Consider the following 288,358-nt stretch of genomic DNA (forward strand, 5'->3'; position numbering starts at 1 on the left):
TATTTGTTAGGATATTGATCCATAAGCATTTAAGATAATTTTCATCTGAGTTATCAACCCACTTCACGATCACCCAAGAACATTAGTGAGAATATGCCTCAGACTTCTGGGATCCATAGCCTCATGGACCTATGGGATACTGTTTTCCTGTTTTTCTCCTGTGCTCTATGATAGAGTGGTTGAAATCAGTGTACCTACACAGCAAACAGCATATGGACATGTTGGTCACGGTCCCACAAAAAGTCCTGTCCTCATTAAACTGATAGAACGACCCTGTTAAAGTGTGCAACAATATACCCTTTTCTGTACCTCTTCCTATCAACATTCTGATGACAGATACTTCCTCTCAGAGTTGGGGACTCATCTAGATCACCTTCAAATTCAGGGTCTATGATCCTCTGAAGAGGCTCACCTATACATAAATGGCCTAGTGCTCAGATCCATCTGCATGACATACAAAGAATTCCTGCTTCTTCTCCAGCAATCCACAGTACTTGTGTTGACAGATAACACCACAGCTAGCACTTCCCCACTCTCTCATGAAACCATGTGACTATTGAATTGGCACATTCCAAAGCAAATCAAACCAGTGACTCTGCACCTTCTCAGTCTTCTAAACTCCTAGGCTGATCAGCTCACGAGGCAATTCTTAGACAACCAGGAGTGGTCTGTCAAACACTCAAACCTACAGAAAATCTTTTGCAAGTGGGGATTCCCAGAAACAGACCTATGCCACAGACCAGAACAATAAGTGTCAACATTCTGTTTGAGAGGGAGTGCAAAGCCAGGCTCCCTGATAAAGGCCTTTTTCATTCCTTGGACATCAAGGTTGGTGTATGCCTTCCCACTGATCTCCATGATGCCGATGGTTCTTAGGAAATAGAAACAAGATGCAGGATAGATGATTAGGATAGCCACGATATACACCAAGTTGTTCTGGTATTGGGATCTGACAAACTTTTCAACACGGCCCTTGTTGCCCTACTTGCTCTGCCTGACTGTCTCCACAAGCAACACTTGAGTCTTATATCTGGACCCAGATTCCTTACAACTGAAAGACTGGATGCTGGCTAGATGACAAACTAAAAGAAGTTGTTCAGCTGAAGTTTGGAACATTATGCTCCAAAGCGGCTTGACAAAGCCGTGGCTGGGATGATTTAGTTGGAGTTGGTCCTGCTTTGAGCAGGGGGTTGGATTGGATGACCTCCTGAGGTCCCGTCCCACACTAATAGTCTATGATTCTATGATAAAGCAAGAAACCCTCAAAAAGACTGACTTATGAAGCTAAGTTTGAAGACATTTTCTGTTTAATCATCTCAGTACCAGTAATTTCCCTTGACATCAAGTCCTTTGAGTCCTTAGCAACACATTCCCTATACCACCTGTCTACATCACCTGTCAATTAATTTATAATGCCTTTTCAGTAGCTATTACATCAGCTAGAAGAGTAAGGGGGATGCAGGCCCTTGTGGCAGGTTCCCTTTATACAATGTTTTGTAAGGACAGGGTTACTCTCAGGACACATTCCAAATTCTTGCCCAAAGTTCTTTCAACATTTCAAATGAACTAATCCATCAATCTCCCAGTTTTCTCCCAAAAACACACTCAACAGCAAAAGAGACTAAACTTCATATGCTTGGTGTAGTAAGGGCATTATCATACAACCTTACCAGGACAAAATCATTCAGGAACACACCTAGATTGTTCGTGGCCTTTGTTAATAGGACTAAGGGTCAAGCAGGATTCTCAGAGGTTATCAAAGTTGCTCTCCACCTGTATAAGTACATGTTTACTATTCAGAATAAAGCTATTCAGAATAGATCCTCCTAGCCACATTAGAGCTCATTCCACTAGAGCACAGGTAGCCTCTGTTGCCTGTTTGAAAAATGCCGTTTCTGAAATCTGCAGGGCAGCTACATGTATTTCTGTCCACATCTTTACAAGACACTATTCCTTGGTAGAAGCTTACATATTGGATGCCTGGTTTGGTAGGGCTGTCCTGCAGACATTGTTTAAGTAGGACACCTAGCATCCACCTCCAAGCAAACAGGATAACTGTTCAGTTACCAACAATGGAATCCATGTGGACATTCACTTGAAGAAGAATAGTTACTTATCCTTCAGTAACTATGGGTTTTTGAGATAGGTTGTCTATATGGGTTCTGTAACTCACCCTCCTTCTCTGCTACTTTGGAGTCCTACTCCTCTCAGATTCTGTGTTGGCAAAGGAACTGGGGATGGTTGGACCCACCTTGCCTTTTATGCCCTCAGTTGGGGAGGGGTTGCTTTCCCACTGGACACTAGTGGCCAGAAAAAGCTGATCTTGTGCACATTGGGTGCAGTTACACCAAGAGTAGAATCATTGAGAACAATCCGAATTCTCGATTGGAACCAGGGTTATTATGAAGTAAATAACTGTTCTTTCACCTTTTAAGAATTCATTTGTTTCTGCTTCATATTTTCCATGATGAAATCAGATTCTTCTGTTGATACATTTTATCACTATGGAAATAATTACAGTGCTTGGAGCTCTATCTTGTCTTTCATTTTGTGAGGCTAAATATATTTTTTGTTTCACAGCAGTGATGATCTAGACAATAACGAAAGTACTATCAAGGAATTAGAGGTAGGATATCTAAATTTTATATTTGTTGCTCCTCTCAATAAATATTTTGTTCATTATGGGGTACTAGTATTCTAACAAATGAAATATTACCAGAGAAAAACTCTTTTTTGATCTGGAGATTGAGACTGACATCAATATATCACCAGTTAAGAAACTTAAGATACTATAGTTTTCAGCTAAACCGCAAATGTGATCCTGGAAAAGCAAAGTTTTAACATTCCATCTTAAATATAGAAATAAACCTAAGAAATAAAAAATCTAAAAAATGGAAATTGTCATGTTCATAGAGTTCCAGCGGGGTAGCCATGTTAGTCTGTATACAGCAAAAACAATGAGAGTTCTGTAGCACTTTAAAGTGCTACAGAACTCTTTTTGTTTTTTCATGTTCATAGAGCTGCACCTCTCTCCCCATCCTCCTCTGTTTCAGTGAACCAGCCTCAGATCTTGGGCCTCTTTTGGGATGGAATCTCACTTGTTTTTATTCTTTGACCAGGACCTGGTTACACTGCTCTGCATATAACAGCTGCTTATCATCTTGCAGCTCTAATGGGCTTTTGAGCATCTCCAGGAAACTGTGGCCAGTGATATTGACCAACAACCTTCTTAAAACAAAAATGTCCCCACACTGGAAACTCTAGTTACAATTACTTCAACAGTAGAAATTTGCATATACTGTTAATATGTAGTATTTCCCTAATTTTTTAACCTTTCAGGAAGCCATTCGAGTAATCATTGGAAATCTTGATAATTTACATCCATTTGCTACACAACGCTTAACTATCTTTCCATGTATCCTTTGCTCAGTGTCAAAATAAATTCAGTGAGCCAATCTGTGGGAAATTATTTAATTTATATTATCGGTATGTGGAATTTATTGGCCAGATCCTCAGCTGGCATAAATGAATAATGAAGTTAATGGAGGTATGTGGTTTACATCAGCTGAAGATCAGTCCCTATGTTTGATTTCAGTTGCAGAATTTTTATTTGAGTGTAGGCAGTGTTTCTCAATCTATTTAAGATGGTGGCCCCTTATTTGAAATCAGTAATTTTCATAATTCCTAAAATTTTAAAGTAAAAATGTATTAGTGAAACAATAAGCTCATGTAATGCAACCTTTACTAATACATTTGACCACACAAACTTTCAAGGTTTTGGTCACCTAAAGTTATTATGGAAATTTTTATTTGTTTGGTTTTAGAATTGTAATGAAAATTTCCATTGCCTTTTGTGATCTCACTGGGGAGTCATGACCCCAATGACTGAGAAACACTAAAGTGCACAAAAGTAAATATTAGAAAAACACCTGAAATTGCAGTGTTCTTTGAGTATTTATCCATCTGAATTCTGCTTCTGGTGTGCCTCTACTTCATGCATGTGAGATTGGATTCTCTTTGGCCAGCAGCTTTGGTTGAGACCTCAGCTCTGCATTACCTTGTGCCCCCTTTTGGAGGTCATAAGGGCAGATTGGCTCTCAGTTTTGTCTTACTGTTCATGTCAGAGAGATGGAACTTCCATAATTTTATACAGAGCCGGAAGGGATCATCAGACCATCTACTCTGACCTGCATATCATTGTGTGGAATTTAATGACCTAACACTCTTATGATGAACCCAATATCTTTAATTTAACTAAAGCATTTCAGTCCTCAAGCAGTACCATCCTCAGGGTGTTCTGCTTTGGCCTTTCCTGTCCCTTGGATGTTCTTAGGTAGGTCTTGATTAATTTTAACTTGCTGAAACTCCTGTCATTAGCAGCTATGGTTATAAGAAGACTGAAAACAATATGCAATGCTGTTTCTCTCTTAGGAAAACTTGCATCTAAAAAGCCTTTTGTGAATGTAGTTAAGAGCTCAATCTCATTCTCTTAACTTTCAGAATTTAAATCCTTAGGGCAACTGCTTGCTAAGTTTTGAGCATGCCTCTTTAGACCTTTGTTGCTGGGACTTCTCATTTTCTTGTTTCTGTTTGCCAGCCTTCCTCCTAGCCACTGGCTAGTTGGATGTCAGTCTCCTAGCTTGTCAAAAGCCTCTTCAAACTTCTCCAAATTACACAAACTAATCTCTTTATAGTAGCTCAAAACAAAGCACATAACTCATAATAACTCCTACTCAGCTAACAATTTTCCCAGCATCAGCACAAAAACTCATTACTTATCAGTAAAGCAACTCCTACTGATAACAACAGTGAGACACTTACGGTTGTAGACACCGAAGGCCAAGGTCAACACTCCCTCATATTCCCATGAATCTGTCACTTTCTATCCTTATTAACAAAGCTGCAGCTGTGCAGCTGTTTTGCCTGCTTAGACAAAACCCAAATTATTTCAGACTACATGGTATTCTCACTTTCAGTTAATGGTGGCTGAGTGCACAAAATGGCTGCATTTATGTCAAGTCCAGTTCTCTTGTAACACTACTGATCGATTCATTTTGAATTTGGTTTGATATAGGTCATCTTTGTAGTACCAGCATAAATAGCTTCCCACATGATCTCACAACATGCTATCATCCTTTGCAAGCCTTTCAGGTAAATGTAATTGTAATTTTTTGCAAAGACTATCTAATTTCTCACCTAAATCTTTCAAAACTAAACAGTTCTCACCTAAGTGCAGCAAAATAGCCAAAAAACAGTGCAAAATATTGTGCCACACGTTCTTCTGCATCTAGTAGCAGGTGTGAATACCTTTGTCAAGTGTGCGACACATTCCAAATCGTTCTCTAAGTTCCATCCAATGAAGATTGCCTCCTTGTTCCTCTGAATATTCATGTTGGTATACTCATGCCACTGGAAAAAGCTGGTGAACCCAATTTTATGGTTTGCAAAGGAAGATGGAGAAATTGGCTGGAAAAGCAAAGCAGCAAAACAGAGCAAGAAGGCAAGAGTCTAACTCGCACCAACCAAGATTGCTGGCGTAGCTCCCTATTCAGCGTTTTGATAAAGAACCATCATTTCTCTGCATTAAGTTTAGAGGTGAGAGCAACAAGGGTGATGTTGTGGTGGGCATCTGTTATAGACCATTAGACCAGGAGGATGATGTAGACAAGGCTTTCTTCAGACAACTAGTGAAAGTTTCCAGATCACAGGACCTGGTTCTCATGTGGGACTTCAATCACCCTGACATCTGCTGGGAGAGCAATGCAGCAGAACAGAGACAATTCAGGAATTTTTTGGAGAGTCTTGCAGACAACTTCCTGGTGCAAGTCCTGGAGGAATCTATTAAGGACTGTGCTCCTCTTCACCTGCTGCTCACGAACAGGGAAGAATTGATAGGGTAAGTAGAAGTGGATGGTAACCTGGGCAACAGTGACCATGAGACGGTAGAGTCCAGGATCCTAAAAAAAGGAGAACAGCAGAATATGGGCACTGGACTTTAGAAAAACAGAGCTTGACTCCCTCAGGGAGCCTGATGGGCAGGATCCATTGGAAGGCTAATATGAGGGGGAAAGGAGTCCAAGAGAGTTGGCTGTATTTTAAAGAAAACTTATTGAGGGGGCACAGGAACAAACCATCCTGATGTTCAGAAAGAATAAGAAATATGGCAGGCGACCAGCTTGGCTTACCAAAGAAGTCTTCTGTGAGTTTAAACACAAAAAGGAAGCTTACAAGAAGTGGAAGCTAGGTCAGGTGACCAGGGAGGAGTATAAAAATAGGGCTCAAGCATGCAGGAGTGAAATCAGGAAGGCCAAAGCACAACTGGAGTTGGAGCTAGCAAGGGACGTGAAGGGGAACAAGAAGGGTTTCTACACATGTGTTAGCACAATGTGCCAGCCAACCTTCTAAGGCAGAGGATTCTCTGTACCATCTCAGACCACCAGTTCACCTAACCTTGTATTCTGTCTCTAGATGTAGCAGATCTGATGTTTCAGGGAGAGGAAAAAGAATACCAAAACCAAAGTATGTTGGCCATACTTACAGGATGGGGGACTCTATCCTGGAAAGCAATGACTCTCTGAAAGTGATTTGGGAGTCAATGGAGGATAAGCAGCTGGACATGAGCTCTCAGTGCAATGGTGTGATCAAATAGAGAGGTTATTTTATCTGTTTATTTGGCATTAGTGCAACTGCTGTTGTAATACTGTCCAGTTTTGGTGTCTACAATTCAAGAAGGATGTTAATAAATTGGAACTGATTCAGAGAAGAGCCATGTGACATTATCCTAGTGCAATCTGGACTAGTGAATCACTATGTCACCCCAATCCCTCTTGGAGCCCATCTTAACTTGCTTTGCTTGTGAGAACCTCCACTCCTGGGCAGCTCACGCACAGCCAATAGAATGTAAGTTGCTTCCAACTCAGTGAGTGAGTGCCTCTAGCCAGCCACTTATGGGATTATGCAATTATTAGTCAATATCCGCAGTTCCAGATGCAACCCTAGGAACTGTTGTCTTACAATGTTCAGTGTTGCCCACTGAACCCTGGAAGCTCATATGTTCATCAGTTTATCAAAGAAATTGATATGCACCAGCATTGTCATTTCAAATGGAGTCTCTCATACACCTTAAACCAAATGCACTGCTTTAAATAAAACAAACAAACAAATTTATTAAGTACAGAAAGATTTTACATAATAAGTCAAGCAAGTCAGGTGTAGTCAAAATAAACAGAAGCCAAATGCATTCTAAACTAATCTTAACACTTTCAGCAACCTTACAAACTCAGATGATTGTCACCACAGGCTGGCTGACTTCCTTTCAGCCAGGATTCCACTTGGGTCAGTGCTTCAGTTGCTTGGAGGTGTTTGTTGACGGAGGTGGAAGAGAGAGCATGGCAAAATGTCTCCCCTTTCAAAAATGTTCCTTCTTCCCTCTTGGGCTTCGCCGCCCCCCCCCCCCCCACACCCGTCAGAGTCAGGTGACAAAAAATGTCCTTCCATGGGTTCATCCATGTGCTGAGTTAGTGAGCATTCCATTATTATGGGTATGAGCTGGCCAAGGAGAAAGGGGGTGGCTCTCTTCAGAGTCCCTTTGATGCTTTGTTGTTACCTAGGCAAGTCCTTTGTTCTTGGAATGAAGTGGAGCTGGGTTTGTTCTGTACAAGCCTTAATGAAGTGCGAACTGCCCCTCTGCTCAGAGAGTCTTCCTTGGATGTGTTTTAAGCCATTAGACACATTTTATAAGCCATTAGACACATATAGTTCCCATCTTCAAGAAAGGGAAGAAAGAGGATCCAGGGAACTACAGATCAGTTAGCCTCACCTCAATCCCTGGACAAATTATGGAGCAGCTCCTCAAGGAATCCATTTTAAGGCACTTGGAAGAGAAAAAGGTGATCAGGAACAGTCAACATGGATTCATCAAGGGCAAGTCATGCCTGACCAACCTGATTGCCTTCTATGAAGAGGTGACTGGCTCTGTGGATGTGAGGAAATCAGTGGACTTGATATACCTTGATTTTAGAAAACCTTTTGATACAGTCTCCCACAGTATTCTTATCAGCAAGTTAAAGAAGTATGGGTTGGATGAATGGACTATAAAATGGATAGAGAACTGGCTAGATCATCGAGCTCAATGGGTTTGTGATCAATGGCTCCATGTCTAGCTGGCAGCTGGTCACAAGTGGAGTGCCCCAGGGGTTGGACCTGGGGCCGGTTTTGTTCAACATCTTCATTAATGATCTGGAGGATGGGCTAGATTGCACCCTCAGCAAGTTTGCAGATGACACTAAGCTAGGGGGAGTGGTAGATACCCTGGAGGGTAGGGATAGGATACAGAGGTACCTAAACAAACTGGAGGATTGGGCCAAAAGAAATCTGATGAGGTTCAACAAGGACAAGTGCAGAGTCCTGTACTTTGGACGGAAGAATCCCATGCACAGCTACAGACTGAGGCCGGACAAGCTAGGCAGCAGTTCTGCAGAAAAGGACCTGGGGTTACAGTGGACAAGAAGCTGGATATGAGTCAGCAGTGTCCCCTGGTTGCCAAGAAGGCTACTAGCATATTGGGCTTCATTAGGAGGAGCATTGCCAGCAGATCACGGGAAGTGATTATTCCCCTCTATTCGGCATTGGTGAGGTAGCATTTGGAGTATTGTGTCCTGTTTTGGGCCCCCCACTACAAAAATGTGGACAAGTTGGAGAAAGTTCAGCGGAGGGCAAGAAAAATGATTAGGGGGCTGGAGCACAAGACTTATGAGGAGAGGCTAAGGAAACTGGGCTTGTTTAGTCTGCAAAAGAGAAGAATGAGGGGGGATTTGATAGCAGCCTTTAACTACCTGAAAGGGGGTTCCAGAGAGGATGGAGCTAGGCTGTTCTCAATGGTGGTAGATGACAGAACAAGGAGGAAAGGTCTCAAGTTGCAGTGTGGGAGATCTAGATAGCATATTAGGAAAAATGTTTTCACTAGGAGGGTGGTGAAGCACTGGAATGGGTTACCTAGGGAGGTGGTGGAATCTCCATCTTTAGAGGTTTTTAAGATGCAGCTTGACTAAGCCCTGGCTGGGATGATTTAGCTGAGATTAGACCTACTTTGAGTAGGGGGTTGGACTAGATGACCTCATGAGGGCCCTTCCAACTCTAATATTCTATGATTCTATGATCTTTGGGCATATCACATAGCAAAGCATGATAACAATACACATGACATTGCAGCAAACATATTACTGTAACATCATGAGCATTCCAAAAACACTTTATATGACATACTTTGCATTAAACAATACACAATTACACTATGAGGGTAATCACTGGGGATGCAGCGTGTCACAAGCCATGAAAATGACCAAAGGATTGGAAAACATGCTTTATAGTGATAGTCTCAGGAGTTCCATCAGAAGGTTAAGGGGCAACTTGATTAGTCTATAAGTATCTACCTGTCAAACAAATATTTAATAATGGGCTCTTCAGTCTAGTAGAGAAAAGTTATAATATGATCCAGTGTTTGGAAGTTGAGGCTGGACAAATTCAGACTGAAAATAAGGTGTCGTACATTTTTAATGGTGAGGGTAATCAGCAATTGGAACACTTTACGAAAGATTGTGATAGATTTTTATTATTGGCAATTTTTAAATCAAGGTTGGGTGCTTTACTAAAGAGATACCACGCACAGAGAGACCCAAACCCTTGGAGAAGACCACCCAGCAGGAAACACCACCACCTGCAAACAACTCATCCTCCTCTCCAGACGTGACTATGATCCCTCCACCTCCTACGACTGCTGACGACTTCAAGCAGTTTCAGATCCTCTTTAAGAGAGTAGTGGATAACCTAGACATCCCACTCCAAAAGGCTGCAAAGTCACAGCACAAATTGCTCAAGATTCTGCAAACATCAACTTCCTCTAAAATTGCTTTCTCCATGGATGATGCCCTCATGGAACCAGCTGATGACATCTGGCAGCCTCAGCCACTATTCCCCCCACTTGCAGAAGGGCTGATACCCACCAAGAGCACAGAATTTCTTTTTACCCACTGTGGCGGGGTGGGCCCATTCCGCCCTGTGGGTCCTGTGCTTTTCTGGCCACGCCGGTGGTGCAGCTGGGAAGGAAGTGGGGGGGCATGCCTGGTCCCGCCCTCTACCCTGGGCCCCGACCCAGGGACCCTGCGAGGAGTGGTCTCACACTACTTAGTCCCTGAGACCGACTACCTTCCCTGGGTCACCTGTCCGTGGCCCCACTGCTTGTGGCCCACTCCCTGGTACCGGTGTGAAGGGTTGTTTTGCCTTCCCCAGCTGGAACCTCTCAATCTCTGGTATGGTGGCAGCAATGGGCAATAGTCCCAAGCGCTGCAGCAGAGCAGCTCTGCTCTGCTCCAGCAGGCAACTCCCTTTTCAGCTGCCCCGGCCTGCCTGAAATGGATGCTTTTAACTGCTGGGGCAGTTTCTTTGATAGGCGCCAGGTGGCCTAATTGGCCCAATTGCCTTGAATTAGCCCCAGCTGGATTACCCAGGGAATAGGGCTTTATGGAGCCTCGGGCTAATATACATGCCTTCCAGCACCCTTCCATACCATCTATAACACCAGGGAGAGGAGGTTGGCAGGGGGGGCGCTCTGCCTACTTCCGTTCCCTTGTGCACTCACGCATCCGGGCAGAGTTCCTCTGGGCGGTGTCCGCCGGCTTCCTTGGCACCTTCTGGGAGCAGTGGGCGCTGTCCGGGGCTCTCTGCTCGGTGCCCCTTCTGGTTCCCTCTGTTTGACCCTTTGACCCTCACACCCCTTCCTGTTTTCTCATTTGTTGTCCCACGAAATCAGTTGAGTCCTGGATCCAGTGGCTCCTCCCCTTAGGCTGGGGGAGGGGCCTTTAGTGGTGGGCGGGCGCACCCACCCTGAACTCAAATAGTAGCACCCTTCCATAGCCGTCTGGTTTGGCCCTGTTACATCACCCAGTGCCTAACTCCCTAGTTGTGGAGGCAGCCAACCAGAGAGCTAAGCAACACCACCATAAGTCCACCGCACAAGATAAATATGACAAGTGAATGGATTTATTGGGCAGAAAAGTGTACACTGCTGCAACCCTACAATTAAAAATGACGAATTATATGTGGCGCTGTTATCTAATTATGATCAAACTGCACAAAATAGCAGAATTTATCGAATATATCTCAGAAAATAAAAAAGAGCAGTTCTTCTTCAAGTGCTTGCTCATGTCCATTCCACTATAGGTGTGTGCACGCCTCCGTGCACGGCCACCAGAACTTTTTTCCCTTTAGCAGATCCTGTAGGGCCGGCTCCGGCATCCTCTGGAGTACCGCCTCATGCCACAGTATGAGGTGCTGCTGGCTCTATGCCCCCTCAGTTCCTTCTTTCCGCCTGTGATGGTTACTGGAACTGCCTGCACTTGCATTGCAAGCACTTAATTCCCCGTGTTTTAAACTTTAGACAAGGATTTTTGTGTTAGTTAGTTAGTTAGATTAATAACTGTTGTAGTGGTATATGCCAGTGTCGTGGCTTCAAGCCATGCACTTCCAGCAGGAAGGCTTTCCTGCTAACTGACCCCCACTGCCTGAAGCGTGGGGGGGAACCCCTTCATGAGAAGGAAATGGATCGATAAGGCTGTCAGACCTCCAGGAAATCCACCTGGAAGCCAAGCTCATGGAGCTCCTAAGCTGGCTCTGAACCAACCTACTTCGCTGCAGGATCCAGCGTCCCATCGGTGCAGAGGGCACCATCGGCACTGATCTGATTTGGCACCATGAACAGAGCATGGATGCTCCTCTGCACTGTCGGAGCAGGCAGGGTGGAGCACCAATCTGCACTGAGGTTGGATCACGGAGACCCGCTACTGGACCCAGCATCTCCAACCAGGGAGCCTCCCCTGACTCAGGGGAGTGGGGGAGTCCCTCGGCACCTACCGGCACTGTCGACTTTGGTGGCTGAAGGGCAGCAAGAGCCTTGTTGGCCTTGCATATGCCACTGCCGCCCATGCCTCCACAAGAAAGAAGGGGCTGGCGTACGGGGAAGCCCGTGTTGGGACCCCCTGAATGGCTCAGGAGATCCCGGGCATGGGGAGGAAGATCTCCTGCAGACTGGTTTCCTAGGGTAGAGCAGGAACACTACCCTAGAAGTCATCCCAGGTCACGGTTGCCGGACTGACCTGCATCAAGGCGGAGAGCGAAGTTGTCCGCCCGATACCGGTCTCGAACCCCTGGCACCAGGTGAGGTCCATCCCACCGCTCCAGCAACGAAGAGTTTGCCCGCAAGGACGCAGCGTTGATCTCGGTCACCGGAGACAGTCTTGGTACCGAGGAGTTCGCTGGGCAGTGCAGAACCCGGATGCCGGAGACAGGCTCGGCACTGAGGAGTTCGGCCCCTGTGCCGAGGCCACACCGAACCCCAGATGCCGGAAACGGACTGAGCACCGAAGAGTTTGCCCCATACGGAGGCTGCGCCAAACTCAGTGGCCGGAGACAGACTCGGCCCTGAGGAATTTGCCAGGCGGTGCAGAATCCGGTAGCTGGAGACAAACTCAGCACCAAGGGGTTCACCCCCCTGCACCCAGGCAAGCCCGGATGCCGGAGACAGCGTCTCATATACTGCGGCATGAGCGCGGGACTCCAGGGGGTGAGCACACACCTACAGTGGAATGGACATGAGAACGCATCTTGAAGAGCATCAGTTAGTGTTAAGTAACCTTGTTTTTCAATCACTTATAAAAGAAGGTCAATTAGTTGCGAGGACAGCATTACAGGCCTCCCTCAATGCCAGAACAATCGCAACCGTGGTAGTCATGCACAGACCATCATCATCGTCACTCTGCAGCGTTATCTACACAGCTTCAAGGCACAATTGAAGATCTACCATTTGATAAAACGACGCTCTTTGCAGAGAAAATGGACAAGGTCATGCATACAATGAAAGATTCTCAGGCCACACTCTTTATCCTTGGGATATGTACACCTGCGACAAGAAGAAAGCCATTTAGGTATCAACCTTATAATTCCAGGTACCAGCATCACTCACAGTGTACACAGTATGATCCATCTCAAAACAGGCAAAGACCTCAGCGATGCAAACAATCAAACCAGCAACCATCAACATCTCAGGCTGCCCCACCAAAGCCTCAATTTTGAGGTTTTGGTTGAGGATCTACCCGACTTCCCCCTGTTTCTAGAGCCAGAAATACTCACAAATACCATCCTTTTCCACCAATAATTATGCCTGTTCTACCAAGCTTGGGCAAACATCAGATGGGTCTTAGAAATTGCCCACTCTGGATGTACTGTCCCCTTCATCTCCAAATCTGCTACCCAACCCCCCTCCCCATCGCTGTTCCGGGACCCATCTCATGAGTACTTGTTACAACAGGAGGTTGAACACCTGCTACAAATAGGTGCCATACAACATGTCCCACCTCAACACAGGGACAGAGAATTCTCCTCCCATTATTTCCTGTCCCAAAAGAAGACCGGAGGATGGAGACCATTTTAGACTTCAGAAAGTTGAACAAGTTCATAAGGGTACAAAAATTCAGGACGGTCACTTTGTCTACCATGATACCAGCACTGGAACAGGGGGAACAGTGCTCCAAGTTCCCCTACATGTCGGGCCGGTGTGATGGCAACTAGAAATGACACCTTCAGAACCATGTGCAGCAGGGAACAGGTCGCTAATGGGTCAAACTGTTTTAGTGATTGTTGTTAGTACTAGGTTGAGATACCATGGCACCGTGGGGGGGGGGGTGGCGACGGCGAACGTCTGGGTATACGTTCAGTATGCCTGTCATGAAATGTTTCACAAATGGATGTGTAAAGATTGATTTGTTGTCTATATGGGTGTGAAAGGTGCTGATAGCCACTAGATGCACCTTGAGAAAATTAAATCAATAGACCTGTTTCTTTCAGATTGAGAATATAGTCAAGAATAGGTGGGATTGGTGCATTTATGGCAGGGACCTGGTGTGATCATTGCAGAGGCCACTAGAGGGCGGAATGGGCCTTCCCCAGCCACACATACACAGACCTGGCCAGGACCCCTGCCTTTCCTTAACCAGCTGCAACAGCTTGTGGCAGGGGGAGACCAGGAAGAGCGGCCACCTTGGCTGGGAAGGAAACATAGGACTGGGGAGGCGCAAGGGGACTAGTCTGAGGAGTGGCTGCCTGGAAGAGCCCAGTACCCTGTGGGGGTCCAGGGAGTGTAGGGCCAAAGAGTATGGGCTTTGGCCTCTCCAGTTGGTCACTGCTGTAACTTCTAATTAAGCTGCTAATAAAGTTTTTCTACGCTGAGATCCTAGCTGCTAATAAAGTTTTTTTCTACGCTGAGATCCTGAGAACTAATAAATAGCTTCTGACTGCAAGTTGGGGTGCATGGCCCCTTTGGGGCCATGGAAGTGCTCCCCAGGGTTCCATCCAGGGGGACCCACAGGGGAAGTTCAGGCGGAGCAGAGGTGCTGAACCCTGCGAGGCCAGATTCAGGATGCAGGCTGCACTAGTATGGGAAGACCTCAGGGGGCAGACTCAGAAGCACTAGAGTCCTGACTGGCTGAGTGGTTCCAGAGCACTATTCCTGGGGACTCAGTCACAGATAATTACCTAATCTGCACCATAAAAGACATACAACTAATATAGGTCATACTCTTCCTTGTTCTCATATGCCTTACCCATACACTTTGTAAATCTACCCTGATTCGCCACCACGGAGTCCTCTGACTCAACTATTTAGATCTCAGTCATTCAGAGATAATCACATCATAGAATCATAGAATATTAGAGTTGGAAGGGACCTCAGGAGGTCATCTAAACCCCTCTCAAAGCAGGACTAACCTCAGCTATATCATCCCAACCAGGGCTTTGTCAAGCCTCAGCTTAAAAACCTGTAAGGATGGAGATTCCACCACCTCCCTAGGTAACCCATTCCAATGCTTCACCACCCTCCTAGTAAAAAACTTTTTCCTAATGTCCAACCTAGATCCCCCCTGCAACTTGAGACCGTTGCTCCTTGTTCTGTCATCTGCCACCACCGAGAACAGCCTAATCTAGAACCCCCATCACAGATATCCTTCCCCTTTTAGGCCTCCTAGGGCATTACTAGTGCCTCAACCTGCAGAGTGAAAAGCTCTAGATGTGAAGAGGGTCAAAGTGAGGAAGACCAGGAAAGAGAAGAAGCAGACCTTAGGATTCCTGTTAACTGTACTGTACCTTCTACTACTATTGATTTTAAGGCCTTCCAACATTCCTCTAGCAGTGGTTTGAGAAAGATCACAGTTTATTTGATATCTTACACACAATAAAATTGAGCAGATTGGCTATGTCCATTTATTAATAGAATCCTAGAACCAGCAGATTTACTTCAAACTCCAGCATCTATCCCTTCCACTTCTAAAAGAGCTGACGAACTCTTACTTATACAAGGTTCCACCTAAGAGTTTTGCATACTTTTAAACTTTCCCCACTCCTGGTTCAGTAGTGGTTGCTAACGTTCATGATAAATCAAAACACAAAGAGAGGTCTTCAAAATGAATTGTCAAGCACTGTTCATGAAATATGTCTAAATGCAGTAACATCTCATAATTTGGAGACAGAATACCTCAAGATTTGCAAAAGGAATTGAGATCCTGTCTATTTGAGGGCCAGTTAATCACAAAGACCTCACTTCAAGCTGCTTTTGATGTCTTGGATACAGTTACTACAGCTATGGCTACCTTGGTTGCCCTGTGGAGATCTTCATGGTTGCAGTAGTCAGATATAGAATCACAGAAGATTAGAGTTGGAAGGGATCTCAGGAGGACATCTAGTCCAACCCCCTGCTCAAAGCAGGACTAACCTCAGCTAAATCATCCCAGCAGGGCTTTGTCAAGCCGCAGCTTAAAAACCTCTAAAGATGGAGATTCCACCACCTCCCTAGGTAACCCATTCCAGTGCTTCACCACCCTCCTAGTGAAAAACTTTTTCCTAATGTCCAACCTAGACCTCCCCCACTGCAAATTGAGCTTATTGCTCCTTGTTCTGTCATCTACTACCATTGAGAACAGCCTAGCTCCATCCTCCCTGAAACCCCCTTTCAGGTAGTTAAAGACTGCTATCAAGTCTCCCCTCATTCTTCTCTTTTGCAGACTAAACAAGCCTAGTTCCCTCAGCCTCTCCTCATGAGTCCTGTTCTCCAGCCCTCTAATCATTTTTGTTGCCCTCCGCTGTACTCTCTCCAACTTGTCTACATCCTTTTTGTAGTGGGGGGCCCAAAACTGGACACAATACTCCAAATGCTGCCTCACCAATGCCGAATAGAGGGGAATAATCACTACCCGCGATCTGCTGGCAATGCTCCTCCTAATGCAGCCCAATATGCTATTAGCCTTCTTGGCAACCAGGGGACACTGCTGACTCATATCCAGCTTCTAATCCACTGTAACCCCCAGGTCCTTTTCTGCAGAACTGCTGCCTGGCTTGTCGGGCCTCAGTCTGTAGCTGTGCATGGGATTCTTCCGTCCAAAGTACAGGACTCTGCACTTGTCCTTGTTGAACCTCATCAGATTTCTTTTGGCCCAATCCTCCAGTTTGTTTAGGTACCTCTGTATCCTATCCCTACCTTCCAGCGTATCTACCACTCCCCCTAGCTTAGTGTCATCTGCAAACTTGCTGAGGGTGCAATCTAGCCCATCCTCCAGATCATTAATGAAGATGTTGAACAAAACCGGCCCCAGGACCGACCCCTGGGGCACTCCGCTTGTTACTGGCTGCCAGCTAGACATGGAGCCATTGATCACTACCCGCTGAGCCCGATGATCTAGCGAGTTCTCTATCCATTTTATGGTCCATTCACCCAACCCATATTTCTTTAACTTGCTGATAAGAATACTGTGAGAGACTGTATCAAAAGCTTAGCTAAAGTCAAGGTATATCAAGTCCACTGCTTTCCCCACATCCACAGAGCCAGTCACCTCTTCATAGAAGGCAATCAGGTTGGTCAGGCATGACTTGCTCTTGGTGAATCTATGTTGCCTGTTCCTGATCTCCTTCCTCTCTTCCAAGTGCCTTAAATTGGATTCCCTGAGGACCTTTTCCATGATTTTTCCAGGGATTGAGGTGAGGCTGACCAGTCTGTAGTTCCCTGGATCCTCTTTCTTCCCTTTCTTGAAGATTTGCACTATACCAAAAGATGTGCAAGTCATTACTGAGGATCTGCTGTTTGAGGGTCCTAGTTTATTTAATTCCAAGACTGACTGACTGATTCCAAGACACTCTAGTGATTCTAGGGTGATTCTTCTAACCTTGGACCTTTATACTCTGGCTCAAAGAAGGAGGTGAGATAAACAATAGCTCTCCTTATTTTACTACTTTCAGCAGAAATTGTCTGAGCCTCACAGAAAGTTCTTTTCAGTGGAGAAGTTCAGCCTCTTGCTTAGTTAGTATGCGGGGTGTACCTTCATTCAGGCAGGTAGTTTGACATAAGAGTTAAGAGCCTTGAACAGACCTCTATGGTTCTGTACCAGTTTCCTTCCTCCCACCCCTTCACTACCACACACACACCATTTAGCAACTATCATTTTTCCCCACAGGTGCCCGAAACGGAATTATTATGAATTTTGGGGGATTAAATCAACTGGAATTAAATCAACAAGGGCTCTTTGGTTCATCTTCAATCCTTGCCTACTGCTGTTCCCTATTGCTCCTTAGGGACAAGATGTGAGACGAGGTCTTTTGCATCTTGCAGCAGTAAAGGAGGTGCCCCCAAGTTCAATACTGAGACTACTTTTTTATTCTAAAAAATAAAAGGAGGATGCTGCCCCATTTTGGATCTCAGTTAACTCAACAAATTCATCCATTGCTTCAAGTCCAAGATAGTCACACTGACTTCTTCCATAATTCTTTCCTTAGATTCTCGAAATTGGTTCATGGCTCTCAACTTTCAAGATTCATGTATCCATTCAGGAAGTTCCTCGTTTCATAATAGGAAATACATATTACCAATATACCAATACATGATTCTATTGTTTGGACTTTCCATGGCACCAAGAATGTTTATCAATGTTTCATAGGGGTTGTTGCGTGTTGTAAGCTGATTTTTAGTTGCTTGACTATAGTTATTCCATTTTTGCAGCTTCTTTGTTTATAAGGCAAGGCTGTTCCACTCTGTGCACAGATCATGGAAAGTTCTTAGGAATGCAGAAGGAGATAAGCCTCAGCTGGATTCAGCAGGCTATGCAACCTTGATAGATAAGCTGTAGTTAGCTGCAAAACATCTGTAAAAGTATCTTATGAATAATGTATGCCAAATAATATAGACCAATAGTTATAGAGAAAATAGGTTTGTGCCCTTGTAAGGGGGATATGTATGCTTTTGTCATTTGTGTTTAGGTAGTAATAAGGTATAAAACTGTCAGTAACTTTGAATTCGGGGTCTTTTTCCACTGTCCACTTGTGGGCTTGGGGATTGACCTTCTGCAGAATAAACTCTTTTGGAGACTGTCCAGCCTGAAATCCTGTGTGGGTCTCTTATCGGTGCAGGGTAACAAACCACACTTGGAATCTTTTTCCAGCAGTGTTCAGATTTAATAAATCATGATGTCAAACAACTAATTAGTTGAAGTTTTATTTATGTAATATAATCAAAACTTAATACAGCACTATACCAAATACAGAAAGTAAACATACATACCAACTCTGTAACTGTAGAAATAGTGAAAGCTTTACTTCAGCTCACTTCTAACTTCCTATAATTAACCTCTTATATGCTAGTTTAGTACAAAAAAAAAGTCCTTTCTTATGCTTGATCTTTCTTTTACTCAATAACCCAATGATATTTGTAACTAATTTATCACTACTGGGACAATTTGTGACCACAATTAGGTCTTAATGCATAGACATTAACCCACACATTAATGTTTTGCTGTTATATTAATTACAGAAGAAATCTTCTAAACCACATGTTCCTTGTCCATTTTGTCTATTTTAACAATTGCAAAGTATTTATGAATATCCCTTATGAATTATATCATTTTGTCTATAACGACACCTATCTATTAAAAACAGGCATCCCTTTATATATTACACCTGTTTACAGGAAAGAGAACAAGAAAAAAATATCCATTGACCATGAAACTCTTTTCTTGGTATCTGGTTTACATAATAAGATTATCATAATCTTAATAAGATAAGATAAAAAGCATCTTTTGATAGGTTATTTTATTAATCACAGAATACAACTTCCCCATATCAATTACAAGTGGTCCCTATTTGGGCAAGGTCAGATAAAACAGAATAAAAGCAAAGTGGTTAATTAAGTTTAGTCCTACTAATTGATTACAGACATGCATGTTCCCAATCATTAGTTTAACACAAAACACCATGGTCAGCCATTATTCACCTTATATACAAAGAGTTATAAACACAGAGCATGTAGCCTGATTTATATGTATTAGTTATTTAATAGGGTTATAGATTTGCCAATTACTTGGATTAAAAGGTTCTTGTCCCTGAATCAGGCTCCAGGAGAATTTTATAGGGACCCCCGAGATATACAACAAGAAGTTTCTTAATGATAACCAAATGTGTATAATTTTATAAGTTTTATTAAGATATCATAGAATGATAGACAAATAACTGATATAGAGAAAATCAAAAATCAAATGGATAATGGATAATACAATCTTAATTTTAAAGACTTATATGATATATATATATATATTTCTATGATATGCTTTGAATTAATATACTCACGCCCTGGTTGAGAGAGATGTTTGATTCCTCAACTTTTGAGTAGAGGGGTGCTAGAGAGCTAAGAACTATAAAACTAAATTAACACTACAAATAAGACTAAGTATAAAATAAAGAAGAAAATCTTAACAACTTAACTAAAGGAACTTCAAGTAAGAGTAGCTAATGGTTGACGCCCAATAGCGCGATCTTCCCCATTTTATACCCTAAAAATATGGGTCCTCCTCCTAAGTCCATACGTGGATTTCCCCCCCCCCACTAAACTATTGGGGTACACATATTCTATAGGCCGACCGATTCATGAATATTAATGAGTACTACCTCTTTTCCTAGTAAAATTCCATTTACATTACATCATTTATTATTTTGGCCCCTCTTACCCTCTGTGGGTTTTGTGGTGTACTCATGTGATGCCTGACATTAACAATTTCAACATCTAGACTAAAGGTCCCAAGGATCTCTGCTATCTTGCGAGATTATCTATGCAACAACATGACCATATATGTCTTGTTTTTGTTATACAGCAACACTTTCAACACCAATTCCCGAATATTTGTATAATAATAATAATGACATAGCTGTCATACAGGATATGATACCTTGTGTTACAGCACAAATAAAAATTTATAACTATTATAATCACACAATCATACTTAAATCTATAAGAAAAAAATACATATCTATATAATGCAAGCAAGCAGGCTAGTTCTATGGACTACAAGCACAGTGGGATTTTGGCTTACCTACTAAAAATCAAAGGGTCATAATAGTTTGGTTCATTTACTAACAGGACATTCTTGCACTGAAAATCAGTGAAAGCGTAACATCCACAAGATTGATTCTGAAATATGGTGGACCTCAGTATAAAGTTTAGTAACCTGAGGACTTCAGCAAGAGATTGCCTCAGGTTTCTAAATCATGTGACCCCCCACATTTTGTGACTATACATCCCAAACTTTACCTTTGCCTTTGGCCGGGATGATTGAAGTCAGTTTATCAATCCAGCAAGCGTGATCTGGACTTGTAGGAAATTCTGTCTTTGCTCCACTGGTGGATGGACCCACAGCAAGTTTGCAATGAGAAAGTTTTCTTCACTCTTTACTACCAAAACCTGGTTATGTCTAAGCCAGGTTGGAGGGCTCACTCAGAGTGCCATCAGACACAAGGACTCTGGTGCTCAAAAAACTATTCCCTACAAGTACCGTATTTCCCCATGTATAAGATGCACCTTTTTTCGAAAAATTTGGGGTCTAAAAACTGGGTGCGTCTTATGCAGTGGTACTTACTGGTGATGTACCGTAATACATTTATTTTCAAATTTCGGGCCCCAAAATTAAGGTGCGTCTTATACATGGGGAAATACGGTAAATGTTCTGGAGCTCAAAGGCCATCTGCTGAGTATGAAAAGTATTCTTGCCTCTTCAAGGATCAACAGTTCAAATCATGACAGACAATACTACTTCCATGTGTTATATCAATAAACAAGGAGGAGTAAAATCATCCCCTCTCTGTCAGAAGGTGATTAATCTGTGGAATTGGTATGTTCAACATTCATTTACTCCCGTAGCTCAACATCTGCCAGGAACTCAGAATAGCCTACCAGACCATCTCAGCAGGAAGTACTTGAATAAATAGTCATAAATAGTCTCGCAAAGATTCAGTCTATTAAGGAATCTTCCTCAAATATAGTATCCCTAACATAGGTTTCTTTGCCACCAACTTAAAAAATAAAGTAGCAATTGTTTTCTTCAGACGATGTGTGACCAGACTTCTCTACTGGATATTTTCCTGACATGAGGGCTGAAGTAAGCATTTCCATCAGTCCCATTAATTCCTGGAGTTCTCAGGAAACTAAGACAGGATAAGTCCTCATTAATAATATAGAACTACCATGGACCTGGCAGTTTTGATATTCAGACCTGGTACACTTATTGATGCAACCTCCAATTGCCCTACCAAACCTGATGGATATCACCTCATAGAACTGAGGCTAGATCCTGCACCCGGAATCTCCATCTCTATATCTGAACCCAGGATGCTGGCTTGTTGAATGTTACAGACAGAAGCTGCTCTGAACTGCAGGACATTTTGATCCAAAGCAGAAAAGCATCTATGAGTCAACTTATAAATCTAAGAGGCAAAGGTCCTCTATTTAACCCATCCAGCATCACCTGAATGCTTTAGTGGCCCCTATGTCTCGTATTTTAGATTGCTTCCAAAATAATAAGTAATCTATTCTCTCCATTAGCTCAATTTGATCCACTTGGCTGTAATATCAGCCCCTCACTTTTCCTTTCAAGGTCACGTTATATTTGCACACCCCCTAGTCACTATGTTTTTAGGTCTAATTCATATTTTCATACAGTTCAAGAGCTACCTCCTCCTCCTCCCCCTTAGGATCTTAATGGATCCTCTTTTTGAGTCTGATCTTTGAATCACTGTTCCTTTAAGATGTCATTCCTGATGGCCATTACCTTTGCTCAAAGGGTGGGTGAAATTCACACTCCTTACACTATATTCTATAAAGATTTGCTGGCCCTCAGGTCACATCCTAAATTTCAATCTAAATTCACATTTTCACCTGAATCAGTCTATTCACCTGGCTATTTTTCCCTAAACCTCATTCAATCTTGGGGTAAGTTAAAAGACATATTCTGGATGTTTTTTGAGGGCATTATCATGTTACCGTAATAAAACTAAATCCTTTTGCAATTTACTGATACTTTTTTTCCCTCTAGCCTTTGGGGATAATTCTAGAGGGCCAGGCCATCTCTGTGCCGAGACTATCTAAATGAGTACCTATTTGCTTAAGGACTTGCTACTAGCTGGGTAAGCTACTTTCACCCTCTGTATTAAAGCCCACACATCTGGAGCCCAAGCAGCTACATTTGCATGCTGGAAGGAATGTTCCAATTTCAGAGATTTGTAGGGGGGCAATGTGGAATTCAGTACATGAATTTATCCAACACTACTCCCTGGGTGGGGTTAATAGATCTGACACCCAATTCGGTAGAGCAGTCCCACAGTGTCTGTTTAAGTAGGACTCCTAACACCCATCTTCAAGCTGTAAGATAACTTTTAGCTTATCACTAGATGTGTGATACACATGAACAAATTATTGAAGACCAGTTTTTCACTTTACAATAAAGTGCTTCTTTTAGATGTTTTGTCCATGTGGATCCCATGACCCTGTTTCCTTCCTCACTAAGTACTACAGAGCCCTACAGAGCATGGAGAGTCTGTGCTAATGAAATAATTGAATGATGGTTAGTCTCAGTGCCTCTTTTGCCCTTGGGTGGGTGTGTATGTTGACACTGCTGGCCAAAATCCAATCTCACATGCCTAGGGCACATGTGTACCAAGAGGGGGATCCACATAGTCAAACAGAGAACCAGTTATTATAAGGTAAATAACTATTTTAGTTACATTTTGAACAAGTCAGTTTTGTACATTAGTGTACTTATGAAATGTACTTTAATTAAAAATTAAAATGCCTTACTTTCAATGAAGAACATTGAGTGTTTGTTCCAAAGGTCTTATGGAGGAGCCTGGTGTATTACTTTGAGTGAGGATTTCAGGACTAGGGCCAAACAAAGAAGTTGCTTGAATCTGTGGTGCAAACACAAGCCATTGATAAAGAAATAAAAGTGCTGATCATACAGAATTTTTCTTATAACTACACAGATAAGTGAATGCACAAGAGTACATACATACATACGTACTTTTATATAGGCTTATAAAGGTATATTTTTGAAGTAGTGAATGGAGATTTAGCCACAAGATTTTTATTCATCTTATTTAATTTTAATGTTAAATTTTCAAGCCTTAACTCCACTATCCAGATTTAAGTAAATGGGAGAGAGTATCAAAACTGAGATTCAAACATGGGGATACATTTCTTGTTCCATATCCCCATGTTTTCACAATGTATGTTGAACTCAATTCATTTCAGCAAAGTATATTTGTTGGTAAGTTTATAAGGTTATGGTTAAAGAAATACTGGAAACAAATGTATGCTGTACGATTGTCACATGTGAGACCAACTCACTTTTCCTTTTTTAAGGGTGGTTTTCCCATAAAATACCAGTTGAAACATTTGCTGCTTTTTCCTGAACTTGCTTTCCACATAATCACTGTGTAGGAGTTGAGTGTCTAGGAGTACAACAATGGAATCTTTAAATGCGATGATAGGGCAAGGTGACTGTCCCTCAAGCTGCTCCCCACACTGGGCTGAGGGTATGAATAATCACATGTGCACCAAGTTACATCTACGCTTGGAGTTAGGAATGTGATTCTGAGTTTGCGTAGACATACTTGCGCTAGCTCAGTAGTAGTGTAGGTCACCGAAGCACAGGCTGTGGTAATGGCAGCATGGGCTAGGTGCCCCGAATATGTATCCACAGGCTCCAGGCACATTTGTGCTTGGGGCAGCTAACCCATTCCACTGCTGTCTATGCTACTGCAGCTACACTATTTTTAGTGTGCTAGCTCAACGAATGTAAGCATGTAAGTATGTCTATGTGATCTGGGAATCACAGCCCTAGCTCCATGTTGTACCCCAAAAATGGAATCCATATGAACAATATATCTTGAAGACCTACAGTTACTGTGAGATAAGTAAGCATTCTATCTGGTTATGCCTTTTTCTGCTAGATTTCTCATGTACTATTAGGAATTTACCTACATAGATACTTGTCAATTCTGATCAAATCACCTCATAATCTTCCCTTGGATTAATGAAATAAATTAAGCTTCTTTTGTCTGTCATGGTGAGGCAGGTTTTCAAGACCTTAAATCATTCTTGTTTTGTACCTTATTTCTAATTTGAATTTGTCTGGCTTTGACTTCCAGCCATTGGTTCTTATTATGCATTTTTCTGCTAGAATAAAGAGCCTAAGATCAATGGCTCATTACTATGATGGATATTTCTTAAAATAGTTTGAAGGGGAGGCCCTTTCTTCAACCACCCCCCCCCCCAAATTAGTATAAGGACAGGGCGCTCATATAAGAGCTTTAACCATCAAGAATTGAGGCTCCACATAAACACTTTGGAACCAGGACCCATCAGATCATCTCTTGGATTTTTCTTCCTCAAATTCGAGGCAGCCCTTTACAGATTTTCCTACAAAATATGGTTAATATGTACTATATGAATAGGCAGGGAAAAGCTACGTCTCTCCTACAGTTTTTTTCAAGCAGTGCATCTGTGGGAATGATGTATTTGTACTCCTAGGACAATGTAGTGTCCTCATTCATTGCTCTAGTGAGACATTAGTTTAATTTTTGAAAGTTTAAAGTTTTATAGTTAGCATAATTGTTAGGTTTTCTTTGCCATTTGACACTTTTTCTAGTTTAGTATAGTAATAGGGTTTCTTTTGTTCAGGAGTCCTTCTTCTGATACAGACCTTCCCTGTATATACCTGACTGTACAAGGACATAGTCCCCCATACATTACTTCTGATGGTGAATTGGTTACCAGCACTTTGGCACCAGCTGTGCTGGTACCAAGTTAATTGACCTCAGCCAGGATGGTACTGTTTAACACCATTCTGCAACCCTGTATATCTGCCACATTCTTGACATTGGTGCCTGTGATGATTTGTTGGGACACCCAAAACCGTAAGCCGCTGTGTTACTCCTCTGCCTCAGCAAGAGAGAGCTTTGCTGGAGTTTAAACTGTGTGTGTTAGCTCCCTGCCATACGAGTTGGTCTGCCTTATCAGGAAACTCTTCGAGACACTGCCAGTCTTAATTTTGCCTTGCAGGTAGCATTCAGTGAACCCCAGTTCCTGAACCCCTGAGAAAGTGTTCCTCTGCAGTATCCTTCCCCTATCACTGAACACTCACAGACTCTACCAAGTTCACAGTCTCCAAAAGAAGAGAAGAAACACCAGCCTGTTGGCTCAACTGAGAATGCACACCTTACTTTAGCAGCACAACACAGAGATTAATTTGTAATAAAACAAGAATAAATGTATTAGTAAAGAATGGAGATTTAAAGTGATACTAAGCAGAGATAATAGAAATATAAAATGGTTACAAATAAAACACTTTCTAGTGTCTCTAAAATTTAACAGACTACAGTCCTAATCTCAGGCAATTTCTCACCTTTACTCAGATCTCAGCATCCTCAACCCATGTGGTTGGGAGAATCCACCTTTCAAAGATTACAATGGTCCTGGCCCCTATAGTCCTTAAAGTGATGGATTACAAAGGACTCCCATTTCTTCCCTTTTGTAGTCCATAAACCTTTGAAGTGTATTCCTTGAAAAGTAAGCCTAGGCAAAATTCCTCTCCCCTTATGCTTGTCCTTTAAGTGCAGGTGCCAACCCCCTTATTCATCCTTTGGTCAATTTGCTTTTTCTATTGTCTTGATCATTTGGTTTCCCTTACGTGCATGTGTACTTTTATTGTCCTGTGCTTGAAATCAAGCCATGCTGTTTTCTCATCTGCCTGTTAGTTTGATCCATGCAGAGAGAGAAATCCACATTACTTTTCTGAGGCATGCTTGTTTATCAGATGGCTCCAAAATATTTTAAGGACATATTTCCAGCATACATATGTAACTTTTTATACAAAACCCATACATGCATCACACACTGATATGCATGATCAGTTTTCAAGACATTGTTTGGCTAAATATTCAGAGAACAGTATTTTGGAAATGCCCTTTGCCACTTGGCACAAAAGGACTCTTAAGAGTTACAGTGCCCCATATGGCACTGAAGGACTCTACCAATGGTACTAGGATCACCCCTACTAGGTCAGCTCTGGGAAGTTGTCATATGGCTTCCCTTAATACTTATTTAAAGGCACAACACACCAGAAAGATCATTTCTGCCATTGGAGGAGAACTACTCCTTTTCTTCCTTCCTTCCTTCAGAGACCTGCAGAAGAGCCTCCTCCATCCTAGGAAGCTCCCTCACCTTTGTTGGTGGCCCAGTGGGAATATGACAGGGACCATGAACTTGAAACCCTTAGGAGAAATGGAAGACCATCAGAGTTTCACAGAAAACCCTTATCTTGGTACCCAGTTATGTGTTCACCACACTATCTGTACAGGTCCAGACCATACTAATCCCTCTGAGAGATAGATCCATATAGAAGGCAGCCATCCTTGTCCACTGTATCCAGAGCCAGGTCTCCCTTGCTGAGAATGAAAGTCCAGTTGGCCCCAGGCTAGCCTCAGCTACTAATGAGAGAGAAGTTTGGCAGAGAAGACCTTTGCTGGACCTCAAACACAAACCATGCAAGTTGGTGGCTGTACTACAGGAAAACATTCTTAGTGTGGAGGAGCAAGGTGAGATGGTACTAAGAATGAGAGAAGCTGGTAAGTTCCTAGACACTCAGATTTGAGAAACACCAGTACTCCAAGTTGAAGAAATAATGGAACTGGCCACAAAGGAATCAGTCAGAGAGGAAATCTTAGAGGAGGCTTGACAGTTTTTTTAAGTACCAGAGGCAAGAGTTCAGAGTGGCTTTCTGCAGTTGGACATAGATGAGGATAGGCAGACTGTGGCCACTAAAGAGACGAGAGAAAGCAGGATGAATTCCACACAGATAGAAGTTTCAAACTGATATCAAGTCCGCAATATAGAAACGATCGCTCTCAAGATCTAGCAGGTCCAAGGGAATGGATTGATGTATGTAACGCACGTGGACGGCAGCTCAGTCCAACCTGTAAGAAAATCAAATTTACCCACAGAGTTCTCTCCAAGGAAGACAGACAATCTTTGTTGGAGATTCAATACTCAGAAGAATCGAAAGAACATTCTGGACAGGCAGAGAACAGGACCATGCACTGCCTTCCTGGAGCCAAGATATGAGACGTCATTCTAAGATTGGGGAGGATTCTGAAGTCTACAGGCAAATATCTGTTGATGATGGTTCATACTGGCACCACTGATACTGCATCATGGGAAATCTCAGAGATAGTGGATGACTTTAGGGAACTTGAAATCATATGGAAGAATAATAATATCCAAGTAATTTTCTTTGAGATCCTTCCTGTCCTACTAGCAAAGGAAGACAGACAACATAAGATTATGAAAGTGAATCGCTGATTAGGTAAGTAGTGTAAGGTGGAGGGCTTTGGTTTTGTGGAACACTGGTCCACCTTCTGTGGCGAGAGGGGGCTGTATAGTTTGGATGACCTCCATCTCAGTAGATGGAGGACCAATCTCCTTGGGGATGGACTGGCTAGAGTAGTCAGGAGGGGATTAAACAAATAGCAAAAGGGGAATGTAAAGCAACAACAGAGGCAGCAGATGGAGATATAGATGGGGTGTGGGGAAAGCAGTAGATGTGATATATCTTGACAGAGCTTTTGATACGTTCTCCTAGAATACTCTTGCCAGAAAGTTAAAGAAGGTTGGATGAATGGACAATAAGGTAAATAAAAATTTGGCTGAACTGTTAGTGATCAATTGCTCGATGTTCAGTTGGCAGCCGATATCAAGTAGAGTGCCCCAAAGGTTGGTCTTGGGGCCAGTTTTATTCAACATTAATGATCTGGGGTGGGGTGGAGTGCACCCTCAGCAAGTTTGCGGATGACACTAAGCTGGGGGGAGTGGCAGATACCCTGGAAGGTAGGGATTGGATGTGACCTAGACAAATTGGAGAATTGGGCCAAAAGAAATCTGATGAAGTTCAACAAGACAAGTGCAGAGTCCTGCACTTAGGATGGAAGAATCCCATGCACTATTACAAACTGGGAACTGCCTGGCTAAGCAGCAATTCTACAAAAAAGGACCTGGGGGCTGCAGTGGACAAGAAGCTGGATATGAGTCATCAATGTGCCCTTATTGCCAAGAAGGCTAATGGCATATTGGGCTGCATTAGTAGGAGCATTGCCAGCAGATTGAGGGAAGTGATTATTTCCCTTTATTCAGCACGGATGAGGCCAGATTTGGAGTAGTGTGTCCAGTGTTGAGCCCCCACTACTGAACGGATGTGGACAAATTGGAGAGAGTCCAGTGGAGGGCAACAAAAATGATTAGGGGGATGGAGCACATGACTTATGAGGAGAGGCTGAGGGAACTGGACTTGTTTAGTCTGCAGAAGAGAAGAGTGAGGGAAGATTTGATAGTAGCCTTCAACTACCTGAAGGGGGTTCCAAAGAGGATGGAGCTAGGCTGTTCTCAGTGGTGGCGGATGACAGAACAAGGAGCAATGATCTCAAGTTGCAGTGGAGGAGGTCTAGGTTGGATATTAGGAAAAACTTTTTCCATAGGAAGATGGTAAAGAACTGGAATGGGTTACCCAGGGATGTGGTAGAATCTCGATCCTTAGAGGTTTTTAAGGCCTGGCTTGACAAAGTCCTGGCTGGGATGATTTAGTTGGGTTGGTCCTGCTTTGAGCAGGGGGTTGGACTTAGATGACCTTCTGAGGTCCCTTCCATCCTTAAATTTCTATGAGACTATGAATCTATGAGATCACCTTCTTTATTTGCCTGTGTTTTTGCCTACAGTAGTCCACCAAGCTGAAAACAATTATGAGCCAAATCAGTTGGGAGGAGCAATTTAATCAGAAAAATATGAATGATAATTGTTAATTGTTTAAGAATACCTTATTAGATACTCCAAAATCCACAATCTACACTTGAGGAAGAAAACTGCTAGTTAAAAACTAGCTTGGCTTAGAGGGAAATGAAGGAAGCTGTAAAATATATATATATACGTGTGTGTGTGTGTGTGTGTGTTTAGTTACATATATATATTTGTGTGTGTATAATTGATAGTAATGAATCCTCCTGACATATTATACTTACACTTCTGTAAGGCGTTGACTTCGTACTGCATGACATTTTGATTAAAAAGCAGACCACTATAAATTAACATGGCACACATAAATAGGCTTGAAAGCTGGCTAACTGATAGGTCTCAGAGTGTAACTATAAATGGGGAACAGTTATGGAGGGTGTGTGTTTCCAGCAGGGTTCTTCAGGGATCAGTTCTTGGCCCTATGCTATTTAACATCTTTATCAATGACCTGGAAGAAAACAAACTCATCACTGGACGTTTGCAGATGACACAGAAATTAGGGCACTGGTAATAATGAAGAAGACAAGTCACTGGTTCAGAGAGATCTAGATTGCTTGGTAAATTGGGTGCAAGCCAACAATGTTTTTTAATAAAGCCAAAAGTAAATGTACACATCTAGGAATTAAGAACGTAGGCCATACTTACAAGATGAGCGACTCTATCCTGGGAAGTAGTGATTCTGAAAAAGATTTGGGGGTTGTGGTGGATAAGCAGCTGAGCATGAGCTCCCAGCGTGACACTGGCCGAAAGAGCTAATGCAATCAATGGCTGCATAAGCAGGGGAATCTTGAATAGAAGTCGAGAGGTTGTTTTACCTCTGAATTTCGCATTGATGTGACCACTGTTGGAATATTGTATCCAGTTCTAGTGTCCAAAATTCAAGAAGGAAGTTGATAAATTGGAAAGGTTCAGAAAAGAACCAAGAGAATTATTAAAGGATTAGAAAACATGCCTTATAGTGATTGAACTCCTTGAGTCTATCTATTAATCTTAACAAAGAGAAGATTAAGGGGTGATTTGATTAGTCTGTAAGTACCTACATGAGGGAAAAAATATTTAATAATGAGCTCTTCAATCTAGCAGACAAAGGTATAACAATCCAATGGCTAGAAGTTAAAGCTAGACAAATTCAGACTGGAAATAAGGTGTACATTTTTAAAGGTGAAAGTAATTAATCATTGGAACAATTTACCAAAGATTGTGGATTCTACATCAGAGACAATTTTTAAAATTAAGATTGGATGTTTTTCTTAAAAATATGCTCTAGGAATTATTTTGGGGACAGTCCATTACCTGTACTGTAAGGAGGTGAGACTTGATGATCACAACGGTCCCTTCTGGCACTGGAATTTCATCCTTCTCACTAGATCTCGCCTTACTGTGCCTCCACAGGTAAACTGCGATTTTTTCAAGACCTGCTTGGCTTCATGGCAGAGACTTTTAATAGCCCCTTGGATGTAGGGCAGAAAAAGCAGCACAGACTGCTTGGTATTTTGAAGCCCTGTTCATTGGGCAAATGGATAAGCCAATCAGTGATTGACTCCTTGAGACTGCCAAGTAGTCCTCACAGACAACACCGCAGCAATGCATTAATGTCAACTGATAAGGGTGAGCCAGTTCTTCCCTTTGTCAGGAAGTTATATGCCTCTGGACCTGGTGCACTGAGCATTGTGTTACACCAGTGGCCCTTCATCTCCTTTCTGGTCCAGAATACATTAGTGGACAGCTTCAGCAAGAACCACAAATGGCCTCTGAAAACTCAGGTCTTTCTGGAGGTCTTCTGGAAATGGGAGTTCCCCAGGTGGATCTGTTCACAATCAGCCACAATGCCAAGTGCAAGCACTTCTGTTCCATAGAGGGCTCAATCCCGCATTCACTAATGGATGTCTTTGTGATCCCCTGTGTTTTTCCTTTCCTTTCCTCCTAGACTTATAATACCCAGGGCACTGAGGAAACTAAGACAGGTCCAGACACTATAACACTAGCATGAGTCAGACAGTTTAGATTCTCAGACCTGGTGAATTTGCCCATTTTGACTGCCCATCACCCTGCCAGTCCTGCCAGACCTGATCTCAGAACAACGGAGAAATCCTTTATCCAGACCAGATGTCCTTGCACCTAACCACTTTGCATCCGTTCATTGATTCTACTTATTTGTCTTATCAAACACAAGCTATTTTCCTCAACTTCGAGGACCTTTGACCTGTTCTCACTGTTGGTACTGGACACTTTGTGATCAGTGCAGATACCAGTGAGACACGGTATGCCCAATTTGCAATCAATAAGGTTTAATGTGCAAGATTTTCTATAAACATACTAGTTAAATACAAAACCTAAAATCAACTGCAATATATCATACTCACTAAGCCTAGAGAGCTAAGCAGTCACTCAGAAGGCTGTACACAGGAATGGCTTTCTTCAGGGGTCCCGCCAGGGAGTCAGTGGCCTCTGGTCTGACTGGCAGCACCTCCCGAGGAGTCAGGTGTTGATGGAGTGTCCCCCTTTGTCTAAGTGGTGACTTCTTATCCCTTCCATAAACAGCCTTCACCTAATTATCTCTCTCTCATTATCATATATGCTAATTACATACATTGGATTTCACCCTTAACTACATTCTATTCTCACCATGATAATTGGGGTGGTCAAAACAACATCTGGTGATAGGAGGGGTGGAGTAAAAGTATGCCCCTTGGCAATGAAACAGTGCACCCTCAGACGTTCAAGGATAACTTGTTCCCTTCACCATTATCTATGTGCATCTGCAAGCACACAGTATCTGTATTTTGTCTTATTATGTGCCGTGGTATGCAGGTCTGCCACCTGGAAGATGTCATGCTACAGGGGTCCGAATAGCCAAGCAAGCAACTGAAGTTATGCTAGGGCTGTAGGACAGTGGTCAAGGAACTCAAATTGTACTGAGCCTCCAACACCACCCTAATTATTACTCATTCACTATTGAAAGATTGACTGCTGCTTCCAATCAGTCAATGAAGTCAGCCTCCATCACCCACTTGTTAAATTTTCAAACAAGTGTCTTTGGGCTTTTTCCCATATTTGGTACAGATGCTCCCTGAAAACATCCACAAAATTTAACTAATTATTCTCTTTTAAAACCTTCCTTAAAACTGTCTTTTGCCATGGAGCCTACAAGAAATTTGACAACAGTTATGCTGCTGGTGTTCTAAGACTACTTCCTATCATGCTGATCAATGTTGTCTCATTGAGTATGTCTACTCTGCAATCAGGAGGTGTGATTACAGCATGTGTAGGCATACCCAAGCTAGCATTGATTTAGCTAGATCAAAGCCAGTACAAATAACAATAGCAGAGCAGCCATGGTAGCATGTATGTACCCAGAGTCCTGGGTGAGGTTGTACTTAGGAGACTGGTTTGTTCTGCCATCCCTGCTGCTACGGCAACACTGCTGTAACTATAGCTAGGTCAAAGCTAATTTGGGATGTCTACGTGGGCTGCAATCACACTTCCTGATTGCAATGAAGACATACCCACTGTTTCCTTGTACTCACCTGGATGTCTGCATTCATTTGTTCTCTCTTGTCATACTTAGATTGTTAGCTCTTTGGGGTAAGTACTGTCTTTTGGTTTTGTGTTTGTGCAGTTTGATGTCAGCAGGATCCTGGTTCATAACTGGGGTTCCTAGGTGCTATGATACTACAAATAACAGATAATAATGACCACTGCAGAAAGGAGCTGCTCTGTTGCAATACAAGACATTCTTTTTCACAGTAGGAAACCCTCAAACAGGCTGACACATAGAGCCAAGTGGAGGAGATTATCTATGTGGACAACGCAGCATCAACTTTCATCAACAACAGACTCAATACTTGCTATATTGGCTATTTGCTCTTGAAACAGTCTGGACTCTCCCATTGCTCAGTACAGTAATATCTACTAGTATATCCCCAACCCCATCCAAGGTCATTTTTGTTTTCTTACACTTTATGGTCCTGGCTAGATCTGCGTACATGTGGCTGGGGAAGGCCCATCGGTCCTCTAGTGATCACACCTCAATGATCACACCCCCAGGTCCCATCACTGACATACATGAGTAACATATAGGGGAAACTGAGGCACACACAGCACTTAGAGAAAACGCCAAGAGTATCTCACTTTCTTATTTTTACCATAAAATTATTAAATAAATCAGTTGGAATATAAATATTGTACTTACATTTCAATAGTTCCAGAGGGGTAGCCATGTTAGTCTGTATACAGCAAAAACAACGAGAGTTCTGTGGCACTTTAAAGACTAACAAATTTAATATTTGCAGACATAAGCTTTCGAGAGACTTCAGCTCTCTTCTTCAGATGCAGTAATACATGTGTTTCTGTATTACTGCATCTGAAGAAGAGAGCTGAAGTCTCTCGAAAGCTTATGTCTGCAAATATTAAATTTGTTAGTCTTTAAAGTGCCACAGAACTCTCGTTGTTTTTACATTTCAATGTGATACTTGAGCCTGTTTTTTACTTGTGAGCCTTGTCTGAAGCCAGAGCTCCAGGCGGTGGGGCTGAAGCATGTAACTTAGCTTTGCGGGGGCCCCTGTGACATGAGACCCCAGGCAATAGCTCTGCTTGCCACCTACTAATGCTGGACCTGCATTTGTGATCCCCCTAAACCTGTACTGTGATTTCTCTGAGGGCTGCAACCCCAGGTTGAGAAATACTGATCTAGATGAGTTGAGTATCCCCTGAAAATCCTACATGTACCCCTAGGGGTATGTATACCCCTGACTGAGAACCACTGCCTTATGATATAGAGAGTTCATAAGGGGTTCACATGTCTTTCCACAGGTTAGAGTACCATCCCTATCATGGGACTTCAACTTGGTATTGATGATACTAAGGGTCCCCCATTTGAGTCTTTGGGTACATGTTGTCTCTACCACCTATCAATGAAGACTGCTTTCTTAGTAGCCATCACATCAGCTAGAAGGATAGGGGAAACTGAAGCTGTCATAGCGGGACCTGCATATTTGATTTTCCACAACTACAGTCACCCTCATGCGTCACCTGAAATTTCAGCCTAAATTAATGTCCAACTTTCACATCAACCAATACCTTCTGGGTTTCTTTCTGAACCTCTTCTTTGATCGAAAATACACTTCATATGGTAGATGTTGCTAGGACATTATTCCTTTATTTGGACAGAACTAAACCATTCAGATATATGCCTAAACTTCTTGTGGCGTTTGCTCAGCAGGTTAAGGGTCAGTCAGAGACTGCGTAAGGTGGGCTCAGACTGTGTTAAAAGTTGCTATACCCTAGCCAGCAAAGACCTACCCAGACAGATTAGGATTCACTCTACCTTTGCTCAAGTAGTCTCTGCAGCCTGCCTTGTGAATGTCCCTGTAACGCTTCCTGGGGCGCCCAGGACTGTGAATCACCTTGTTACCACCTGCTTCCAGTGGGAAGGAGTCTTGCCTGTGTCAGATGGGCATTAGCTCCGTAACACAGTCATCCTGTCAGCCATTGAAACTGCCTTCCCTGTGCTATACCATCCCTTCCTTTGTCCTGTAAATTGACAATAGATGTACCCCAGCCCCGTGGTCCCTTCAAATTATACTCCATGGAGAACTGTCCTCTTTCTAAAAGGCTATCACCTATTGTTCTCAGTATAAATGAGGTCACTGGCTCACCTTAGTGAAGATTGCCACTTCATCCATTCAGCTGCTTCTCAGAATGCTTCTGCTGACAACACAGGGGGACACTGTCTTCTCCGATATCAGCTTGGTTTCACTGTTGTCAGATGATGGTCATTTCAAAAGAATGCATCTTAAGAGAGGGCAGCTTATGGCCTCAGTCTTATTCAGAATAATAAGAGATGAACCCATTTTGAAAATGTACATCTCTGTGAATTATGTCTTACGTTTTTAAGTACCAGTGTTTGCTGACAGAAGAGCTTTCACTTATGATAATTAATGGCAAAAATTATCATGAATCTTAAATATTTCATTTTAAAAACTACCATTACATGAGATCTACTCACCAGACAAGGAGAAGAGGACTGTTTGGAGGGGGTTGATGGTGCAGAGGAATATGGGGGCAGGAGGGAGAGGAACTTGGATGTACACTCAGTCTGCAGTATGCTTCTCTGGAATGCAAAGCAGCTGTTAAACCCAGTTGTTAAACCCACATGTTGGCTGCTTTGCCCTAGTTCAGAGCAGTAAAGCAGCTAGAAAGTACTGGTGAATCTGACTTTAAAATTTAAATTTAAAAAATATATGTTTAAGGCATCTAAACAGATTTAATTTTGCCTTGTAGTGATGCTATGTAATAACCATATAACTATAATTAACACATAATGTATGGTCCTACATAGATGAGTTAAGGTTGAGTATATTTTAAAGGCACATTACATCTCTCTCCTGCCAAACTCCCCCATATTATTCCTACAGAACAACTTTAAGGTTGCTTTAGTGCCCTAATTGTTCATTTCCATACCTTAAAATGTTTAGGTTTCTTTTAAGTTTAATTTTCAATTCTGAATTCCCTGGATATATTATGTATTCTAGGGATAATTACAACATTCATTTAATTCTTCTCACACCAGTGCCCTGTTCTGACACCAGTGTCACCTCTCTGCCAAGTGGTAGTAGGTGTCCAGGGCCTTGCAGTTTTCCAGTGGAGGAGAAATCAGTGATACAGGATCTGGATATATTTGAAGCATAGCTTGTTTTGTTTACATCAGTACCATTTCTGGAACAGAGGTATTCATGCACAGCTTGCAGGGCAATCCTTTTCTTCAGCAAGCTCAGCAAAACTCCAGTGCCTGTTCTGAGAGAACAATTTTGCCTCAAAAATTAACTCTAATCAGAAATTAAGACAAAGCGCCAACTCTCCTATTGCTCACACAGCTCCCTCTCCAAGGGTCACTGTCTCTACACAGACCCTTCCATAAACTAAAACTAACAACCCTATAGCATGTCTTCCCAAGACTGAATATTTACTCCTATACTAAGAAAAAAATAACAGAATACTGTGCAACAGCTCTATGTGAAAACAACTGCCATAATATGTAGTCTCTAGCTGAACTCCATCTTAATGTAGTTTGTCTAAAAATAGATAATTTATGCTAAATAACCTCTAGGTTTTATAAAAATTACCTTTATGTTTCACTTACCAATATTTAGCTAACGCCTAAAGATCAACTGCCCCTCCTCCTCCATTATATAATCTTAACAGGCTAGAGTTCTAATTCCAAAAGATTGCTTTAATCAAAAACAGACTATATGCCAATTTCTCAGTTTCAACATACAGTACGTAAATCCCACATTGACTCTAAATTGCTTGTTTAATTCTATGAAATTAAGCTGTGCTGCAGTAAATATATTTGTAAATTAAGTAATGGAGTTCTTTCCTAAATATTTACTGTATTATATATTACAGGAAAAGAAGTAAATATGGATGCTTGTAACTTTGTAAGTAATGTTTTCTTTGAGTTTTATGGTACATGGGCCAGAGAAGGGAACATAGAAAAACATGCTGCTTAGAATTATTACCTTGCAAAAAAACCCCAAAAAGCCCAACAACAACTCCATATCTCTCCCCTTTATGTACCAGTCCAGCAAGACACTTCAGCATGTGTTTACCTTTAAGTCAAATGAGGCCTGATCCAAACCCCATTGTCTGGTATGATATTCCAGTGTGCTGTCCAGACTTCTGTGGGGAAGTCTCAATGCCTGCCCTGCAATCTGGGGTGCCTAACAATGCTTTGTTGCTGTGGCTTCCAACCTGGCCTCCTCACAAACAGCCAGACAGCATGCAGGTCACAACGTGAGTGTCTGTGTATAGCCACAGACCTGGTCCAGCAACTCTGACCTCAGCAGCCTGCTAGCAAACACCAGCCATGCTGGCGTCCAGCAGCCTTGGTTACTACTTGCAGGTTGACCCCCAACACACATCTAGCCCTGAATTTTCCCTAAAAAACATGTGTTCCTCACTGTCCACCCTCTCCTGGACAGTTCAGATATTTTAGGTCCATTACCTCTCAATACCCAACAGTTTGCTACTTTAAATGGAGTTATCCACACAATTCAGTGTAGAAACAACACTGTATTAGTTTTGATTAAAGAATAAAACAAGTTTATTTAACTACAAAGATATGGGTTTTAATTAAGTACAAGTATAAGGCATTAAAGACAGAAATGATTACAAGAGAAATAAAGATAAAATGCTTCTTAGTACTAAAACGTAACACACTAGAATTGATTCAAGGTACAGTCCCTTACCACAGGCTCTCATTAACATTGCTGACCAAATTCTGAGGCCAGGATCTGATCCCAAAGTCCAACGGCTGTTTCTTTTGTCAACTTAGGTGAAAGAGCGAGAGAGAGATAGGGAGAGATACCTTGGTGTGTTTTTGCCCCTTCCTTTTATAGTCCAGTCCCCTTTTGAAATGCATTTTCCTGAGGATTACCCCTAGATAAACTTCATTCCCCTGTAAGGACAGAGACAAGGAGTCTAGTGGTGAAAGAGGTTCCATGCTGTTTTTTGCTAAAATGCAAATCTGTTTATTTCTGCCCTGATTTCTTGCCAAAGAATGGCCACTTGACAGTCGATTACCCATCTACTTTGACACCTGGCTAGAGGGGTCTTTGAGAAACGTTGAGAGGGGCCTTTGTCTTTGAGAAACTGGTTTACCCAGTGTGTCTGGTAAACACATTTCAGAACAAATTTCAGCTTATGTTTAGAACTTTGCATATAATGTTGCCACATACATTTCTCAATGATATTATTGAGCAGTGAGTTATTAGTTTTTAAATGGTATCTCACAAGGCATATTTTGTACAAAGATTAATAGGGTGTGAATACAAAGGTGCATTCAGTCACAAATGGAGTCTTTCCATTACTTCATTGGACTTTGAATCAGGCCCATGAGCAATCCCATTGGCTTCAGTTGAACGTATACCACACAAGTCCAATGTTGACTGTAAATTGGTCTGTTAAATGGGTTTCTTTCATGAGCTGAATCTGCCCAGCAGTAAATATTTTTAAAATAAAGTAATGAAGTTCTTTCCTAAATACTAAGTATGCTAGAGGGAAAAAATTAAGCTAATTCTGAAGTGCTTTGTGGGAGTGGGGCCTTAGGGCTAGATATTTAAAGGTACTTAGGTGCCTAAAGATGCAGATAGACACCTAGTGAGATTTTCAGAAGTACTTAGGCACCTAACTTGTGTTGAAATCAATGCACATACACTTTTGAAAATCCCATGAGGTGCCTATCTGCATCTTTAGGCACCTTAAGGCTTTTAAAAATCAGGCCCTTACACTCTGTACCCACCATCTCTAAAGCCCCATATTACAGCAACTCTCTGTGTTAAGCAGATTTGAACGTGGTTGTCTGGAGTGTCTTGTCTTTTGTGTGGCTAGAGAGCCCAGTATTTTGTACAGAAGTGATTTCTGGGTTTTCATCGTGTATCGTATTTTGAAAGTTCTGTGAAATAATATAAGTATACAATCACTTTGTTAAAGTTTAAATTTGAATTAATGTTTCTATTTAAAAATAAAGAGCCACACATTTATAAAAATACAAAGTTGGATCAGTAAAAGTAAAATAATTAGCTTATATTTATATTGGAAAATGAGTTTTTATATATAAAGTAAAAGGAACAGAAACATTTAAGGTTTCATATATTTTAAAGGTCAAGAATAGAATTGTAATGATAGAAAATGTTGAAACAGAAGCAACAGTGAAGAGGAGGAGAGTGGAAGACCCAGCAGAAATTTCATATGCAAAGTCATGTATTGAGAGGTTAGTTGACTAAAAAAATCTGTTGGTATTTGTCAAGCATTAATATTTACAGTTTTAATATATCACTAGACTTCCCGTGATTCCATTGTTGTGTAGTCTGTTGTTCCAGTTGGTTTTTTAACCTTCCACTTGCATTTCATTAGTGTTGCCTTTATTTAGGGCAAGATTGTTACTTCCTTTATGTTTCCCTGCAGAAGAGGAAGGGGGTATAAGGCTCCTCTTTTATTCCCGTGCGCTGGCTGCCCATATCATAGGTAGCACCACAAGGGGAACCACCTTTTATGCAGGTGGCACATGGAGCTAACCAGCCAGGAGAATTTAGTCAGTGCAGAAGGAGAAGCATTCTTCACAATGGTAAAGCATTCTTCACTGGTAAAGATTACTTTCCTCCCAGAGCAAGGGAAAAGTTAGGAACACATTGTGGTTCTGAGTCTGTCTGTTTCATGGTCTGCTTCTGGGGAAGCACAGCTAAACACCGCCACTTACTCAAGGATTATGGCAAATCCCCAGTTTCAATGTATAGTTTTCAAAGTTTTCAGAGTCTTTAGCCAACTTTCAATCAATATGACATTGATCCTAATCAAGCCAATTTGAATTAATTTTTCTGTTATAATATCTTGAGACAGGATGTCAGAGCCGTGTTATGGGTGGCCTCTGGGAATAGCCCACAGCTTATCAGATAGTATCTGAAGACAAGAAGATCAATCTGGTGACAGGCCAGGACAAAACCACAGAGTCATAGTCCATTACCAGATTGAGAATGTGAGGCAAGAATCAGGGTCAGGCTGGACTGGGGTCTTGCATGGCGATCAGCAGTGGTCCTAAGCCAAAAACAGTAAAACAAGATCAGGGTCAGGAGCTGGGCCAAGTTCCAGAGCTGAGAGTCTGGGATCCAGGAGATTTGCAGCATTGAGTGGCAAGTGATGTCTGAAGCAGAAGCACACCAGAGGCCTGCATTGCTCAGACAACTCCCAGAAATGGCTTCCTCATTTATTTGGGAATCTGACTTGGGCTCCTGGTGGTGATGAAGAAGTAGTGCCTGCTTCAGACCTTGCAGTTTCTGGTTCTAGGACTCTGGGTTCTTACACAGCATTGAGTGCTTTACTATAGTCTAAATATATTCACCAACAGAATTCTTTTATCATAAGATTAAGGTTGCTACTTAACATTAAAGATATATATGCGGCCAAGATTTTCAAATATAGGTACTTAAAGTTAGGCTTCTAATTCCATATATAGGCACCTAAATCAGTAGTCTGATTTTTAAATGTACTGGGCACTCTGTAATTACCAGTGAAGTCAACAAAAGTTCATGGATGCTCAGCACTCTTGAAAATCAGGCCATTAATTTACGTGCCTAATTATACACACGGGAGCATTTGAACTTAACAAACAAACCAAAAAATATAAACATTTAATTGTATGGAAATTAACAGTTAAGGGAAGGTAGATACAAATTCAGATACATTTACACTTCATACTGTCTCTTAAAACTGTAAATTATCCCATTGCCAATTTTAAAAAAATCAGTTTGCCTCATAAAACCCACCCACATCATATACATTTAATTGAAGTAAACATTAAAAATACACATTTGGGGCATTATTCCTGAACACTGCCTAAGGTTTACAGTAGTTCCTGAAAATTTTAGCTGGTCCATAGAAATGCTAATTTTATATGGAGGAGCAGGAATGACACAAGGTTGTGAAGCAGTGAGAAGTAGAAATTGTGAAGACTACTTTGTAGGGACCATGAATAGTTTAAGATTATTATTCATAGTCTAATTCTGACACATCTTCTCACACTAAGTAGTACTTTACTAGGACCCTAAACAACCATTTATGCACCAAAAAACTAATAAGGTGAAAGGTCCCTGGTCCTCTTTGCCTCTGACCTCCCCATTTAAACTGAAAGCTGAAGTCCTGGGTCTAACCTCCCCCCTATTTAATGCATCAATGCTCAATTTAAACTAACACTGATCTCAGAACACCATGTGGAGTAGGTCTATTTAATGTAGGTTTGAGAAACTTTACATGGGCTGAATTAATCTCCAGTGAATGTGGACCGGGGACTATTGACTTGGTTTTCTCTTAGGACTGAAGTGGCAATCTGAATCAAAGAGAGAAAGCTGACTGTTCAGCACATAGGTTTTGGGTATTTTTTCGTCCATTTACTGTAGGAGCTCAATCCTCTCTAGAACATGTTTCTATATAGGGGTTTCCCAGGCCACAGTGCTAAAGTACATTTTATTTCATGCTGGTATTCAAACTTCTGTTCTGCATTTTTCTTGAAGATACATATTAAAAAAACACATTCAGAATTTCAGGTATTTTTGAATATTTAGTTTTTCCCCCCTCATTTATTAACAGGCTTACTATCTCCTCAGCAGCACTATTTTATCCTGATAGATTTGTTAAAACACTTGTTAGGTCCATTCACCATTGCATTGTCCTATTGCTCAGTCCTCAGTTAACCTTCTTGTTTTCCGGATGAATGTCCCCCTGTCGTCCCCATCTTGGGGATCCAGTTTATTAGAAATAACATAATAAACATGAGCTGTTTTTCTCCTGGGGAGCTTCTTCTTCAAATTATTATATGTCTCCATTCCATTGCATGTGTGCATGCACCCAGTGTACTGAAGCCGGAGAACCTTTTTCCATAGCAGTTTCCATTTGAGCAACCCATGCATCCTCTGTCTGATTATGCCGCTAGCTAATGGTATAAAGTGAAGAAGCTGCCCTGACCCTTTCTCTGTTCCTTCTCATTGCCCAGGATTAGTAATGAGACCATGTGTGGCTTATCGCACTTCTTTCCCTTTCTCTCTAAAAGAGAAGTTTTTTCTCAGATTGTTGTTGTATATAATGTGATAAAATCAGGCCAGAGGGCTTCAAAAAGGCATACCAGGGCCAGAGTGTGAGCCCAAGAATGCCTAAAGCCCTGGTTCCTGCAAGCAGGGGAGAGATGATTGCAGGGCAATTAGAGACACCTGGACCCAGTGAAAAGCTAGTCCAGGTGTACTTAAACCCTGCCTCCCCTAAAGGGAGGGGGAGAAGCACAGGAGGAGGAAGCTGCCAGAAGGCTGGTAGCAGCTGGAGGAGAAATGCCCTCCCCCGGCCAGGAGACAGTGCTTCTCTGCAGCTACAGCAGGAGAAAACTCCTGGCCCCAGCTAGCAGAAGGAAGCTGGAGCAAGCTCCACTTCCAAGGGGAGACAGGGTTACTGGGGACTCCCTGGCCCACTACAAGGGGTTGAAGTGTGAGACCCACTAGGGAGAAGCTGGCTGTTTGCCACAATAGTTAGTTTACTTTAGCATAATTATTCATACTTTAGTGGTACCCATTTTTGAAAATTGTTATTTTGAGCCTTCAGTGCTTGATATCAGGGTAAGCCTAAGTTCCCAGGGTTTAAATGCTTATCTGGCTGTAATAGCTGTCAACGATCCACACTAGCATTATCTCAGGTGTTTGGGAGAAGGACACGTTGGGCATAAGTGTCCCTATCTGCAGGAGGTTTAACTCTAAGACTAAAAAGTCTAGGGAGATAAGACTTTGGCACCTCATTATAGAAACTGCACTGCAACCCCCTTAGCTTCCATCCACTTTGTATGTGTCCAGACTCTACTCTATACAGACTCAGACTCTATACTGTCCAAGAGTGTGCCACCAGACATAATGTCATCTCCTTGTCTGAAGGAATTGGAGACAAATGCACTGTTCTTCTCCAATACCCCCAAAATAGCAGATATTGAATGCCTCCCACTCGTCTAGCTACAAGAAGCCTTCTTCTTCCTCAAGATTTAAGTCTCTGACAGTATCGCAGAAGATTGGCTGGTACTCAGATTAGAGCATTGGCTACAGCTAGACACTCACTGATACCACATGCTTCTACTAGCAAAGTAGAATCACTGACTCTGGTACTACCTTTGGTAGCATTGAGTCAGACTCCACTGCCATTTGTAACATTGACTTAGTCTTTGGTGTCCATTTCTGGGTTTCCTACTGTCTCCATACCAACTATCCTTGAGGTTTTTGGTGTGGCCAGGGACTTTCTTTGCCTCTCATTCCCAGACTCACTAGATATTGAGGTTTTGGTACCAGCATCTTCTTACAAAGCCACAGTGTCTATATCCTCCTTGGCACAGACACAGTCAATGCCATCTCAGGTTTTGCAGTTCTCAGAACCAACTATGACCAAAACCTTGGCAGTTCCATAGGGCAGATGCACAGTACCATTTTTAGGAAAGCCACCAATGCTTCCCCCCGTACCATGTACTTCTCGCTGATCCAGGTGCAGGTGCCCTGCAATACCACCCAGTACAACACTGCCTTGGCTTTTGGGCTATTCTTCATAGTCAGAAGTAGGTCTTATACATCAAGGTCCCATTACAGAAGGTCTCAAGTTTCTTTACATTCCTCCTTGTGTAGATTGAGGTCACACTACCAACACGTGAATAGGATCAGGTCCAGGGACACACTGCCATGGGATTGGGCTTTGGTCCAGCAATGGTCTTTTCGGAATCCTTGGGCTGTTGCTCCATACTCTTGATCATCTCCTAGATCCTGTACCTCTCTGTCAAGACAGCAGATTTTTACTGGATACTGATTCCAGTACTGTGCAACTGAGAAACTTTTACCTTCAGTACTGAGCCCATCTGATAGAGAGGTCCAACAAACATGAGATCAGGTCACTTTTAAATGCCTCCTCATCTTCTCCAGATGAGGGCACCATCTCCATATCATCATCTCTGGTTCCTGACAATTACAGAACATACCAGGAGTTTATGAAAAGGTTAGTAAGCTCTCTGGGTGTAGCAGTGGAACAGGTGCAAGACAATCCAAATACGTTAGTGGATTTTGCTCTCTTCAGGGCCTTCTAGAGTAGCATTGCCCATAAATGAAGCCATATTGGAGCCTATCGGAATCCTTTGGCAAACCCCTTCCTCTTTGACACTAACACCCAAAAGAACGGATGAAAGATAAAAAGACCCTTCCCAGGGGAATGAATATTTTTTTTCACATCCAGCCCCAGGATCATAGAATCATAGAATATTAGAGTTGGAAGGGACCTCAGGAGGTCATCTAGTCCAACCCCCTGCTCAAAGCAGGACTAACCTCAGCTATATCATCCCAGCCAGGGCTTTGTCAAGCCTCAGCTTAAAAACCTCTAAGGATGGAGATTCCACCACCTCCCTAGGTAACCCATTCCAGTGCGTCACCACCGTCCTAGTGAAAAACCTTTTCCTAATGTCCAACCTAGACCTCCTGCCCTGCAACTTGAGACTGTTGCTCCTTGTTCTGTGATCTGCCACCACCGAGAACAGCCTAGCCCCATCCTCCCTGGAACCCCCTTTCAGGTAGTTAAAGGCCGCTATCAAATCCCCCCTCATTCTTCTCTTTTGCAGACTAAACTAGCCCAGTTCCCTCAGCCTCTCCTCATAAGTCCTGTGCTCCAGCCCCCTAATCATTTTGGTTGCCCTCCGCTGTACTCTCTCCAACTTGTCCACATCCTTTTTGTAGGATCTTTGGTAGTGATGGCTGTGAATGAGAAGGTGAGTCAAAACCAATCTAAGTCTACTCACAAAGATAAAGATGCCAAAAAAAAAAAAAACTTGGTTCATTTGGATGAAAGGTTTATTCATCGTCAAGCTTACAGTTTAGAATTGAAAATCATCAAGATCTCTTGGCTCATTATAATTTTTCTAAGTGGGACACTGTCGAAGTTTGTTGACAGGTTATCAGATAATGCTAAGGAGGAATACAGGGCACTTAGGAATGACAGTTGCCTTGTGGTAAGCTTGTTCCTGCAAGTAGCTTCAGATGGAGCCGATTCAGCAACATGTGTGATGGTGACTGCAGTCACTATGCGATGTGCTTGTGGTTGCAATCTTCTGGTATACTGACCAGTTCAACAAACTATTGAGGATTTACCCTTCGAAGGGCTGAACTTATTTTCAGGGAAGACAGATGAAGCTCTGTATTCTTTAAAATTCTAAGGCAACCCTAAAGTCATTGAATATTTATACATTAGGGCCTAAGATGAAGCACTTCCAACTTCAGTTCCAGCAGAGGTATCCATTCTATTCACTGAGGCATCCAGAGTAATCTAAAAGGTGCCACAAATCTCAAAGGAGAAAACCTCTGCCACCACCTCCACTGCCGCCTCCTCTTCCTCCTTCAGTCTTGGCTACCTCTAAATCGACTAATTTAAGCAGTCCATTTGACTGTTTAGTTGAGGCCCACGTACTGTTCACTGTGATTTTCCACACTTTGGCAGCAGGTTATCCCACTTCCCAAGTGCTTGGTTCCACATTACAACATATAGATTGGTACTAAGCACTGTGAAACTGGGGTAAACACTACAATTTACCTCAATTCCTCCCCTCACCCCCATCCATTTTAAGGGACCATTTGCTCAAGATTGTTCTCATTCAAGAATTTCTGTCTCTTTTACAGTTAGGAGCCTTAGAGGAAGTACTGATCGCCTCATCTCAAAAAAGATATATTAGAATTAGAAAAGATACAAAGAAGGGCAACAAAAATGATTAACGGTATGGAACAGCTTCCATTTGAGGAGAGATTAAAAAGACTGGGACTGGAAAAATGATTGACTAATGGGATATGATAGAGGTCTATAAAATTATGGCTTTCACAACATTCCTGTTTTGACTGTGCATTCTGTAAAGAAGTACTTGATTTTGTTTGTTTTAGATCTGTTTGCTCCTTCACATAACACAAAAAAGAAGCATCACCCAATTAAATTAATAGGCAACAAGTTTAAAACAAACAAAAGCAAGTACTTCTTTACAAAACGCACAGTTGAAACAGGGATGTTGTGAAGGCCAAAAGTATTACTGTGTTCAAAAAAGAATTAAATAAGTTGATGGAATATGTTGCCTCTTGCACTTATCCACCTCTGTTGCTGTAAATAGTTGGAATAGTGTTAATCATTAGGTGTTAAGTAATTAGAATTGAGTAATTGTATTAGGCAGATCCCCTTAAGGGATTGTTCCTTCCTCTCCAGGGGCTGCGGCATGCCTTGATCCCCTGGATTCAAACCGTGTGGGGCTTGTAAAAAGCCCATGCCTAAAAGTGACCCCCACACTACATATCTTAAGTGTTTTGGTGAGACACACCAGAGGGACTGCTGCAAAACTTGCAGAAGCTTTCGTCCCCGAAAGAATAAGGACAGGAGCCAAAGCTTAAACTTCCTCCTCATGGTGGCGGCTTTCCATCCATCTCCGAGCCCACAGGAACCGAGGACCAGCATGTTGACCTCAATTAGGAGTCCTCTGGCATCCATTTGGATCCAGAGCCAAAAAAAAAACCCCTCTGGCTCACAAGACTCTCAGCCTGACAAGGGGTCACCGGCACTGAAGGTCATGGCGAGCACACAGCACTGCTCTGATTCCCCTCTTCATTCCCTCTGGAGTACTTGGCATTGGCCTCTATCGGATGACTGGATACTGGGCTAGATGAACCATTGGTCTGATCCAGTATGGCCGTTCTTATGAGCAACGGGTTGAATAGTCCAACCTCTTGTTTATGTTGCCCACCAGTTGAGCCTAATTCCTGATACATCACTTTTGGTTAATTGATTTTGTTGGTCCTGCATTTCTCTTGTTTATCATGTATAATCTGAACATAGTCCTTGAATTATATCAGTATCCCTCTCCACTGGCACTCAGGGCATGACAAACAAAAGTCTCTCACCTCTGACTGGATGTCATCCAGTAGAACTACAGTCGTGTGGCCCCCATGTGGTATTACATGGGCCAACTGGAGCACCAGCCTTTGGAACTTTCTTGGTTCTTAGCAAGCAGTATTCTAACCTCTTCCATTTTGGAATCCCTCATGGCCTGATGTGCCCTTTCCTCAACTAGCTCAAAATGGGGCCACTGATTCAATAGCTGAGGATCTAGTACTGTGTTATCTGCACGGATGAGCTGTTCATAAGCCCAACCCAAAGTTGAGTCAATAAGGTATGGAGTTGTGCCCTTACTGTTCTGGTTAGGCCCTGGTGCATGGTCATTCACTTGCAAGGATGATCCTCCTGGGACTTCGTCATCCTCTCAGGCACTGTCCTTATGGTGCCCTTTCTTAGCCTCCTTGTCCATCTCCTGTCTTTTTGGCTTTGACTCTGCCTCCACTAAGGATACGGCACCCCATCTTTAGACAACCTCTTCAAAAACACTCCAATCTCCCAGGATGACCAGATAGCCAAGTCTTTAGCCACTCTGGGCTGCACCATCTCGGTGTGATTTTTGCACAGTCAGCTTCACCTCTCTTGTTGGATAGATCCATATGTCTCCGTGATACATGGGAGGTAGATCGTATTTCTGTGCTTCCCTGCTGGCCACACCAGCCAGTCTCTGACCAGGGTCTGGTTTCAGCCAGAGTCTATCTGACTTCTTACAGTTACTCCATCCATTTGTATGGGGATTAACATTTTCCCTGAACCTCTCTTCTTAGCCTGGCTGTCTGCTGTCCATGCCTGCCTGTAATTACAATCCATGAACTGACAGTCCTGCCAGAAATGGTCTTGTTGTCCACAGATGAAGCAAGCCCCTGCAGTAGAAGGTTAATTCATTAATTCTCTTAGAAGGTTGCTCCACTAGGCTCGGATCCCTCCTATCAGGAGGAGGGTGGCTTCAGAATTACTTTTGAGGTATTTGTACCCCCCCTTATTGGGGTTGGGTGCCCCAGTTCCCCAGAGTCCCTTCAGTTAGATTGCAGGACTGGTATTGCATCAGTCCCTGGGGTGCACTGGACTGACTTGGTTTTGTCTGCTTTAGGCCTCAGGGCCATCAGATAGTTCTCTGTCAGGGCAACAGCATCTGTGAGATTTTGAGACGGTGCTTCTCCACCCATAATGCTTTCCCACCCATTAGGATCTGCGTGAACTGCTCCACAGTCCGGCCTCGAAGATGTACGGGAAGGCGGTGTTCTTCCTGGCATCCGAGGCGGCTGCCGCCCAGGGGGCAGTGGAGACGGGCCTGGCGGTGGGGGGGTGTCCACGTCCCCGTGGAACCCCTGGAGGACCTGGGCGTACTGGTGGTCTTTACTTCTGTCCCGCCCTTCCTCCCCAACGCCGCCCTTCTGCCTTTCCTTTCCGCCCTGGGGAAGCCCCTCTCCATCGTCAGCCCGTTTCCCCTCGGCTGTAAGGACCCCGCCCTCTGCCACGTTCTCTCCTTCCGAGGGCAGGTGCAGCTGCCGCTGGCGGCGCATGGCAGTGAGGCGCTCGAGGGGTCATTTCTCATGCCCCATCAAGGGCAATCAAGGGCATTACTCCACAGGGGAGGCCCGGTGCTTCCTCTGTTGGGCGACGGGGCACGTCCGGAGGGACTGCCCCCTGGCCCGGCATGGCGGGGAGCCCGGGACCCCCGGAACCCAGGGGGGTGCCAGTCAGACTAGCGGCAACGCCCCTCCCCCCCCCAGCCGTTCAGCCCCTCTGGCCGCCCCTCCTCCTCCATCGCCGGCTACCACCTCTGCTCTGGCCACAGGGGCGCTCCCTACCCGGTACGCCCGAACGAGCGGGCGGGCCCCGCTGACGCCCGGAGCAGTCCAGCGGGGACTGCGGAGGAGAGGGAGCCAGGGCTGCCACCGCTGGGTATCGGAGGGGGGCTCGCCCCGGGGGGAGGCCTCCCCTTCCCCTGCTGCTCCACCTCCACTTTCCCAAGCCCCGTCCACTGCACTCTTGCCCCCTGGTCCTGCCCCCGCTGCCCAGCCCTCCACCTCAGAGGGCTGGGTGCTCAGGCAGGGCAAGCACGGCAAGCACAAGGCCGGTGCCCCCTCCCCCTCGTCACCGAGGGAGGTGAGCGGCCCTGCAAACCTAGGAAGGGGGCTGCTGGAGTCAGGCCTTCTGCCGCACTCCCTGCTGATGCCCAGCGGGGTTGGTACTGGCCGAGGAAGCCGTGGCGGTGGATGTCGGCTGTGCCATCTCCCTCCTGGAGTCCCTCCTCAAGGCGTCCCCAGCCGGCAGCCTTCCCGTCCCCTTGCCCTCTGAACCCCCTGCGGGTGCTGAGGTCACTACTTCTTCAGCTCCCACCGGGAAGGACCTTGTGGTGGCGGGAGGGGACTTCTCCTCCCTTATGGAGGAGATTGATGCCCTGGGCCTGACCCCGGCCTGCTCGGGAGCGGACAACCCTCCCCACCCGTAAGACTCTGCTGAGGATGGCCCTCAGCCACCTCTCCCTCTCCCGTCCCTCCCTTCCCAGGTTGCTGGCCCCGCTCCCATGCCCCAGGCCCTCCCACTGGGCCCTTCTGTCCGGCCAACTGGCGACGGCACCCCTGTCGACGCTGCCACAGCCCTTGAGGCAATGGCCGGGGCCTCAGAGCCGGGCCCTGGGCCACCGGACGCCCCCTTCCCTGCTGTGGACTGACCACCCCTCCTCCCCCCTGAGGTTGCCAGCCCAGCTGCCCCTTCCCAAGGGCCTGGAGCCGCAGACAGCGAGGCTCCCGAGCCCAGCCCCATGGAGGTCACCCCCACCCAGTCCACCTCTCTACCTCCCGGCCCCGATCAGGAGCTACCGCACCCCGACAGCCCGATTCCCGTGAACCCCACACCCGACCTTGGCCCACCCCCTTCCTCTACATTAATCCTTCCCTCGCCTCAACCCCTCCCCTGCTCCCTGTTCCCGATCCCCTTCCCACCGGACTCCACCTCCCCCATTGTTTTCAATGCACCTGGATATCTATAAGATGCCTCTGTTACCTATTTTCTGTATTACTGCAGCTGAAAAAGAGAGCTGACATCTCTCGAAAGCTTATGCCTGCAAATATTAAATTTGTTAGTCTTTAAAGTGCCACAGAACTCTCGTTGTTTTTACTAAAAGTAAGTGTAACTGGTGGATGGATTTCTGATATTTAAAAGAATGCTTTGGATTATTAAGGAACACTCCATTTCCTGAGGAGTTAACCATTGAGCATCCAAATTAACAGATGGAGGCTCAAGGTCAGGATGTGTTATCTGGCCATAGGTCTGTGATACTATGTCCAAGACCTGAAACAGAGATATGGGATCCCAAACAGGAAGATTTAAAAGCTCCAAGAACTGATGAGGTCAGGCTGGTACTATCAGAACTAGCATGGTGTGATCCTGTCTGAGCTTGCACCAAATTCTTGAAACCGGAGGAATGCAGGGGAAAGCATATAGAAGTTTGCTCTTTCAGGACAGTAGAAAGGTGTCTGATGGGCATCCTGTGCTGTGATCTGCCCTGGAACAGAGCTGGTGACGCTCACTTTTGTCATGTAACTGACATTCCCTGAATCTGCATTCCCTGAATCTGCATTCCCTGAATCTGAAAAATGCACTTTATTGAGGGACTTTTCATGATCTCTGCTGAATGTCCTGCTGAGATTGTCCAACACGGTTCTGAACCCCTGGGAGGTGAGATGCTTTGAGTATGATCACATTCTCTGTGAAGGAACTACAGAGGTCTATGGCCTGTTGACAGAAGGTTGCTGTGATAATAGAGCCTACAAATTCTGGATCTTCTCCCTGAGATGTGGGAAAAGCAGAATTCCAGGGCAACTAGCACGGTGTGGTACATTTTCCAACTCAGAAAGAAATTGAAGATCCTGGGGAAATTTGTGAAGGAAGACCTACAATGAGCTCAGCACAACCAAGGGCAGGCCTACAGTAAGGAGGCCCATCTACATGAATTCCAGAAGCAGGCTGAGTGTCACTGCTGCCAATATCAGAATCCAAACTATTGGCCAGCTGACAGTTTCCTTTCAAGGTATTGAGACAGGTCAGGAAGGCTGTCTATGAAATCTCTCCTCCTGGGAGGGAGAAGCAGGATGTTAGGGAACATGGGTCTCAAATGCAGGTCCATAGGTCTGTTAGGCGCTGGTAAGCTCCAACCTGCAACCCACTAACAGTTGTTAGGGTAGAAGCTGAAGCCTGAGAAAGGACACCAGTGCTGGAACCTGATTGTCAGAAGGCTGAGGGTCCCCAACTTCTATATAAACCCAGCACAAGAACAGGAATTTGTCCATGCCACTGGGATCCATCTTGTTCTGGCCTGTGTGCCTTGGGGCGTCATTCCTGCTCCCCTGACTTGACTTCCTGGTAACCAGGGGGCTAAGGCTGGAGCCCAGAACACAGAGAGGAAGCTCCTGGGGGAAGAGCTTCTCAGGGAAGCTGGCTAGGAAGCTACTCCCAGTGATGTCCAGGAGCCTCTGCTCTCCAGGGAGACAAACAGCCCCATAACACAAAGAGAGAGAGCTCCAGAGGACAGAGACTACCAAGCTCCCCAGGCAGGAAGGGCCTGAGAGAGATCCTGAGTGAGCAGGGACAGACGGCAGAACTCTAAGCAATGGAGAAGCCTTGTTTTGTAGTTGATTAAATAAACTAGACCCTTGAAGGACATTGTTTCTTGTATACAAGCTATACTGAACTTATTAAAAGTCAACTAAGTGAAATTGAGGCACAGACATAACTGATTCCACACCAGGGTTGCTCCAAAGGCCTGCCATTACACTATGATATACAGAAGGACCGACTAGATGATCTACAATGATCCCTTAGGACCTTGAAGTCTATGAAACTGCAAATGTGTCTTCCCTTATCTCTAGAGCTGGTTGGGAAATGTTTTTTGTTCCCATAAACAATTTCAGTAAAAAACACAAATTTTGTTTTTTCTTAACATTTTTCTTTAAAAAAATTTAAGGTTTTTGTCAAAAAACTGAAAACTCCAAAACTGGTTTTCAGGCTTTCAGTTTTTTGATGAAAACTTGAAACTTAGGGTTAAACCCTAAGCTAAAATATTTTGCAAGCGAGAAGTAATATAAAACTTGAATGAAACATTTAAAATAGTAATTGGTTATATAATTGCTTCTAGTGACTTTTCATAGACTTCACTCCCTCTATATTTGGTTTGTTTTTAGAACTGGGGCTGAAAATATTTACCCTGTAAGCAAGTCAAAACGTCACTTCAGAAGGGTAAGCCGTAGAAAATACATAATGTATAAATACCTCCATTTACAGCAAGATTTTCAGAATTGCAAGTGTAAAAGTACATATACATAATTCTGATATTTCTCTGATAGCAAAGCTCTTGAGTTTGTATGGTCAGAATTTTTCAAAGAAATGTTTTATTGAAATGTGCCCTTTTTATTTAAGTATTTAATGAAAATATTTGATGTTTTCAAATTTTCTGTGCCTGCATAGACTTCTCTGGCTTAGCTATTCTGAAAGGCAGAGTGGTATAGGGGATCTAACTGAAGTTTAGGTTTGCCTTGTTGGAGAACTGGGTTCTTGTGCCTGTTAACATCTTTTTTTAAAAAAAAAAAAGAGGAAGTGTTCAGTGACTTTTCCCAAACTGTCTTCTAGGTTGCGGATTATGCCTGTCCTCAGTAAGTGTAATGAATTTGAATTCCTGGTCTCCTCTTTTCCAACTCAGGGAACTCTTTCCTAGGCTACAGAGTGTTTGATAAATCGGTCTTTCTCTCTCTTATGTTAAGACTTTCTAGAAGTGAGTGATGGTGATCTCACAGCAACATATATTTTATTAACAAATTATAATTTGATTGGCACACAGACTTCTGTTTAACACCTTAAAGTGCTTTTAAAAAATTATGCCACACGTATCTAAAATTAGTATTTTAGGAATCCTTGTCACAGAAATGTTATAAATGCAAATTTGAACCCTATTTGTAATCATGCCATTATTTTAGAGGAGGACAAAAAAAGTGAGACACTCCTCTGAACAAAATAAAATGGGAGTTCTTAAAGGAAGTTTAATTATGATGCAGTTGCCACAGCGCCATAATACGTAAATAGTTAATAGTTAAGATGACAGTATATGAAGCTCAAGGATATGTAGTATAGATCTTGGGTTTTGTGAGAACAATAAAACTATTTCATTGTAAATGGCTTTCTTCATGTAGCCCTCTACATCAGCTCTTAACATGATGTCAAAAATAAATGAGTTTTTACCCCTTTCTTTGTTGTGGCTGACCAGAATTGAGTCATTCTGGGCAATAGATGTGAACAACTTTCCACTCCTTGCTATGGTGCAAGTGTATAGAGAGAGCTTTGAAAATCTGTGAAGCTTATTCTGGGCCTCATGGACAAAGTGTAAAGTGGCTGCAAAACTGGATTATGAAATCCTAGTAATCTGGGTGGCTACACTGAATACAGCAATGGGTAAGGACATCTTCTTAATTTGTCAGCACTGATAGCCAGCAGATGTAACCTTCCCCAACCACCAACTTTATGCTTAAAAGAAATATAATATTGGAAATATATTTTCAATACATCTGATCAGACAAACTGAAACTATAGATCAGTCTGCAACCAGGCTGCGCCAGTTACCTCGTCATGCAAATTTGTCATTCATTTGCAGATGAACTTCAAGATCATACAGTTTTAGGCTTCACAGATACTGATGCCAGAGTATACATATTGCAGATTGTGAAGGGAAAATAAGATGGGGTCTCTGTTTTTGCTGAGAACTGATTTTAGAAATGGCTGTAAAAAGCCTGAGATAGAAAATGTTCTTTTAGCAGTTATTTAATCTTAGAATGTTTTGAAGTAATGAAATAGTTAAGAGGTCTAGATGCTAGTAGAGATGGAATGCAGAGAAAGACCTTGTAACTTAGATAAGGAAAATTGCAAGTATTCAGTTAGAAAATTCCTGGATAATACTTTTTAGTATGTATGACCATGGAAACTGTGACGTGTAAAAACTTGTTTATACCACCCTATAAATATGGTCAGTTTTTTGGAAGCAAGGGTCGTTCCTTACATTTGAAGGGACCACCTTCTTTACGTAAAGAATAAACTTTGACTTTGCTAAATCTGTTTGGCTAATTCAGGACTATCAGCTGAGCAAGAGAACTTGTAAGTAAGGACCCCTGAGTTTGGGTTCTTCCACAAGATAAATCGGAATAAAATCAAAATGTTGATATATGCCACAGTTGCAAACTAGCAAAGAAACAGCTACAAAGACTGAAAACATTAGAACTATTGGTAGATATACATTACATACAATACAAAATAAAAAGCAACAGAGGCCAAAACAAGAAATAGAGCAGTAGTCTGCAAAGGAGAGCAAACAAAAGCACTTATTATGGGAGAAAACATTGAAAAAGGTAAATGTTCAGCATTTGGTGCCACATATGCTTATTACCCAATAAATAAATAAATAAATAAATAAAAGTTGCAAAAATATGAAACAGTCTTTTAACGCACACCAGGTAGGGAATGACAGTGATGCCTCCTCAGATGAGTTTGTCTTTAGCACTACCCACAGTGTTGGAAGTGTGAGGAGTACAGGATAAAAGAAGGCTGCACAACTGAAAGTTCCAAGAATCACTAAGGGACCTAGCTCAGACATTTAAATTTTAAATGGACAGTGGGACTACCTACAATGTCATGAACTTTAAATGTTACTGCAAAATTGTGCACAATAAATCCCTATTTAAATAAATAAAAACTACTGGGAAAAAACTCTGCGCTAAAGTCCTACAGTGGTGCATAAATATACTCTGTGGATGATGAAAAAGAGGTTACTTACTGTTGATGAGTGCATGTCCAGTGCATATACAGAGCATTTTCTACTCAGCAGTACTCAGTGGGGCAGCATATGACCCTTTCTGTCTTTGTGTGCCACCGTGCCACACCTCAATTCCTCACCACCATTCCCTCAAATTACGTATTAGCATGCAATGCTATGGCCAAGGAGTTGTGCAGGGTGAAGGTGTGCTCTGAACTTAGAGTTTCTGCTTAGCAAATTTGCACCAAAAGAAACTCCTGTCTGTGGCATGCCACTGAATCTGCAGTGGTTCTTGTGAAGTGGGTCTTTAAACCAGAAAGAATCAATTTCTCATTCTAACTAACAATATTTTAGAATCTTTTTTTCTTTTTGCCAGTAGCAGGTTTAGGAGGCAACTGATAATGCTTCCAAGACTGCTGTTTGAAGCAAAATACTGAATAGGGAGTCTTCTAGGCAGAGGATGGCTGTGGTAATCCCAGGGAGCAGGCAGTGAATTTTAGTGGCTTTGTTTGCTAGTGCCTCATTAGTTCTGTTACTAAAGAGGCCCATGCCCCCAAAAGGGAGGTCTTCAATTTTTCTTGGGATTCCAATGTGAGGCCAGGGGGTCCTCAGCCAGGAGTATCTCCAAATAGCTACTCTTGTGGCCATTGTTCTTGCACTGTTGTTTGAAGCTGTCATATTTTTCTCTGAGTGAGTGCCTAGTGACTGAATTACCCTTGATGAGTAGGATTACATATGAGTATGTACACAGGGCAGCTAGCCCCTCCTGCTGCCTTGGCAACACTCTTATTTTTAGCACACTAGCTTGATCAGAGCTAGGATCGGTGTTTTCTCAACCTGAAATGTAAGCTCCAGTTCAAAGTGTACACATACCCAGTGGCTGAAGAGGCAGAGTGAGATGCTTTATTGACTCTAGCTCTTTATCACTGTGGAGTTTGTCAAAGAGGGCTGTAATAGAAACTGATGCCTTTCAACTGGTACAGGATACACCCTGATCACTATATTGGATACATACTGAAAAGAGAACAGAGAAAACTAGATGTCCTCTGGGTTAAGAAGAACAGAGCTGATAGGCAGAGCCAGCTTCCTTTTGGTCTGTGGCTGTCATCTGTTGAACAGGGGTTCAGTTGTCTCCACTGCACAATTCCTGTTTGCAGCTGTAAATTGCCATTCATCACATTAGTTCTTAAAACTGTTTCCGTTCATTGGAAGGAGAACTAAATGAGGTACCAATCTGATTCTTTAGTGAAGTGCCATCTGTATGTTCCTCTAAAGGGGTCTTGTATGGTTCCTCTGAAGGAGTCCTATTCTATTCCCCAGATAAAGGTAGATTTTTCCTGCTGGTCTGAGCGGTCCAGTGCCAATACAATGCTGGGAAGGCAGGCTGCAGCAGAGTGTGTGTTATGCATCCTGCTGTGCACCCAATCCACAGAGATTGTGAGCCTGTGACCACCTGAACTTGAGAGCCTGGTTCTTTAGCACAAATGGATAGTCACATACTGTTCTTTCCACAGGACCACATACTTAGTCACTGCACAGAATAGATGGTGCTAACTAAATGCACAGCTATTCAGTGTTTTGTTTTATCCTCAGTGTGTTCAATGTGTGGCCCCTTTTATTTTTTACTGCACACTATTTAAAACCTGCTCTGAAGACAGAATTATTAATTCTTTTTCAAGTGGCCTCTGCATATTTCCACTCATGGGATGCGCCAACCAGATGCAGTTGAGACCGTGGAAATTTAATTCATCATGTTTTGTCCCTGTGGATGCTCCACTTCAGGTGATTGTATGCCCTTGTGCCTCTAGTCAGAGAATTTTGACATCGGTACCTGTTTGGGCCATTCATATGCTCTCCCTGTCTTGTGCCTGTAGGTGCAGTTAACTAGCACTGTGTGGTCAAATCCCCCTCAGTTCCTTTGCAACCACTCTTGGTCCAAGTCGGAGCTCCAGCGGTGCCTCTACTCAACTTACCTCAGATCTAGATTAAGATTAGTTGTAAATAGAATAGTTAGTTAGAACTCGTTTCCTATCCCATTTTTCTTTCTCCCCATTTATAAACAATTATTTTTTCATTACATTTCATTAACTCTTGGGGATAATTTCACCAGAGAATGCCTGGGTCTCCAAGTTTTAAACATTGTGTCTCCTGCTGAGAGGCAATTCCAGTCTTGGACGGATATTCCCAGTGCATCCACTGCTTGGGGGAAACACACCAACAGAGTGCTCCCATTGCCACAATCTTAAGGTCCATGCTAGAAAAGCGAGGGACCTTAAACTCAAACTGATCCTTATGGAAAAATCTCTCCACTTGGCCTCAGACCTGGGACCACAAACTCCTCCTGGTCATTGGTAGCTTACCTCAGATTCTGACAGACCTCCCTTGCCAACTCTGCATGAGAGTGACTTATCCCCTAAAAAGAGGGCAAAAAAGAGATCTACCTCTTCTCTGGCAAAAGCAGCCTCCAAAAAGAAGCATTCCCCGATTCACTCCACATCATCAGTACTGACCACACCACAACTAAGTACCTGCAACTCAGCAGGATCTTCCAGTACTACTAAAGCCAATGACCCTAAGTGGTCAGGCTCTCACAGAGATGGCAGAGACAAGACTGTCCCTTCTACCACTGCACTGACTGTAGTAGTGAAACACCCAGTACTGTGCACCTTTACAGTGACTCAACTTATGGCACCATCTTCTGGTCCTCTTGAGCATAAAGCAGAGACACCGGTACTGACGCCTACTTTATCGTAGGCATCAGTTCTCCCAGTGCCACAACACCTTCCAGTACGACAGCAATTCCCAGTACTGCAACAACTGCAGATGCCACCGCTGGTACTGAAACCTCTTGGACTGCAACAGTTTCTCCATCATAAGGATTTAACAGTCATTGCAGCACCAGAGTCACCCACTTCTAGGTACCGATATAGGGTCGGTGCATTCAGTGCCATCTTACACATCATCAAATAGATCCACTCCTCTTTTTTCTAGTGAGGAGGAAGACGATGAGGAAGGAGAGGTATTTTCATCTCAGCACTCTTCACCCATACAGGAAAGCACCAGATCAGAGTTACAGGAACAGTTAGAACACCATTGTAGGGCTGGCACCCAGGTGTGGGATGGATATCCATGGATGCCACTGCCAATGCCATTCCCACCACAAAGGCCGTAATGAGACCTGTGGGCAGTGTACATCCAATGCAACATCACCGTATCAGCCGCCTCTCTACTGGGATGTCAGAACACCACAGCAGATATGTTAAGCAGAAAGTTCTCCCACGAGTGCGAAATAAATACCTCTGTTACAGGAAATATTCTGACAATGGGGATTCCCCACAATAGATCTATTGGCAAAGAGTCAGAATAGCAAATATCGAACATTTTGCTCCAGACCGGGCTTAGGGTTGGGATCCAAAGTGACACCTTCCTCCTCAGATGGGACGCACCTCTTCTTTACACTTTCCCTCCTATCCCATTGTTGTCCAGAGCCATGCAGAAGACCAAGACCGACCACACACAGCCCCCACATGGCCCAGTCAAACTTGGTTTCCATACCTGCAGCAGATGTCGGCATGCCCACCTCATATCCTCTCACCACTTCCACATTTTCTATTGCAAGATGAAGTCCAGATCTTGCACCCGAATCTGGAAATACTCCACCTGAGAGCATGGTTCCAAGACAAAGAGATGACCTGAACAGAAGAGGTGAAGAATATCTTGCTAAACAGCAGACGCTTGAATACACGTTTGACCTACCTACACAAATGGAAAAGATCCCACACATGGTGCCAGAACAAACAAATCAGAGCCACTACCTCCGCTCTTCCACTAGTCCTGGACTATATATTTCAACTAAAAAGATTGGGCCTTTCATTGAGTTCACTCAGAGTATACCTTGCAGCCATCACAACCTTTCACTGTAAAGTGCATGGTCTTTCAGTCTTCACTCACCCAATTACAGAATGATTTCTATAATCATGTCCGGAATTTCTATCCTGAATTCAAATTCTCAACACCTTCTTGGGATGTTAATTTAGTACTTTATTCTCTTACTGGACCTCCATTCGAACCCTTGGGTACATGTTCACTATTACACCTTTCAATGAAAGTAGACTTCATTGTCACCATCACATCCAAAAGACACATAGGAAAACTTGGGACCCTCATGGCATACCCCTGATACACTATCTTTTTCAAGAACAAAGTCACTTTAAGACCACATTCTAAATTTCTAACTGAAGTACTCTCTTCATTCCACCTCAACCAACCCATCCATCTTCCTTCATTCTTCCCTAAACCCCATAAGAACAGGCAAGAAGTGGCACTCCATAGTCTAGATGTCAGATGAGCACTAACCTTTTATGTCTAACACACTAAACAATTTAGGAATGCACCAAAACTTTTTCTCTCGACTACGGAGAGCTCTAAAGGAGGAGCTATATCTAAGCAAAGACTCTCTAAATGGATTTCAGAGTGCATTCATATCTGCTACCGCCAACACAAACTGCAACCCCAACAAGGGGTTAGAACACATTCTACAGGTCACTTTCCACATCGGTGGCCTTCTTCCTTAATAGTGTACCTGTTACAGACATGTAAAGGAGCCACTTGGCATCAACCCACACATACATTCAGCAGTACGCGATCAAGCAAGACTCGACATCTAATACTTGCTTAATACACACGGTCCTATCATCAATCACACATCCAATTCTGAAGTCTCTTCTTTCCGCTGAAGGGCACTGCTCTACAGGCACCTGAAGTGGAGCACCCACAGAGACGTAACTTGAAAAGGAGAAGGTTACTCACCTTGTGCAGTAACAGATGCTTCAAGGTGTGCGTCCCAGTGGGTGTTCCACTACCCATCGTCCTTCTCCTTTCTACTTCGGAGTTCTCACGAAGTCCTCTGCGATAGAGAAGGAACTGGGGGGGAGGGCCACACAGTGCTAGTTAACTGCCACTATAGGCGCAAGATGGGGAGAGCGCATGTGTGGCCCAACCAAGTACTACTGTTGAAATTCTCTAACTAGAGGTGCAAGGGTGCAAGTAGAGCACCCATAGGGGAACACATCTCAAAGAACCTCAGTTACTGCGCAAGGTGAGTAACCTTCTTTTATCAGTTCCCACTGGAGAGCTCATGCATCCCTCCACATCTCTTCTCAGCATTAGTGAAGGTTCTGAGGGGAGGCTATAAAAGGGAGCTGGGCCCTCAAGCCACTTCAGTTCCTTCCAACCACATCCAGCAGATGGATTCAGGAACAAGTCAGGAAGATAGTTTTCTTCACTTCCCTAGATAATTAAATAGATAGTAGTGCTGAGTAGTCTTTTCTATAATTTTAATTAGTTGGTTTTGTGAAGTTTTAGAATAGGTACAGTTAGTATCTTATTTTGATTCCATTATGGCAGTTTCAAAAGTGAAGATGCCAGGTTTCAAGAGTTGTGCTTCTTTTTCCTCTGTTTTCCCAGCTTTGTATGCACTCATGATACTTGGCTTCCCTTGGAGAGGAACTTGGCATGCCTTGAAGAGGGACATAAACCTTTAAGATGTTCTATTTGCTTGACATTCATGCCTCATGCCAGGAAAGAGAGGCAGAACAGACTGCAAACTCTCTGACTGCAGGAAGTGTTGGCGATCAAGCCATCCAGATCCAGAACGGTAAAGATTTTGAGGGGTTGCAAAGACCCTCTGCTGCCCCTAATATGTCTAGGGATAAGAGACAAATGAAATTCAGTACAGGCTATGGCAGTTGGGGAGTTGGGATATAAAAAGGTACCCACCCAGAGGAAGGATCCAAAACCAGTGGATCCAAAGTCTGCTGTGGATCCATAGCCTAAAAACAAGGCTCCATCAGTGATATTGGCCACTGTATCTGCAGCCAAATCACAAGGTAGAGGCTCATCAGTTCCAGGCACATCAACCCCCAAGGACTGATCAGAAGGAAGGAGTTGGTGCCTTGAGAAGAGCCTTGAATCCAATGGATGTTATTTTCTCAGATCCAGTCACTATGGATCCAAAGGCTCAACTCCAGATGGAGGTACAATGGGGAAGAAGACTCCTCAACCATAGGCACAGTGTGTTAATTCTGATCCATCCAACAATATTATTACAGTCATGGCCGAAGTTCATTACAGAAAAATGGTGACTTTCGGATACCAGAAGTTTGGAGTCAGTGCAAAGACATCTCTCCATTCAGTATAAGAAAATCTTAGGATCTTAATGATCCTTCCTTCACTGAAGACTTCATTGGGCTCCCTGAGTAAGGCTCTATCCCCATTTTCAGTTATATTTCCTGGAACACTCTCTTATTGCTAGCACCGTCAGTTTCAGGTCCTAGGTTGATCTGCAGTCCAACTCTTATCAGGAACTGCATTATATAGTAAGACCTTCTTTTAGAGGATGGTATGAAGATGCTCCATATCTTTGAAAATCATATTATCCAGACCTGGGTACAGATTGCTGGCAAGACTGCTACTGTGGTTTTGGTAGCCTTATTGGCCTTCTCAAGGTGAGTCTCCAACCCTCAGGATGTCTGAGAAGAATTTCTCTATGGAGGACTATAGAACTTCAGATCTGAGGAGTTTGGGCTAGATAATGGATCGTGCAATAAAAGATAGATAGATTGCCTTCTGTCATCCCTGATACACTGTCAGAGGAGAAGACCTATGCGCATAGACTCATAGACTCTAAGGTCAGAAGGGACCAATATGATCATCTAGTCTGACCTCCTGCACAATGCAGGCCACAAAACCTCACCCAAACACACCTGTAATAGACCTCTAACTTATGACTGAGTTATTAGTCATCAAATCATGATTTAAAGACTTTAAGGTACAGAGAATCCACCAGCAAGTAAGCTGTGCCCTATGCTACAGAAGAAAGCAAAAAACCCCAGAGCCTTTGCCAATCTGCCCTGGAGGAAAATTCCTTCCCGACCCCAAATATGGCAATCAGTTAAACTTTGAGCAAGTCTCACCAGCCAGAAAGAATTTTCTGTAATAACTCAGAATCCACCTCATCTAACATCCCTTCACAGGCCATTGGTATATCTACTACCAGTAGTCAAAGATCGGTCAATTGCCAAACTAGGCTGTCCCATCATACTTCATACTATCCCCTCCATAAATTTATTAAGCTCAGTTTTGAAGTCAGCTAGGTTTTTTTGTCCCCACTGCTCCCTTTGGAAGGCTATTCCAGAACTTCATTCCTCTGATCGTTTGAAACCTGCTTCTAATTTCAAGTCTAAACTTCCTGATGGCCAGTTTATATCCATTGGTTCTTATGTCCACATTAGCGCTGAACTTAATTCCTCTCCCTCCCTGGTATTTATTCCTCTGGTGTATTTATAGAGAGCATTCATATCTCCCCTCAACCTTCTTTTGGTTAGGCTAAACAAGCCAAGGTCTTTAAGTCTCCTCTCATAAAGCAGGTTTTATGCTAAGAGAAATGATACCTGAGTTGGATCCAGATTCAAAAGAGAAAACAACCCCAATTCTATTCCTTCAGAAGATACTATTTTTTTCCATGATCTTCTGGAATGAATGGCAAAGACTTCAGGGATACCATCAATCCCAGGTGAAGAAGTTTCATACCCAGTCTTTGACACTTTGGGTTCTTCTTCAAGCAGTGGTGCCTATACTAGAAGGGGTTGTCCCAGCCTGCCAGATCTGCTTGGACTATATTTTCATCAGCTCAACCTACATCTAGAAAAGATAACAAATACTCAAGAGGGGTATTCCATGTTCCCTACTCATCCAACTCCTAATTCTTTGTTAGTTGAAGCCATTATCCAACATTTTAAGGGTGAGGTAGTTCACTCTATTCTTTCTGATAAAGAAGCTAAAAAGTTGGATATGTTGGATAGAAGATCTTCTCAGCTACACTGGACATTGCTAACTATCAGGCAGCTTTGGTGATCTACCATTATCACATTTGGGCCAAATTAGTTCCCTTTTTTACCTTCAGGAAAATCAAAGAAAATAGGCTAACACTATTGTAAATGAGGCTCAAAATGTGGCTATACATGAAATGAGAACTGCCTTTGATTCCTCTGATACATATGCAAGGGCAGTAGTTTTGACAATATTGATGAGAATGTATGCCCGTTTAAGATCATCTGGACTGCCTTCTGATAGCAGGTCAAAATAGGAGGACCCTTCCTTTGAAGATGAAGTTTTATTTAGCTCCAAAACTGATGAAATCTTGGAGAGGATGATGGGGTCTCCAGATCTTCTTAATGAGTTGATGTACTGAACTCTTGGAATGGAAATTGGCTGCTAGTTGGTGGGTATAGGCAAAGTGGATCCATACTGTTTCAGAAGGCCTTACAGAATGTGCATGATTTTTTCAGTGAAGTAGGATGATACTGAGCACTTGGTGCTCAGCTCTGATGCAGGTTATAGGCATTAAGGATTGATTAAACAGTTTACCACTGAGAGAGCTTCTTGGGGCCCAATTTGGCACCCTGAATGGAAGCTGATAGGAAGGTCTCTTGGCCTACAATACAGCCTTAGCATAGGCTTTGAGGAATTTATTATTTATCACCCAGTCTGAATCGGCCTTGAGCTTCCACACCTCTCTCTTCATCTGTTTGAGGGTGTCAGAAATCAAAGGAGGTCTGTGTGTGCAAGGGAGAAGAACAGTCTTTTTGGAGGCAAGCATGTCAGTGGTTAAAGCTAGTGTAAAATGGTAATGATTCTCCAGGTCCTTGACATCTCCTCCTTTGGATGAGGTGCTGTTGTCCTACAGCAGACTTTGGAATTTGTTGAAGTCTGAGTCTTTGGGATGAATTAGATCATTGTTTTTTCTTGTTGTCTGGACACTGAAAGGTCTCTGACTACTGCCTTAATGAAATGAAGATCTGTCCAAGACAGTATCTAGGTTGTGATGTCCTCTATTTTGACATCTAGGCTGAAGATGAGGACCAGGCTATGACCAGCTGTATGGGCTGGACCAGAGATGACCTGTGAGTACTAAGGAGGCAAGAGAGGAGATAAGTTTTGGGGTTTGTGCAACTGCAGCCTTGTGGATATGCATTTTAAAATCTCCAGGGTGATAAGTCTGGGGGATTTCACCACTATCGTTGACAAGGTATTAGTGATCTTCAGTATGAATCAGTTTGTCTGTACTGGTCTGTAAATGAGCACAAAGTATGTTAGCTTTGGCTCTGGTCTCTACTGTCAGATGAATGAATTCAAATGAAGTTTACTTGAGGAAACTCTTGCATTTGATGTCTGCAGAGAAGTTGAATGCTGTGCTGTCTGCCGCCTTGTCTTATTTGTCTGTGATGTACTAAGGCTTGGTCTACACTATAATTAGGTTGACATAGGCTGACTTATGTTAACCCAGTTATGTCAGTGTACACACTACAGCCTTGCTCCTGCTGATGTAAGTGCCCTACTGCACCGACATAATTCCATGTTCACGAGAGGCGTAGGGCTTATATCAGTGTAGTTAGGTTGATGCATTGTCTGTGTAGATACTGTGGGTTACTTACATCAGCGGCTGGCTGTCATTCTTGTCAGTTTTACAGCTCCATGCAGTGGATAGCCAAGAGCCTGGGAGAGTGGGAGCTGGGGAGAGCGGGGGCAGCCGAAACACTCCTGGTGAGGATACGCACCACCAATCAAAGGAGGGTAGTGTTGCCATGAACCACCGCTCTGTAAGTTGACCTAACATAAGTCAACTTAAGATGTAGACATGCCCTGAGTATCTTGGGTGGGGACACAAAGTGGGCTGTAGCACAGAATTTGCAGTGTCATCTAGCCAGGTCTTGGTGATACAGACTATATTGGGTGCTTCATCACTGATGAGCTCATGTATAGTTTGATAGTGGAAGATCTTGCATTGATCAGCATCAACTTTACTTCAGAATGCTTCCAGCCCCTTTGTAGCTAGTGGTCCTGTATAGATGTTAGATGCCTGGAATCTGATTTCTTATTTCTGCTTTTATGTTTCTGGGACAGTTCCTGCCAATTTGAACTGTAATAGGGGATGAAATGGATGTTGCCATAGCATGATCCAAGTGGAGACAGGTTGTCAGATTCACCAGATGCTATAGGAAGGGCAGATCTATTGGATATCTGTGGAGTTGTAACCTGGTTGAGACCTGGGAATGGTCAGAACTAGTGTAGTGTGTTCCTAGAGTAGTGGTGGGTGTGCAGGAAGCATGGTGGCTAGCGGCAATGGAAACAGTAATAAATTACAGTAATGACAAGTAAGACTGAGCCCAACAAGAGGAAGTGTCAGAGAGATCAGACATAGCTACTTCAAGGAAATACATCTGTGTTATCATGATATCCCTGTTGCTCTTACCTGATTAGGGAAGAAAGTGGAAAGGAGAGGAGACGAGAGAATATTGTCTGAGTGGTTGTTTACATGAACACTTAGGGTATGTCTATACTGACAGCAGCAAAGTCGCCACCACTAGATCGATCTTTCTGGATCGATTGAGCAGTCAGTGTAGATCCGCTCAATTGATCAGGAAGTCAACTGAGTAAATCCACCCCCTCAAGTACTGTAGCGCTGCGTCGACGGGAACGCAGTTCCCATCGGTGCAGTGCAGTGAAGACAGCATGCAGAAGGGAAGCACAGCAGTCAACGGGAGTTACGCAAGCTACTCTGTGTCGTTTGCGTAACTCCCGTCAACTGCCGCCGAATCGTCAGGTGAGTGTAGACTAGGGCTTAGTTTGTGGCAAGTTGGGATGTAAATCTACCCCTCACTAACTTGCTGCACACTAAGGCCTGGTCTACACTGGTGGCTTAATTCAAATTAAAGTCCCTTAATTTGAATTAATTACTCCCATGTCTACACTTGCGCATTGTTAATTCGAATTAAGGAGCCTTTAAAATCGAATTAATAAAACAACCTCTGTAAGTGGATTAGCGCCTGAAGCACATCAGTTAATTCGCATTAGTGTGAGTGTAGACGCAATGGGACTTAATTCGAATTAATTGGCCTCCAGACTGTATCCCATGATGCCCCATTTCAGTACCCTCCCCCAAAGCAGCCCTGGGAAGATATTTAAATCTTCATTTCCTGTGGTGAATGGGTTTAAAATCCAAGCTGCGATCACCCCCCCCCCCCCCCCACACACACACACAACAAGCCCTTTGCAGTTTGTCTCTTTAAGGGTTTGAAAGATTTCACCACCCCCCTCCCCGCATGGTAAATGCATTTTAAATGCCCAGCAAGCCCTTTGCAGTTTGTCCCTTTACGATTTGTCCCTTTGAAAGTTTAGCCCTTTAAAGTTTGTCCCTTTAGAAAGATTTCACCACCCACCCACCTCCCTGTGTGGTGAATACGTTTTAAATGCCAGCAATGAGAGGAAATTCTTTACTACATTGTTTCAGTGGCCAATCATGTAAATTGATACTTTCTTAAGAGTTTATTCACAGTGCTACATGTGGATACATTATATCATGCTTTCCATCAGTGAAATGGAAATATTTGTATCACTGTATTAATATACTAACTGACTCCGTTGTTGTTTATCTTACATTCTACGGACACCTGTAGAATAAAAATCAAAGGCAAGCAGTATACAGGGGATGGTGGGGGGAGCATAAAAGGCAAACAGCATACAGTTCTAAAGTAATCCAGGATAAGCTGTGATGTATTTGTCACCGTCAAAATGAGAGCATAGTTCAGCTGGCTCCATGTGCCTGCAGCAATGGCGATCGGGGGAGTAAAAAAAAACAGCATGAAAATCCTTTTCCTGTTTGTTTGGGGGTGGGGGAAGAGGGTGGGGGAAGCAGCGCTGCATCCTGGGATGATGACACTCATCACCAAGCCTCTATGGTTAGTTGCACTGTGGGATAGCTTCCCACATTGCACTGCTTTCTAATTTGAATTAAGGCTGGCCAGTGTGGACGCAAGAAACCAGCACAAACACTGTAGTGTGGACAGTCTGCAGCGCTTTCTATAAATCACTTTCTGTAATTCGAATTAAGCTAATTCAAATTAGTGCTGCAGTGTAGACATAGCCTAAGTGTCTGTGTGGACCCTGATGCTGCACACAAAAAACGCTATGTGTGCTTTGATCTATTTTCATTTCAAGCAGGATAGATCAAAGTGCACTGTAGAACTTTTAGCGTGCAGGCAACAGGGTCCACACGAACACCTAGTGTGTGGCAGGCTAAGTGCAAGGTGAAGTTACACTTCAGCCTGCTGCAAACTAAGTGTATAGACAAGCTCTTGATGGCTTCTTGGCCATCAGGTGGGGGCAGGGATCCTTACGTGTAAAAAGAGTTGAGTCCTTTGGCAGCCTTCTGCCTGGTGATGGTTCCTGTGCTGAGGGAGGAGATGGAGGGGAATCACAGCTTCACTTTCCTCTTTTTGAAAATTGAAAGGTATTTTCTAAAAGTAAAGAGTGACCAAAGGTACTCTCCTGCTATTTCCCTTGGTGCTCGCCATCTGCAGAGCCAGCTGGTGCCCATTGCTGCGGTATTCCTGCTGGAAAGAGGGAGGAGAAAGTGGTCAGAGGAGCAGAGACCTGACCCTTTCAAGGGCTCTCAGGTTTCTCAAGGGGCAAGAAGCTGGTCCCAGTTATGAGGGTACAGCTATAGAGATGCAAATAAGGCAGAATTCTCTGCCTTAGATAGAGACATCATTCTCTCCTGTTTGGGAGGATTTTCAAATTTCGTTTTAATTTGTTTCATGATATTTTTCTGTAGAATCAGTTGTCTTTTTTTTAAGTAAGCATAGATTCATATATTCTAAGGCCAGAAGGGACCACTGTGTTCATGTAATCTGAGCTCCTGTATAACACAAAACTGTATAGTGTATCTTGATTTAAAAATTGTCAGTGAATGAGAATCCACTACTTCCCTTAGTACATTTTTCCAAATGTTAATTACTTTCACTGTTAAAAATATATGCCTTATTTTTAGCAGCCCAAAGAGCTGAGGCCATTTGCATGAAGAAAGCTTTTACTGGGTATTGGCTCAACAGAGAAGAGACCCCTTTTGCCAGAAGAGGGTTTATTTCCCTCCAGCTGGCTGTCTCCTTGTATTTATGTGAGGAATTCTGGAACTGGGACCACTCTGAGCTCCCAGAGTGATACTGTGGCTAAAAGGACTAATGTGATCCTTTGATGTATAAATAGGGTAATATTCAGAGATAGAGTGATACAATATTATCTCTGAATGTGGCATTACTGAGACCATTACTAAAATACTTGTGGTGTGCTGGGTTAAATTCAGATCAAGAAGGAGTGGTATCACCACCTGCCCTCTAACTCTGCGTACCTTAAACATTATCTTGTTGTGTCTCACAGCTCTGACACCAGTAGCCAGCCTACAAGCACACAGATCACACCCTGGCTTTCATTGCCAAGTTACTTTTAGCAGAATCATCCCAACACCCTCCCTTTCCCCAAAACCATCTGCCAATATGACAATCCAGTGGGGTTCCCAGAATTGTGAGTTCATAGAATCACAGGAGATAGGGTTGGAAGGGACCACAGGGGGTCATCTAGTCCAACCCCCTGCTCAAAGCAGGACTAATGCCAACTAAATCATCCCAGCCAGGGCTTTGTCAAGCTGTACCTTAAAAACCTCTAAGGATGGAGATTCCACCACCTCCTTAGGTAACCCATTCCAGTGCTTCACCACCCTCCTAGTGAAAAAGATTTTCCTAATATCCGACCTAGACCTCCCCCACTGCAACTTGAGACCATTGTTCCTTGTTCTTTCATCTGCCACCACTAAGAACAGCCTAGCCCCATCCCCCCTGGAACCCTCTTTCAGGTAGTTAAAGGCTGCTATCAAATCCCCCCTCATTCTTCTCTTATGCAGACTAAACAAGCCCAGTTTCCATAGCCTCTCCTCATAAGTCCTGTGCTCCAGCTCCCTAATCATTTTTGTTGCCCTCCGTTGAACTCTCTCCAACTTGTCTACATCCTTTTTGCAGTGGGGGGCCCAAAACTGGACGCAATACTCCAAATGTGTCCTCACCAATGCCGAATAGAGGGGAATAATCACTTCCCGCAATCTGCTGGCAATGCTCCTCCTAATGCAGCCCAATATGCTATTAGCCTTCTTGACAATCAGGGCACACTGCTGACTCATATCCAGCTTTTTATCCACTGTTACCCCCAGGTCCTTTTCTGCAGAGCTGCTGCCTAGCTCGTCGGTCCCCAGTCTATAGCTGTGCGTGGGATTCTTCCTTCCTAAGTGGAGGACTCTGCACTTTTCTTTGTTGAACCTCATCAGATTTCTTTTGGCCCAATCCTCCAGTTTGTTTAGGTCCTTCTGTACCCTGGAAGGTAGGGATAGGATATCTACCACTACCCCCAGCTTAGTGTCATCCGCAAACTTGCTGAGGGTGCAATCTACCCCATCTTCCAGATCATTAATGAATATGTTGAACAAAACCGGCCCCAGGACCGACCCCTCACTCTTCTCTTCTGAAGGCACAACAAGCCTAGTTCCTTTAGCCTCTCCTCATAAGTCATGTGCTCCAGCCCCCTAATCATATTCATTACCCTTCTCTGGACTCTTTCCAATTTGTCCACATCCTTTCTGTAGTGGGGGAGGCAAAACTGGACACAGTACTCCAAATGAGGCCTCACCAGTGCCGAATAGAGGGGAATAATCACTTCCTTTGATCTGCTGGCAATGCTCCTCCTAATGCAGCCCAATATGCTGTTAGACTGTTAAGGGCATACTGTTTCCTCATATCCAGCTTCTTGTCCACTGTAACTCGCAGGTCCTATATTACTATGGTACCCCTCTCAGCCTCAGCAAATGAATTGTTTTGCTGCTACTAAGGTGCATGACAAATCCCTGACACACCAGCTTGTCTGTTTTAGGACAAAGCTTTTGTCCTATGACTTTTAGTCCTATACAGGGATGTTAATGGGTGAAATTTTGTGGCATGTGTTATACAGGAGGTCAGACTAGATGAACATAATGGTTGCTTCTGGCCACAAAATCTTGGATTTTGTTTCTTATATCTCTGATTATAATTGACTATCTCATCTCCTACCCCCTTTTCACATTTGTGGTTTTGCTGACATAGGATATGTCTACATTGCAATCACAGGGTGTGATTAATCTAGCTAGCAGGGATACCAGTAGCAGCGAAGCTGCAGTGGCATGGGTTTCAGACATCCTCACTACCCAAGTAATTACCATGGAGTCCAGGTGATCTTGTATGACCTCTATTGAAACCCATGCTGTTGTGGCTTCACTGCTATTAGCACTCGATCTAGATAGATTAAAGCTAACTTGGGTGTGTTTACACAAGAGGCAATTATACCGTGTGATTGCAAGTAGACAAGCCCATACAGCTACTGGAGCAAAGCCCTAGTGAGGTCTGCACTTGCACTGTTATAGCATACCCCAGTTTGAAATTGGTATAAACTGGAGCAGTGTAAGTCATAATTTACATTGGCATAGCACATCTAGACTAAGAGTGTGAATAAGGTCATCCAAGAGTGCTTACTTCCCATCCATTTAGGAACTGATTGGAAGTTTCTAGGAAGGGATTGAAGCACTTATGGATAGAGTGGGTGTGGGTTTGTGTTCAGTTGTCAGCTTCAGAGGACCACAATTTTAAAAGCCTGGGTGAGTTACCATTTTGTCTTGTGCTGGAAGCTCAAAACCTAGGAATGGGAATCTCATGTGAAGATCAAACCTGAGGGGAAAAATGCATATAATTTACATTTGCATAACATCTTAAAATACCCAGATAGCAAATTCACCCCCAACTCTGTCAATTATCCTACCTCACAAATACAGTCCACCTATTCCTCCCTACTCATGCTGTCCATCAATGCACCCCTTTTCGCTTTTCCACACTGCACCAGTATTCCTTCTGTCTCCTCTAATCCACCAATACATGCACATACTATGCAATGAAAATTTAGTTTATATGAGCATTTTAACCATTCAATGTATATATTTTGCTTCAGGATTGAAATGACAGATTCTGTAAAATGATCAATAAAACCATAATGCACAACAGAAATTCCAAAAACATACTATAAAAATGCAGGCTGAGAGTAACAATGAAAAAAATTATAATATGAGTGAAGAGATTTTTTCACTTCCTTTTAAAAAAAAAAATGAAAACATAATTTAGCAAATTTAACAATGTAGATTTCCCTCCTTTGCTCACTCTACCAAATCAGTCAGAAGATATTCAGCTGAAATACAAGGATCCTGCAGCCCTTAGAAAGGACTATGGCCATATGAATTTATGTAAGTATGAAATTATCAGAATGCTTATTACTTACTGTGTATGATCTGGTCACGTTATCTATTTGAAGGCTGCACTGATTACATTTTCTTTTCTTTTCTAAATCTTTTCTTTTAAAAACAATTTTGGTGTGACCCTAGCATGAAAGGTCCAGAATCTCAGCTGATGTAAATCAGCATGCACTGATCTACACCAGCTAAGAATCTGGTCCAAAGTAACTATTGTTCTTCGAGGAGTGTCCCTGGGGGTGCTCCGCTTTAGGTGAATCTGCATCCCTGCTATTGGAGAATTTCAGTAGCAGTACCTGGTTGGGTCACATATGTTCTGTCCCCATCTCATGCCACCTCTGGCGGTTACACAGAACTGTACAACCAAATCCCCCTCGATTTCTTCTCTACTGCCCTTGGCTTAAGATGTAGCAATCAGTAATGCCTTTTGAGTTTGTCTTTATCTTAAAAATTAGAGTTAGAATTAGCAGTTTTGGAACTCAGTTATAGAATCATAGACTATTAGGATTGGAAGGGACCTCAGGAGGTCATCTAATCCAACCCCCTGCTCAAAGCAGGACCAACCCCAATTAAATTATCCCAGCCAGAGCTTCCTCAAGCTGCACATTAAAAACCTCTAAGGATGGAGATTCCATCACCTCCCTAGGTAACCTATTCCAATGCTTCACCACCCTAGTGAAAAAGATTTTCCTAATATTCAACCTAGATCTCCCCCACTGCAACTTGAGGCAACTGCTCCTTGTTCTCTCATCTACCACCATTGAGAACAGCCTGGCTTCATCCTCTCTGGAACCCCCTTTCAGGTAGTTAAAGGCTGCTACGAAATCCCCCCTCAATCCTCTCTTCTGCAGACTAAACAACCGTAATTCCCTCAGCCTCTCCTCATAAGTCATGTGCTCCAGCCCTCTCATAATTTTTGTTGCTCTTCTCTGGACTCTCTCCAGTTTGTCCACATCCTTTCTGTAGTGGGAGGCCCAAAATTGGATATAGTACTCTAAATGTGGCCTCACCAGTGCTGAATAGAGAATAATCACTTCTCTCGATCTGGTGGCAATGCTCCTACTAATGCAATCTAATATACCATTGGCCTTCTTGGCAATAAGGGCATAGTGCTGACTCATATCCAGCTTTTTGTCCACTGTAACCCCCAGGTCCTTTTCTACAGAACTCCTGCCTAGCCAGTCGGTCCACAGTCTGTAGTAGTGCATGGGCTCTGCAATCACATCAGCCAACTCCCTCAGCACCCTCAGATGCATTGCATCCAGCCCCATGTACTTGTGTATGTCCAGCCTTTCTAAATAGTCCTGAACCTGTTCTTTCAGCGCTGAGGGCTGCTCACCTCCTCTCCATTCTGTGCTGCCCACTGCAGTAGTCTGGGAGCTGACTTTGTCTGTGAAGAGAGGCAAAAAAAGCATTGAGTACTTCAGCTTTTTCCACATCATCTCTCCCTAGGTTTCCTCCCCCATTCTGTAAGAGACCTACACTTTCCCTGACCTTCTTCTTGTTGCTTACATACCAGTAGAAACCCTTCTTGTTACCCTTCACATCTCTTGCTAGCTTCAAGTCCAATTGTGCTTTGGCCTTCCTGATTACACTCCTGCATGCTCAAACATTATTTTTGTACTCCTTCCTGGTCATCTGACCAAGCTTCCACTTCTTGTAAGCTTCCTTTTTGTGTTTAAGCTCACAGAAGACTTCTTTGTAAAGCCACGCTTGTCGCCTGCCATATTTGCTATTCTTTCTGCACATCGAGATGTTTTTTTCCTGTTCCCTCAATGAGATTTCTTTAAAATACAGCCAGCTTTCTTGGACTTTTTTCACCCTCATATTAGCCTCTCTGGGGTGCCTTCTCATCAACTCCCTGAGGGGGTCAGTCTGCTTTTCTGAAGACTAGGGTCCTTATTCTGCTGTTCTCCTTTCTTCGTTTTGTCAGGATCCTGAACTCGACCATCTCATGGTCACTGCTGCCTAGGTTGCCACCCACTTCTACTTCCCCTACCAAATTTTCCCTGTTTGTGAGCAGCAGGTCAAGAGAAGCACGGTCAAGAGAAACCCTAGTTGGTTGCTCCAGCACTTGCACCAGGAAGTTGTCCGCAACACTTTCCAAAAACTTCCTGGATTGTCTTTTCTCTGTTGTATTGCTCTCCCAACCGATGTCAGGGTGATTGAAGTCCCCCATGAGAACCAGATCCTGTGATCTGGAACCTTTCACTAGTTGTCTGAAGAAAGCCTTGTCTATCTCATCCTCCTGGTGTAGGGGCTATAACAGACACCCACCACGACATCACTCTTGTTGCTCTCACCATGAAACTTAACCCAGAGACTCTCAACAGGCTTTTCTGCAGTTTCATACTGGAGCTCGGAGCAATTGCTGGCTAAACTATCAAGCTCAATGGGTAGTGATCAATGGCTCGATGTCTACTTGGCAGCCAGTAATGAGCGGAGTTCCCCAGGGGTCAGTTCTGGGCCAGTTTTGTTCAACATCTTCATTAAGGATCTGGAGGGAGTGGATTGCACCCTCAGCAAGTTTGCACATGACACTAAGCTTGGGGGAGTGGTAGATGTGTTGGAGGGCAAGGATAGGATACACAATGACCTAGACAAATTAGAGGACTGGACCAAAAGAAATCTGATGAGGTTCAACAAGGACAAGTGCAGATGAGGTTCAGCAAGGACAAATGCAGACTCAGCCGGGATGAAAGACTGCTTGCTCGCCCACCCTGCCTCAGGGCCGGGGCGAAAGACTCATAGCCAAAGCTAACATTCCCCTTGTAGGAAGGTGCAGTGGCCTTCTTCCGAGCCAGGGTCCGAAGAAGAGCCACAACCGTGGGGCCGGATCGAACCCCATGCTACAGTCCCTAAAGTGACTTAAGGAACTAAAAAATCCCCACATACAAGTGATGCAAGGCTCTGCGATATACCCTGCCAGTGAAAAAACTCTAATTGCTCAGACCCCGGCTGAGGAGCCTTAAACTATAGTCGAAGGTGTGTGTAAAGAAGTTGTCGTGTTGACTTAAGTTATGTCAGCCACCAAAAAGGGGAATGTTGGAGGCCCAGTGTAATTTGAGTTGCTTGACGATGGTTTTAAGGCTCAAGTTGCTTGCTTGACCATTCTAGCCTCTGCAGCCTAACATCTTTTGGTTGGCAGAGGCAAATAGGAATACTGCACCTTGCAGATGTCTCAGTTTCTGCATACCATGGCAAATAATAAGATGAAATACATAATATGTATGTTTTCAGCTGCACATAGATAACAATGAGGGGAATAACAAGTTTTCCTTGAATGTCTGGGGTACATTTTTTCACTGCCAATGGGCATATTTTCTCACCGCCCCTCCTATCACCAGATGCTGTTTTGACAACCCCAATTGTCATGCTGAAAATTAAATGTAGTCAAGGGTAAGAACCCAGTGCTGGTAATAAAATATGTAATAATTAGTAAAAAGGTAAAAGCTGTGTATAAAAAGGCATAAAAAGTCACCACTTAGACAAAGGGGCATGCTCCATCAACACCTGATTCCACGGGAGGTGCTGCTAGTCAGACCAAAGGATCCACTGACTCCCTGGTGGGGCCCCTGAAGAAAGCCGTTCCCGTATACAGCTTTCTGAGCGACTACTTAGCTCTCCAGATTTAGTGAGTATGATATACTGTAGTTAATTTTAGGCTTTGTATCTTACTAGTATATTATAGAAAACCTTGCACATTAAACCTTATTGATGTGCAAATTGGGCGTACCATGTCTCACTGGTATCCACGCTGATCACTAAGCATCCAGTATCAACAGGTTGGATATTAGGAAAAACTTTTTCACTATGAGGGTGGTGAAGCACTGGAATGGGTTACCTAGGGAAATGGTGGAATCTCCATCCTTAGAGGTTTTTAAGGCCCAGCTTGACAAAGCCCTGGCTGGGATGATTTAGTTGTGGTTGGTCCTGCTTTGAGCAGGGGGCTGGACTAGATGACCTCCTGAGGTCTCTTCCAACCCTTATCTTCTATGATTTTATGATTCTCTATTACATACAGTGCAACTCCTCCACTTTTTCTCCCCTGCCTGTCCTTCCTGAACAGTTTATACCTATCAATGACAGTGCTCCAGTTGCATGAGTTACCCCACCAAGTCTCAGTTATTCCAATCACATCATAGTTCCTTGACTGTGCCAGGACTGACAATTCCTCCTGCTTGTTTCCTAGGCTTCTTGCTTTCGTGTACAGGCACCTAAGACAACTAGCCAATTGCTCTACTTTCTCAGTGTAGAAAGTAGGCCTCCCCTGTTGCACCCTCCTCCTTGTGCTTCCTCCTGATGTCCCGCTTCCCTCTGGGCTTAGGTCCCCGTCCCTGGCAAACCTAGTTTAAAGCCCTTCTCATTAGGTTAGCCCATCTGCCTGCGAAGATGCTCTTCCCTCTCTTCGTTAGGTGGATCCCATCTCTTCCTAGCAATCATTCTTCCTGGAACAACATCTCCTGGTCAAAGAATCCAAAGTCTTCTCTCTGACAGCACATGTTACCACGCATTTACTTCTGCAATTCGATGGTCCCTATCTGGGCCTTTGCCTTCAACAGGGAGGATGGATGAGAACACCATTTGTGCCTCAAACTTCTTTATCCTTCTTCCCAGAGCCACATAGTCTGCAGTGATCCACTCAAGTTTATTCTTGTCAGTGTCATTGGTGCCCACGTGGAGAAGCAGAAAGGAGTAGCAGTCTGAAGGCTTGATAAGTCTCGGCAGACTCTCTGTCACATCCTGAATTCTAGCTCCAGGCAAGCAGCACACTTCTTGAGGTTTCCCAGTCCGGATGGCAGATGGATGACTCTGTCCTGCTTAGAAGGGAATACCCAACCACCACCACCACCCTTCTCTTCCTCTTGGGAGTGGTGGTCGTGGAACACCCATCCCTAGGGATAATGCATCCCATGCCTTCTGATCGATGGGGCCACCTTCTGATCTTTTTCCCTCAGATGAATCTTCCAAACTGTTCTCTACCATAGTACCTGTGCAGAAAGCCTGAAAACGATTGCCTACCTTACTCTGCACTGAGGATATACAGGTTCTTCTCTGTCTTCTGCAGATCACATGCTGCCAATTTTCTTCCCTGTTCTTCACTGCCCTCTGATTCTTCCATATTCTGTGCCTGCAGTAGCAAATGGTGCCTTCTATCCAGAAAGTCTTGATTTTCCTTAATGCAAAGCAGGGTTGATAGTTGAGTTTCTAGTCCTTTAACCTTCTCTTCCAATATGGAGACAAGCTTGCACTTTATGCAGATGAAATTGCTTCTATCCTCTGGGAGAAAGACAAATATAGGACATCCTATGCAAGTCACAACAACTGATTGCTCACTTTCCATATTATCTTTCCTCCAAGAGCCCCTTCAGATGCTGTATTTACTGCTCAGCTAGGCCTGAAAGGCAAAACCCTGTGTGGGCTCTCTCCCAAGGCAAACTCCCAGGCAAATTCTCTGTTTGCTTCTCCTTTGTTCACAGCTCACTTGGTTCACAACTGGCTGCTTCTTATAAGGCAGTTAGTTAGTTTAGCTATTTATCTCTTCCCCATTTATATTTTTTATTAAAAAATTTTTTCTTAATAGGTTAGGTATTATTTCTTACTATACCCTTTAGCATAGTATAAATTCCCTCCCTCACAGAAGAAGCTTTATTCTAAAGGGCATGCCTGAAATCCCAGGTTTTAAATGCTACCTATCCTGCCAGGAGTCAATCCCAGTTTCTGATGTACACTTGCAGTCTGTCCGCTGTCTCAGTGAGACACACATCCCACAAAAGTGCTCCCATTACCATAATCTTAAAACTCATGCCAGAAAAGCAAGGGATCTTAAGCTAAAACTTTTCTTGATGGAGAAGTCTCTATGCCTGGGTTCTGATCTGGGATTGTGTACCCCTCCTAGATGCTAGTCTCTGGCGATGTCATCGGACGAACATGTCCCACCACCCTCTCAGAGGAAAGGGCTCTTCTCCAGAAAGGTGGCAAAAAATAGGCTACGACCTCTCCTTCCCAGGAGACAATCCCCAACCCATGAGATGCTATTGGTACCAATCGCACTGAAGCCAACTACGTCTGAGGCGGTGGGACCTTCCGGTGCCATAGGTACTGTGACAGCCAAAGACCTTAAGTGGGCAGGCTCAGAGAGAAGCAGCAAAGAAAAACTTATCCTCCCTCCCTCATTACCGTCAGAACCACTCAAATGTGGCACTGAACAGCTTAGCAGTGCTGCACTCTACAGTTCTACCTTCTGCCTCTATAGCTCATAGCACACAATCATTGATACCAACAACTGCTGTAATTTCATTGTCACCACCACCAACACCCTCCTCGGTACCGATGCTCTTGGTACCACAGCAGTTTTTCTGGCATAAAGACCTCCAAATCTCTTCAGCACTGGAATCTCCTCTCCTCAGTACTGATGTCACTCCAGCATGCTCAATACCACACCGATTTACACCATCATCCAGATCAGCGCCTCCTTTTTCCAGTGAAGAGGCTGATGATGAGGAAGGGGAAATCTACTCATCACATCACTACTAGCCCATCTAGACAGCTATCTGACCAGGTCCAGCACAGCAACCACTCCAGGACTGACACCTATGGGTGGTGTGGACATCTATGAATGCCACCACCAATGCCATTCATACCACAGTGACCCTACTGGGATCCATAGGCGGCATACTGTCACCACTATTCTAAGCCTCCCAGTACCCACAGTGAGAGATCAGGACATTCTCCATCACCCTCAATACCTGGACCTTCTTAATTCCTGGAAGAGGCACCTGAAGGTCTAGAGGAGACTTCTGATCAGGAAGTCACCCCAGCTACCAGATTTTCCTTTTCCTCTTTCGACAAAGCCATCATGCCCCCACCACACATGACAGATGACAGTTTTAAACAATTTCAAGAGCTTTTTAAGAGTATTGCAGACTCATTAGAAATACCATTGGAAGAAGTTGCAGAGATTCAACACAAGTTGCTGAACATTTTACAAAAGGTCAGCTTCATCCTGGTTTGCTCTCCCTATAAATGAGGCATTCATGAACCTGGCCAAGATCATCTGGAAGACCCCAGCAACAATTCTGTCCACTTGTAAAAGAGCAGACAAAAATATTCCATTCCCTTGAAGGGATGGAATTTTTGTTTTCACACCCCACATCAAACTCGCTAGTGGTAGAGGCTATGAATGAACGGGGCAGACAACATCACTCCAGATCCACTCCATGAGATAGGGACTGAAAACGATTAGATTTTTTGGGGGCTTAAGGCCTACTCATCAGCAACCCTATAATTCAGGATCACCAATTACGAGGCACTGATAGCCAAATATAACCACTCCAATTATTCAAAGATGTCTCAATTTATTGATTATCTCTGAGGACAAAAATGAGAAATTTAAATCAGTTATCTCAGAGGGCCTTCTAGCTTGAACACCCTTACAAGCTTCACTGATTTTGGCAGTGTAGCCAATTGCCACGGGATCCCTACCCTTCAAGGTCCTCTGGGTGGTCTCCTCCCTCTTAAATAACTAAACTCGTAGGTGTCACCTGCTGCAATCACCTGTGGTGGTTTATTTACAGTGCTTTATTGCAGTTCTCACTCCCAAATCAGAACCGCTTGGCCGAGACTCTGGGTTGCTCACCCTTGCTGCTCAGGAGCCAAACTCCTACCCTCCTTCCTGGCCATGCCTCTCCCTAGTTTCTCCCTGGCTTGCTTATATGTTCCCTCCAGCGAGGGGAACAGCTGTTCCTGCTTACCCCATTAAGCCTGATCCTGGCTTGGGTTAATTAGCACCTCCAGTTGTTATCCCTTTCCCTGCTGTCAGAGTTCTGCTGGTTTTGCTTACTCTGGTCCAGGTAGCCATGGTGGGGGGAGGGATTTGCAGAGGCGCTGATGGGCTTACCCCCTCCACTTAGCGGATGGTCCAGAATTAGCCAAACAACAGATTAGCAAAATCAGAGTTTATTCTTTACGTAAAGAAGGTGGTCCCTTCAAATATAAGGGGCGACAGCTTAAAACTACATTCTAACAGCTTATATAGTTCCACAGAAATCTTTATATGTCACAGCTTCCATGGTCATACACACTAAAAAAACTACCCATCCAGGAATTTCCTTAGCTCAATACTTGCAACTTTTCTTATCTAAGTTACAAGGTCTTTCTCTGCATTCCATCCCTGCTGGCGTCTAGGTTCCATAACTATCTTGTTAACCCTTAACATTCTAAGATTTAAACTTCTGCTAGAAAGGCACTTTCCATCTCAGGCTTTTACAGCCATTACTAAAATCAGTTCTCAGCAGAAACAGAGACCCCATATTCTTTTCCCTTCACACTACCTTGTAGGATGCCAGAACACCACCATGGATGCGTCGAGCATAAAATTCTCTCAGGAGCATGAATGGGAAATGAACACTACAGTACTAGATTGGGGTTTCCCAATTCTAGACCTTTTTGCTACAACCTAGAATGCCAAGTGCCTACACTTCCACTCAAGAGCAGGATTGGGATCCCAATCTCTGGGCAATGCTTTTCTCCACAAATGGATTGTGTCTCTACTGTACACATTTCTCCCACCCCTCTCCTGTCCAGGGTCATCCACAAGATAAGGATCGACAAAGCCAGAGTCGTCATGATAGCTCCCACATGGCCCAGACAAACATGATTCCCTTACCTGTAAAACATGGTAGTATGCCCACCATGATCTTTTCCCCTTTCTTCCACATCTCGTCTCAGGATGCAGGCCACATCTGCCACCCGAACCTGGAAATAATCTATCTGAAGGCATGGTTACACTATGGTTCCAAGGAAATGAAATGACGAGTTCAGAGGAAGTAAAGGCCATACTATTAAACAGCAGAAGATTTACTACATAATATACTTATCAGCACAAATGGAAAAGATTCCACATATTGTGCCAAAATAGACCAACAGTGGCAACTAACTCTCCTCTACCAATGGTATTAGGCCCGATTTCTTGAGTTCCAGTATCTAATCTATCAATGAGCTCAATCAGAATACACCTCACATCAATCACAGCTTTCTATCACAAACTCGACGAGTTCTCAGTCTTCGCCCACCCTACCACTAAATGATTTCTCCAAGGTATTTGTAACCTTTGATCCTGAAATACGAGTCCTATCACACCATGGGACCTTAATCTAGTGCTACAATGCCTGAGTAGGGCCCCATTCAAACCCTTGGCAACATGTTTACTTCTCCACCTCTTGATGAAGGTGGTCTTTCTCATCACCATGACATTCGCATGATGAGCAAAGGAACTTGGGACTCTCCATGGCACACCCCCATACACAGTATTCTTCAAAAACAAGGTTACTCAAAGGCGACATCCAAAATTTTTACGTAAAATGCCTTCCTCATTCCACTTGAACCAACCCATCCATCTCCTATCGTTCTTCCCAAACCTCTTGGGAGCAAACAAGAAGTGATGTTCCACACCCTGGACATCAGACGGGCACTAGAACTTTACATTGAAAGGACTAAACCCTTCTGAAAGTCACCAAAGTTATTTCTTTCTATCACAGAAACATCTAAAGGAGCTGCCATATCCAAACAAAAACTCTCAAAATGGATCTCTGGATGCATTGACCTTTGTTACCAACAACAATGCCCACTGGAGACCCTCACACCAGCTTGCTTTCTGTGTCAATAGCTTTCCTCAGCAATGTACCCATCATGGACATCTGCAAAGCAGCAACCTGAGCGTCATCCCACATGTTTACAGAGCATTACACAATAAAGGACTCGACATCAGATGCTGTGCTTGGACTTACTGTCTTATCATCCATCACAAATGCAACGCTGAAGCCCCTTCCTTCCAATGCGGGACTCTGCTCTACAGTCACCTAAAGTGGAGCACCTACAGGGACGCTCCTTGAAGAAGGAGGAGGATGATGTGGAGGAGGTGATTACTCACCCTCCCCTCTACTTCTGAGTTTTTCTGCTGTGGACTCTGCAGTAGAGAAAGAACTGAGTAACCACCAGAGGCGATGCAAGGTGGGGACAGCACATGTGTGACCCAACCAGACACTGCTACTGAAATTCTCCAATCACAGGCGTATGCAGGGATGCAGATTCACCTAAAGTGAAGCACCCACAGAGACAACTATCTCTAAGAATCTTAGTTACTGCACAGGGTGAGTGATCTTGTCCTCTTCTCCCCTAATCAAATTGTCTCTTCTTGCTGTTGTTTCTTGTAGGGGAACCTGTGGAATATAACATCAAACAAAGCACAGAAATCACCCAGAAAGAAGATAAAATGCAACTGCAACAGCAAATCAGCCACTTTAGAAATGAAGGAAATGTGGAATCAAAAGAAAGAGGTTTCCTAGAGCTATTGAAAAGGTACTATAGTTGCTTTAAACCATCTAGAGACAGATTTATCCCTAGGGGTAGCAGGTGCAATGCCCATTCATTAATTCATTATAGTAGAATGATAGTTCTGCTATAGTTGAGGTTGGGACTAGCTTAACAGCTTCCCCCCACCCCCCAAATGATCTGCAATCCACATGCTTACATGGATGGTCTTGAAAATTGCTGTTTGCCTTGGGGGTATTGGGACAGGGCTACTGATTGAAATTTGGGTTCAGCTGGGCTCTCAAGTTACAACTCTCCCTAAAATTCACAAGATATGCAAATGTTACATTTATTTTTGTTTTTGTGCAAAATGGGGACTTAAACTGTGTAACTCTGGTACTCCCCAAACTAATATTATCCACTTGGAATTAACCTCAGCTAGTGTGCTACCCCAAAATTTGACTCAGTTTACCCACACAAATGCCCAGTTACGTCAACAGACCAATCACAAGTCCTTTCTCTATCAAAGGGTGACAGGAGGTGGCTCACCCTAGGGTATTTCATAGAATATTACAGTTGGAAGGGACCTTAGAGGTCATCTAGTCCAACCCCCTGCTCAAAGCAGGACTAACCTCAGCTATATCATCCCAGCCAGGGCTTTGTCAAGCCTCAGCTTAAAAACCTCTAAAGATGGAGATTCCACCACCTCCCTAGGTAACCCACTCCAGTGCTTCACCACCCTCCTAGTGAAAAACCTTTTCCTAATGTCCAACCTAGACCTCCCCCACTGCAACTTGAGACCGTTGCTCCTTGTTCTGTCATCTGCCACCATTGAGAACAGCCTAGCCCCATCCTCCCTGGAACCCCCTTTCAGGTAGTTAAAGGCTGCTATCAAATCCCCCCTCATTCTTCTCTTTTGCAGACTAAACAAGCCCAGTTTCCTTAGCCTCTCCTCATAAATCCTGTGCTCCAGCCCCCTAATTATTTTTGTTACCCTCCACTGTACTCTCTCCAACTTGTCTACATCCTTTTTGTAGTGGGGGGCCCAAAACTGGACACAATACTTGCAAGGGTTTACCAGGGATTTTCCCTTTAGATCATTGGAAAACTCCCCATGACTGACTTCAGTTTACCCTTGGTAGGACATGAGTACAGCCTTCTGATGAGGGATTGACACTCAGACAAAAACTTCTTTGAAAACAAAGCATTCTTTATTTGTTACCAATCTTCACCTGAATAGGGAGGGAAATGACTTCTAGGATGGAGCTGGCACAACTGATTGAGAGCTTTAAACTAGGGAGATGGGTGGGAGATGCCTAGGTAATCTCCATGCCTGATTTTAGCATTGAGAGAGAGGAAAATGAAGTAAGAAAGGACACAGCAGTGGAAAGCAGAATGGATATAAAGAGGAAGGGTAGTGTAGACACCAGTCTAAGAGGCGATGTTGGCAGTAGAATGACTGTGCCAAATCAGATAAGGAACGTGAGCAAAGCCAAACAGCACAAATTAAGATGTTTGTATACCAATGAGAGGAGCCTGGGTAACAAAATGGTCAACCTAGAGATACTGGTAGAGGAAGTGAAACCAGATATTATAGGGATAACAGAAACATGGTGGAATAGTAGTCACGACTGCTGTACAAGTATTGAAGGGTATGTGCTGTTTAGGAAAGACAGATATAAAGGCAAAGGTGGTGGAGTAGCATTGTATATTAATGATGATTAGTGATGCTGTAAAACAATTAGAAGTGATGGAATTGATAAAACAGAGGCTGTCTGGGTAAAAATCACATTAGGGAAGAAAACTACTAGAGTTTCCCCTGGGATAGTGCTTGGGATGTGCTATAGACCACCAGGATCTGATTTAGACATGGATAGAACCCTCTTTAAGGCTTTTAATGAAGTAAATACTACTGGGAACTGTGTGATTATGGGAGACTAACTTCCCAGAGGACAAGTGCTAGTAGTAATAATAGGGCCCAGATTTTCCTGAATGTGATAGCTGACAGATTCCTTCAGCAAATAGTTACTGAACCAACAAGAGGGGATGCCATTTTAGATTTGATATTGGTGAGTAGTGAGGACCACATAGAAGAACTGGTTGTAGGGGACAATCTTGGTTCAGGTAACCATGAGCTGATTCAATTCAAACTAAATGGAAGGATAAATAAAAATAGATCTGTGACTAGGGTCTTTGACTTCAAAAGGGCTAACTTAAAAAAATTAAGGGAATAAGTTGGGGAAATGGACTGGACTGAAGAACTCATGGATCTAAAGTTGGAGGAGACTTGGAATTACTTCAAGTCAAAGTTGCAGGAACTATCTGAAATCTGCATCCCAAGGAAGGGGAAAAATTCATAGGCAAGAGTTGTAGACCAAGCTAGATGAGTAAGCATCTCAGACAGGTGATTAAGAGAAAACAGAAAGCCTACAAGGAGTGGAAGATGGGAGGGATCAGCAAGGAAAACTACCTCTTGGAGGTTAGATGTAGAGATAAAGTGAGAAAGGCCAAAAGCCAAGTAGAGTTGGACCTTTCAAAGGGAATTAAAACCAATAGTAAAAAGTTCGGTAGCCATATGAATAGGAAGAAAACCAAGAAAGAAGAAGTTGGACCTCTATGCACTGAGGATGGGGTTGACGTTAAGGATAATCTAGGCATGGCCGAATATCTAAACAAATACTTTGCCTCCATTTTTAATGAGGCTAATGATGATGGAGGTAGAAATTACCACATCTGAGGTAGAAGCCAAACTCGAACAGTTTAATGGGACTAAATCGGGGGCGCCAGATAATCTCTATCTGAGAATATTAAAGGAACTAGCACATGAATTTGCAAGCCCATTAGCAAGGATTTTTAATGAATCTGTAAAATCAAGGGCTGGACTGTACAACTGGAGAATTGCTAACATATTTCCTATTTTTAAGAAAGGGGAAAAAAGTGATCCAGGTAACTACAGGCCTGTTAGTTTTACCTCAGCAGTATGCAAGGTCTTGGAAAAAATTTTGAAAGAGAAAGTAGTTAAGGACAGAAAGGTAAACAGTAATTGGGATAAAATACAACATGCTTTTATAAAAGGTAGATTGGACAGAACCAACATGATCTCTTTCTTTGAAGAGAGAACTGATTTTTTAGACAAAGGGAATTCAGTGGATCTAATTTACCTAGATTTCAGTAAGGCATTTGATATGGTTCCACATGAGAATTATTAGTTAAATTGGAAAAGATGGGGATTAATATGAAAATTGAAAGGTGGATAAGGAACTGGTGAAAGGGGAGACTTCAACAGGTGATACTGAAAGGTAAACTGTCAGGCTGGAGGGAGGTTAATAGTGGAGTTCCTCAGGGATCGGTCGTGGGACTGATCTTATTTAACCTTTTTGTTACTGACCTTGGCACAAAAAATGGGAATGTACTAATAAATTTTGTAGATGACACAAAGTTGGAAGGTATTCCTAATACAGAGAAGGATCAGAGTATCATACAGGAAGATCTGGATGACCTTGTCAACTGGAGTAATAGAAATAGGATGAAATTTAATAGTGGAAAGTGCAAGGTTATGCATTTAGGGACTAATAACAAGAATTTCTGCTATAAGCTGGGGACGCATCAGTTGGAAATGACAGAGGAGGAGAAGGACCTGAGCGTATTGGTTGATCACAGGATGACTATGAGCCGCCAATGTGATGCGGCCGTGAAAAAACTAATGTGATCCTTGGATGTGTCAGACGAGGTATTTCTAGTAGAAATAGAGAGGTATTAGTACCGTTCTACAAGCTGCTGGTGAGACCTCATCTGGAATACTGTGTGCAGTTCTGGTCCCCCATGTTTAAGAAAGATGAATTCAAACTGAAGCAGATGCAGAGAAGGGCTACTAGGATGATCCACGCAATGGAAAATCTACCTTATGAGAAGAGACTCAAAGAGCTTGGCTTGTTTAACCAAAAGAAGGTTGAGGGAGAGATATGATTGCTCTCTATAAATACATTAGAGGGATAAATACCAGGGAGGAAGAGGAATTATTTAAGTTCAGCGCCAATGTGGACACAAGAACTAAGAGATATAAACTGACCATCATGAAGTTTAGACTTGAAATTAGATGCAGCAGGTTTCTAACCATCAGAGGAGTGAAGTTCTGGAATAACCTTCCAAGGAAAGCAATGGGGGCCAAAAACCTAGCTGGCTTCAAAACTGAGCTTGATAAATTTATGGAGGGGATGGTAAGATGGGACAGCCTATCTTGGCAATAGACTAATCTTTGACTACTGGTGATAGATATGCCAAAGACCTGTGAAGGGATGTTAGATGGGATGGATTCTGAGTTTTTACAGAGAATTCTTTCTTGGATGTCTGGCTGGTGAGTCTTGCCCATGCTGATTGTCATATTTGGGGTCAGGAAGGAATTTTCCTCCAGGGCAGATTGGCAAAGGCTCTGGGTGTTTTGTTTTTTGTTTTTTGTTTTTGTTTTGCCTTCCTCTGGAGCATGGGGAGCACAGCTCACTTGCTGGTGGATTCTCTGTACCTTAAAGTCTTTCAACCATGATTTGAGGACTTTAATAACTCAGTCATAGGTCAGGGATCTATTACAGGAGTGCATGGGTGAGATTCTGTGGCCTGCGTTGTGCTGGAGGTCAGACTAGATGATCATATTGGTCGCTTCTGATCTTAGAGTCTATGAGTCTATAATCTTTAATACAGATGGATTCTAAAATCAATATGCAGCACAAGGTAACATATAGCATAAGTCATATAACACAATACAAAGAACTCAAGTCAGATAACCCAGAGCAGTGTGGAATGAACCAAATAGTCACAATATAACATAACTTATACAGATACAGTGTAATAATCATTATATAACATAACACAGTATAACATTTTCTTATAGCAGATTATAACACAATATAACAGAATAAAAAGTCTCCTTAATTCAAGTGTATATGTTACAATAACTAATATTGCAATATCGTACAATAGGAAAATAGCTTTAAATATTTACATTCTACACGAGGTGAGGACATGATGTTGTTGACAGCTATTTCCTCTCTAAGCCTTAAAACTATACACATAACAATAGACCGACATTCACATTTATCCACCTTTATTAACTCAGGCATACACATTCATACTTTCTATTTATACAGGAGTCATCATGCTTACTTTTCTTTGGAATCTTCTGTTTCCCTCTGGCTGCTCCATCTGCTCTGTCAAAATGTATTTCAACTCTTTTCCTCAGGCTAATGCCTCCTTCTCTGATTTCAGCTCTCTTCTGTTCTTCTTCTGTGATTTCAGCTTTCTTCTGTTATGTTCTCCTGATGACTCCTCACTTGCTCCATGCATACCAATGTCTTCCACTCACTCTGAGTGAAGCCTGTCAGCTCTGCTCCTTATATACAAATTTTGCCCTTCTCTTATTGGTTGCTCTTTCTGTTCTGGTACCCATTCTGCCAACCAGCTTTCAATATGCTAATAATCAGTCTTGCTGTACTTAACAGAGAACTTGCACTTTTCATGCTGGACATAATTGGGAACTGACTGATCCCTCCCCCTTCAGGTATTTTAGAGTGACCTTTATTTCACCCCGGTCTACCTGTTCGCTATTGGTCAGATCATTCTAAGGCCACCATTTGATTTTTTCAGGTAAAATACCTGCAACTGCCATTTTGGATTTTAGCTGAGACTGCATAAAGCTATCACTGTTTATTACTTATTAAAACCTTTTAAAACTAAAATAACTATATTTTTATGTTCATCTAATCGCTATGACTCACTGTCATCATCTTAATCATGCTAATTAGGCATGCCAAAATTATGATCTTTCCCCTGCCTCAGCTGTGTGACAGGGAGCTGTTTGTGGTGCTGAATCCCTCACATAGATCAAAGCAGCTTAAAAATCTTTTGTATTAAGTGCTGTGCAACCACTGGCTCTTTGGGGATGCAATATTTCACACGTTCTTCAGAATAAAGTTTGAAACTACAATATAGATTGAATGAAAGTGATGGACCAAAGAGAGTGAAGTATGCATGGGCAGCAGGACTAAGGCTCTCTTGTAAGACAGAACTCAAGCACAACCCATGTATTCTGAGGTTTAGTCCTGCCCTTGGCAGCTTTCTGATAATAGATGTTATGCTTATCAGTTGCATTCTTCAGGAGCTCTTTCTAGAATTTTTGCCCTGACAGCAAAGCTGCTGGTTCAAGAGCTGATATTCCAAAGTGTTCTAAAATGCACATGCATACTCAAATTTTACTTTAGAAGTATGGAATCCAATATTAATTAAATAAAGGGAAAATGAAAGACTCTAGCAAGCAGCTGCATTACAGTAATGTAATCATAAATCATGCTGTTCCCTAGTGTTTTTAAGCATTCAGTAAGTAAATAGCTGTGACTTATCTATGCCAACGTGATCAAAGCTGCTGTTCTGCATCAGGAAATACACCCATAATAGAGTCCTATTCTAAGGTCTGATCTAAAGTCCACAGTGACTAAAGTTGTACCAAGATACTGTCCTCAGTCAAAGAAGTAACTTATGTTTATCATGAAAAATAAACATATAAAACAAACTTCAACTTTCTACAGTAATTCATCCAATCTACACAAAGCAAGGATCACAACCATCAATTTCACCACTCAGAGTGCTGTAGTTCCTGGGAAAAAGGTCCCTGAAGGAAATGTCAAACACTAGAAAAATCTTAGTCATGTAGGGTTAGAGCCACAAAGGGATTTACACATGGCAGGGCTGAGTATTACAGTGCTACTCAGTGCTTACTTTAGTAGAATTCACAGACCCAAGTTAGGCACTCAGACTCCCGGGCTTAAGACCCACCCCTCAAAAGTACTTAGGCTTCAGACTCCATCCATTTCAGATTCATAGCTGTGAACACTGTTTTGGAGGTAGGCCTTGCTTATGAAAAAGAAGAGCAAGAGAGACACTACCTCATTATAGCCAATAGCCAAGTGGTCAGGGCACTTACTTGGGATATAGGATCCCTGATTTCAAATCTCTGCTCTGCCTGATTTGGAGTAGGGACTTGAGTTTGGATCTTCCACCTCCCAGGGAGTGCCCTAACCACTGGGCTGTTGGATAGACTGGGACACACATGTCCACACACCTCAGCCAGCCACGTGTTTTCTCCAAGGTACTCGTGGTTGCCGCAGCTCAGCTATGAAAAAAAGGAATCATGATCTTTCTGTATGTGGATGATTGCCTCCTCAAAGCTCCATCCAAACATGACATGCACCAATCAATTTACACAACCACAAATGTGTTCAGCAACCTATATCTCCTTGTCAGCCTGGAGAAAGCCACCTCGAGACGGGTGCAAACACTGGAATTCATTGGTGCTCAATTAGATGCCATACAAGCAAGAGCATTCCTACCACCTCACAGGTTCACAGTCATAACAGATCTCATCTCAAGTGCAAGAACATGTTTCCGAATCTTAGCACGCACAGACTTCCAACTCTTGGGACATATGGCAGCAGCCATTTTCATCGTCAAACACGTGAGACTACACGTGATGTCTTCAAGGGTGGCTCTGCACTGTGTACCTGCCACACAAACACAACATACACAAACTCTTATTTATGCCCAGAGAGGTCAAGGACTGTGTTCTAGTGGATACACCTCAACAACGTTTGTGCTGGGGTTCCTTTCACCCAACCCTCACCTACCATGATCTTAATCACCGATGCCTCCTTCATTGACTGGGGAGCACATTTGCTGGAACACAAGATAAAGGGCTGGTGGACACCCACAGAGTCCACACTCCACATCAATCTGTTAGAACGAAGAGCAGTTTGCAATTCCTGCTCACACTTCTTACCACTTTTCAAACACCAGCCAGTAAGAGTGATGACAGACAATCTTGCATGCATGTATTAGATCAACAGACAGGGAGGAGCGAGATCCTACTCTCTATGCTTGGAAGCAATCAAGCTATGAAACTTCTGTATCTGAAACATTTCTATCTTGGCAGCATACCTCCCGGGACACCAAAACATCACAGCAGACACATTGATCCTTTTCTCGAGAACACACACTACAGAGTACTGCAACCCCGTATTCTGTCAATGGGGGCATCCTACCATAGACCCTTTTGCTACCTAACGGAGCACTCATTGCCCCCAGTTTTGCTTCAGAGCAGGACTGGGATGGGGATCAACGGGGGACACCTTCCTTACGATCTGGAACGGAACTCTCCTCCCCTTTCTCCTCATCTTCCGAGTCTTGTGCAAGATTCAAGAGGGTCAATCCCACATCATACTAATAGTGCCAACCTCACCTCGACAAGTATGGTATACCTGCTGCTTTGGATGTTGCTATGCTGACCCATCAGCCTTCCTCCAACACTCTGGCTTCTATCACAGGACAATGGCTCTGTTCATCACCCCAGTCAGCAAACATTCCACCTGAAGTCATGGCTCCTTCTTGGTTCAGGGGTCTGGAAGTAGACTGCTCTGATCAAGTAAAATTATATCTTACTACATAGTAGACATGACACCACCAGACATATGTACACTCACAAATGGAATAGATTCCAACTCCACTGCACCCCAAAAACGTACAGAGGCAACTTATGCCCTTGTACCATTCATTCTGGACTATCTCCACCAATTCAAACAAAACAGACTAGATAATAACTCAGTTAGAGCACACTTGGCTGCTATTACCACTTTTCACTTTCCCATCAAGGGGCACTCCGTATTCACACATCACTTTCTTAAATGTTTCATGAAGGGCATTCAAAATCCCTTCCCAGAGATATGAGCCCCCACCCCTTCCTGGCACCCAAATCTAGTCTACCATCTTTGATGAGACCCCAGATCGTCCTAAAGTCATAACACCTTTTCATCTAAATCAACCATACACCTCCCAACTTTCTTTCCCAAACCTCATAGCAATCAATGAGATGCCGCTCTTCACACGCTTGACGGATGATGTGCACTAGCCTTCTACCTCAATAGAATGACACCCTTCAGAAAATCACCATGCCTATTCATATCCATCACTGAGAGGTCCAAGAGTGAGGCCATATTGCAACAATACCTCTCCAAATGGATCTCACAATGCAAACACCTCTCATAAGAATTTCATAATGAACAAGTTCCTACCTCAATAAGGACACATTCCACGCATGCACTGTCTACCTCCATTGCGTTCCTGAATGATTTCCCAATTACTGACACGTAGGGCAGTCACATGGGCATCTCCAGACACATTTGCCCAACATTATGTGGTTATGCAGGATTATCCTCTGCACACACTATCCTTGGACACACTGTCCTATCCTCGGCTTTGCAGGCCTCTCTGAAGCCTCAACATTCCCACTAGGGGCACTGCTTTGTAGGCACCTGTAGTGGAGCACTCATGAGGACATCACTTGACGAAGAAGAGAGAGTTACTCACCTTGTACAGTAACAGAGGTTCTTTGAGATGTGTGTCCCCATAGGTGTGCCACTGCCTGCCTTCCCCTCTGCTTTGGACCTTAACATATCAGTTCTGCAGCAGAAAAAGAACCAAGGGCAGCCGAACCGCACAATGCTATATATACTTCCTGTGCACCACGCAAAGCAGGGGAGGTGTGCATGTGCAGTCCTGCAGACACTGCTGTTGAAGATCTCCGACTCCAGACGCAAAGGCACTGCAGCACCTACAGTGAAGCACCCGTGAGAGGACACATCTCGAAGAACCTCAGTTACTGCATTAGGTGAGTATTCCTCTTTTGATAAATTGGGGAACTGAGCTATAGACAACATAATGAAATACAACAAAGAAAAATGTAAGGTGCTACACTTAAGAAAGATAAACAAAATGCATAAATACAGAATGGGGGATAACTGGCCTGGCAGCAGCACTGCTGAGAAGAATGTGGGAGTTGTGGAGGATCCACAACTTCACCATGAGTCACCGATGCGATGCTGTTGCAAAAAGAGCACATGCAATTTTAGGTTGCATTAACAGAGGCAGAGCACCCTACTCACCTCTGGTTAGACTTCAGCTGGAGTACTGTATCCAATTTTGGTCACCACTGTATAGAAAAGATGTAGAGAAACTGGAAAGGATCCAGAGATGAGCGAAAAAGCTAATCAGAATCATAGAAGATTAGGGTTGGAAGGGACCTCAGGAGATCATCTAGTCCAACTGTCTGCTCAAAGAAAGACCAACCCCAATTAAATCATCCCAGCCAGGGCTTTGTCAAGCTGGGCCTTAAAAACCTCTAAGGATGGAGATTCCACCATCTCCCTAGGTAACACATTCCAGAGCTTCACCACCCTCATAGTGAAAAAGATTTTCCTAATATCCAACCTAGACCTCCTGCAGTGCAACTTGAGACCATTGCTTCTTGTTCTGTCATCTGTCACTACTGAGAACAGCCTAGCTCCATCCTCCCTGGAACCCATCTTCAAGTAGTTGAAGGTCACTATCAAATCCCCCCTCATTCTTCTCTTCTGCAGACTAAATAAGACTAGTTCCCTCAGCCTCTCCGCATAAGTCATGTGCTAGAGCCACCTGATCATTTTTGTTGCCCAGTGCTGGACTCTCTTCAATTTCTCCACATCCTTTTTGTAGTGGGGGGCCCAAAACTGGACACAATACTCCAAATGTGGCCACACTAGTGCCGAATAGAGGGGAATAATCACTTCCCTTGATCTGCTGGCAATGCTCCTATGAATGCAGTCCAATATGCCATTAGCCTTCTTGATAATAAGGGCACATTGTTGACTCATGTCCAGCTTCTTGTCCACTGTAACTCCCAGGTCCTTTTCTGCCGAACTGCCACCTAGCCATTCAGTCCCCAGTCTGTAGCAGTGCATGGGATTCTTCTGTCCTAAGTGCTGGACTCTGCACTTGTTAGACCTCATCAGATTTCTTTTGGCCCAATCCTCTAATTTGTTTAGGTCATTCTGTATCCTATCCCTGCCCTCCAGCGTATCTACCACTCTCCCTAGATTACTGTCATCCGCGAAATTGCTGAGTGTACAATCTACCCCATCCTCCAGATCATTAATGAAGATATTGAACAAAACCGGCCCCAGGACCGACCCCTGGGGCACTCTGCTTGTTTCTGGCTGCCAGCTAGACATGGAGCCATTGATCACTACCCGTTGAGCCCAATGATCTAGCCAGCTTTCTATCCATCTTATAGTCCATTCGTCCAACCCATACTTCTTTAACTTACTGATAAGAATACTGTGGGAGATCATAACAAAAGGTTTGCTAAAGTCAAGTATATCACGTCCACCGCTTCCCCACATCCACAGAGCCAGTCATCTCATCATAGAAGGCAATCAGGTTGGTCAGATATGACTTACTTTGGTGAATCCATGCTGACTGTTTCTGATCACCTTCCTCTCTTCCAAGTGCCTCAAAATGGATTCCTTGTGGACCTCCTCCATGATTTTTCTGGGGACTGAGGTAAGGTCGGTCTATAGTTCTGCTGGCCCTCCTTCCCTTTTTTGAAGATGGGCACTATATTTGCCTTTTTCCGATAATCCAGGACCTCCCCTAATCGCCACAAGTTTTCAAAGATAATGGCCAATGGCTCTGCAATCACATCAGGCAACTCCCTCAGCACCCTCAGATGCATTGCATCCAGCCCCATTGACTTTGTGCATCTCCAGTCTTTCTAAATAGTCCCTGTTCTGTGCTGCCCAGTGCAGTAGTCTGGGAGCTGACCTTGTTTGTGAAGACAGGCAAAAAAAGCATTGAGTACTTCAGGTTTCTCTACATCATCTATCACTATGTTGCCTCCCCCATTCTGTAAGGGACCTACACTTTCCCTGATTGTAGAAACCCTTCTTGTTATCCTTCATGTCCCCTGCTAGCTGCAACTCCAGTTGTGCTTTGGCCTTCCTGATTTCACTCCTACATGGTCAAGCCCTATTTTTATACTCCTTCCTGGTCATCTGACCAAGCTTCCACTTCTTGTTTGCTTCCTTTTTGTGTTTAAGCTCACAGAAGTCGTCTTTGGTAAGCCAAGATGGTTGCTTGCCATATTTGCTATTCTTTCTGCACATTGGGAAGGTTTTTTCCTGTTCCCTCAATAAGATTTCTTTAAAACACAGCCACACTCCTTTCCCCCTCATATTAGCCTCTCAGGGGATCCTGCCCATCAGCTCCCTAAGGGAATCAAACTCTGCTTTTCTGAAGTCCAGAGTTTGTATCCTGCCATCCTCCTTTCTTCCTTTTGTCAGGCTCCTGAACTCGACTATCTCATAGTCACTGCTGCCGAGGATACCACTCACTTCTGTGTCCCCTACCAATTCTTCCCAGTTTGTGAGCAGCAGGTTCCTTTAGCAGACCCTGTAGGGCCGGCTTCGGTGCCCCCTGGAGCTCTGCACACATGCTGTGGTATATGCTGGCCCTACGCCCCCTCAGTTCCTTCTTTCCACCCGTGATGGTTGCTGGAACTGCTTCAGTTTGCATTGTAAGTGCTCAGTTCCCTTTGTTTTCACCTTAATCATCTGTTGTTTGTTTTAGTTAGGTAGATAGGACCTTCAGTACTATTAATAGTGGTAGTTAGTCACTTAGAATAGTCCCGGCTGGGACTTTGCCGGGAGCGGGGCATGCCCCGTTCACTGGGCTTCAAACCATGTGCCTCCTGCGGGAAGGCTTTCCTGCTGAGTGACCCTCACGATAACTGCTTGAAGTGCCTAGGGGAAGCTCATCATAAAGATAAGTGCAAGATTTGCAAGACTTTCAGGCTTCGGACTCAAAAAGACAGAGAAATCTGCCTGAAAGCCTTACTCATGGTGGCAGAACTTAGACCTGCCTCCGAGCCAACTTGTTCCACCTTGGTACCAAGCATGGCATCAGTGCAGAGCGCACCGTTGGCACTGGCTCCGCCTCAGCACCAGACTTCATCTCCACTCAGGAAGAAGCAGCGGAAACAGCGCACGGAGCGCGGACACTCCGCCGCACCGTCTAAGCAGGCGGGGTTGAGCACCGTACCGCACCGGAGTCGGACTTCGGGGACCCGCTTGCTGGAGTCTGCGTCTCCAGCCAGGGAGTCACCTCCAATTCCTGGGGAGGGGTGTCTCTGCATCTACTGGCACCGTCGACACCAGAGGCTTTTCAGGTGGCAAGAGCCTTGTCGGCCTTGGCCACACTGCCCCCGCCCCGAACTCTGCCTAGAGAGAAGGGGCCGATATCACAGGAGAAGCTCTCTGGCAAGCCGGTCACCTAGGGTGGAGCAGTCAGCCCAACGCCACGCCCCTGGAAGTTGCTCCAGGTCATGGTCACTGGAGTGCCCCGCATCGATGGGACAGGGAATGAGGATGCCCTCCCAACACCAGTCATGATCTCCAGCACCAGGAGAAAATCACCCCAGAAAGCAGCGCCTGTCCGGATCACCTGCAGGGGACCGTTCCTTGGAAGGAATTTGGCACCGTTCCCGCTCCCCAGCACCAAAGAGTTCACCCACACCGAGGCAGCGCAGAACCCGGTCACCAGAAGCTGACTCGGCATCGAGAGGGAAGCGGTACCGCAAGTCCTCACTGCCCAGACAACACTCTGGACGTTCCAACTCGTCAGAGCATGATTTCACATGCCAGCACTGGTTGCGGCGTTGGCAGTGGATCCCTTCAAAATCATTGATGCCAAGAGGACACTCTCCAGAGCAACGGAGCTCCTGCAGATCGGGTCATTGCTCTCCCTCAGCTCAGTGGGAGCCTCCGAGGCAGCCCCACTGTGGTCGTCTGATAGCGCCTCAGTGTCCTCCTGGGAGGACGGCTGCTGGGCGAGGCATCACCAGCAAAAGGTGACGGAGCCCCTGGTGCAGGTAGCCCCTGGATGGCCTCAAGGACGGTGGCCAACCCAATGGTCATATTGGGGACCCGTGGGGTTTGGGCCACAGTCCTTTAAGTCGTTGGGTGTGTAGTCCTTGCCAGCGGCACCAGAGAAGGGCCATCATTCGCCCTCTGAGGACGATTCAGACCCACAGGAAGGGACCTGCAGCTAACCAGAGGGATAGGCCTGGTTCCACACCAAAAATAAGGACAACAAAAAGTTGGACCAGTTCGAGAGAAAAGTTTATTCAATGGCAAGCCTGCAGTTTAGAATTGCCAATCAGCAGGCTATCCTGGGCACATACAACTTTAACCTCTGGGACTCGCTGAAGCGCTTCGCAGACGCTCTGCCCTGGGATCAGGTGCTGGACTTTAACACCATAGTGGCGGAGGGTACCACAGTGGCTAGAGCAGCGCTGCAGGCATCCTCAGAAGCAGCTGATTTGGCAGGCAGAGCCATGGCCTCCACCATCTGCATGTGTAGATGCTCATGGCTACAATCCTCGGGGCTGTCTCAGGAGGTCTAACAGTCCATCCAGGACCTCCCCGTTGATGGGTCGGCCTTATTCTCTAGACATCAGTTCTGCCTTCAGGGCCAGCAACAGCAGAGGTATCAGCCATGGCCGTTGATGCCCTACAGACAGAGGGACAGAAATAGGGGGTCTAGGAGACGCCAACCACCTCCAGGTTCCTCCTCAGCCCCACAGCAAGGGTCATCTAGGTGATCGGGTAACCAAAGGAGGCCATTTTGATTGTGCGCCCGAGGACGACATCCCATCCTGTTCCCTGGATCCTTTCCATCCCTTTTTAAACCACATAGCTCCCTTCTGGTCCAAATGGGCCAAAATTACTTCGGACCGCTGGGTCCTTGGCATAGTCTCGGTGGGCTATGCCCTCCAGTTTGTTTCTACCCTCCCTGTCCCTCTTCAGGGACCCTTCTCACGAGCAACTCCTCATGCAGGAGGTAGAGACCCTTCTCAGCCTTGGGGCAGTGGAAAAGGTTCCATCGGACATGATGGGAAAAGGGTTTTACTTGAGGTATTTCCTCATTCACAAAGCAAAAGGGGGTCTAAGGCCCATATTAGACCTGCGTCATCTCAACAAGTATCTCAAGAGACTGAAGTTTCTCAGGGTCTCCTTAGCTTCCATAATCCTGTCCCTGGATCCAGGAGACTGGTATGCCTCCCTTGACCTCAAGGGCACATACTTCCACATTTCTATTTTCCCCAGCCACAGATGCTTCCTTCGTTTCATGGTGGTTGGCTCCCACTACCGGTTTGCAGCTTTACCCTTTGGCCTGTCTTCAGCTCCAAGGGTGTTTATGAAATGCATGGCAGTGTGGCGGTGCATCTGAGGTGCAAGGGGGTTCAAAATTTCCCATACCTGGATGATTGGCTAATCAGAGGCAGGTCCAGGTCCCAGATCCAGGACAGTGTAAACCTGACGTGTGCTGCCTGCTGCCAGCTGGGCCTGCTAATAAACAAGCAAAAGTCCACGTTAACTCCCGTGCAGCGGATAGAGTTCATTGGCGCTATCCTGGACGCTTCCCAAGCCAGAGCCTTCCTACCCCAGCTGCGCTTCGAGGCAGTGTCCACCATTATTGCGCACATTCATCTATGCCCAACAACAACAGCCAGGCACTGTCTGCAGCTGTTAGGCCACATGGCAGCCTGCACCTACGAGGTGAGGCTGGCTCGCCTGAAACTCAGACAACTTCAGTCATGGCTGGCTTCGGTTTATATCCCGAGCAGGCACCCCCTGGATTGGGTGGTCACAGTCCCCCCCAGATCATAGCCTCTCTAGACTGGTAGCGGACCCTCCAGGCAGTGTTAAGGCATGTGCGGTTCGAAGAGCTAGTCCCCTTGGTCACCTTATATCGGATGCCTCGGACCTAGGGTGGGGGGGTCCATATCTGCGCCAGCCTTGGCACACAAGGGGTCCGGTCAAGGGAAGAGAGGAGCTTACACATCAATGTGAAAGAACTGCAGGTTATTCGTCTAGCATGCAGAGTGTTCCTTCACTTTATTGCGGGCAAAGTGGTACAAGTGCTGATGGACAATACAGAGACCATGTACTACATCAACAGGCAAGGGGGAGCCCATTCTTCAGCCCTCTGCAGAGAAGCTATTTGTCTCTGGGACTTTGCGGTGAGGCATGATTTTTACATGATAGCCTGTCACCTCCCAGGAGTGAGGAACGATGAGACGGACCGCCTCAGCAGGTCATTCTTATCCCTCCACGACTGGTTGCAGCATCCAGAGGTAGTGTCTATGATCTTCCGAAGGTGGGGCTCTCCCCAGGTGGACCTGTTCGCATCAGCATGGAACAAGAAATGCACTCAGTTTTGCTCCCTCTGTGGTGGGGAGAGCGGGTCACTCTCCAGCACCTTCCTTCTGTGGTGGTTGGGGAGTTTCATGTACACGTTCCCACCCATTCCCCTCCTTCACAGAGTCCTGCAGAAAATCAAGAGGGACAAGGCAGATGTTATCTTAATTGCACCACTGGTTCAGCATGCTGTTGGAGCTTCTGAAGTGGCATAATCTCCTGTCTCAGGATCATGGTTGCCTGCTGCACCCGGACCTGGACTCCCTACACTTCATGGTGTGGAGGCTTTGTGGCTGAGTGCAGACAAGCGAGCATATTTGGCACAAGTCCAGCAAATCCTGTTGGGTAGCAGGAAGTCTTCCACTCAAGTCATGTATTGGACTAAATGGACCTTCTGGGCAGAGTCTTGGGGAATCCTGCCTGGTCTCTCACCGATACAGGTGATCCTGGAGTATTTGCTATAGCTAAAACTCCAGGGGCTGGCCGTGGCCTCCCTGTAGGTCCACCTAGCAACTATATTGGTGTTTCACCACCCTTTGGAAAGGAGAACAGTTTTCTCACACCCTATGACAATTAGGTTCCTGAAAGGGGTGGAGAAGCTCTATCCACAGGTCCATGACCTGGTGCCTCCCAGGGATCTCAACCTGGTCCTCTCTCAGCTCACAGAGCCCCCACTTTGAACACATGGCTACATGCCCTTTACTCATGCTTTCTTGGAAGGTGGCCTTCTTGGTGGTCTAATATTACCTCGGAAAGGAGGGTCTCTGAGATTAGGGTGCTGAGCTTGGAGCCTCCTTATACTGTATTCTATAAAGATAAAGTTCAGTTGCGGCCGCACCCAGCCTTCCTGCCCCAAGGTGGTTTCCCAATTTCATTATAACCAAGATATTTTTCTCCCCATTTTTTTTTCCAAACCACACGGTTCGGAGGAGGAGAGAAGGTGGCACTCGCTAGATGTAAGACGGGCACTGGCATTCTACATTGAGCACACGAGTCTGTTCCAGAGCTCGACGCAGCTCTTTGTTGCAGTGGCTGATCGGATGAAAGGCTTACCTGTTTCCACCCAGAGCAGCTCATCGTGGATAACTTCCTGCATCAAGTTCTGCTACGAGCAAGCAAAGGTGCCACTTCCGGGGACAAACACAGCACAGTTAACCGAGGCTCAAGCTTTGTCTACAGCCTTGCTAGCGAGAGTGCCTGTGCAGGACATCTGCAGAGCTGCCACCTGGTTGTCGGTACACACCTTCACGTCCCACTATGCCATCATCCAGTAGGCGCAGGACAACATGGGCTTCGGCAGAATGGCGCTGCAGGCAGCTCATCTGTAACTCCGGCTCACATCCAAGGTATGCTTTTGAGTCACCTATAAAGGAATGGACATGAGCAAGCACTCGAAGAAGAAAAGACAGTTACTTACCTTATAACTGTTGTTCTTCAAGATGTATTGCTCCTGTCCATTCCATTACCCACTCCCCATCCCTGCTGCCAGAGTTGGCGGAAAGAAGGGCCTGAGGGGGCGTAGGGCTGGCGGTGTCACATATACCGCAAAATGTGCATGGGGTTACAGGGAGTGCCGAAGCCAGCCCTACGGGGTCTGCTAAAGGGGAAAAAGTTCCAGTAACCATGCACGGAGGTGCGCACACACCTATAATGGAATGGACATGAGCAACAGATCTTGAAGAACAGCAGTTACAAGGTAAGTAACCATCTTTTTTAAGTTGAAAGGTTTATTTTGCTGTAGATTTTCAGTTCTGTAGCATAGCTATCCACCAGTCCCCGTTGGCCTATTCTAACTATTCAAATGAGGAGGCTATGTCCAAGTTCATCAGTAAGCTGCCTAAATATTCTAGAGCAGCGATTCTCAACCGGTGGTACGCGTACCACCGGTGGTACTTATGAGAAGGCTGGGTGGTACGCGAGTTGTACCGCGCCGCCGAATCCGCCGCTGGAAGTGCCCTCCCGCCCGCCCTTGTGAAGCTTTGCCGCCGAAAATGGGCAAACGGCGGAAGGGTTTCTGTGGCAGGTATTGTTTCCCTCATGTAAGCTGCTGCAAGTCTCTCCCCGCCGCCGCGAAACCCCGCCGCAAATCCCTCCACGCCGCCGCCAAACACCGCCGCCGCCGCCGCAAGTCCCCCCCTCCACCTTTTTTTCCCCGACTGGTACTCGGGGGAAAAAAAGGTTGAGAACCGCTGTTCTAGAGGCAAGTTCCCGTCACTTCTGGTTAGCTGGTCTTCAGGTCAGCTTTGCAGGCTTCTCTGGATGCTGCAAACTCAGCTGCCAAGTTTGCAGTGTAGCAGTAATGATGCATTCTCCTCCGAGGAGTGTCCCTCTGGATGTTCCACTTTAGGTGAATGTGCATCCCTGCACCTGCTATTGGAGAATTTCTGTAGCAGTGCCCATTTGGGTGGCACATGTGTTCTTCCTGTCTCATGCTGCTCTTGGCGGCTACATAGCGCTAGTCAGCCAAACCTTCCCAAATGCCTTCTCAACCATCCTTGACCTGAGACAGAGCCACAACAGTACCTCTTTGCTTCCTTTACATTTACCTCTTAGAATAATGTTAGTACAGTTTAAGAGTAGAATTAGTCAGCTATAGCTAACTATTACTTGATGATTACCTGTTCTATTCATTCCCTCTGAAACACCTGGCATTGGCCACTGCTGGAAGGCAGGATAGTGGGTTAGATGAGTATTGGCCTGACCCCATATGGCCATTCTCATGTTCTCCCCATTTATTTTCTTTATAAAATTTTTTTTCTTTCTTTCTAATTATTATTAGTTAAGATTCTGTTCACCCTTATAGTATAGTGTAGCCTTAACCTCCTCCTTCTTAGGGAACGCTACCAATAGAGGCATGCTCGGATTCATGGTGGGAGTTGATCTGGTCAGTGACGGGCATTTCAAGTGTTTCAATTGTCTGGGCAAGATACACATCTCTAATCTCATGCCAGAAAAGCAGGGGACCTCAAATTGAAACTTCTCCTGATGGAAAAGTCACTGTGCCCAGCTTCTGATCCCGAACTGCAGACCCCCGACCCTTCCCCCTAAACACTGGTCTCTGACAACGGCCTCCAACAGATGTTCCCCACCATCCTCACAGAGAAAAATCACAGTCCTCAAAAAAAGTGGTTAAAAAGTTCCCTCCCCGTCCAGGGAACCAGCTAAGAAGAAACAATCCTCAGCTTGCTCAGCAAGTTAAAGAAGTATGGGTTGGACGAATGAACTATAAAATGGATAGAGAACTGGCTAGAGCATAGGGCTCAACGAGTAGTGATCAATGGCTCCATGTCTAGCTGGCAACCAGTCACAAGCGGAGTTCCCCAGGGGTCGGTCCTGGGGCCGGTTTTGTTCAACATCTTTATTAATGATCTGGAGGATGGGGTAGATAGCACCCTCAGCAAGTTTGCGGATGACACTAAGCTAGGGGGAGCGGTAGATACCCTGGAAGGTAGGGATAGGATACAGAAGGACCTAAACAAACTGGAGGATTGGGCCAAAAGAAATCTAATGAGGTTCAACAAAGAAAAGTGCAGAGTCCTCTACTTAGGAAAGAAGAATCCCATGCACAGCTACAGACTGGGGACCGACGAGCTGGGCAGCAGCTCTGCAGAAAAGGACCTGGGGGTAACGGTGGATAAAAAGCTGGATATGAGTCAGCAGTGTGCCCTGGTTGTCAAGAAGGCTAATAGCATATTGGGCTGCATTAGGAGGAGCATTGCCAGCAGGTAACGGGAAGTGATTATTCCCCTCTATTCGGCATTGGTGAGGCCGCATTTAGAATATTGTGTCCAGTTTTGGGCCCCCCACTACAAAAAGGATGTGGACAAGTTAGAGAGAGTGCAGCGGAGGGCAACCAAAATGATTAGGGGGCTGGAGCACAGGACTTATGAGGAGAGGCTGAGGGAACTGGGTTTGTTTAGTCTGCAAAAGAGAAGAGTGAGGGGGGATTTGATAGCAGCCTTTAACTACCTGAAAGGGGGTTCCAGGGAGGATGGGGCTAGGCTGTTCTCGGTGGTGGCAGATGACAGAACAAGGAGCAACGGTCTCAAGTTGCAGGGCGGGAGGTCTAGGTTGGACATTAGGAAAAAGTTTTTTACTAGGAGGGTGGTGAAGCACTGGAATGGGTTACCTAGGGAGGTGGTGGAATCTCCATCCTTAGAGGTTTTTAAGCTGAGGCTTGACAAAGCCCTGGTTGGGATGATATAGCTGAGGTTAGTCCTGCTTTGAGCAGGGGGTTGGACTAGATGACCTCCTGAGGTCCCTTCCAACTCTAATATTCTATGATTCTATGATACTTTCGGTACCAACCATGGTGCAGTTGAGCACCTACGAGTCAATGTGATCCACTGATACTGTGAAAGTGAAAGCCAGCAGGCTCAGAGAGTGGCAAAGAGAAGATTGCTTCCTCCCCCACGTTACCAACAGAGCTGCTTACATTTTTGGCACCGGGCATCTTAGCTTCACTGCAGGCTACGGCACCACCTGCCAGCCACCTAGCAGATAGCTCAGTAATGACAACTGCTACAACTTCAGCTGCACCACTAACAATGTCCTCCTCAGTAGTATTCTAGGCCTCCTAGCATCCACAGAAAGAGACCAAGATGCTCCCCATCAGCCTCAGTGGGGAGATCCTTTAGAGGAGACTTTTGAAGAGCAGAAAGAGACTTTGGGTCAGGAAGTCATCCCACTGATGAATATTTTCTTTGTCCCCTCCTGAGGAAGCCATCATGCCTCCAATATCCACAACAGTTGAAGACTTTAAATAATTTCAGGAGCTATTTAAAAGGATTGCTCACTCTCTTGAGATACCATTGGAAGAGGTTGCAGAGTCTTGAAACAAGCTGTTGGACCTTTTACAAATATCAAGCTCATTAATGATTGCACTCCCCATAAATGAGGCACTCATGGACCCAGCCAAGACACCCTCAGCAATACCATCCATTTATAAGAGAGCGGAGAAGAAGTATTACATTCCCTCTAAGGGTATGGAGTTTTTTATTTTCACATCCCCCACTGAATTCCTTGGTGGCAAAGGCTGTGAATGAACAGGGCAAACAACACCACTCCAGAACCACCCCATATGATAAAGACTGGAAATGGTTTGACCTTTTTGGGTGCAAGGCCTATTCATCTGCAACGCTGCAATTCAGAATCACCAATTCTGACATATTGATGACCAAATATAATTACACAAATTATTGTAAGATGTCTCAGTTTATTGATTACCTCCCTGATGACAAAAAAGAACAATTCAAAGCAGTCATCTAGGAGGATCACCTTCTTGTGTGATCAAGCTTCATTGGACATAGCCAACACAGCTGCACAATCCAATGCAACAGCCATAGTTATGCAATGAGCTTCATGGCTCCATCTCTGTGGGTTTCCAAGAGAGGTACAGTCTACCATTGAAGATTTTCCTTATGTGGGCTCAAAGTTGTTCACCGTTAAGACCGACAAATCCTTCCATACCATAAAGGATTCCAAGGCAACTCTTTGGTCTTTAGGTATTTACATACCTGCACAAAGAAGCATGCCAGAGAACTACCACTCAGCACAATGACCAAGGACTGCCCCATATGTCCAACCACAGAGATAGTCTGAGTCACAAAAATGTATACAGACACCTACAAGACGTAGACCACTCACATCTCAGCCATCAACATCCCACCAACCCCCCTCAAAGCAGCAATTTTGAGGGTTTGGTTGAGGACCTGAGAAGCCTCCCACATTTCCAAGTGCTGAAACCATCAACAACCATCCATCCTTTCAGAGACCATCTAATTCCATTCTACCCAGTATGACAGACCATCACATTGGACAAATGGATATTAGAAATTATAAAAACTGGTTACTCAGTCCCATTTACCACCTTCTCCCGTCCATCCCTCCTCAGGACCCTTCTCATGAGCACCTTCTATGTCAGGAAATAAACCACTTCCTGTACTTGGGTGCTGTGGAACCAGTACTGACACAACACAAAGGGAAGGGCTTTTATTCTCACTACTTCTTAATCCAGAAAAAAGTGGGGGATAGAGGCCCATTCTCAGCCCAGGGAACTCAACAAGTTCGTAAAGGTTCACTGGTTCAGGATGGTCATTTTAGCAATGATAATCTCAGCACTAGAACAGGGGGATTGGTTCTGAGCCCTCGACCTCCAAAACACATATTTCCACATCACCATACACCCATCATACAGGAGATTTTTCAGATTTGTTCTGGGACAAGATCACTACCAGTACAAGTACTGCCTATCGGTGTCTCTACGCCTCCCAGGTGTTCTCCTAGGTTCTCGAGGTAGTGGTGGCACACCTCTGCAAGCAAGGGGACAACTGTCTACTCAAAGTCAACTACCAGGAAGATGCCTTGGAAGTGTCATGGAAAAGATCACACAGCTTCTCTTTTGGGTCAAATCAAGTAGAGCTTTATTCTGACAGACACACACAGAGCTATGGCCATAGGGGAGCCCTGGACAGCACAGGGTTTCTGTGCTGCGATCAGGAGACGCCTCCCCCCCACCACCACCACCGGTTTGAATGCCTGTGGCTTATATGGGATAGCTCTTCCCATACTGATCGCATAGCGGAGTTCTCCACTGCAAAACAAGCCTGACGCACACTTTCTTATCTATTACACAAGTCTAACAACTATCCTCTTGGCTGTTACAAGAATAGCTAGGAGCGATTACAAGAGCAGATAGTTGCAAAAACAGCTTTCGAAAACAGTTTAAGCACAATCAACTGTCTTCAGTGGGTTCTTCCATCCATAGTCATGCTAACTTACATTTCCATCATTCATTTCAGTGTAAGGCCTACCAGGCCTTGCTTTTGTTCTTCCACATTTCCCCACTTTGGTGCTTTGTAGCACCACATCTAAAGACTCATTTGCATTAATCCATTTACCTCCTCATCGTCTTCTCCCTTCTCTCTTAGTACTTCTGCGTACATCAGTTGTACCATCTGTTTTATTTCTGTGGTCTTTATACTTTTCTGGGTTTGAGTTACTATACATTGATAACAACAGTGGAATAACATGAACAGTACATATATTCCTATTATTATTCCAAGGAACAATAGTAACTCTTGAACAATTTTGGAGCCTAGATTTTCTAACAGATCTCCAAACCAGCTCCAAAGACTCCAGTTTTCAGTTTGGTGTAATTTGTCAGTGGCATCTTGTATCTTGGTTAAGGCATGATAAATTCCTTCTTCATTATCAGGGATATAGGTACAGCATTCTTTTCTGATTAAGGCACATACCCCTCCCTTTGCTGCCAACACCATGTCTAGAGCCATTCTATTCGGTAAGACCATTTGCCGTATTTCTGAAACTTCAGTGGTGACTAATTTAAAAGCTTCAGTAGTTCCATTTGCTACCTCCTCTAATACTAATGCCACCAGTCTAAGTTCTTTTATGGTTCGTCCTACACCATAGCTAGGGAATGTTATGGCAAAGAATCTATCAGTCTCAGTTATTTCTCTTTTAGACCGATGAGAGTTTGGTGATTTAACAAGGTCTCCTTGAACATGCCTTATGGCCGGATTTAAATATGCCTTATAACATCTACCGGCCCATCCCCATGGCCAATATTTATAAGCCCGAGTGCCACATACCCAATACTGTCCTAGCATAGGATTTTGAGTATAACAAGCACTTGAGGTCATACACCCTATGGTCATCTCACATTGATGGTCTGGTACCTCTCCTAAGGTTTTAGCTGTAGGATCCGTTCCGACTATAGCTCCACACACATAACACAGAGGAACCGAGGTGTTAGGGTTTACTACTCTAATAAATTGTTATATTTCGTTTTACGGAATTCCAAGTTTCATTCCAATTGTGAGGGCTTTGGTCAAACGCCTCTTTTGGCGTCCCTAGGGGAACTGGTACAGGGATCATAGGAATTCCTCCTTGAGCATGAATGGGAAGATGGGCACAAACCCAACAATTTGAAACATTAACATCTTTGGTATATTGAAATACTGTAGATAGGAAAGTATTTCCTTTAACAAAGCCTGTGAGATTAAGGGTCCATATAAGAAAGTGTTGCATTTTGTACCACTTATACTGTAGCAGTGAGATATTGGAGACCATAGACACCCTGGTTTTCGCCTCCTGGTGAGTTCACCAACGCGTCCCACTATTATAGTGCCGTACAATCTTCCAACTCGCCCTTGCCTGCTACAAATGTGGGCCTAAAGTCTTAAAACTTTGGTTTCCACACTACAATAAGCATTAACACAATCAATACCATTAAGCAAAAAGCAATTTGTCCTTGTCTCGCCTCTAAGTCCCAATAGTTGTCAAGAATAGTCCATGGATTTGTAGAGTTTTCAGGGGAAGAATTGTTGTAGATCATTGGATAGGGGTTAAGTTCTGCTTCTCAAATTATATGGGTGAGGTTGTAGCACGTCTTTTTCCCTGACGTGGCAAATCCTCTTCCTGTGCAGGGGAGAGGTTATGAGCACTTACACCCTACTCCTCTGACCTTATTTCTTCAGGTGCAGAGGTCCTTTTACAGAGGTCCTATACTGTAGCAATCATCTCCCCTTTGCTCGTGTGAGCCACCGAGTGGGTCACACGGGCAAGGTAGGGTAAAAGGGCCTTGGGTGCTACCAGGCAGCCATCCAGGGAGCGCCACAAGGTATCCGGGTGCAATTGGCACCCTTGTAGCCAGTCCTCTTTTTCTTGTTCTGGAGCCTGATCTTGTAGTTCTGTTAACTTAGTAAGGCTTGCCAGGGGTGACTGGTCTGACAAAAAGAAAAGGTTAGTGAAATCTGGCACAGGAGGGCCGGAAAGGGCCACATTCCTAGCTGCCTGATCAGCTAGGGCATTTCCACGTGTGACACCATCATAAGGGGTAAGGTGGGCTTGACATTTAACAATGGCTAGGGCGGAGGGTAACTGCAGTGCCTGCAATAACTCATCAACATATTGTCCATTCTGAATGGGGGTTCCAGCTGAAGTGAGGAACCCTCGCTGCTTCCAGAGTTGACCAAAGTCATGGACAACTCCAAAGGCATAACGGGAATCAGCGTAAATGGTTGCAGATAGATTATTAGCTAATATACATGCGCGAGTAAGGGCTATTAATTCGGCAATCTGAGCAGACAAAACATGTTGCAGATGGTGTGCCTCTAACACTTGGTGCTGAGTACATACAGCATATCCAGAGACAAGGTTACCTAAGCTGTCTCTAAGGCAAGAACCATCAACAAAACAAAACTAAATCAGGGTTCAACAAAGGGACATCTTGGAGATCAAGGCGAGGAGTAAGGAGATGTTCAGAAACTGACAAACAATCCTGAGAATCACCGTCAGAAAGAGTGGGGAGGAGTGAGACAGGATTTAATACGGGACAACAGGTAAGAGTGACATTTGAGGCTGGAAGAAGGAGGTTCTTATATTTAGTTAGCCTCGAGTTGGATAAATGCTGAGTTTTTCCTTTTTAAGAGTAGGGCAACAACAGCATGTGGAATGGCCACACTCAAAGTGCACCCCAAAACTAGAGTCTCAGCCTTTTCTACTAAAAGGGCTGCTGCAGCAACTGAACGGAGACAGGGAGGGAGTCCTGCTGCTACTGGGTCTAAAGCAGTGCTAAAATATGCACCAGGACGGCTCTTGTCTCCATGGGGTTGAGTCAGGACCCCTTGAGCAAACCCACATTTTTCGTGACAATAAAGGGTAAAAGGTTTCTGGTAGTCTGGTAATCCTAGAGCAGGTGCTTGAGACAAGGCTTGCTTGAGGGATATAAAAGACTGTTCAGTCTCGGGGGACCAGATAAGGGGTTCAGGGACTGAATCTAGGGTCAGGTTCTGCAGGGGTTTCACGATTGATGCATATCCAAGGATCCATTGCCTACATAGAATCATAGAATATTAGAGTTGGAAGGGACCTCAGGAGGTCATCTAGTCCAACCCCCTGCTCAAAGCAGGATTAACCTCAGCTATATCATCCCAACCAGGGCTTTGTCAAGCCTCACCTTAAAAACCTCTAAGGATGGAGATTCCACCACCTCCCTAGGTAACCCATTCCAGTGCTTCACCACCCTCCTAGTAAAAAACTTTTTCCTAATGTCCAACCTCCCGCCCTGCAACTTGAGACCGTTGCTCCTTGTTCTGTCATCTGCCACCACCGAGAACAGCCTAGCCCCATCCTCCCTGGAACCCCCTTTCAGGTAGTTAAAGGCCGCTATCAAATCCCCCCTCACTCTTCTCTTTTGCAGACTAAACAAGCCCAGTTCCCTCAGCCTCTCCTCATAAGTCCTGTGCTCCAGCCCCCTAATCATTTTGGTTGCCCTCCGCTGCACTCTCTCCAACTTGTCCACATCCTTTTTGTAGTGAGGGGCCCAAAACTGGACACAATATTCTAAATGCGGCCTCACCAATGCCGAATAGAGGGGAATAATCACTTCCCGTGGCCTACAGTATCCTGCCATTCCTAAAAGGCTTCTCATTTGTTTACGAATGGTAGGCTTAGGTATTTGTAGGATGGCATTGATCCTGGAAGAGAATAGGTGTCTTTCCCCTGCAGAAATATCGTGACGTAGGTAATGTACTCAGGGAAGACATAGTTGCAATTTAGATTTAGACATCTTATGACCCTTAAGGGCAAGCGCAGTTTTTAGGGTAATTGGATCTTGTTTACAGGCTTCTAAGGAGGGAGAAGCCAGCATTAAATCATCTACATACTGGATTAAGGTAGAACCCCCATCAAGGGCTAGGGAGTTCAGGTCTTTCTTCAAAATTTGCGAAAAAAGAGTGGGAGACTCTCAGTACCCCATAGGGAGCCGACACCAGGTGTATTGGAGCCCTTGGTAAGTAAAGGCAAACAAAAATCTGCTATCTGGGTGGATTGGGATAGAAAAGAAAGCAGAACAGAGATCCACAACGGTAAAGTAGGTAGCCGTTGCTGGGATACATGACAAGATAGTTGCAGGTTAGAAACAACGGGAAAAGAGGGTAAGACTGCCGCATTAACTGCTCAGAGGTCTTGCACAAATCGGTAAGTGTTTTTTTCAGGTTTCTTTACTGGGAGGATAGGAGTGTTACATGGGCTGCGGGTGGGAATAATAATCCCTTGTTGTAATAGTGAGGTGATAATAGGTCGAATTCTTTCTTCCATTTCTCTGGAAATGGGGTACTGCAGGACACAAGGGAGAGGCCTTGTCGTGTTTAGCGTAATGCGTACGGGTTCAGCACTTACTACGTGGCCTACCTCGTTTGAATGGGTTGACCATAACTGTGGAGGCATCTGTGCTAACAGTTCCTGTTGCAACGAGGAAGTGTCAGGCTTGGTTTCTCTCAGGTCAGATTCTTGTATGTCAATATTGCTTCCCCTCCAGGTTCTGATATGTCAAGATAAATACCATCCAGGGTACAATAAAGGACACAACCTAATTTGCATAACAGATCTTTCCCCAATAGATTAACTGGTGCGGACAGGCTGAGCAAAAAGGCATGCTGCTCAGAAATAGGTCCAATAGTAACTGACAAAAGGGTTGAGACACAGGGTGAGGGATAGGCTGACCGCTTATACCTATCACATTCACAATTTCTGTTAAAACAGGAACAAGGGAGAATTCTGAAACTCTTAAAGTAGAGCGGGAAGCACCGGTATCAACTAGGCAAGATACAGTTTGACCATTTACAAGTCACTGCAGGCTGGATCCAGACTGATCTAGGGGAATTAAGGGAGTGATGATGTCACAACCCTCCGCGCTGTCCTATGTGGGGTTACTATAGTGGTTTAGGGTTGGGGTTTGGTTGAAGAGAACGGGAGGGAAAATGGTGGGGTTTGGGGTCCGACCTGGTCGGTTAGGACACATGGATTTCCAGTGACCAGTTTGTTTGCAATAATGGCACTGGTTCCCGTAGACCCCATTGACCATGTTTCTGGGGTTGGGTATTTGTACTTGTCCCTTATTTGGTTATCCTCTGCCTCTTCCTCTCCCCCTGCCCCTTCCCCTTTGATTTCCACTATGGTTTTGTAATTGTTGAATCTGAAGGGCCATTAATTTGGTCTCACTATCTTCTTTTGATTTTTCTAGTTTCTTTTGGAAATGTTGTGCGCCGGCTAATAGTTCTGGCAAAGGTTTTCCCTCCCAGCCGATCACTACCCATTGAATTTCACTTGAAATCTTGGGTAAAAGTCCTTGAAAGAAGGCAACAGCCACGGCTTGTGGCACACTTTGTTCAGGATCGTTCATACCCGAGTGGCGTTCAAACACCTGTTTCAATCTCTGGAGGTAATCAGCTGGGTCTTCCCCCTTGTTTTGTTTGCATGCATTAATTTTAGTCCAATCGGATTTCCGTGGACAAATTGTAAGTACCGCATCTAGTAGTTTATTACGAGCATCGGCTAACGTTTGGTGGGTACCGGGATTTTGGGCTGGCCAGCAGGCTGCGGTATGAAGTCTTTGAAAGGTTTCTCGGGGAAGGATGGCTCGCAAGAGTTGATTTAAATTTGCCCAAGTAGGGTCATAACAAGTTAAAATGGTTTTGAACTCTTCTTGGAATTTTATGGGATCTTCCCTAACTTTTGGAAATGCTCGAGCTAGGTTAAATAAGTCTGTCGGGGACCATGGGACATGCACAGTTACTAGGTCTGTCCCTTGTCCTGGAAGTTGTCGGAGTGGGTGCAGTCCAGCCTGGGCTATAGTGGGTCGCAGCCGGAGGCCATATTTGGAGGGATCGGGACTTGGACTGCGTCGACGTTGATTAGTAACCACAGAAGTGGGTCCCGGGCTGGCAGTCTGGTCAGATATACCCGGGTCAGGGCTGGTAGTAGAGTCAGGCAGAGTTTCTTGTGCTTTATAAGCTGGTGGATGCCCCGGGAGTGCAGTAGGGATTGGGGACCATAGATCGAGCAGGTCCTCAGTTGTTTCTTGAAGATGGGGTACCCCTTCTAATGCTGGATACAGATGTCTAGGGCCCGAATTTGGGGGAGAGGCCAATTTCTCCCATACCTCTTTCAATTGTAGTTTTAATTTTTCCTGGGAGTCTTTAAGACTCTGAGTTTGTGACTTATTACGCCTTTTTGAAGCTTCATCATACCAGTCAAAAAATGCATCCCATACTGTCTGGGATACTTTGGATCCCAGTGACTCCAATGCCCCCCTCAAATACATTATTTTGTCTAGATCAAAGGTTCCTGCCTCGGGGAATTGTTTGCTGGGATCATCTCTAGTGAAAAAATGCCATTTACCCTGGAACTTACAAGTTTTGGGAGAATAATGTGTATACATATAACAGGCTGGGGTTCCCTTAGAGGGAACTGGCACTTGCTTAGACTGTCCTGTTCCCATTTTCACTCACACAAGACGCAGGAATGGCTTATTGAGAGATCTGTACCGCCTCGTTCTCAGCTCGCAATCTCCACTGCCGAGGTGAGGACGAACCTGATATCGGAACACTTATTTAGCGGGAGGGGGTTTGGGAAGGAGACAAGACACAAAAGGGGTCCTCCAAAGTCACAGGAGTCCAAACCCTAGGTCCGTCCACTGACAGGGGCTAAGGTGTCTTTGGACAATGGATCTACGGAGGCTCATAATCCAGAGAAGGGGAGGGGGTAACCTTGCGGCTGCAAACACTCTGCCTGTCCGTTGGGTCACTGGGTTCAGGCAATCCCCCCTTGCAGTTGACTCACACCGGTCGTTGCCAACAAGGCTCACAGTGGAATCAGGGTGGCTGGAACTTGCCTTAGTCCAAGACCTGGTCAACGGCTCATTTTGTCAAACACAATCATTCAAGCACTCACATATTCGTTCCTAGCACCACTTACTGTGCTTCTGGGTGTAATGCTTCAGAACTGCCGAGGTGAGGACCTGATAGTGTCCTCAGACCGCAATATGAACCCCTAGATTCTCCCTGCGCGCTATTTAGAGACAGACAGGACAGACAGACATGCAGTTTTAAAGCTCACCTCGACCCTTAACAAAGTTCAGATCTCGCTTGGCTGTTTCTCGCATAGGAAGCCTACGGGAAGCCCTCCTCCGAAACCCCGAATAGAGATTTAAAAGGTCTCTTACCTTTTGAGTGGCGCCTGGGGTTCGATGGGGAGCGGTCCACGGTCCTTCCTGGATGATATCACCACTTGGAGATCCGAGTCACGGCACCAAATTGTCGTCGAAAAGATCACACAGCTTCTCTTTTGGGTCAAATCAAGCAGAGCTTTATTCTGACAGACACACACAGAGCTATGGCCATAGGGGAGCCCTGGACAGCACAGGGTTTCTGTGCTGCGATCAGGAGACCCCCCCCCCCACCGGTTTGAATGCCTGTGGCTTATATGGGATAGCTCTTCCCATACTGATCGCATAGCGGAGTTCTCCATTGCAAAACAAGCTTGACACACACTTCCTTATCTATTACAGAAGTCTAACGGCTATCCTCTTGGCTGTTACAAGAATAGCTAGGAGCGATTACAAGAGCAGATAGTTGCAAAAACAGCTTAAGCGCAATCAACCATCTTCTTCCATCCATAGTCATGCTAACTTACATTTCCATCATTCATTTCAGTGTAAGGCCTACCAGGCCTTGCTTTTGTTCTTCCACAGAAGCTACTCAAAAGATGATGGCTCTCTTCTCACAACTAGGACTGCAAATAAACATGCAAAAATCAAGGTTGATAACTGTACAAAAACTAGAATTAATGGGGGCCCACCTTGATTCATTCAAGGCCAAAGCCTCATTACCACTGCACAGATTTGTTATGCTACACAATTTGATCACCACAACACAATCCAGCGCACAGACATTGCCCATGATCTGAGTAGAGTTACTAGGTCACATGGCAGTAACCATTTTTGTCATGCCAGGCTACATAGGCGTCTTCAGGGCTGGCTCAGGACAGTATACATACCGCACAGATATGACCTGAACAAATGTCTCATGATGCCAGTCAAAGTAAAAATTTCTCTACACCAGTGGCTCTCAACCTTTCCTACTGTACCCCTTTCAAGAGTCTGATTTGTCTTGGATACCCGATGATTCATCTCACTTAAATACTATTTGCTTACAAAGTCAGACATGAAAATATAGAAGTGTCTCACAGCACACTATTACTGAAAAATTGCTTACTTTCTCATTTTTACCATATAATTATAAAATAAATCGATTGTAATATAAATATTGTACTTACGTTTCAGTGTGTAGGTTATAGAGCAGTATAAACAACTCATGGTCCGTATGAAATTTTAGTTTGTACTGACTTTGTTGGTGTTTCTTATGTAGCCTTTTGTGAAACTAGGCAAAAATCTAGATGAGTTGATGTACCCTCTAGAAGACCTTTGCATACTGCCAGAGGTACATGTACCGCTGATTGAGGACCATTGCTGTACACTGGTGGATTCAACCCCATAATGTATGTGTTGGAGTTCCCATCATACAACCCCTTCCATCTACGGTACTTACAACAGACATATCTCTGTTACTCTGGGGAGCACACTTGCACAACCACACAATCCAGGGCAGGTGGTCGTAGAATATTAGGGTTGGAAGGGACCCCAGGAGGTTTTAGTCCAATCCCTGCTCAAAGCAGGTTCAACTAAATCATCCCAACCAGGACTTTGTCAAGCCAGGCCTTAAAAATCTCTAAGGATGGAGATTCCACCACCTCCCAAGATAAACCATTCCAGTGCTTCACCACCCTCCTAGTGAAAAAAATTTCCTAATATCCAACCTAGATCTCCCCCAGTGCAGCTTGAGACCATTGCTTCTTGTTCTGTAATCTGTCACCACTGAGAACAGCCTAGCTCTATCCTCCCTGGAACCCATCTTCAGGTAGTTGAAGGCCGCTATCAAAGCCTCCCTCACTCTTTTCTTCTGCAGACTAAACAAGCCTAGTTCCCTCAGCCTCTCCTCATAAATCATGTACTCCAGCCCATAATAATTTTCGTTGCCCTGCACTGTACACTCTCCAATTTGTACACATCTTTTCTGTAGTGGGGGGCCCAAACCTGGCATAATACTCCAAATGAGGCCTCACCAGTGCCAAATAGAGGGGTATAATCACTTGCCTTGACCTGCTGGCAATGCTCCTACTAATGCAACCCAATATGCCATTAGCCTTCTTAGCAATAAGGACAAATTGTTGACTCATATCCAGCTTCTTGTCCACTGTAGCCCCTAGGTCCTTATCTGCAGAACTGCTGCCTAGCCAGTCACCTAACTGCCTACCCAGGTCCCCCTCAGAGTCAACACTACACATCAACATACTGGAACTACGAGCAGTCTGCAACACATGCTCACGTTTCTTACCTCTCATTAGGAACAAGACCATAAAGGTACTGACAGACAACATTGCTGGCATGTTTTATATAAACCAGCAAGAGGGTGCAAGATCACATTCCATTTGCACTGAAGCACTGAGATTATGGAACTGGTGCATCCATCCTCAATCAGCTACCAATCTACCAGGATGTCACAACACCACAGCGGATACACTAAGCAGAAAATTCTCTCAGGACAAGTGGGAAATAAACATCACGGTCCTACAGAATGTATTCAGATACTGGGGTTTCCCAAGAACAGACCTTTTTGCTACAACCCAAAATGTCACGTCTGCAATTTTGCTCAAGAGCAGAATTGTGACCCCGGTCTCTGGGCAATGCTTTCTATATCAAATGGGATGCACCTCTACAGTACGCAATTCCCCCTATCCCCCCGTTATCCAGGATGATACACAAGATAAAGCCAAACAATCCAGAGTCTTCTTGATAGCTTCCACATGAACCAGACAAATCCAGCCCCTTACGTGTAGAAAATAATGGTATGCCCATCGCTCACTCTTTCCCTTCTTCTACATCTCCTGTCTCAGGATTCAGGCCAGACTCATCACCCAAACTTGTAGATCCTCCTCTTAAAGGCATGGCTCCTCCATGGTTCCAGAACAATGAAATGACCTGTTTGGAAGATGTGAGAGACATACTTTTAAACAGCAGAAGGTCGACTACATGATATATTTATCTGCACAAAAGGAAGAGATCTCACATGTGGTACCAAGACAGGCAAGCCATGGCCATTACCTCCTGGCCAGCCTTACCACTGGTACTAGATTACATACTGGAGCTAAAGAAATCAGGACTATCAGCAGGCTCATTTACAGTACACCTCATAGCCATCAGGGCTTTCTATTACAAAGTGGATGGGCTGTCAGTCTTCACCCACCTTATCATTAAATGATTTCTCAGAGGGATTTGGAACCTATTTTCTGAAATATGGGCTTCCACCACACATTGGGACCTTAAGTTAGTACTACATTGTCTCACTGGTCCCCTGTTCAAACCCTTGGTGACAAGTCCACTCATACACTTATCAATTAAGGTGGCCTTCTTCTTAGCCATCACATCCATGTGAAAGTTGGAGAACTAGGGGCTCTCATGGCATTCCCCCCCATATACAATCTTTTTCAAAGACAAGATCACTTTAAGACTACATCCCAAATTTCTACCTAAAATACCTTCCTCATTGCACTTGAATCAATCCACCCACCTCCCGTCATTCTTCCCTAAACCTCATAAGAACAAACGAGAGGAGATGTTCCACACTTTAGACGTTAGAAGGACATTAGCATTCTATCTTGAGAGGACTAAACCCTTTAGAAAGTCACCAAAGCCATTCCTTTCTGTTTCAAAAAGATCTGATCTCCCATATCCAAGCAGAGATTCTCTAAATGGATTTCCAGGGGTAATTCATCTTCACTATTGCCAACAACATTTGCAACCCCCACTGGGGACTCGAACACACTCCACCAGATCACTCTCCACTTGAAAAGCCTTCCTAAACAATATACCTATCATAGACATCTATAAAGCAGCCACCTGGGCATCAGCCCACATATTCACGGAGCACTACACAATTCAGAAAGACTCGATCTTAGATGCTTGTCTAGGACTTACTGTCTTATCATCACTTGCATATACAACTCCAAAGCTCCATCCTTCCAACAAGGGGCACTGCCCTAAATGGAGCACCCAGAGGGACACTCCTTGAAGAAAAAGAGAGGGTTACTCACCTTGTGGAGTAACTGAGGGTCTTCAAGATGGTTGTCCCTGTGGGTGCTCTACTACCCACCGTCCTTCACTCTACTTCTGAGTTCAGATATTCACTCTGTGGTAGAGGAGGAACTGGGGCAGTTTGGTCACATAGCACTATGTAGCTACCAGTAGCAGCAGAGAGGGAGAGCACATGTGCGACCCAAATAGGCACTGCTACTGAAATTCTTCAATCTCAGGTGCAGGGACACATATTCACCTAAAGTGGAGCACCCACAGAGAAAACCACCTTGAAGAACCTCAGTTACTGCACAAGGTGAGTAACCCTGTCCTGTTCATCACTGCAGAAGTACAGTGGGCTATTGAAGATCTCGCCTTTGAGCACTGTGGTCTGTTCTCTAAGATTCATGAAGCAATGCATATGTTAAAAGATTCCAGAGCAGTGTTAAAATTCCCTGCCCCAGAGAGAATAACGTTTTGGATTCATTTGCAGCTGAGGATATTACATTCCTGGACAAGTTCATAGCTTCCAAAGCCAGAAGGGACCATTTTGATCATTTAGTCTGACTTCCTGTATAACAGGCCATAGAACTTCCCCAAAGTAATTCCTAGATCATATATTTTAGAAAAACTTCCTAACTTGATCTAAAAATTGTTAGAGTATGAAAATCCACCACAATTCTTGTTAATTTGTTCCAGTGGTTCATTACTCTAATCATTAAGAATTGACAACTTATTTCAAGTCTGAATTTGTCTTGCTTCAATTTCCAGCCATTGGATCATGTTATACCTTTCTCTGCTAGATTGAAGAGCCCATTATTAAATATTCTTTCCCATGTACATAGAATCATAGAATGTTAGGGTTGGAAAGGACCTCAGGAGGTCATCTAGTCCAACTCCCTGCTCAAAGCACAACCAACCCCACTAAATCATCCCAGCCAGGGCTTTGTCAACCTCTAAGGATGGAGATTTCACCACTTCCTAGGTAACCTCCCCCACTGCAACTTGAGAACATTGCTCCTTGTTTTGTCATCTGCCACCGCTGAGAACAGCCTAGCTCTGTCCTCCCTGAAACCCACCTTCAAGTAGTTGAAGGCTGCTATCAAATCCTCCCTCATTCTTCTCTTCTGCTCAAAGCAGGACCAACTAAATCATCCCAACCAGGACTTTGTCAAGCCAGGTCTTAAAAATCTCTACGAATGGAGATTCCACCACCACCCTAGATAAACCATTCCAGTGCTTCACCACCCTCCTAGTGAAAAAGATTTTCCTAATATTCAGCCTAGACCTCCCCCACTGCAAATTGAGACCATTGCTTCTTGTTCTGTCATCTGCCACCACTGAGAACAGCCTAGCTCCATCCTCCCTGGAACCCCCTTTCAGGTAGTTAAAGACTGCTATCAACTTTCCCCTCATTCTTCTCTTTTGCAGACTAAACAAGCCTAGTTCCCTCAGCTTTTCCTCATAAGTCATGTGCTCCAGCCCCCTAATCATTTTTGTTGCCCTTCTCTTGACTCTCTCCAATTTGTCCACATCCGTCCTGTAGCAGGGGGCCCAAAACTGGACACAATACTCCAAATGTAGCTTCACCAATGCCGAATAGAGGGGAATAATCACTTCCTTCAATCTGCTGGCAATGCTTCTACTAATGCAGCTCAATATGCCATTAGACTTCTTGGCAATAAGAGCATGCTGTCGACTCACATCCAGCTTCTTGTTCACCGTAACCACCAGGTTCTTTTCTGCAGAATTGCTACCTACCCAATCGGTCCCCAGTCTGTAGCAGAGCATGGGATTCTTCCATCCTAAGTGCAGGATTCTGCACTTGTCCTTACTGAACCACAACCAGCATATCTAGCACTCTCCCCATCTTAGTGTCATCTGCAAGCTCGCTGAAGGTGCAATCTACTCCATCCTCCAGATCATTAATGAAGATGTTGAACAAAACTGGTCCCAGGACCAGTCCATAGGGCACTCCACTTGTTACCAGTTACCAACTAGACATTGAGCCATTGAATCACTACACGTTGAGCCTGATTATCTAGCCATCTTTCAATCCACCTTATAGTTCATTCATCCAATCCATACTTCTTTAACTTGTTGGCATGAATATAGTGGGAGACCATATCAAAAGCTTTGCTAAAGCTTATATCATATATATATATCATGTCCACTACCTTCCCCACATCCACAGAGCCAGTCATCTCATCATAAAAGGCAATCATATTGGTCAGGCATGACTTGCGCTTGGTGAATCCATTCTGACTGTTCCTGATCATCTTAATCTCTTCCAAGATACTTAAAGTGTAATCAAGTCACCCCTTAACCTTCTCTTTGTTAAGGAAAATAAATAGACTTAGTGAGCTCTATCTCTATCAGGAATGTTTTCAAATCCTTTAATCATTCTCATGGATCTTCTCTGAACCTTTTCCAATTTATCAACATCCTTCTTGAATTGTTGGCACCAGAACCATTGCCAAATATAGAAATAAAATAGTCTCTCTATTCCTCCTCGAGATTCCTCTGTTTATGCATCCCAGTATCACATTAGCTCTTTTGACCACAGTGTCATACTGGGAGCTCATGTTCAGTTGATTATTCACCATAACCCCCAAAGCTTTTTCAGACTCACTGCTTCCCAAAATAGAGTACCCCATCCTGTAAGTATGGCATATATTCTTTCTTTCTGGTTGAGTACATTTACATTAGCCATATTACAACACAGTGTTTGCTTGCATGGAGTTTACCAAGTGACCTGAACACTTCCTTATTTGCCACTGCCCCAATTTTAGTGTCATCTATAAACTTTATCAGTGGTGATTTTATGTTTTCTTTCAGGACATTGTTAAAGATGCTATTTAACATAGGGTCAAGAACTTATCCCTGTAGGACCCCACTGAAAACACACGCGCTCGATAACAATTCCCATTTACAACATTTTGAGACCGATCAGTTAGCCAGTTTATTTAATTTAATTTAATTTAATTTAATTTAATGTGTATCTTGCCATTCTAGTTTTTTAAGCAAAATGTTGTGTGGTACCAAGTCAAATGCCTTACAAAAGTCGAAATACATTATGTCAACACTATTACCTTTATCAACCAAATTTGTAATTACATCAAAAAAAGATACTGCATTAGTTTGACAGGATCTATTTTCCATAAACCCTTGTTGATTGACATTAATTACATAACCTTCCTTTAATTCTGTATTAGTCGTGTCCCATGTCAGCTGCTGCATTATCTTGCCCAGGATCGATATCAGGCTGACAAGTCTATAATTACTCAGGTTATCACATTTTAAATCCCTTTTTAAATATTGGCATAACATTAGCTTTCTTCCAGTCTTCTATATCTTCTCCGGGGTTCCAAGATGTATTGAAAATCAACATTAACAGTCCAGCAAGCTGCATAGCCCACTCTTTTAAAATTCTTAGATGCAAGTTATGTGAACCTGCTGATTTTACAAATGTCTGACTTTAGTAGCTTCTGTTTGATATCTTCTTGAGTGGAATGGAAAAGGTGTTATCATCACCAAAGATGATACTATATCATCTGTTTATTCCCAAAATACAGTACAGAAATATTTATTGAACATTTCTGTCTTTTCTGCATTATTATTGAGAATTCTACCATTTCCATCTAGTACTATTGTCAGTATTCTTTGTGTCCCTAACATTTTAGAAACTCCTTTTTATAGTCTTTAACTGTGCTGTCCATAAATTTCTCCTTGTGTCCTTTCGTTTCCCGTATCAATTTTTAACAGTTCCTAACTTCTGATTTATATTCATTATGATCAACTTCCCTTTTTTTTCTATTTGTTTTATTTATTTATTTATCATAGCTTTCTTGACTTCCCCTCTAAACAAGGTCAGGTTTTTAGCCAGTGTGGTATTATGGTTTTTGGGGTAAATAAGGTGTTCCTATATGATTTCCAATTATCATTCACATTTTTCAGATTAAATTCTTTGTCCCAGCTGATTTGGCTCATAATTTTTTTCAGCTTGCTAGACCAGTATAGACAAAACCACAGGCAATAAAGGAGACTCCCATCATCTGCCTCAGTTGTTGCTTTGTCCAGGCAGCCATAGACATCAAAGCAGCCTTATTGACTCCTCAGTTGAGAATAACATACTGACCATATTGGTTCTTACTAAAAATCTCCACACCACCACTGCAGGAGCAAGTTGTCACACTTCCTAAGCATTTGTCAGTCCATTAGCTCAGACAAACAGGTTCTGAGAATAGTGGAACTGGAATATACCCTGCAGTTCCTGACTATGTCTACATGGCAGCTGGCAGTGTGATTTCCAGCACAGGTCGACAGACACACGCTAGTTCTTTTCAAGCTAGCATGCTAATTACAGCAGGGTACCTGGGGTGATACAGACAGTAGCTGTACCTGTCCAAACCCTCTCGATATGTACTCATGTGCTTAATGTGACCTGCTGCCTGTGCTACCCTGGCTACACTGCTATTGTTAGCACACTAGCATGAGCAGAGCTATCAGTTATAATGTTGACATAGTGCCTGACTCCCCTGTTCTTAACTTCCCTCTTTATCCCTTTTCAGAAACCCATCTCATGAATCTGTACTAAGGCAATAAGTGCAGTCTCCTCATTTTTGGGGAGCAACAGAAGTGCCATCTCATTATCAAAACAGAGTATTCCCACTACTTCCTAATATCCAAAGCAAAAGAGGGTCTCAGGCCCATTCTAGACCATCAGAACTTGAACACATACATCAAGAAGCTATGATTTCTTATGAATTCCTTTGCAACTGTTATCCCTTCATTAGATCTGGAAGATTGGTATGTGGTCCTTGAGTTGAGGGATGCTTATTTCCACATGGTGATCCACCCTGACCACAGAAGAATTTTAAGAGTTGTAGGAGGAGGAGACAACTTACAATTCACAGTCCCACCATTCAGCCTACCATCTGTGCTGAAGGTTTTCACCAAGTGTGTGGCTGTGGTGGAAGTCTACCCCCATTGTTAAGACATCCAGATGTACCTTTACTTGCACAATTGGTTGGTTCAGGATCACTCCTGTAAGCAAGTGGAAAAAAGTACCCATGGGATTCTCCATCTGTTCCATTGCCTAGGCCTGGAAGTAAACAAAGACAAATTGATTTCCACACCCCTAGAGAAAATAAAATTGATTTGGGTAGTCCTTGACTCAACACTAGCCAGGGTATTTCTGCCTCTAACAAAGTTTCTAGCTATACGAGACCTCTGCATGTCTTTTAAGGGTCATCCCCAGATCTCAGTGAGAAACTGCCTCAGGCTTTTGGGGCATATGGCAGCACATACTTACATGATTCCCCCATGCGAGGCTGTATTAGTTGAGGTTTACAGGCATGGCTTAGGTCAATGTACCATCCTAAGGTGCACCACCTGAATAGACACATGTATATCTCAGACAAGATCCTATTTTCACTGGGTTAACAGATGCATCAGAATAACATTGGCAATAGAGTCCCCTTCTTTCTGACTCTCCTTCTGTGACTTTGGTAATGGATGCTTGAGGTATACAATAGGGAGCATATCTAGGAGACTGCAAGCTCAGAGCTTTGATCCAGTCACAAAGTCTGAGATGCACAGCAACATTGTAGAGTTGCAGGTGCATGTCCTGCCACATACAAACAGGGCAGGACTATCCAAATATTTACTGACAACACAACAGCACTGTTCTGTGTCAACAAGAAGGGAGGTGCCACATCAGACAGTCTGTGCCAGGAGGTGGTCAGCCTTTGGAACGTCTGTATATGAAATGCTCTAACTCTCATAGCATCTCCTACTGGGGGCACAGATTGCTTAGTAGACTGCCTGAGAAGGTCATTACAGCTTGGATCATATGTCTCTCAACACTATTCTCAGATCAGTGTTTCAAGTAGGGGGGGTCATTTTCAAGCCCCCTGGTGGGGAGTGAGGATCCAGGAGCCCAGAGGGCAGCCCAGCTCCAGGCATGCAGATCTGAGAGCCCAGGTTCTTCTTCGAGTAGTGTCCCTGTGGGTGCTCCACTCCAAATGTTGGTGTGCCATCGTGTCCTTGAGCAGAGATATTGTCAGCAGTGCCCATCCGGGTTGTGCACACCCTGTCCCCATCTCACAGCACCGTTGGCATGCTTTTTGGCGCATGCGCAGCGCAACCCCCTCAGTTCCTTCTCAACTGTCCGTGGTCTAAGACAGAGCCTTCAGCAGCTCTTTGTAGCCCTATTCAAAAAATAGGTTATTTTTCCTCGTTAAAGTTAGTTAGTTTACCTGTAGTTTAGAGTACTTTACCTCAATCCTTCCCTTAAAAAAACCCCAAAAAAACACTTTTTTCTCTGACTTACCCCGTAGTTAATGGTTAATAGGAATGTTATGCCAGGCTCTCCTGGCTTCAAACGGTGTGCCTCATGCAGGGACACTGTGCCAGCTTCAGACAGAATGCATTAGATGTCTAGGTGAAGGGCATATCACCCAAAAATGCTTCCACTGAAAGAACCTAAAAGCTAGAGCCAGGCATGACAGGGATCTCCGCCTGAAGCTAATACTTATGGAGAGGTTTCTGAAACCTGCTTCAGACCCTGGACAGGGTAACAGCTCACTAGACAAGTCTCGAAAAAAGCACTCTACACCACCTGCGATGGAGCAAAGTAAGAGAAGGAGGTCACCGGGAAATGACAAAGGAGTTGGTACCAACGAGGCTTTAGGTTCTTCTGGTATGCTGACACAGACCTCTGTGCCAACAAGCAGCACGGCATCAACACCGATTTTACCCATGGTGCCTTCAGCACTGACAACCTCTGCAGCACCAATGGCGCTGACAGCATCAACAGTGCCGACTGCACTGACACAAACATCTGCACCGAGAATTGCCACAGAGCAGACTGCGGCACCGATACTAACAACGAAGCCAATGACACCGGCCCCACGAAAGCATACTGAAAAGCACAGGCACCATGAGAAGGAGCAGGAATTCTTAGCATCCTCCCCACTATCACCACTATACGGGACCAACACCTCCCCAGTACAATTCAGGACCCCTTTTCCCCCATCTCCTTCTCCAGTGATGAGGACTATGAAGGTGAACAGGCTACATTTTCCCCTCAACAACCATCACCTAGGAGACACCCAACTAAACACCGTCCACATTCTGGATGTCCATCATACCCATGGCCTGGACTCACATGGCCTGGACTCCATCAATCCCATACTGCATGCATTGGCCGGGATGGGACACTTGGTCTGCTTATTCCACACCACACAGTAGATCATCAACTTCCCAGAGATAGAAAGGTCACCCTATCGGTCTGCTCCAACAGGACCTGAAACAACTGGTCTTACACAAGAACAGGAGGACATTGCAAAGGAAGAGGTAACTCCATCGGCTCACAACTCATCTTCTTCACCAAATGAGGCCACAGTTCCTCCACTTCCTACGACTGCAGATGATTTTATGCAGTTTCAGGAGTTAAGAGGGTAGCTGACAGCTTGGAGATTCCACTCCTGGTTGCAGCATCACAACACTGATAATACTGCAAACCTCAGCTTCTTCTAAAATCACCATTCCCATGGACAATGCCCTGAAGGAGTCTGCCAATCACATCTGCAAAATGCCCACCACTATCCCTCCTATTTGCAAAAGTGCTGATTAAAGTATTATGTCCCCGCTAAAGATACCGAGTTCCTCTTCAGTCACCCAGCTCCTAACTCACTGGTCATAGAAGCTGCTAACCAGAGGAACAAACAACAACATAACAGATCAATACCTCATGATAGAGAGGACAGAAGACTAGATTTGCTTGGCAGGAAGGCCTACACCTCGGCTACACTACAACTGAGGGAAGCAAATTACGCTGTGTTGTTGTCAAATTATGATCATGACAATTACGTGAAGATATCTCAATTTATTGATTGCAACCCCGAGGACAGAAAATAACAGTTTCAGTCCCTCATAAAAGAAGGATAGTTGGTTGCAGAGAACCACGTTGCAGGCTTCCCTCAACGTTGCGGACACAGCAGGTGGAACAGTGGCACCTGCAGTCATCATACGCAGGGCATCATGGCTCCACTCTGCGGCCCTTCCTGAAGAACTCCAGGCAATGATTGAGGATCTTCCCTTTCATAAAGCGAAGCTCTTCGCAGATAAGACACATGATGTTATGAATACCATGAAGGATTCTAGGGCCACGCCTCGCACACTCGGAATCTACACACCTGCAACAAGACGGAGAACCTTCAGGTAACAACCGTATAACTCTAGGTATCAACATTATCAGCACAACTGAACTGAACTGAACAGAATTGGTTTGCAGCCCTCGATCTTCAGGATGCATATTTCCACATTACCATTCACCTGGCTCACAGAAGATTCCTAAGGTTCACACTAGGCAACAACCACTATCAATACACAGTGTTACCCTTCGGCCTTTGTACTGCTCCAAGGGTCTTCTCCAAGATACATGCCATCATAGCTGCCTACCTTCGCAGACTAGGGATTACTATATTCCCCTACCTGGACGATTGCCTGATAAGGGCACATACATACATTGGGGCGATTCAAGCAATCCACACAAGGACATTATTTCATACACTAGGGCTGATGATCAACTACAAAAAATATATCCTACAGTCTATGCAACAACTACAGTTTATAGGCATGCACCTGGATTCTCTCACTGCCAGGGCGTCCCTCCCAAAAACCAGCTTCAACACCATCGTGAACCTGGAATCTATAATAGGAAACAGCCTGACCTTGAACGTACACACATGCCTCCAAATGCTGGGGCACATGGTAGCCACCACATTTGTAGAACAACATGCACGATTGCACATGCGAGCCCTCCAAATGTGGATCGCCTCAGTTTACAAGCCACATAGGCAATCATTATATAAAAATGTGGTAATGCCAAAAAAGATCAAGCAATTGTTAAATCGGAGGACACAGCCCAGCAACCTTCTATCAGGGATTCCATTCATAAGGGAAACACCCTCCATCATGATCACTACAGACGCATCACTAATCGGAAGGGGAGCGCATCTACAAGAACACACCATTCAAGGAAAATGCTCAATACAGGAAAGAAATTGCATATAAACCTGCTGGAGTCACGTGCCATCCGCAACACCTGTCAACATTTCCTACCTCTCATAGCAGGGAAAACCGTAAAAATCATGACAACAACATGGTATGTATGTTCTATATCCATCGGCAAGGAGGGGCAAGATCCAACTCCCTATATTCAGAAGCCATAAGGCTATGGAACTGGTGCATAGGCCACAATATCCGTATATCAGCGGCATACTTACCTGGTATCCAGAACACCACCACAGACAATCTGAGCAGACAATTCGGCAACAATCACGAGTGGGAATTGCACAACGAAGTCCTGGAAAACATATTCCAACAATGGGGTTACTCCACAATCGATCTATTTGCGACAACAATGAATTGCAAGTGCCGTTACTTCTGCTCCAGAGCGGGTCTGGATTTCTCATCAATTGGAATACAGGTCTCCTTTATGCATTCCCACCCATTCCCATGATATCCAAAACATACACAAAATATGCAAAGACAAAGCGAAGGTGATAATGATAGCACCAGCATGGCAAAGACAAACATGGTTTACTTACCTAACCAAATGTTGATTCACATGCCAATCTCTCTCCCACTATTTGAGAATCTCCTCTCACAGGACAAGAAGTTACATCTAACAGCATGGTTTCTAACTGGTTCCGACAAATGGAACTACAGTGCTCAGTATCAGTGAGGCATATTTTACTGAATAGCAGAAAACCTGCCACTAGGAAAACTTACCTCCAGAAGTGGCATAGATTCTCCTTATGGTGTCAACAGAGACAAATCAACGCAGCAGTAGTGCCTATCCCCATCCTACTGGACCACCTCCTGGAAATAAAAAAAGCAGGACTATCAATGAGCTCACTTAAAGTACACCTACCTGCTATTACTACCTTCCACGATCTCATAGAGGATACCACAATCTTTGCACACTTGTGAAACATTTAATGACTGGTATACAAAACATGTATCCTGATATATGGTCTGCCCACAGTACTTTGGGACCTCAATTTAGTCCTAAGGACCATTATCAAGCCACCATTCGAGCCCTTCGTGACTTTTTCGTTATTACACGTGTCAATGAAGGTATCATTTCTAATAGCAATTACATCGGCATGCATAAGTGAGCTCACAGCACTTATGGGCCCACCCATTGTATCCAATATTTCATAAAGATAAAGTAACACTATGACCTCATCCTAAATTTCGCCCCAAGGTGTTATCAGCATTCCACCTTAACCAAAACATTTATTTACCTATGTTTTATCCAAAACTCCACGTTAATATACGGGATGAAGTCCTCCACACACTGGATGTCAGATGAGCCATTGCATTTTACCTAGAAAGAACAAAACCCTTTAGGAAATCTCCCAAACGTTTTGTGTCCAATACAGAACTCTCCAAAGGTGATGCCATATCCACCGAAAGGCTATCAAAGTGGGTTTCCAGCTGTATCCGCACATCCTATACACAGTCAGGGGTAACACCACCCCAAACAGTCAGGGAACATTCGACTAGATCAACGTCTATATCTGCAGCCTTCTTGCATAACGTGCCAATCATGGAAATATGCAATGCAGCTACCTGGGCTTTGTCCCAGACTTTCATAAATCATTACGCAATCAATCAGGCATCAAGACATGATGCAGCAATCAGACTTTCAGTACTCTCATCCATTCAACCTAACATCTCTGAAGTTCCCTCTGCCAGTTGAGGGCACTGCTCGAGAGTCACCTGGAGTGGAGCACCCACAGGGACACTACTTGAAGAAGAAAAGAGGGTTACTCAACTTGTGCAGTAACTGACGTTTTTTTAAATGTGTTCTTCACAAAGAGAGTTGGGGAAGCTACATACTTTTGTACACAGTGTTTTACAAGGACACGGTGCAGCTTAGGCCACACCCTAAATTATGCTCCAAAATGGTATATGATTTCCACCTCAATCAGTCGATATGTTTACTGGTCCTCTTTCCAAAACCACATGCTCACAAAGAAGAACAAAAGCTCCACACTTTGGATGTTCACTGAGCCTTGGCCTTTTACCTAGATAAAACAAAACCCCTTTAGGTATCTTCCCATCCATTTGTCTCCTATGCAGAACAAATAGAAGGGATTCCTGTAATAGCGCAACAGCTTTCCAAATAGATCACCAGCTTCATTGTCACATGCTACAAGGCCAAGGGTCATCATGCCTCCAGAGAAACTGTCTATGCATTCAAACAGAGCACACACAGCCTCTAAAGCATTTATGGGAAACATCCCTAATATGTACAGCCGGAAAGTGGTGATATAGTCTACAGTCCACATATTTGCTAGATATTATTCAATTACTACTCCATCAGGGGAAGATATGGGGAAAGTGGTCCTGAAGTCCCTCTTCCAATGAAACGTCTAACCCCAGCTTCATCAAAAAGAACTTGGGATTCACCTAGTGTAATGGACATGTGCAACATATCTTGAAGAACAAGAGTTACAAGAAGGTAACTGTTTCTTGCCATATTGAAAATGGCACCAGAGAAGCCAAGAACTAGGAGCCCCAACTAGGGTAAATCAATTATCTCTGGAATACTGTGATGGGGTGTACATGGTCTTTCCTGACCCCCTACTGGAGGCCCTGTGGTCCTGCTACACTCCACCCCAGGAAGGAGCAGTGGAGGTGGGTCTTCCAAGGAGAGGCCTCATGGAAGCAGCCAATCAGAGCCCAGCAGGCTCAGGTAAAAGGAACTGCACGGCTTTAGCAGGTCATTTCCTGGCTGGGGGTAGAGGGGCAAGGAAGGGTGCTCCGCTTTTGCCAAAAGAGCTTAATGGGCTGCATTTGCTAAACCTGGGAGTGAGAAGACCTGGGAATTCTAACCCGTAAAGCAGGGGTGGCCAAACTTACTGCCCCCCCCCTCCCCCAAGACTCTCTTCCCTATTGGGCAGAATCCTGTAGTCTCACCACCCTGCTGCAGGGCAGAAGCTAAGAGCTCCCCACCTTAGTATAGTAGGTGGAGAATGGGGGGCATAAGGGACTCCACAAGCCACACTTAAACTATAAAAGAGACGCTTGCGGCTCACGAGCCACAATTTGACCGCCCCTGCCATAAGGTAATGGATGGAGATAAAGGAACCAGGTTGGAAGAGATCCATGGAATGCAGCAGCAACTAATTAAAGAAAGCAGTGTGTGGCTGCCATTTATAGGGTCTCTGGATTGAATCTAGAGTAGTGGGCAGGCCCAGGTTCGGCCACTGACAAAGTGGCCTAAGTGACTGGCCTGGGTTCTGCCACTGACAAAGTGGCTGAGAGGTGACAAGGGTCCTTAGAAGAGCTGGATTTAAAGGGCCCAGAGATGGTGCTAAGAACCCTGATGAGGGCATACAGTTTTTTTGACACTCCAGAAGGAGTCCATTTTGATTGTGTGACTTGGCTGGAGGGCTGAGCCACTGAAGACCTGCCTAGCAAGGTCAGCAACCTACAGGGACACAAGCAGGGAAGATTGCAGTGCCACAGTCAGCCACTAGGAGGCCTTCAGCAGGTGAGTGCCCCCATCACAGAATTTCTGCCATGCAGCACTGGGTATGATGGTCTAGGTCTGTGCCAAACACTGAGAACTGCCATGCTTGGTATATTACATAGGCACACAATGCTGAGACTAGGGTGGGAAGCTGTGAATTGGCATGTTCAGTGCTCCTCATGATACATAGTTGGGAGCTGAGAACAGACATGTTCCAAACCTGTACCTAGTAAACAGTGCTGAGATGAAGATGAGTGAACAGAGAGACTCACAAGCACTTATACTGGGGAGGGGCTTGAGAACACCCACTGAGATGAATAGAAGAGTTCACACCTTTCAGAGCTATTGTTTTAGGTAGTTTTCATCTCCATGGGGTGATCTCATTCATCTGAGAGCATTTCATTGAGATGAATGTGCCACTTCACACCTCTCTGAACCACTGAGGCTGCATGGATGTGCAGAGCCTCTTTCCCGTACACTAGGCCCAGGTTTGGAACAGAGACTCTGCATGTCCACTCTGCCTACTGTTCCTGATTCTAAGTGATACATCCACAGTTCACACCATCTTCCTTCCTTCCTGTGGTCCTTCCAAGGTTAGCAAGGACATGGAATGGCAAGGAGAATGGTGGAGCTGGTAGTTGAATGACGTGTGGGATGAGGCTCAGAACAGTGGGAGTGAGGGGGTGTTTAGAATAATTGGCATGGTATAGCAGCAATATTGTGTGGTAGAGGAGCATGTGAGGGGTTAGAGCAGTGGATAAAATATGAGGCGTCAGAGCAGTGAGGGAGAATTTGAGGGAGCATTGGAGCAATGCAGCAGGTGGGAGGGAACAAGCTGGGGGCTCTGCCCCTCTGCTAACTTTTGCCTCTTATGCTCACAACTGCTGAGCTCTGAAGGCCTAGCACACCCCTAGCTGACCCTTACTGGTGTATTTTAGTAAACCAGTAACACTTTATGCAAATCACCCCCACTGTCAAAAATCTTTTTCATAAGATTGGTTTCTGTCTGTATAGACCTTTCCACAAGTCTATTTGATTGGGGGTAATTTAGAATTGATATTTTGTGATGAAAATCCCAATCTATGGCAAATTGCCTAAAACCTGCACTAGAAAATTGTGGCCTATTATCACTAAAGACTTCATCTGGAGTTCCATGTCTGGAGAAGATTCCCTTCATGCCAGCTATCCCATAAGTATGGCCTACATTCTTTCTTCCTAGAGGTATACCTTTACCCATATTAAGACAAAGCCCTGGTTGGGATGATATAGCTGAGGTTAGTCCTGCTTTGAGCAGGGGGTTGGACTAGATGACCTCCTGAGGTCCCTTCCAACTCTAATATTCTATGATTCTATGATTCTAAGATGCATCTTTTAGTTTGCACCCAGTTTATCAAGTGATCCAGATGGTTCTGTATTGCTTAATTTTTTTATGATGATGATTTTGTGTTTTATTTCAAGTTATGGATAAAAGTGTTAAATAGTGTAAGATCATTTATTGGCATAGTAAATGGAGTGTTTTGCCTGTTTCCATAATTGTGATTTTTATTTTCTGATGAGGGAAAATATTTTTTCCAGTACCAGGACTTGGACATGACTGAACCTAAGTCTTCCTGGTTCAAGAATTGCCCCTCCTGTGAAGTGGCCATGCCACTGAATGATGGCTACAAGAGATTCCCTTTTTTGTCTTGGGGATGGGCACATCCCCAATAAATGCTCTATTTGTTGGTTGTTTTTTGAAAAGCACCTAAAGGCAAGAAACACTCATCTCTAAGTGTTTCTCTTAGCTAGATCTCTATGAAGTCTTCATCAGATCTAGTCAAGCAAGACCCCTCTTGACCTGCACCATCCAAGTCCAGAAGTGCCCTGAACTCATGAGCTCCATCTTCTAAAATGGCACTGACTGTGAACTCTGGTAGGGCTGTGAGGCTGTGTGTCCAACATGGAAATAAAGGAGCACTGCTCTTCTGGGAAGCATAATGACAGATCCCTACAGCTGACCTGAGTAAAAAGAGATTGAAAATCATCTCAGCATTCCCACTCTAAGGGGACTGTACAGCTTAAATCAAGTACCGCTGGAGCCCTGAGGGAGCACAGTGTCAGAGTCTCAGCACTGTCTCTGGGTGAGATGAATTGCCTCTGGTACCAAATCTGCAATGCCAATGATTCATTTGACATCAATTACCTTGGGCTTTGGCTGTTCTGGCACATCAACCCCTGCTCCAGTTTTCACGGCACTGTCTCACAGTACAAAAGGCTATAAACTGGGGGCTATAAACTGTTTAATTGCTCTGCTCACGCTAAGAGGGCTGGAGCCTATTGTTACCTGCCCCAGCCAGGAGCATGAGGTCCATAGACTGTTGAAGTGCTTCACCCATGCCCACAGGGCCAGAGCCATAGACTTTTCTGTGTGTGACTTTTCTTCCCCAACCTGGATGCCAGAGCTACCAGCTGTCTGGTGGTTTGTTGATTCCTCTTTTTTGGAGACCTGAACTGACAGCTGAGTGATTGTGCAGCCACAAGGTAGAACACCCGGTGAACAGCCCATGCACATACCAATTCCCTGATGCCACCTGACCTGCCCCTGAGAGGGAGGATGGTTACACACCAGCAGGAAAATTGCAGAGATACGGGCACTTATGGTGGGCCCTCCTTATATGATATCCCATAAAGATAAGGATACCTTTAGGCCCCATCCCAAATTCTTTCCTACTCATCAATTTTCATTTGAATGAAATAATCCATTTCCCAGTTTTCTTTCCTAAATGATGTTCTAATCAGGGTTGCGTACTTTAGATGTCCTTAGAACACTATTGTATTTACATAGGACTAGACAATTTAGGGTCTCTCAGAGACTCTTTATAGCATTTGTAGATATTTTAAAAGGCCAAGTTATTTCAATTCAAAGACTATTGAAATGGGTGTCTAGTTGCATTAGGGTCCGTTATGAGCTAGCCAACTTAGATCCCATAACACACGTTAGGACTTGCTTCACTAAGGTTCAGACAGCTTCCACTGGTTCCTTGAGAAGTGTGCACATCTGAGAGATACGCAGAGCGCTACTTGGGATTCAATCCATAACTACAAAACATTATTGGAGCATACAGATCTAGTGCTTCTTTTGGCAGAGCTGTTGTGTAGTCTTTAAGTAAACTCATCAGGTTACTGCTTGTGAGTCACCAAAAATGAAATGTGTGTGACCAATACATCTAGAAGAACCAGTTACTATAAGATAAATAGCCATTTCTTTTGGAAGAGAATAAAAACCTCATACATCAGAGATTAAGTCAGTCTCTAATTATAAAGAATTAGAGTGAGACCTTGATGGGGCAGATTATGCTCCATCAGCCTAATGTGGGTTCCTTGCACCTTTCTCTGAAGCATCTTGTGTTGGCCACTGTTGGAAAGAAATAGTTGACTAGGTGGACCATGAGTTTGATCCAATCTTACAATTCCTATGTTCATAACACAAAGCATAATGAGATTTGTCTCAAGAAAGATCTTGTTAGTGATTTTACATTTTGCAAAGAAGTATTTAAAGTACAATGTCTCTTTTTTCCCCTCCAGCACACTCTTTCCTCCGCTACAGCGTTTTTTTTGATGGAAGCAGCTGACTTCTTGAGCATTAATACTTGTGAAAAGGTAGATTTGTAGCTTAAACTTCAGAAGATTCCCCACCACGCAAAAGTTCAGATTTAGAATTGTTTGTGTCCCAGTTAATTAATGCAGTTACTTAATCTGTTTAAGACTTTTTAAAATATGCTATATGTACTTGTTAGTTATTTTTTGCTTTAAAAATAAATATATGACTAAATTACTTGTATTTTTTAAAATGGGACAAATATGGAATTTTAATTTTAAAAAACCCTTCCAATTATAGTGAGAGTCCTGTGGCACCTTAAAGATTGACATTTATTTGGGCATAAGTTTTTGTGGGCAGAAACCCATTTTGTTGGATTTAAGCTATGCCCAAATAAATGTGTTAGTCTTTAAGATGCCACAGAACTCTTGCTGTTTTGCTAAAAACAGACTAATACAGCTACCCCTCTGAAACCTTCCAATTACATGGCCTTAATAAAAACATCTTATTAATGAGGAAGTGTCAATTACTTTTACTGAGATGAAGTAAACATTTGTTTCACAAAGATTAGAGACAGATGAAGCATTTTGGATGTGATTTTTTTCCCACTGCACTGCACCTTATATAATTATTTAAAACTGTGCATAGTAAGTATAAAACACTATTCTGATTTCACAACATTTATGTGGCAGTGAAAATTGGACACATTTATGCCTCCTTCTTCAGAAGTTATGATCTGGAGGCACGAATTACTAGATGAATTTATATCATTATTTGTATTTATATCATCATATATTATATCATTGTGCTATGGGATACTCTCATATAATTTAAGGCCAGAAGGAAACATGAGTGTGCCCTTGTTGTCAAGAAGTATAATGACATATTGGGCTGTATTAGTAGGAGCATTGCCAACAGATTGAGGGAAGTGATTATTCCCTCTATTTAGCATTGGTAAAGGCACATTTGTAGTATTGTGCCAAGTTTGGGCCTCCCACTACTGGAAGGATGTGGACAAATTGGAGAGAGTCCAGCCGAGGGCAACGAAAATGATTAAGGGGCTGGGGCACATGACTTATGAGGAGAGGCTGAGGGAACTGGGCTTATGTAGTCTGCAGAAGAGAAGACTGAGGTAGGATTTGATAGCATCTTTCAACTACCTAAAGGGGGGTTCCAAAGAGGATGGAGCTAAACTGTTTTCAGTGGTGGCAGATGACAGAGCAAGGGGCAATGGTCTCAAGTTGCAGTGGGGGAGGTTTAAGTTGGATATTAGGAACATCTGTTTCACTAGCAGAGTGGTGAAGCACTGGAATGGGTTACCTAGTGAGGTAGTGGAATCTCAGTCCTTAGCGGTTTTAAAGGTGTGGCTTGACAAAGCCCTGGCTGGGATGATTTAGTTAAAGTTGGTACTGCTTTGAGCAGGGGTTGGACTAGATGACCTCCTGAGGTCCCTTCTAACTCTAATCTTCTATGATTCTATGACATTAAGTTTTAAATGCATTTCAGGGGCCAGAATACAGAGATCTCCATCTGCTTCATACAATGGCAAACACACTAGGAAATTCATGCCAAATGTTAGAAATATATTGATTGAGAAACACAATGAAATTTCAGTGAAACTGAATGATAGTCTGAATGAATCTGGAATGATAGTCACTTTTCTGATTTTGGCAAAACAGACTGATACGGACAGGAGAGGAGAGATAGGATAGTAAAAGTTGGGGGGAAATATCGCTTTTGTTGATATTCTCAGGATACAGGGCAGCTTAGTGAGTCATGGACAGATGCTTTGGGCTGGGAGGTTGGCCATGACAGCATTTGCTCTGGACCACAGCTTACATCCCCAGCCAGGGACATCCTTCACTGGTCTTTCTCTGGCTGAACAGAGCTGACAGGGCTATCTCAGCTTATTGTGCTGATGCTTTGCAGTGAAGATCATTTCAGTATCAGGTGAACAGCAGAGAGAGAGTGAGAGAGAGGACAGAAAGAAGATAATGGGGGGAGAGAAAAGGAAACACCAGAGAGAGGAAGATAAAGCAGGATCTCATGTGTCAGGATGGGGTCCTTGCTGATGTAGCTTTGATGATGAGGCATCCCAAATGGTCAAAGGTCAGGGTCTGGGTGTCACAATGAACATCTTTTCACGCTAACTGAAGTAATGGTAGTAGTCCTTTCTTTCACCCTCCTCCAAGTTTCCTTTTTAGGGTCTTAAAAAGGTGATGGGCAGAATAGTCCATCTTCTCACTATTTTGTCCACCACTTAGGCCTAATTTCCAAAGCACCAGTTTTGGTCCTTTGATTTCCACTCCCCTACTCTTCTTATTTACAAGTCATAACCTTAACACAGTCTTTTGGTGGTATCAGTAGACTCTCTCTGTTTAAATTAGTCTTTCAGTCTCCTTCTTACATCTTTTTTTAAACAATTTTGTACAACAGATCATTGTGACAATTCATGAACCTCTACTCACTTTCCTCCAGGTAGGATCACAGTTCAGATAGACTTGCTAGGCCCCAATTATTACAACAGACCTGTAGGGGGTGCGCGCTGGTGGCACTCCCTAATGTCAATATCCAAGGGAGGCCACACCTCCCGGCGCCTATGCACCAGAGGTGGACCTGCCCCTGGTTCGCTGGCCCCCAGGGGATAAACTCCTGGTGGACCAGCGTCTGTCCATATCCCGAGTTAACGAGAGCCTGCACCTGCTGATCGGGGAGTCTTACGGGGATTGTGACTGTGGGTCCGAGATGCCTCCGGGCCTGCCCTTCCCCAGTGCATACCAGGCCGAATGCACCGTCCATTGTGGGGCAGTCTCCTTGTAAGTGGCCTAAGTGGTCACAAGTGAAGCAGGGACCAACCTCTGTGGGTCCCGGTTGGGCTCTGGTATCATGGGCCTGGTTGGGCAGGCAGTGTGAGGCCAAGGCCCATTCTGGACCACGACTAGGTGGACCTCGATGACAGCTGGGGTTGGTGGCACTGGAGACCAGTGCCGCCTGCCCCCCGTGTCCAGGCTTGGCTTGTCAGGGCGCCAGGGTTGAGGCGGAGGTTCAGGTATGCGGGGACTCAGGGCTGTCATGGAGGTCCCAAGAGCTGGAGGGGCCTCAGCTGCTAGGAAGTCCTCCATAAGACACACCACGTCGTTCAGCGTGGCCCGGCAGTGGCGCATGACCCAGGTCCTCCATTGCGGTGGCAAGATCTGGAGGAACTGCACCATTATGATCTGGTCCGCGACTTCCAAGGCCGAGCATTGGCCTGGCTGCAGCCACCACCAACAAGCGTCCTTCAGCTCCTGGGTGACCGCTTGGTCTTCCCTCAAAATTGACGCCTGAAGGTGTCGGTGCTAATGTCCAGGGCATCAAAAATCGCAGCCTTCACTGCCTTATAGTCACGGTCCTCCTCCTCGGAAAGCTCCCAGTAGGTGGCCTGCGGGACTCTGGTTAAGTAGGGGGCCAGCAGGGTGGCTCACTGCGTGGGGGCCCAGCTGGCGGCCGATGCAACCTGCTCAATGGTGACCAGAAAGGCCTCCGGGTTGTCCTCTGCTCCCAGTTTGGTCAGGCAGAGCAGCATCAGGGCCCCACCTGGGCCCATTGTCCCTCCTACAGCCATGCTGCTATGGCTGGGGAACAAGGCAGTCAGCTGCTGGAGGCACTGGCGTTGTTCCTGTTGCTGCAACCCCAGTTCACTGACGAGCTGCTGGTGCTGGGCCCCTAGAGTCTGGATCAGCTGTTGCTGTTGCTGTAGTTGGGCCACTTGCTGTTGTTGCTGGGTCTCGACCCACCACTGTTGTAGCTTGTCCAGGTCCATCTTGATCGATCGCTTGTGGCTGGCATTGCAGGTCGCCCCCTTGTCATCAAGGGGCAAACATTGCCTGCATTCTCCACCACATGTAGAAGATCCCCTATAAGGGGCAGTGCCGGTGGCTCTCCCTCGGTGTCAATCTCTGAAGGAGGCCACACCTCCCGGTGCTTACGCCTTTCAGGGAGTCCAAATTAAAGGGGCTGCCTCTGGCCCTTAGTAGGGCAAGCCTTGGTTTCAGGCCACTCCTTCGGGGTAATAGTCTCTTGCCCTCACAAGGCAGGCAAACTGTCTGTGGCCTGGCCCTCAGCCAGGGACAGGCAGGCAGCGGGAAACAGCCTTCAGCCCTCAGCAGAGTGAGGCAATAGTCTCGGGCCTAGCCCTCTGGCAGGGTAGGCCGGCAAGGGGAGAAAGCAGTCTCTAGCCCCAGAGGGGCAAGGAAACAGTCTCAGGCCTAGCCTTCTGGCAGGGCAGGCAGACAATGGGGAAACACAGTCTCGAGCCCTGGACAGGGCGAGCAAACCATCTATAGCCTGAGAGGGTGAGGAAACGGTCCAATTTATATATATAGGCAGAGCAGGGCAGGGCAGAAAGTCAGCAGTCTCTAGCCCTTGGCAGGGCAAATCGCTAGTCCACACCCGGCCCTTCAGCAGGGCGTGGCAGGCAGCAAGGGATAGGCTCTGTTCCTCAATGGGCGTTCACCCCCTAGGTCGGGATAGGAAGGGGGGAGGGGGACGCAGGCCCACCCATCTCCACTGTGTCCCAGCCCAGGGCCCTGTCAGTGACGGGGTATCCCATCACTGGGTCAGTGAGGCTCCAGCCGAAACACTCTGACTCAGAGTGAGTGCAAGCTCAGCCAGACCATAGTCAGCTTCCCTGGACTTCTTCCTCCCACACTCTCCCTAGAGTACCTGGTCTCCTGCGCCATTCCTCGTCACTTGATGGCAGGTCCAGGAACTGTTCGGGGTCCTCTGTGGAGGGCAGTTCCGCTAGGTCCCAGGGTCTGTGTGTCCCTTCTGTCTCACCGGGGGTTGGCAGCTTGGGTAGCTCCTCCAGGTCTTCAGGGCCCCAGGCAGTAGGCAGCTCCAGCAGCCTATGACCTCCAGGTCATAGGATCCAGTGGTCTCCTTCAGCTTGTCTGGTTCAGGCAGCTCCTTCAGATCCTCAGGGCCCCACGCTGTGGGTAGATCCAGCAGCCTCTCCTCCGGGTAGCGGTCGGGTGTGGCCATACACTCAAGCACCAAGGGAGAAGCGTCCTTCTCGCTCAGCCACTGGGGCCTGACTGAGCGGGCAGGCCTGGGTTTTATAGGCCTAGCCCTGCCTACCTGCTTCCGGTCAGGTGAGCATTTCAGGATTCCAACTCCCAGGGTGGGTTTGGCTCTCCCTTGGTGTCAGTCTCCGACAGACGCCATACATCCCGGCTATAAGACCCCTTTCAAGCTGATAGCAACTTGCTCCTGTGACAGACTGTACCCCTGTATTCACACCCTACACACTATTGTAATAATCTTTGTACAAAGTATGCCTCTTAAGGTATTATTTGAAAACTCATAATTTGCTGATCAGTATGATCCTGATAAAATATGTGTGGCAACATTGTATGTGAAGTTATAAGATTCCACGGAATGATGTTATTAACACATGTTCTAAAACCCACACCCCTTCCCAAACTAGGGTTGGCAAACAGGTCTGTCCTAAACAAAGAAATGTGTGCTTTGCATAATTTTCATTAAGTAGTAAGCAGGAATCAAAAAGGAAGGGAAATAAAGGAAGCTCAAACAGGTGAGGAAAAGCAGCAGGGAATATCTTTCCACATAGATTTTTTTGTCTCCTGGTATCCAGCTAGAAATGTTTTTCAAGAGAGGGACTGAAACTATAAAAAGGAGGGCAAACACCCCAAGGCACCCCTCCCTCTCTCCCTGTGCATATCTGTGTACCTTCAGGGCAGCATAGTTCAAACTGCTGACCAGAGCAGTCAGGATGGGCATTGGGGGTCACCTGGAGGCCAATTATGGTGACGTAACCAAGCATCGTGACTACACTCACACTGTGTCAGTCTAACTATGTTGCAAAAAGCCCCATGTCTCTCGTTGAGGTGGTTTTATTATGTTGGCATAGCAGGAGAGTTATATCGGGGGGAGGAGCATTTCAGTGTGTACACCTCCATTATTTTGTCAATGAAAACTGACTTTTGTTGACAAAACCTTGTAGTATAGAAAAGGCCTAAATCTCTCCTTTTGAAGCTGTTCCACTTTACATGAAATATTTAAGTCATTGGGCAGAAAGCAGGTTGCAGCTTGGCATATATATCAGGATGCTTACACTTTAAACAAGCTGGCAAGAATTAAATTTAAAATAAATAAAACAGTTGTGTCTGATGTGGATGCTCAATTGCAGGCTGATTTGGTCAACATGGTTCCCTGCTCTAACTACAATGATGGTCATAAATGCATTTTAACAGCAATAGACATTTGTCTAAATACACCAGGGCAGTAACCTTAAAGAATAAGACCAAGAGAGATATGGTGGAGGTGTTTAAATATATTTTCAGCCAATGTCAGGTGTCTCAAAAATTGCAGACAGACTGAAGAAAAGAGGTTTTTAAACAAAGCTTTAAATATTTTGGTAAAACAGCAAGGTGTACACCATTTTGTTACCAATAAAGAAGTTGAGGCAGGAGATGTTTGAAGTTTAACAGAACTTTATAATCGAAGTTATGACATTATTTTATTGATCATAGCACTTTTTGATACATTGATGGCCTTAATATACAGTTACAACAGAAATTATCATGGAGCATGTGGAAAACATAGGTCTATGGGGACAGTTTTAAAGTCACCACAATTTTTTTTTTTTTTTAAGAAAGATGACGTGAGAGTATCTAAATTCAAAGGGGCTGTTAAAAAGGCATAGCAGCAAACTTTTTCTGAGGAAACATTTATCGTGTCTGGGGTTTCATGCTGAGAGCAGAGGGTTGTGTACACATTAATATAGCTGAGGTTAGTCCTGCTTTGAGCAGGGGGTTGGACTAGATGACCTCCTGAGGTCTCTTCCAACTCTAATATTCTATGATTCTATGATTAAAAGATTATGGAGAAGGGGAATTGTTGTAGGGTCATTTTACCCTGAAGACTTACAGAAAGTAAACCTTAAACAGGACTGTGTTTACAGACTGGAAAAGATTCTAGTAAAGAAAGGATGGGGAAGAAACAAGTATTTTCTGGTGAAATTGAAAGGAAGGCCTGAAAAATTTAACAGGTGGGTTAAAGCATCTCAAATTCAAGACATCTGATAAGGGTAGACATGACCAAGAGAGTTTTATGTCAGCTTTCTTAGTAGCACATCTGTGGGGGCTTTTCCTCAAAATACTAGTTCCAATGTTACAATACAGCTGGCTAAGCTTTTAAATTTGATAGGTAATTGAGATGTCACGTTATCAGAAATTCATTATTGTCATTCATGGAACATGATTTCTCCTGATTTACCATTTGTGATAGCACCAAAAAGAGAGAGCCAGTACTACTATGTCAAAGCAGATTTTTATTCAGGCATGCAGCATTTACTAGAGAACATCAATTAAATTATCAGCAACATCCCAAGAAACCAGAGGTCAACATAATTTATGATGCAGTGACCAAAGGGTTGGGTTAAAAGCAAAAGCAAATGATGAAAGTATTTTTTTCCATATGAGGTGAATTGGTGGCAATATTGGTAATGATCCCAAATAAGAAATGTAAGGTAGCTCTGTACCCTACAGCCATTACATGTGCATGGATATAATGCAACATCAGTTAGTGGGGAACTACTATGTTGCGCTGTTCCCATCTGTGACAGCAACAATGATTTTGTCACTATCATGTATGATCACCTTACATCCTCATGAGCATGTTGGCACCATTACTGCTGAAATAAAGAGCGATAAGATAAATACCTTTCAGTTTGTTTGGGAAGGTGATCATTAAACTTCATCTTTACCCCAGGAAAGTTGAAGGTTGGTGAGTATAAAAAATTATGGGGACCCCCACTGTAGAGGAATTACTACAATCCCAGGATGGTGATGTCCTCCCAAGGTATCATGGATTACTCGGCATGTATGAGGCCAGTTTGGGGGGGAGAGGGGAATATTCTGAAGTCTTTTAAGAAAAGCAGTGCTGATTCTGAGAAGTAATTATTAAGCCTCACATGAAATCGAACGCAAAAAATATAACTGAAGATGTAATGAACCATGTGCCTAGAGCCATTATAAACAAATAGGCATGCACACAGAATAGGAGGTTTCTGGTCTAGTGCTGATGAGGAGAAAGAGAGTTGAGTCATCCATGTGCCGTCCGGACCGGGAAACTAAAGAAGTGTGCTGCTTGCCTGGAGCTAGGATTAGGGATGTGACAGAGAGACTGCAAAGACTCATCAAGTCCTCAGACCGCTACCCCTTCCTACTTCTCCACGTGGGCACTAATGACACAGCCAAGAATGATCTTGAGCGGATCACTGCAGACTATGTGGCTCTGGGAAAAGAGATAAAGGAGTTTGAAGCGCAAGTGGTGTTCTCATCCATCCTCCCTGTTCAGGGAAAAGACCCAGATAGGGACCGTCACACTGCGGAAGCAAATGCGTGGTTATGCAGGTGGTGTCGAAGAGAGGGCTTTGGATTCTTTGACCAGGAGATGTTGTTCCAGGAAGAAGGATTACTAGGAAGAGATGGGATTCACCTAACGAAGACAGGGAAGAGTATCTTTGCAGACAGGCTGGCTAACCTAGTGAGGAGGCCTTTAAACTAGGTTCAACGGGGGATGGAGACCTAAGCCCGAAGGTAAGTGGGGAAGAGGGACACCACAAGGAAGCAGAAGGAGGAGGGTGCAGCAGGAGAGGCCTCCCGATTCATACTGTGAAAGTAGGCCAATCGGCTACTTATCTCAAGTGCCTGTACACAAATGCAAGAAGCCTGGGAAACAAGCAGGAGGAACTGGAAGTCCTGGCACAATCAAGAAACTACGACGTGATTGGAATAACTGAGACTTGGTGGAGTAACTCACACGACTGGAGCATTGTCATGGATGGGTATAAACTGTTCAGGAAGGACAGGCAGGGGCGAAGGGGTGGAGGAGTTGCACTGTATGTAAGAGAGCACTATGATTGCTCTGAGTTCCAGTATGAAACTGGAGATAAGTCAGCTGAGTGTCTCTGGGTTAAGCTTAGAAGCAAGAACAATAAAGGTGATGTCGTGGTGGGTGTCTGTTATAGACCACCAGACCAGGAGGATGAGGTAGATGAGGCTTTCTGTACTCAACTAGGGGAAGTTTCCAGTTCACAGGACCTAGTTCTCATGGGGGACTTCAATCACCCTGACATCTGCTGGAAAAGCAATACAGCAGAGCACAAACAATCCAGGAAGTTTTTGGAGAGTGTCGCAGACAATTTCCTGGTGCAAGTGCTGGAGCAACCAACTAGGGGCCGTTCTTCTCTTGACCTGCTGCTCACAAACAGGGAAGATTTGGTAGGGGAAGTAGAAGTGGGTGGCAACCTAGGCAGCAGTGACCATGAGATGGTCGAGTTCAGGATTCTGACAAAAGGAAGAAAGGAGAACAGCAGGATACGGACCATGGACTTCAGAAAAGCGGACTTTGACTCCCTCAGGGAACTGATGGGCAGGATTCCCTGGGAGGCTAATATGAGGGGGAAAGGAATCCAAGAGAGCTGGTTGTATTTTAAAGAGACCTTATTGTGGGCACAGGAGCAAACCATCCCGATGTGCGTAAAGAATAGCAAATATGGTAGGCGTCCAGCTTGGCTTAACAAAGAAGTCTTTGGCGAACTTAAACACAAAAAAGAAGCTTACAAGAAGTGGAAGCTAGGTCAGATGACGATGGAGGATTATAAAAATACTGCTCGAACATGCAGGAATGAAATCAGGAAGGCCAAAGCACAATTGGAGTTGCAGCTAGCAAAGGACGTGAAAGGGAACAAGAAAGGGTTTCTACAGGCATGTTGCCAACAAGAGGAAGATTAGGGAAAGTGTGGGCCCCTTAGAGAATGAGGGAGGCAATCTAGTGACAGAGGATGTGGAGAAAGCTGAGGTACTCAATGCCTTTTTTGCCTCTGTCTTCACAGACAAGATCAGCTCCCAGACTACTGTACTGGGTGGCACAGAATGGGAAGGAGGCAAACATCCTGCAGTGCTGAAGAAACAGGTCCAAGACTATTTAGAAGGATTGGACATACACAAGTCCATGGGGCCGGATGCAATGCACCCGAGGGTGCTGAAGGAATTGGCTGAGGTGATTTCAAAGCCATTGGCTATTATCTTTGAAAGCTCGTGGCAACAGGGGGAGGTCCCTGAGGACTGGAAAAAAGCAAATATAGTGCCCATCTTCAAAAAAGGGAGGAAAGAGGATCCAGGGAACTACAGACCGGTCAGCCTCACTTCAATCCCTGGAAAAATCATGGAGCAGGTCCTTAAGAAATCCATTTTAAGGCACTTGGAAGAGAGGAAGGTGATCACGAACAGTCAACACGGATTCACCAAGGGAAAGTCATGCCTGACCAACCTGATTGCTTTCTATGATGAGGTGACTGGCTCTGTGGATGTAGGGAAGGCAGTGGATGTGATATACCTTGACTTTAGCAAAGCTTTTGATACTGTCTCTCACAGTATTCTTATCAGCAAATTAAAGAAGTATGGGTTGGATGAATGGACTATAAAATGGATAGAGAACTGGCTAGAGCATAGGGCTCAACGAGTAGTGATCAATGGCTCCATGTCTAGCTGGCAACCGGTCACAAGCGGAGTGCCCCAGGAGTCAGTCCTGGGGCCGGTTTTGTTCAACATCTTCATTAATGATCTGGAGGATGGGGTAGATTGCACCCTCAGCAAGTTTGCGGATGACACTAAGCTGGGAGGAGTGGTAGATACCCTGGAAGGTAGGGATAGGATACAGAAGGACCTAAACAAACTGGAGGATTGGGCCAAAAGAAATCTAATGAGGTTCAACAAAGAAAAGTGCAGAGTCCTCCACTTAGGAAGGAAGATCCCATGCACAGCTATAGACTGGGGACTGGGGACTAGGCAGCAGTTCTGCAGAAAAGGACCTGGGGGTAACAGTGGATAAAAAGCTGGATATGAGTCAGCAGTGTGCCCTGGTTGTTAAGAAGGCTAATAGCATATTGGGCTGCATTAGGAGGGGCATTGCCAGCAGATCGCGGGAAGTGATTATTCCCCTCTATTCAGCATTGGTGAGGCCACATTTGGAGTATTGTGTCCATTTTTGGGCTCCCCACTACAAAAAGGATGTAGACAAGTTGGAGAGAGTCCAGCGGAGGGCAACAAAAATGATTAGGGGGCTGGAGCACAGGACTTATGAGGAGAGGCTAAGGGAACTGGGCTTGTTTTGTCTGCAAAATAGAAGAATGAGGGGGGATTTGATAGCGGCCTTTAACTACCTGAAAGGGGGTTCCAGGGAGGATGGGGCTAGGCTGTTCTCCGTGATGGCAGATGACACAAGAAGGAGCAACAGTCTCAAGTTGCAGTTGGGAAGGTCTAGGTTGGACATTAGGAAAAAGTTTTTCACTAGGAGGGTGGTGAAGCACTGGAATGGGTTACCTAGGGAGGTGGTGGAATCTCCATCTTTAGCGGTTTTTAAGCTGAGGCTTGAGAAAGCCCTGGCTGGGATAATATAGCTGAGGTTAGTTCTGCTTTGAGCAGGGGATTGGACTAGATGACCTCCTGAGGTCCCTTCCAACTCTAATATTCTATGATTCTATGATTCTATCCATTTACATCCCCCTTCCCCAGGGAATGCTGTAGGAAGATACCTCAGCAATAAGCATAAAAGACTACTTGAAAAGGGATATATTTTATAATACAAAATTGCTTTCATTAATTGTCGTTCTGAAGAATGTGCTAAATCAGAACTGGATCTATTTCAAATAGTCTCCATTTAAACCAGCTGTCATGCTGGGTAGATGTGGGGGAAGAGCATTTGTCATATTGGTTAACACTAGTGTGTCAAAATCATAATAATTCATGTGAGATATGCCATGTCAGGTAGTGTTAGAAAGGTTATAATATGCTAAATCAGGTGATAAATCTTACGTTCATGTGTAATATGTGAAATGGAAGTTATAGATGTATTTGAGATATCTGTATTTCAAATTGTTCTGCCTAGGCAACACCCCAGATAGGATAGCGGCAGAACAATAGCCTGCTTAATGGCCCATTAAGACACTCACAAGGGGCCCAGGCAGAAACTAAAGGCATACTTAAAGAGTTACCAGGATTGGCCCATGTGACTCTGGACTCCATTTTAGTTCTTATGATATTCCACAAGACCGCATGGCCAGGGCCAGAGGGTATATAAGGCCAAGCCACAGAAACCATTTTGTCTTTGTTCCTGTCCAGCAGAAGACACACACCTATCTCTGTATCAATTCATTTTGCAACTGAACCGAAAGACTTAGACCCACCCAGAGGAACTGTACAAGCCTGCAACTCCACAATTCTTCTAGAAACCTGATGTATATGGACTTTGAATCATTTGTATGTATCTGATTGCTCTAATCTTTTAACATTTCTCCTATGGTTTCTTTCTTTCTTTTTACTATAAACCTTTAGTTTTAGTTATTAAAGGATTGGCTGGCAGCATGGTATTTAGGTAAGATCAAAACTTATATTGAACTGGTACTGTGGCTGACCCTTTGGGATCAGAGGGAACCTTTTTAGTAAAGAGCATAGAGTTTATATAACTGATCTCTTTACTGGACCTAGTGCTGATTTGGGAGCCGGAGGCTGGAATGCAGTAAAGGGGGCTGTGTGTATTTGTATACTGGCTTTTGTGGGGATTCAGAAGTGCAGTTTGTGGCTGGTTGGGAAGTCTGGCTTCAGTGCCACCCACCACTGCTGGGAGAATCTGCTCTCCGTTTGCAGCCTGCCCTGACCTTGGCATTTTCAGGGGGCTACCCTGGGCACGGGACGGGTCACACCAGCATTGAAAATAGCTTTTATGTGGAGGTGCCACCATTAGCCACTTTAACTGTAGGCCTGGGAGTTAACTCACCCCCATAATGTATAGGCCTGGGACTTAACTCATCTCCAAATGAAACCAGTTTTGGGTGAAACTCAGGGATTTACCACTAAAATCATGAAAAAAATGTTCCAGTGCTGGTAAAGCACCCCCCACCTCAGGAATTCCCCTAACAAGAGTTATAACACCAAGGGTTGTAAAGTAGACACAACCAGGCGCTGGGAAGTTTAGGGAGGATACAGAAATACCCACAGTAAGGGTAAGATAGATAAAATAGACTGACCAGCGAATTTATGCTGACCATATACACAAACAAAAAAGATTATAAATAAGTTACAGTTTGGGCATAAGAATGGAAAGATTTGGGCAAGGAGGAGAAAACATAGCTCTCAGTGTGTGATTGGTTACATTTTGTTACCTAGGGCTATTGAATAATGTGATAAGTTTAATAAAGTTAAAGGAGGTAGCTAGCTTTACCTATATAATGTAAACGGAAAACAATGCTTTGGGGGAAAACCATTGCTGGACTGCCTTTCAACATCAAGTTGCTAGAACTCTTACCCCACTGTACAACCATAATGTGCAAAGGCATCCTCAGCAACCCAAGATGAGTGGATTCTGATTGGCCATTGGGTGATGTTTGTCTGTTGTAGGAAGGTGCAGTGGCCTTCCTCCGAGCCTGGGCCTGAGGAAGGGCCACAATGCCCACAGCAGGCAGAAAAAGGGCCGGCCGTCCAGTCTGCCCAGCAACCGGGGAACTGGCCAGCGATAGGTCCCGCCGGCCGGCCAGCCAATCCAACAACGGAGGGGCGGAGCCTCCGCCGGGGCTGAGAGTATAAAACGCAGGCTTCACAGATCAGTTAGGGACAGGCTACCGCCGGAGACAGACGTGCCATCCTTCCAAGGCCGGAACACAGCCGGGCTGCTACCCAAGCAAGCGCCACACAAAGCCTCGGACCCGGGGATGGCCCCAGCGACCAAGCCCCAAGAGTTGGATAGGGCCTCCGGGCCCCCTAGACTGGCTTAGGCCTACCGGCCCCCAGGACTGGGCCAGGCCCCTGGCCCCCAGGACTGGGCCAGGCCCCTGGGCCCCAGTAATTGAACCGAGTTCCCTGAGCCTGTGGGCTGGGGGATCCCCTCTGAGGCCGGACCTGACTTGGAGGAGCTGACGGAGGCCGAGCTATCCCCCGAGAAGGGTCAGGACCTAGAGGAGCTGCCGGAGGCTAAGCCATCCCCCGAACCCTGCGACCTGGAGGAGCTGTCCCTCGCCGAGGAGCTCCCGGCCCTGCCACCAGTGGACACAGAGGGACTGATGAGCCTGCTGCGGGCTGTGTACCCCTGTGACACCGAAGATCCCACCGGTACATGTACCTGGGGATACGGGGAGGAAGAGGCCCTGGGACAGCCATAGCTGTGGATGAGACAGGGGCAAGCCCCATTGGCATGTTGCGGCGGGAGCCCCGCCGACTCAGTGGCAACGCCTTTGCCACTACTAGGGCCCTGGGCCGGGACATGGTGGAGTTGGGTGGACCTGCATCTCCCTCCCTTCCCCCCTTATCCTTGCAACCCAGTGAAGGAGTACCATCCCCGGCTCTCCTGACTCCAGGAAACTGCTTGCTTGCCTCCCTTGCCGGACGGCCAGGGCGATAGGTCCCTGAGGACTGGAAAAAAGCAAATATAGTGCCCATCTTCAAAAAAGGGAGGAAAGAGGATCCAGGGAACTACAGACCAGTCAGCCTCACTTCAATCCCTGGAAAAATCATGGAGCAGGTCCTTAAGGAATCCATTTTAAGGCACTTGGAAGACAGGAAGGTGATCAGGAACAGTCAACACGGATTCACCAAGGGAAAGTCATGCCTGACCAACCTGATTGCTTTCTATGATGAGGTGACTGGCTCTGTGGATGTAGGGAAGGCGGTGGATGTGATATACCTTGACTTTAGCAAAGCTTTTGATACTGTCTCTCACAGTATTCTTATCAGCAAGTTAAAGAAGTATGGGTTGGATGAATGGACTATAAAATGGATAGAGAACTGGCTAGAGCATAGGGCTCAACGAGTAGTGATCAATGGCTCCATGTCTAGCTGGCAACCGGTCACAAGCGGAGTTCCCCAGGGGTCAGTCCTGGGGCCGGTTTTGTTCAACATCTTTATTAATGATCTGGAGGATGGGGTAGATTGCACCCTCAGCAAGTTTGCGGACGACACTAAGCTGGGGGGAGTGGTAGATACCCTGGAAGGTAGGGACAGGATACAGAGTGACCTAAACAAACTGGAGGATTGGGCCAAAAGAAATCTCATGAGGTTCAACAAAGATAAGTGCAGAGTCCTCCACTTAGGAAGGAAGAATCCCATGCACAGCTATAGACTGGGGACCGACGACCTGGGCAGCAGCTCTGCAGAAAAGGACCTGGGCGTAACCGTGGATAAAAAGCTGGATATGAGTCAGCAGTGTGCCCTGGTTGTCAAGAAGGCTAATGGCATATTGGGCTGCATTAGGAGGGGCATTGCCAGCAGGTCACGGGAAGTGATTATTCCCCTCTATTCGGCATTGGTGAGGCCGCATTTAGAATATTGTGTCCAGTTTGGGGCCCCCCACTACAAAAAGGATGTGGACAAGTTGGAGAGAGTCCAGCGGAGAGCAACAAAAATTATTAGGGGGCTGGAGCACAGGACTTATGAGGAGAGGCTGAGGGAACTGGACTTGTTTAGTCTGCAAAAGAGAAGAATGAGGGGGGATTTGATAGTGGCCTTTAACTACCTGAAAGGGTGTTCCAGGGAGGATGGGGCTAGGCTGTTCTCGGTGGTGGCAGATGACAGAATAAGGAGCAACGGTCTCAAGTTGCAGGGCAGGAGGTCTAGGTTGGACATTAGGAAAAAGTTTTTCACTAGGAGGGTGGTGAAGCACTGGAATGGGTTACCTAGGGAGGTGGTGGAATCTCCATCCTTAGAGGTTTTTAAGCTGAGGCTTGACAGAGCCCTGGTTGGGATGATATAGCTGAGGTTAGTCCTGCTTTGAGCAGGGGGTTGGACTAGATGACCTCTTGCGGTCCCTTCCAACTCTAATATTCTATGATTCTATGATAGACCACTGGCTCGCCCGCCCTGCCAGAGTGCCGGGGCGATAGACCACTGGCTCGCCCACCCTGCCGGAGGGCCGGGGCGATAGACCGCTGTCTCTCCCGCCCTGCCAGAGGGCCGGGGCGATACGCTACCTGGCAGTCCACCCTGCCTGAGGGCCTGGATGGCAAAGTATCCAGGCGCTAATGTTCCTCTTTTTGGAAGGTGCAGTGGCCTTCCTCTGAGCCTGGGCCTGAGGAAGGGCCACAACGACGGGGCCCAATGAGCCCCCATGCTACATCTATATATTGGGAGTGGTGAGCATAACAGATTTGTTTGGGCATATGTTGTGACTGAACTGCCTAGGGTAGCCAACTAGAAATGCCAAGGTCAGGGCAGGCTGTAAAAGGAGAGCAGATTCTCCCAGCACTGGTGGGTGGCTCTGAAGCCAGACTTCCCAACCAGCCACAAACTGTGCTTCTGATTCCCCAAACTGGTTGTCAAGAAGCCAGTACACAAATACACACAATGCCCCCTTTACTGCATTTCAGTCTCCGGCCCTTAATCAGCCACTAGGTCCAGTAAAGAGACTAGTTATTTAAACTCTATGCTCTTTACTAAAAAGGTTCCTCCTGACCCCAAAGGGTCAGCCACAGTACCAGATCAATATGAGTTTGGATCTTACCCAAAATACCATGCTGCCAGCCAATCCTTTAGTAACTAAAACTAAAGGTTTATTATAAAAAGAAAGAAACAAACCATAAGAGAAATGTTAATGGATTAAAGCAATCAGATACATACAAATGATTTGAAAGTCCATTTACATCAGGTTTCTAGAAGAATTGTGGAGTTTGCAGGCTTGTATAATTCCCTCTGGTATACATCCAGTACTTGGACGGGTCTCAGTTCTTTGTTTCACAGCTTCAGTTCAGTTGTAGATGAGCTGATCCAGAGGTAGGTTGGTAGCTGAAGCTGAATCCCGACTGAAGAACTAATATGGATTCCCAGGCCTCTGCCCCATATATCCTCTGGCCCCTGCCATGCTGTTTGTGGAATTTTACAGGTACCAAAATGGAGTTTAGAGTCACATGAGTGACTCATCAGGTATACCTCTGGCTTTTTCCCCTAGGCCCCTTGCATCTGTGAATGTCTCAATGGGCCAGTAAGCAGGCTATTGTTCTGCCGCCACCCTGTCTAGGGTGTGTCTCAGACAGCACAATTTGAAATACAAATATATCAAATATATCCATAACTTCCACCACACATACAACACATGAACATAAGCACTATCATCCCACTTAGCATATCATAGCCTTTCTATCAGTACCTGACATGGCATATCTTACACGAATTATTATGATTTTGACATACTGATGTCACATAATATAATAAATGCCCCTCCACCCCCGTCCAGCCAGCGTGACATATGTATTCTGTGTGTGGCTAATAAGTAGATATTTAGAGTACAGTTGTATAAAAGATTCTACAGACACATCAAGCCCCAAGCCGTTTGGTTGGGGATGGGTACTTAAAGTAGCCAGGTTTTTCCCTGAGCCCCGTGGATAAGGGCTTGCATCCCGAGCCCTTTGTAGGGAAAGGGTGGTGGTACCTAAACTAATGGGTCATGCCTTGAGCCCTTGGTAGGGTATAGGTGGGGCGCCCTAGATTTTTGCAGGTAACATAACAGTGAATTACTCTCTAGAATTTTTTATTTTGGGACACAGGCATCATTATTTAGACCTCAACAACACATTGCTGTATATGTGCACAAGGTTGTGAAAGAAGACGGTCAGACATTCACAAAGATGCCAGTGTTGCTTTAACAAATTACTACCCTTTTTAACCAGCTGGATGTCACTTTAGGTGACTGACTTATTAGCCAGAGCAACAATTGTTATCCTTCTGATATTCCCCTAGTGCAATCTGGACTGGTGAATCATTATGTCACCCCAGTCTCCCATTCCTGGAGCCCATCTTACTCTGCCTTGCTGTGAGGACTCCCACTCCTGGATACCCACGCACAGCCTCCAGTATTTAAATTGCCCCCAATTCACTGAGTGAATGCTTCTAGCCAGCCGCTCTTTGGGTTATGCAATAGAATGACCCCATTCAATATACCCAGTCCCAGATGCAACTCTAGGAACTGCCACCTTACAATGTTCAGTGCTGCCCACTGAACCTTGCAAGCTTATATGTTTGTCAATTTATCAAAGAAATTGATATGCACCAGCCTTGTCGCTTCAAACGGAGTCTCTAACACACCTAAAAACAAATGCACTGTTTTTAATAAATTTATTAAACTACAGAAGGATTTTAAACAATTGTAAGTCAGAGGAAAGCAAGTCAGATTTAGTCAAAATAAACAAAAGCCAAATGCATTCTAAACTAAGCTTACCACTTTCAGCAACCTTACAAACTCAGATGATTCTCACCACAGGCTGGCTGGTCCCTTTCCATATAGGTTCTCTCCCTGGATCAGCACTTCAGTTGCTTGGTGGTTTGTAGATGGAAGTGGAAGAGAGAGACTGCGAATGGCAAAATTTCTCCCCTTTTTAAAATGTTCCATCTCCCCTCTGGGGCTTTGCCCCCCGCTTCAGGATCAGATGACAATCAATGTCCGTGTATGGTTCCCTCCATGTCCTGAGTCACTGAGGCCTTTTGTTGATTCATTTGTTGATGTCTAGGCCAGTCCTTTGTTCTTGGAATGTTGAGCTAGGTTTGTTCTATGCAAGCCTTAATGACGTGTGAACTGTCCCTCTGCTCATAGAGTCTTGCTTGGATCTGTTTTAAGCCATGAGACACATCTTTGGGAATATCACATAGCAGAGCCTCAGAACCATACACATGATATTGCAACAAATACATTACCATAACAACAATGTTCAGTACGTCATGAGCATTCCAGAAACATCTTACATGACATACTTTGAATTAAACAATACACAGTTACACTATATAATGGGGGGTGCAGTGTGTCACATACCCTTTACAAAACAGCGAGATGGACTAAATGGACACAAATCAGACATCAGGAATGGTAACATTAAAAACCAGAAGGAAAGCACTTCAATCTCCCTGAACACTCAGTAACAGACTTGAAAGTTGCCATACTTCAACAAAAAAAACTTCAAAAACAAACTCCAGGGCAAAACTGCAGAGCTGGAACTCATATGCAAACTTGACACTATCAAACTAGGACTGAATAGAGACTGGGAGTGGCTAGCCCACTACAAAAAAAAGTGTTCCCTCTTTTGACATTCACACGTTCTTATCAACTGTTGTGATTGTATTAACCTAATTAACACTCATCCGCCTCACTGTGATGTAACTCACCCATCCTTTCATGTGTATATGTACCTACCAAACTGAAGTTTCCACTTCATGCATCTGACAAAGTGGGTTTCTGCCCATGAAAGCTTATGCCCAAATAAACTTGTTAGTCTTTAAGGTGCCACAGAACTCTCGTTGTTTGCTAAAAACAGACTAACACGGCTACCCCTCTGGAACATACCCTTTACAGAACTTTAATAGAATTGATTCTGAACTACAGCCACAATACCCTTGCTATGCAGTTTTCCACAAGCAGGTTTCGGAAAGACAGCAGGAGCCCACACAAGCATCATTTTTGACGGAGAGGATAATGGGCTTGATGCGCCACTGTCCAACGGCCCACTTCAGGAAGTTGTATTTGCTGGGGCCTCTACACAACAATTTGTTTTTTCAAGAAAAACAGCTGCTGAATGGTATAGACTTGAAAATTAAACAGCTTGTTATTGGTTTTGTAGATAATGATGCTTTCAATGACAGTTATGCTAAAAACCTTTTTAACTTCAAACATTATGACATTGATTTTGTGGCCTTATATGTGAATGGTGAGTAGATGCTGTGTAAACCTCTACAACCTGATTTTGAGAATGAGAACTGCATGAAATACACGCACATCATGCAGGCAGCTGGGAAATATATAAAAGACCAAGCCCTCTTAATTGATCATGGTGAATTTGCCCAGGTTTATATGCTGTATGCCTTCAACCTGACCCTGGAGCAGTAATGGGCCCATCATTATTTTCTGATTAAAACTGGGAACCTAAGAAAAAAGATTCATTTTTAGCATGGTGCTGCTCTCTACAGTCAATTTGATAGTGTATGGGATTGTTGATAAAGTACTCAACGTTAAACGCAGAAGGTTTGACTATATGAAATTATGAACACTGCGCAGTTAACATTTTATCAAAAGATGCTTTCTTTTTAGATGTTTTTCCTAGCTCCCAAGGGTTCTGTGTCCAGAACACTTACACCCACAATTTATCTGGGGAACACTGGCTGGCCTTCTTATCTACCAAAATATGGGCCAGGTGAGTTGTTTTACTCCTATGGATTCCCCCCAGACAATAACTTCTTTCCTAAATCTCTCATGACTTTTTTAAACTGTAACGCTGATAATACTGTGTTTCATCAAAGACAGCTACAAGAACCCTTCGTGGTAATCTGTGGTAATCTGATATCATTGTATATATTGTTTTAAAAAACATGGTAAGGGGTTTATCAGATTTTAAAATTATATACAGATGATTTACCAGAAAATGAACACATGGTGGTGCTGTTTGTAAAATTAAAAAAGTCAGGCAATCAAGACATGTTCCAAACAGGTTTCAAAGTATCCTGACCTGTCTTTCATGTTGTGATTTTAAAAGATGTACATCTCCTTAAAAACAAATAAAACATATTGTTTTCTGATCAAGTAGTTATTTGGGCCTTTTATACAATCTCTGTTTTTTAGAAGGTACATTTCTGAAAGGGGTGATTTTGATCTTTGCTTATGTGCTCCTGGCAGGTTCTAGAGCTGTGTTTAGCCACTTTAAATATTCTCTGTTGCGGCCATGCCCCACAATGGTGGTAGGCACATTCATCTCTGCCCTGGCTTTCATAAAAACAGCTCATCCTTTAAGTTGCCTCTTGTTAGCGAGAGAATAAGTGTTGGTAACCCCCCTGACTAAATCAAGCGTGTTAGATCTCACAGTTGCCACACCCTGTTATGCAAAGTTTCCTTTATCATCCACCAAAAAAGTCTTTATGCTGGCCCAATTTATTTAACAGCATTTCAGCATTTTTCTTATAGAGGGTTTTTCCCCCTCCAAAATGTCCTCAACAACAAAATCCCCTCCCTCCCTTAACTGCAGGAGGCTGATTTTGCCCTTGCTTGGGGAGAAAGAAACTTATTTTAATCTTTTCTGCTTCACCTTGCTTGGCAAATACCTGGTATCTTTGCAGCACCCTGTCATAAAGTTTAGCCTTGTCATAGCTGTATAAATCGGACCTTAGTAGAATCTCTTTCATCTCAAAACCCAACTGGGAGATGTTGTGGTTTGGATACTTTCTACTTTCACCACTAGAGGCCCCTCTCATTTGTTCTAGTTGATGACATGGAACCAGATTCATATTTTTTAACTTGTTCCATTATCAGTTATTTAAAGTCCTGACAGTAGTGGGAGAGCAAAGCATAACAAACAGCTGATCAAGCCCCCAGACTGCTTTCCAATCGGCTTCTTTTTTTTTTTAATTGCACAGTTTTTTTTACTAAATCTTTGTTTTCTTTATAGTACTTGTCGGAGTTTCTTTTTCTTCTAAAGTGTTGAGCTGTATTTCTGAGATGGCCGCTACTAGGTCATCAGAAGCAGAGCACAAAATAGCATTTCTCTGTTGTGGTCTGGCTTTGACAAGCAGTTTTAAAAAAAAACAGGTTTCTCCATACGACTAGAGATACTTGTCAGGGGGATGACCTTTTTTTAAAATGGTAGGGCTTGGTAAAAATTTATGGGCTTTTTTCAAAATGTATACACAGAGCCACTATGGGGGAAAACACCTGTTTTCAACCTTTAGGATACAGGCATTGATGCATCTGAATCCTCCAACAGGTACCCATAGGGGAATTTTGTAGCATTCACAAAAGCCTCCAAAAAGAATTGTGTCTTACTAGGGTACATCTGATGTGCAAGGGTGGCAATTTGTTGTTTATCACTTAGGTTTTTAAAGAGAACTGTGTACTTTTTATTTAAATTAATTGTACAGCTCTTTTTTTCCTGGCAAAACACATTTTACACAATGTATAATACTTAAGTTCCTTTATATGTATTTTGTAAAGGCTTTCTCAATTTCACCCCTTTCAGAAGCAGACTCCATCAAGCTGTCTGTAATCACCATAGTCATTTCATTACTAGCAATAACCTTCATCATCAAAAGTATAAGGTAAACCTTCCGAAAATGCAATACATGGAAATTTATGTAATTAAAATATCACACAGTATTTTCAGGCATTCCCAATAACAGGCTATTACTATTTTCTAACAATTGTTTTATAAACAAAAACCATTTTTCCTTCATTTGAAGGGTCCCAAAGCAAACAGGAAAAGGGATGAACAAACTAGATGTGGTTCTGCATAATAATCAATGACTGTATGACAAGGTTTTAAAAGCTGCCTCAAGGGTTCTTTTGTTGTAAATTACTTCCTGGTTTTTTTAAGGATTTTTGTCTCCATCAGCCAGTACTTTTTTACCCTCATGGTCCTAGGCTGCTGTACCACAGAGCCTTTTGGTTCCTCCCCTTTTGGGTTCAAACAATAGTACTGGATGAGAGGTTTTAAACTCTCAACATTAATTTTCTTACTATTCCCTGAGTTGAGTGTGATCCCTTTTACTTCCATACAGGCCTTACCACAAACTAGTTTGTATCTCTATGTTTTAAGGCCTGCAGACACAAACTCCACAATGTATGTATCTCGCTGGCCAGAGCCCTTAAATAAACTTCTAGGTAGGTTCCACTCCCCTTCTTTACTGACAAAGATCACAGAATCAGCATTGTAATACAGACTAAACGATCTAAAAGCTGGTGGAAATCTAGCCTGGCATAAGTGGTGATAAAGCTGATATAAACACAATGGTGTTGCTGGAATGGGTTCACCATTCTTTTGCGCACTTCTAGCACTCTATGGCCATATCATCGTGAATAAAGTCACACAACAACACTTCTTAATAAGGTACAAAGATGTACTTAAAGGGTTCTTTGGAGTCCGTCACTATACTGGTGTTAGATTTGTTTGCTGACCAAATTTTCCCCACAAAGAATTTAAAAACAGCTTTGAGATTTGTCTTGTTGCACGGTTCTCCTTAATCTTCCTTAGACATAAACACACAACTTTTTCATAGTACTTTTAACATTCTGGGTTTTTTTCAACTCATCTGTACATCAAGGAGGGAACCCAAAGGCCTCTTGAATATAACGTGCATTTCAATGATGTCTGAAAACAATGTGTCGGAAGAGCGGTTAAAGTGCCAGAGTTCATAAATCTCAGTGATCCTATGCCCTTTGTCTAAAAACTCCCCCAGCTCTATCATGTACCTGTTAAAGCCCTTTCCTCCTGACTGTGTGTGCAGGGTTTCTTTTGCCATGTTTCTGCACAACGAGCAAACAGGCAGAATGCTAGTTTACTATCAACCCTATACAGTAGAACAGGGAAATTGAGGCTTCTAAGGAGGGGGTGCACTTTAACTTTAGCAATGCCAAAGTACTGTCTGAGATTCCCTCAAATCCTCATACATGATATGAGATGTCCCAGGGATACTTTTTAGTCTTGTTAACAAAAAGGTAGAGACTGGTAAAATCGTAGTAATGAATTTGCTTCCCATGCTGCAGTTTGTAATACAGACAAAATGCATTTGTTTTATCTCCGTAAAGGGCATTTATAAGAACCAAAAGCTGTGTTAAGTTTTTTTCCAGGCAAAAATCTTCCACTCAGTTATCATTAGCTAATGAGGACTTCCATTTGTGTTACCATATCATACCTCATATCCCTGACTTCTAAGAAATTCAGCCTTAATCAGGATTTGATTATACAGCTGTCTGTATATTGCATTAAGCAATGGATTGTAATCATTCTCACAGCAGCAGATGAGACAGCCATGGAAAAAAGCATCCATTAAATTCAAAAGCTATAGGTTTACCTGCTATGATGGCATAACCATCCAAAAAATAAGACCCCCCACTTCAAACTCCCCACCTGCAAAGCATGCTGGATGTCGATGTCCCCTGTGTGGGCCATGTACATCAGCCATTGAATGGCGCAGCATGGAATATCTGTTCTGCTGCATATGGTAATTTTCTAATTGCAGAAGGGCTGTGGTTCATGGTTTTAAAAAATTAAACGGTACTTGGCCATGTAGTGCTTTGAAAGGAGTCTATACACTTAGTCACCACCTCCTCACTGTATGCCCTGGGTTTTTAACAAATGACTTCTTAGTCATTTTCATGACTTCTTTTCTGAACCAGTCACACTCCTCTCACAATTTTTCAACATCTTTCTGGCATTAACATCGCAGTTTTTTCTGAAATCTCAAATTCATTCTTGTGATTGTATTGTTACCAGTTCAGAAATTCCTCTTTCTCTTCTGGCATTGTGTGTTCCACCCCAAAGTGTTTTCCCCAGGCATAGAGCCCACATATTTCTGATTTGGTAAGTTGCTGAGTTTCATGGCCAGAAAATTCAAAGAATCTATAAATCTGATTTCTAAGTCCCCCACCATTGAACACATTAGTTTTCCACCCTGCGTTACAGTACTGATGACCATTTTTTCTTTAATCCATCGTTTAAGGATGAAATAACTGTCATAACCTTTAGTGTTATGACCAAGAAAAGTGAATCTCTTGTCTAGAGAAGTTCAAACAAACTCACTGACACATTCTTTCCCCTTAAATTCTCAGCTGGTTTCTTTATCTAAATGCATGGCACAGATATAATTTGGCACATGTACCTCTGTTTCTTGCATGCATTCAAAGTAATAAAAGACATAATCTTCCCCCGCATATAGAGAGCAAATATGCATATATCACTCATGACATCTATACTTCCTGTCTTTTGATAACACTGGGGGCACTTCTTGCTTTTATGCTGATGATTTTTAACATTGTAGAATCCACATTTATTGCAAAGACTTCTAGTTTCACAGTCAGCTTTACTGTCTGCTGCCTGAGTTCTGTGTCTTTCTAAACAGGCCTTGGATCTGCAAAATAGCTTACATCTAGGGCATCTCATTTCCCCATGTACTTCAAAGCACTCTGCACTAATACATGTATGACTGTGGTTTCTACAGGCATGCTGGTGTTTGTGGCTGTATATGGCATAGCAGGAGTCACAAATATTGTGCTCTTATGAAGGCTTTGATTTTTAGGATACTGTAATAATGTTTGTCATGTAAAAAAATCATAGTTTTGGTTTGCTATCCCTCCATTATAAAAAAGTGTCAATTTCTTCTTTCATGATACATGATTTTATAGTCACACATCAATGCGCTTCAGAAGAGCTGACATCAGTGAAGCTGCCCAGCTTTTGTCCTGAAAACTCTAACTCCTGATAGAGATGCTCGGTTCCCTCTAATAGTTGGGCATCTGTGGGTTTTTCGTTTGACAAGTGGCCCAGGATGCTACTGGCAAAGCAAATGTTACCCTGTTACTCTTTTTTGATAATTTTACTATATGTGATAGCTTTTAGGGACTCAGCAACCCCGCCTCCCCCCTTCCCTGTGTCTAATAATTGTGACAACCAGACAAAGTCCTGGAGCTTATAATTTCTGAATTACTCTGCAAAATTTTGGTGGTATTATTTTAAAAATCTGCAGTGTTTAAATCTTCCCATTGTCTCCTTTGACTAAAGAGAGGGTGGTTTAGCCCCCGACCATTGAAGTGCAATATCTGTACAAAATCTTCGGACCCCATTTGGGATTAAAATCATCTAGCAAATTTTGAATAGTGCTGTGAATGACTTTGATTGCCTGAGTGAAGTCTATTACTCTGTCTAAATTAGCAAAATTAAATACTTGAAAATACTCATAAGTGTTAAATGCTCTTTTGGAGGTCTTATCCAGTGTCTCACACGTTCTAAATATACCTGAAGAGTTTCCTGGTTTTTCCAGGAGTTTTCTCAGGTGCATCAGAAATGGGACATTTCACTCCTTCAGAATTCAGGGTCGGGAGTGGGAGGTTATGGTCATTTCCTGAAGTTCTAGATTAAAGGGATTTCCCTTTCTTGGCTGGAGAAATTTTGCGAGCATCTCCTTTTTCTTAAAAGTATTCTTGTTTTTTTAAGTTTCTTTGTTAATCCTCCTCAGATTTCTCCCACTTTTTTTCCTACCCCCCTTTACATTTCTAGGTTTCATGTTTAGTTACTGCTATTTTTTACCATTCACCACTTTCTCCAATCTTACAAGCATTATTACCTTTTGATTCAAGTCCTCCCTCTCTTTTGGAGAATCTTGTTTTTGAATCTTGTTTTTGAAACAATTCAAAAACTAAATTCTTAAGCTTTTTCTCTGATTGCCTAAGAGCTATATAAGACCTGAACAGTTATTTTTCTCCTAGCAATTGCTACATCAAAATCATCAGGGCTTGTAACTGCCAACTCTCATGATTTTCTCATGAGTCTCATGATGATTATTGTTTTCCTTAAAGCCCCAGCTCCAGGAGTCAGGTGAATATGTGATGATTTCAGTCTTCATTCTTAAAGAAAAAGTAAGTTTCTAGCCCTCATGGCTGTGGAGAAGGCTTCAAAATGTAACCTCAGTGCACCCTAAAGGCTCAAAAAGCAGAAGGCAAATAAAAAGAACACTAAATCTATTATTTTTACATAATGTCTTGATTTTAAAACAAATCCCATGATTTTGGTGAGCCTGACTCGTGATTTTTGAACATTTGGGGTTGACAGTACTGGAGGGGGCAGAAACATTTAGCCCTTCAGACTCTAGAAAAGCATACTGCTGGCTTTGGCTCCACAACTTTATCTGTAATAAAAGATCTGGAGGTGCTGGGTTGTCCAGAATCAAGGGTGTTGGACCCTTGCTATAGTCTATAGTGTAGTTGCCTTTATGCACAACCTTGATGCTGCCAGAAACTATAGCTGCTCTTCGGTCTCCAGCCAGAGCTAACTGCCCTTTCTAAAGCCAGTTCTTGCAAGCATTCTTGCTGTGTTGTGCATCTTGGGTCACAACATTTGATGAACCTGCCAAAATAAATGCATAAGCGGTTTTAGATTCCATTTTAAAATAAGTCTATATTTAAATGGCAAAGATAGGGCCTAGGCCTACACCTCTGACAATCAATTTGCAAATTCCTGTATTAATGTAAACACATAGCCCACATTATTTTTACTAATTATGATTAAAACATTTAAAAGGTGTCTATTTCAAATTAATTTTAAGTGAGGCAAAACCAAACTGAAAAAAATGGAAGGGGGGAGAAAAAAAAGGTAAAACCCTCTCTTATCTCTACAGAAAACAGCACACTAAATTCATGTCCTTTATCTTATACAACATTTCCTATTGCTAGTAATGACAATCATTTTTAATCTCATTTAAGCCTTGCACATATATTTCAATTAAAAACACACATTTCAAAAGCCAATCAATATTCATGCTGTCCAGGACCAAAAATTCTTTACCAACCTCCTAATACTTGCAAAGTTCTGGTTAGTTTAATATTATTTAATGTTTAATATTATGCAACGGCACAAATAAAAATGAAAAGCAGTCAGAGGTTTTACATAGGAGTACATCAGCAACATTTTTCAACTCTGTATTCAGTTTTCTCTATATATATACTGCTCAAAAATTATGTTAAAAATTAATCCATATGATGGCCTCAGAAAACCTTTGGTTTTTTAGTTTAAAAAATCCATTATACAACATGTTCATAGATTCATAGACTTTAAGGTCAGAAGGGACCATCATGCTCATCCCATCTGACCTCTTGCACATTGCAGCTCACAGAACCCTGCCCACCCACTTCTGTAATAGATCCCTAACCACTGGCTGAGTTACTAAAGTCCTCAAATCATGATTTAAAGACTTCAAGTTACAGAGAATTCACCATTTTTAAACCTGTAAATGATCCGTGACCCATGCTGCAGAGAAAGGCGAACCCCCACACGCAAGGGTCTCTGCCAATCTGACCCGAGGGAAAATTCCTTCCTGACGCCAAATACAAAGGTCAGTTGGACCCTGAGCATTTCGGCAAGATGCACCAGCCAGACACTTGGGAAAGAATTCATTGTAGTAACTCAGAGCCCTCCCCATCTAGTGTCCCATCAGCAGACATAGGGAATATTTGCTACTAGCAGTCACAGATACGCTACATGCCCCTGTAGACTGTCCCATCATACCAACCCCACTAAAAACGTATCCATAAACTTTTTGCTCCCACTGCTCCCCTTGAAAGGCTGGTCTAGGACGTCACTCCTCTGCTGGTTAGAAACCGTCACCTAATTTTGAACCTAAATTTGTTGATGGCCAATTTATATTCATTTATTTTTGTGCCCACATTGGCGCTTAGCTTAATCTATCTGAGGACCTGAGCCCATAAACTATTTACTTCCCTGCCCTGCCTAGCAGCTAGAGCCATACTAGGGGCCCCACCCTGACTGAGGACTAGAATGGATGAATGGACTATAAAATGGATAGAGAACTGGCTAGAGAATAGGGCTCAATGAGTAGTGATCACAATGGCTCCATGTTAGCTGGCAGCCGGTCACAAGCGGAGTGCCCCAGGGGTCGGTCCTGCGGCCAGTTTTTTTCAACAGCTTCATTAATGATCTGGAGGATGGGGTAGATTGTACCCTCAGCAAGCTTGCAGATGACACTATGCTAGGTGGAGTGGTAGATACCCTGGAAGGTAGGGATAGGATACAGAAGGACCTAAACAAACTGGAGGATTGGGCCAAAAGAAATCTGATGAGGTTCAACAAGGACAAGTGCAGAGTCCTGCACTTAGGACGGAAGAATCCCATGCACAGCTACAGACTGGGGACCAATGAGCTAGGCAGCAGTTCTGCAGAAAAGGACCTGGGGGTATCAGTGGATAAGAAGCTGGATATAAGTCAGCAGTGTGCCCTGGTTGCCAAGAAGGCGAATAGCATATTGGGCTGCATTAGCAGGAGCATTGCCAGCAGATCGCGGGAAGTGATTATTCCCCTCTATTCAGCATTGGTGAGGCCGCATTTAGAATATTGTATCCAGTTTTGGGCCCCCCACTACAAAAAGGATGTGGACAAGTTGGAGAGAGTCCAGCGGAGGGCAACAAAAATGATTAGGGGGCTGGAGCACAAGACTTATGAGGAGAGGCTGAGAGAACTGGGCTTCTTTAGTCTGCAAAAGAGAAGAATGAGGGGGGATTTGATAGCAGCCTTTAACTACCTGAAAGGGAGTTCCAGGGAGGATGAGGCTAGGCTGTTCTCGGTGGCGGCAGATGACAGAACAAGGAGCAATGGTCCCAAGTTGCAGTGGGAGAGGTCTAGGTTGGACATTAGGAAAAAGTTTTTCACTAGGAGGGTGGTGATGCACTGGAATGAGTTTCATAGGGAGGTGGTGGAGTCTCCATCTTTATTGGTTTTTAAGATGCAGCTTGACAAAACCCTCGCTGGGATTATTTAGCTGAGGTTAGTCCTACTTTGAGCAGGGGGTTGGACTAGATGACCTCCTGAGGTCCTTTCCAACTCTGTGATTCTATGAATCACAGATGCTAATTCCCCTTTCAGACTTAAATTTACAGAGGTCCGGTAGCAAGGAGGCATGGCCTCCCTCGAAGACAGAGACAGGGCAGCCCCAACCTCCTACACATGGTGGAGAATCCAGGTAATGCCCACCCTGTGAGACAGTGGGGGACTGCCCTTCTTCCAAGCCTGCCACCATCCCAAGTGTCGCCATGGAGCTGGACCAGTTGATGAAATGGTGGGCTGAGACCAGCAGCAGCAACAGGCCACCCAGCTCCAGTAACAGCACCAGCTACTCCAGCAACTATGGGCCCAGCAGCAGCAGCTGGTCTGGGTGTTGGGGGCCCAGCAGCAGGATCAACAGCGGCAATGTTTCCAGAAGCTGGCCAGCCACCCTACTGCCCAATTCCCCTGCCCCCAACCCAAGAGGGGCAACGGCCCCAGCTTGTATGTCTCATGAAAATGGGGCCAGAAGATGACCCGGAGGCCTTTCTAATGATCTTTGTGTGGGTTGCCGTGGCAGCCGGTTGGGCCCCAGAATAATGGGTCATGCTCTTAGCCCCCCCTACCTGAATGGGGCTGTCCACACTGTGTATCATGGCCTTCCCAATGAGGCCTGTAACTACAGGGCCATGAGGGCCTCTGTCTTGGATGCCTTAAACTTCATCCTGGAAACCTTTCGGCGCCGGTTTTGGAGTAAGGCCTACCTACAGGGGGCCTGACCTTGTGTCATGGCCCAGGAGCTTAAAGACACCTGCTGGCAGTGGCTCAGCCCAAGTGGCTCTCCACCATTGAAGAAGTCGAGCAGGTGGTTGTTTAACAGTTTGTGCATAACCTCCTGCCCCAAGGGAAGGCCTGAGTCCTGCGACACCGGCCCACCACCATGAAGGCAGCAGTCGGCCTCATGGAAGACTTTTTGGCCGCAGAGGCCCTAGTGGCACCTAGAACTGCAGCAGTGGTGCAGAACCCCTCCTCCCCAGCCACAGTAAGACCCTCCTGACCTTGAATACCAAGAATGTAGGCACAGGAATCAATATTTTAGGCCCAACTTATTCTTGTCCTCCTAATGGTTCTCCTCCTCAGAAGAGAAGGATGGGAATTCCATTGGTCATTACTCCCCTGGGTGCTTTGCTGCAAAGGAAACCCAAGAAAGAAGGACCATGCGAAGCCTTAGGGTGAAAGCACACTAAAGAAGTGGAAAGTAAGTCACAGAGACTGTCTGAGTGGGAGCCTGACCTGTCTGATTGCACTGTCTTGTCTGTCCATATGACTCCTCAGGGCCATTGTTCCTCTACAACTATGTTTTGGCAGATGCAAAACCACCTCTGGCTAGTGTGGGAAGACTGGAGCCATGTACACAGGCTCAGACAGTCTGGAGCTGGACTTGTTCTGACTTTTCTCAGATAGACTGTGGTTCCCAACCTTTTTGGTTCGAGGGCCACAGATATCATTGTTACAACCCTGAAGGGCCACCAGTCTCCGCCAGCAGCCCTTCCCCCATACCCTCACTGAAGCCAGACAGGAGTTCAGCAAAGAGGCTGCCTCCTCTCTAATCTTCTGTCCCCCTGGCTGCAGCAGGGAAACCACACGCGTCCTGTAGCCCTGTGCGCTCCACCTGGGTCCCTAGGCAGTGGCTTCCTTCTGCAGCCAGGGAGACGGGAGATCAGTGCTCCCCTCCCTCTGGATCCAGCAGGGACCCCAGCGCCTAAGGACCCAGGCAGAGCTCTCTGCTGTGCTCCCTGTTACAGCCAGGGGGAAGGGAGCGCTGATCTCCCATCCCCTGGGCTGCAGCAAGGAGCCTGCACTGGTCTACGCTCTGCCTTGGGTCCTTTGGCAACATCTTCCTTCTGCAGCCAGTGGGAGGGGAGTGACGGGCCACTTTGAAAGCTCCCACGGGCCACTTTCCCCCCAGGTCACAGGTTGGGAACCACTGGTCTAGGCGCTACCCCACCTTGAAAGACTGCAGGGGGGCAGTCTCTGTGTCTGAGGCTGTATGTACTGCATTCTAAGACAGGAAAGAGGGCAAGACAAACTTTGTCTTGAAAGATCCACAGACACAAAAATCTTTGTCCTTATACTTTTAGGGGTGGAGAGGAGTTGGTGTAGACCTCTGTCTTGGTCTTTCTCATGCAGCATTCCACAACGGTGAGCAGGGAAGTCAGAAATTGGGGGAAATGCACTGGCTCTGGAAAGGTGTTGTCTAATAATTTAGCTACCACCAACTTAGAGAACAAAGTGGAAATTCAGGTTTTTTCTTTTATCTGGTTTTGCTCTGCAACAGTAGTTCTGGGACTGGCTTCTTGCAACTAAGGATGCAGAAAGAAAACTAGCTGCGTTATTAGGGGCTGGGCCACATTGCTTTCTTCTCACACTTGACTGATAACCTGAAAAGCTATCATAATGGTTCTGTGGACTTTAGCACAAGATAAAATGCATATTTTACTTAATGTACAGTGTTTTAGCTTTATATTAGTATACAATAGTGTTTGTCATTAGAAACAGTTGATAACAGTTACCCACAGTAATAGCAACTGGGATACCAGTTTCACTCATACAGAGAATAAGAAAAAATTATGGTAACTGTCGTACTTATTGGCAAGTATTTCTTTTTTAATGTTTAATAATGTATCATAAAATCATAAATAAGGCTAAGAAATTGTTATGACTTTAAGCCTATTAATAAAAAGGCATCTCCTTTTTTGAGACTTTATAGTGTGACAATTAGATGTACACACTTATGAACCTGAAACCTATGGGTTTTAAAATCAATGTGCCTCTCCCTTCTATCTGGTCACATTGTTCAGTGATATTATCCAGCCAAGTAAGAGATAAATGTATCAGTAAAAAATCCACCTTACTGGATTTAGTGGTAAAGATAATGTTTTTTAAATGTGCTATGGGAACTTATGCATGATACAGACTTTCATAAAATTCATTTTTCTGGAAGAAGTCTGGAACCTGCTTATTAGCTCTGAATCTGCTGGAATCATTTTACTCTATATCTGATAGTGCTAAATGTGTATTACAACTGAGTTTACATAGAAGGAGTGGCAAGGAGTATTTCACAATCTTTTAGGTGATTAGGATTTTTAGGGTAAATTACCCCTTGAATGGCGCTAACTGGTAATGATGTTTTATACTAACAGAACAAAGCATTCAGTGGAGACTTGGCAGATAAGGCATTAATAAGTATCAGAGCTGACTTGGTTAATCAAATGATTCGCTGACGCTTCTTTTTGTCTCAAGTCTGCACTTTCAAGTTTAGTGCCAAAGGTTCACTATATATATAGCTGAAGCCAGCATTAAACGCTCCCATTTTGTCCAGACCTATAACTAGCTACTTGTTCCCTTAAATGTTTTCTGGAGCAGTAATTTCAGCCAAAAGAGATACATCATGGTGAAGTTTCAGCTGCCCAACCCGGGCTTGGACAATAGGATACCTTCCCACGCAGAGCTTGAAATCATTGAGAAAGAAGAGGCAGATGCAAGACCAAAATGGGATAACAAGGCTCAGTACATGCTAACCTGTATAGGATTTTGTGTGGGATTAGGAAATGTATGGCGATTTCCTTATCTCTGCCAGAGCCATGGAGGAGGTATGTTTTTAATAATTTCTTGGGGGGAACAAAGGGAATAGAAATCAGCTTCTGTTCTCATCTGGTGAAGTTTGTGTACACTGAATATTACATTCCATATTGCAGTAACATTGTCAGTTCCTAAAAAAATTCCTGTGTTCATTTCCAGGAGATATCTTGTGAAATGACCATTTCCAGTTGCTTTCTAAGTATATCTGTTTTGGGTATATTGGTAATAGCAAGAAAAATATTTTGTCTTTTGGACCCCACACTTGATCAGATATATTGCTTATAGGTAACAGTACAAAATATTCTGTTTTTCATATTAAAATATATGGCATATTAGAAATAACATAAATGCAATTTCTTAATACATATATTGCACATATAATACACAATAATCTGTATTAAGCAAACACTCAAGAGACAGACAAAAATAATTTGCTTGATGGAGGTGGTTTTAAAAAAAAAAGTCATGACAATATGTACTCAGATATTTTGAGGCAGTCTCTTAAGATAAGAGGTTATCTAGAAAAGGGAAATTTTCAGACAGATTAAAATACTATAAACATATTTAGTTTAATTTCACATAACTTTTTACAGATATTAAATATATTTTTCATACATCATATGTATTTTTAACACAAAAACTGATCCAACAAACTGCACTTCAAGGACATGATTCTGAGAGATGCCTAGGGAAAGCTACTGTTACCAGTATAAAACACGTCTCCAGGGGTCTTCATTAGCTTTGGACTGATACGTGGCATATCTCTGATGTCAGAATAAATACAGGATAAATACAAATGATGAAAGTGCGGTGGTAGCACCTTTAGAGTTAAATTTGAGAATAGTTTATTATTTAACAGCCGATATTTCTAAGTGCTCCAAAATCCACATGCAAACTCAGATTGCCTTGTAATTTACTGTACTTCATTGGTTTCAGGATAGTGGTCCAAATGTGAGGTTATTTGAACAAGAGATTCCTGAGAAACAGCCCCCTGAAAATATCACAACATCAATTTTTTACAACTATCTCTTTTTTGCACAAATCTGGGGTTTTAACTATGGCTGTGATCTTCCCCACACCAATATACCTGGTTGGGTTTGATTCCAGTTAGTAGCTGGCACCCACAGCCCCTCTAGGGAAGAAATCTTTTTAAAGTTTTTCAGGGAAAAGGTTGGATCTGCAGTGTGGATCATGCCTTGCCACAGTGTCGGAGAGTCATTTGTGCATGTGTGTCCAGACTCAGATCCTGTAGCAAGCCAGAGTGTTTGCAGAAAGCATTCTGTCAGAATTACTGGGTGATTCAAGGTGACCTACTGTGGCCAATAAACTTGCATCACACCCATGTAATAAAAGTTTGAGTCCTTCCCTTAGTAGCTTTCCGAGAATGTATGTTAACTATTCTCTTCCTGTATTCTGCTCCAGAGGGATGTGTAAATGGGCTCCTTTTGGAATGGGCTGTGTAAATGGGCTCCTTTTGGAAATTTTGCTCCAAAAACAAAGTTTCTGGTTTAAGAGTCAGTATTTCAAAGTAGTCTAATATTATCATGCACACTGAGATGTTTTGAAAATTGTTATGCCTCATCAGGGTCAGGCCAGAGTAAGTGGTTCATGTTTGTAGTCATTTGGTTCAGGAATTCTTTAGATAACGTCTCCCCCAACCCATAAAGAGTTTGAATTTAATATTCAAATTGTTCTAAAACCCATGTGTATATGAAGATTGTCTTCCAATTTGGTATGCCACAACAGGGCTAGGATAGATTTTGTGGTGCAAATGTGGGATCAGTTGGTTAAGGGATTCCTGAGAGAGGGATCTCCCTCTCTAAAATGAGCTGCTTGTAACATTTTAGATGCAAAGGTATAGAAATCTAAGGCTCTGGTCTTCGTAACATTTATAGCATGGACTACCCCTGACATTAGCTATTGAATGCTACCAAGAACTAATCTAGAAATATTTTTAAAAATATTGTACACTAAAAGCTTTAGCTTCCATCTGTTAGAGCTATCACTTCCTCAGCAACTGCTTGATGAGCATTACTCTCTTCAAAATGCAGTGGCTTAGCAGAGTTAATACTGTTTGTTGCATACTAAGGCTGTGAGTTCAAATCCTTTTCTCTGGAGCTTTCCATTCTGTGTACATAGGTATTTTCAATCCATCTTTTGCTAGGCGTCTAGGGCCACAGAAGGGCTCCTTTTGGCATTGTGAGTAATGAGTGCCATTTTGAGGAAGTTCAGCATAGATATATCCTCAATGCTGTCTACATATCTATCCAAATTCAACCTTAGAACAATTTGGATGGATTGCATTGTGCCTGAGATATGAAGCCCAGTCTGTGTTAGACTGAAATGATAGGGGAGGGACTATTTGCCACATTGAAAATGGCACTAGAGAGGCCAGCTCAAGAGTGCCAGTCAGGACAAATTAGTAATTTGCTGGGATAGACAATAGGCCTCACCGACTATGGTGATCGGCACTCTATAAATAAGAAATTGAAAGAGCAGCAGAGCAAAAATTAGGCCATAGAATTTTACCCAGTAATTCCTGCATTAAGCCCATAATTTTACGATCTCTTGACAAGAGGGCGAGGCTGACTCAGGGAAAATAGGGGTTTAAAAAGTCAGCTCTACAGGAGCGACAAACAGGGGAGCTTTGCAAAGGAGTTCTCCAGGTAAAGGAAAGAGTTTGTGATCCTTGGGTGAGTTTGTTTGTTAGCTAGCTGTTACCACTCAAGAAAGAGATTGTAGAGTCAACATGGATAGTTCTCTGAAAACATCTGCTCAATGTTCAGTGGCAGTCAAAAAATCTAACAGAATGTTAAGAACCATTAGGAAAGGGATAGATAATAAAACAGAAAAGATATTGTCAGTATATAAATCCTTGGTACACATACACCTTGAATACTACATGCCGTTCTGGTTACCCCATCACAAAAAAGATATATTAGAATTTGAAAAGGTACATAGAAGGACTATAAAAATGATTAGGGGTATGGAACAGGTTACATACAAGGCAAGATTAAGAAAACTGTTCATCTTAAAAAAAGACGACTAAGGGTAGACAAAGGTCTATAAAATTATGAATGATGTGGAAAAAGTGATTAAGGAACTGTGATTTACCCCTTCACATTACACAAAAACCAGGGGGTCACCTGATGAAATTAATAGGCAGCAGGTTTAAAACAAAGAAAGGAAGTACTTCTTCACCCAACACACAGTCAACCTGTGGAACTCATGGCCAGGAGATCACATATTTTATATGTGATGGCCAAAAGTATAACTGGGTTCAAAAAATAATTAGATAATTTGATGGAGGAGAAGTCCATCAATATCTATCAGCTAAGATGGTCAGTGACAACCCTGTGCTTTGGGTGTCCCTAAACCTCCACCTGCCAGAAGCTGTGAGTGGATGACAGAGGATGGATCACTCAGAATTGCCTTGTTCTGTTCATTCCCTCTGACGTATTTGGCACTGGCCACTGTCGGAAGACAGGATACTAGACTAGATGGATCATTGGTCTGATCCAGTACGGCTGTTCTTATGTTCTTATAATGTTTGTAAAGCAGTGAGGTACCATAAAAACATGAGAAAAATGAATAATTCTGTATTCAGTGCAGAATTTGGTCAGGGTATGATAATAAAGGCAACACATTGAATGATGAGTTTAAAAAAAAATGAATAGCTAACCATGCAGTCCATCCAGTGCACTAAATGAGTCAGGAATCCCATGAAAAAATATCATGTGTGATCATGTTATTAAAGATGGTATCGTAATTCATACACACAAAGAGGCAGAATCAATGTTGCACATGTAACCTTCATTATTTAACATTTTCTAACTTTTGAGAGCTTGACTTTACAACTTTAATATCTTAACTTTTTTTTTGTTTATATAATTATGCATATAAAGTGGGATTTTCATAAGCCAAGATTTACCATTGATTTCAATCTGAACAGAGCTAGGCCAATGCTGAGCACGTAAAACCCTATCAATAAATTATAATTATTCCATTCAACTCTGAGTTACACATGGTTAAAAAAATGTGGGGCCAGGTTTTTGCTGCATTCAGCTTCTGCTAGACCAGCAGAGGCTCTGTCAGTGAGCCAGTTATGGTTCCCTGATGCTCTGTCCCATTCAGAGCACCACCTAGGCTGTTCTAATATGCACCTATTATCTGTGTACCCTATGGGACCATACAGCAGCTAGATGATGCCAGAACATACTGCTCTCTGGATGCTGCCTCTACGTACCCCTCTTCACCCTCAACATGTCCCCTACATTAGGGGATACAGAGAGGGAAGTGTAGATGGCAACTATGCCTGCTTCATGCTGGTAAGGGACTCTCTCAGACTAGGGCTATGCTCAGCTAGGAGTGTTGTCAGTCTTTGTTTTGTGCTACTTGAGCAGTATAAAGGGAATGGAATGGAGCAGAGTATGATTTTTGGATTGAGGGACTCTTAAACGCTAAACTCATTATATTAACTTGAAATAATATTTGAGGCTGCCGGAGAACTTTTTATTTTTCAGCTATTTGAATGGGATAAAACTTAAATTTCAACTTGTTTGAGGGTTTCTCTTCCCTAAGGGCCAAACATCAAAACAGAAATTTCTTTTTCATTGGCCTTGTTTGTAGTTTCTCTTTTGAAAGTGGAATATTTACTGTGGCACAGTGGAATGATGTTGTTTAACATGTTGTATCCTTTTAAAAAAACAAAAATTCTAAAATAAGTGACTACCAAATATACACAATGTCAATATGAGCACAGTGTAATGATTAGGAAATTTACACTGGAAGTTCAGCTACCATAATTAGAATGAAATTTTCTTTCATTTGTTAGATATTTCTGACATTAGATGTTGTTTATGGTTAATCTTTATTGAGAAATATGCCATTTAATTGACTGTTAAACATTTGTGTTTCATCTGTGACAGAAAACTGAAAAACAGGATGTAATGTTTAACCTGTCAGCCCTAGTAAAATGTCCTCAGTATATAATTACCATTATATACAGCAAACCTTGCTACTCTGTGATATAGAACTTGTTGATTGTTGCGCCACTGTTATCAGATTGACTGTGGTCTTTGTCAGAGATGATACCATGTCAACAGTCAATACACTGCAGTTCCTCAGCTGGAACTAGTAGAACTCAACCACAGTTCAAGCAAACATTCTGAAAAATTACTGTGTATAAAAATATTTTAGACTAAATTTTACATATGTTGTTTATTGGAAATAAAGTGAAGGCAATACAATGTTTTCTATTTTACATTACTTGTTACTAACATACCTGTAGAAACCCTTCTTGTTACCCTTTAAGCCCCTTTATACATTTATATATTTTTATCTAGAATCTACATAATATGTAACAGGATAGCTGAGGGAAGGACACTGTGCAAGTCCGTGAGGGAACCAGGCAGCCCTTGCCAATGGGTGCAGCCTGCAAGTATGTAGCCTACATCTTCTAGCTGACCACAGCGGCAAAGGGGAGTGTCACGAAGTCCCCACTTATAGTCATTTGCAGCACATCTGATCACTCTACATCTGAAGTGATTGAGTTTTACCTACAGATGGCATGCAAGGTCAACACCAGGAGACTGGATATTGGACACAAGATAGGCAATGGCTATTTTTGATGCTTATTCTTGCCAATGGAGGTGACATCGAATTTCTTTAGAGGAAATGTCCTACAGGGTTGCCTTGAGTTAAAAGAGTGGATCAGTGGATTAAACACATCTTTAAACTAGGGTAGATATGGCATGTCTTGCACATTAAGGAGCAGATTCTGCAAGATGATGTTGACTGGTGATGGTGGACAGGACTGGTTGCCAGGCCAGGTTGGTTAGTCTCATGGTACCAGTTATCATCAAAAATAAAATTAGTCAAAAACACTGTTCAGAGAAAAGTGTCCTCTACAAATACCTTTACGTCTTGTTTTCCTTATGCTATAATTTCTATATAGCACAGTCATTCCTGTGTAAAACTGAAGTAGCTGCTTCATCATATTATTTCACGTATATGAAATATTTTTCTTTATTTTAATTTCAGGAGCCTTTATGATCCCTTTCCTCATTTTGCTTGTCCTGGAAGGTGTCCCACTGCTTCATCTTGAGTTTGCCATTGGTCAAAGACTGAGAAAAGGCAGTGTGGGTGTCTGGAGTTCTATCCATCCTACCCTGAAGGGAGTAGGTAAGTCTCAGAAAGATTACAACTAAAAAAAACAGAATGCACAAAAACCTACATTATTAATTTTGCCATTGAGGTTTTATTGTTTTACTTTGGAGCAGAGTGAATGGCTCAGGGGATCAGTTATGAGTTCAGAGACTTACTTCTACATTGGTCACCTGAAAGAAGCCAAGGATAGTAGTGATCACAAACTGTTACCGTCTTATAACTATTTGCTGTCCCAGTCCCAGAGCACAGGAATAGCAGGCACACTTAAAAACTGCACTCTGGTTTTAGAGAGATCACAGAGGATAGGGAATATCTCTGAAAATGGGGAATATGGCTGGAAAAGTTTATCTCTAGAATTAGAATTAATGTTTTTAAGTGTGCCAACAGCCTGTGCTGTAGTTATTGTGTGGATAGATAGAAGACTTCAGTCTCCATGTCTTTCAATCATAAGTAGTGATTGGTATACAACATTGTATACATTAATAGGTATATAAAATTTTCTCTTTCTTATTACATGTGAAAAGCACCAGATTGACAGCCAGGGAGATTGAAGTCCAAATTCAAAGATGCCAGTACAAGAGCAATCCTGACAATATTTTTACATAAGAGTATATTACATGCAGGAGCATTAAAAACAATAAACAACCTCTCCTTTCAATTAAAAAAGAAACAAATTAATTCAGCTCACCCAGCCAGTAAATGAGCTGCAAAAAATTCTCTCCATTGTCTCTGGAAACATACCCTTAACCTTCTTCAAAATCCCTATGCAATAAAAGGCTTTTGCTGTGTGCCTGGAAAAATATCACCCAATTTGGGTTAAGTTGGATCAACCAAAAAGGGGGAGCGGCAAGTTCTAGAGTCCCAGGGCCACTCACAAACAATGCCATGATGCTAGCCTCCTTTCTTTAATAATCAGGGGAAACAGTTCACGCATCACTATTGACCTGTGGCAGTGTGGCATGGGAAGATAGACAGTCTCTCAGCGAGGCATGTCTCAGCTCATTTAGAGTTTTATAGGTTATGGCCAACAACTTAGACTCCATCAGAAACCAATGGGAAGCCAACATAGATCCTGGAGCACTGTTGTGTTGCATTCCCAATTATATGCTCTTCTTAGTGAGCTGTAGCATTTTGCACCAGCTTCAATCTCCAAACAGTTTTAAGGTGTAACCCCATGTAGAGCTCATTGCTATGGTCTAGTCTTGAGGTGACCAAGGAGCTCATAACAGTGGCACAGCCTGCATCTGAAAGGAAAGGTGGCAATCTTCTGGCCAGATGCAGATGGTAAAAAGCTGACCTGGTTACTCCTGTAACGTAATCATCTAACAGCAGCTGGGGGGTCCAAAATTACCTTTCAGTTGTGAACCCTGATAACTAAAGGTCAGAGGGTCTGATATTACCTCTCCCATCTCTTCTAGTTGCTTCTCCCAAACCTCCTCTTCATCTCAGTTTTATCTGAGCTTCAGACAGCTCGGTCTCATCCATACCCCAAGCTCAGCTAGATGCTGTCTTAGGCACTGATTGGCTTCTTGTGAGTTGAATGAGATAGAGACATACAACTGGATGTGCTCAGCATAATGAAAACACTGGATCTCATGCCTCTTTACTACCCCTACTAGCAGCCTTGTATACACATTGAACAGGAGGGGTGACAGAGGAGCATCCTGTGGCAGCCCACATTTGAGAGGTCTTCAGGAAGAAGAACAATTGCCCACAACTACCCAGTGAGATCTCTGAAGAAAAGAATGACGCCACTGAAGAGCAGTCCCATCCACTTTTGAAACAGTTTGTAGACAATTGAACCCCATGATCAATGGTATGGAAGGCAGTGGAGAGATCTAATAATATGAACATGGTCATCTGATTTTCATCCATCACTAGAAGAAACTCACTGACCAGCCTGAGCCATATAGTCTCTGTGCCACAACCTGGTGTATACCCTAATTATCAAGGAGCAAGGAGATCCAGGGCACCCAGATACTGTGAGGAACTATCTCACTATAGCCTTATCCACAATCTTACTCAAAAATGGAAGACAGGATACCAGATTATAGTTGGACTGATTGTCATCAACAAGTGCTGACCTCTTGAATGGAGGCTGCACTAATGCTCCTTCAAAGCAATAGGCAAGCTGCTCTCTTTAGTCTCCACCAGGAAATGACCCAGTATTTCCCATGACCTTCAGCATCTCGGAAGGGCACAAGTCCAAAGCATAGGTTGTAGTACAAAGTTCTCTCACTGCTTCCAGTACCTCAAAAAGTATCAATGGCTAAAACTCTAGCAAAGGTGATGATGCTTTTGTTCCCTCAAGTCTGAGTGTAAATCATCATGATCCTTGTCTCATGACAACTGCCTGAGAAATAGTTCTGTTGGTTTCACCCACTGCTAAGATTAAACATCTCATTCCTGGCTTACACCCTCTTCTTACAAATTTTTTATTTTTGTAGCCTTGTCAATCACCTCAGGGATCAAAGAACCCAAGCCCTCACGACCTTGCCATCTTCTCCTCTTTCACCCACTTCCTTGAGCCTCCATATTCCCTGCATATGGCAACAAAGAGACCACCCTCTCAGCAACTTAATAGTGAGCATTGAAAGGATGCAGCTGAGTAAAAGGCAGAGTTTCCATGGTAAGAGAGCACGCATGGGAATGATTGTGATAGTGGTGCCAACTTCTGGTCCAGCTTCAGGGGCCAGGTGGCCGAGGAGACTCCCTCTTTAAAATCATAGCCCCCCAGTGGCAGTGGTAAAGAGGCAGAATTGTGGAAGGGGTAAAGAGCTGCACTGAATATTTTCCAAATCCTGCTTACAAGGGCATATTTTCATTATTCTGTACATTTCATAATCAATGATAATTTCAATAACCAGCAGTCATATCAACACAAACATCAGTCCCAGTTATCTCAGTGCCACAGCTGTCCCACATTTGCCCCAATGACACAGAAAAAAACTTTCATTGAAATCCAAGTTTACACCATAGTAGTACAAACTCCTTAGCTGGTCAAAAATTTAAAACAAGAAGTCATTATAGGTGCTGGGTCTATGATTTCAACATTTTTTTGTTCATTGGAACTAATGAAAAGGAAAGCAATCTGCTTTCAACAGATATATCTTGATAAACTTCCTGCAAGAGACATCCTGGGTTGACTCCTTTAAACAGTGCAATAAAAATATAGGACCTAAATTGCTGTCAATATGGGACACATCACAATCACTAAAGTCAGTTAAATAGAATATCTTCAATTTAAAAAAAAAAAGTACAGCTGAGTACAAAATTTTCCTTCTAAACTATCACAGAGATACATTTCTGCTAATGGGAGTTGCATGCACATCAAGAGAAGAATTTATTTTAAAGCTGCATATGCCCAGCATGTGTTAAATGCTGGATCTTGACATTCCAGTTTAATTTAGATACTAAAATGTTTGTTTTATATAAAAAGTACTTAGTTCAAATCCTATTAAAATGTATCATTTTATTTTAAAAATTCATATTTTTTGCTTAAAGCCAAATAGACCACTACAAATCAAATTCTGGTTCCCTTATTGTAGTTTGAAATCAGTGAACCCACTTGTGGAGTAAGGGATTAGTCAATGTAAGATTATCAGAATTTGGCCCTATCTTTTCAACATGTAGAGCTAGCTAACATATAGGCCTGAGCAAGTGGTGGTGATGAATAAACTGCCTTACCCCAGGAGTAGCTTGAAGAAGTACTATGACTCAGAAACATACCTGGGAGTCATACTTCTGCTTCCTCCTTGCTCCCGGGAAGGGAGAGGGGGTGTGTGAGACGGTATTAAAAGTATTGTTAGCCTGCATACCAGCATTAAATTTTTACACCACCCTGCATTGGCTCAGCTACCCTTTCCATCAAGGTGGGGATAAGAACCCAGGCTCCAACCATTCTCCATACATTGCCCCTCCCCCCCGTCACTGCCCACCTTCTCTAGGGCAGAGAATAAACAAGGAAGTAACTTTACTTACTACTCATCAAGGTCCAGATGGCCCAAGTGGGAGTGTGAGGTGGAGTTACTTCCCTGAATGGGTATATAGTCTGAATCACAATCTACTCCTGATAAAGATGGTTAAACAAGTGTTTTCTGAAAATGTAACATACAATGTTTAGAATGCTGCAATTTTCTGGTATTTGTTGTTACATGTAGAGTTGGTAGCTTTCATGGCAGGTGTCTGCCTCAGACTTAATTTTTTTGGAAAGTTTCAGCTATAATGATCAGTTTTCTCAGAGAATGAGTGTACCGGAAAAGATGTAATTTTGCCCTCAAAAATCACAATGAAATTATTTTAAGAAGCCCTAGTGTCCTCATGTTTTGGGCAGGGTATTGAAGTTTGGTGGTAATGGTACTGTCCTGCGTCAGAAATATATCTTTTCCTTATGAAAATTAGCACAAATTTGGCCAGTACAAGTCTCTGAAAATTGCACTTTTCACATGCTCAATAGAGGTTTGCTACAGACACAAAGCATTTTTCTGAGAAAATTCAGTTTGCATTGAGCATGCGCCATCCTCTCACTGCTCCTAAGTGCTGACCAGACAGTGCATGTACCATCCCCACAGATGGACTGAGCATGTTTCATCCCAGGGCTGCAGGGACTGAGGAGGATTTTCTCTGCAATTGCTCCTCTCAGCTACCGAGGGCCAATGTGGCATCAACCACCAGAACTCAGATCAGGGAGACTCACTCTTTCCTGTAATCTCAGTGTTCTCCCTGCTGATGCTAGGCAGCATGAAGGAAGAGAAATATGCTCTCGGACTCAGGTGCAGAGTGGCTGAGGAGCAGAGGGGAAGATAGGGACATAAGCAAATAGACTATGTTGGGAATGGTATAATAGTGGGGGAGAGATAGGGCGGGGCTTGGGGAAAGGGACAGAAGTTTATAACCATTGCAGCACATGCACCTCTAGAGAATGTAACTGAACCTGGGATAACCAACTCTCAACATTCCTCTGCTGTCTAGTAACTGACTATAAACCTAAATGAGCATCGCCCCGCTTCCCTATTGGCTGGACCACATAGAGGATAACAGCCTACTCCTGTTAAAAGTTCACCATTAGATTGAGTGGCAGAGGACTGTGCTGTCCATCTATATGTCCCAAACCTGATGATTACCACGTGGGATCAATATGATTAAAAATAATGGAATTTGGTTTTTGTTTGCTTTTTAGAAAATTACATTAATAAAACCCTACATTTATGTTAAAGGAATGTTAAGATTATAAAGTCAAGCACTTAAAAGTTAGGAAATGCCAAATTTACAGTTGCCTGGGCAACCTTAATTCACCTCCTCATGTATATGCACTATGATACAATCTTTAATTACATGATCATATCCTATTTTTTCAAAGGACCCCTGCCTCACTCAGGCTATGGTCAATATTTATTTTTACCTTCATTATTCAATATATGGCCCCAGGCTTTCTTTAACCGTACAACACCCAAACCCTGCTGTGAAAACAGAATTATTTCTTCATGTGCTTTGTATGGTGCTATCATCATAGTATCCAAGTGCTTCACAAGCATTACTTAATTTAACTTCAAAACATTCCTGTGAGATGAGGGGTTATTATTCTGATTTTTATAAATAGGGAAATGAAGTACCTAGAGATGAAAGCTAAAATTGTCAAAATACTTTTGAGTGCCTAAAGCTAGTCACTTAGGATCTGATTTTTCAGAGTAATTAGCATTTGATAGCACTTCCTATATATTCCAAGCACAGCTCCCACTGGCTACAGTCGCAGTTGTGACTGTGCAGCCCTCTTGCAAATCAAGTCTCAGATATCTCCTAGTGGGCACATAGAAAATTTACAGTGCCTCTGTAGCAGAGGCAGAGATAGAATCCAGTTCTCCAGGGCGGTGTTCAAATGCTTTAACCATAAGATCCTTACTTCTTTTCCTGCATTTCTCTTCTTCATTCACTACACTCCTTCCAACTTCTGCAAATGAGGTAGGGGTCCTACAGATAGTAGATATTATCACACAACCTTCCTTCATTCTCAGAAAACTGTCCATCCTGTGCATTGAATGAGGCAAGAGTCCTATGGAAAAAATAGTATGGGATCATGTAATTAAAGGCTGTATCAAAATGCACAAGTGGGCTGAATTAAATTTGCACAGGCAACCTTAATTCTGACATTTCCTAACTTTTGAGTGTTTGTCTTGGTACACCCGATGGTCATGTCTGGTTTGTCTTTGCACCCCAGATACTTAACCAAGCTGATTGCACTCTATGATAAGATGACTGGCTCCATGGATGAGGGGAAAGCAGTGGACATGATATATCTTGACTTTAGCAAAGCTTTTGATACATTCTACCACAGTGTTCTTGCCAGCAAGTTAAAGAAATATGGGTTTGATGAATGGACTATAAGGTGGATAGAAAACTGGCTAGAGCATCAGGCTCAACAACTCAATGTCTAGTTGGCACCTGGTAACAAGCAGAGTGCCCCAGGTGTTGGTCCTGGGGCCAGTTTTGTTCAAAATCTTAAGTAATGATCTGGAAGATGGAGTGGATTGCACCCTCAGCAAGTTTGTAGATGACACTAAGCTGGGGGAGTGAAAGATACACTAGAGGGTAGGGATAGGATACAGAGTGACCTAGACAAATTGGAGGATTGGGCCAAAATAAATCTGATGAGGTCTAACAAGGAAAAGTGCAGAGTCCTGCACTTAGGATGGAAGAATCCAATGTACTGCTACAGACTGGAGACCAACTGGCTAAGCAGCAGTTCTGCAGAAAAGGACCTGGTGGTTACAGTGGAAAAGAAGCTGGATATGAGTCAACAGTGTGCCCTTGTTGCCAAGAAGGCTAATGGCATATTGAGCTGCATTAAGAGCATTGCCAGCAGATCAAGGGAAGTGATTGTTTCCCTCTATTCGGCATTGGTGAGGCCACATTGGGAGTATTGTATCCAGTTTGAGGCCCTCCACTTCAGGAAGGATGTGGACAAATTTGAGAGAGTCCAGTGGAGGGCAACAAAAATGATTAGGGGGATGGAGCACATGACTTATGAGGAGAGGCTGAGAGAACTGGGCTTGTTTAGTCTGCAGAAGAGAAGAATGAGGGGGGATTAAATAACAGCCTTCAATTACCTGAAAGTGGGTTCCAGGGAGGATGGAGCTAGGCTGTTCTCAGTGGCAGCAGATGATAGAACTAGGAGCAATGGTCTCAAGTTGCAGTGGGGGAGGTCTGGGTTGGATATTAGGAAAAGCTTTTTCCCCAGGAGGGTGGTGAAGCACTGAGTATTTAAGGTGAGACTTGACAAAGCCCTGGCTGGGATGATTTAGTTGGGGTTGGTCCTGCTTTGAGCAAGGGGTTGGATTACATGACCTCCTGAGGTCCCTTCCCTAATATTCTTTGGTTCTTTATAAAGAGGGGTTATGTATAATATATGTTACTTTGTGTCTAGAATTGTTGTGTTCATCTATATCTGTTAAAAGTTAAATTTACTCTGGTGTTAAAAAAAAACTGTTCATTTACATTGTCAAGATACCCATTTTCACAGCATTCATATAGTTGACTGAGATCAGTCTGGTGGCTTAGGTTTATATATATTTATATATTATATATATATTTTTGTTGATATATTTTAACATTCCTTTAAAAACAACAATCAAAACTGCATAGTATAATCTTTTTCCTCTTTCTTCAGGTGTAGCTGCAATGCTTGTATCCTTCCTGGTGGGTTTATACTATAACACCATTATTGCATGGGTGATGTGGTATTTCTTCAACTCTTTCCAAGAGCCATTGCCTTGGAGTGACTGCCCACTGAATGACAACAGAACTGGTACAGATTATGAAATAGTATATTTTGTTTGTAAAACACTTTTTGTCATTAGCAATTAATTCAATAAGAAATGTTCTGTATAAAAATAACTTACCATGCCAACTTTATCAGGGTTGTATGCAGTGCAGTTGTAGCTGTGTTGGTCCAGAGGTATCTTTTATTGGACCAAGTTCAGTTGGTGAGAAGTTTATCCAATAAAAGGTATTACCTCACCTACCTTGTCTCACTAACTTTATTAGGGAACATTTTTATATTTTAATATTTCAGTTTTGCAGAAAAGTATTCAATACATACCTTCACATTTTAAGTGAAATCTGTGTTCTGCTGAAATTATTCCAGCCTTTAGATGGAAAAATTGACACATTGTAACCTCTTTAGAACTGGAGCCACTAGGAGAGAGTTGATATGTGTGTTTTCCCAGTGTTTGCAAAAGTACAAGATCCAGTGCAAATATTAGCATTCAGGAGCACTTTGTGGATTAAGACAATGTAGGATTATTGGCACCATAAAAAAACTTGGTAGGTTAGAAAAGATACAGTTCAATAATGCTTTTGTTTGTTTCATAGTATGATAGACTATGATAGACTATCATTCATAGATAGACTGTACCCATTTTTTTCACAGTAGCACAATCAAATTTTACAGTTATAAGGAGCCCCACTCAGTATAAACAAACGAAAAGTATTTAAGCATCACCTTTAAAACTTCAGATTTCTGTCTGAAGTTAAATAGATACAGTTTTCTTTTAAAAAATGTTAATGCTGTGTCTGAGATTTTCAAAGGTGCCTAGGCTTTCAAACGAGATTTGACCATCTAAAACCTTTAGGCCGCTTTGAACATTCCAGTCTGTGTCAGAGAAGAGAACAGACTGGAAATTATTTATCTAAAATATGAAAGAAGACTGTAACATTTTGTAACATATGAATACATCTCAATCAGGTGAGACATGTTAGATACAGCTTTTCAACTGAACTATGCCAGAGAATAGTAACCACCAATGACACAATTTAGATGGCACAAATATAAAAGGACTGCATATTATGGTAGTCCAGGCCAGAATGTTAGGTTTGACAATTACTAAAGAAGGTTAGACAATTACTAAAGATCCAATTCTGGGCGTTGCACTCAGAACAGATTGTCTTGAACCAACAACAAATGCTTAAATATTGCCCCACTACACAGAAAAACTAACTGCTGATGAACATTGACAGTGTATATATGAAGTAGTACAGAGGTGGAAACACAATGGCATGGAGGTCACCCTAGCACATCCCTTTGCAATCAAGCTTGATGCTGTGGTTGAGCCCCTGCCTCAGTTTCTTGTCATCCGGGTATATATAAGTCCAAGCTGGACTTTCTAGTATTAAAGAGCACCATCTTCTGAGGGTCTCATTTATTTAACAGAAAAAGGAAAACATGAATACATAAATGAAAGTTTCAACAGCTGTTCCACAGGGAACTCTCTGCCTATGGTTTAATCAGTCTTATATTTTGCCCTTCTAGCCACCGAGGCAGTGCCTCAAACCCATCTGTCTTGTGTCTGACATTTCCTGGGGCTCAATTCCCTCTTGAGGGCTGCCTTCTCACCATCTAGGAGTTTGATTCTCTTTCTTGGGTCTTGATACCCTGGGACTGTTGAAGGGTTTTTTATGGAGCTCCTTCAGACTCTTCTATAACAGCATGTGCTGTCATTCCCTGTCATCTGCTTTCACCATCAAGCAGGCTATCTCTTGCTTTCGTTTCATGGCTTCAGCCAAGGTCCGGTCTCTTGAGACATGTATTTCCTCTAGCTCCTTCAAGGCTACCAGCATTTTGGTCCTATAGCACCGAGTTGTGCCTTGATTTCTACCTTGCCCAGTGGTCTGTAGCAACCTTGTCTTCTAGGGTTGTCTCCTAACCTTGTCCATAAGGGGTTGGGTTACTTGGGTAGCTGTAGAGGCTACTACCCATACTAGATGTTAGTAGTTTTCTCCCCAGTTCCCAGACATGTTTGCAGACAGAAAGCAGCAGGCCAGAGTCCAAAGTGTAAGCAATGTGATGTTTATTGAGGCTAAACAAGCAAGCATAAAATCGGTCACACCAATTGGGCTTCCTTTCCCATAACCGTAGCTCTATATGCCGCTAGAGTTTACTTCCCCCCAACCATAGCGCTATACATCTATAGAGCTCCCTCTTCCTTTCCTTTTTTTGGTAGGCTTAATTATAAATGTAGTGTCCCCCTTTGTGCCCCCCCCCCCGGTACCGTCCCTTCCAATTTATGGTCATATTCCATTTTGGAGGGTCTTGAGTCTTGGGGCTTTGGTACCACCTCTTTTGTACCCCATGGAAGGGGTTGGGAGAGAGGTTATGTTTTGGCCATGGTCACTTTCATGGCCATTTAGTGTTTCTTTCTTACATATCCCTTTACTCCCCTTGCTCCTCGACCTTGCTCTGGCATCTGTCTTGAAGAGGAGTCAGAGCTATCCTTCATTTGTGCATTCATATATCAAACCCTCTCTACACCTCAAAACATTTTAACCACATCCCTTATCTCTTCTCACAGTAATAAAGAAAGCCCATCTGATTGTGGGTAGACAAGAATAACACACAACGTCTTTGCTTTTTGTTTACAGATGTGTCTTGAAGACCTTTGCTTTTAGGCAGGCAGGCAGACCCAAAAGCAGGCCCAGAATACCGTCTCAGGCAGATACACAGGCCTTAGTACTTATACAAATCTAAATTTTATACTACTGTCCCTAACACTGCAGCTTCCATAGTCAACACAGCTTCTGTATTGGCAACTGTTGATAATCAGTCATTCACTGGGTGTTGAATCCATCCCCTTGCACCATCTTCCAGAATGCTTGAACTGTTGCCTCCCTCCCTGTGGGGATGCAAACCCCTTTGTGAACCGTTACTATGTTTTCCATTTCAGTGTCCATGTTTTTGCCCTCTTCATTCAGCCCTCCCCTCTCCTGGACCACCATTTTTAGTCCTTTGAGTTCCTTAACTTGCTAAAGGAGGGGACCCTTGACTGAGAAGGATTCCTGCAGCTCGGTGTTGATGCCATCTTGTTGCCTCACAAGCACCTCCTCTTTCTGCCATTGCTGCAGCTCTAGGCTAAGCACTGTGTTCTGGTCCCTTAGCAGATTAATCACATGGGTCTTCAACATTCATATCTGGTCCCAGAGGGCTTGCAGCGTCACCCCATGCTCATTCTGCTGGCCTTGCAGGTGGTCCCACACACCAAAGAGAGACAACATAATCATCTGCAGATCCTGTTGCAGTTCTGGCTGTGGAGTTGCGGAGATTTCAACTCGTCATCCATCCTTTGTTGAAGCTTCTTGATTTTGGTTCTGCTATCATTGTAAAGAGCTTTCTTCTCCAACTTTAGCTGCATGAAACTCTCATGATTCTGCTTCAGTTTCCTGGTGATCTTGTCCAGCTGTTCCTGAAGCCCAGAAGTCTTGAGTGGCTTTGCTGTCTCCTGACTCCCTAGTTGCTCCTTTAGTAGACTCTTCTCTTCTTTCTCCATCTCCCATTTTAGTTCCACCTCCAACAGCAGTTGCTGGACCTGGTGGGGATTGGTGTCTGGATGTTGCTGTTGACCCAGATCTCCTGCAGTTGCTCCTTCAGTTTGTCTGTTTGCTTTCACTCCAGTTGCAGCTGCCGCTTCAAATCCTTAAGCAAAGCCTTTTTGCTCTAGTATGTGCTGTCTATCCATAATGGCTTTTATCTCCTGTCACTTCCTGATGTCCATCACTTTAATCATGACCGGCTGCCCTTTTCAGGGCACCTCCATCAGGATACATAGGGTTTTGTCACTCTTTCGGTTCCAGGGAACTTGGCCTGTTGCCTAGCTGCTTTTCCACCCTGGTTGCCTTGTGGCCATCAGCCTGGCACATCTTGGACAATGCTTTGCTTCTCCTCTAGAGTCAGGGCTCCCTGACATTGAGTAGTGGCACCAGCTATCCTGTGACAGGAAGCATTTTTATAATCAAATTCACACTGAAGACAGAAGGATTTGGATTTCATAGATTCATAGATTCCAAGGCCAGAAGGACCATTGTGATCATCAAGTCTAGTATAAAACAGGCCATAGAACTTCCCCAAAATAATTCCTAGAGCATCTCTTTTAGAAAAATATCTAGTCTTGATTTTAAAATGGTCAGTGATGGAAAATCCGCCAACCATTGCTAAATCGTTTCAATGATTAATTCCTCTCAACATTAAAAACTTATGCCATTTCCATTGTGAATTTGTCTAGCTTCAACTTCTCCTGCTAGACTGAGGATTCCATTATTAAATACTTTTTCCCCAAGTAGATACTTATAGACTGTAATCAAGTAACCCTTTAGCCTCTTTATTAAGCTGAATCTAGAGTTCCTTCAGCCTATCACTATAAGGCATGTTTTCTAATCCTTTAATCATTCTCATGGCTCTTCCCTGAACCTTCTCCAATTTCTCAACATCCTTCTTGAATTGTAGACATCAGAACTGGACACAATATTCTAGCAGCTGATGCACCAGTGCCAAATACAAAGGTAAAATAACCTCTCTACTCCTACTCAAGATTCCCCTGTTTATGCATACAAGAATTGCATTCATCTTTCTGGCCACAGTGTTGCACTGGGAGCTAACATTCAGCTGATTATCCACCATGACCCCGAAATCTTTTTCAGTGTCACTGATAGAGTGATAGAGGATAAAGTCTCCTGTCATATCACTATTGCCTTCATTCTTTGTTCCTAGATGTATGCATTTACGTTAAGCCAAACTTACCTGTTCATGCAGAGAGATCAACAATCAGTAGAATCACCTGCACATTGCTCCAACTCTAGAATTTTGCCCTTAATATTGATAAGAAAGAGCACAATTAATGGCAATAGAGACTCTTGCTTCAAGGACATTTCAGAAGGGAATTATCTCTTGCGAGATAAAAACCATGGAAGGCCCAAAGATTTTTTTTTAAGTTGAGGTTAGAGAAGGAGGATCCCCCTGAAGAACACCCATGCATATATCGCCTTTATTTGGGAAAAAAAAATTCAAGATACATACATTAGAAAATGTACCTGTGTTCATAAGTTCCCTCCTCTTTTTCTCTCTCCAAGCCACCATAATCCCTTCATAGCGAGGCAGTAAGAGGGAAAGGGAGCTCATGTACAAGAGTCTTCCTTCTGTTCAGCTTCACAGACTTCACAGTGAAACAACAAAATCTCCATGAGCGTTCCCATTAGGCTGGCTTTCTTTAAGAATCTATCAGTATCCCATGAAACCAGTTCTAAGAGGTTCTGAGGCTTGCCAACCAAATTTCAATGGGGTATAATGGTATAATTTAGGATAGAATTAGACCATTGGTGTATAATTGTTTTACACGTCAATAATAAATTTACTGAATGACCATCTCTTTATGGTTACAGGTTACAAAGAAGAGTGTGCCAAGAGTTCTCCTGTAGATTATTTCTGGTATAGAGAAACTTTAAATATTTCCACTTCCATTGATGATTCAGGCACCATACAGTGGTGGATTTTGCTGTGTTTAACATGTGCCTGGGGAGTACTGTATGTGTGCACAATCAGAGGCATTGAAACAACAGGAAAGGTACTACATTTTGTTTTATATGAGCGTGAGATTTACAAATTATATTGTGATTCCTTGTTTATAAAAGAGGACACATGAAACTAGTCATATAACAAAAGCTACACATTTCAGAAGCAAAAGTAATCCTATTACCAATGTCTATTTAAAAAAAAAGTCATCTTTCAGCAATCTTTTGAACAGGGGAGCAGGATGGATGGGGATTCAGTTTATATGTGGATTCAGCAGACTCCAGCTTCATGATCTCAACAGGCCTTTCTCTCATTCTGCACCTTATTTACCTTTCAGATATCTTTAATGAAAGATCCAACAGATTGATCTTTTTGCTATGACCTTTCTCCTCAAATCATGTGTGTACATCTTTATTTGAGTTCCCTCAATACTTACTATCTAAATACCAAAACCAAGGTTTTTAAAAATGAGTACCTAAAGGGGGCAGTGTTAGGCAAGTGTCTGGTGGCCTGGCCACCCATGTAACCTAGCCGGGCCCAGCCTGAAAAAGGTGACATAGACCTGCTTTGTGGGTCCACCACCTGCAAGGCGAAGGCTGGGTGCGATGCCATAATGGCAGCAGGAGGGATGGACCACAACAGACTGGCTTTCCACAATGGAAACCAGCTCTAGGGACGTGGAGCATCACTTCATTGGTGGGGAAAGAGCCAGAGCTGGTGGAAGAGGTGGAAAGATACTAGCTAGATAGAGTTGGCCTCACCTCCACACATAGCAGGGGCTCTGGAAACAAACTTCTTGACTGAGGTCTCTTTCCTACTCTGGGATGAACCTGCATGAGAGGCCCTAGGCAGGTGTGGGAATACTCACAAGTCCCCAGCAGGGTGCTGCGCAGTTGGAGTTTGTCCCGGTAGACGAGAGGGTTGCTTCAATCAAACCCTGACCACTGTGTGTGTTTATGTGCCTAACAGCAGTTCAGAGTGCTTGGCCTTTTGGAGATGGTGGGGTTGGTGCTTGATAGAGTGCCACCTACTGACTCTGTCATTTTACTGGGGAAGTTCAATGCGCACCTGGAGAATGATGGAGATACCTGGAGGGGAGTGATTGGGAGGAATGGCCTCCCTGATCTGGACCCGAAAGGTGAGCTGTTGTTGGACTTCTGTGCTAGTCATGGATTTTCCATAACAAAAACTATGTTCAAATACAAAGTTGCTCATAAATGCGCCTGGTACCAGAGCACCTTGGGCTGAAGATCAATGACTGATTTTATAGTCATTAGACCAGATATAAGACCATATTTTCTGGACATCCAGGTGAAGAGAAGAGCAGAGTTATCAAACTATCACTTCTTGGTGGTGAGTTGAATCCAACACATAGTATGCCGGCCAGATAGACATGGGAGGCCCAAATGATCAGTGTGGGTTGCCTGGGAATGTCTGGGGGAGGACCCTGTGAGGAAAGACTTCAATTCCACCTCCAGAAAAACTTCTCCTGCATTCCAGGAGAGGTTGTGGACATTGAATCCAAGTGGACCATGTTCAGGACCTCAATCGTTGAGGCAGCCATGAAAAGCTGTGGCCTGAAGGCGATGGGTGCCTGTTATGGTGGCAACCTTAGGATCTACTGGTGGATGCTATTGGTGAGGGAAGGTGTCAAGGCAAAGAAGGAGGCCTTCCAAGAAATGTTTGTGAATCAGACTCCTGATACGACTGAGTGGTACTGGCGATCAAGGAGGGCTGTGGCGGAGCAAAAGCCCAGGCCTGGGAGAAGTTTGGAAAGACCTTGGAGAATGACTACTGGACAGCCTCAAAGGTGTTCTGGAAAACCATTCATCACCTTGGAGGGGTCAGCAGGACATTGCCCAGGCTGTTCTCAGCAAGGGTGGTAAAACACTGACCATGACTGAGAAGATTGTTGAGAGGTGGAAGGAGCACTTTGAGGAACTCCTCAACCCAGTGGATATGCCCTCCTTTCAGGAGGCAGTGCCAGAAACCCCCAGTGGGATTGGATCTATATCTGACAGCAAGGGTGGATGAGATTTGCCTGGAGATGTTGAAATCACTGGACAAAGTTGGGGTGTCATGGTTAACGCGCCTCTTCAATGTTGCATGGAAGACAGGATTGGCAAACCAGAGTGGTGGTCCCGATCTTTAAGAAAGGAGGCCAGAAGATGTATTCCAGCTACAGGGGGAAAAAGCTTCTCAGCCTCCGCAGCAAAGCCAGCATGTTGGAGAGGAGGCAACACCCGTTAGTTGAACCTCGGATTCAGGAGGAACAATGCGGTTTTCCGTCCCAGACATGGAACAACAGACCAACTCTTTGGTCTCTCACAGATACCTGAGGGGTCATGGGAATTTGCTAACCTAGGCTATCTTTTTTTTGTACACCTGAAGAAGTTTATGACTGCTTACTCCAAGATGTCCTCTGGGAAGTGCTGCTGGAGTATGAGGTGTCAGTGCCGTTGCTGCATGCTACCCGGTCCCTCTATTCTCAGAGAGTTGTGTCCATATTCTTGGCATTAAGTCAAATTCATTCAAGGTGTGCGTTGGACTCCACCGAGAGTCCATCCTGTCCTCACTTCTGTTCATGATATTCATGGACAGGATTTCAAGGCACAGCCATTTTGGGGAGTATATCTGGTACAGGAACTTGGAAGTGGCACCTGTGCTGTTTGCAGATGATGTTGTCCTTCTTGCTCCTTCAGACTGCAATCTCCAACGCGCACTCAAATGCTTTGCTACCGAGTGTGACACAGCTGGGATGAGAATCAGCACCTCCAAATCAGAGATCATGGTTCTTTCCCGGAAGAAAGTGGAGTGTTCTCTCCAGGTGAAGCGGGAGCAACTGCCCTTAATGGAAGAGTTTGAGTATCTAGGGGTCTTGTTCATGAGTGATGGTAAGCGGGAGTGTGAGATTGACCAGCAGATTAGTGCGGCAGTGGCAGTGATGTGGGTGTTGTACCGATCTGTGGTGAGGAAGTGGGAGCTAAGTTTTCAAACAAAGCTCTCTGTTTGCAGGTCAATTTATATTCCCATCCTCATCTATGGTCATGAACTTTGGTTAGTGACTGAAAGGTTGAGATCACAGATGCAGGCAGTGGAAATAAAGTTTTTCCACAGGGTGGCTGTGCTGACTCTCTGAGATAGTGTCAAGGGCTCAGTTATTCAGGAGATCCTTGGAGTAGAGCCACTCCTCCTTTGGATAGAGAGGAGTCAGCTGAGGTGGTTTGGATAATGATGCCCTGTGGTAGGCTTCCTTTGAAACTATATCAGGCATGACCCAGTGGGAGGAGGCCCCAACGCCAGCCCAGAACATGCTGAAGGAATTATATCTCCCGACTGGCCTAGAAACGCCTGGGAATCCCCCAGGAGGAGCTGGAACCTGTTGCGTAGGAACGCTCCATGCTGCTGCCGCAACCCTCACCAGGAAAAACGGCATAAAGGAAAAGAAGAAAAAGAACCTAAAGTTAGGCTCCTAACTGCATATTTAAGCACTTAAACAGTTAGCCTGATTTTTTAAAATGTTGAGCATCCAGCAGCTGTCACTGAAACCAACATTTTGAGAATCCAGTCCCTTACTTAGCTGACTGAATAGGAACTTGGGAACCTAACTTTAGATACCTTTAAAAAAACAATTTGGTCCTTGCCCTTGGTGGTATTCACTATGCTGTGGCATGTAATTTACTATGGTGTGATAGGTACTACATTATATGAAGAAAGAACTTTTACAGGATATTGTGTCATATGTAATAAAGACATTAGCTATTTATCTATCACTTATGTTAGGAAGATGTTCTGTTTGCACTTTTTGTGCAGAGAAAGGCACAAACAATTTTTTATAATAGCCCCTAATTGTCAACAGCAATAATCAAACATCAGGCTGTAGATTTTTTTCCCCCTAGTTTGTAGTCATGACAGAATGATCTGACTTGAATGCGGAAGGATTATAACTTAAATCTTAAATTGGGCACTGACTCAAAATATATATAGTAAAAACTCAAAATGTACAGGTACATACTGCATTTCTCAAACATAAACGGTCCAACACTTTTTGCTGTTATCTGTTATTTCACATTTCATTATTTTCTTCTTTCATTTCTTTCTTTCTGTGTTGTTTTTCATGAAACAGTGTTTTATCTCACACTTTTAAATATTTATATGTTCCTTCTCCAGGCAGTATATATAACATCAACTCTTCCTTATGTTGTGCTTACCATTTTCCTGATCCGCGGCTTGACATTGAAAGGGTCAGTCAATGGAATTGTATTTCTCTTCACTCCCAATGTAAGTAGTTGGATTCTTTTTTCTGTGAATGAGGCCAAGTAGATATCCGTATCATTAATGACAAGTAGAAAATAAACCCCTTCCATCAGTATGTATTCTGACTATCCTTCTGGCATCCTTAAAGCCATTGCCCTAAGGGTTGAGTTGGATGGTAGAGTCCTTCTTTGCATTTGAGCAATACATTAGGAAACTTAATAATTGCATGCAAGCCATTTGGGTCTTCTATTGTAGTAGTGATTACGGTCTCAAATCTTAAATGCTTCTTATCATGCTGATTATTCTTTCAGACATAAAAGAATATACTCCCTTCAAATTAAGTTGATGAACTCCTCAATGGGCCAGAAGGATCATTCCAGAGCAATATGAACTGTTACCTCACCTCCTGCTGCATTCTGCTTCTAGAATGCTCCTATACCTTACCAATAGAAAGGAGTAGGCCTGAGTTTCAAACATTAATGCTGGAATTAGGACTATAACTCCATCCTTTTCTATCCAGTTGCCTATGTTAAAATGGTTTAGTTTCATAGTAGTTTCTCACTAAAATAAGTGTTCAGCTGCCATGGGAAGCCCAGATATCAGGTTTATCTGTTGATCAATCCGTATTAAGTGGTACAGCTTAGACACTTTTTGGAGGAAACAGGTGAGGAACCTACTGTCACCTACAGGGAGACAATTATTTGCATAATCTTGTTTTTTTACATATTTGTTTTTAAAAACTATGTATATTTAATTTTAACACATAAATAGTTTATTTTCCAAAGAACATAAATTTATAAAAGCACTCATTTGTTTGCTTTCCATGTTTTAAGAGTGTGAACTTCCACTGAGAGTGGGATTTTACATATGTACCACCATCTCGAAGGAACTTGTTCCTGTCACTAGTGTGACTTTCAGATGCTCAGCGTAAACTGTAATATTATACAACATAATCTATCATATTATATATTCATGAAGCCTTTTTTCTGATGCCTCAGGTTACTGAATTGGCTAACCCAGTTACATGGCTGGATGCTGGAGCCCAGGTGTTCTACTCTTTCTCCCTTGCCTTCGGAGGCCTCATCTCCTTCTCTAGTTACAATTCCATTCAGTAAGTAGCAAGAACAAAAAGTCCAACCTGAAATCAGTATTTCATTATTTGAGATAAAATGTTGCAGTTAGACTCTGCCCTTTAATTACATAATTATTTAGGGTTGGATGGTTCTCAGCTCCAAAAGGGGAGAAGACTCAGATTCAGCACATCTCCTCGGTGAGGGATAAGAGAGCAAAACTTCATCCCCTTTTCCCTGTATCCCTTGGTTCTCTAATATCCTAGCAGAGCACAGCAATGCACACAATAGTGCTAATATATTCATCACTGTGATGTGAGTCACTACATACTGAATCTCTCCTCCCCTTTTCCCTCTCTCGCCCTTCTGAGCAAAACTGTAAAGCAGGGGAGGAAATGGCAAAATAGGCCATTCTGTGGAAACTTGGTGTCTTCAGAACTCATCATGCCAGTGATCAAGCAATGCAGTCATCAGGCTCCTGCACAGCTAGCTAGAGCCTCTGTAGTGCTCAGCAACTCTGTAAGTTTAAGAAGCAGAATCCAAGTCAGGTCAGCAGGGGGATAATTCCTGCTACTTAAATAGGACAATTCCAAACAAATTCAATCTTTGGGCAGTTCCTGGCATTTTATGTACTGTGCCTGAGTTTTCTCCACACACAGTAGTCCTTTGATTTTTCAGAGCCCAGATATTGCATTTCTTCCTACACTTTATTCAAGCAAAACTCCCTTTGACGTCACTGGGCATTTTGTCTGAATAGTAAAACTAAAGATTGCAGGATTTGCTCCGAAGAAATACATTACATACACTGAGAGATAAAATATATTATCAATTCAATAGAAATTATGACAAATGAATGGAGTTGAGGTTTGAGTTATGCTAACCAGAAAGTCTCAATTTCTGTTTATGGAAACTTGAATGTTACAGGCATTCTGTAACAAATACCAGTTGTGCCATTTGCTATGGGATTCTCATCATACAAAATGCAGTGGCTTCAAAACAGCAGTAAATGGGTGAAATTTAATGACAAGTGACGCATAGAAGATCACACTAGGTGCCTTCAGGTTTTAAACTCTATGAATCTAGATAACATGTGTTATAGTTTCAGGTTACTGCACCTGTATCCACAACAGGAGCGCCCAGGCAGGTCTCAGGTCTCCAGCAGTCACCTGTCTCTAGACAGGTACCCTGGTCCCACTTTTTTGTGAAACAAGAAGTTTTAAGGCTGCATAGCTCTCTGCACTGTTATATCAGTGAACACAAAGAAGCAAGCCAGTCTGACTAATAGATTACTCTCAAAGGACTATGAACTGTGTATTGCCAGCAGTTACGAGTTACCACACAGCTTTTATTCTTAAAGTAAAAGCATTGCAGAGAAAATGTAACAACAACAATAAACAGATTTAAACACGCTAAACATACCAGTAGTCCTCTCTTGTTGGAGGTCCTGTTTGTTTGTTGGATAAGAAAGAAGACCCTGAGTTAGTCTAAACCCAGTTTTTTACATCAAAAGCCTTTTCTTTGCCTGTTGATCTCTGGGAAACCAAGTTTGAACCGGTATATATATATGTTTACAATCTAAGTGATTCACTTTAATCACTCCCCACTGTTTTTGATTCCTAGAGGAGCTGTGGTACCTCTCCCCTTTGGCGTTGCATACAATCTCTGGCCCACAGTGATATATAAACTCAATACAATATGGTCCCCAAAGATATTACCTGTGGCTGCATATCTGTCACAGTGTGATATGATGCATCTTGCCGTATTTCAGCACACTATTCAGGATGTGAATGCACAGAACTTCTCATTGTTTCATGATCTCTGTGAGTATCTCACATCCAAGGTGAAGTTTTCAAAAGAGATGAAATGGGTACATCCTCAAAAAGGTATGCTTTCTCTTTGTGCCAGAGAGAGCTTTCATTTACACATGCAGACAGCTGACATTTGGGGCCCTGAAAGCCTCTAACTGCAGGGCCCCCATTAATTTGGGGGATAGATACAAGTCCAAGCTAACTTTAAAAAAGTTTTTAGGTTTTTCTTATTGTGTAGATAACCTTGAAACCAACATAAACTATGCAAGAGTTCTTGATTTGTAAGGGGTAAAATATAAAGTGGTCACTAGGGCTGATAGTCTTCACAGTGATGAGTAAAAGTCACATTATTCATATCCTTTCCCCTTCTTCCAACAAAACCATCTTTCAAGCATGGGAATGACGGTGAGACTCCTCCATTCTAATCCAGACTCTGCCACATTAATAATTTATCTTAATTACAACTTTATTTCTTCAAGCATAACCTTTGCACAAGATTGATTAATTTTAACTAGATTGAAAGTTTGAAGTGGCTATGTTAGTCTTTTAAGCTAATTAAAGACAAAAATGACTAAGTGATGTTAAAGTTCTTATGGTTACAGTTTTTAATTAATTTTAATTCAACCTAGTTAACATATTTGTTTCTAAACTCTTTTGATTTACAGCAACAACTGTGAGAAAGATGCTGTGATTATCTCTGTGATCAATGGTTTCACATCCATTTATGCAGCAACTGTCATATACTCCATCATTGGGTTCAGAGCAACAGAGAGATATGATGACTGTTTTAGCAGGTAAATTGCAAGAAAACTTAATTACACAGACTTTTGTTTAGCATGGGCGGAAGAAGCCTGACTTTCCACATCATTAGCCCAATTTATTGTATTATTCATGTGAATAGCACTTGCTCTCACAAAGAACCCTATTGACCAGTTACAGGATCAGGTCCCATATTGCATCAGCCTGACTGTAACTTAAAAAAAATCATGATCATATCCAAGATCAATAACTTTTGATCATCTAATTTTCTAAGATGTGTTTTTTTCATTCTAAATGAAAAGTAAATATATCAAAATGGTGGTACTAACCATAACGAGTGGCATTTGTTTGACCTGTCCTCCTTTTCTACCTAGAGGCATCCTAGTCTTTGAAAGTTCTGAACAGTGGTGTTTTTGGGTAGTTAAAATCATCCAGTCATTGGTATTCCATTTTGTGACATAATTTTTTCAATACAGTTCTTTCAGAAATAACAGCTAGTAAGGAGGTAATTCCCATTGGCACAGAGGTAAATCAAATTGTCAAAATACCCACACTATCCATGAATGCTGAAATAACTATAGTTTTACATGTAATGGGGTAAATTTACCATTAGCATAATCAGGCATAAACCACTGAATCCAGCAGAACTGTGTATGCTTACTAGTGTTGGTCAAATGTGTCAGTGAAAATATTTTGGCAGAAAATTTGGTTTTTCACCAACCCATTTTTTGTGTGAAAAGAGATTGTTTTCCATTGATTTTTTTTTAGTTGAATAGCTGATTGCCTGAAAGCCAAAAATAATTTAGCCCAAACCCAAGATATTTCATTTCGGGTATGCCACAGTTGTAGTTTGCTTTCCTCATGTCCTCATTATCCTGTATACAATGGGCTCCTGACCAGGACTACATCTCCCAGGATGCACCATTGCTGGGGACTTCCGTGATTCAACCATTTCCCTTCACTATGAGGTGAGAACATGGGGCATCACAAGAGATACAGTCTATTCACAGAACATAGCTTATAGAGGTTATTGGGAGCCAGAGGCACCAGAACTACAACTCCCATGAGGCCCTGGCAGCATTTCTGAATTGTAGAATTTCAGTTTTTGATTTTTTTAAAGAAAAGTTGAACTTTTTCAATGACGATTTAGACAAAAATTACCAACTACCTCTAACGCTTACACCAGCAATGAATATTTCCCAAAAAAGTTAAATTGAGGGGATACCTGAAAACAGTCTTGGTATGTCTACACTGCAGAGTGAAGTCAATTTACTTTAAATTGACGTTCACCTGCTGATTTTTAGAAGTCGCAGGAATGTGATCACACCACGCTCCTTGCGCTGGACTCTTACATCCCCACTCACCGCGCTTAGGTCGACATTAAAATTAGTGCAGTGTGGGTAGCTATCCCACAGTGCAACTAGCACCGGAAACAGCTGGGAAGATTGTCGTCATCCCATGATGCAGCGCTCCTTCCCCTTCTCTTCCTGTCCCAAACAAACAGGAAACGGGTTTTCACACTTTTTTGGTATGCTATGCACTCTTCATTGCTGCAGAGACATGGAGCCTGCTCAGCTCTGCACTATCATTGTGAGCATGACAAATACCTCGCAGCTTATCCTGGAGTATTTTCAAAGGCAAGAGTGGAGCCAAAGCATAAAAAACAGCAATGTCACCGAGGCTGCCCTTAGAATCATAGAATCATAGAATATTAGAGTTGGAAGGGACCTCAGGAGGTCATCTAGTCCAACCCCCTGCTCAAAGCAGGACTAACCTCAGCTATATCATTCCAACCAGGGCTTTGTCAAGCCTCAGCTTAAAAACCTCTAAGGATGGAGATTCTACCACCTCCCTAGGTAACCCATTCCAGTGCTTCACCACCCTCCTAGTAAAAAACTTTTTCCTAATGTTCAACCTAGACCTCCCGCCCTGCAACTTGAGACCGTTGCTCCTTGTTCTGTCATCTGCCACCACCGAGAACAGCCTAGCCCCATCCTCCCTGGAACCCCCTTTCAGGTAGTTAAAGGCCGCTATCAAATCCCCCCTCACTCTTCTCTTTTGCAGACTAAACAAGCCCAGTTCCCTCAGCCTCTCCTCATAAGTCCTGTGCTCCAGCCCCCTAATCATTTTGGTTGCCCTGCGCTGCACTCTCTCTAACTTGTCCACATCCTTTTTATAGTGGGGGGCCCAAAACTGGACACAATATTCTAAATGCAGCCTCACCAATGCCGAATAGAGGGGAATAAACACTTCCTGTGACCTGCTGGCAATGCCCCTCCTAATGCAGCCCAATATGCCATTAGCCTTCTTGACAACCAGGGCACACTGCTGACTCATATCCAGCTTTTTATCCACTGTTACCCCCAGGTCCTTTTCTGCAGAGCTGCTGCCCAGCTCGTCGGTCCCCAGTCTATAGCTGTGCATGGGATTCTTCCTTCCTAAGTGGAGGACTCTGCACTTGTCCTTGTTGAACCTCATTAGATTTCTTTTGGCCCAATCCTCCAGTTTGTTTAGGTCACTCTGTATCCTATCCCTACCCTCCACGGTATCTACCACTCCCCCCAGCTTAGTGTCGTCCGCAAACTTGCTGAGGGTACAATCTACCCCATCCTCCAGATCATTAATAAAGATGTTGAACAAAACCGGCCCCAGGACCGACCCCTGGGGAACTCCGCTTGTGACCGGTTGCCAGCTAGACATGGAGCAATTGATCACTACTCGTTGAGCCCTATGCTCTAGCCAGTTCTCTATCCATTTTATAGTCCATTCATCCAACCCATACTTCTTTAACTTGCTGATAAGAATCCTGTGTGAGACAGTATCAAAAGCTTTGCTAAAGTCAAGGTATATCACATCCACTGCCTTCCCTACATCCACAGAGCCAGTCACCTCATCATAGAAAGAAATCAGGTTGGTCAGGCATGACTTTCCCTTAGTGAATCCGTGTTGACTGTTCCTGATCACCTTCCTCTCCTCCAAGTGCCTTAAAATGGATTCCTTAAGGATCTGCTCCATGATTTTTCCAGGGATTGAGGTGAGGCTGTAGTTCCCTGGATCCTCTTTCCTCCCTTTTTTGAAGATGGGCACTATATTTGCTTTTTTCCAGTCCTCAGGGACCTCCCCCTATTCCCACGAGCTTTCAAAGATAATAGCCAATGGTTCTGAAATCACCTCAGCCAATTCCCTCAGCACCCTCGGGTGCATTGCATCCGGCCCCATGGACTTGTGAATGTCCAATCCTTCTAAATAGTCTTGGACCGTTCCTTCAGCACTGCGGGATGTTCGCCTCCTTCCCATTCTGTGCCACCCAGTGCAGTAGTCTGAGAGCTGATCTTGTCTGTGAAGACAGAGGCAAAAAAGGCATTGAGTACCTCAGCTTTCTCCACATCCTCCGTCACTAGGTCGCCTCCCTCATTCTCTAAGGGGCCCACACTTTCTCTAATCTTCCTCTTGTTGGCAACATGCCTGTAGAAACCCTTCTTGTTCCCCTTCACGTCCCTTGCTAGCTGCAACTCCAATTGTGCTTTGGCCTTCCTGATTTCATTCCTGCACATTCGAGCAGTGTTTATATAATCCTCCCTAGTCATCTGACCAAGCTTCCACTTCTTGTAAGCTTCCTTTTTGTGTTTAAGTTCGCCAAGGACATCTTTGTTAAGCCAAGCTGGACGCCTACCATATTTGCTATTCTTTCTGCACATTGGGATGGTTTGCTCTTGTGCCCACAATAAGGTCTCTTTAAAATACAGCCAGCTCTCTTGGGTTCCTTTCCCCCTCATATTAGCCTCCCAGGGAATCCTGCCCATCAGTTCCCTGAGGGAGTCAAAGTCCGCTTTTCTGAAGTCCATGGTCCGTATCCTGCTGCTCTCCTTTCTTCCTTTCGTCAGGATCCTGAACTCGACCATCTCATGGTCACTGCTGCCTAGGTTGCCACCCACTTGTACTTCCCCTACCAAATCTTCCCTTCCCTTCCCTTCTACAAGCCATAGAGCAGAACAATTCCTGATTGCTGCAGGCTGTCACACATCATCTTCAGTCGGTACAGTGCCAGTTCTGGTCCTGGGAAACAAGCACAGCCTGGTCGGATCGAATCATTATGAAGCCCAATGACCAGTGGCTGCAGAACTTTCGTATGCAAAAGGGCACTTTCTTTGAGCTTTGCGCGGAGCTGTCCCCAGCCCTGAAGTGTGTGCGTACTCCCTTGAGACCAGCTCTGACAGTGGAGAAACAAGTGGCCATCGCTCTGTGGAAGCTGGCAACCCCTGACTGCTACCAGTCAGCTGGGAATCAATTTGGAGTCGGTAAATCTACAGTGGAAGCTGCTGTGATGCAAGTGTGCAGGGCCATCTATAGACTTCTGCTATGAAGGGTATTGACTTTGGGAAACATGCAGGACATACTGGGCAGGTTTGCCGTGTGGGGGAGCTATTGATGACACACATATCCCTATCTTAGCACCTGACCACCTTGCAATGGAGTACATAAACCGCAAGGGGTACTTTTCAATGGTGTTGCAGGCCCTTGTGGATCATAGGTATCGTTTCACCAACATCAGTGTGGGATAGTCTGGAAAGGTGCATGACGCACGCATATTTAGAAACTCAGGTCTGTTCAAGAAGATGTGGGTGGGCACTTTCTTCCCAGACCGAAAAATAAACATTGGGGATGTGGAAATGCCAGTAGTGATCCTGGGGGATCCTGCCTAACCCTTGCTCCCTTGGCTAATGAAGCCCTACATCGAGCACCTCGACAGCGAGAAGGGGTGTTTTAATAACAGGCTCAGCACTTGCAGAATGGTGGTGGAATGTGCATTTGGCCGTTTAAAGGCCAGATGGAGATGTCTCCTTACTAGGCTAGACATCAGTGAAAAAAACATCCCATCAGTTATATCTGCATGCTGTGTTCTTCATAATGTGTGTGAAGCAAAGGGGGAAAAGTTCCCCCAGGGTTGGGCTGTGGAGGCTGAAAAGCTGGCTGCAAATTTTGAGCAGCCAGATGCTAGCTGTACGCTCAGAGCCAACCGTGGAGCACTTCACCTTCAAGAAGCATTGAGAAACCGGTTGTGCAATGACCCGCAGTAATGTCTGTATGTTTTGTGCCTTTCTTTCCCATCCCCCCTACCATCAATATCAGCAGTCTCCCCACCCAAGCTATGACTTAATAAAGAGACATGTTTTTTAATGCAACAAAGTTTTATTAATGACCATTGCTGGGGGAGGAAGGGAAATGAGGGTAAATTCACAGTTTAAAGTGACACTGTGTAAGCAAGTGTGGTTGCTTGCAGTTCTTAACAGGGCTGCTTCATCCTTCTGCTTGCCTACACCGGGATGGAGTGCACAATGTACTGCAGCCTGCCCAGTCTCCTCCTAGACCACTTGGGGGTGGGGGAGGGCAAGAAAGTGTTAGGCGGAGGAGTGTTCTGGAGGGGCTGCAGAGGGACTCTGTCCTGCCGCCGCTCTTTCTGGAGCTCCACAAGATGCCTGAGCATGTCCAATTGATCCCTCATTATATGCAACATTTCCTGCTGTGTACCGCGCTCCTGCTCCTGCACAAATCTTCTATGCTCCATGTCCAGTTTCTGGGACAAGGACATCCTCCATGCTCTGAGCTGTGTCTCAATGGCTGCGAAGGCATTCATGAGCTCGCTGAACATGTCATCCCACTATTTTTTTTCCTCTTTCTGATCTAAGAAAGTCTTTCTGCAGCAGTTCTGGCAGTGGGGGCCAAGGCCGAGGTGTCTACAGCAAGACAATAAAAGCACAGTATTGCCATTGTTAGCAGACCCAAAAAACTGAAGCAACTGCTACAATGCAAAAAGTACTCCCCTTCATGTGCACAAAGCTAAGAGAGACCCGCATGCCATTCTGTACATCTCAGAAGGGTCGGACTGCCGTTACAGAGATGGTAAGCCAGGGGCCCTTTCAGCTGTTATACGGAGGCTTAATTAGTGGTAAAAACCACAGTCCAAAATTTATCTATGAGAGGGATCATGGGGCTCCCTGGTTATATGCAAAGGAACCGTTTGGGAGGAGGTGGGCAGAGCTGATAAGAGGACACCCACGGGTGAATTGCAGTGTCAGAAACCGTAGGCCAACTATGGTGGTGACCCACTATGGCCATAGAAAGGGGACTAGAGGATTGACTGTATAGCTCGGGTACTTTAAACATGGGCCGTCTTCCCTAGGTGACCATGAGCAATATCAGTCTTCTGAGGGTAACGCAGGAGGAAAGGGTTGCTGCAAGCATTGGGGTACAGACCTGGCCCTTATGCTGCTATGCTGTGTTCCGCCATGATTCTGGTTCACTTAATTGCTGTGTGACGCAGAAAAGTATCCTACCATGGTGGAAGAAACAAGGCTGCCCTCTCCAGAAACCTTGTGCAAAGGGTAACAGATTACCTGCATGAGAGTTTCCTGGAAATAGCAATGGATGATTCTCGGAGCATACTTCTGCACATAAATAATCTGTTCCAGGAGTAACCCTCCAGTGAACATTGCTAATATCCAGAAATACCCTCCCCTCCAAATAAAAAGGCCATTTTAGAAGTTGGATCAGGGACATAACCACTCAAAAGAAAAAGAAAAAAAACCTCACCAGATGTGCCTTTCCTGGGATCACAATTGTTACTGCTGTCCTGTATATTGCTGGACAGTTCTGAGATCAGGAAAAGGTCCTGGCCCTCTGGGAGAATGGATACCCAGCACTCGTGCACCCTGCTCTCCTCATTGTCATCCTCAGAGCCCTCATCATTCTCCCTGGACTGGGATCCAGCGGAGGTATCGATGCTGCATGGTAGCACTGTGGTGGGGTCACCACTGAGAATTGCATGCAGCTCCTCGTAAAAGCGGCATGTTTTGGGCAAGGAGCCAGAATGGCTGTTAGCTTCCCTAGCTTTCTGATATGCCTGCAATAGCTCTTTTAGCTTCACATGGCAGTGCTGCCTGGTGTGCCCCTTCTCCAACATGCCCTGAGATATCTTCCCATATATGTACAAATTTGTTTTGCTGGCTCTGAGCTGAGCCAGAACAGACTCTTTGCCCCACAGACCAATGAGATCCAAGATCTCTGGTCAACTCCATGCTGGAGCACATTTGGGCTACAAAGCTCTCTCCACGCTGGATACACAGAAAATGAACATTCAAAATTTCCCGGGGCTTGAGGGGAGGAGCTATTTCCTGTTTGCGTGGCTACGTAACAGCAAAGCACGAATGTCCAGAGTAGTCACAACAGGGCATTATGGGCTAGCTCCCAGAGGCCAATAACGTCGACTTACATTACGCTCTGCCTAAACTGATGGAAATTTGATCCATGAAATTCGAATTACACGCTACGCCACTTGTGGAGGCGGTTTTATTAGATTGACTTTTACCACACTTTGGCAACTGCGGTCGACGTAACTTCGCTTACATTGACCTCCTAAAGTATGTGTCTACACTGGCACGTTAGTTCAGTCAATTCAGTGTAGACCAGGCCTAATAGTCTGTTAAGGGATCTTACAAAGAGGATGGTGATCAATTGTAATCCATGTCACTGCCTCCACCCTCAATCCCTTAGTTCAAAAATAGGGTATCTTCTTCTCTTTGATACTTGGTTGCAACATTGCCAGATGTCTGTTCACAGGGTCATCCTACTGGTTAGGGCTTCTTTACTGCATCTGGACTGCTCTTCCAGCCTGACTGCAGCTGTGCACCTGCTAGCTTCCTGGGCTGATTTCCTAGCCCTGGTTTCAGGCTGATCTGACAGTGATTCTTTGAAGAGCTGGCAACTAGGACTTTTATTTAGTTATCCACAATAGTCAGGATGCAGCATGACTCACTTTGGCTTGATTCCACCTTCAGGTGGTCTAATGCTAACAATTCTAAACATGAGTTGGTCTCTGTTGGACTGAGAGAGGTCTTTTTCCCTGTTACTGGTTTCCTCTTATAGATACAGATCTTACAGTCCTCACATCACTCCTGCATGTCTATAGGTCAGTTCCACAGAGTAAAACCACCTGTGGACATCCATCACAGTCTTTTTAGCCTTTAAGTAGCTGAAAGCATTGTGGTAGGCTTTGAGAACCAGCTGAACCCCCGCTGGAGGCAATACAATCTGGGCAATTTCTTCATTTGTCCTGGGATTCTTAGTGCTACATAGAATCATAGAATATTAGAGTTGGAAGGGACCTCAGGAGGTCATCTAGTTCAACCCCCTGCTCAAAGCAGGACTAACCTCATCTATATCATCCCAGCCAGGGCTTTGTCAAGCCTCAGCTTAAAAACCTCTAAAGATGGAGATTCCACCACTTCTCTAGGTAACCCATTCCAGTGCTTCACACCAGTCTTCCCTTCAGCTCCTATAAATGGATCCACTGCCTCAACAGTTAGGTGGCTTCCAAGGATAGCCTTTTGCATTCAATGACAGATAGCAATCTTACAGTATAACAATGTTAACACTTTTATAATCTCTAGTCTTTGGGGCATTTCTGGCTCCAATATTATTGGCAGCCTAGATAGAGCAGCTGAATTTGCATTGCTTTGGCTACATATGAATTCTACCATGAAGGTACAGCTGTCCAGCATTGCTCCAGTGGTCCCAGTTTGGCAGAGTCCATGAGGTTCATGAGGTTATTTTCTTCTCAGTTATGGCTTTGACCAGGGCCAGGAATTCTAACTTGAAGGAGCTGTAGCATTTGTCATTCTGCTCTGATCTATGCAATCATCAGCTGGCATATGCAATTGCTGTTTCCTGTACATCCTGGTCCTAGAAGAGGACAGTTCCCAGTCCTTTGTTGCTAGCATCTGTATAAGTTTGAAAAGATTGATGTATTCCAGGTAGACTAGTACTGCTGTGCCTACCATGGCAGACTTCAAGCACCCGGCCCTTTGAGATATCTCGTAATGGGACATGAAGGGGTGCACCCATTTGGCAAAGTCCTGTATGAAAGTCCTTTGTAGTACCTAACAAACCCTAGGTACATATATAATGATTGTCCACCTTTTAACAACTCAGACATTTGCTGGGTTAGGGAAGCTCCTATCTTTTGTCACATTATGGTCAAGGTATGCCACTTTCTCCTTCAACAGGTGGCACTTTGAAGGTTTAATCTTCAGCCCACAATGGGTTAGTTTGGTGAATGCAACATCTATCTGTTTCAAGTGACTTTCATAAACCTTTGACTACACAATGACATCATCCTGGTATACGAAGACAGTCTTGAAATTCTTGTTTCCTAGACAATACTGTACCAGCCACTGGAACATATCCAGCTCATTGCAAAGCCTGAATAGTATGCATGAAAATTCATAGAATGTCGTGTGTGGTGAATGCTATCTTCTCCTAGTCCTCTAGGGCCATCTGTATCTGTATCTAGCCTCTGCTAGCCAGATCAACAGGGAGGAAGATCGAAGTGCTGTTTGGTTTGGTTTATGTGTAATTTGGCTGATTTTCTGATAGTCCACAATGCATTTTTCCATGCTTTCTCATAACCAGGATAATGGAGGCTGCCCAAGTGCTGTAACTTTCTCTGATAATGTTTGCGGCCTTCATTTCATTAAGGATCTCATTCACTTGTTTGTACAAATCAGGCAGAATTCGCTATAATGTCTCCTGAACTGAGGCATGGAATGTAATGGATGATGGATTGCATACACCCTGTTCCCTGGATCAGGTTCCTAACCCTGGATTCAGGTTGCATTTGGGCCTGCCCCTTACCGTAGCAGCATGTGCTCTCTCTCTGACCTATGTGGACATCTCTTAGCAGTGTCCCTCTGTCAGCCAGTTGACCCAGAGTCAGTCAGGTGGCCTATAACCAATCCCCTGTACCCACATGCGCAGGGCTGAGCTTCTGCTCTGCAACAGCGTTCCCATCCTCCAATGGGAGAAGGGTTGGTAGCAGGAGGTCAGGAGTGGGATTTCTTCCCTGTCCTCTAGCCAGCTAGGGTTCTCAGAGTAGAGGGTCTAGCTGTCCTCTTCCCATACCCCATACTCAATCACTGGGGTTGGGCTGGCCTTTTCACAGTGACATATAGTAGGGGCGCCACATTAGAATTTGTACCTGAAAAACTTAGTGGACTGCCTGGTTCTCAGCCCTGTACTCAGATTACTAGACAAAGACAATACTTTTCTTTTTTGTGTCTTCTTTATTTATGTCTTATTATTTATATTTACTTATTTATTGTGTCTTATTATTCATAAACGTATTCTTGATAACTTATTTGTTGATGAATATGAAATCTTAGGTTGTTTACATACAAACATTAATTTCAAGTTATTTATATTTCACTTTTACAGAAATATTCTTACCCTGACAAATGCTTTCGATTTGCCAGAAGGTAACGTAACCCAGGAAAACTTTGAACAGATGCAGAAGTGGTGTAACATGACTAATCCAGTGACTTTTCTAGGCCTTAAGTTTGAGACCTGTGACCTCGAAAGTTTCTTAACCGATGTAAGTTGACACTATGGATGGAATCTGTAGAATTATTACAGGGTGAGCTTATATGTAAGTTTCCTAACTCTTTCCATGGGCATGTCTACTATGCCGCAATGGCAGGCATCGATGCAGTGGCATCGATTGAGTGGGTCTGTGTAAACCTGCTCAGTCGATGGGAGAGCACTCTCCTGTTGACTCAATTAGTCCACTTCCCTGAAATGTAGTGTTGTGAAGATGCCATGCTGCATAGCCATAATGTAACTAGCATATCTCACGTTGTCCCAATGCAGCAGTGTAGACCAGGCCCATTATAAAGGATTCTTGCATTCTTTTCTATTAAATGCTTTCACATCCACTCCAGTTATAGCATGATTTTGATATTTGTTAGAAGGAATGCTCTTGGCCTAGGGAAGTACTTTTTTCTCTGTCCCATGAAAATCCATTAAACTTTTGCTGAGATATAAATTGTTAAAAATTGACATTTCCCGCCTCTCACTTCAATTCCTTGGGAAACTTTTGGCAGTCAGCCAGAATAATAACTAAACCCAGAAATACTCTAAGACCAGACTCATTCTGCTGCTAAAGTGATGGCAGATGTAACAGATGACATCATACTGGGAAAGCTTAGGAGCTGCCACAGAAGCTATAGTGGGAGAAAAGAAAGGCTGGATTCCCAGCCCGGATCCAGAACATAGCCCATCCCTCTGGGCACAACATGGGGCAGGAGTTCCCCCAGCTCCCAAAGTGAGCCAAGTCCTCCACCCCAACAAACCCAAGCTGTCCCTTGACTAAGCCAGCCAGCCCCAATCTGGGACAACAACCTTCTCCTGCTGTCAGCTAACGCTGTAGTTACGTTACTTGCAGCCAGTGCTGCAATGCCAAAAGTTAAGTTTTCAAAGTCTGCTGATGATTTATTGGTGGGCAGGGGCTATTACAGTTGCATATAACCAAACTTTATTTTTACCTTTCTCTTTTAGAACAGTTAGGAAATTACATATGAAAAAGCCTACATTGAAGTAACTAGATTACAAAAGACAAGCACTCAAAATTAAGGAATGTCAGATTTACAGTTCCCTGGGCATCTTAATTTAGACCCTTTGTGTGTATGCATTAGACCCTTTGTGTTTATGCTTAAATCGCATGATCACATACTATATTTCCACAGGACTCCTGCCTCATTCAGTGCACAGGATGGATGCATAAACTGGGAAAATCAAGATTGCTCTGGCATTCGTAAATCTGTTATTTTCAAGTTTTTGCATTCTTGACTTTGCAAAATAAATAATATTTTAACATATATTTTAAAAGTATGGATATTTTTAAAAGTTGGTATTTGGGTTTATTAAGCAATGAAATAAGAGTTGTTTCAGAGCATAACTCAAACTGTTTTACTGAATTGAAATGTGTAAAATGCGCTTCTAATTATAGTGATGCTCTGTTTAAAATTGATGTTGTTCTATGAAAAGGTAAATTCACAAAAAGAACCACTAAAGACCAGTTCCATTTAACTTAACTCCTTGGGCTTGTTACAATCTGATACAATGCCTCCATCTGCACAGGGGACTTATAACTGAAGTCCTTTTCCACCAGAATTCCCACTGATTTTGGTGAGCATTCTATTCATGGCATAACTGTGAGACAATGATAAGGAGGAAACTATAAGAAAAAATTGGTCACATATTTTGATTTTACTTAATGTTATTGTCCATTCAAAAAAAATTATCTCAGTAATCTACTTTATATTTGTTACAGTAAACCTAATGCAGAATTACGGCTGATTTATAAAAATAAATAGAAAAGTATTACTATGATGCAGTATAATGCATTTCTATCTACAATATACATAGAAGTATTTGTAAATGCTAAATAGTGTCAGTGCTCCTAAGTTTTGAGTTTGCTGTTTTTGTCTACAGGGAGTTGAAGGAACTGGCTTGGCTTTTATTGTCTTCACTGAAGCTATAACCAAAATGCCTGTCTCACCTTTGTGGTCCATTCTCTTCTTTATCATGCTGTTCTGCTTAGGCTTGTCATCTATGTTTGGAAACATGGAAGGTGTTCTTGTACCTTTGCAAGATCTTAATATCATACCCAAAAAATGGCCTAAGGAACTTATTACAGGTAGGTATTTTATGGTGTTTCAGTATCTATCATCTTTAAAGAAATTTGGAATATCTTTAGTCTTAAAATTAGTTATAAGTGAACAGTCTGACATTTCTTACTAATTTTTATGCTTTACTGAAATGTTTGTCTTTGCTCTATATTTACAGGTCTGATTTGTGCAGGGTCTTATTTGCTTGCCTTTATTTTTATACTGAATTCTGGTAACTATTGGCTGGCACTATTTGACAGTTTTGCTGGATCCATCCCCTTGCTGGTCATTGCTTTTTGTGAGATGTTTTCAGTTGTCTACATTTATGGAATAGACAGGTATGAAATAAACATAGAATTAAATGTTGTAGAAACTATGCAGGAATGAATGAAGATTATAGCTACCATCTTATTATACCCCAGTGCACATCTGCTCTCTAATGGAACTCACAGGAATTACACAAACATAATTTAGCCTTTGTAATATAATTTTTTTAAAACTCTCTCAATAAACAGAGAAAAATATCTGTTAAGAGTTAGTGTTCTTGATTTATATTGTACATTAAAGCTACTCAGCTTTTTTGCCAACAGATGTTAGTAATCAGTCATTGATAATTGACCACATACCTATAGCAAAAACTAAATAATTTTCTGAAGGGTTGCAAGAGAATAATATACTTGACAAGTGTTCAAGAGTAGAATATTTTGTACATGAATTCCTTGTTTTTTAAAATAAGTATCAGACACTGTAATGCAAATATGCAATAATTAGTTCATTTGAATAATAAGTGTGATGCCTACATTTATGTTAAACTGTCAATGGAAATATACCTATATTTTAAAGTCTTGATTCATTGTAACTACACTTAGATTTTACTTCTTAACTTTCCGATTTAGTTAATTATTTCCAGTAATAAAGATGAGATGCTAGCAGTGGTGGAGGTGTCAGAAGATGATGGTCCTGGAGCAAATTGATAATTTATAAAGCAGTAAATCACCTGGCTAGAGAGTATGCATCCAAGAGTTCTGAAGAAGCTTAAATATGAAATGGCTGAGCTGCTAACAAAAATAAGCAATTTCATTAAAAACAACTCCTGTTATAGAAGATTTGAGGATAGTAAATGCTGTAATTATGTTTTAAAGAGGCTCTAGGGATGATCTGAAGATATATAGCCAGGTACATATGACAGGCTTACTAGTCAAATTGGTTGAAGCAGAACAACAAAAATTCCTGGAAGATTGTGATATAAATACCTTTAACTAGTATAGTTTCTGCAAAGTAAAATGGTGCCTTGCTAATCTTTTAGAATTATTTGAATGTGCCAGTAAAGTATTAGTAAAGAGGCCTTGATCACTGTCTAAAGGTATTTATATGGGGAACAGAAATTTGATAATAGAATGCTCTTCAATTTAACAGACTATGATATAACAAGATCCAATGGCTGATAGTTGAAATTAGACAAAGTCAGACTGGAAATAAGCACAGATTTTTAGAGTAACTGACCACTGGAACAATTTACCCAAGCTTGGGTGGATTCTCTATCGCTGGCAGTTTTTAAAATCAAGATGGGAAGTTTTTCTAAAACATACTCTAGTTCACACAGGAATTAATTCAGGAAAGCCTGTGTTATGCAGGAGGTCAGACTAGGTGCCCACAATGGTCCATTCTGGCCTTGGAATCTCTGAAACAATGAAAACTGGTTGACATATTTTTAGACTTACAAAAACGCCTTTGACAAGGCTTAACACAAAAGCCTTGTGCTAAATAGTCATGGGGGAGAATCAAAGTATTTTCGTGGATCAAGAACTGACTAGGAGACAAAACAAAGAGTAGGATTAAATGGTCAATTTTCTTCATAGCAAAAGTGCCTCAAGGTTTAATACTAGGTTCAGTGTTGTTTAATGTTGTTCAATGAAGTGAAGTAGCAACATTTGCAGATGACACAAAGTTATTTAGGTGAGTCATGTCCAGAGAGGACTTGTGAGGATCTAGAGAGACCTAAACAAACTAGATGAATGGGTAACATGATGGCAAATGCACATTGAATTGTTTACATTTTTCCCTCCATACACCTTACAGGGTTCTAAATTAACTGTATGTACGCAGGAAAGGGATGCTGGCATTGTTGTGGACAACTCAATGAAGATCTCTGCTCATCAATGTGCAGCTGCAATAAAAAAAAGCAATCAAGATTTTAAGATGTATAAGGAATAGAATGGGATAGACAATAAAACAGAGAATATTGTAATGCCTTTACATGAAACAATGGTATGATCTCATCTGGACTATTGTGCATAGTATTGGTCACCCCATCTCAAAAAGGATTGTGTGCAGTTCTAGAAAGGACTCAAGGGAGAGTGAAAAGAATGCTCCAGGAGCACAAAAAAGTTCTCATTGAAAAGATTAGGATTTAGGCTGTGGGGACATGATAAAAGTATATAAAATAATGAGTGTTATAGAGAAGGGAGCTCAGGAGCTTCTATTCTCCCTTTCTCACAACAGAATAAAGGAACATTTAAAGGTGACAAATTCAAAACTGATGAAAGGAAACACTTTTTCACACAATGTATAATTAGACTGTGAAATTAATTGCCACAGGAAATTATTGAGGTTAAGAATTTAGCAAGATCCAAAAAGGGATTGGACATTTACATGAGTAACAAGAATAAGGAGAATCATAGTTAATTATAACAATTTTGGAAAGGATATAAATCTTCATGCTTAGGCATAAGCCATTTGCTAAATATTAAAGACCAGGATGGGACCTAATGTTGGGACAGAATATCCCACATTCACCTAGTATAGGGTTCTTTCACTGTCCTCTGAGGCATCAAGTATTGGCCACTGCTGGAGACAAGATACTGGAATAGATGGACCTCAGGCCTGCCCCAATATGACAATTCCTTTGTTTCTAACTGTGAAAGCCAATAGTAGAAGAGACTTTTTAAATCGTTAGGTATTTAAAAAAACATTGCTGCATAACAGCCATTCCTGAACAGTGTACAGTTTATTCACCCTGCAGAATCTTCCAGGTTCCTGCTGTGCAATGCTTAAGGGGCACTGTACCAATTTGGGCAGTTCTAAATATAAAAAAAAACCCTGCCCACGCTTAAAGTGATATGGAAGCTTCTATTCTTCTGGGCAACAAACTGTGCAATTCTTCCAGCAACTCTGTGTTAGGGTCCTTTCATATCTTATTCTCTGTTTTTCCTCAGCTACTGCTGGCCCAGCTTCCCTGGGCCACTGCAGAGGCCACCCTTTACCTCAGCATAGTTCTGCTGGTTATAGCACTTGATTGTCAATGGTTCCCCAGCATCTTCCAGCACCACAATGTGGCTGCACAGCTACCTCCCTTCTGGACTGCTTTCCCATTCATAGCCTTAGTGAGGCAGTTGCACTACACAAGCCCTTTTTTTAGGAATCCCTTCCTTGCTGACTGGCTGGTCAATACTAATTCTTCAGAACAGAGTTACCCTCTTATAGGAACTTTTTTCCCAGTATGTCTTTCTGGCATTGGCTCTTTAAATTTGATAGCGCCATGTAAGTAGAGCTTAAAAGTGGCTATTTTTCTACTCGCTGCTGCTTGGTGCATCTCCCCGTCGCATCCTATAAGTATTTATAACTTTTGTTTATGGTGTGTTTTCCCCCAATTTTTTCTTTCTAACTGCTGAGGAGATAGCACATCTCACATGGTTCTCTAATCAAGAAGGAATCTGTTTCCTCAGTTTTATGTTCCTTTTCCATCCCACACAGAGACGTTAAGGCCGCATTTTTAATGTTCACTGCAGTTGCCAGTGTATTAATTTGTACCCTTAAGGACAGAGTGTTAAACCCCGTCTAGTAATCTGGGCATTTTATCTTTCATGTTGACCATCCAGTTTACCAGATAATCCATCAACAGTATAAATTCTCATCCTAGAACACAGTAATATAACCCATCAGTAGCCCATTTGATAGCTGAATAGCTTAAAGCTAAGAAAGAACATTATGATTATCTAGTATGGCCTCCTACATAACACAGGCCATGGAATTTTACCAAGTGATTTCTGGGTCAAATCCATAGCATCTATTTGAGCTACAGCATGTTTTTTAGAAAGACATCTGGTCTTGATTTAAAGCCTTCAGGTAATGAAGAATCCACCACATACCAATACAAGTTATTCCAATTGTTAATTTTTAAAAAATATGTGCCTTATTTCTAGTTTGAATTCATTTAGCTTTGGCTTCCAGCTATTGGATCTTGTGCCTTTGTCTACTAGATTAAAGATCCCTTCATTGTCAGCTGTCTGAAGATTTTTCATAGCTTCTAAGGCCTGAAGATACTACTGTAATCGTCTATTCTGACCTCCCGTATAACACAGACCATAGAATTTCCCCAAATTATTCCTTTTTGAACTAGAGCATATCTTTTAAAAAAAAAATTCACCTTTGATTTAAAAATTGACAGTGATGGTGAATCCACCATGCCCCTTGATAAATTATTCCAGTGACTAATTACCCTCACTGTTAAAAATATATGCCTTATTTGCAGTCTGAATTTGTCGAGTTTGTTGAGTTTGTCTAGACTGTGATCAAGCCAACTCTTAACCTTCTCTTGGATACACTAAATAGACTAGTTTCTTTAATGTCTACCAGCGATCCAAGTTTTTAAACCTCAAAGAATTTCTGTAACTCTTCTGAACACTTTCCAATCTGTCATGTCCTTTTTAAACTGTTGACACCAGAATTGGTCATGGTATTCCAGCAGTGGTATCAGGAATGCAGTATAAAGTGGCAATAACAATTCCCTTCCCACTTGATATTCTCCTGCTTATACATCCAAGGATTGCATTTGCTCTTTGCCAGTACATAGTAGTGGGAGTTTATGTTCAGTTGGTCATCCACTAGGTCCCTAGCAGAGTCACTGCTTTCCAAAAATATAATCCCTTATCCTGGAAGCAAGATCTACATTATAACTGCTTAAACTGAGACCCATTGGGCTGGATTTTCAGAAGCGCTAATCAACCACATAATTCTAATAGAATTAAATGTTGCTGTAAGTATTCAGCATTCTGAAAAAAAAAAACAGGCGTAAGGCGTCTCAGACTGCCTCCAACATTATTATGGATTTTTAAAAGAAAAAATAAAATATCCCATCAAACCTGAAAGAGTGTCTGCAAATAGAAAACAGCTTCATGTACAGCAAACTTTCCATTCAGGCACATCCCCAGTCTTGAAACCACATGTTTTTAAGCCTTAGCAGCTTTACAGTGGCACATATGGCTCTGTCCCACTCACATAAAAGGAGAAAATAAAATACATGTGATAATTTAGCTTCATCCTGATTCTGTGAATCATTCACATCACATTGCATTACCATTAAAGCAACTCAATAGCTTGATCAGATCCATCCCCAAGGGATCTACTGGATAGCCACAAAAGAGGACTGAAGGACACTTTCAATAATGACTTTAATTAATTAGTATGTGAGCAGTTAAGACAAGTCACAGTTCTCTAACACTCTGACATATAGTTGCAATGTCTAGCTAAGTGACCCTTATGCATAAAAGCTACATTTACCATCTCTCATTTCAGTAATAAATGAAAGAATAAATAAAAGAAAGAGTTCTGGGGATAAAATGGAAAAATCTTGAGGAGTTTTACAGTACAGTTGAGGAGCAAACAGACAAACCTTGAGAAATTTTATAATATATCAGAGGGAAACAACCTAGACAGTCATCCTAGCTGAAACCAGTTCACACAATCAGCTCTGAAGGCACTATACCGTAACTAGATATCAGTGTGAAATCAGAAGCAGTCACCCAATTATTGAAACAACGCATGTTTTTAAAAGTATTTTTCCTGGCTTCCTTTTGGGAAATGTGAATCAAACTTAAAAGACATTGACATTTGCCTTAATTAGAAAAATATTACTCAATCTTGTTTTTAACTATTTACATTTTACTGTGGCATTGGAAAGTTCTGAGAAGTACAATTAGTGTGATTGTGATTGGACAATCTTAGAATGTGCTTTGTAAACTACTACAGTGGAGTGATTTTCCTGAACTTGCTACCTTTGCTTTTAGGTTTAACGAGGATATCAAATTCATGATAGGACACAAACCCAACATTTTCTGGCAGGCCACATGGAGAGTTGTCAGTCCTCTCATTATGTTAGTTATCTTCTTATTTTACTTTGTGGTGAAAGTCAACCAAGAACTGTTCTATATCACTTGGGATCCTAATTATGTAAGTACATAAGGCCAAAAACATGTATCTTGAATTATTTATGTATTCCTCCTTCTTTCTGTGCTTGTACTAATTACAATCCATCTTCCCCACCTTGCCCATTCAACAGTGTTTACATGAATACTCTCCTACAATGCATAAAATGGAATATAAAAAATTATATGTTAGAACTGCTAGATGGTAATGTCCTAGTAATTTTGCTCAAGAGAAGGAGAAGATAGGGAGAGCACAACGAGTCTTACTGTGAGACAGGGTCAAGGCAGGATGCTGAAACATATATTACTGTACCTATTTTACAGTGGTGTTGTGAGGATTACTTAGTCAATGTGTGTAAAGTGTTTTTAAGATGTTAAATGCTTAATAGTATTATTGTGGAACCCAGTGAAATTATAAAAGGTATTTTTTTTAATCTTAGTTTATATTCTTTAATACATAAACTACAAATATGTACGTTCTTTAATACATTCTTTAATACATAAACTACAAATATTTCCTTATCCTTTCAGAATTAAAATACCATTAAGGATGAATTAATGTTATAGTTCTGAGTTTTCTCTGTATTACTGTTTAATATGTATAGGCATAGTGGGGGCAAACAACCTAACTACTTTTAGGATGGCGCTTGATAAATTTATTAACAGGATTATATGACAGGGTCATGTGGAATATCAGGGGACTGGACTCAGTAACCAAGGAGAGTCCCTTTTAGGCCTATATTGCTATGCTGAATGTTCTTACATATTCTCTCCATCACAACTCCCTGAAACGTGATTGTTTATTTTCACAGGATCAGTTCCCCAAATCAGTGAGAGCTGGATATCCAAACTGGGTGTATGCCATCATTGTAATCCTGGCTGGAGTGCCTTGTTTGGTCATCCCAGTCTTTGCCATCTACAAAGTCATCAGAAATTGCTGTCAAAAACAAGATGGACATCAGGGTCTTGTCATCTCGGTTTCTGAGTCCTCTGTGAATGGAGACCTGAGGAGTCATGCATAAAAACATATTTCAAAGAGATTGGAAAAAAGACCTTGTTAGTGAAGGAAGAAAAAACAAAACAAATAAAATCCATAGTTAGTTCCATTGTCATAAATGGGTAATGATGTGAGGCTCTGAGGGGAACAATGAAACTAAATGAACCCTATAGTTACTGATTTCAGTGTCTGACTCTTCAGGCAGGAATACTAATGTGAACACTAATTTTATGCTGACTTGTGTCTTACACACTCAATTGTTTTCACCACGTTGGCCACTGTGTTGCACAGCATCACAAATATTTTTCCTCGAGTGAACATTTTAAATATTTAACTATTAAAACATTTCTAAGTATCAAAATGCTATTTTGATTTATTTATACCTCTTGGCTATTTCTCTAACTGCCCCTTTATTTTCTAATTGCCAGCAGATAGTTCTTTCCCCTGCTGACAACATAGGAGAAAGAATCCTCTATGGAGTTGCAGCAGTTCAGGGAATGGCACAATCTGCCTTTAGCACCAATTTAGCAAACAGTGGAAGGTAACGTGGTCTCTCAAACACCCCTTGTCCAAGACTTCCATGATGGCAGGGGGCCTGAGGGGGACAAGCTGGGATAAGATTTTTACCCCCTCTCCTCACTGTCAAGGTGGGTAGCTTTAGTATAGTATTGTAATACTTGCTTATAGAATCATATTAATTTATTGGACCACTGCAAGTACTAACTCTAGCACATAGAGCAGCATTGAACTTCCTGCTAACACTCCACCAGGCCAGAGGAAACAAACAAGACAACAATTTAACACTAAGATAAAGTTATAGCACCATCTATTGGTAGAGGTGCTGTCTACACTAATCATTACAACTTATCCCCCTCCAATTAAATAAGAATTTAAAATGTTAACTTCTAGGGATCCATATAGTCTGCCATCCGCTCAGGTTTCAGTATAAGTCTTTCTGCTCAAGTCCTATAGTCAGTCATGGAACTATTGCTCATAGATGGAGCTAGACTATTAGCAAGTGCAGAGGTTATGTTTTCCATGTTAGGCATAGCTATTGTGGATAGACTGTTGAAGACTGCAGTGTGCTGAGGTCCTGAAAATACCTGACAATTCTTCCTCCACAACCAGTCCTCCACCCCAAGGAACAGAAATCTTCTGGGGTACCTCCAAATCCTCTTCTGCATTCCTCTGGGATAGTTGTTGAGCATCCTCAATGTTTGCCCTCCCTTTTCTTTCAATGAATCTGTTTACCAGTTCTCAATGGATTACAGAGAGGCTAGCTCTTCCTTTTTCTATCAGCAAGAAAAAGTTGTTTAGTTCCTTAATTACTGCATAAGAGCCCCTCTAAAAAGGAATAAGTCTGAGATTTTTTTCCAAGCGGTCTTTTTCAGTTGTGTAGTCACACCGACTCTTTCCAGGATGGGAAATTAATTTTCCTTTTTCTGGCATGCTCACTTCCAGCTCATCTGTTCCGCTACCTTCTGGAATGCTGTCCTCACATCACTGATATAAGACTCTACAATGTCACACACCTGTGTAGGTGCAGGAGCCCTTGCTTGTTCCTGCTGCCTGAACATCGGGTCACAGGGAAGCATGGTTTCCAGAGTCCAAGAATAATCTCACAGGGAAAGTAATAGCTAGTTGAATGCTAGCTAGTGTTATATGCAAAGCCAACAAAACATGTCTTTGTATCCTAGGCTTGTTGAACTTCACTGACTAAGACTCAAATCAAGGAACCAATGATGCAGTTTATTCTCTCCACTTCCCCATTACTTGCAGGTGGGCAACACTCATTCTCACATGGCTATCTGGAGTTGGCAAACTTCATGTGGTACCTGTGATTCAAATTCTTTCTCACTGCAGATGAAAGTTGGAGGGCCAAACTGCAATGCAACATGTTTCATCAGTGCATCTGTAACTGTATCATTCCTTCTATCGTTCAGTGGCTGTGCCTTCACATACATTACCAGCAGATATCGAGTTCTACGTGGTGTTTCTGGTAGTAGTCAGTGTGTGTGAACTCCCAGGGATTAGTATACTAGCCATTTCCTCTAAAGGATTCCTGCCTCTCCTTGCTGCAGCTTTCCTTTATTGACAGGCAAGACAGGAAAGTACCAAGTCCTTAACTTCGACAGCTGTGCCCAGCCAAAATAATCTGCCAAAAAAACCCATCTTAGTTATACCTTAGGTGGCCTGCCATTTCATGATCATGAAGACACTCTAGTACTGTTCCCTGTAAGCTTGCTAGCAAGACAATCCTTTTACCTTCATGCACCAGCAATTTGGTAGCCAGATCAATGTATAATCATTCCTGGTACTGTTTTGAACCTCTCTAGTCTGGATCTCCTTTGGTAGATCTGTCGATGCACCAAACATAACTTAGGATCCTTTGATTGTTCTTGCCAGATGTCCTCACAAGGTCAGGCTGAGTTTAATCTCACTGCTCTCACTTAGCTGAGAGCAGCCATAGCCACATTAGGTTTATGGTGAACTGTGAATATACATTCAGACAGTTTGTGAATCCATCTCCACAAGTGTCCTTCTGAGTTGTGCTTTGTAACAAGCTATTGCAGGGCACTGTGATCTGTGCACACTGTGCATGTTGTATTTAGTAAATAGAAATGATAGCCTTGGGGGGCATCCACACTCGCTAGACATATGAATGGACATCATGGAACTAGGAATTTAAGCAAAGCATAGTTTAGAAGTCCTTCCTTCAGTGGCTGAAATGCTTTTTGGTGTTACAGACTCATAGACTATAAAGTCAGAAGGGACCAATATGATCAGTTAGTCTGACCTCCTGCACAACGCAGGCCACAGAACTTCACCCACCCACTCCTGTAAAAGACCTCTAACCTAAGACTGAGTTACTGACATCCTCAAATAATGATTTAAAGACTTCAAGGTACAAAGAATCCACCAGCAAGTGACCCATACGCATGCTACATAGGAAGGTGAAAAACCCTGGGCCAATGCCAATCTGCCCTAGGGGAAAATTCCTTCCTGACCCCAAATATGGCGATCAGCTAAACCCTGAGCATGTGGGTAAGACTCACCAGTCAGACACCCAAGAAAGAATTCTCTGGAGTAACTCAGAACCCACCCCATCTTACATATCATCACAGGCCATTGGGCATATTTAGCGCTAGGAGTCAATTGCCAAACTAGGCTGTTCCATCATACCAGCCCCTCCATAAACTTAGCAAGCTCAGTCTTGAAGCAAGCTAGGTTTCTTGCCCCCACTGTTCCCCTTGGAAGGCTGTTCCAGAACTTCACTCCTCTGATGGTTAGAAACCTTAGTCTAATTTCAAGTCTAAACATCCTGATGGCCAATTTATATCCATTTGTTCTTGTGTCCACATTGGTGCTGAACTTAAATAATTCCTCTCTTTCCCTGGTATTTATCCCTCTGATGTATTTTGCTGTGCTGTGCTAAGCTAAGGAGCAGACAGAAATACAGTGGGGGCGTGGAAGAGCGGAGGAGTCCCGAGAAAGATACTGGGCCCAGGAGGAGGATACCCACCCCTGGCAGGACTGAGATTCCTCCCCTCCCTTCCCCCCCCCCCCCCCCGAGAGGCCAGAAGGACCGAGGGGGCAAAAGTAGCCCAGGGGAGAAGACGGCAGCTGCAAGTACACTGCCAGCAGCTCATTGCTGCTACTCATAGGGCCCCTGGGCTGGGACCCAGAGGAGCGGGCGGGCCCGGGTCCCTACCTCCCTCCCAGGGGAGACGGGGTAACTGGTGATGCCCTGGCCACTATAAGAGAAGCGTGAGATCCGATAGGGTGAAGCCAGCTGCTTGCCACAATTTATAGAGAGCAATCATCTCTCCCCTCAGCCTTCTGTTGCTCTGTCCAGACAAGATGCTCTTAGTTAGCTGACATAACGATGCTGCCCGCTTTGTGAAATTTTTTATGAAAACCAGGGCCACCCTACTGACTAAGGCCACTAGGCGAGGCTGCCCTGAAACACAGGATAGGAAATTAAACCAAACCGCAAAGTGTACAAACCCTGTGACAGGACTCCAACGCATTGTCACTGACTACATGCTTATGTAGCTGATGTGACTCCTCACAAACTACATTTGTTTCCAGCAAGTTGTAACCCTAAATCTTTACAGTGCTTCAGAATCCTTTCTATTCCTATTAGATATTCCTCCCATGTTCTGTGGAACCAAACAAAGTCATCTAACTACATGAAGATGTCTTCAATTCTTAAAACTTGGATTAGATCATTTACTACCCTCTGACATGTCTTTGGTATGTTCATAAGTCCAAAAGACATTCTGCAGAACTGAAAACAGTCTATAGGGTATCACAAAGGCATTTTTTCCTTGATCCTTGGGTGTTACTTTAATCTCATGGTATCCAGATACCAAATCAAAATAACTAAAATATTTTGCTCCTTACATTTTATCCAGTGTGTCTGCTTTGTGGGGAAGTGGGTAGCTAGCTTGAACTGTCTGTTAATTAAGTTTCTTGTAGTCAAACCATATCCTCAAGTTTCCTGTGTGCTTTTTCACAATTACAATTGAGGTGATGTGGATTGTTCAATAAGTCCATTCTCCAGCACTTCTCTTTCATTGCAATCAGAACACTCCCTGGCTGAAATACAATCCAGTGTTCCACGGAATCATATCTCCCAAGCACACTAGCATATTGTAAGACCAGCTGTTCTAACTGCTTTCTTTCATTGCCTTCTACAAATGCTTCTGTCAAAGTCAACCCCTAGTTCTTTTACTGACTGGGATGCTCCACAGATCCTGATCTCTGCCCTATGAAAGGCTTTGAGACACCAGCTACATTGGACACTGTCCCCATGGTCTGATTTTTCACTAACTGCACTACCTGGTCAGTTACAATAATTGCTCTTACCCAGAACTCCCCTTTTGGTTCAGTTTGAAACAGAGTTCTGCTAAACAGTAATCCTGAGTGAATATTGCTAGCTTCAAACACTCCTACAGGTTCACTGCAGCAGTTCTTTATCTTTAGGGCTATTATTGCATGATGACCTGGCTTCACCACATTATTCTGAGCCACAGTTCCCCTCTGCCACCGTGTAGGCATGGTAGAGGCGCCTCTAAGACCCCAATCAATAGTTGCTCCCCAAGGTCCATGCTTCCAACTATTCAGCAGAGGTATCTGAATATTGTCCAGGGACAAGTTGGTCTCTTAACACCCCAGGAGTTCCCATGACACCCGCAGATGAAATCCATTCCAAATGCAACAGGAAAAGTCTATTTAGCATGGAGAAATGCCAGGTTGAGTGGAAGCTGGAATTCTTCTGTTGTCAGCAGTGTCTGATGATCAACAGTCACCAGTTTAACTCTTGCAGTACAAATTTTCTTCACTTTCAGCAGTAGGTTCAGACTAAGTTCAGATCCTGAGTCCAACAGCAGTGTGGTTTTTCTAGCTGTTGATGTGTCCAGAAACATAGTAACAGGTATCTGCGCAGCTGTTCACAGGGGCTGTTCTAATACTTGCCGATGGTGGCCCTATTGCATCAGCAATTTCTAGTTTTCTTTGGTGTGGCTTCCCTCTGCTGAGATATTTCCATCTCCAGGAGCTTTTGTCTCCACATCACCTGCAAATGTCATTGAGCCTACAATCTAAAATGGGAAACAATCTTTCTCATGTGTCCCATAGGACACTGGTGAATAGCCTGCATTTGGGCCTCCTCCAAGTTTTTGCCATTTCACTAGCAATAATTTCTTGAAGTGTTGTATCTGATATAAAGTAGTCACTCTGATGCTGGGAATTAACAGCTGATACCTTTAAGGAAACCCCAGCTTCTGGATCCACATGTGTAACTCTGTATATAACCTGGTCCATAGGTTTAGCCAATGTTATATTCAAGAGCAGGTTATGAAGGGCTCCTGTCAAACCACTGGGCATACACTCCTGTCTGCATTGCCAATTCCAGATCTGGCACAACAGGTTCTGCTTCACTTAAGCCATCTCCCTTTCACAGTGGTGCAGGGAAAGCCCCCATCAAAGTCTTCTCAATACACACAAATAATTATACAGGGTTCCCCTTCCTGCTGCCTCCTGGCTTGCCATTCCTTCTCAAATTTCAAAAAAGCCATTCCCCCCTCATAGCAGTTGTATAAATGTTTGCATTACTATCTATAGGAACCACAATTCACACTGGCAAGCTGCTAATAAAAGGCTTTGGCATCACCATCCAAAACACTACTAGGTACTGTGCTGCTTTCTCATCTACCTACTCATTCATAGAGAGCCACAGCTCAGTCTGTCAGCTACTGACAGATTCTAGTCTCATTTGCATGACCAGGAAATTACTTTTCAGACAAAGGTCCTTTTGTCATCTTCAGGTTGCTTCCACCAGCTTTAATTCTTATAGAATGACAGGGATTTATTGGGACATTGCAAGTACCAACCTACTCCAGCACAGAGTCAGGATGGAGTTTCCTGATAACCCCTACCCCCAGGTCAAATACAACACAATAATAAAGGACAACAACTTAATGCTAAGATAAAGATAAAGCACCATCTATTGATGGAGGTACTGCCTACAGTAATCATTACAACATTGATCACCAGAACACTCAGGGCTCAAACTGTAGGCCTCTTTAAACTGACTAACCCCTTTCTCCACATGTATCACTTTGCACATTTTTTTAAAGAAAAGATCAAGCCTGAGTTGATCCATTCCCTAACTTTCCATCATAACAAAGATAGATTTTTTTTTCCAATGGGCTATCTATGCTTTAACGCATCCAAATGAGTTAGTGTACGGGAAAAGGTAAGTACTTGAATTACCAGGTCTTCACTTGTAAGGTTTATATTGAAATGGGGATGTGTGTCAATTTTCTTATTTAAAGGAAAACAGATTATTTCATTGGCATTACTACCCTGAAACCACCCCCTCTGTTGTTTCATGGATTCCACAGCCAGAAGAGACTGTTGTAGTTGGTTAACAGAACCTTAGCCAATGAACTTGATATAGCTGGGCCACTCTTGACCAGAATTGATTAGGATATGACATAGAAGACGTCAAGGAACGTGCTAAAGTGCCTGACCCAGAAGTTATAATGTGAGTGGCTGTGAATATAGTCAATCTTTGGATCAGTCAGAGGATAAAGTGACTGCATCCTTCATATTCAGTAGAGGAATAAAAGTACCAAAATAGAGTTGTTGTAATTTAAAGAACACTGCACTATTCTACAGTAATGGCCCAGGATTCTTCATCTGAGGCTAGTGCTGCTGCAATATTTTGACTAATGCTTTTTAAACAAATTATGAGTAAAGGGAATTAACTCTGGATCCTGTAAAACCTGATCAGTTCTTGCATGATGGCCCAGAGTTGTAAAGGATTTAACTGTTGCTTAGATCAGCATAAGTGACTTAGGAACCTAAGTCTCAGTGAAAATGAATTGGAATTAGGCTACTATGTGCTTACATTTCTTTTGAAAATGAGATTTAGGCTCCTAGACAAATTCAGACTGGATATAATGTGGAATGTTTTAATCGAGAAGGCAATTTAAATCAAAATTGGATGTTTTCCTAAAAGATATGCTTTTAGTTCAAACAGGAATTATTTGCAGGAAGTATTGCTATACCAGAGATCATATGAGATGATCACAGCGGTCTCTTCTGGATTTAGACTTTATAAGCATGGAGAATATCATGTGACTTGATCACAGATTACATTAGTTGTACATGTGGAAGAAATTTCTGATCGTACACAGTGCTTTAATATAGCAGAAAAGGGGATAATGAGATCCAGTGCACAGAAGCTGAAGCAAGACAAATTCCTACTAGAAATAAAGTGCACAGTTTTGACAGTGAGATGACAGTTTCTCAGGATGTCCTGGACCGTGGGTCACCAAGCTACCCTCCTGCCTCCAGTGAGAGGCAGTCTTTCTTGAAGTGGCTGGATGTCAGCTCTCTGATATTGCCAGTCCTTCAGCCATTAAAGCACTCGCCTCTGCGCTCTGCCAGTCTCTACTTCGTCTTGCAGGTAAACACTTAAAGCACCCCTGTCCCCGAACACCTCAGAAGTCCTCCCCACAAGTGTCCAGTCTTGTTGCTGGCCATTCACAATAATTACCAGGTTCACTACTCCTAAGGGCATATTGACACACACCAGTTTGCATGATTCAACTAAATATCAGCTCCAATAATACAGCACTAATCTATTTATGGTGAAAACTAATGTAAGTTTATTAACAAAGATTTTAAGAGAAACTGAGCAAGAGTAGAGTATAACATGCTTTTACTAGACTAAAATTTAACTTCTACAGGCTACAATGCTTTTTCTAAACAATCTCTCACCAAAACATTTTCTGTAGAGTTTGCTGGTTTTCAGTCAAACCAGGATCCAAAATGTTCATGAGTCACTCCCCTGTGCCAACGGTGTTCCTCAGTGAAAAGGATATGAAAATGTCCTTTAGTTTCTCCTTATATTTCCCAGAGATCATTGTCTTTGTTCCCAGAGTCAGGATGACCCTCCCTGGGGTTCAGACTCCAATGTGCTCTCCGCTATTGAATTCACATCCCCCTGTTATTTTCCTCTGCAAATGGGGTTGTCGTATCAGCTTACAATGCTTAATTTACACATGAACCTAAGCAGACAGGAAAATCAAAATTCTTTTGTCAACTTGTTTGTTAACCTTGGCTGGGACACAGATCCTCAAATGTATTTTCAGTACATATGTACAACTTTTTAACTATCACCTGTACATACATCACACAATGATTATGAGAGTCAATATGACAAACTTCCATTAGGCATCTCAACGGACCCTGTGACAGTGTTTGGATTAGGGGAACCTTTTAAAATATGGTTTAATATCAATACTGCAAAATTACAATAATTTGTTCAGGAGAGGCCACATCAGGTACCATTAGAAAGGCTAAGTAAGCTGTTTATGTGTACATGTCCTATTTGTATTGGAAGTCATAGATATGTTTGATATATCTGTATTTCAACTTGTGCTGTGTTTCTGAGTGACACCCCAGACAGGATGGTAGCAGCAATAAGCCTGCCTAGTGGCCCATTAAGGGAACTCACAGATACAATGAGCCCAGGAAGAGAAGCCAAGGCTAGACCTTTATGAGTCACCAGGACTTGCCCAGGTGATCCTGGACTTCATCATGTTTCTGTAAATTTCCATAAGCCGCATGGCAAAGGGACATAAAAGACAGCTGCACCATATCCATATTGTCTTCAGTCTTCATTCCTGCTTCCTATCTCTGGACCAACTCATCTGCAATTGAAGCTGTGAAACAAAGGACTGAGACCCATCCAGGCACTGGATATATATCCTCTTTATGGGTAATGTAGAGGAGGTGGCCCATCCCTCCCTGGTAGTTTTGGAGGGAGGACACATCTCCTCACTGTCACACCTGTGTGGGCAAACTTGATATAGGGGATTAGCTCTTCAGCATCTACAGCCCAAGCCCTCGAGCAGGGCAGGGCAGGCAATGTAAGCAGTCTACAGGCCTCTAAGGCTCCACAGGCTGGGATGAGGCGACCACCGCAGGAGTGTGTGGAGATAAAATCGCATAGTGGCGTCTGCAGCGCCACGTGCACCCCGCCCCCCCACGCGGATAAAGAAGCAGCCTAGGGAGGGTTGATTCAGCAGCACAAGCCGCATGTACCTGTCTCCTTATAAGGGGATGAAGCGACCCCACCTGCTGGTGCATGGTCAGCAACTGCCCAGGAAAATTGTAATCATCTGGTTGGCTGATCCATACCTGCCCGGGAAATCATGAGCACCTGGTTGGCTTAAAAGGTCATGCAGCAAATAGCAACCAATGGGGCTTAGCCTTTGCTGACCATGGGAAACTATAAAAGTTCAAATTCAGGTAGCAGAGAGCAGAGAGGAATTTAATCTATCCGGCACCCCGCGTATCTCCTGGTCGTGTTGGTTCGGTGGGCTGACGCATCTTCCCCAGCCCACTTCGCTGCAAACTGATCACTCAAAGCGGCTGTCTCCCGTCTGCAGTATCTAAAGCAAACGGCAACTGAATTTGGCCAACATGGCATACCTGTACATAATGTTTGTGAGTATGGATTAACTGTTCTCTGTTGTGTTTGTCTTGTAACTCCTTCGGGGAACTCCAAAACCGGGCACCCTAGTGTCACATGCTGGCAGCCATGCGTTGATCCGGAGAGATCACAAATGCAAAAGTCTTGGGTGGCGCATTTTGTCCTTTTGCGCATGGAGTTCTCCTGCCCTACTATCACTGTTTGCTGTGCAATTGTTTGCTATGTAACTGTTTATTATAGAAATAGAACTGTTTATTATAAGAGTAGAATGGTTTATTACAAAATAAAAAGTTTATTGATTAAGCAAATCCCTAGAATCATCACTATCTCGCCGACCCCCCGTATCCCAAACTGAACCTATCTGAGAGTTTTTCTCTCCATTTCCACAGAGTGATGTGGGAAGGGGGGTCAGGGACGCAGGCCCATCCAATTCCACTGCGTCCCAGCCCACGGCCCTACCAGTGGCAGAGTATTCTGTCACTGGGTCAGTGGGACTCCAGCCGAAACTCACTGACAAAAGGCTCAAGTGCAAGCCCAGCCAGACCTAAGTTGGCTACCTCTGGGCTACTTCCTCCACCCCTGTACCTGCAGCCAAGGGTTGTCATCAGCTTCCCTGGGGTACATTGCCAGCGAAAGTCCCACCAAGCCCTCGCTGTCAGGGTTGTCCACCGGCTCAGGCAGGTCGGGTCAGTCTTCAGGGTAACCGGGTTCCTCTCCAGCTTCTCACTGCAGCAGCAGACTAGAGATGTCCTTCTTCTTCAGTGGCTGCCTCCCTTCTGGGCTGTGGGTCCCACCCTTTATACTTCTGGTTCCTGTCTGGGCTCCACCTCTCTGCTTCTGGCGTAGTGGGCATGGCTTCTTTGGCTCCTCCCTCCTGGGGGTTGAGTGGCACTCCATCCTTGGTAGTCTCAGAGGGAGGCCATGCCCCCTTGCTACAGTAAATACTATGAAAGCAGTGTGTTAAGTGAAGTGAGTTTGTCAGGCCAGATAGGAGTTGCTGTTTCAGTGCTAGTTGGCACTGACAGGTTCTTAGGGTCACAAGTGAATCACCATTGAGACAACTTATCTAAGCATGTGGTGAGTTCTCACCACTTAATGGTTTTGAATCAAGACAAGATAGCGTTTAAAATATATGCAAGAACTCAAAGGGAAGTATGTGCTTAATGCAGAAAATACTGAGTGAGGGTTTTTTGGTATGCATTATGCAATATAAAACTAGATGTTATAATAATAAACCTCTTCTAGCCTTAAAAATATATTAACTTGCTGCCCATTACTACTAATATATGAACCATTTAAAAACTGTATTTACACATTGCAAGGAAGCCAGTGTCAAGGGAGTTTGCAAAAAGAAAAATAGCAGTTAGAAAATAATTAACTCCATATCAGTTTGCTTAATTCAGCTAGTTTAATTTGTTTACATCTTGTTCTTATGAATCTAAGGCAATTATGCTAGAATAAGGCCTCATGAGAAGATATGTTGTGCACTAGTACCAACAGGCATCTGTATATGCAATTTTGGCCACTTCTTGATTCACTATGTTGAAACTTCACTTTGAGTATTTCTTCCACAGGTTTCTGTTTCACAGGACAAAATTATAAAACATGGATTGTCAGAATAAATATGTATCATAAGTACTTTAGCTTTAGCACTGTAGTTAGGCACCTATGAAGGGAATGAGCTGGAAGTCACCTAAACTAGCCAGTTGAAAACACCAAGGAGACGGGTGTGGCCTAAGCCTCCCTCATCAAGGGCAGTTAAACAGATCCTGCCCTCTCAGGTCAGCTTTTTATCAAGAAAATCCACATAGAGAGACTCACCCCATAACCCATTGATCAGGGTACACATCATAGATATGGGAGACCTGCTGTCAAACTCTGCTCTGCCCAATTTGGAACAGGAAGTTGGATTTGGCTCTTCTCTATCCTGGTTCAGTGCCCTAACCACCAGACTATTGAACAGGTGACTATATATATAAATAATTACATTTTCATTGGAGCAGGAACCAAAAACCTGGGGCTAGATTCACAAAAGGACTTAGGTGTTGTGATGCTGATTGTCACAATACTTAACTTTTAGGTGCCTAAAATCACAGGAACACTGATTCACAAAACCTGTTAAGGAGAGAGCGTACCTTAGATCACAATTTCACAAAAACCAGCATGATAGGCAGGGAGCTGCCTATGTTAGCCAGCTGGAGATGCCAGAGAAAGGGTATATCTTTAGCCCAAGCCTTGAAGATAGGCATCTAAATCCAAGCTGCAGGGAGGCTATTTTTGCTTGCAATCCACAATTAGGAACCCCTCCTAGTGAGATGGCTTAGAAACCTAAGGCATTTCATTTTTCAGGCACTTCACACCACACAAAATGTCTAGAGGAGGAGGTGCTGCCACCATTGTTACTTTTAGCCTAGTGACTATGGCACTTACTTGGGACATGGGAACTCCAAGTTCAGTACCCTTTTCTGTCTGAAATAGAGAAAGGATTTGATCAGTGGTCTCCAACACACCTCAAACAACTGAGCTAACTGTTGAGTTATGGGATAGTTCAAGAATTATTGGGCTAGCGAGAAACAATGACTCTTGCATTGTGGTTAGGGCGGCAACCTGGGAAGTGAAAGATCCAGGGTCTAGTCCCCCTGTTCCAATGAGACTTCAATTATTTATACACAGTGCAACAGTTTCACCAGGAGTGACTGAAGGAACCCCACATCAGAATATCCCACTGGGCTAACTGCCACCTCTCACCAGATTTTGTATGGGACCAGACTGGAACCATTCCCATGAAATAGGTGGGTGAATGCTTATCTTCCCTGGTTCATGGATCATTCAGGTCTTAGGTGGACGATAGGCATCCAAGTGCCTTGAGTGAGGCAGCAGTGGCATATGCCCAGAGACAGAAACTTAGGTAACTTTTACAGCAGAAAGTTTAAGCACTAAGTGGGTTTAGGCACCTACAGGGTTTGATGGGCATTTTGTGAAAAGCAGTAGAGCCTAAAACTGGGACTTAGGTGGTTAAACCCCAGATTTAGGTGACTGTATCAAGGATTAAGGCACTTAATTATCTTTGTGAATCCCACCATTGGTCTCCCACATCCCAGGGAGTGCCCTACCCATTGGGATACAGAATCAATCGCTCTCTCTCTGGTCCTATCAGTGTTTTTTATTCATACACAGTAGAACAGTTTCAACAGGAGGGCTTCACCCCACAGTAGAATACCCAATAGCTAAGTGTTAGGGCACTCACTGGAAATGTAGGAGACTGGGCCAGGCATTTGAACTCATGTCTCACACATCCCACATGAGTGCCCTAGCCACTGAGCTATTGGGTATGCTAGGGAACAACCCTGCCCCCAGCAATATTTTGGAGGGGCTCAGTTTGGTAATGGTACTTATGGTTATTATTCAACTATGCAAATACTGTCTGGGGGAAAAAATAAACAACCAAAATAGCCACCTCAGGCATTAGGATAACTGAACAGTGCAGTAACTGATAAACATGCTTAATTTCATTTATCCTTACATTTATTTTACATTTTTGTCCAAAAGACGTCATCAGTCAACCTTTTTAACTGAGTGCTGGAAACAAAGTAAACTTCCTACCGAGGCTGGGGGATGACTTTTTCTGATCATAACTGTTTAAGGCTACTTTTTAAAGAAATACTTTAAAAAATACTTTAAAATATTTTGTCATCTGAATGTTGCAAGATATTTTTTGTTTTCAGATGACAGAACTTTTGTAAAGTATCTGAGAACCCAGCAGTTTAATAGGAATCTACAAACAAAATAAACTATTTGACCCTGAGTTAACAATTAACAGTATCTTTCTGCATTCCACAAATAAAGGAAATTACCCAAAAAAGGCAAGAGAGGTAGCTCTGTCTGTATATCCATCATTCCCACTTTGGGTTTTAAATTGCAAGTCCTTTCCACATAAATTTTGTGTGATGTAAAGTGATGAAAGCTCCACCTCCTTTCCAGAAATCTTCAGACTCTCCTTGTATAAAATGTGTGGGTGAGCCAGACTCTACATTATATAAAGTTTTCCCCCATTCGTTAAACAGCAGGATAAAAGTGTCAAGAACAGCATACTGTGTAAGGATGTCAAATGCTCAATCATCAGATGTGCGTGAAGTTCAAAAAGAAGATGACAGACCAAAGTGGAACAATAAATTCCAGTATATTTTAAGCTGCGTTGGATTTGCTGTAGGTCTGGGAAATGTGTGGAGATTTCCATACCTGTGTCAAATATATGGAGGAGGTAAGAGCAAGTTAGGAAACTTTGTCATGAAATGAAACATACAATACTAATTTAAATATATAAAGCATGAATTGGCAGGGGAAATATGTTAATAAATCTAATATTCTATTTTTGTTTTTTTAATTTAACCTTTTCCACAGAGTATAATGTCTTTCTCTCTTTTAGGAAAATAAAAGCAATTGCTCCCTTCTTCGATCATGCCATGCATCATCAAAAGCCAACTCAATTAAAATTCTAAAATTTAAGTGAAATAATTTAAAATATATATATATGTATCTTTAAATTATTTTAAGAAATGTTTGTTCGCTATTGGATATTAAATGTTTGAATACAAGTTGACAAAGATAACTGTTGATATAATGTACACAAACTTCTGTAAGGTATTTGACTTAGTACTGCTCAATGGTCTGATTAAAAAATTAATATTTTACGAAAATGAATGTAGCCCATATTAAATGGATTAACAACTAGCTAACTGTTAGATCTCAAAAAGTCATTGTAAATGGGGAATCATCATAAAATGAGGTGTTTTTAGTGGGGTCACATAGGGAACTAGTTTTGGCCCAATGTTATTCAATATCTTTAACAATAATCTGCATAATGCTGATGCCTCCGGGTGGATCATCATCATCAGGGAATCAAACCTGGGATTTCTGGAGCCACTACTACAAGAGCTGAAAAACTCAGCTATCCTATGCTAAGATTGTAGCAGGCTCATCAACATCTGTGTGACTTAGTCCCCACTAGAACGGAATACAGTGCCACAGTGAGTGGGTATGGCTTACATCTGGCAAATGTATAAAATCAAAGCCAGTAAAGTTTGCAAATGACACAAAACATGAAGTGGTTAAACGATGAGGACAAGACAGCTCCACAGAGCAATCAATATTGTTTGGTAAACTAAGTTTAGTTGAAAAATATGCTTTTTGATAAAGTTAAATATAAGAACAGACATCTAAGAATGTAGGTCACACTTATAGGAGGGGGGTACTTTGGAAATAAGTGTCTCAGAAAGCTACTTTGGTGGCATGGTGGATAACCAAGTAAATATAAGCGTCCAATGCAATGTAGTGTTTAACGGTATAAACACTTGGAAGTATAAGCAGAGAACTATCAAGTACATGTAGGGAGGTGTTATTACAACTAAATCGAGTATTAGTGAGACCATGTTTGAGATGGTATGCACACCCTATAGAAAATAAATTGAAAAATGTGAAGAGATGCAAAAAAGAGCTAAAAGAATGTTTCAAGGTTTGGGAAATCTGCCTTACAGTGAGAGTCTTTAAAAGGTCAATACATTAGCTCAAATAGAAGGTTAAGAAGTAATTTATTCATGGTTTATATGCAAGTACCAGGCTAGAAGCTGAAACTAGACAAATTTAGATTAAAATATTTTTTTTTTACAATAAGGATAGTTAGCAATTAGAACAAGACCCCGGGGATGTGGTGGATTTGAAGTCTTTAAATCAAGTCTAGATATTTTTCTAAAAATATATGCTCTGGCTCAGCCAAAAGTTATGGTCTTGATTCAAGAATCAGTGAAATTCTATGGCCTGTGTCATGAAAGAGGTCAGACTATTGATTTAATCAGCCTCTGACCCAGATGCTAATGTTACATTGATTTCTAAAAAAAGCACCAAAAGCAACTCTGAAAATTACACACTGATAAGCCTAGCTTCAGTACCAGGGAAAGTAGTTGAAACAGAACAGAATTATCAGACACATCGATGTTGTGTCTGATATGTTGGGGAAGCGTCAACATGGCTTTTGTAAAGGGAAATATGCCTTACCAATCTATTAGAATTATTGGAGGGTATCAAAAACATATGGAGAAGGGTGATTTAGTGGATATATTTTACTTGGACTTTCAGAAAGTCTTTGACAAGGTCCCATACTAAAGGCTCTTAAGCAAAGTAAATAGTCATGGGATAAGAGGGAAGGTGCTTTCATGGATAGTAACTGGTTAAAAGGTAGGAAACAAAGCGTAGGAATAAATAGAAAGTTTTCACAATGGAGAGAGATAAATAGCAGGGTCCCCTGAGGATCCGTACTGGGACCTCTGCTGTTCAACATATTCACATTTGATCTGGAAAAAGGGGTAAACAATGAGGTGGCATCATTTGCATACTGATACAAAATAACTCAAAACAATTAAGTCCAAAGCTGTGAAGAGTTACAAAGGGTGACGGGGCAACAAGATGGCAAATTAAATTCAGTGTTGATAAGTGCAAAGCAATGCACATTGGAAAACATAAGCCCAACTATACATACAAAATGATGGCATCTAAATTAGCTGTGATCACTCAAGAAAAAGCTAACCGAATGTTGGGCAACATTAGGACAGGGACAGATAACAAAACAGAAAATATCATAATGCCACTATATAATTCCATGGTATGCCCACATCTTGTGTACAGTTCTGGTTGCCCCAGCTCATAAAAGATCATTAGAATTGGAGAAGGAACAGAGAAGGGCAACTACAGTGGTTAGAGGTATGGAATAGCTTCCATACAAGGAAAGAGTGGGATTGTAAATAGACTACTGAAAGGGGATATGACAGAGGTCTATAAACTGATGTTAGCCATTAGAATAAGATGGATGGTGAGGAGAAAGTGAATAGGAAAATGTTACTCAACCCTTCACATAACACATGACCTGGAGTCATCCTATGAAATTAATAGGCAGCAAACTTAAAACTAACATAAGGAAGCATTTCTTCACACAGTCAACCTGTGGAACTTGCTGCCCAAGGATGTTGGGAAGGCCAAATATATAACCGGGTTCAAAAAAGAATTAGATAAGTTGTCCATTGATAACTATTAGCCAAGATGATCAGTGACACAACCCCATGCTCTGGATGTCCCTAAACCTCTGAATGCCAGAAGCTGGGACTGGCCGACAAGGGATGAATCACTTGCTAATTGTCCTGTCTTTTTCATTTCCTCTGAAGCAAACTGACAAGGGTCACTGTCAGAAGACAGGATACTGGGCTAGATGGTCTGACACATTCTTATGTTCTTATGCCCTTAAAAATCTATGAATATTAAAATGAAACAGAATATTATTTTTCAAGTTTAAAATAGTAGCACTTAGCAATAACATTTAAAAATCACTGGTGTAGCTGTGATTGAATAATTTTTTCTCTAATGAAGCATCTCCTGCCATGGATTCTTCTTGGCCTCTGATGTGGTTTTTCCCTAAATGCAGCTTATACACCTGGCTAACACTTTGGGATTGGTTCCTTCTCAATTGGTGAGGAGAATAAAAATTATTCCAAACCCAACTACTTGTAGCACCAAAATGAATGATCTGTCAGATGACACTGTGTCACTCTACATATCTCCCTTTACTTTTTTACATGCTTGGATAAACAGTGGGAAAGTATCAGTCACATCTGAGTTAACACTTAAATAAATTAATGGAACCTTTCACACCTCAGAGATTTTGTTTCAGGCTCACTGTTTTAGTCTGCAAAAGAGAAGAGTGAGAGGGGATTTGATAGCGGCCTTTAACTACCTGAAAGGGGGTTCCAGGGAGGATGGGGCTAGGCTGTTCTCGGTGGTGGCAGATGACAGAACAAGGAGCAACGGTCCCAAGTTGCAGGGCGGGAGGTCTATGCTGGACATTAGGAAAAAGTTTTTTACTAGGAGGGTGGTGAAGCACTGGAATGGGTTACCTAGGGAGGTGGTGGAATCTCCATCCTTAGAGGTTTTTAAGCTGTGGCTTGACAAAGCCCTGGTTGGGATGATTTAGCTGAGGTTAGTCCTGCTTTGAGCAGGGGGTTGGACTAGATGACCTCCTGAGGTCCCTTCCAACTCTAATATTCTATGATTCTATCCTTGTATTGGTTACACAATCACATTTTCAAAGGTTTCTTCACACTCATAGTAACTAAACATTTAGATTTCATTTTTTTAAAAGTGAGATTATCTTCACAATCTGCCTAAAAGAAAAAAATTAAGATCTTTGTCCTGAATTGAACTAAATCCAAATAAAATCTTTCAGCTGAAGCACATTTTCACATGCCTCTGCATTTCATGGTTCTATTTTGGATTGGAAGCAGAAGTGCCAAAATGCTATAAGAAAGTCTGTTCTGAGATTTACAAACCAATTTTTCAGATTTCAAATTGAACTTCTGAACCTTTTGTATTTTGTTCATCATTCATTTAAACATAATTTAGGACAGCCCTGAACAATGGCAGGATAATTATAAACTTGTATAAATGTCAGACAATGCACATTAACAAAAATAATTAAACTCATAAAACCAAAGGCTCTGAACTTGCAGGATCTTCTCAAGAAAACACTTTAAGCATCATTGTGGATACCTCAGTCAAAATGTCATCTTTGTAATAAGGGCTTTGGGTGATCAGGGAATTTACAGGCCAGTAAAACCTTATATCTGTATCTGGCATATTGGTTCAAAAATTTAAAAATAGAAAACAAAACAAATGGAAGATTATGATATTGTAGGATCTAATCAGCACTGTTTCTGCAAAGGGATATTGAATTTAATTACTCTGTTAGAATTCTCTGAATATGTCAATATTAGTTATAATTTGTTTAGCCTTTAAAAAGCATTTGACAAGGTCCCTCAAAATAGGCTATCAAAGAAACTAATGAAACATGAAGTGAAAGCTAAAGTACTATCATGTATCCGGTAAGACAGGAAACAAAGGGCTTGTGTGCACAGTGTGATAATGTGTACTAGAGATGTGTCAATTCTAAAGCCTACCAACATGATGCACACTAACTGGCCCATGTAGACCCTTCTGGCGCACACTATCATTAACATTGAAACAGTTCTACATTAGCTCACAACAGGGAACTCTTAATTCATGCCAGCAGGGTCTACACAAGCCAGTTATTCTGTAACATGTTCAGGTGCTTTAGAATTCATATCCTTGTTGTGAGCATGGAAAAGGTTAACAGCAGGGTGCCTCAAGTTTCCGTACTAGGTCTAGTGCTGTTAAATGTATTTATTTATTAATGTTATAGAAAGAGGTTTGAGCAGTAAAATAGTACAATTTGTAGATGACACAGAATTATTTTTAAAAGTTCCAAACTGACTATGAAGAACTTCCGAGTGACCTAAACAAGCTAGGTGGATGGGCAACACAACAGCAAATGAAATTCAATATTGATAAATGGCCAAGTAATGGACACTGGAGGGGAAAATTATACACCTTACAGGATTCTAAGTTAACAGTATCAATTCTGGAAAGGGATCAGGGCATCAGTATAGACATCTTAATGTGCAGCTGTGGTCAAAAAAGCAAATAAGATATTAGGATACCATAATGCCATTACATAAATCAGTGATACAAACTCATCTTGAATACTATGTACAGTACTAGTCACCCCCTTGCAAAAAAGATACTGCTGAATTGGAGCGGTTTCAGAAAGAGGTGAGAAAAATGAGTAGGAACATGGACAAACCTTTGATATGAAAAGTGACGGATAAGAGGGGCATAAAAGTATATAAAATATGAGAAGCTAATAGGTTGGGAGATTCAGTTATCTGTCTTATAAGAACATTAAAAAAGGACATGCATTGAAATTAAAAGGTGGCAAATCCAAAACTGACAAAAGGAAATTATTTTTCAGACAATGTACAATTAGACTGTGGAACTAATTGCCACATATCATTAAGGGCAAGAATTTAGCAAGATTCAAAAAGGGGTTAAACATTTATAGATTAATAAGAATATCTTGAATTAATAGTTAATGCTAACAAAATTTTGGAAGGGATATAACCCCCCATGTTTCAGGGTTTACACCAGCCTCTAACTATTGGGGATTTGAATTAAACTTGGGGGGGGGGGGGCGGGGGGGAGCGCAGTTTATCCCACATCTTCCTACCGAGGGGGGTTCTTGCACTTTCCTCTGAAGCATCTGGTACTGGTCACTGTTGGAGGCAGGATATTGAACTAGATGGAACATTAGTCTGATTAAGTCTGACAACTCCCAAATACTTATGTCTACCCAGCACATAGCAGCAGTTTGGAAAAAAAAGTAGATTGAGCTAGCCATTTTAAAAAAGGATTGCAAAAGATTGAGGTGTTAAAAAGACAGTGGTGGAACTATGGCTTGCACAGTTACACCAATGCAAAATATATCAGTATGTAGTAATTTATATCCACTTTGCACTGTTGTAAGCAATGACACAAAGTTAAGGGCAGTGGTGAATAAACCCCACTATATGAAGTCCCAGTCTGGTTACTTTACCTTAAGAAAGATAAAGTTGTGAGACTAAAAGGGTGCAGTGACATGGTGTGGTCTTGCACTGCACTTGACCTCACCAAAGGCATGGCTGGGGATTTCTCAGGCACTGTAGCTCCTGAGTGCTCCTCTTCCTGTTCTCGGAAAGAGGAGCCGTGGTCCCCCATCACCTTCATCCTCTTTAGTTATGAGCCTTCCATCCCCTGACTATCTATAATAAGGGATTACACAAGCTACATGTTTCTTGTGCATTCAGAAACGCCCAAGATTACTTATTCTGGAAAGTAGAAATTAGAGGACATTTGAGTGAGTTTTGAAGATTATAGTGAAAAAAAATGAAAAAGTGGTAGGATTAATCAAGATAAATAAATAACATGGCTAGATTGATTTAGTTAAGTCTTGTTAATTTCAGCCTAGAATTGTGATTTTGGGTGGGATTTTTAAAGGTACTCAAATAATTTAGAAACACAAGCCCCACTGACTTTCCATGATTTAGGAGCATAAACCCCATTTAGGTTCTTTTGAAAAACCCCACCCTTTAAACACAGACCTAAGCAAGGGATGGCACATTATCTGCACCAGGCCAGGAGGAGCCTTGTAAAGTATTGGGCCTCAGAGCCAGTTTATACTGGGGATATCTACACCCTTAGTGTAGATTCATTGCAGTGCACCCTAATTTGAAACTGGTATAGATAGGTCCTGAGGCACAATGACTTCCAAGGCATAAACTGCAGTCCCACAAGTGGTTCAGGTTTGGTTTTTATCCAAGTGTTCGGAAATCAGAGACTACGTTTTTCCTCATTTCTAAGTGCTCTACAAAACAAGAGATAAAAAGGAGGAACGTGTATTTTCGATTAATGTCAATTGCTTCCCATCAGACCTCTGAACCTTATTCGTGACAATTTCTGTTACTAAGTAACTTGGGTCTAATGCACTCAGCTCATTTGCAATCACCATAATAGACCATAATATTAGTGCTGCTGTAACTTTTATCACCCTCTGTCGTTACTGATTATTGGGTTTATTGCCTGAGTTAAGTAAGTTATTTACTCTCTATGACTAATGGTTATGGATGATGTTTTTCAGAGTAATAGGAGCCAAACAAACAGGATCCCAGGCAACTGGGATTGTAAAAGATGATTTTTAAAGAGTCTGTTATGTGCTTTGGCACTTAAAACTGACATTCAAAAAAAGTTTTTTTTAATAACAAATATATATAGTGATTTGGAAAATATGTAGGACTTGGAAAAAAGTAATTAGTCTAATAGCAACTTGGTGCAGTGTTTTATTCCTTATTTATTATAGCTTACTGTAGGTATGTCTGCCTAAAGCAAAAATCCTCAGTAAGAGATTTTACAGGTCAGATGAACTATTACTACTGCACTTAAGCCCAGGCATTTGACCTTACAGGATAAATAAATAAAATGTTACCTTTTGTGCAAAGAGCAAGTTTTATTCCAGGAAAATAAAGTCACATTTTTCACCTTAGCATTTAAATCCCATCAGAGAGGCAGATTTAAACTGCATCCAAACCAATGGTTTAGAAATCTCTGTCCTACCTTATTCTCTGGCCTGATTTTGAACTAGATGCCACAAAATACAAGAGAGCTTGGAATAAAACAGACTCCTAATATTCTCAGCAAGGAAATAAGACATGTAAATATGAAGTTCCCTAGTCATTTCAGTAAATGAACTAGATCTTGAAAGTGAAGAGTTATGAAGTTATTGGAGGTAGGATAAATGTCTAACTTGCTCCTGCTTCTGGCCAAGTTTGAGACTTAAGAGATTTCCATTTTACTGTACAGGAGGAGAGAGGGAAAAATTCAAATGTATCTTTTTCCTAAGGCAACAACAGGATTAGATATGTGTGCATAAAGGTGGAAGAAATTAAACCCTGCTGTACACACACCTGTATCTAGTGTATGTAAGTGTATATTCACAGAATTTAAGGCCAGCAGGGACCATTAGATCACCAAGTCTGTATATCACAGACCATTACATTTTCTCAAAATTACCCCTGTATTGAGCTCAATAACTTGTATTTCATTAAGGCATCCAGTCTTGATTTGAAGACTCCAAGAGGTCTTTGTTTAGTAGTTTGTTCCAATCTTTACTCACACTCACTGTTAAAAAAAAAAATTGGTCCTGATTTCTAATTTGAATTTGTCTGGGTCCAGCTTCCACCTCGTGGTTCTTGTTGTGCCTTTCTCCACTAGATTAGACTCCTTTAATAGCTGCTATTTTCTCCCTGTGATGGTATTTTTATACAATCACCTCACTTCTCAATCTTCATTTTGATTAATTAAATAGATTGTGTTCTTTAAGTCTCTCACTGAAAAATGTAAATGGGTGGGGGCTTTATTTCCCTGAGATAAATAGTATCTACTTATAATCTTTGCCACTCATACAACAAATTTTATATACACATCCATGCAGCCCTACATCTTTTCATTGGATCTAAGTATACATGCAACACATGTCCCAAAGGTCTCATTTAGCGCATAGCCTCATTGAGTGCATCTTGTGCCCGACAAATTATTCTAATGCTAATTATCAAAGTATTCTCTGTTAAGGAATTTATTTTTTCTATTATTTTCATCAATAATTTAAGATTAGGAAATTTCATTTTAAAGAAAAGTTCGTTACATAAATGTTAAGATTGCAATGTAAAGAATTCAAAAGTCAGGACATGACAGAGGTAAGGTTGCCTTGTGTGTATGTATTACAAAGCAGCCTTACATTATATGGTCAGATACAATTATTTTCCCAGGACCGCTGATTTATTCAGGGTGCAGATTGCCCAAAAAACCCTGGTTTAATAGCCACATAATAAATTTATCATAAACTCTTGATCAACCCAAACACCCCATTAGCTTCAAATAAAGACAATAAATAGAATCAACCTGCCACATTAATATTTCTTACATCTTTCCCCAAATGTGGCATTTCCTCAGAAAATTACATCTACCCAAGGCCCAGGCTGGACAATATGCTGCCATCTCAAATTCATGCTGATAAAACTTCACACCAGACCATACTATGTCTTCTCTCTCATATTAGGGCAGTTTTGGTCATACTTCTATACTTAAGGCTTAGTAAATTTTATACTTAAAGCAGATTCAACTGCACTTCATCTTTGTACACAGAATGAATTTTCTGTAAATTTACAAGGAATTCCATTAATTAGTTAAGGAGTTAATTTTAATTAAAATGGGTCCTTTAAGAAATTAGCACACTGTGTCAAACCATATATTTGTCCTGCATATTTTAATAATTGAACGAGACGGACTCTTCAAACGGCAAATATAGTTCCCATCTTCAAAAAAGGGAAGAAAGAAGATCCAGGGAACTACAGACCAGTCAGTCTCACCTCAGGCCCCAGAAAAATCATGGAGCAGGTCCTCAAAGAATCCATTTTGAGGCACTTGGAAGACAGGAAGACGATCAGGAATAGTCAGCAAGGCTTCACCAAGGGCAAGTCACGCCTGACCAACCTGATTGCCTTCTATGATGAGATGTTTGGCTCTGTGGATGTGGGCAAAGTGGTGGCCATGATATATCTTGACTTTAGCAACGCTTTTGACATTGTCTCCCACAGTATTCTTGCCAGCAAGTTAAAGAAGTATGGGTTCAATGAATGGATTATAAAGTGGATAGAAAGCTGGCAAGATCATCGGGCTCAATGGCTAGCAATCAACAGCTCGATGTCTAGCTGGCATCCGGTAACAAACGGAGTGCCCCAGGGGTCGAACCTGGGGCCAGTTTTAGAATCATAGAACCATAGAAGATTAGAGTTGGAAGGAACCTCAGGAGGTCATCTAGTCCAACCCCCTGCTCTAAGCAGGACCAACCTCAGCTAAATCATCCCAGCCAGGGCTTTGTCAAGCCACAGCTTAAAAAACCTCTAAAGATGGAGATTCCACCACCTCCCTAGGTAACTCATTCCAGTGATTCACCACCCTCCTAGTGAAAAATGTTTTCCTAATATCCAACCTAGACCACCTCCGCTGCAACTTAAGAACATTGCTCCTCATTCTGTCATCTACTACCATTGAGAACAGCCTAGCTCTATCTTCTCTGGAACCCCCTTTCAGGTAGTTAAAGGCTGCTATCAAATTCCCCCTCATTCTTCTCTTTTGCAGACTAAACAAGCCCAGTTTCCTTAGCCTCTCCTCATAAGTCCTGTGCTCCAGCCCTCTAATAATTTTTGTTGCCCTCCACTGGACTCTCTCCAACTTCTCCACATCCTTTTTGTAGTGGGGGGCCCAAAACTGGACACAATACTCCAAATGTGGCCACACTAGTGCTGAATAGAGGGGAATAAACACTTCCCTCGATCTGCTGGCAATGCTCCTACTAATGCAGCCCACTATGCTATTAGCCTTTTTGGCAACCAGTGCACACTGCTGACTCATATCCAGCTTCTTATCCACTGTAACCCCCAGGTCCTTTTCTGCAGAACTGCTGCCTAGCCTGTCGGTCCTGAAGGAGGGTTCCAGGGAGGATGGAGCTAGGCTTTTTTCACTACTAGGAGGGTGATGAAGCACTGGAATGGGTTACCTAGGAGGTGGTGAAATCCTTAGAGATTTTCAAGGCCCGGCTTGACAAAGCCCTGGCTGGGATGATTTAGTTGGGGTTGGTCCTGCTTTGAGCAGTGGGTTGACCTAGATGACCTCTTGAGGTCCCTTCCAACCCTAATCTTCTATAATTTTATGATTCCCACAAGGTTAAAAACTCATTGAAACCTACTGCATTGCCTACATGCAATTAATTCTGTTCAGAATTAGTGATGTGTGCACCCCCATTACACGCCATAATTTGAAAGTTTCTTCTTCAGCAGGTTCTAAAGAATAATATTCTTCAGAAAATTCCAAAAAGAACTTTCCTCTTTCACAGTGGCTGACATCTATTGTTCTCAGTGGGAGTGAAGGTGAAGGTTACCCTTACAGAAGATGGTGGCAGTGAGGTGAAACTATGAAAAGTTTTTTTTTTTAACCTTGTGTCTTTAAAAGTCAGATGACTCTAATCTAGGACTACAGACTCTATTATGAAATAATCATAATTATATGATTATTTCATGATGTCACTGCGAAGCAGAGTTGGGATGTTAGCTGCCTTAACTGTATATTTTCCATACCCTAAAATGTTAAGGCTAAACTTAAAAGAAATACAAACTTTGAATTTTCTGAAGTTGTATTCACTTGTTGGGATAGATACATCTAGTTGCCATCTCACTGCTGGGCACTGTTACCACCCAGTTCAACAGTCAGCCAGTAGAGGGCTCTATAATCCTTCCGACACAGCAAAGGGAACTATTGTCAGAGGGGACCAGTACTCAGTGGGAGCAGGAGTCAGGGAATGGGCTGTAAAGATAAGGCCAGATAGCCTGAGATCAGGGTCTGAAAAAGGCTGAGAGCCAGGCAGACAAGCAGCCTTTGGCTGGCAAGGTGGTGTCCACAATAAGCTACTCAAGGGTGGCCTGTACAGGTCTGAACAAAAGATAAAAGAACTGATCTCAGCTAGCATATGATTGCCTTCTAAAGAGAATATCCCAGGCCCTAAACCTGAGGAGTCCTACACTCACACCCAAATAGTGGACTGTCCCTAGGGCAGGTAAGATAGGAACTGTTTTTATCTTTGTCCCTAGGGCAGGTAAGATAGGAACTGTTTTTATCTTTGTGTTGAAATTGAAAGAAATTAGGCCTAGGCTGTTTGCATTTTTATATTGTCTAAAGCAACGGTTCTCAACCTTTTTTTCCCGAGTACCACTTGGGTCAGGTTCAGTCAGGTCAAGTACCGCTTCACCTGACTGTACCTGGCCCGAGTGGAACTCGGTAAATAAGCGGGGGGAACACTTTCGGTGGCGGCAAAACCCTGCCGCCGTTTGACTGTTTTCGGCGGCAGGGTGGGTGGGACTTTCGGCGGCAGCAGGGTTTCTCGGCGGCGGCGAGCTTCCGTGGCGGCAGTGAGGGGGGGGATTCGGCGGTGGAATCGGCGGCGAGGTTTGCCTCGCGTACCACCGAGCCGTCTTCCACGTACCACTGGTGGTACACGTACCACCGGTTGAGAACCGCTAGTCTAAAGTATACTTGCAGTTCAATATTAAAAATGTTCAAGAGACCAAATAACTAAGCTTAGTTAATTAATTGTACAATACAAAAAGGAGGCATACATACCACTCCTTCTGGGAAGCGGTTCTCTCAGAACATACAGTTCACCTTACTTAGAAGGTGTGCTCCAAAATATGCATTCAAATTAGCTATTAGTGAAAATAAGGTAGGCTCAGTGGCTAAAATAGGGAAAGAACAAGTTTAAAATTACTTAGACAAGTTAGATGTTTTCAAGTCACCAGGGCCGGATGAAATGAATCCTAGATACTCAAGGAGCTAACTGAAGAGAGATCTGAGCCAGTAGCGATTATATTTGAAAAGTCATGGAAGATGAGAGATTCGAGAGGACTGGAAAAGGGCAATCTATAAAAAGGGGAATAAGGACAACCCAGGGAATTACAGACCATTCAGTTTAACTTCAGTACTAGGGAAGATAATGGAGCAAATAATTAAGCAATCAATTTGCAAACACCTAGAAGATAAGAAGGTGATAAGTAAAGTCAGCATGGATTTGTCAAGAACAAATCATGTCAAACCAACCTAATAGCTTTCTTTAACAGGGTAACAAGCCTTGTAGATGGGGGGAAGCAGTAGATGTGGTTAACTTTAGTAAGGCCTTTGATACTGTCTTGCATGACCTTCTCATAAACAAAGTAGGAAAATACAATCTAGATGGAGCTACTATAAAGTGGGTGCATAACTGGTTGAAAAACCATTCTCAGAGAGTAGTTATTAGTGGTCCACAATCAAGCTGGAAGAGCATATCGAGTGGGGCCATGCAGGAATCAGTTCTGGGTCGGGTTCTGTTCAATATCTACATCAGTGATTTAGATAAAGCCATAGAGCGTATCCTTATAAAGTATGTGGATGATACCAAGCTGGGAGGGGTTGCCGGTACTTTGGAGGATAGGATTAAAATTCAAAATGATCTGGACAAATTGCAGAAATGGTCTAAAGTAAATAGGATGAAATTCAATAAGGACAAATGCAAAGTATTCCACTTAGGAAGGAACAATCAGTTGCACACATACAAAATGTGAAATGACCGCCTAGGAAAGAGTACTGCAGAAAGGGATCTGGGCGTTACAGTGGATCACAAGCTAAATATGAGTCAGCAGCGTAACACTGTTGCAAAAAAAAAGCAAAAATTATTCTGGGATGTATTAGCAGGAGTGTTGTAAACAAGACATGGTAAGTAATTCTTCTGCTTTATTCCACACTGATTAGGCCTCAGCTGGAGTACTGTGTCTAGTTCTGGGCACTACATTTCAAGAAAGATATGGACAAATTGGAGAAAGTCCAGAGAAGAGAAACAAAAATGATTAAAGGTCTAGAAAACATGACCTACAAGGGAAGATGGAAAAAATTGGGTTTGTTTAGTCTGGAGAAAAGAGGACTGAGGGAGGACATGATAAGAGTTTTCAAGTACATAAAAAGTTGTTACAAGGAGGAGGGAGAAAATTTTTTCTCGTTAACCTCTGAGGATAGGACAACGGGCAATGGGCTTAAATTGCAGCAAGGGCAGTTTAGGCTGGATATTAGTAAAAGCTTCCTAACTGTCATGGTAGTTAAGCACTGGAATAAATTGCCTAGGAAGGCTATGGAATCTCTATCATTGGAGATTTTTAAGAGCTGGTTGGACAGACACCTGTCAAGGATGGTCTAGATCAGGGGTGGGGAACCTTTTTGCTGTCAAGGGCCTGATGGTGGCCCTGGTGGCAGGGGGAGATTCGGCGGTGGGGGAAGAATTCGGCGGCGGCGCGGTTCCGTGGGGGCAGTGTCCGCCGCCGAAACCCTGCCGCCGTTTCCACCTTTTCGGCGGCACGGTTTCACAGCAGTGGCGGGGTTCCGTGGGGCAGTAACCGCCTCCTTAGTCCTCCCGCCGCCGAAGAGGGGCAAACGGCGGCAGGGTTTCGGCGGCGCACACTTCCCGCCCGCACGGAATGCCGCCGCCAAGGCCAGAGCAAATGTTTTCGCGGGCCTTAAAAAGCCCGACGCGGGCCGGATCAAATTATTCCCCACCCCTGGTCTAGATAATGCTTGGTCCTGCCTTGAGTGTAGGGGACTTTACTAGAAGATCTTCCAGTCCTATGATTCTATATTTTATTGCTGTTTACAAGCTAAAAGCACTCATACCTTACCTGAAACTAAAATTCACCAATCAGCTCTTTTACTTTGTCTTCTTGTATCATGCAGTACCTTTTCTTATCTCCTGGTTTGGATACTACATTTCATGAGCTAGAGACCATGCAGCCACAACCCATCCTGTACTAGGATATAGGATGACTGTATCTTGCCAGTGACAGGTTTCATATTTGCCAGTGCCAAAGCTGATTTCAGCTTTGGAAAGTGTTGTTGGATACTTGGCATAGGTGAACAGAATTGTGGGAAGAACCTGTTACAAGTCAGTTAGTATAACTACCCAATATTCATATTTAATATAATATATGCAATGTTAATAGCAGGTGTATAATATCTAGTGATGTGGAGTATATGTGTAACATTGTATTGGCTAACAACTAGAAGAATCCTTTGCTACTTCAACAGAATCTGTGAGTGCTTATGAGAACTCACCATAAGCTAGATATTGTAGATCCTAAAACTTGGAGCACTTACTGTGTTTGACTAGGTTCATGGAACACCCAATACACTGTCAGACATCCGAGAGGACTGGCATACCACAGGATTTACAGTTGCTCCCTTCAGCAAGGACAGCTACAGTATTTTACCCTAAATTACTGATTTGTTAAGGTAAAGGTTCACAGTACATAGCTTTTTATTAGGGAATATAGTCTTGTCCAGCTCTACAACTCAAGTCATTCTTAACAGGGGACCTGATGACCCCAGCAGTAAATAAAACCACATAGTCATAACTCTCCCCGCACAACTCTCTTTCAGGTAGCTAAAGGCTGCTATCAAATCCCCCTCATTCTTCTCTTCTGCAGACTAAACAAGCCCAGTTCCCTCAGCCTTTTGGCTGCTGTGCCAAGAACCCCAGTGCCTACATCAGCAATTGCTGGCACAGTTCAGCTCAGTCCCTGCAGCCTCAATATGGGGCATGCTCAGTGCAATCTGCAGCAAATTTAATTGCCAAATTAATAAACCTTTAATGTACATGTTCAAACTAAAATTTTTCAAAGGCTTATAACTTGGCCAAATTTCAGTGGTTTTTCATGGGAGCAGGAGGGAATAAATCTCTGACACAAATGTGGTCCTCCCCCTCATCAAATTTCAAGTGTCTGGTTCATACACAGAGGTTCTAGAGCTTCAGCAAAACAGTTGTAAGAATTATTTTTTAAACATGGGCAAAACACATTTCTCCCAACCTCCTTCTCCAAAGTGGGTGAGCCATTTTTGCAGAAGCTTTCAAAAATATTCATAGATTCTGAGTCTAGAAGGGGTCATTGTGACCATCTAGTCTCACCTTCTATAAGACAGATGCCATAGGACTTTCCTGAACTAATTCTTATTTGAAGTAGAGAATCTCTTCTGGAAAACAACTACTCTTGATTCAAAAGTTGCCAGTATTGGACAATCCATCACAACCCTTAATAAAGTGTTTCACTGGGTAATTACCCTCACTGTTACAAAGTGCACCCTAATTCCAGTCTCACTTCAACTTTCAACCACTGAATTTTGTTATACCTTTGAAGAGCCCATTGCCAAATATTTGTTCTCTATGTAGGCACTTTTAGATTGTCTCTTTATGAGGCTTAATGGATTGAGCTCATCGAATCTACCACTATAAGGCATGTTTTCTAATCCTTTAATAAGTCTCAGAGCTCTTCTCTGAATGATGTCTAATTTATCAGCATTCTTCCTGCAGCAGACACCTGGCATAGAAAATTCTCTGCCAAGTGGTTGAAGTTTGGCAGAATTATAAAATTGTTTATTCTTGTCTTTAATCTCAGTTGCCAGGCAACCTGCCTCTCTCCTCCCACACAAACATACTGTTTCCAGCCTCAAGAAGTAACAGTGAGGGAGTGGACGTGTTTCACATCAGAAGCTAGCTTGTGAAGGGTGGGGGAGGTAGGAGAAGGACTTGAGTTCAAATCTGGCCCTGTTTTCCATTGTGGAAATTCCTTCCTTTTTCCTGACACAGTGCTGCTCTTCTTCCAGCTATATTTTGAAGCGACATGATTCAGGCATACTCTACCTGAAGGTGAAACAGGTTATTTGTGGGTCGCTCTGGGGCTTAGGTCTCTCTGCAAGATAGCAATGCACATGGCCAGAAGCAAAAACTTAAGCATGTGGGGAACTTTAACGGCAGAAATTTAGGCACCAGGTGAGTTTAGGCACCTAGCGGGTTCAGCAGCAGCTAAACTGGGTATTCTGAATGCCACAGGCATGTACATGCTGGACTTAGGTGCCTAAGTCCCTTTATCTTTTTTCTTCTTGACCCTCCTCTTACTATGAAGCAGGTTCAAGTATGTGGGATGTCAGGTGATCTGGGGGGAAGGACAGAGACTCAGGTGGGGATCTTGGGGCAGTGACGGTCAGGCTTATTGAGCCATACGGAGGGAAACAGGAATGAGGAGAAAAGGCACTGGTTAGGAAGCAAGATGAGAGTGTTTGCTGGTGAGGAAGGAAAAGGAGAATTGGGCTATGTCTACACTGACGGCGGCAAATTCACCGCCGTCAGTTCGATTTTTCCAGTTCAACTGAGCGGCAGTGAAGATATGCTCAACCAAGCCGGAAGTCGATTTAATAAAACCAATTCCCCAAAAAGTGTAGTGCTGCGTCAACGGATACCCATTTCCTGTCGGTGCAGGGCAGTGGAGACAGCGCGCTAAACAGAAGTTACTAAATTGACAGGAGTTACGCAAGCTACACAGAGTTTCGCTAGCAGAATAGACCATGCCTAAGTAATGTTTGCTAGAGGGGGAGGAGAGATTGAAAGTTTGAAAGGAGAAGAGCTGGAGAGAATGTCTGAGCATATTTAAAGATTAGATATTTATGATTACTGGGTCCTTCCTCCCACAAGTAAATTACTGACTAGTAATCTGACCCTGTGTTTGTACAGGGCCTACAGCAGCTGAGTCACTATCTGACTGGCGGCCTTAAGTATTACTGTAATAAAATATAACAAGCAGCAATAATTTGCCATAAAAATAATTTGTGCAAGATGCAGGTTCTATTGCTTAACTATGTTTAATTATGTTTCCAGGGGCATTCTTGATCCCATACTTCATAGCACTTGTCTTCGAAGGAATCCCATTGTTCCATCTTGAACTAGCCATGGGACAGTGCATGAGAAAAGGCAGCATTGGTGTCTGGAATACCATTTCACCTTACCTTGGAGGAATTGGTATGTTTCTCCCTGTTCTTTGAAAACTAGCTACCCCACTGTCAGTTGTAGTTAACATCAGCGAGAGCCAGATTCAATACCATCTAGGGGTCTGGTTAAATAACTGAAACAAGAGGCTTGAGCTCCAACCCAGAGCAATAATGACTCTAGAAAACTAAAGTTTGATCTCCCTGGTCACCCTTTCAAGCATTTCTGACCAATTCACAAACACACAGGATTCTTCTCTGATATGAAACCTCAAAACTCTTTTATTTAGGAAACACAACAGACATAGTTACATAAAATAAAATCAGTGTAGTGGGGACACAGTGGATTTGTTAAAAATATCTCCAGGCCACAGCCTTGTGTCCAAGAGAACCCTGCTTGCCTCCCACTAGACCCAACCCTCTACCCCTTTGGTTCCCTTCCACACTGTATGGGAAAAATAAATCAATCAGGAATTAATCCTTAGAAACACCACCCCTTTATCAGGGCCGAGACAAATACTTAACTAAAACAAGGGACTATTTGGGGTCCTTATCAGGAGTCACACAAACCTACCTCACCTCCCCCTTGCCCCAAAAGGACAATATACAAATCCCCAGTAATTAAACATATATAGGAATACTCTCTAACACAATTAAGTGTCGGAACAGCTCAGCCCCTGCCTTTTAGTTCCAGACTGGGTACCTTCTGCGGGCCATGGACACTTGGGTGTGATGCAAACTCACTTGGGTGAATCCTACTCTCTGCAGCATCACTTGGTATCTATCCCCATAATCACCTTTGCTGGGTCTAGACTTCTCCTTCAGGCTGGCTGTGGCCATGCCTCTGAACTGATCTCCTAGCCTTGGGTTCAGGCTGCATTTAGGCCATCTTCAGCAGCAGCTACTAACAGAAAATGTAGGCCTGAACCTTATGTAGGCTGAGCTGTTCAGTATGACATATCAGTTTACAATCCAGATTAATGAGTAGCTATGGCACTGCTGCCCTGTAACCGGAGCTGCCCTTTACAATGCCTTGTGGGTATAGCCTCCAGCCTGGACTGCTCACAAATAGCCTTGAGCATATGAATCACTCCCAGCTACGTCTGTGTGTGTGCTGCAGCCACCCAGCCACGCCTTGGCTCTTACCAGCCTGGGTTCTGCTGCAAGTTGACCCCAACACAGCCCCAGTCCCAGACCTTCCCTCAGAAATGTATGTCCTGTATCGCCCAGCCGTCTCCTGGATATATATATATATATATATATCCTGGCATAGAAGTTAAGACCGTTATTCTTTTAAAGGAATAATATGCACACAACCTGTTATCCCAAATGGAGTTAAATGCAAGGCAAACACATATTCCTTTGTTTAGGACAGACCTGTTTACAATTTCTGTGTGAACAGGGCTATGGGGTTTTGAACATGTGTTAATAACATCATACAGGGGAATCTTAAAACTTCACATACAATGTTGCCACATATATTTTACCAGGACAATACTGACCAGTACATTATGAGTTTTTAAACGATACCTCACAAAACATGCCTTGTACAACATTATTACAGTAATGTTGTAGGGTGTGAATTTAGGGTTATATTCTGTCACATATACCCAATGACAGACAGCAGCATATTAAGTTGCTTTCTGTGATGTGTAGACAGAAGCAGGGTACACCAGAGATTCCTCTGCCTGCAGCACTAAATGGGCACGCTGTGGGCATGAGTTTCCTCTCACTTACACCAGTGGAAATCAGGTTTTTCTGGCTTCCACCAAAATAACTAGGGTTCTGCCCACTGATGCCTAGAACATTCCCTGAAGTTTTGGAAGTGATTGGATGGGCAGCACCCTTCAGGCCAAAGCTTGTGAGATCACTAAGGAGCTAGCAGTTTCAAGTAGGTGTTGTGAGGGCAGGAACACAGTCTCTGTCCCTGAACCAGAATGCCCTGTCCTCCTTCAGCACCACCCATCTGAGGATCTCAAAGCATGTTAGAGGCCTGCAGGAATTTACCCACCTGCCCAATGGACAAACACAAGACAAAGCAAAATAAAATTAATTACAGTCAGTTCTTGCTGTCTTGATTTGCTCCTGTCCCCTTCTGTCCCTGATCTCCCCAACACTCAGCTTTGTAACCTCCATGTCTCTTTACATTCCCCCAACCCAGGCTGCCATAGAGTCCTCTGTTTTCCATCCCCATCTCTCCCCTCCCCCACTAAATCCTGCTCCCTGCCTTGGCTATCTGTCACCTTGACTCCCACTGCCTCTCTGCTCACTCCCTCTCAGCCCAGCCAAAGTGCTGCTGTTAAAATCTTCTTCCTTCCCATGCTACTCACTTCTTCAGAACCCTCCCCATGCCTCTTGCACTAAACTCAGACTACTCCTTATCTGTGAGACCAACTCAGCTTGACTCCTGCCTACATCTCATCCTTCTCTTAAGCCCAAACTCCCTCTTCACTACTCCTTTGCATCCTTCTCCTCATCATCCCTACACTGCCTTCTACACCCCTTCCCCTCTCTCCTGCATGCAACAGTATCTCTTCCCATGTATCATGAGACCTCCCTCTCACCTCCTTCACATCCCTCCCCAGAGCTCACTTCTCCCAAGAGTGACTTCCAGGAGATTCCTGCCCACAGCCCCTGATGTAACAGTGGATAAAAAGCTGGATATGAGTCAGCAGTGTGCCCTGGTTGTCAAGAAGGCTAATAGCATATTGGGCTGCATTAGGAGGGGCATTGACAGCAGGTCACGGGAAGTGATTATTCCCCTCTATTCGGCATTGGTGAAGCCGCATTTAGAATATTGTGTCCAGTTTTGGGCCCCCCACTACAAAAAGGATGTGGACAAGTTGGAGAGAGTCCAGCGGAGGGCAACAAAAATGATTAGGGGGCTGGAGCACAGGACTTATGAGGAGAGGCTGAGGGAACTGGGCTTGTTTAGTCTGCAAAAGAGAAGAATGAGAGGGGATTTGATAGTGGCCTTTAACTACCTGAAAGGGGGTTCCAGGGAGGATGGGGCTAGGCTGTTCTCGGTGGTGGCAGATGACAGAACAAGGAGCAACGGTCTCAAGTTGCAGGGCGGGAGGTCTAGGTTGGACATTAGGAAAAAGTTTTTCACTAGGAGGGTGGTGAAGCACTGGAATGGGTTACCTAGGGAGGTGGTGGAATCTCCATCCTTAGAGGTTTTTAAGCTGAGGGTTGACAAAGCCCTGGCTGGGATGATATAGCTGAGGTTAGTCCTGCTTTGAGCAGGGGGTTGGACTAGATGACCTCCTGAGGTCCCTTCCAACTCTAATAATCTATGATTCTATGATTCTATGTTCTGTGAGTCTGAACTGTTCTGACTGGGTGCAGACTGGATCCTTGGGGCAGGGACTGTATTGTGCCAGCTACAGCTTCCCCCATGCTGTTCTGCTCTGTTGGTACAAACCTCTCTGGCTCTTTGAAGCTGAAATCACTTAGGCCCACTTGCAATGCCTAATTCACTTAAAAGCCTAAGGGTATGTCTACAAATAGACACCCATGGCTGGCCCATGCCACCTGACTTGGGCTCACGGGACTCGGGCTAAGGGACTGTTTCATTGCAGTGTAGACATTTGGACTCAGGCTGGAGCCTGGGCTCTAGGCCCCTGTGAGGTGGGAGGTTTCCCAGAACTCAGGCTGCAGCTCAAGCCCAAAAGTCTATATCACAATTAAACAGCCCCGCGAGCCCCAGTCAGCTGGCACAGGCCAGCCACAGGTGTCTAATTGCAGTGTAGACATACCCTAAGTCACATTTTCAAAGGTGACTTAAAAGCCATTACAGCAAGATGTTTAAAAGTATTCAAAATCTGATCTTTAGGTGCTTAAGTGTCATTGAAAGTCAATGGGTTTTAGGCTCGTAAGGCCCAGATCATCAATGGTATTTATGCACCTAATGGACTTAAAGAGCCTATCTCATTTTCAAGACTGATTTGAGAGTCTGGGCCTAAATTCTTAAGGGCAGCTCTATACTTAAAAAGCTGCTTCAGTGCCACAGCAAGGCTGCATCTGCACTGCAGTAGCGCTTAAGTGAAGATTTTCCTCTGTCAGTGGGAAAGCTTCTCCCATCGGCGTAGTTAATCCACCTCCATAAGAGGCAGTAGAAATGTCTATGGGAGAAGCTCTCCCACTGATATAGTGTTGTCTACACCCGGGTTAGGTTGGTATAACTGTGTCACTCAGGGATGTTGATTTTTCACATCCCTGAGCAACACAGTTACACCAGTGTAAGTCTGTAGTGTAGACCTGGCCTAAGTCACTTTGGAAAATGAAACATAAGCATTGCAACACTGAATGGAGCAATGCCTAAGTACTTTTAAAGATTTGAGCCTTAGTTACTTTTGTAGGCTGAGCTGTAGACCCAATGAAAGAGAACAGCATAGTATGTTGCTGCCTGTGATGGGTAGGCAACAGCAAGGGGTACTGGAGATGGCCCCTTTGTGGGCCTGATATACCTCTCATTTACAGCAGTAAAAATCAGGCTTTTTCAATTTTCACAAAAATTAACATGCTTCTGCCAACTAATGCCTAGAACTGTTCCTGCAAATTTGGAATTGTTCAGATGTGGTTTTCAAACATTATCACATGACAAACAAACACCATCAAGTTAAGTGTAGGGCCTCACTCTGCTTAGCCAATTATAGTTGTCTGCAAGTAGAGACCCTCAGTTTGCCCATATGTGCATAAAGGGTGCACGAATCCAGCATATACAAATTTATCAAACTCAGGTAGACCACTTCCTCATTTTTCCCCCACTTTACGTTTAGATGGAGCCAAAGATCATTTGTTGCAGTGCCTATTAGTCTTTCACTAGCAACAACCGACAAATAGTTTAAAACATAATTTCTGTTTATATGGGGGGGAGCCTTGTAACAGGCTTGTACCTGACAATAGATGAGTTTTATGTTCATCCCGTTGTCTTCCATTCACTAACTTATTATTGTTACAATGGCAGGGCCATTGAAACTTTCTGTAAAGCCCAAGCCATAATAACTGTTTAGTGCTGTCAAAGTACCTTAAAGCTTATCAATACAACATAGTTTAGGATGAGCCCTCAAAAAAGGGCAGCTTAGAATGAGTGTGCAGGTACTTTATTATTACACTTGGAGGAGTGATTTATGGCAAGGAGCTTGGGAGAAGTTAGCATAAGACTTGGGGAGGAATGCTTTATAGTGATAATTTTAGAGGCAGTTTTGGTTGAACACTGGAGAGGAGCAATTTGCCAATAGCAGCTGCAGAGGGCTTTAAGATGATCAGCTGGGGAGTTATTTAGGGTGAACTCTCAGGAAAGTGTTTTGGAGGTTCTCAGTGTATGCAGTGCCCAGCCATTTGATGGCATCATCATCAGCCAGGTGGAGAGCTGGTAGCCTGCCATCGAAAAAAGTCAGTGAGCACTTCTCAGGGATATGAGACGTAGTCCAAACAGGACAGGGCAACTGTATGGCCAATCTCTTTAAATGGGGTTTTTCTAATGACCCGTGACGTGGCTGCTTCTGGTCACTGGCAGCTGCAATACCTCAAGCTCTTCCACCCACATCCCTCTCCTCCAACCTCTTCATTTGAGATTTTAAGGTATTTGTTATAATCCATCTCCTCACACAATCCTTTCTCTCCTTCACTACCACAGACTGGCAAGGATAAAGTGACCAGTCTTGTACTGCTCCCAGAAATGTCATCCTAGCATTTTCATTCCCAAGGGAGGTTTTCTGTCAGTGCTGGACAGCCTACCTAGACTGTTTTTAAAACTATCAAAGGGAAAAAATGAAAACATTTACACAAAAACAAAAAACAAGGTTATTTACCAGTAACTGATGTCCTTTGAGATGTGCTGCTCATGTCCATTCCACTATAGGTGTGTGCACACCTCCATGCACCATTATCCAGAACTTTTTTCCCCTTAGCAGATCCCGTAGGGCCAGCTCCGACACGCCCTGGAGCCCCGTGCACATGCCGCTGTAGATGAGGAGGTGCTGCCGGCCCTAAGCCCCCTCAGTCCCTTCTTTCTGCCAACTCCAGCAGCAGGGACGGGAGGTGGGTTGTGGAATGGACATGAGCAACACATCTCGAAGAATGTCAGTTATTAGTAAGCAACATTGTTTTCTTCTTTGAGCGCTTGCTCATGTCCATTCAGTATAGGTGACTAACAAGCAATACCTTTGGAGGTGGGTAGGAGTTACCAGTGAGCTGCCCTCAGCACCGCTCTGCCGAATCCCACATCCTCTCTCGCCTGCTGTACGATGGCGTAATGGGACGTGAAGGTGTGCACTAATGACCAAGTGGTAGCTTTGCAGATATCCTGCAGGGGCACGCTCTCCAGGAAGGCTGTAGATGAGGCTTGAGCTCTGGTTGAGTGCACTGTGATGGTTCCTGGAAGTGGCACCTTTGCCTGCTCATAGCAGAATTTGATGCATGATGTAATCCACGAGGCAATGTGCTGGGTGGAGACATGTGAGCCTTCTATCCAGTTGGCCACTGCGACGAAGAGCTGCATCGATTTCCGGAACAGCTTTGTCCACTCGATGTAAAAGGCCAGGGTTCGTCTCCAGTCCAGCAAATGCCAACTCCTCTCCTCCTCCGAACTGTGCGATTTGGGAAAAAACACGGGGAGAAAAATATCTTGGTTACAATGAAATTGGGAAACCACCTTGGGCAGGAAGGCCAGATGCAGCCTCAGCTGGACCTTGTCCTTATAGAATACTGTATAAGGGGCTCCGAGGTCAAGGCCCTAATCTCGGAGACCCTCCTGGCTGAGGTAATGGCCACCAGGAAGGCTATCTTCCATGAAAGGAGCAGAGGGCATGAAGCCATGGGTTCGAAGCGGGGCCCATGAGTCTCGAGAGAACCAGGTTGCGATCCCAGGGAGGCACTGGGTCACGGACCTGTGGATAAAGCCTCTCCACCCCCTTGAGAAACCTGACCGACCTGGGATGGGAGAATAGTGATCTCCTCTTTAGTGGCTGATGGAAGGTTGAAGTGGCCACCAGGTGAACCTTCAATGAGGCCAGCACCAGACCCTGGAGCTTTAGCTGGAGCAGGTACTCCAGGATCACCTGTATAGGTGAGACACTGGACAGAATACCCTGGGACTCCACCCAAGAGGTAAACTGCCTCCACTTAGCCCGATACATGACCTGTGTGGAAGGTTTCCTGCTGCCGAGCAGGACTTGCTGGACCTGCACCAAGCAGGCTCTCTCTCCCTCCTTCAGCCACAGAGCCTCCAGGCCGTGAGTTGCAGGGAGTCCAGGTCCAGGTGCAACAGGTGACCATGGTCCTGGGATAGAGGGTCGTGTTGACTCGGGAGCTCCAGGGGTGGGGCAATCGAAATGTCCAGCATCATGCTGAACTAGTGCTGTCTCGGCCAGGCTGGAGCGATGAGTAGAATGTTCGCCCTGTCCCTCTTTATTTTCAGAAGGACCTTGGGTAGGAGCGGAATGGACAGGAACACATACATGAAGGCCCCCCGTCAAGTCCGTGAGGAACGCGTCGGAAATTGACCCAGTCTTGCGACCCTGGAGCGAGCAGAACCTCGGACACTTCATGTTCCAGGCCAACGTGAATAAGTCCAGTTGCAGAACATCCCACTTCTGGAAGATCAAAATCACAACCTCCGGATGCAATGACCAGTCGTGGCAGGATAGAAACGACTTGTTGAGGCAATCTGCCTCATTGTTCCTCACTCCCGGGAGATGAGAGGCAGTCAAGTGGAAATCATGCCTCATGGCAAAGTCCCACAGACGGATAGCTTCCTCACAAAGGGCCGAGGAGCGTGCTCCCCCCTGCCTGTTTATGTAAAACATGGCTGCGGTGTTGTCCATCAGCACCTGCAGCACTCTGTCTGTCAGGAATTAGAGGAACACCTTGCACATTAGGTGTATGGCCCTCAGCTCCCTCATGTTGATGTGCAGGAGCCTCTTCTTCCCCGACCAGAGTCCCTGAGTGCCTAGGTTGGCGCTGATGTGGGCTCCCCATCCTACGTCTGGCACATCAGAAATTAGGTTGACCGACGGGACCAATTCCCTGAATGGAACGCCCTTCATCACTCCCCTGGGAGTCCGCCACCAGTTTAGGGAGGCTAAGATGGGCAGGGGACCTGTGACCATTCGGTCCAATGGGTGTCTGTTCGGCACATATACCAAGGGAGCAGTCTGAGCCTCAGGAGAGCTAGTCTCACTATGTATGTGCAGGCCACCATGTGGCCTAACAACTGTAGGCAGTGCCTAGCTTTTGTCACGGGGCATCGGTGCAGCTAGGAGATGATAGAGACCATCACCTCGAAATGTGGCTGAGGTAGGAAAGCTCTGGCCTGGGAAGCGTCCAGGGTGGCCCCAATGAATTCTATGCATTGCACTGGACTTACTGGGGACTTCTGCTCGTTTATGAGCAGTCCCAGCCTGCTGCACGTGGAGCAAGTGGGATTCTTGAAGAGGGATGGAGGGGAGATAGCTGTTGTGGGGGGTAGATGTAAACTGTAGAGCATAGCCCCCTGAGACTATCCCAAAGACCCAACGATCCGAAGTGATCTTTGCCCTTGTGGGATAGAAGGGCCTTAACCTGTTTAGGAAGGGCGAGGCAGATCCAGGAGAGCAGTCAGGGCACCACCCTTGGGCACACCATCAAAATTGTCTTCTCTGGTTGCCCGACCTCCTGAAGGGCCCCTGCTGGGGAGCTGAAGACACGATGGGGAGCTGATTTCTCCTTCTAAACCCCCTATTCCTATCCCTATAGGGTTGAAAAAGCCTGGGCAGAGGCTTTGGCTGCTGCTGTGCCTGGGGGCGTGACTGACGCCTGGAAAACTGGGGTGGGTACAGGCCCAGGGAGTGAAGCATGGCCCTGGAGTTCTTCAGATCGTGCAACTTTGCATCCGTCTGGTCGGAGAACAGGGCCGACCCATCAAAAGGGAGGTCCTGAATAGACTGCTGCACCTCCTGGGACAAGCCCGAGGATTGCAGATGGCGGAGACTATGGCCCTGACCGCCGATTCAGCAGCATCACAGGACATTTGGAGAGCTGCCCTAGCTACCATGGTTCCTTCCTCCATGATGGTGCTAAAATCTGCAGCCTGGTCCTGGGACAGGGCCTCAGCGAACTGCCTGAGGGAGTCCCACAGGTTGAAATTATATCTACCCAGGAGGGCCTGATGGTTGGCAATCCTGAACTGCAGGTTTGCCATGGAATAAACCTTTCTCCCAAACAAGTCCAGCTTCTTCTTGTCTTTGTTCTTGGGAGTGAGCCCTGGCTGACCTTGCCTATTTCGCTGGTTAACCGCATCTACTACCAGGGTTCCCAGGGCGGGGTGAGTGGTCCCGGGAGACTGCTTCATCCGGTGAGGAGAAAGAGGACTGACACGGTGCGTCCTGTGGGTTCGCCCCCTCCTGGCAAAGGGTTGCACCTGTTGAGGGTCCCTCCATGGGGTCCGACTCCTCATCCAAGGAGTGGGGTCTATGGGCCTTCGCCGGTGCCAGAGGCATGGACTGCACCCCTGATGACATAATGGATTTGGGCCCCAGTCCCATCTGGATACCCCATGGGGCCCAATAAGGCCATTGTTGCGACCACTGACCCTGGGGCCAACCCAGGGCTGACTGCACCACAGGCTGTGACGCTTTGTGGGGGGTGTCAACTCTCCCAACGACTGTCCCCGCTGGGAGACCCCGAGTCACTGGACTGGCAGTGCCATGTACATCCTCGGTCCCGGGTGCCCTTCTGTGCTTGGGACCGCCTTCTCGACACCTCCGACCTGGAGGACGATGAGGACTACCTCTGTCACCATGAGTGGTGCTGACAAACAGAGGTGCACTCCAGAGAGCTAGAAGTACTGGAACATTGTCTTGGTACTGATGATTTCCACTGTCACTTGCCTTGTGGCCCCGCAGACACCTTCGGTGACAGGTCGGTGCCGTTCCAAACTCCTGAGTGCCGAGCTGGACTCCGGCAACCAGGTTCCGCATTGTGGATTCTGCGGCGCCGGGTCCTCCAAAGGCGACTGGGTTATGTGCCGCCTCGCTGCAGGCGAACTCCTTGGTGCCAGGGATCTGGAGCGGGAGCTATCCGAGCGCCGCCGGTGCTGCCTCCTGTCATGAGCTGCCTCCGGTGCCGAGGATTGATGTTGGTGCTGAGAGGGAGACTCCACGTTCTGTGCCGGAGCAGGTCGGCTCACCGACGCCATCCTGGAGCGACTGGGGGAGCGGCTCTGCTCTACCTTCAGGGACCATCCAGCAGGAGATCTTCCTCCCCATCCCAGGGCTCTCCACCACCATTCAGGGAGACCCAATGTGGGTTTCCCCCATGACACTGGCCCCGTCTCCCTCAGCAGAGAGGTGGGTGGAGATGAGATAGGCAAGGCCAACAAGGCTCTTGCCTCCTGAAAAGCCTCCGGTGTCGATGGAGGAGGAGTCAGGGAAGGCTCCCTGGCTGGAGATGCAGGCACCAGAGAAGACTCGACAAGCCGGGTCCAGTGCATCTCCGTACTCGACCCTGCCCATACCAATGGTGCAGGGGAGTGTCCGCGCTCCGCACGCTGCTTCTTCCTCTTCGGTGCCAGCAATACTGCGCGGTGCCAAGTCGAGGCTGGAGCTGGCGGTGCACTCTATACCGAGGTCACGCTCAGTGCCAAGGTGGAGCGAGCTGGCTCGGACACCGGGCAGAGCGCTGCCTCCATCATCAGGGCTTTCAACCAGATTTCTCGGTCCTTTTGAGTCCTCGGTTTAAAAGCCCTGCAGATCTTACACTTGTCTTTTCTGTGGGCTTCCCCCAAGCACTTAAGGTAGCGGTTGTGTGTGGGGGGGGGGGAGGTCGCTGAGTGGGAAGGACTTCCCACAAGAGGCACACAGCTTGAATTCTGGCAACCAGGGCATAACCCAGCCACTTGAAGTCCCCGTAGGGACTTGCCTTATCTCTAATTACTCTTAACAACACTTAACAACTACTTAACTAACTAAAACTAACTTAGAATAGCAAACAAGTCCAAACAAGGGGAAGAGTACTTGCTGAGAGCAAAGCTAGTTCCAGCAACTGTCACGGGAGGAAAGAAGGAACTGAGGGGGGCGTAGGGCTGGCAGTGCCTCAAATACCGCGGCATGTGCACGGGGCTCCAGGGGGCACCAGAGCTGGCCCTACAGGATTTGCTAAGGGGGAAAAAGTTTCGGGTAACTGTGCACGCAGGCATGCACACACCTATAGTGGAATGGACATGAGCAAGCATTCGAAGAAGAATGGGAGATAAGGGCAAATCCAGTAGCAGGAATGGCATAGGTTGTTGGGTAAAGTAAAAGAGTGTTGTGACATCTTATTTACATAATCTGTTTAAACTGACACTTTGTGTATTCAATAGGTATTGGTTCACTGATGGTGTCATTCATGGTGAGCTTATATTATAACACCATTTTAGCCTGGGTGATGTGGTATTTCATTAACTCTTTCCAAGAGCCCCTTCCTTGGAGCGCTTGTCCACTAAATGGGAACAGAACAGGTAATTAATATTTCATCTCTCTTCTCATTATTGGTGTTAAGGGGGTTATAAGTATTATAACCTATTTTTTATCTTGTAATATGGCCTTAAAAGCTTATTGTACAGATTTTTTAAATGGCTCATTTAAGATCTTCTCTTTGCACTGTTGGAGCTAGATGGTTACCCAGTCCTATATGGTCACACAAGGGTCTAAAGCTTTTGCTCCCATCATCCCTTTGCAGACAAATAACACTTGCCACTTCTCAGCTAGAGCATGGGATAAAGAGAAGCCCTGTACATTAGGTATTCTTTCTTCCCAGTGAACAACTGGACAGAAGGGGAGCTGAGCAGTGCCTAGTGTTGACAGGTACAGGGGAGCAAGCTGTACCCTGTAAGAGGCTATAGTGAGTTACTTTCTCTCAGGAGTAAGGAGGAAGCAGAGAAGGAATTGTTCATCTGAGCCCAAATTCTTTCCTGGTAAGGCACAACTACACACTTCCCCTTTCACAGGGATGCCTCTAAAGGTTTAGTCTAGCTCTTAGATCCATGTTTTTAAATGTTATCGATTTACAAATTCAAAATTCATAAGGGGCAACTGTGGATCATATAGTCTGACCTCCTGTATAACACAGGCCACAGAACTTCCAAAAGAATTCCTATTTGAACTAGAACATTTCTTTCAGAAAAACATGCACCCTTGATTCAAGAATTGTTGGTAATGGAGAATCCACCACAACCCTTGTTAAGTTGTTCGACAAGAGGGGTTCCTGTTCATGGATCACAAGCTCCAGACTTAGGGCTGGTCTACATGGGAATTTACATCGGCATAGCTATGTCTCTAAGGGGTGTGAAATAAAATATGCACATCCCCAAGAGATGTAGCTCTACTGACTTGACCCACAGTGTAGACTGTGCTAGGTTGACAACAATTCTTCCATTGATCTAGCTACCAGCACTCGGGGGGGCTGGGAGAGTGGATTACCTATGCTGGCAGGAGAACCCCTCCTATCTATGTAAGCAATGTCCATGCCAGTGGTTCCCAAACTGTGGTACACGTACCACTGGTGGTATGCAGGCCACCTCCCAATGGCTCGCGTCCACCTGCTGCTTTGTGGCTGGCCAGGAGCCACTCCAGTGCTGGCCCCGTCCCCAAGCAGCATGGTGGTCTGGCCATTCTGCCACCCTCCCCTCCCAGACACAAAGTGGCTGGCCAGGAGCTGCTCCAGCGCCGCCCCCACCCCCAAGCAGTGTGGCAGCCGCTCCCCTTTCCCAGCCCTGCCCCTTCTCCCTGCCCCTAGAGGTGTTGGTGCTACAGGTGTTGGCGTTTTAGGTTGGTGGTACACAGCGTGGTAGAGTTTGGGAACCGCTGCTCTGTGTTAAAGTGCTACAGCAGCAGCACTGTAGCTGTGACACTGTAGCATTTAAAGTGTAGACAGGCCCTTGGGCACCTATCTCCATGAGAGCAGGGGGCTTAGGACACATCTTTGTCATCATTATCTCCCGTTGGCTAGCTTAGGCAGCTCCCAACATGGGCCATGTCTATACTGACGGCGGCAAATTCACCGACGCCAGATTGATCTTTCTGGATCAATTGAGCGGTCAGTATCAACCCGCTCAATTGATCAGGAAGTTGACTGAGTAAAAACACCCCCTCAAGAAGTATAGTGCTGTGTCGACGGGCGCAGCGCAGTGTAGACAGCGCGCAGAAGGGAAGCAGAGCAGTTGATGTGAGTTACGTAAAGTACTCTGAGTAATTTGCGTAACTCCCGTTGACTGCCACTGAATCGCAAGGTAAATGTAGACCAGGGCTTAGTGTGCTGACTTTTGTGAACTGCAATCTAAGGCACCTATCTCTCTCCATTCATTGTACAGAGCACATTAGGGTGCCTAACTCAGAATTTGGGAATCACAGAATATTAAAGTTGGGAGGGACCTCAGGAGGTGATGTAGTCCAACCCCCTGCTCAAAGCAGTGTTGTTTCTGTGATTTTCTAGACGCTGTGACACTGAGCATTGCAACACCTAAGTCCCATTGTGGATGTGGGCTTGAATATCTGAGTATTACATATTTATCCTCACAGTACCCCTAAGAAAGTACTACTCCCCTTTTACAGACAGAGAATGAGGCACAGACTAAGTCTGAACGCAAGGTCACCCAGGAGTCTGTGGCAGTGCAAGGTATTTAACTCTGATCTCCCAAATTCTGGGCTAGTGCCCTAACCACTGGGCATAGCTGCTTACACATAAACATTTGTGACACATATTGATGCCAAGTGCAAATTTGGCCTTTTCAGTGATTTTCCACAATCTAGTGGAATGAGGCCCTGCTCCCAGAATCCTTTAGCACTCAGGCTCACCAAACTTGTCCATTGTGATACTATATAGTGATTCTGCACCGACCCAGCAGGGCGCACTGGCAAAGCTGGGGATGCAGAGAAGTCCGGGTGCACTGGCAAAGGTGTGGAGTGCATGGGGCTCCAAATCCTGGGTCCTTACTCAGGTTGTGACCCTGGGCTCTGGCCCCTGGTAGCCACTCTAACCAGTAGGCATAATCATCAACTCCCGGTCACTGACAGTGCTAAACTGACAGTTTGAGCAGCCCCAACACAAACAATAGGAGTACTAGAGCTGATATAGCAAGCATAGACTCTGCAAAGGCCAATATCTCTGATGGATATAGTGGGAGCACTACAGACCTTGCAGGCCCAAGTTGCTGCCCATAGAGACAGAATGCAATCCTGAAATCTCAAACAACACTGCCTGACAAATTTAATGTCAATAGCAACAAATTCTGTGGGTTCCTAAATCAGTGTTGGCTCCTATTTTTGCTATGCCCACAGTCGTATCCACTGACTAACTGCAAGTGGGATTGATTATCAGCCTGCTTCATGGAGAGGCCCTGGCTTGGGCATCTCCACTCCTAGAAAAATCAAACCTGCTTCTTGGATAATTTGAGGACTTCATTAGAACTGTGGAAGTGCTCTTGGCTAACCCAAGTTGCAAGCAGACAGACAAAGCTGCATACTAAATATGCAGCTGAGTTCCAACCCTTGTGTGATGTTTTTATAGGGTGCCCCAGGGCTGTGACTCTGATGGCTTTTTGAGGTGCTCAGGACTGAGTCACCTTGTTACTCCTTTTTTTCAGCAAGAGGGAGGTTTTCTTTGTGGTAACTGGGTGTCAGCTCCTTGACAGTGCCAGCCTTCAGTCACTTAAGCACTCTCCTCTAGGCATATGCCAACTCTAAATTCAACTTACAGGTTAATATTAAGTGCACCCCAATCTCAAAGAGCATCTGAAGTGTTCCTTTCAGTAGCCAACCCCCATCACTGGACACTCTCAGAAATTGTTAGGTAAGCTGTCCTCAAAGGAGCAGTGTACACTCAGCTAGACTGGTTCAACCTCAGGCTCAAGTCTTTTATAACAGCACTGAAATATATTTAAAGTAAAACAATCAGAAGTTTATGATTAAATGTTAAGTTTTAAGAAATACTGAGTAAGGATAATAAACGGAAACAGAAATGGTTATACATACAAAACCTAAAACACTATCCTAGGTCTACACTTACTAATGGTTATTTTTTCTATTTAACAAAGTAGATTTTCTCCCAAGGATTCAGTTTTCGACAGAGCTGCTGGTTTTCGGTCAAAATCAGAACCCATGTGTTTAGGAACACCCTGTGCCCTTCCAGAGGTTCCCTTAGTAAATGGCACACAAAATGTCTCACTTGTCCCCCAATTATAATCCAGTAAACTTTTGAAGTAAATCCCCAATAAGACACTTCTTCCGCATTGCTTGTTGTTTTTTTGTTATTGTTGACTTTCCATATCTTTGTTCTTTATTAGCATTTACTGCAAGCCAATGATGGGAATCACTGATTTGATCAATGATCAATGATTGGGAAACAATACAATGCTTAATTTACACGTCAATTAGCTAAATGGACAAACACTCCTTGTTTGAGAGAACCTGTCTCTGCTGATGACTTATACTTTAATATACAGATTCTTGGGATATATGTTCAAAACTAATAACATTTTGTGTCATATATTTAAGGAACTGTGTATATATGACCAGCATGATCCTGGCTTTCATTTAATAGCTAATATGACATTTTTTATGGATAAATACTGTGAATGCAGTGTGTTAAGTGTCGTGACTACGTCAGGCCTGATAGGAGTTGCTGACACAGTAGTGAACCCTTTGCCACTTAGCACTAATAGATCCCTATATTACAACTTGGGAGTAGTCACCGTATGGAATGTGGCCACCCAGCATTATCATTTCTGACTCAGCCTAAAGGACAATACTGAAGATGAACTGGCACTGGTGGAATCACCATCTGGCCTGGGTGCCTTAGACGACCTGTGCATCAAGATTGAAAACCATCTGACCGAATGCTGCCAAGAAAAAAGATGGTCCTCCTGGATCCCATCAGCTCTGCTGGCTCTGGAACCCCATCTCCTCATTCCCTTCTCTGTTGCTCAAACCCATGCAAGCTGATCAGGTCTAGCCATGCTTCTCCATGTGGAGAAGACTCAATGACAGGCATTGGGCCCCCGCCTATACTGCGGGAGACCAGGATATTTTGCATCAAGCTTACCTGCCAAGGTCCATTCTGTGCCTGGGTCAGGAAATGCCAAGCCCAAGCATGATAGGAGGCTCTCGGCTAGGTTGGCGCTTTTCCCCCTCTATCTAGCAGCCCATATCAACACTCATCCACTGGTACCCTAGCGATGGCAAATCAGAATCCAAGAGTGCTCGCTGGCTCCAGCTGCCTGCGATGCCTGACACCAGCCCCAAGGTACTGGTGGATTTAGGTGCCTCAGGCAATGTCACAGATCTGGAGTTTGCCCAAGCACACCATAGCCCCACTGAGTGCAAGGACTTCCCCAAGTTAGTGGATTCCATAGACTGGTCACTTCACTTTGTTGGGACTGGCCACCACCAGATGGCTCCCTAAGGATATGACTACAGTTAGATACCTGCAGCTAGCCTATGCCAGCTGACTTGTGGTCATGGGGCATAGGCTAAAGGGCTGTTTAACTGTGGTACAGATGTTTAAGTTTAGGCTGCAGCATGAGCTCTGGGACATTCCCACCTAAGAGGGTCCTGAAACCTGGGCTCCAGCCATGCCCAAACATCTACACTGCAATTAAACAGCCTCTTAACCCAAGCCCTGCAAGCCTGAGTCAGCTGGCACAAGCCAGCTGCAGGTTCTTAACTGTAGTGTAGATATACCCCTCGAGGTAACTAGCCTTCAAAAGCATTGAGAAACTCTAGTTTGGGTTAATTCATGCACAGCATTTACCAGTTGTCCTTGACATCCTCTGGCTATTTGCCCACAACCCAGGCAACTGCTGGCGGTCAGGCATGATATGCTTTGACTTCATGTCTTAATGACAATCCTATCTCCCTGAGAGTAGACCTGGGGTCCAGCAACCTGTTGTGACTTGCTCAGTCCTTGAAAGAATTCAGTGATGTGAAGAGAGGATCCAATGACGACCTCGGCAAGCCCCCAATCTTTCCAATGGCTGCAGGGATTCCTGTTAAATATCAACTGTATTCCAAAATGTTGAACAAAAAGAAAGAACAGGACCTCCACAATCACCATGGGCACACTGTCTTGGAGAGACTATCCGAAAACCACCTCTAAACAAAGTTTGAGAACTGTGAGTTTGATAATGACACCATGGAATTCTTGGCATATATCATCTGGCCTGAGGGACTCACCATAGACCTGCATAAGGTGGTGACAATATCTGACTAGCCTGCACCCAAGGATGTATGTGAGGATGTATGTATGCCACACTTCCAGGGGTTTGGCAATTTCTACCAACAATTTATTGAAGGATTTCATAGTCTGGTTGCACCTATAATGACAGACCTGCAAAAGAGAAGTCGGTTCGCCTGGACCACGGAGGCTCAGTTGGCTTTTGATTAACTAAAGAGGCCATTCACCTCAGCACCTACCCTGAATCACCCAGATACCACTAAACCATTTACAATGAAGGCAGTCACCTCAAACTTTGCTGTAGCTTCGTATTATCTCAAAACATGGATCCCCACAACCAATTCCACCCTGTGCTTTTAATTATTTCAAAATAACCCCAGCAGAGACAAAATACAATATTTGGGACAAGGAGCTATTGACTATCGAGGCATCTTTTGAAGAATGGCACCACCTCCTGGAAGGGGACAATTCCCAGTCCAAGTCCTGACAGTCCATAAGAACCTGAAATATCTCTGGACAGCTAGATACCTTAACCAATGTCACATCTGCAGATCCCTCTTCTTCACTTGCTTAGATTTTGTTGTAATCTATTGCCTGGGGATGACTAATCTGAAGGCAGATGCCCTATCCCACCCCTCTGTCACCAAGCTCACGGTTTCCAACATTGTCAACAGGACATTCATCAGCAGTCTGTCCCTCATCCACTCCATGACCCAAATCTGCCAGACACTGAATGATGCAGGGTATCCAACCTGACTCAGAATTCTGACTACAAAATGGCTTCCTATCATGAGGGCTAGCTTTATGTTCCAGGGGGACAACCAATTTCAGATATTGAAACTATGCCACAATTCACCACTTGTGGTCCATTTTGGATAATTCTGTGACATTCCCCTGGTGCAATCTGGACTGGTGTATTGCTATTTCACTCCATTTCCCAATTCTTGGAGCCCATCTTACTTTGCTCTGCTGTTTACGCACAACCGCCAGCATGTAAGCAGCTCCCAACTAAGTGAGCGAGTGATTTTAGCCAGCCACTCTTTGGATTATGCAACAGAATGACCCCAAGAAACACCCCCGGTCCTAGATGCAACCACAGGAACCTCCATCTTACCACGTTCAGTTATGCCCACTGAACAATGTAAGCTCATATAAATTTGTCAATTTAACAAAGAAATTGACATGCACCAGCCTTGTTATTCCAAGTGGAGTCTCCAACACGCTTCAAACCAAACACACTGCTTTAGATAAAACAAACAAATGTATTAACTATAGAAAGATTTTAAGTGATTATAAATCAAGGCATAACTAGTCAAATTTGGTTAAGATAAATACAAGCAAAATGCATTCTAAACTAAGCTTAACACTTTCAGCAAAATTACAAACTTAGGTGATTCTCACCACAGGCTGGCTGGTTTCCCTTCAGCCAGGCTCTCCCCTTTGGTAAGTATTTCAATTGCTTGGTGGTGTTTGTCGATGGGAGTGGACAAGAGAGCGCAGGACAAATGTCCCCCCTTTTTATAATGTTTCTTCTCCCCTCTCAGGTTTTGCTCCCCTCAGGATCAGGTGACAAACAATGTCCTTATATGGACTCATCCATTTCCCAAGTCAGTGAGCATTATCTCTTCATAATTCCAAGCTGTCCGACGGAAGGGAGGTGAATCACTTGAGAGTCCAATTGCTCTTCTGTTGATGGCCAGAGGCCAGTCTTTAGTTTGACACATTTGTGGAATAGTTTCAGACAAAAAATAATAGGGAGAGGCTAGATTCACAAGGGTACTTTGGTTGTACTGTGAATGGTGCCTGAAGAGAAGCTATTGCTGCCCCATTCCCACTAACGGAGTGTCTAGGGTACTCACTTATGATGTGGGAAATCCCAGGTTGAATGCCTGTTTGCTATCAAGGAATTGAATTTGGGTCTCTCCTTCCCATGTGAGTGCCCTGACCCAGTGGTTTTCAAACCTTTTAGGCTATGTAACCCTTTCCAAATAATGTAGTCTACCACGGACCTCCATTTGAGACAGGGTCATAATATATATATATATAATTAGATTGCTAAATCTTACTAAATAAAATGCATTGTCTGCCATTACAGGATTTTTCTCATGTACCCCCTGACGAGAACTCATGTACTCTAGGGGTACACACACCCCCATTTGAAAACCACTGCCCTAGGCTATAGTCATTATCGCTCTCTAGCCCAATGACTACTCAAGTATTTGATACAAAACAGGACATCTTCAACAGGAGAGATTGAGTGAGAGACCCATTCCAGAATCCCCACAAATCTGGGATTACTTCATTCACCTAAGTGGGGGGAGGGGGTATGACCTTGGTTCAAATTCCTACTCCAGGGTTTCCTGTATCTTAGGTGAATGCCCTAGTCCAGTGGTTCTCAATCTATTTGCCATTGTGGGCTGCATATGCAGCTCTTTGTGTGTTACGTGGGCCGCATCTACACAATATATACACTATCTGTATGGCCCTGAGGATGTTATATGGGCCGTAGCTGTGTGCTGATTGGGTCACAAGTGGTCTGTGAGCCGTGGTTTAAGAACCACTGTCCCTGCCACTTGGGTGTGGAGGGAGGGTGTGCATGCGTATGCCATCATGTTCTCCTCCTGTCTTGTGAATATTGCCCTTCACTTCCTGTGCTTTCACACCCACTCCCACACAAAAAGTCCCACAACGTTTCATTCCACTTTAAACAACTTTTGTCAACACTTTCAATTTACCAAAAATTCTGAATTTCAGTTTTGCTCAAACCAATTTTTGTCATTTTTTTGGAACTGTCAGTGCACCACAAAATGAGTTATTTGTCCAGCTCTATTCCATAGGACCGACTACTGGTAAAACTCTGTAGAATAACAGTGGTCAGTGGACCACAGCTTGAATACTGCTGCCCTAGCTAAGACTCAGTCTTGGAAACTGAATAAAAGATGTCATACCTTGTGTGTTGCTGAGCATTGGGTTCAGATCTATGGCTCCCAGTGTGGCTTTCACAAAGTGAGCTGAAAGCTTGCTTCAGCTGAGGCATCCCAATCAGTGGAAGGATGTCATTCCTTCACAGCTCTTGGCATACATGATATATTGGGGCATGTGCATAGCCTCTGCTGCACTCTGATAATCACTAGCTGCTGCAACAGCCCATTGTTGCCATGTACAATTTAGAGTAGCTCGAGACTGCTTAAACTGATCCCACTGACTCTAGCACAGAGTGGCATAAAAATGATGTAAAGCCTCCTGTGCACTACTGGATGAGGCTTTCAGTCCTTGATCTTCACGAATATTTCATGTTTCCAAAAGAGCTGCCTGTCTTCACTAATATAAAATGTTGCTTCATAATTATTGTTGCCATAGTGCATGCAAAATGAGATATTGTTTAAATCTCTCACTTGCTAGTTTAGTAATACTTGTCATACTTTTCTTTTCAGGACACATTGAAGAATGCCATGAAAGCACTGCCGTAAATTATTTCTGGTACAGGAGAACTTTAAACATAAGCTCCAGTATCACTGACAGTGACACCTTACAATGGTGGTTAGTTTTGTGCTTGGCCATTTGCTGGGCTATTGTGTACATTTGTACCATTCGAGGAATTGAATCCACAGGAAAGGTGAGTGTAGTGGTCCCTCCATCTCAGGCTCAGTTAAAAGCCATTCTGACTGGCTGCATTAGGCAAGAAAAAAAGGCTATTCAGTGGTCCCTGGCCCAAGCCTCCAGGCTAGGGCAGACAGTAAAGACAGATTAAGGGCTCCCACCTCTGGACAAGGCAGAGCACTAAGCAATTAAGCAGTCTTTGGCCTAGCCTTCTGGCTGAAGCAGCCAGCAAACATAGTCTCGGAAGTTGCAGCCTTCTGGCTGGGGCAAACCACAAACAAGGCACAGGCCTTCCAACCGAGGGTGAGTAGGACACCACTCCAGGGTTGGGGTTGGCAGCAGTGGAGCAGGGGGACCCAGGCCCACCCAACTCCACCAGGTTCCAGCCCAGGGCCCTAACAATGGCAGGGGATACCAGCACTGGGTCAGCAGGGTTCCTGCCAAAACATGCTGACTTGTATTGCGACAGCACAATCTGGCTAATATCTACTTTCCCTGGGCTATTTCCTACCAGTCCATTGGTGTGACTCCATAGTCTGCAGGTCCTCAGTTTCCTCAAGGTAAGTGGTGGACTGCAGTCCCAGCAGCTCTTCTCCACTTTCAGTGTCGGCTGAAGGCAGGGCACCACACAGCTCAGTGTCTGGTCCACAGGCCCGCAACATGCTAAAGATGTCTGGCTCTGGCCCAACTGAGCTGAAAGTGCTGCCTCTTATACTTCCTGTCCCTCCCCTCTGCTTCTGGCATGGGGACAGTGCTGGCTTGGCTCTGCCCACAAGAGAGTGTAGTGTTTCCTCCATCTCAGGCTCGGAGGGATACCACTCTGCTTCCCTACAATGAGGAAATACAAAGACTAGGAAGACCTAGAAAAGTTAACTTGCTGCTCTATCTCATGTTCTTAAAGTACTGAATTTCATCTTCAAGGGAGATACAAAAACAAGGCCTGTTCTTTCAAATGCATAAGTCTTAGAGTAGATATCCCCAAATGTGGTTTAGGGAGGGATTTTATGATAAACAAATTCTGTAACTAGTCATTCTGCTTCTTGAAAAAACATGTAATATTTAGAATATTCTGCTTCAACAAATGTTACTGGAATGAAATGTTATAGTAACTAAAATAACCTCTATAGACCTTGTTGTCTGTGTCTCGCTTTTCTTATTTCCCTATTAGGCTATTTATGTAACAGCCATATTTCCTTATCTGGTCCTAACTATATTCCTTATTCGTGGACTCACTCTACCAGGAGCCACTGAAGGTTTAGTTTACCTCTTCACTCCTAATGTAAGTATCAGTGTTTGGTATATTCAGAAACATACTTTTTTTAGTTATCATACTGGGTCTCTAGTTTTCAAATATTGCTTTTCCAACAACTTCCTACCAGTACTTCATCTAAGGTTTTTTTAGTTGAAGTATTTGTAGTTATCTGAATATCCATACTTTCTGGTGCAGTATATACTTAGGTGTAAACATATTATGAAAGTCTCTTTAGTGACATCATAGTTAAGGTGGAACTGAGTTTTGCACTTAAAGTACTGATTTAGCCTCTTATGAAAAATATGTACATTCTACCAAAATTACACTTTCTGAGTAAAAAATAAATGTTCTGAGATTTTAAAAATAATTCACTTAAGGAGTTAAAATAAAACATTTGATTTTTAAAAGATTAATGTTAATTTCCCCTCATTATTCTTCATAATTGAAAGCGTCTTCTTCAGCAGAACCTGAAAGAATCAGAATTTACTATGAAGAATTCAAAAGGCTGCCATCTCCCCTTGTTTCTCAGTAGGACTGAAGGCAGAGCTCCCCTCATTTGTGGCCATTTTGAGAAGGCTACTTAGCTTGTAATCACTTTGGGGGTAGAACTGTCTTTTTGTTCTGTGGTTGTGCAGCACCAGGCATAATAGTTCCTGGTCCATAACTAGAGCTCTTAGGTGCAATGAAAACACAAATAATAATCTCTCTCAATATTTTCAGTAGAACCAAGGGCTAGATTCACAAAAGGGACTTACGTATTGCAACACCTATGTCCTAACTGCCCTGCTACCCAGTAGAATCCACAGCCCTGAGTTAGGTGCCCAAGCAAGGGATTGTCTGAACCCAGCAAACTGTGTGGGGCGCTGCCTAAATTAGCTAGGTGTATAACGCAGAGGACAGGTGTGGGGCTTACGACCCAGATCCCACAAAAGTAGGTAGGTGCCTGAGTCCATTGATCTGGCCCTTAGGTGCTTGACTGAAGGCCAGAGGGAGGTGCCTGTCTCTGCTTGGGATTCTCAGCCATGACCCCTGTCTTGGAGTTAGGCACGTAAACCAGGCCAGTCCTTTCTCATAAAAAGCCCGAGCAAAGGATTATTTCCCCCAACTCCATTATAGCCAGTAGCTCACGGGTAGGGCATTCACCTTGAATGCAGGAGAGTCAGGTTCAAGTCCCTATTCCAACAAATATTTAATTATTTATACAAAGTGGAACAGCTCTAACATGAGAGATTCATCTTAGACGAGCCTGGCGGTCAGAGCCCTCACCTGGGATGTGGAAGCCCTGGGTTGAAATCCCTCCTCTAAATCAGGCAGAGTTGGGATTCCAACATGTAGTTTGCATCTCCTAGGTGAGGGCCCTAACCACTAAGCTATTGGGTATTCTCAACACACATACTCATCAGCCAAACCGAAAATTCATAACAACAAATATTATTCTTCACATTACTATAGCACCTAGGCACCCCAATTAGGGTGCTGTACAAACAGAAAAAAAAAGACAGACTTCTTCCCCAAAGAGCTATCTAATTAAAAGATAAGAGATGACAGGTGGGGGTTGGGGCAGCAGCAGTACAAAGAAACTGACAATATTATCAAAATAGACAGGACAGACACAGGGTGGGGGGAGGGTGTCTAATACAAGCAGAGTGAACTATGTGATGATGGCAAGTTATCTCCATAACTTTCTTTTTGGGTGGGGGAATACTTAGGAGGGGAAGGAAGGGGGGACAAGGCAGGGGATGAGAAGGTAGGAAGTGTAGCTGTAGAGTGAAGCTGAGGTGAAGAGACTGAGGGAGGAGGAGGGTTGGAGCAAACAGCAAATCAGCGCAGGGCAGAAAAAGTTAGAACTCCCTATAGTTTTACCTGAGACATCCACAGGTCCCTGCTTTGACTGCTTTTGCTGATTGGAGTCTCTAACTGGCTCCTCGCTGCAGTTCTCCACAAAGGCCACATGGAGGGGTATGGGAAAAGTGGCACCACCTGGACCATAGCACCCCAGAGTGTGTGGGGGTTTCCATCTCACTCTTCTAGGGCCAGAGATGTGCTAGAGAATGTGGTGGCCCCAGCTGGGCACAATTCTACCCTCTTCCCCTATTGCGGCAGTCCCTGCGCTGGAATTATCTGTTCTCACATCTCCCAAGTGAGTGCCTTCACCACTGGGATATTGGGTATTCTGAACACTCATACACACCAGCTTGCCCCCAAAATTCCAAGGTGGCTCACCCTTGGATATTTTTTGTGTGGGTTAGGCATGCTCAGAGCATGCCCACTAGATTGGGCCACATAGGCAAGATAGGCAAGAGAAAGCCTAGTTTGAGAATCAAACTGGGAATAGGATTCTAGCAACTCCTAAATCATGGGGAAGTGTTAGAATTTATGCAACTTCGTGCATTCCCAGGTCTCACTGGTGCCATATACAATGATAATAATTTTAATACTCCTGCTCAATAGTCCCGTTTATACATACACACATGCTAAAATTGTCAAATATATCCCCCTTGACCATAGTACTGCATTGATAAGGGACATAGTTAAAATGAGCTAAGTCCTTTTCGGAATCACTTTTTTTTTGTAGGATATAATCCCCTATCTTGTAAATATGACCTACATTCTTTCTTTCCTAGATGCATGACCTTGCATTTGGCTTTATTAAAATGCACATTTGACTGCACCCTGTCTACCAAGCAATCCGTATCACATTGTATTAGTGACCTATTGTGATGCTTCTCAAGGCACTCAGAGCTGAGAGTCACTTTGTTATCGCCTGCCTCCAGTAAGATGGATTTTTGCCTGTGCCAGTTGGCTGTTAGCTCCCTAACAAAACCAGCCACTGAAGCTCTCTCCTCTGAGCTATACCAGCCCTTCCTTTGCCCTGCAGGTTGACAATATATGAACCCTTTCAATCCCTTCAAAAGTATCCTCATGTGGTATCTTGCCCTGATCATTGGATAGCCATGGAAATCCCTGATCCTCTGTTCCCAAAGGAAAGTGTATCAGTTTACCCATTTACCTTAGACCAGCACTCCTGTATCACACACACAGCAGTTAAGTTCAATTACAGTAAAACAAAAGAAAATGTATTTAAGATCGAGATTCAAATAAATAAGTGTGAGTGATAGAAACAAGTTATATACAAAACAAAATAATAAAATTTGCACTAGTGCCTACAATCAATAGTTACCTTTCCTGTCTAATAAATTGTTACTCCAAAATTCAGTATCTCACAGTGCTTGCTAGCCCTAAGGAGCTGAGACCAAGTCTTTCATGAAGCACCCGTGCTCATCATGGTACCTCCACAGTGAATGGATGCAGAATGTTTTTCCTCATCCTCTGATGTATTGAATGAGTCTTTTGTCTTTATTCACAGACAGGATAATCCCCTCGCTGTCATATCATTCCTTTTCACTTCCAAATGGTTTCAATGTTTATAGTATGTATTTGATGGTTTCTATTGACTTTCCTGGGTTGGTGCAAAGGTAGACGGTTGGGCACTCCTTACCAGCCAAGAAGGGGGTGACAACTCCCTCCTGTTTGAATGGGCCATCTCTGAGATGTATTATTCCCCAATGATTCACTTTCACTCCAAGACTATAAGGGCATAATTTTCAGTATAGTTACACTATTCCTTAAATATTACCCACACACATTTGCTATGATTGAGTATTGACATATTACAAGTTTCAGTAGAGACCTCATATTTCAACTTTTATGGATAAATATCATGAAAGCAGTGTATTAGACGTAGTGAGTTTGTCAGGACTGAGACAGGAGTTGCTTGAAAGAACAGTGAACTCTTTGCCATTTGGCACCAATGTGCTTCTGTTTATATGTCAAAGGATCACATTCACGCTTTTTGTTACCCTATCACATTGTTCAGCTCAGAGGATGAGAAAAACAGATGGCAGTCACATGTACTGTTCAAATGTGCTCAAATATTAGGGTGATGAGCACAGTATAAGAATCCAAATATAATAGTTGCTTGTCCACTCTGACTCCTAAATCCTTTTCAGACTTACTGATTTCCAGAATATAGTCCTCCATTTTGTAAGTGTGGCCTACATTCTTTGATCTTAGGTGCATGGGCTTGCCTTTGGCTGCCTTAAAATGCATTTTGTTTGAATTGGCCTATCCTACCACCAGACACAAATCGCTTTCTATGGCTTCCATGTCACCATTTACCACTCTGTCAACCTTTGTGTCATTTGCAAATTTTAATCAGCAGTGACTTTACATTTACTTTCAGATCACTGATGAAAATATTGACTAGTGTCAGGCATAGATCCGAGCCCTTTTAAAATATGTTGCCTTTCTGATTTTAAAATTTTTAACTGTACTAGATGCTCTAACATCCTCCTTGGTTATTGCTGGAATAGAAAAGTATTTCATCATCATTGTATGATATAACTACATCATTCAGCTTCTTTTCAAATACAGAACATAAATGTATGTACATTTAGATATATTTGACAATTTTATCATCTTCATCTAATAATGAGCCTATATCAGTGTTCAGATCCCTTTTCAAACATATATTTTAAAAAAAAATTCTTATTATTTGTAATATGAGGCCTTTGTCTGTTAGCAGCCCCTTGCAGCGGGATGAGGAGCTACAGCATCCCAACAACATTCCCCTTATGCCACCACATTTGATTCCATGTTTGTCAAGTCCTTGTTATGACCCAGTCCTGTGGCCAGATGCTTAATAGTATCTGCCCTCCAGGTTAATGGAGAGTTAAAAGTCCCATGGCTTTAATAGGGCTAGACAGTCTTATATCTCCTGGGTTTAGGGACTTCTTCTCCAAAGTCCTTGGCTGGAGTAGGTAGAAGAACCCAGGATCACTCACTCCACTCAGGGGCCAAACTCAAGGCCCTTGTTTAGAACAGCCAGAACCAATCCTGCTCCACCTTGCTGCTACTTCCTACCTCTCCTTTTCTATATGCTCCGCAGCCTCTTGCCCTGGACTCTGCTTCTCTCCCTTCAGAGCATTTGGAAGGGGCTGCTAGAGAAGCCCATCTAATTGAGGAATCATCTTACTGCTTGGCAGCTTCTTCAGAAGTTTCCTCTCTAACTGAAGTCCTTTTATCATGCCCAGATTCTTTCTTGTTTAATTAACTACCCCCCAGTTATTCCGTGAGTTAACTATTCCCAGGTGAACCTGAGCTGCCTCATTCCCCATTGTGGAGCCTGTCAGAGGTAGGGTGGGCCCCTGACCCCTTCAGAGGGCCACCTATCCACTGACATTGTTCTTAATCCTACTGGTCACGAATTCTTTCACTGATACCTTTACCTGCCCTTTGTCAATTGTTTTAATTTCTTAACTTCTAATTCATCTTCACTGTTATCGACTTCCCCTTTTCTCTGATTGTCTCTTCATTTTTTATTGATGCTTTCTCTTCCCGCAAATAGAATACCTTTTTAACTTATCTGACTGAGGCTTTTTGGTACCACTAGTTCATTTTAATATTTTTAAATACATGGATTCAAGAGACATGGAAAAATAAACACACTTTTCTTAACAAAAGCAATAAAGGTTAAATACACTTTTTAGACATACAATTGGCAGCACTAGGAAGACAATACTGAAGTAGCTTGATTTCGTAGATGTTCAGTTACTACAGTGGTGAGCCCCATAGAAATACTTTTACTTCCCTAACTATTTATGTATAGTATTAGCCAAAGTTTAATGTGTCCATGTAAAATTGTTACATCCTATGATACAAGATCTATACTATAATTACTTTTTGGAGTGAGATCTTAAAAATGAACAGATTTCAGAATTCTGGCATAATTTCAAATGTGCCTTTAAAATATGCCAATTCATTGAAATATTTTGGCATTCATTTCCATTTTTCAGCACTCTTAAGTAGGACCATAATTCATGAACTATGGAATGAAGTATGAGAACAAAGAAAAAGACAACTGAAAGTTTGAAAGCAAGTCTAATTCACACATTAATTGCAATTGTTTCAGCTGAACGTTCTCAACAATCCCCGGGTATGGCTTGATGCAGCCACCCAGATATTTTTCTCTCTCTCCTTGGCTTTTGGAGGACTCATAGCATTCTCAAGCTACAACTCACCAAAGTAAGTATGACTACAACTTTTACAGATTAGATTAACTATTTGTTGCATTTCATTATATTCTTCAAACTGTGAAAACCAGTATTTATTATTCTAAAGTATCTTATCCAACTTTGATTTTCCAATGGCTAAACTATGTATAAATGTGTACTTAAAATAGATTAGAAGATGGAAAGAAAAATTATTCCTTTTAAACCTAGAGGGAAAAAAAGACAATTTCCGAAATGTTCAGTATTTGCAAGAATATTGTGAATATTATTTCTCATAGAAACTGAGTATAATTTCATTTCAGGACTCATGTTTTGTGATTTTCCTGTGGGTAAAATTTACGTGCGTGCGTGCGTGCGTGCGTGCGTGCGTGTGTGGAGAGAGAGAGAGAGAGAGAGAGAGAACAGTCTACAGTCTGTCCATGAATTAAACTGTAGACTAGTGATTAAAAACTAATTATTTTGCTAAAATATATATGTTGAATAAACCTATCATGTTGCAAAAATCAGTTTGTATGTGTTCTCTTTCTAGAAATGACTGTGAGAAAGATGCTGTGACAATAGCAGCTGTAAATAGTATGACATCACTCTATGCCTCCATCCCAATCTTTTCTATTTTGGGATTTAAGGCAACTACTGGTTACTGGGACTGCCTGGACAGGTGAGACACTTGGATTTTCAGATGCTACGGAGCAGCCTAAATGCCTAGATAGAAAACATGCTACTGCAGAAACATATATTCAGAGAACACATTTTTATTGTATATATACAAAGGAAACCTAATGTAAACATTTTTATGGCATATACCCTTTAAATGTCATTATCAATACTTATCAGAGGAGGTATTAATAACAAGTAAAACAAATGCTAAAACCTTTAATCATTATTGTTATTATTATTATTTACTTATTTGTATTACAGTTGTGCCTGGAGGCCCATCAGGGATCAGTGCTAAGTTGTGCTAGGTGCCGTACGGCTATATAAAATGACATTTCCTGCCCCAAAGAACTCATAGTCTAGGTTTATGACCAAACAAAACAGATGGCTCTGACAACAGATGGAAGAGGGAGGGAGAGAGGACAAAGTAACGATAATATGACCATGTTTTTACACAGACCAGCTGTATGTACTATGTCTGCATAGACAGTCTGAAAGTGGAGTTTGTATTTGAACCTAAAGCCATACTATAATAGTTAATTTCTCCAAATATTTCTCCATAATTATTTTGAAAATAATATCCCATTTAACATTTTTATGTTTGTTATGAATACTTCATAAAGCTGAATATAATTCTTTATTATAAATATTTTAAATTTATGTTGTTCCATAAACATATACAGTACTGACTATAGATAGGTGAGTTCAAAATAGATAATGGGTCCCTGCAAAAGCATCTGTCACTATAATCTAAAGATATCTAAACAAATTCTTATATATTAAGGCAAAATGCTCAAGCATGCTTTTTGTGGCAGGAACATTATTAATATCATCAATGAATTTGATCTTCCGGACAAAACCATCATGAGAGACAACTATACAACCTGGTATGAGTTCCTGAACACAAACTATCCAGACAAAATTGCTGGTCTCAAATTGAGAAGTTGTGATCTTCAAGAATTTCTTGATCAGGTATCATGCTTGCAAGCCTCAAAATAATCCTTCCTCAAAAATGTTATGGACTGCAATACTTTTCATTTTCCTAATCATAGAATCATAGAAGATTAGACTTGGAAGGTACCTCAGGAGGTCATCTAGTCCAACCCCCTGCTCTAAACAGGACTAATCTCAGCTAAATAATCCCAGCCAGGGCTTTGTCAAACAGCACCTTAAAAAACCTCTAAAGATGGAGATTCTACCACCTCCCTAGGTAACCCATTCCAGTGCTTCACCACCCTCCTAGTGAAAAACTTTTTCCTAATGTCCAACCTAGACCTCCTGCCCTGCAACTTGAGACCGTTGCTCCTTATTCTGTCATCTGCCACCACCGAGAACAGCCTAGCCCCATCCTCCCTGGAACCCCCTTTCAGGTAGTTAAAGGCCACTATCAAATCCTCCCTCATTCTTCTCTTTTGCAGACTAAACAAGTCCAGTTCCCTCAGCCTCTCCTCATAAGTCTTGTGCTCCAGCCCCTTAATCATTTTTGTTGCCCTCCGCTGGACTCTTTCCAACTTCTCCACATCCTTTTTGTAGTGGGGGGCCCAAAACTGGACACAATACTCCAAATACGGCCTCACCAATACCGAACAGAGGGGAATAATCACTTCCCTCCATCTGCTTGCAATGCTCCTACTAATGCAGCCCAATATGCTATTAGCCTTCTTGGCAACCAGGACACACTGCTGACTCATATCCAGCTTCTCATCTACTGTAACCTCCAGGTCCTTTCCTGCAAAACTGCTGCCTAGCCCCTCGGTCCCCAGTCTGTAGCTGTGCATGGGATTCTTCCATCCTAAGTGCAGGACTCTGCATTTGTCCTTGTTGAACCTCATCAGATTTCTTTTGGCCCAATCCTCCAATTTGTTTAGGTCACTCTGTATCCTATCCCTACCTTCCAGGGTATCTACCACTCCCCCTAGCTTAGTGTCATCTGCAAACTTGCTGAGGGTGCAATCTACCCCATCCCCCAGATCATTAATGAAGATGTTGAAAAATAACACTTCCTTATTTACTTTCTCCACATCAGTCATGATTCTATAGACCTCTACCATATCCTCCCTTAGTCATCTCTTTTCCAAGATGAAAAGTGCCTGTCTTATTAATCTCTCTTCATACAGAAGCTGTTCCATACACATCATCATTTTTGTTGCCCTTTTCCAATTCCAATACATCTTTTTTTTAGATAACCAGATCTGCATGCAGTATTCAAGATGTGGGAGTACCATGGATTTATAAAGAGACAATATAATATTTTCTGTCTATCCCTTTCCTAATGGTTCCCAACATTCTGTTTCTGTTAGCTTTTCTGACTGCCACTGCACAGTGAGTGGATGTTTTCAGAGAACTATTTTTGAGTGGTAACAGCTAATTTCGTCTCCATCATTTTATATGTATAGTTGGGATTATATTCTTCAATGTGCTTTACTTTGCATTTATTAACATTGAATTTCATCTGCCATTTTGTTGCCCAGTCACCTGCTTTTATGAGATCCCTTTGTAACTCTTCGCAGCCTACTTTGGACTCAACAATCTTTTAAATCTGCAAATCTATCATCTGCAAATTTTGCCACTTCACTGTTTACCCCTTTTTCCAGAACATTTATGAATATGTAGAACAGTACTAGTCATAGTACAGACCCCTGGAGAGCACCACCATTTACCTCTCTCCATTCTGAAAATTGACCATTTATTCCTACCCTTTGTTTCCTATCTTTTAACTAGTTATGGAGCGAGGAGAGGATTTTTCCTCTTATCCCATGACAGCTTACTTTGCCTAAGAGCCTTTAGTGAGAGACTGTGTCAAAGGCTTTCTAAAAATCTAAGTACACTATATCCACTGGATCACCCTTGTCCATATGCTTTTTGACCCCCTCAAAGAATTCTAGTTAGATTGGTGAGACATGATTTCTCGGTAGAAAAATCAGGTTGACTCTTCCCCAACAAATCATGTTCATCTATGTGTCTGATAATTCTGTTCTTTGCTATACTTTCAACTAATTTGCCTGGTACTGAAGTTAGGCTTTCTGGCCTGTAATTGCCAGGATTGCCTCTGGAGTCTTTTTAAAAAAATTGGTGTAACATTAGCTATCCTCTAGTCATATGGTACAGAAGCTGATTTAAATGATAGGTTATATACCACAATTAGTAGTTCTGCCATTTCACATTTGAGCTCCTTCAGAATTGTTGGATGAATTCCATCTCATCCTGGTGACCTATTACTGTTTAATTTATCAATTTATTCCAAAACCTCCTCAAATGACACCTCAATTTAGGACAATTCCTTAGATTTATCACCTAAAAAGAATGGCTCAAGTTTGGGAATCTCTCGCACATCCTCAACTGCTAAGACCAATTTAAAGAATTTATTTAGCTTCTCTGAAATGGCCTTGTCTTCCTTGAGTGCTACTTTAGCATCTTGATCATCCAGTGGCCCCACTGGTTATTTAACAGGCTTCCTGCTTCTGATGTACTTAAAACATTTTTGCTGTTACTTTTTGGGCCTTTGGCTAGCTGTTCTTCAAATTCTTTTTTGGCCTTCCTAATTATATTTTTATACTTCACTTGCCAGAGTTTATGCTCCTTTCTATTTTTCTCAATAACTCAATTAACGTCCACTTTTTAAATGATGCTTTTTTGCTTCTAACAACGGTAGAGCTTTTCTGGTCTTCTTACTATGGTTTTTAATTTGGGGGTTACATTCAAATTGAGCTTCTATTATGGTGTCTTTAAAAGGTTCCATGAAGCTTACAGGAATTTCACTTTTGGCACTGTCCTTTTTAATTTCTGTTTAACTAAATTCCTCATTTTTGTGTAGTTCTCTTTCTGAAATTAAATACTACCGTGATGGGCTGCTTTGGTGTTTTACCCCTCTCCCCCCCAAGGGATGTTACATTTTATTATGTTATGGTCACTATTACCAAGTGCTCCACTTAGGACTAAATCAAGAATTGCCTCTGCTCTTGTGGGTTCCAGGGATAGCTGCTCCAAGAAGCAGTCATTTAAGGTGTCAAGAAACTTTCTCTCTGAATCTCATCCTGAGATTACATATACCCATTTGAAATCCCCCATTATTATTGAGTTTTTTATGTGTGTATAGCTTCTCTAATCTCCCTGATCATTTCACAGTCACTATCAATATCCTAGTCAGGTGGTTGGTAGTATATCCCTACTGCTATATTCTTATTATTCAAGCATGGAATTACTATTCATAGAGAGTCTATGGTACAGTTTGGTTCATTTAAGATATTTACCTCATTTGACTCTATGCTTTCTTTCACATATAGTGCCACTCCCCCACCAGTATGACCTATTCTGTCCTTCCGCTATATTTTGTACCCTGGTATTACTGTGATTATCCTCATTCTACCACGGTGAAAAGTTCCAGAGGGGTAGCCGTGTTAGTCTGTATACAGCAAAAACAATGAGAGTCATTTAGCACCTTAAAGACTAACAAATTTGTCACTGTTCACACATTCTCATCTTTTAATCAACCGTTGTGAATAGGCCTCATCTACCCTAACTGAATTGACTTTGTTAGCACTTGCCCTCCACATTGTTATGTTTCTCTCTCTTGGACGTATATATATATACCTCCTAACTGTGGTTTCCACTTCATGCATCTGACCAAGTGGGTTGTAGCCCACGAAAGTTTATGCCCAGGTGCTACAGGACTCTCAGGGTTTTTTTTTTCATTCTACCAAGTTTCTGTAAATATCCTCATTTAATATGAAACACTCAAATTCCCCCACCTTAGTATTTAGACTTCTAACATTTGTATATAAGTACTTAAAATAATTGTCACTTTTCAGCTGTCTGCTGTAATTGAATGGGGCTCTTGTTCATTTGACTATTTCCCATTTGATCCTACCCGTATTTTATCATCTTCAATCTTCTCCTTACTAGGATATAGAGAATCTCCGTTAATTGATCCTCCCCTAAGGGATGTCTCTGTCCAAACCACATGATCCTCTGCACCTGTCAGCTTTCCCCTAGCACTTTGTTTAAAAGTTGCCCTACAAGCTTTTTAATTTTATGTGCCAGCAATCCAGTTCCATTTTGGTTTAGGTGGAGCCCATTCTTCCTGTATAGGCTCCCCTTCTCCCAAAAAGTTCCCCAATTTCTAATAAATCTAAACCCCTCCTCCCTACACCATCGTCTTGTCCATACATTGAGACCTTGCAGTTCTGCCTGTCTTTCTGGCCGGGCATGTGGAACTGGAAACATTTCAGAGAATGCTACCATGGAGGTCCTAGACTTCAATCTCTTACCTATGTTTCTAATGATCAAACTCCCCATTACTATTACCCATCTCTTCCTAAGAACTGGGATACCCTCACCCAGATGGGTATTCTCAGTGCGAGAGGTTACCATAACATCATCTGGAAGGAGGGCCCAACTATGGGATCATTGCCCTCTTCTCCCATTCAATGTCCTCCTTCCCCAAGATTTCATCCTCCTCAACAGCACAGAGGCTCTCAGATTGGGGGTAGGACCGTTTTACTGCATCCCAGAAAGTCTCATCTATACACCTCTCTGCTCCTCCAGTTTAGTCACTCTGGTCTCCAAAGCCCATACACAGTCTCTGAGGGCTAGGAGTTCCTTGCACCGAATGCATACATACGCCACCTGCCCATAAGGCAGGTAATCATACATGCTGCATTCAGTGCAACAAACTGGATGGCCCCCACTCTGTTGCTGAACTTCTGCCCGCATTTTCTTTTTACTCCTGAAGTGCTTTCCTTTCTTGTTTTTTTATCAGGAGGTATTTATTATCTTAGCTTATGGAATGTTAAAGAACTGTATTTAGTCCCCACACTCTCTCAAAACTACTGTTAGCTGCTCCTGTTTGCTAGCTCCTCTGGTTGCTTAGGAGTGGGCTTTTTAAGCCCCTGTTCTCCATTAGTAGCCCCATCCCCTGGTTAAGGGTTGATAGGTGCTAAAGGGCTTGGAGATCAAAGCCTCATTAAGAAGCTCTCAGCCTTGTCTAGCTAGCCGCCATGCTCAGCACACGGTCCCGCAAACAAAGAGACAGAACTACATACTTCAGTCAAGCAGCAAGCACATCACAAACACACACACACACACCAAAGACAACAAATTCACCCCAAGGATCACATAGTCACTTCTCCTTCACCTGGAGAACTCCCTTGCAAAACTCCCATTAGCTTCTCCTCTTTGCCAGCTCCTCTGGTTGCTTAAAACCAGGCTTTTTAAATCTGTTCTCCCTCAGTAGCCCTGCCCTCTGGTTAAGGGTTGATGGGTGAATAAATGAATTGATCTGCAAAAGTGTCAAGCTACTAGCAACTCCCACTGGCTTCAGTATTTAACATTTCTGAAAACCAGGTAATTTATTTAAAAGCCTAATTTACAAACTCATTTTCTTAAAATTAATAGATTCTTAGATTTTAAAGCCAGAAGGGATTATCTAAATCTGACCTCCATAACACAGGCCATAGGACTTCCCTGCATTACTTCCTGCTTCACGTCCAATAGCTGTGCTTGAAACTAGATCATCTTTTTTAGAAAAATATCCAATCTGAAATCTTGGTCTTGGAGTTTAGAATTTGAATGAACAAGATCTGCATGTACATTAGAATGTTATATGTTTGAAAAATAAATCTTACTCATTAAAATGCGTGATGTTATCTGTTTGTGAATTCTGCAGAGTGCATCTGGAACTGGCCTGGCCTTCATTGTTTTCACTGAAGCAATTATTCTGATGCCTGGTTCACAGGGCTGGGCTGTCTTATTTTTTGTAATGTTATTCAGCTTGGGTCTTTCTTCTATGTTTGGAAACATTGAGGGAATTTTGACTCCTCTCTTGGAGCTTCGTGTTGTATCTAAATCTGTACCCAAGGAAGTTCTATCAGGTGAGCAGGTTGTTTATAGTGACTTTCTTCATTTTGTTTACTGAAGCTAGGCTCTTTATTAAATTATTAAGAATTCATGAGTTTCTAAACATTTTATGGGGAATTAGCTAACTTGCAGTATTTGCTCATGGCCACTTCGGAATGTAAATAAAGATATTCCAATTGAGAGTTCAGCTGCTTTATCAAGTCTGTTTATAGGAGACACAATGTACAGATCAGAAAGCATTGTTATAGCAGGAAATGTTACATAATTCTCCACATTTTTGCTTAGCTTGATCAGTCTTGGAAAAATGCTTGTATTACTGTTACTTTTCATATGCAGTTTCCTTTTGTGGGAGCAAGCTGAATAAGAGTGTTCTCTGCCTTCACCCCTCTAACCAGAGCCAATTAGTGATGCAGAACTGCTCCCTGGGAACAGGGCATTTGTGCTGTAGCAGGGCCTTCCTCACTGGAGCTTAAAAGTGATTATTTGCAACTGGAACTGGATCAGAGGAAATGGACAGAGGAAAGACTGCTTTCAGAGCAGGACAAGGCCTGTGGCAATTTAAAGTAATGGGTCTGGATTTATGTAATGTTCTTGCCACCTCTGAGAAGCTTATGGAGAGAGTATAGCATTCCATGTCACTCTCTCAGCCTGTCTATTATATCCTACTCCATGATAAAACTTTTGAGCAGGAACTGATACATTTACAAATGATCTCCAAAAAGTTTAAGGATGCGGATCTGAAAATGAACCCAAAAAATGTGCGCTGTTAAAAAAAAAAATACTCTGGGCACACAATTAGTGAGGAGGGGATTTTAACTGACAGAAAGTAAAATGAGGCAATATAGAACTGGACAATTCTTCAGTAGATTTTCAGTGTTTTGTAAGTGTCTGCACTAAAGTTCCATTTATAAGTTTTGCATAGGTTGGTGAGAAGACAATTTCAGTTGTTACTGGAGTATGATTTGACATTTGCACTATTAAAAAGGGCATTTGTGACTATTCTTGCCTCATCACACCAATGTTTCAAAACCCCTTTCATGTTTCCAGATAAAAATGACATTAAAATAGAACCACTCTTTTTCTTCTCCTGCCCAATACTACTCCTTGGCTTCTAGCTTATGCACAATGAGCCCTTACCCTTATGTAAACACTGAAGTGACATACAGGCCCAGATCCTCAGTTCAGAGCACACAGCCCAACTTCAGGAGACAAGGGACTCAGAGTCCGACAATCCTGGGTTGTTTGTGGGCTTGTCGCGTAGTATAAATTAAGGCAGCTGAAGGCTGTTCTAAATTATACTGGCAGCCATTTGCCCCACAGGGTCTTTACAAGAGTCAGAGATTACCAGAATGTAGGAAAGCCTTAGCCACAACCTCTCACATTGGCCACTGGCAGCTGGGGACTATGAAAGAGAAACTGCCACACCTGCTGTACACTACTGCACTATATTGATTCTTCTGTAACCAACTAATCCAGCTTTATGGCTGCTTTGCACCACAGTACTGCATCGCTTGGCCAAAATGCCAAGGAGAATTTGGCCTGTGTATAATTCTTCAAACAAGGTAATACTCTGAATTTAATTGTTGCTAACACTGAGATAGCAAGTTATAGCTCCATACAAAAGTTTGTTCGATAAAATAAGAGCAAAAATATTTACCATATCTGAACAAACAGACTACCTGCAATGTATTCTTTATTAACAGAAATAATGTTTTTATTTAGGTGTAATATGCCTCGTCTGCTTTGTGACATCTCTGTGTTTTACCCTGAGGTCTGGTAGTTACTGGCTTGAAGTTTTTGACAGTTATGCGGGTTCCTTGCCTTTGCTAATCATCGCTTTCTTTGAAGTGACTGGTGTTGTCTATGTTTATGGAATTAAAAGGTAAACTGGGAACAAGTTTGGATTTTTTCATTTATTGTAGGATACATATATTTCTATAACTCTGAATGCTAGAGATGAAACAGTAATATACTTTATATAACAGTAATACTTTATATTATAACTTTACTGTTTTCTATAGTGCTTTTCATCATTGCTGTGAATGTGGGTAATTTTGTATGCTTCCTGCCTGTTGTACTTATAAAACAGATATATATTAAATAAATTGAGGGTGCTTCCTGTTTTTGGGGCAATGAGTGCACCAAGTCTAAAGGTCAAAAGCCAAGTGGTTTACTGGTCCAGGAGAGCTTTACTGCCCTGTAAACAGGGAACACCATCATGTTGTTATACCTGGGAGGGGGTGGAGAGGGGAGGGGACGACTATGTATTATTGTATCTTTCCATTTATTGTAAATTTTTCAGAAATTTACCAGTAAGCCCCAAATACTCTCCCCAGAGCAGCACCCAGTCAGGCTGCACATGGGGACTCTCCCTAAGTACTGGGGTGAAAGGAATCCTTTCCTCACAGTTTCCTCACACATTTCACAGGCACCTTCAAGCAACAAGTAAACTTATCTATCCACCTCTTTTTTCATCTATCATTTGTTCTTCCTGATATACCATTTAAAATATTTTTTTTCTCACTATCATTTATCTCTGTCTAAGATATTTATTTTTCTTTTGGCATATGTGTATAGATGACTTAGTTCCCTTATGGCCTGAAATTAATCCCTTGATTAAAACATATGTGCTTTTTCATTATAATTGTCTAATTTTAAATATTATCTATATCTATATTTAAAACATTTATACTTTCTCCTTGCCTTTTACCAAGGAATAGAATTCTAAGACGACTAATTATCAGGTATCATCTGCGAAGGCTAATTGTCAGGTATCAAAATCCTAAAAATTTAGTCCTTGGATATATTAACGGCTGAGAAAATCAGAGATTACAAGAAATCAAGTCGAAAAAATGAAGCCCAATAGCTTTACAGATTATTTTTGTTTTAATTGTTTAAAAATTATTTAGTTTTGTTAATAGTCTGGTTAAAACTACTACTCTTCCTCAATCAAGAAGAGAAGCATAATCACAGATGAATGTGGTTATTAAAAGGTTGAATGGACGACCTTAATCCTGATACTTTATTTTTAGTTTTGAGTACCTGACTTTACCAACTTGTTATTCTATCAGTTTTTTATGGAATATAGGGCACGTAGCATCTATATAGAATAGAGGTTTTGAGAGCATTATAGGTAACACTTCCCATTTAAATTTTAACACAAGCTTCAATTTAAAACATTTTCTTAAAATAGGAAGTTAAATAAGTTGTTCAATTACAACTGAAGCTGCTAAGTGTAATTCATGAGAAAACATACCATTAACATTTGTAATCAATTTAAAAATTAAAAATTGTAATTCACAAGCTAAGATTTCCTAAACAATCTAACACTAACTTTAATAATCAAATCGCTCTCTCACCACACACCTGCCCATCCCCCAAAAACACACAATTAAATAGAAAAAAATGCCAAAGACTGACTCCCAGACAAACTTAACCCTGTCCTTGCTTCAACACTCACAATCACTACAAAGTCTAAAAAAACCTTAAGAATTCAGTAGATGGCTTCCTCTAAGAATTGTACTTTAAAATACCTTAATATTATTCATACAGAGGCTGTAAATTATACATTATTAAATTAAATTATACATTATACAGGTAAAATTTACATAAAACTACGACACTATACACTGTCCACAAAATCAAATATATGCTGACAATGCAATAGTATATGAATGTCATCCATCTATCTAATCTGTCGCCCAGAACGCCCAGAGTATAAACACATCGAAATAGATTTTCGAATGACCAAAATCCCTCTCTCTCTAATTAGACTAATATAATTGGAGAGAAAGACAATGTTTGAACATAGAATAAACATAATTTTCACTCCAGATTATAAATCTGTCCTATACATTAAAATGAACTGTTCATGTCATAAGAAATCATCAAACTTGATATTACATAACTCTATGTGCACTATATACTCAATTATTCATATTTATAATGTTTAAAAGGCATATGAAAGTTCAGGCCAGCTCCCAGTAAAGTCAAAGATTTGACACTGATTTCAGTGGAAGCTGGCTCAGACACTACCATGGTAACACCAGTTCAGTGGCACAAATAAGGTTGTTTTGATGCTGGTCACTGAGGCCGGGTCTACACTGGATGTGGATTTCAGCAGCAGTCAACGGGAGATACACAAGCTACGTATAGTAACTTGCGTATCTCTCATCGGCTTCCTAACGTCTACTTACCATAGCGTCTCCACTGCGCTGCGCCGATGGGAAAAGTTCTCCCATTGATGCAGCGCTACGCTACTTGCCAGGGTGGATTTACAGAATTGACTTCCAGGTTCAATTGAGCGAGTCTTTACTGCTGCTCAATTGAACTCGCAAAATCGATCCTGCACTGCTGGTGGCATCATAGACTGGTAGCAGTGTAGACATAGCCTGAGAATTTCTTTTTAAGATCTGCGTGTGCTGTATTATGGGGTTTTTGTTTGTTTGTCTGTCTGTCTAATCCACAGCTACTGTAAATATAGTTGCACCCATTTACACCAACTGACCATCTGTCTAAGATGTCTAGGAGCAATACATGTACACACATACCACTGAGCAGATTTATAAAACAATTCAAACATTAAAAAGTATGGAAACCAAAAGCTGAAGATCTTGCCTACTAACTGTAACTTAAAGGTTTTTGTTATTAATTAAAAACCAGAGTAAGTACATACGAATGGTGGAAGCTTGTATGTCTTAAAATACTCATGGAATTAGGGAAATATACAATGTCCTTAATTTTAAAAAAAATTAATAAAAATGTAAAAAGAGGAATTGTTCTCTTATAAATCTAATAATTGTGAACATTATTTGGCTCATAGGTTCAGTGATGATGTGAAATGGATGACAGGACGACAACCAAACTTCTACTGGCAGGTGTCATGGAGAATTATCAGCCCTCTGCTAATGCTTATAGTCTTTATTGCCTTTGTTACCCTTCAGACACAGAAGCAACCAAGCTATGGAGCCTGGAACCCTAAATATGTATGTCCTCCAATATTTTTAATCAATTTATTTTCAAAAAACATCATTACAGTCTTCTCTCTCCTTATGCTTCAAAATTAAGGCACTTACCTGGGAGGTAGCTAATGTGATTCAAATGTTCTCTCTTCCTGATTCAGAGGAGCATTTGAATCTACATCTCCTACCTCCTGGGTGAGTGCCTTAATCACCAGGCTAAAGAGTCAATTTGTCTTTCTCTTTGGCCCAATGAATATTTAAGTGCTTATATGAAGTGGAACAGCTTCAACAGCAGTGGTAGAGCAATCCACCCCCACTGAATCTATAGACTGGTGGGTATCATGTTCATCTTGGAGGGGCGAGACCCGAGTTCAAGTTCCTACTTCAGCATAGGAATTCAAAAGCACAAGTCTCCCATATCCCAAGGCAAGTGCCATAACAACTGGTCTAAAGAGTAGGGGAACACATACATTTCTGAAACTGACTGGACTTTTACAATTCACTGACAAATTCCAAATATTTTTGGGACCAAACAAAATACTTGTTCTGATTTTTCAATTTGCTGGCTGAACTGAAAAATCAATTATTTGTCTAGCTCTACTCTCAAATCCATTTGTGCAAAAGTGGAGGCCTAGACATTTCATTCTTCGTTAAATACCTTTATTTTCAAATACATTGTGAAAAATGCAGACGTTAGGGAGAAAACAAATAAGCAAAACAGTAATTGCAAGTCAAAAGTCATCTCCAGGTGACAACTGACACACTCAGTTGACATTCCAACTGACACACTCAGTTGACATCCTGCATCTGCTCAATGTGCTGTTGAATTTTCTTATTTATTTTGTGCATATTTTCAGGATAAGGTCCTATAACCCAGAGCAGCAGTGGCTATTCAGGGCCCCCATGATCACAGTTGATCCCATGATTATTACAAAGAGTTCCATTTGACTGTCTCTAAAAGAGTACTAAAATGCTTAGAAATTCTCATGTCATACATTTTTCTAGGGCATCTGATGGAGGTCCATGGATCTACTAAGGCCCACATCATCAAATAGCCATATTCCGTCTTTTAATGTGGTCTTAATGTAATCCTAGAAGGATTGTGCTTCCCTGAGCTCCCCAGTCCACAGAGAGACATGACAGAAAAAAAACCATTTTTTAGCACAAAGCATCCTGCTCCCTCCTGTTTGTCTCATCCACCTTGCAAACTGCTGTGAGTGGTACGCAGGGCTCTGGCCCTACTTCTTCTTTGTCCCATTTGAGAAAGTATTTCCCAGTTGGGGCATATGGAAGGAGCACTGGTTGGCAGGGCCAATTCTATGGTCCCATTACTGAGAGGCAGCGTGGGTATTTTGGGGTAACTATTTAAAAAAAACCACCAAACTTCCAGGAATCCAAGGGACAGTTAGACCCCTGGAAAATCTTGGACTTTCAGAGTTTAAATAAACAAAATTTGGTATCAGTATTTTGCTGTTTTTTATCATTTATAGAAAGGATGAAGACTCTCCAATCTGCTGCTGTTCCACAGCCTAACACTGAATAACTTTGTTCATATTTTGGCCTTTCTGACAACAATTTGGAACTCCTGGAAGATCATTTGGGGAGTGGGGTGAATGCCCTCTTTGTCCCCCTGGTTGCATTGGGTCTGCTGCTTGATCCTTGTAAGCCACATGCAAAGGTGAAAGAAAGGTTCTTGAACACACACAAGAGCAAAGGACAAACCATGTCCTAAAATCACAATTGAAAATACAAAAAATTGAAAAAAATCAATTCTTCTTATTTATGAAGTTAGAAAATTATGGGATTAAATTAAGTATAACCTTAATTTTTCTGTTATTAAAACTGGTTTTATCTGAGGTTTAAAAACTTGTTTTAACATACATGAAACAAGAGAACAGTATAATCTGTATTTTAAAATATTTGTTTACGGTAAAATGTATACATTAAAAACCCTTCATGTTTCATTTTGGAAGAACAGGTACAGTAACAATGTTCCTGGTACTCAGTTTTCATAACTAGCATAATTCTTCTTATTCTTTCTTATTTTTTATTTTATGCTTATTATTTATTATTTTTTTATATATGTAAACTAATGCAGTGAGTAGTAACACCTTTCAGTTATTGCTTATATTTATTTTTATCTCCATAGAAAGATTTTCCCATGAAGGAGGAGAAAGATTATCCAGCTTGGATACTGGCCATTTGTGTGCTGTTGGCAGTCCTCCCTTGTATATTCATACCTATCGTAGCATGCTACCATATGATCAAAAGAATGCAAGGAAGGAGAAAGAAGGAAGGAACTAAACCTTAAGGAATCACTTCCAATGGCACCTCAGGAAACTGATAATGCTTTTTTATAAAGTTCAAGAATATGTATTCATCCTAATTATAAATCAACAAAAATATATACAAATTTTATTGTTATACAGTGGCACCATCAGTATTTTTCTTTAAATTACCAGCTCATTATTCACTAATTTTTCTCCTTTTCCCAATTTCTAATAGACCACGTTATGCCAATATGCATAGTTAAAGCACTGATAACTAAAATATTTCTTACAGTAGAGAGGTATTAGCATTAATATTAATCTATTTGGGTGTATACCCTACACTTTATTTCAAGAACTTGATTTTTTTCAGAGGAACCATAAATGGTTAGTGCTGAGGTTTTACTACAGTATACACATTGCAAGTATATCTCGTCTCATTTTCAAACATATTGTCCCTCCTACACACTCCCTCTTGCTCATTATGTGCCACACAAGCTTCAGTTCTGACTGTTCCCTTAGCCCCTTTCACTCATTGCCATCTTTGTGCCTTTTTCCCAGCTACTCTTTATACTTGGCACTGTTTGCTAATTATATGTTAAGCTTCCTCCCACTCTTCCTTTACCTCTTTTAACAAAACTTATCTATTCCTAAATGCTATCAGCAATAACTAATACCCACTACTCAGTTCAGGGACTGTACCTATTAGTAGGTTTCAAATGCAAGCTCTTTGGGTTAAGGATTCTTTTTGTGGAATATATTCTAGTTTTTGTAAGACATTCTACATAATATAATATATAAAACTATATCTGTAGGAGTTTGGAGAAGCAAAATAAGATATTAACAATGAAAAATAAAACAATACTTAAACTTGGATACGATGGTCAAAGGGTTATTTAGTCTTATACTGCCCTTCAGTCTAAGGCCTGGTCTACACTATAAACATAGGTTGACATAAGGCGGCTTCCGTTGACTTAATAATGTATGCGTCTAGACTACCAGATCCCTTCCACTGATGTAACTTACTTGTTACGTCAACTTAAGTACTCCACCTCTGCAATTTGATATTGTTGGGTTGACAAAGAGGCAGTGTAGATGCAGCATTAAGTCGACTGAATTGGCCTCCAGGAGGTGTCTCACAATGCTCTGCTGTGACCACTCTGGTGATCATTTTCAATTCCTCTGCACAGCAATTCCCATTTCCTGTTTGATCAGCATGGAGAATTCACCAGCCCAGCTGATCATGGTGATAACATCTCAAATGTGCTCCAGCCTGGAGTAGACAGGAGACGGTGGATCTTAGTGGTCTGTGGGAAGAAGAGTGTGCAGGCACAGTGCCAATCCAGCCGGAGAAATAGATAACTACGAGAAGATCACAGGGGCACGGGGGATAAGCGCTACATCCGAGACACATAAAAATCAAAGAACTTCGGAAGGTGTACCAGAAGGTAAGGAAGGTAAACATCATTCTGATTCTGCACCACAGACATGCCGCTTCTACAATAAGATGCATACAATTCTCAGTGGCAGCCCTACCACAACACCCAAAAGTTGTATGATACCTCAAAGGAGTCGGAGTTGGGCTACCTCAAGCAACAACGAAGAGGTGGTTTTGGATGAGGAAGAGGAGGAGAAGGAGAATATGGGCGACAGGAAAGTGGGACATCCATTCTACAGTCTATAAATACCAACATGGAGAACAAATATTTGATAATGGGCTCTTCAGTCTAGCGAACAAAGGTATAATACGATCCAATGGCTGGAAGTTGAAGTTAGACAAATTCAGACTGGAAATAAGGGGTAAATTTTTCACAGTGAGGGTAGATAATGATTGGAAAAATTAACCAAGGGTTGTGGTGAGTTCTCTATCACTGACTATTTTTAAATCAAGATTGAATTTCTTTTTTTAAGATGTGCTGTAGTTCAAACAGGATTTATTTTGGGGAAGTTCTATGGCCTGTTTTATACAGGAGGTGAGACTAGATGATCACAATGGTCCCTACAGACCTTGGAATCTATGAAAATTCCTGTCAATGAAGTTGCCTAAAGGTATGCCACTGTGCATGCGCACAGCCACCCCAGGAAGATTCACAAACTAGGTGTTCTCCCACTATTCTCACCTATGGGCCCTGAGCCAATAGGCATTCTCAGAGGCTGCCTAACAGATTGGGCCCTACACAAAAATGCAGCTGGAGAAACTTCCTCTAATAGCTTTTATCACAGTGGTTAGAGCCAGGATGTTGGAAACCGAAGTTCAAATTGCTCCTCTGCCTTA

At 43.3% G+C, this 288,358-nt stretch overlaps 3 protein-coding genes across 4 annotated transcripts in view; all 3 read left to right on the top strand.

Annotated features, from left to right (window-relative positions):
- Nucleotides 1-2,575: 2,575 nt before the first annotated feature.
- MAJIN (membrane anchored junction protein) lies at nt 2,576-131,338 on the top strand (the record flags this gene model as incomplete). The annotated part of the gene is made up of 9 exons (XM_067556303.1): nt 2,576-2,626; nt 3,340-3,415; nt 23,547-23,672; nt 36,653-36,684; nt 38,908-39,017; nt 51,904-51,958; nt 70,650-70,719; nt 80,940-81,084; nt 131,261-131,338. Coding segments are annotated over 9 exons (699 nt in total), but the record flags the coding sequence as incomplete, so codon positions are not given.
- Nucleotides 131,339-164,003: 32,665 nt separating this feature from the next.
- SLC6A19 (solute carrier family 6 member 19) lies at nt 164,004-211,699 on the top strand. Its single transcript, XM_067556302.1, has 12 exons — nt 164,004-164,267; nt 170,299-170,439; nt 178,088-178,225; nt 183,625-183,806; nt 187,925-188,035; nt 189,010-189,122; nt 191,555-191,683; nt 201,918-202,074; nt 203,973-204,177; nt 204,327-204,486; nt 210,214-210,376; nt 211,164-211,699. Exons 1-12 carry the CDS (start codon nt 164,066-164,068, stop codon nt 211,371-211,373), a joined length of 1,911 nt encoding a protein of 636 aa, XP_067412403.1. The 5' UTR covers nt 164,004-164,065; the 3' UTR covers nt 211,374-211,699.
- A 13,706-nt stretch (nt 211,700-225,405) lies between these two features.
- Nucleotides 225,406-288,358, top strand: part of LOC137158514 (sodium-dependent neutral amino acid transporter B(0)AT3-like) — a 64,306-nt gene continuing 1,353 nt past the window's right edge. Inside the window, exons 1-12 of one of the 2 annotated variants that reach the window (XM_067556300.1) lie at nt 225,406-225,624; nt 243,124-243,264; nt 254,575-254,712; nt 263,858-264,039; nt 265,192-265,302; nt 271,247-271,359; nt 271,876-272,004; nt 272,816-272,972; nt 278,665-278,869; nt 280,578-280,737; nt 283,678-283,840; nt 285,966-288,358. The exon at nt 285,966-288,358 is cut by the window's right edge and continues 1,353 nt beyond it. In XM_067556300.1, the coding sequence (XP_067412401.1) occupies nt 225,465-225,624; nt 243,124-243,264; nt 254,575-254,712; nt 263,858-264,039; nt 265,192-265,302; nt 271,247-271,359; nt 271,876-272,004; nt 272,816-272,972; nt 278,665-278,869; nt 280,578-280,737; nt 283,678-283,840; nt 285,966-286,127 (1,821 nt within the window). In that variant the 5' untranslated portion in view covers nt 225,406-225,464 and the 3' untranslated portion in view covers nt 286,128-288,358. The remainder of the gene's footprint in view (nt 225,625-243,123; nt 243,265-254,574; nt 254,713-263,857; nt 264,040-265,191; nt 265,303-271,246; nt 271,360-271,875; nt 272,005-272,815; nt 272,973-278,664; nt 278,870-280,577; nt 280,738-283,677; nt 283,841-285,965) is intronic. The other variant, XM_067556301.1, reaches the window with a different exon arrangement.

This window comes from Emydura macquarii, unplaced genomic scaffold (genome assembly GCF_026122565.2).
Source record: "Emydura macquarii macquarii isolate MOO-44397 ecotype Brisbane River unplaced genomic scaffold, CSIRO-AGI_Emac_v2 contig_1704, whole genome shotgun sequence".
NCBI classification, from domain to species: domain Eukaryota; kingdom Metazoa; phylum Chordata; order Testudines; family Chelidae; genus Emydura; species Emydura macquarii.

Bases quoted from the DNA above. Each gene is read 5' to 3' on its own strand.
- SLC6A19 (XM_067556302.1), top strand. From the start codon at position 164,066: ATGGTGAAGTTTCAGCTGCCCAACCCGGGCTTGGACAATAGGATACCT. The intron at 164,268-170,298 runs GTATGTTTTTAA...TTTTAATTTCAG, and splicing joins CTGCCAGAGCCATGGAGGAG to GAGCCTTTATGATCCCTTTC. The intron at 204,487-210,213 runs GTATGAAATAAA...CTTTGCTTTTAG, and splicing joins TACATTTATGGAATAGACAG to GTTTAACGAGGATATCAAAT.